Source organism: Rhinopithecus roxellana, chromosome 10 (genome assembly GCF_007565055.1).
Source record: "Rhinopithecus roxellana isolate Shanxi Qingling chromosome 10, ASM756505v1, whole genome shotgun sequence".
Classification (NCBI taxonomy): Eukaryota; Metazoa; Chordata; class Mammalia; order Primates; family Cercopithecidae; genus Rhinopithecus; species Rhinopithecus roxellana.
In genome coordinates, this window is record NC_044558.1 from 40744547 (window position 1) to 40983588 (window position 239042).

General features: G+C 39.4%; 1 protein-coding gene across 1 annotated transcript; it reads right to left on the bottom strand.

The window, feature by feature from the left end:
* Window positions 1-117817: 117817 nt before the first annotated feature.
* MYRFL (myelin regulatory factor like) lies at window positions 117818-230662 on the bottom strand. The gene is made up of 25 exons (XM_010358764.2): window positions 230617-230662; window positions 208405-208495; window positions 191672-191739; window positions 191312-191570; window positions 190470-190561; window positions 183477-183627; window positions 179280-179475; window positions 176644-176720; window positions 174988-175098; window positions 173222-173312; window positions 166619-166819; window positions 160357-160465; window positions 159519-159628; window positions 143420-143583; window positions 142426-142486; window positions 137589-137674; window positions 134030-134103; window positions 133881-133934; window positions 133584-133763; window positions 124399-124461; window positions 123678-123765; window positions 121116-121190; window positions 118568-118688; window positions 118217-118291; window positions 117818-118097 (listed from the first exon to the last, which is right to left on the bottom strand). Exons 1-25 carry the CDS (start codon window positions 230660-230662, stop codon window positions 118011-118013), a joined length of 2730 nt encoding a protein of 909 aa, XP_010357066.1. The 3' UTR covers window positions 117818-118010.
* Between the last annotated feature and the right edge of the window lie 8380 nt (window positions 230663-239042).

Sequence of the window (239042 nt, forward strand, 5' to 3'; positions counted from 1 at the left end):
GTCATTTTGATGCCCTGGGTGCTGCCCAAGTCTACGGAATGCAATGAAGGGCAGTACTACACGCCATGGGAGTATGAATTACAATGGAAGAGGAGAAAGGAGAGAGGCACAAAAAGAGGTAGAAGGACACCAAATTCATATCAGTTTGTTTGTCTTATAGTTTTGCTGAACAGAGGCTCTGTTTCAGAACTAAACTGTTCAGAAAAAGGTCAGAGAAAAATACTCTGAGCTTATTCCCCTCCCCACTTTGACACCTGTTATGAATATTCTTTTTTTAATAGTCACATGGGAGTTTGCCCAACTCCTATATATACAGAAGCAGTATCATATTGAGAGTTGTTATAAAGTAGATCAGTGAATAAAAAGTAAACCAAAATGTTCACATATTAGGTCAAAACATACATATTGCTCTCATGAAGTAAACTGGTAACTTTCTTATTATTTAAATGAAATCTATGCCTATAAGACATTCTAAGAAACAGTCTTCCTTATAGCCTCAGATAATGACTTCTCTGATTGCTAGCTCTCTACCAGATCTCTATTAGCAGGACACAAACTAATTATAGCTGTCTGATTGGTGTTATTTGGAAAAAGTAATTGTCCAAAAAAAAGATAATATGGAGCCAGTCTGGTTTAATAATTTGTATATCATTTGCCCTTTGGGTGGTAGTTATTAACATATAAATTAACTCACAAAGCATATTCTGAAAAGTGCATAAACTCTGGAACAATTACATAAAATAAAACCAAGATCATAAAATCTCTCTCCACACACTAGAATTTCCCATAATTCAAAATGGAAAAAGAACTCAAGATTCTGAAAACATGTAAGACTGCCTCACTGTGCCATAGAAGTTTGAGTCTTTTCCAATAAAAGACTTTCTTTAATGTTGGGCAAAAATGTCTTGCCAAATAGGGCAGCAGAAGGTAGAGAGTACAGGTTTTGGGATATCTGCCTAGGCATGCTAAGGCTGTTCAGTTATTTAATACTCTCACATTCTACATGTAGCTTCAATGACCAGGATGCAGATTCTGGAAAAAAAAAAAAAAAAAGTACCTGAGAATAGTGTTCAATCTGTTACTAGAAAGGAGTCCCGACCCAGACCCCAAGAGAGGGTTTTGGATCTCGTGCAAGAAAGAATTCAGGGCAAGTTCATACAGTAAAATGAAAGCAAGTTTATCAGGAAAGTAAAGGAATAAAAGAATGGTTACTCCATAGGCAGAGCAGCCCCAAAGGCTGCTGGTTGCCCATTTTATGGTTATTTCTTGACCATATGCTAAGCAAGGGGTGGATTATTCATGCCTCCCCTTTTAGACCGTATAGGGTAACTTTTTGATGTTGCTATGGCATTTGTAAATTGTCATGGCGCTGGTGGGAGTGTAGCAGTGGGAACAACCAGAGGTCACTCTCATTACCATCTTTGGTGGGTTTTAGCCAACTTCTTTACTGTAACCTGTTTTATCAGCAAGGTCTTTATGACCTGTATCTGTGACTTAGAATGCCTTACCTCCTGGGAATGCAGACCAGCAGGTCTTAGCCTTATTTTACCCAGCCCCTATTCAAGATGGAGTTGCTCTGGTTCAAACACCTCTGACAAATCTACGAGAATAAAGCCCAGAAATCTCTGCAGCAATTTATGTCATCTAGTCTCAAAAACTTCTGTTGCAACCCAGGAAGTGGATGATGCCTAAAAGGCTCTGAATAGAGGATTTAAGGATACTGTAATATTTCTGAAAACATTGATAAATGGCTATGAACATTAGATGGTAATTGTTTATCAATGAAGATATTAATATTAATATTTTTCACAAGATCTTTTTTTCAGATTAATGAGATCCCTCCCTTAATTTATTTATATTTGGAGGGGGTGGCCCCAAAATACAGAAAATGCAATGAATATCTATGATAAATGCTCACCACCAAAATGAACAAACAACTTTTATTTTCTTCAGATTTTCTTTTCTTTTTAAAATACTGTGTGTTTTCTTCACCAGGCCCATTCTTTTCCCTTTTCCTGAAGTTTGACATCATCTGGTGTATGCATCCCAATTATATTTTTGTGTTTGTACTCTATTTATTTTATGAATTTTAATGTAGCTTTGTAATATTCTCCATAAATGTCTTGACCAATTTTTTAAATAAGTGTATTGCTTTTTCTTTTCTTTTCTTTTCTTTTTTTTTTTTTTTTGAGACGGAGTCTAGCTCTGTCGCCCAGGCTGGAGTGCAGTGGTGCGATCTCTGCTCACTGCAAGCTCCGCCTCCCGGGTTTACGCCATTCTCCTGCCTCAGCCTCCCAAGTAGCTGGGACTACAGGCGCCCCCCATCTCGCCCGGCTAGTTTTTTGTATTTTTTAGTAGAGACGGGGTTTCACCGTGTAGACCAGGATGGTCTCGATCTCCTGACCTCGTGATCCACCCGTCTCGGCCTCCCAAAGTGCTGGGATTACAGGCTTGAGCCACCGCGCCCGGCCTGTATTGCTTTTTCTAATCATTATTGCTGTTAAGTATGGTGTTGTTTTTTGACAATCGATCTTAGACTGGGTAATTTTCTGCATTCACTAAATTTTGCAAGTTAGCTGAAGGCTCTTTAGATTTCTTCTAGGAAGGCAATTATATAGTCTACTGATGAAAATTTCCTCTCTTCTTTTCAATCCTTATACCTTACATCTCTTTTTTTCCCTTATTATTGCTTTTGTTAGGAATGCCAGTACAATATTGGAAAGTAAAACGATTGTGGGTATCCATGTTTTATTTCTTATTTTAATATAAACGCTTCTGAAGTTGCACTATTTTGACTAATACTTGCTGTCAGTGTTTAGTAGATTCACTTGATTGGGTAGGTGAAGTTGCCGTCTATACACATTTTTTGAGTTGGTTTTTCTGCTTTATTGAGAGGAGCATATGGCATTTCTCTGTCAATCTCTCTCTCTCTCTCTTTTTTTTTTTTGAGATGGAGTCTTGCTCTGTTGTCAGGTTGGAGTGCAGTGGTGTGATCTTGGCTCACTGCAAGCTCTGCCTCCGGGGTTCAAGCGATTCTCCTGCCTCAGCCTCCCCAGTATCTGGGATTACAGTCGCGCACCACTACACCCAGCTAACTTTTTTTTGGATTTTTAGTAGAGACAGAGTTTCAACATGCTGGCCAGGATTATCTCGTTCTCCTGACCGCGTGATCTGCCCGCCTTGGCCTTCCAGAGTGCTGGGATTACAAGTGTAAGCCACTGCGCCCAGCCTCAATTGCTTAATATGGTAAATATTATTAATTTTATAGGCTTTCCTGATTTTTAAATCACCCTTGCCTTCCTAGCATGAATCCATTTGGTCACACACAAATTTAATTAAACATGGCAATTTCGGGACTTTTTCGTTCATTCATTCATTTAGTAAGTACTCACTGAATACTTTCGTGACAGGCACTTAGGCAATAGAAGTACAGCAGTAAATAAAACAAATTTTAAGGAAATCGTTGCCTTCATCGATTACATTGAAGGAATCGGTTAACAATTATGATTAATAGGCCGGGCTTGGTGGCTCACGCCTGTAATCCCAGCACTTTGGGAGGCCAAGGCTGGTAGATCACGAGGTCAGGAGATCGAGACCACGGGGAAACCCCGTTTCTACTAAAAATACAAAAAATTAGCCGGGCGTGATGGCGGGTGCCTGTAGTCCCAGCTACTCCAGAGGCTGAGGCAGGAGAATGAAGTGAACCCGAGAGGCGGAGCTTGCAGTGAGCCGAGATGGCGCCACTGCACTCCAGCTTGGGCAACAGAGCAAGACTCTGTCTCAAAAACAACAAAAACAAAACAAAACAAAAACAAAAAAAATTATGATTAGTAAGTAACATATATATTATGTTATACAGTGATCACTGTTAAAGAAAAGAACAAGAAAAAAGAAATACAAACTCTGTAAGAAGAGCTCAAATTTAAGTTGAGTGGCCACAGAAGTCCTCATAAAAATGCGAACTTGAAAAAAGCCTGTGGAAAGTGAGGGAGCCTAGCTCTTCAGCTATCTGGGTGAAGAATATACCAGGCAGAGGAAACAGAAGTTAAACAACTCTGAGACAACCTGAGATAGGAATATTTCTGATACATTTGAAGAGTTATTTGGTAACTTTTTTTTCTAGAAAACTGACCATTTCACTGAAATTTTCAAATTTATCGATAACTTTTAATTATTTTAATAAGACTATTGTATTTACAATTCCTTATGTTGCTGTTTTGTCACTTTTGATTTTGATCGGCCTACCTAGAAGTTTGTCTATTTTGTTACTATTTTCAAAATTATTATTACCAAATGTTCTCTGTAGATTGGAGTTGGCAGTTTACCCACTGCATCTCTTATGTGCAAAAAAAGTCACTTGATATTTCTTTTCTACCCCAGGTAACATTCTTTCCTCTCACGCTCATAATGGACACTAGTAAACCTCTGCACCTCTTCAATGTCAAACAGGAACTGCTGGAAATTTGGTGGTGCTGGCCCAGACTCGCCCTCTGCCTAAACACATCATGCTGCCATTTTGACTCCACTGCAACTGAATGCTATTGGCATGAAGATATTCTGTAAGGTAACCTTCTCAGTGATTCCAAAAGGACACAAGCTGCCTTCGTATTGCCATTTCTGTCAACCCCTTTGCTAACCACCTACATAAGCTTGGGTTGCATAGGAGTTGTAATTAAAATTAAAGAATCATCAGTATAAAGAATAGCAGAGATTGGGGCCTAGTCAACCACAGAAAAAGCTGAGCTGTCCTGAAGCAAACACCTTGCTCATATCAAGCAAGGTGGCATGGGTTCCAGACACTTTAAGAGTAGAAATAGTTAAGGACCAAGGACAATGTTGGAGACAAATGGGATAAGACACTTTAAATAGAGTATATTAATCATGTATTTTTATTTTCTGTATGTTATGATACTTTGACATCTTGAGGCCCTGCTCGCTGGGGAGAGTCTGCTCTTTCCAGGGTTAGCTAAATCTTAGAGACAGAAAACATTTGCCCAAGAGTCTATTCTTCAAATCAACCAATCCAGGCCCCGTACCTTCAACCACCTCCTCTACTGGGCCAAACCACTGTAGCCCTGCTTTATTCATCCCAGGGCCAGGTATCAGATAACTAGGGGCAGTCCCAATGTCAGAGAACTTGCAAGATTTTTCAAACTAGCCAATCTTAAACCTGTTTACCCTGCCCCACCATTTCCTTCCTGTGAAAACCACGATAAGGGCTCTTTCCCATGCTTTCCTCTTGCTTCCTTGGCCTCCTCACTGACTTTTGTGCTTCCCCATGTGGCCTTGCATGACAGCCATTTCTCCATTCATAACAGTCATTTCTCCATCTGCATGTCTTGTCATACCTAATTAAAACAAATCCCAGGAACATTTTAAAGCACAAAAGATCACATATAGAACCATAGACCTGTGTGCCCAATGCCATTAGGATGTATAAAATTCCCTCTCAACCATCCTAAGAAGGATGAAAATGTGGGAGAGAGATTACAGTCTTTGAATGAAGATTTAAGCAGTTCACACTTCCTAATCTCAAAGATAGTGAGCTCATTGTTGTTCTTGGTGGGAAAATATTTTTTTTTCAAGCTTTACCTTCCCAAGGATAGTGGCAACTGATTATGGATGATGCTTTAGCTACTTAATTCTGACAATGAGCAACATTGAAAGGCTTCTGAGTTTAGTTCTTTAAATTAGGAACTTCTGCTTAAATGTCCAGTGCTTTAAGTTGCTTGCAAGGATCACAGAGGATCAAAAATCATATTTTGCTAAGAGTTTTTTATTTAGCAGAACAGCATAGTGCAGTGTAGTCTGATTGCCTGATCTGGTACCCAGACTCTCACATAGGCAATGTGACTTTGGACGAGTTGCTTAACTTTTCTTTATCTTAGTTTTCTCACCTATGGAATGAAAATTATAATGGTATTTTCTTCCTAAGGTGGTTGTGAGGAGTAAATTAGATGATCCATAGAAGTTATTAGCATAATGTTTGGCATTCATTGTGTACTCAATAAATATCAATCATGGCAAAAAAAAAAAAAAATTAGAATGATTATTAGTATGCCTTTGTGCCACATACTGTGCTAAGTGATCCCTTGTTTCCTTTACCCTCACAGCACACCTACGTGGTAGTATTGTTACTGGCAGAGGGTGTCCAGGTTCTTGGTGTTTTGAACAAAGAATCAGACAAAATGCACAAACATAGCAATGAAAGAAAAGCACATTTTTAATTTTTATTATTACTATTTTTTTGAGATGGAGTCTTGTTTTGTTGCCCAGGCTAGAATGCAATGGTGCAATCTCAGCTCACTGCAACCTTTGCCTCCCGGGTTCAAGCAATTCTCCTGCCTCAGCCTCCCGAGTAGTTGGGATTACAGGCACCCACCACCACGCCCGGCTAATTTTTGTATTTTTAGTAGAGACAGGGTTTCACCATGTTGGTCAGGCTGGTCTCGAACTCCTGACCTTAGGTGATCCACCCGCCTGTGCCTCCCAAAGTGCTGAGATTACAGGTGTGAGCCACCACACCCAGCCCAAAAAGCACAGATTTCTTGAAACTAAAGTACACTCCACAGAGTGGGAGTTGGCTAGAGCAAGTAGCTCAAGAGCACCAATTACAGAATTTTCTAGGATTTAAATATTATTATCCTCTAGAGGTTTCCCACTGGTTACTTGGTGAACATCCTATGTAAATGAAGAGGATGAAGTGAAGTTACAAGATTATTTACTTAGTGTACACCTTATGCAAATGAAGAGGATGTTTGCTACTGTAGCTGAGGTAAAGTTACAAAGTTTTTTACTTGGGTGTAGAAGGTTGGGGATTTTTCTGTTTGATTTAGTTCTAGGAAGTCCTTAGGTTCCCTGCCTCCAGACCCTATTCTTCTGCCTCAGTATTATTATCTAGGAATGGTGGAGCTGTGCTTGAGTGCTCTGAGTCTGAAGCCCACACTCTTAATCACAAGCCCCATGTGACTGGAGGTTTAATAGAGGGTGAGTCAAAGAAATAGTTCAGGAACTGGCATCATTCCACTATATCAGGTATCCAAAGATGAAAAACAAGAGAACTTGGCATGCCCTGTGACACTTTTCTTGTTATCACTGATGTTGCTGGTATTTAGATCCTACAAGCCAATTACAGTCTATAAGACATCCTATAAACTTTCTTGAAAACACTTCATGAAATTTATACTTTTTACTTTTCTACACAAAGCAAATATTATTGAAACATTTCATATTTACTTAAAAAAAGACATTCTTTGGCATCAAACTATCTAGCATGAGGGTATTCTCTGGAACACCAAACAATCATTGATAGCCATCTATGATAGATTTGCTTAAATGAAAGTCAGCACGAAGCAACCAAATTGTCACACCTAACCATGAACAATGACACTCATTAAGTTATGGGAATATCAGTAACAAAAGAAAAGACTTTTTCACCTCGCACTTAACCTGATCATTGATCTCTTTTGAAAAATAAAAGAGCAAGATTAAGGAACAGTAAGAAAGAAAGGGAGAGAAATTGAAAAGGAAGTCCTAGTTATTTGGAATTTACAGAACATGCACACTACTATCCAAACAAACTGTAGAGTGTGCACCACTATCCAAACATACTACTCCAAGTGCCATTATTTCTTGACTAGCAAGTCAGCAGCAACACATTTCAGAGATACAAATTAGCTTTGATGGAGATTTTGTAGTTAAAGTTTGAACTCTGAGTAATTGTATTAATACAAGTAGTAACCTGTAAATCCCCTCCAATAGGGAGCACAGAACTCCAAAAAGGATCACCGAACAATGATGAATAAGACAAATTTAAAAAAGACGACTGGTGTGTGCGTTGGTTCATGCATGCAATCCCAACACTTTGGGAGGCTGAGGTAGGGGGATCACTTAAACCCGGGAGTTTGAGACAAGCCTGGACAACATGATGAAACCCCATCTCTACAAATGTACAAAAATTAGCTGAGCATGGTGGTGTGTGCTTGTGGCCCTAGCTACTTGAGGGGCTGAGGTGGAGGATCACTTGAGCCCAGGTGTTCAAAATGGGGCCACTGCACTCCATCCAGCCTGGGTGATAAAGTGAGATCCTGTCTCAAAAACAAAACAAAACAAAACCCCACAAAAAACCGTCTACATAGGGCAAAGGGCAAGGTGAGGAACTTCTCTTTTGGTCCTCCCAGCTCAGAAATTAATTTGCCTATCCCTTAACAATGACAGATTAAAGTGACTACCAGAAGCACTCTATATCTTATTTGTAGTCTGTTGTGTTATAAGTGGTTGCTTAGGTTTGCTATAATATTATTAACCAGACATAAATATTTGTGATGTTTGGTACATTTCCTTCTATTGATAATCTGTTTTCTATGTATGCATGTTGGTGAGGTCTAAACTCTGATCTTTTTTCTCTTTTGCCCAAATTCCTATGTAAGGGCCTGGGGACTCACACCCTGCAAACCATAAAAATCTCACCAGATGGGTTTTATTTAACCCTACACAATATGGCACAATGAGTAACAATACACAATATAGCATTTATCCTTTTGTCAGCAATATAAAGTCCTGAGTAAAAGACCTTCTTCAAGTGTTGTTAATGAAACTGGGGAAAATTCAGCTGATAATTGCAGTGTATCCTTGTTACCCTTGCAAACTTGAGAAGAGAAGAGAGAGAGAGAGAGAGAGAGAGAGAGAGAGAGAGAGAGAGAGAGAGAGAGAGAAAATAAACCCTAATGCCTTAAGGCATCTATTGTATATAATGAATTAACCTCTCTCATTTGCATCTAGAATATTAGTTATGTGCCATCCTCCTTTGAAGAAATGAGAAGATAATATTCAAATCAGTTTTTGGTAGAGTTTAATTCTTTTCTTGTGAAACTCCCATTGAGAAAGGCTGCTAGAAAACATATTCAAAGGAGACTTTGTCCCATCTGGATATGTCATAGATTTCACTGATATACTGAGATGTTAACTTACTTGTTTCTTGGTACCAACATTTCACCCAATGGCATCAAAATAGAGTTCAAAGCACTGACATTGGTGCCAAAAAAATTATGTGCTCAAATTCTGATTCTGCTGCCTCCAGGGTGTCTGATTTTGAGAAAGTCACTTATGCCTCAGCTATGACACGAATAATATAGATGACATAATACCATACCTACCTTACAGGGTTGCAGTGATGATTTCATGAGACAATGTATGTAACACAGACCTCAGCACACTGTGAATACTGAACGAATGTTATTAACCACTGGAGATGACAATCCTGAGTAACCCACTGTATAGCTTTCCTCTTGGGGAGACTGAGAGCAACACAGAACCATTAGACTTGTCTCCTACTGAGCCATCTGGTATTGATTTTTCAGTTGCACATCCTGGAGACTCACTAGGGCCATAAAATAAAGGAAGCAATAATTCTCCCTTGACCACTCAACTGCTAAAATGAAGGGACCTGGAATTTTACACCCTCTAGGATAACACAGAGAACGTCTTATAATAGGGTTCCTGTTGCTTGTTTCAAGACTGTTAGCTAAGAGCCGAAGGAGTATTTTGTATGCCAGAGGGTTTTACATTATCCATTAGCATTGTGGTCTCTGAGTTCTTGTCATAACTTACAGTGGTGTTTTATGAACAAATTAACCCCAAGTAGCTTTTGCAGTAATAAAATATTATGCTGTGGAAGGCTTGCTCATTTTCTGCATGCATTTTACTGCTATGTTAGACTTGGGGAGTGAGAAGATAGGAGAGAAAAACCATGAGAAGAGGCAGAGAGAGGATGTGCAAAGAAAAGAGGGAGAAAAAGTATGTAACGATCCTGTTCTTATTTTACTTCAACTAAACATGTATTTTCCAAGTCTATTTCTCAGACTACAAAGAAAAAAAGCAGGGCCAAGTCTTAATCCTTTTTAAAAAAATTAAAGTACGTGTACTGCTTTTTTCTGATAATAAAGTAATACACGTTCCTTATAGAAAATATGAAAAACACATTGAAGAAAAAACTAAATTCACTATAATATTATTAACCAGACATAAATATTTGTGATGTTTGGTACATTTCCTTCTATTGATAATCAGTTTTCTATGTATGAATGTTGGTGAGGTCTAAACTCTGATCTTTTTTCTCTTTTGCCCAAATTCCTATGTAAGGGCCTGGGGACTCACACCCTGCAAACCATAAAAATCTCACCAGATGGGTTTTATTTAACTCTACACAATGTGGCTTCCTTTCCAACCTGATTCTGGCATAACATCACATGACAGATTAAAAAGGAAATCAAAATATTTTATCTCACGATATTTTTTTTTAATGAGACTGAAAAACCTCAAAATGTATTTCTCTGCCATATTTTGAAATGGCTCCGCAAAGCCATCTTTTGTGGCGGATAGTTTGCATCTGTAAAGAATCTCTATTAACATAATGAGATCTTTTCCCTTCCAGGCCCTGAAATCCTGAAGAGATTAGCTGAGATTCTAGCCCCTTTTAAAGGTGTGAATAGGAAACATTTGGCATCTATTATCTCTAAGGGTGGCCACCTACGGACTTCTTAAGACCCTTGGTCTCCGCAACCCCTTATTTTAACTCAGACGCTCTTTTCTATTGATTCCAGGTCTTTAGATGGTAACTTAACTCTTCCAACCAATTGCCAATTAGAAAAATCTTTGAATCCACCTGTGACCTTCAGCCCCACCCCCTTCCCGCTTTGAGTTGTCCCACCTTTCCGTTCCAAACCAATGTATACCTCACATGCATTGATTGATGTATAAAACCAAGCTGTAACCCAAACCACCTTGGGCACATGTTCTCAGGACCTCTTGAGACTGTGCCTCAGGCCATGATCATTCATATTTGGCTCAGAATAAGACTCTTAAATCTTAAAATATTTTACAGAGTTTGACTTTTTTTTTTTTTGGCCAATGTAGGGATCATATTGAACAATTTTATATCTTCCTCCTTTTGAATTATCATTCTTAGGTGCATTTCTCCATGTAATTGAAAATTGTTTTAAAGATAAAATTTGATCAATTCATCATACTGTTAAATTGAGGTTAGCCTGAAGTTGCCTCCTTACATATTTTAAGTTCAGCCTAAAGGTTTCTGTGTATGTAGTGAACTATAACCTAAAGGTATAAACAGGCTGTAACCTACTCTTGTGCCACTCACTGAGTTTGGGCCACCCTAAGGGGGCCAACTGTTCAGACCACATTCAAATAAAGCAAATGCCAAGCTGTAACCAATCTGGCTGTTTCTTTACCTCACTTCCGCTTTCTGTATGTCACTTTCCTTCTTCTGTCTATAAATATTTCACAATGTGGCTGCCCTAGAGTCCATCTGAGCTTACTCTGGCCCAGGAATCTGCCAATTCATGAATTGTTCTTTGCTCAATTAAATTCTGTTAAATTTAATTTGGCTAAGGTTTTTCTTTTAACAATACCATACGTAAGAATAAACTTCAAATGAATCAGAGATCTAAATGTTAAAATATTGACCTAACAACGCTGAAGGAAAATCGAGATGATTTTCTCTGTAGCCTGAGTGGAGGGAATGCTATCTAAATATGACTTAGAATTCAGATACAATTTCTAAAATTTGATAAATTTCACCACATAAAAATCAAAACCTTTTGCATTGGAAAAAAAAAAAAAAAATCTCAGAACCCCACCACAAGCAAAGTCAAAGGGCAAACAACAGATTGAGAATAACTATTTGCAACATATGTCACAAAGTACTAATTTATCTGATACATAAAGAACTTTAAAGAAAAAAAGACCAAAAATCCTATAGAAAAAAGTGAACATTAACAGATTACATATATATATTAAACATAAAGAGATGACCAGTTTTATTCATAATACAAGAAATGCAAATTGAAAGAAGACAAAGATACTACATCTAACCTATTAGACTGCAAAAATGTAAAAGCTTGGCAAGACTGACAGGCAACAGAAACCCTTCTACATTGTTGGTGGGAATGCAAAATGGCACAATCCTCGTGAAGGGGGATATGACAATATCTAATAATACTACATAAGTTTTTATCCTTTGACTCAGCAATCTTACTCCTAAGAGTTTACTCTGATGATGTACTCCAGGATATGAAAATACATATGCACAAGGCCATTCTTTGAAGCATTATTTGTGATTGCAAAATATTGGAAACCACCTAACTACACACACACACAAAAAAACAGTTGAATAAAATATGATACAAGCATGTAATGTAGTATCGTGCATCTATATATTTTTAAAAAGAGGAATATCTTTGTAGATTTATATGAATTTCTACGATATGTTAACTACAAAACAGTATCTACAGTATGCTATCTTTTTGTAAGAAATAAGAGGAAATAAGAAAATATCCTTCATTCATGTTTTCAATTAATTTTGCAAAAATAACAGAATTGATAAACGAGAAGCTAAATAAAATTGTTTGCCCATTGGGGTAGAGGAAATGCAATGGAAGAGATTGAGAAGAAAGTAACACTTTCTTGTGTATATGGTTTTGTATAGTTTCTATTTTGAAATCATGCTAATTTTCTGTATGTTTTTTAAAATAAATCAAACAAAGATGGGGAAGAGTCCCTAAAACTGAGTGCAAATATAAACAATGGAATCCACTGTATTTCAAATGAATAACATAACCAAACTCAAAGGATTGTTAATGAAAATGGAACTAGTCAAAGTTGCTTTTGAGCAACATATTTTAATATGTACTGTGACAGGCAGCATTCTAGGATGGTTCCTGGCTTTGTTTCCTGTTGCTGTAACAGAACCACAGACAGGGAAATTTGTAATATATAGAAACGTATTTAGCTCACAGTGTGGAGGCTGGGAAGTCCAATATCCATGGGATGGCATCAGGTAGAGGCCTTTGGGTTACAAGAGAAGTAATGGCATGCAAAAGAGAAAAGCTTGGGGGACGGAGCAAGATGGCTGAATAGGAACAGCTCCAGTCTCCAACTCCCAGCGCCAGCGACACAGAAGACCGGTGATTTCTGCATTTTCAACTGAGGTACTGGGGTCATCTCACTAGGGAGTGCCGGACAATCGGTGCTGGTCAGCTGCTGCAGCCTGACCAGCGAGAGCTGAAGCAGGGCGAGGCATCGCCTCACCTGGAAGCGCAAGGGGGAAGGGAATCCGTTTTCCTAGTCAGGGGAACTGAGACACACAACACCTGGAAAATCGGGTAACTCCCACCCCAATACTGTGCTTTAAGCAAACAGGCACACCAGGAGAATATATCCCACACCTGGCCAGGAGGGTCCCACGCCCACGGAGCCTCCCTCACTGCTAACACAGCAGTCTGCGGCGATCTATCCGCAAGGCAGCAGCGAGGCTGGGGGAGGGGCGCCCGCCATTGCTGAGGCTTAAGTAGGTAAACAAAGCCGCTGGGAAGCTCGAACTGGGTGGAGCTCACAGCAGCTCAAGGAAGCCTGCCTGTCTCTGTAGACTCCACCTCTGGGGACAGTGCACAGCTGAAGACCAACAGGGGAAGCAGCGGGGGCCGGTGCAGACGCGAATGCCTCTGTCTGACAGCTTTGGGGAGAGCCGTGGATCTCCCAATGCGGAGGTTGAGATCTGAGAACGGACAGACTGCCTGCTCAGGTGGGTCCCTGACCCCTGAGTAGCCTAGCTGGGAGACATCCCCCACTAGGGGCAGTCTGACACCCCACACCTCACAGGGTGGAGTACACCCCTGAGAGGAAACTTCCAAAGGAAGAATCAGACAGGTACACTCGCTGTTCAGCAATATTCTATCTTCAGCAAACTCTGCTGCTGATACCCAGGCAAACAGGGTCTGGAGTGGACCTCAAGCAATCTCCAACAGACCAACAGACAGTCCTTCTGACTGTCAGAAGGAAAACTATCAAACAGGAAGGACACCTATACCAAAACCCCATCAGTACATCACCATCATCAAAGACCAGAGACAGATAAAACCACAAAGATGGGGAAGAAGCAGGGCAGAAAAGCTGGAAATTCAAAAAATAAGAGCGCATCTCCCCCTGCAAAGGAGCGCAGCCCATCGCCAGCAACGGATCAAAGCTGGTCAGAGAATGACTTTGACGAGATGAGAGAAGAAGGCTTCAGTCCATCAAACTTCTCAGAGCTAAAGGAGGAATTACGTACCCAGTGCAAAGAAACTAAAAATCTTGAAAAAGGAGTGGAAGAATTGACAGCTAGACTAATTAATGCAGAGAAGATCATAAACGAAATGACAGAGATGAAAACCATGACACGAGAAATAAGTGACAAATGCACAAGCTTCAGTAACCGACTCGATCAACTGGAAGAAAGAGTATCAGCGATTGAGGATCAAATGAATGAAATGAAGCGAGAAGAGAAACCAAAAGAAAAAAGAAGAAAAAGAAATGAACAAAGCCTGCAAGAAGTATGGGATTACGTAAAAAGACCAAATCTACATCTGATTGGGGTGTCTGAAAGTGAGGGGGAAAATGGAACCAAGTTGGAAAACACTCTTCAGGATATCATCCAGGAGAACTTCCCCAACCTAGTAGGACAGGCCAACATTCAAATTCAGGAAATACAGAGAACGCCACAAAGACACTCCTCCAGAAGAGCAACTCCAAGACACATAATTGCCAGATTCACCAAAGTTGAAATGAAGGAAAAAATCTTAAGGGCAGCCAGAGAGAAAGGTCGGGTTACCCACAAAGGGAAGCCCATCAGACTAACAGCAGATCTCTCGGCAGAAACTCTACAAGCCAGAAGAGAGTGGGGGCCAATATTCAACGTTCTTAAAGAAAAGAATTTTAAACCCAGAATTTCATATCCAGCCAAACTAAGTTTCATAAGTGAAGGAGAAATAAAATCCTTTACAGATAAGCAAATGCTAAGAGATTTTGTCACCACCAGGCCTGCCTTACAAGAGACCCTGAAGGAAGCCCTAAACATGGAAAGGAACAACCGGTACCAGCCATTGCAAAAACATGCCAAAATGTAAAGACCATCGAGGCTAGGAAGAAACTGCATCAACTAACGAGCAAAATAACCAGTTAATATCATAATGGCAGCATCAAGTTCACACATAACAATATTAACCTTAAATGTAAATGGACTAAATGCTCCAATTAAAAGACACAGACTGGCAAACTGGATAAAGAGTCAAGACCCATCAGTCTGCTGTATTCAGGAGACCCATCTCACATGCAGAGACATACATAGGCTCAAAATAAAGGGATGGAGGAAGATCTACCAAGCAAATGGAGAACAAAAAAAAGCAGGGGTTGCAATCCTAGTCTCTGATAAAACAGACTTTAAACCATCAAAGATCAAAAGAGACAAAGAAGGCCATTACATAATGGTAAAGGGATCAATTCAACAGGAAGAGCTAACTCTCCTAAATCTATATGCACCCAATACAGGAGCACCCAGATTCATAAAGCAAGTCCTTAGAGACTTACAAAGAGACTTAGACTCCCATACAATAATAATGGGAGACTTCAACACTCCACTGTCAACATTAGACAGATCAATGAGACAGAAAGTTAACAAGGATATCCAGGAATTGAACTCATCTCTGCACCAAGCGGACCTAATAGACATCTATAGAACTCTCCACCCCAAATCAATAGAATATACATTCTTCTCAGCACCACATCGCACTTATTCCAAAATTGACCACATAATTGGAAGTAAAGCACTCCTCAGCAAATGTAAAAGAACAGAAATTATAACAAACTGTCTCTCAGACCACAGTGCAATCAAACTAGAACTCAGGACTAAGAAACTCAATCAAAACCGCTCAACTACACGGAAACTGAACAACCTGCTCCTGAATGACTACTGGGTACATAACGAAATGAAAGCGGAAATAAAGATGTTCTTTGAAACCAATGAGAACAAAGATACAACATACCAGAATCTCTGGGACACATTGAAAGCAGTGTGTAGAGGGAAATTTATAGCACTAAATGCCCACAAGAGAAAGCAGGAAAGATCTAGAATTGACACTCTAACATCACAATTAAAAGAACTAGAGAGGCAAGAGCAAACACATTCAAAAGCTAGCAGAAGGCAAGAAATAACTAAGATCAGAGCCGAACTGAAGGAGATGGAGACACAAAAAACCCTCCAAAAAATCAATGAATCCAGGAGTTGGTTTTTTGAAAAGATCAACAAAATTGACAGACCGCTAGCAAGGCTAATAAAGAAGAAAAGAGAGAGGAATCAAATAGATGCAATAAAAAATGATAAAGGGGATATCACCACTGACCCCACAGAAATACAAACAACCATCAGAGAATACTATAAACGCCTCTACGCAAATCAACTAGAAAATCTAGAAGAAATGGATAATTTCCTGGACACTTACACTCTCCCAAGGCTAAACCAGGAAGAAGTTGAATCCCTGAATAGACCAATAGCAGGCTCTGAAATTGAGGCAACAATTAATAGCCTACCCACCAAAAAAAGTCCACGACCAGATGGATTCAGAGCTGAATTCTACCAGAGGTACAAGGAGGAGCTGGTACCATTCCTTCTGAAACTATTCCAATCAATAGAAAAAGAGGGAATCCTCCCTAACTCATTTGATGAGGCCAACATCATCCTGATACCAAAGCCTGGCAGAGACACAACAAAAAAAGAGAATTTTAGACCAATATCCCTGATGAACATCGATGCAAAAATTCTCAATAAAATACTGGCAAACCGGATTCAGCAGCACATCAAAAAGCTTATCCACCATGATCAAGTGGGCTTCATCCCTGGGATGCAAGGCTGGTTCAACATTCGCAAATCAATAAACGTAATCCAGCATATAAACAGAACCAAAGACAAGAACCACATGATTATCTCAATAGATGCAGAAAAGGCTTTTGACAAAATTCAACAGCCCTTCATGCTAAAAACACTCAATAAATTCGGTATTGATGGAACATACCTCAAAATAATAAGAGCTATTTATGACAAACCCACAGCTAATATCATACTGAATGGGCAAAAACTGGAAAAATTCCCTTTGAAAACTGGCACAAGACAGGGATGCCCTCTCTCACCACTCCTATTCAACATAGTGTTGGAAGTTCTGGCTAGGGCAATCAGGCAAGAGAAAGAAATCAAGGGTATCCAGTTAGGAAAAGAAGAAGTCAAATTGTCCCTGTTTGCAGATGACATGATTGTATATTTAGAAAACCCCATCGTCTCAGCCCAAAATCTCCTTAAGCTGATAAGCAACTTCAGCAAAGTCTCAGGATACAAAATTAATGTGGAAAAATCACAAGCATTCTTATACACCAGTAACAGACAAGCAGAGAGCCAAATCAGGAATGAACTTCCATTCACAATTGCTTCAAAGAGAATAAAATACCTAGGAATCCAGCTTACAAGGGATGTAAAGGACCTCTTCAAGGAGAACTACAAACCACTGCTCAGTGAAATCAAAGAGGACACAAACAAATGGAAGAACATACCATGCTCATGGATAGGAAGAATCAATATCGTGAAAATGGCCATACTGCCCAAGGTTATTTATAGATTCAATGACATCCCCATCAAGCTACCAATGAGTTTCTTCACAGAATTGGAAAACACTGCTTTAAAGTTCATATGGAACCAAAAAAGAGCCCGCATTGCCAAGACAATCCTAAGTCAATAGGACAAAGCTGGAGGCGTCACGCTACCTGACTTCAAACTATACTACAAGGCTACAGTAACCTATACTACAAGGCTACAGTAACCAAAACAGCATGGTACTGGTACCAAAACAGAGATATAGACCAATGGAACAGAACAGAGTCCTCAGAAATAATACCGCACATCTACAGCCATCTGATCTTTGACAAACCTGAGAGAAACAAGAAATGGGGAAAGGATTCCCTGTTTAATAAATGGTGCTGGGAAAATTGGCTAGCCATAAGTAGAAAGCTGAAACTGGATCCTTTCCTTACCCTTTATACGAAGATTAATTCAAGATGGATTAGAGACTTAAATGTTAGACCTAATACCATAAAAACCCTAGAAGAAAATCTAGGTAGTACCATTCAGGACATAGGCATGGGCAAGGACTTCATGTCTAAAACACCAAAAGCAACGGCAGCAAAAGCCAAAATTGACAAATGGGATCTCATTAAACTAAAGAGCTTTTGCACAGCAAAAGAAACTACCATCAGAGTGAACAGGCAACCTACAGAATGGGAGAAAATTTTTGCAACCTACTCATCTGACAAAGGGCTAATATCCAGAATCTACAAAGAACTCAAACAAATATACAAGAAAAAAACAAACAACCCCATTAAAAAGTGGGGAAAAGATATGAACAGACATTTCTCAAAAGAAGACATTCATACAGCCAACAGACACATGAAAAAATGCTCATCATCACTCGCCATCAGAGAAATGCAAATCAAAACCACAATGAGATACCATCTCACACCAGTTAGAATGGCAATCATTAAGAAGTCAGGAAACAACAGGTGTTGGAGAGGATGTGGAGAAATAGGAACACTTTTACACTGTTGGTGGGATTGTAAACTAGTCCAACCATTATGGAAAACAGTATGGCAATTCCTCAAGGATCTAGAACTAGATGTACCATATGACCCAGCCATCCCACTACTGGGTATATACCCAAAGGATTATAAATTATTCTACTACAAAGACACATGCACACGTATGTTTATTGCGGCACTATTCACAATAGCAAAGTCTTGGAATCAACCCAAATGTCCATCTGTGACAGACTGGATTAAGAAAATGTGGCACATATACACCATGGAATACTATGCAGCCATAAAAAAGATGAGTTTGCGTCCTTTGTAGGGACATGGATGCAGCTGGAAACCATCATTCTTAGCAAACTATCACAAGAACAGAAAACCAAACACTGCATGTTCTCACTCATAGGTGGGAACTGAACAATGAGATCACTTGGACTTGGGAAGGGGAACATCACACACTGGGGCCTATCATGGGGAGGGGGGAGGAGGGAGGGAGTGCATTGGGGAGTTATACATGATATAAATGATGAATTGATGGGTACTGACGAGTTGATGGGTGCAGCACACCAACATGGTATAAGTATACATATGTAACAAACCTGCACGTTATGCACATGTACCCTAGAACTTAAAGTATAATAAAAAAATAAAAATTAAAATTAAAAAAAAAAAAGAGAAAAGCCCAAGGAGTTGAAGAACCTGCTAACTTTGTAACAACCACTTCCCGAGATAACTAACCTACTCCTGAGATAGTGACATTAATCCATTCAAGAGGGCACAGCCCTCATGACCTTAACGCCTCCCATTCAGCCCCACCTCTCAATATTGTTGCATTGGGGATTATGCTTCAACATGACTTTCAGAGGAAACACATTCAAACCATAGCGTCTCACCCCTGGGCCCCCAAATTCATGTCCTTCTCACAAACATAATGCATTTATTCCATCCCATTAGCCCCCAGAATCTTAGCTTTTTCCAGAATCACCTCAAAGATCCAAAGTCTAGAGTCTCATCTAAATTAGATATGGGTGAGCCTCAAGGGATGATTCACCTTGAGGCAAATTTATCTCCTGGTACAAGCCTGTGAAATCAAAACAAACTACAGACTTCCAAAATACAAGGATGAGGCAGGCATGGGAGTGCCATTCCCATACCGAAAGGGACAAAGAGGGAAGAAGAAAGGAGTAACAGGCCCTAAGTATAGGTTCAAAACCCAACAGGGAAAACATCATTTAAATTTTAAAGCTTCAGAATTTGTCTCCATGTCCTGCATTCTCTGCATACTGGGCCAAGGAATGGGCCTACAAAGCCTTGGGCAGTCCTGTCCCTATGATTTTCCTAGGCTCAGTCCACCCAGCAGCTTTCATGGGTTGGAGTCTTAAGCCTGCAGCTCTCTTAGGCTGGAGCTGAATGCTGGTAACCTTATGTTCTGGTGTCTCTGTGGCAGTCCTGCTCCCTTGGCTCCATTAAGTACTGCCCTAGTGGGGGCTGTCTGTGGCAGCTCCAGCTCTGACCCCTCATTTTCATTGTCAGCAACATCCTTCAAACTCTGGGCAGAGGAAGCCACGTCCCCACAGCCCTTGCATGCTGCATGCCTGCAGATTTACCGCATGGATCCACCAAGATATATCACTTGCACCTTCCAGAGCAGCAGGTTAGGCCACAACTGGTATAGCTGAGGAGCACTGCGCTGGAATGCAGAGAGCAGAGACCTGACGTGGTCCTGGGCAGTGAGCCCATAGAGGGTGCGTTAGGCCAGTCTCCCAAAATCATTCTGCCCTCCTAGATCTCTGGACTTATAGTAGGAGGGGCAGCCTCAAAGATGTCTGAAATGTTTGGGAAGTCTTGCTTTCATTGTCCTGATGAGTAGCCTCTGGCTTCCTTCAATCCATGCTAATCTTTTTGTTAAAGGGTGGCTTGGCTGCACCCTTACATGCTTTTTCATTCTTTACATGAACAGGCTGCAAATTTTCCAAATCTTTCCGCTTTCTTTCCTTTTAATTATAAATTTCACCTTAAATAATTTCTCTCCTCTAGCATCTCGCTATAAGCAGTTTAAAATAGCCATTCAATAACCTGAATGCTTTGCTGCTTAGATATTCTGTTAGATATCCTAGTTTGTCCCTCTTAAATTCTGCCTTCCATAAAATCCTCAGGCATCGATGCAGTTCAACCATGTTATTTGCTACTTTGTAACCAGAATGGCCTTTACTCTAATTTTCAATACCTTATTCCTCATTTCCATGTGAGACCTTTTCAGAATGGCCTTTACTATTTATGTTCCTCTCAACATTCTAGTCATGACCATTGACTAATCTCTAAGACATTCCAGACCTTCTGTATACTTTTCTTCTTAGCCCTCGCTAGAATCAATTTTAATGCTACATTTTTGGCAATGCAGGCTTTTTCTAGCCTGTTCCTTCAAACTCTTTTAGCCTCTACGCATTATCCAGTTCTAAAGCTGCTCCCACTTTTTAGGTATCAGTCATAGCAACAACCCCACTTCTCAGTAGCAACTTTCTCAGTCCATCTTCTGTAGCTGTAACAGAATACTGCAGACCGGGTAATTTATGATGAACAGAAATTTATTTAGTTCATGGTTCTGGAGACTTGGAAGTCCAATATCAAGGGGCTGGCATATGGTGAGGGCTTTAGGCTGCCTCATCCCATGGAAGAAGAGTGGGGCACATGCAAAAGAGAAAAGCACAAGACACTGCACTTGCTTTATAACAACCCACTCCTGAGAAAACTAACCTACTCCTGTGATAATGACAATCAGTTCATGAGGGTGGAGCCCTAATATCTATATGACCTAAATATCTTCCATTCAGCCCTATCTCCTAACACTGTTGCAATGGGAATTACATTTCAACATGAGTTTTGGAAGGAACATTCAAGCTGTGGCAGCTCCCAAGATTCCCACCCCCTGGTGTATAAACCCTATAAAATCCCCTCCCCTTGAGTATTGTAGGAATCAGTGAATATGATGGAATAGTTGCTCCATGTGAGCAAAGTGATGAGCTACTCATTCCCATTATTATGTTACGTTGCTTAAAATTTCATCAGAGCAAATAGCGCAGGCTACCCCACTGCAGGATTCTCCTGCTGACCTTGCAAGAGCAAACTGACAATGTGGCAGGGACTAGCAGGTGGCTTTTAAGGGAGTGAAAAATAGCCCCCAGCTGACAACCAACAAGAATGTATGTCTTTGTGCCTACAACCGCATGGAACTGAATTCAGCCAACAGCCTGAATGTGCTTGAAAGAGGACCCCAAACTCCACGTGAGAACCACAACATGGATGACATCTTGATTTCAACCTTGCAAGACCATGAAAGAGAACCCAGGTGCTTTGTGCTCAGACCTGTAGCCTGGAGAACTGTGAGGTAATAAATGGATGTTTTTAGTTGCTAAGTGTGTAATAATTTGTTATGTAGCATTAGAAAACTAGTACGTATACCCTCAGCGTGAAGAAAAAGAAGAATGGCCTAATAACAAATTCTTTTCAGTAGGTTTTTCATCATCATATGGGTATAACAAACTTAAACTTTTGCATGTATTGTATATTTTAACAAATGAGTAAATGGATTGATGTTGGAAGCCAAAGCTCTAATTGTAGAAGAAGAGAGATACAAGTATGGATTGAGGAAAGGCAAAGGACAACACTTTGGGGCTGAAAGGAGTAGAAGATTTTACTATAAACTCGTAGTTTCTAAAATATATACATTAGAGCTGAGATTTCCAACATATACAAAATACAAAACTTCTAATATATTTCTGCTTGTTGAAAAAGCTTAGAAGCAATGCTATGCTAGCAGTGATGAACATATTTAGCACCCAGATCTTGATTTCTAAATACCCTTACCTTCTAAAAGAAGCCAGGGCTCCATGAAGAAACGGCCAGTTCTGGGGTTGGCACAGAGAAGGTATAAGATAAACCTGGAGCATCTCATTGTGCCATAAATTAAGAAAACACTAAAAACAATTGACAGGGCATGTTAAGAAGACACAGGAGTCACCTTAAGCATCAAAATAGGCCAGATGCGTTGGCTCACGCCTGTAATCCCAGCACTTGGGGAAGCCGAGGTGGGCAGATCACCTGAGGTCAGAGTTTGAGACCAGCCTGGCTAACATGGTGAAACCCCGTTTCTACTAAAAATACAAAATTAGCCGGGTGTCATGGCGCCTGCGGGTAAGCGTGGGAGGCTGAGGCATGAGAACCGCTTGAACCCGGGAGGCGAAGGTTGCAGTAAGCCGAGATCGCACCACTGCCGTCCAACCTGGACAACAACAAGGCTCCATCTCAAAATAAATAAAGACACTAATAGATTATAATCCATTGAAAAAAGAAGAATCTGTGAGTTCAAACTGAAGAGAAACAGAAAGAGAGAGAAAGAGAATAGAAAAGGGAAACAGAAAGATCTTTATTACAGTTAAAGGCTAACTGTAATAAGTATAGAAAGAATGATGAAGTTAGAAAAATCACAGTTTGCAACTACAAGAGTAAAAAGTGATCCAGGCAAACATCAATAGATCCTAAATCTAAGCATAAAGGTTTGATGATAAACAGGATACTTACAGCATTTCAAAATCCCTCACTGCAAATTATTTAACTTCATAAGAAAAGAAAGTAAATATGGTAGAAAACCTAGACGACTCTTCAACCAAATAATCAAAATTAATGTCAGTAATAATGGAAATTTTCCTGAGAATATACCATCACTAATGTGATATTCCAGCCAAAAATACATAATCTGAATTTAATCATGAGGAAACATTGGATAAACACAAATTGAATAACATTCAGTAAAATAATTTACTGTATTCTTCAGATAGATTATGTTGTAACAACAAAGAAAGGCTGAAGAACTCTTCCAGATTAAAAATTTAGAGAGACATGTTGCTAAATGTTACAGACTGGACTAATGACTGAGGGGTTGGAGGTGGGGGTGGGGAACCTGCTGTAAGGGACATTATTGAGAAAACTGACAACATTAAAACATGCACTGTAAAGTATTGTACCAATGTTAAATTTCCTGAATTTGATAACTGTCCTATGGTTATATAAGAAAATGTTTCCGGTCTTAGAAAAGACACACTGAAGTATTAAGGGGCGACAAGGCATGATAAATACAACCTATTCTCAGATGGTTCTGGTGGGGAAAAAAATGTATTTAACACACGCAGAATAATAAAGACAAAATGTTAAAAATGCAAATGTGGATAAACAGTTTATGGGTGTTCTGTGTACTACTGCTACTTTTCTAAAAGCTAAACATTGTTTCAAAAAACATAAGGTTTTGTTCACACTAGAAATTCTTTTTATATGCCATTTATATTGTTTACAAAATATTCCACCTTATATATGTATCATAACTTATTGACTATTTTGTGATTTAGTTTATTTTTTAACTTTTAACATTAAAAATATTAATAATACTGTGATGAATATCCCGTTTGCATCTCTGATTATGTCTTTGGCACAGATTCCTAGAAACTGAATAACTGGGACAAAGGGTTAAAGCTTTTTAAAGGTTATTGACTGCAATAAAAAATGATAAAGGGGATATCACCACTGACCCCACAGAAATACAAACTACCATCAGAGAATACTATAAACGCCTCTACGCAAATCAACTAGAAAATCTAGAAGAAATGGATAATTTCCTGGACACTTACACTCTCCCAAGGCTAAACCAGGAAGAAGTTGAATCCCTGAATAGACCAATAGCAGGCTCTGAAATTGAGGCAACAATTAATAGCCTACCCACCAAAAAAAGTCCAGGACCAGATGGATTCACAGCTGAATTCTACCAGAGGTACAAGGAGGAGCTGGTACCATTCCTTCTGAAACTATTCCAATCAATAGAAAAAGAGGGAATCCTCCCTAACTCATTTTATGAGGCCAACATCATCCTGATACCAAAGCCTGGCAGAGACACAACAAGAAAAGAGAATTTTAGACCAATATCCCTGATGAACATTGATGCAAAAATCCTCAATAAAATACTGGCAAACCGGATTCAGCAGCACATCAAAAAGCTTATCCACCATGATCAAGTGGGCTTCATCCCTGGGATGCAAGGCTGGTTCAACATTCGCAAATCAATAAACGTAATCCAGCATATAAACAGAACCAAAGACAAGAACCACATGATTGTCTCAATAGATGCAGAAAAGGCTTTTGACAAAATTCAACAGCCCTTCATGCTAAAAACGCTCAATAAATTCGGTATTGATGGAACGTACCTCAAAATAATAAGAGCTATTTATGACAAACCCACAGCCAATATCATACTGAATGGGCAAAAACTGGAAAAATTCCCTTTGAAAACTGGCACAAGACAGGGATGCCCTCTCTCACCACTCCTATTCAACATAGTGTTGGAAGTTCTGGCTAGGGCAATCAGGCAAGAGAAAGAAATCAAGGGTATCCAGTTAGGAAAAGAAGAAGTCAAATTGTCCCTGTTTGCAGATGACATGATTGTATATTTAGAAAACCCCATCGTCTCAGCCCAAAATCTCCTTAAGCTGATAAGCAACTTCAGCAAAGTCTCAGGATACAAAATTAATGTGCAAAAATCACAAGCATTCTTATACACCAGCAACAGACAAGCAGAGAGCCAAATCAGGAATGAACTTCCATTCACAATTGCTTCAAAGAGAATAAAATACCTAGGAATCCAGCTTACAAGGGATGTAAAGGACCTCTTCAAGGAGAACTACAAACCACTGCTCAGTGAAATCAAAGAGGACACAAACAAATGGAAGAACATACCATGCTCATGGATAGGAAGAATCAATATCGTGAAAATGGCCATACTCCCCAAGGTTATTTATAGATTCAATGCCATCCCCATCAAGCTACCAATGACTTTCTTCACAGAATTGGAAAAAACTGCTTTAAAGTTCATATGGAACCAAAAAAGAGCCCGCATTGCCAAGACAATCCTAAGTCAAAAGGACAAAGCTGGAGGCGTCACGCTACCTGACTTCAAACTATACTACAAGGCTACAGTAACCAAAACAGCATGGTACTGGTACCAAAACAGAGATATAGACCAATGGAACAGAACAGAGTCCTCAGAAATAATACCGCACATCTACAGCCATCTGATCTTTGACAAACCTGAGAGAAACAAGAAATGGGGAAAGGATTCCCTATTTAATAAATGGTGCTGGGAAAATTGGCTAGCCATAAGTAGAAAGCTGAAACTGGATCCTTTCCTTACCCCTTATACGAAGATTAATTCAAGATGGATTAGAGACTTAAATGTTAGACCTAATACCATAAAAACCCTAGAAGAAAATCTAGGTAGTACCATTCAGGACATAGGCATGGGCAAGGACTTCATGTCTAAAACACCAAAAGCAACGGCAGCAAAAGCCATAATTGACAAATGGGATCTAATTAAACTAAAGAGCTTTTGCACAGCAAAAGAAACTACCATCAGAGTGAACAGGCAACCTACAGAATGGGAGAAAATTTTTGCAACCTACTCATCTGACAAAGGGCTAATATCCAGAATCTACAAAGAACTCAAACAAATATACGAGAAAAAAACAAACAACCCCATCAAAAAGTGGGGAAAGGATATGAACAGACATTTCTCAAAAGAAGATATTCATACAGCCAACAGACACATGAAAAAATGCTCATCATCACTGGCCATCAGAGAAATGCAAATCAAAACCACAATGAGATACCATCTCACACCAGTTAGAATGGCAATCATTAAGAAGTCAGGAAACAACAGGTGTTGGAGAGGATGTGGAGAAATAGGAACACTTTTACACTGTTGGTGGGATTGTAAACTAGTTCAACCATTATGGAAAAGAGTATGGCAATTCCTCAAGGATCTAGAACTAGATGTACCATATGACCCAGCCATCCCACTACTGGGTATATACCCAAAGGATTATAAATTAGTCTACTACAAAGACACATGTACACGTATGTTTATTGCGGCACTATTCACAATAGCAAAGACTTGGAATCAACCCAAATGTCCATCTGTGACAGACTGGATTAAGAAAATGTGGCACATATACACCATGGAATACTATGCAGCCATAAAAAAGGATGAGTTTGTGTCCTTTGTAGGGACATGGATGCAGCTGGAAACCATCATTCTTAGCAAACTATCACAAGAAGAGAAAACCAAACACCGCATGTTCTCACTCATAGGTGGGAACTGAACAATGAGATCACTTGGACTCGGGAAGGGGAACATCACACACTGGGGTCTATCATGGGGAGGGGGGAGGGGGGAGGAGGGAGGGATTGCATTGGGGAATTATACATGATATAAATGATGAAAAAAAAAAAAAAAAAAAAAAAAAAAAAAAAAAAAAAAAAAAAAAAAAAAAAAAAAAAAAAAAAATAAAGGTTATTGACATATATTGCCAAAAGCTTTTGGAAAGCTTGAATAAGTTTGTCCAGTTATTCATTCATTCATTCATGCCAATTTACAGTGTTTTGCGAGCCCCCAATACAGAAAATAACTCTTCTTAATATTTTCTAAATGTGTAGGCAAACTGATTATATTTTTGTTATTATATACATTATAGTAAGATTGAAAATTTTTATATGCTTACTAGCCATTACTTTTCGTTCCAACTTTTATTTTAGGCTCAAAGGGTGCATGTGCAGGTGTGTTACATGAGTAAATTGTGTATCATGGGGGTTTGGTGTACAGATCATTTTGTCACCCAGGTAATCAGCATACTACACTATAGGTAGTTTTTTTAATCCTCACCCTTCTCTCACACTCCACCCTCAAGTAGGCCCCGGTGTCTATTGTTATCTTCTTTGTGTTCATGTGTACTCAATATTTAGCTCCCTCTTGTAACTGGGAACATGTGGTATTTGGTTTTATGTCCCTGCATTAATTCCCTTAGGATAATGAGCTCCAGCTCCATCTGTGTTACAGCAAAGGACATGATTTTGTTCTTTTTTTAATGGCTGTGTAGAATTCCATGGTGTATATACAGCACAATTCCTTTATCCAGTCCACTGTTGGACATCTAGGTTGATTCCATGTCTTCACTACTGTGAATAGGGCTGCAGTGAACATACAAATGCATTTGTCTTTATAGCAGAATGATTTATATTCCTTTGGGTATATACCCAATAATGAGATTGCTGGGTCGAATGGTAATTCTGTTTTAAGTGCTTTGAGAAATAGCCACACTGCCTTCCACAGTGACTGAACTAATTTACATTCCCACCACCCGTGAGTAAGCATTCACTTTTCTTCACAACCTCACCAGCATCTCTTCTTTTTGACTTCTTAATAAGAGCCACTTTGACTGGTGTGAGATGGTATCTCATTTGTGGTTTTGATTTCACTGTGGTTTTGATTTGCATTTACCTAATGATTAGTGATATTGAGCATTTTTTCATATGCTTCTTGGTCACGTGTGTGTCTTCTTTTGAGAAGTATCTGCTCATGTCCTTTGCCCATTTTTTAATGGGGTTGTTTGTTTTTTGCTTGTTGATTTGTTTAAGTTCCTTATAGATTCTGGATATTAGACTTTTGTTGGATGCATAGTTTGCAAAGATTTTCCCTCATTTTGTAGGCTGTTTACTCTGTTGATAGTTTCTTTTGCTGTGCAGAAGCTCTTTAGTTTAATTAAGTCCCACTTGTTAATTTTTGTTGTTGTTGCAATTGCTTTTGGAGTCTTCCTCATGAAGTTTTTGCCAAGGCCTATGTCCAGAATGGTATTTCCTAGGTTTTCTTCTAGGGTTTTGATATTTTTTGGTTTTACATTTAAGTCTTTAATCAATCTTGAGTCAATTTTTGTATATGGTGAGAGGCAGGAGTCCAGCTTCAATTTTCTGTGTATGGCTATTCAGTTAACTGAGCACCATTTATTGACTAAGGAGTCATTTCCTTATTGCTTGTTATTGTTGGCTTTGTTGAAGATCAGATGGTTATAGGCATTCTGCTTTATTTCTGAGTTTTCTATTCTGTTCCATTGCTCTGTGTTTGTTTTTGTACCAGTATCATGCTATTTTGGTTACTGTAGCCTTATAGTATAGTTTGAAGTCAGGTAATGTGATTCCTCTAGCTTTGTTCTTTTTTCCTAGGATTGCTTTGGCTATGCAGGCTCCTTTCTGGTTCCAAATGAATTTTAGAATAATTTTTTCTAATTATGTGAAAAATGTCATTGATATTTTGATAGGAATAGCATTGAATGTGTAAATTGCTTTGGGCAGTATGACCACTTTAACAATATTGATTCTTCCTATCCATGAGCATGGAATGTTTTTCCATTTGTTTGTGTTGTCTCTGATTTCTTTTAGCAGCATTTTGAAATTCTCATTGTAGAGATCTTTTACCTCTCTGGTTAGCCATGTTTCTAGATACTTTATTCTTTTTATGGCTATTGTGAATAGAATTACATTCGAGATTTGACTCTCACATTGGACATTATTGGTGTATGGAAATTCTACTGATTTTTGTACATTGGTCTTGTATTCTGAAACTTTGCTGAAGTTGTTTATCAGATCTAGGAGTCTTTGGGCAGAGAGTTTGGGGTTTTCTAGGTATATAATCATATTGTCTGTGAAGAGAGATAGTTTGTTTCTTTTTCCTATTTGGATGCCTTTTATTTCTTTTTCTTACCTGATTGCTCTGGCTCAGACTTTCAATACTATGTTGAATAGGAGTGGTGAAAGTGGGCATTCTTGTCTTGTTCTGGTTCTCAAAGGGAATCCTTCCAGCTTTTTTCTGTTTGATATGATGTTGGCTGTGGGTTTTTTTATAAATGGATCTTATTAGTTTGGGATATGTTCCTTTGATGCTTAGTTTGTTGAGATTTTTAACATGAAGGATGTTGAATTTTATAGAAATCCTTCTCTGTGTCTATTGAGAAGATCGTGTTATTTTTGTTTTCAGTTCTATTTATGTGATGAATCACATTTACTGATGCATATGTTGAACTAACCTTGTATCAAAGAATAAAGCCTACATGATCATGGTGGATTAGCTTTAATTTGCTGCTGGATTCAGTTTGCTAGTATTTTGTTGCAGATTTTTGCATCTATGTTCATCAGGGGTATTGGCCTGAAGTGTTCTTTTACATTGTATCTCTGCCAGGTTTTGGTAACAGAATGATGCTGGCCTCATAGAATGCGTTAGGGAAGAGTCCCTCCTCCTTGATTTTTTGGAATAGTTTCAGTAGGATTGATACCAACTCTTATTTATACATCTGGTAGAATTCAGCTGTGAATCTTTCTGGTCCAGAGCTTTTTCCGCTTTTTGTTTGTTTTTTAATTACTCATTCAATTTCAGAACTCATTATTAGTCTATTCAGAGTTTTCATTTTTCCTGGCTCTGTCTTTGGACGTTGTATGTTTCCGGAATGTTTCCATTTATTCTAGGTTTTGTAGTTTGTGTGCATAAAGGTGTTCATAATAAAAACCTCAAAAACCTCTGAGGGTTTTTTGTATTTCTGTGGGGTCAGTGGTAACATCCCCTTTGTCATTTCTGATTGTGTTTATTTGAATCATCTCTTTTCTTCTTTATTCGTCTAGCTAGCAGTCAATCAATCCTATTTATTCTTTCAAATAACAAACTTTTAGTTTCGTTGATCTTTTGTGTGTTTTTTCTCATCTCCATTTCATTCAGTTCAGCTCTGATTTTAGTTATTTCTTTTCTTCTGCTAACTTTGGGGTTGGTTTGCTATTGTTTTTCTAGTTCTTCTAGGTATGATGTTAGATTGTTTACTTGAAATTTTTCTAACTTTTTGGTGTGGCTTAGTAGCCATTTTTATTTGTTCTTGCCATTTCCTTCCTACCTTATCTGCCTATTTTTAGAGATATCATGGATTTTTTAACCAATAAATTAATATATTAATTTAAAAATAATTTAAAAGTCCACAGATTTTTAATTATTTCTTTATATAGAGGACATGTTAATACTTTGCTGCATTTATTGCAAAAGAGGGTGAGTGGCTTAGCTGCTTGACTTTTAACTATACAACACCAGCCTTAACGTGAAGGCTCTGCTGAGCAGAGAAGACGCTAACAGGCCACAGGAGTCTTAGTCAGCAGGGCCAACTGATTAAAGGTTTAGATTATAGGAAAAGGAGAGCATTAAAACAATATGAGTATGAGAGGAAAGCTTCCCTAGGAGGTATAGTTCACAGGCCTAATTATTTCTGTGGAAACAGGTAGTGACAGCAACCCTGGCATATAGACCATGGCAGAGGGAAGACAGCGTGGCAAATTATGCTCTGGTTTTATAGCTTCCACCCAGAAATGACACACATCACCTCTGTTTGCATCTCTTTGACCAAGAAAGTTGCCCTCCAAAGAGGGTGGGAAAATGCAGTTGTATCATGTGCCTAGAGGAGAAAGGAACCAGAATATTTGTCAATAGCCCTATGACTTCCATAAACACTATATTTATGAAAAGCCCATATTTAAGTATGCAAAAAAACATTACTGGTTTTTTCACCGAATATTTTCCCTGTTACAATAAAGAAATTCAATCTCTGAATTAATATGGAAAGTTAGACACTAACAGGATGGGAGGATGGTGAATCATAATATGGACACTTCAAAAACCAAAACCTGTGGCCATGCACTTTTCCTATGGGTATAAATTCTGAATAGAGTAGTCTGGAGACAGGCAGAGGGAAACAGATGAAGTGACTTCTCACTTTCATTCAGGTCAACAGTTTCTCCGTTTCAGAAAGACACACATTTATAGGTCACTAAAAATGTTTTCTAAATCCAGTTCCATCAATCTGTGATTTGTATATATATTAGATTTTGGCAAAAATTTGATTAGCAGTCTTAGTTTTTAGTATTATTATGATTGTCTCATTTTTTTCTGGATTTTATCTAATTATTTTAATGGGGAATTGGTAAAAGTTGCATCAGAAGTCATTTGAAAATTTTATTAGATTTTTTTATAGCAGTGTTGTATAAAATCCCTGAGGGATTTGAATGTCATTTACATTCTTCATTTTTGGTCATTTTTTCTCTGGATAAAGTATTTACCTCCTTTGATTTTGATTACAAAATATAATTTTTAAAATGACTAAAAACTATTAAGTATAAAATTTAGAATCTCCAAGTTAACATTTCAGAGAAAACTTTGGTTCTCGTCATTTCTTGTATTGGCTTGCTAGGGCTACCATAACAAAGTATTGCACACTGAGTGACTTAAACAACAGAAATTTATTGTCTCACAGTTCTGGAGACTGGAAGTCCAAAATCAAGCTGTCAGCAAGACTTATTCTTTCTGAGGACTGCAAAAGAGAATCTGTTCCATATGTCTCACCTAGCTTCTGGTGGTTTGCTGGCAATCTTGGGCATTTTTGGCTTGTAGAAGTATCACTCTAATCTCTGCATCTCTCTTCACATTGTGTTCTCCCTGTGCGTATGTCTGTGTCTGGATTTTCCCATTTCATAAAGGCAGGAGACATGGAGTTACTGGACTAAGCTTCTCCAGTATAAACCAATCTTAAGTAATTTTTATATTTGCAGAAATTCTATTTCCAAGTAAGGCTGCATTCTGATGTACTGAGTATGAGGACTTCAACCAGTATTTTTAACTCATAACATTTACTATATAGTAGACAGATCTCAAGAATAAGCATACAGCCCCTCAACACTCACCTCGTACCCGTACACTTATGGTTACCCTTCTAATGTAATTAGAAAGGACAAATAGGAGGCAGGGATAAGGAGAAAGAACTTTCACTGAACTCTTGTAATGAGTCAGTTAATATTTAGGCCTTTGAAGCATATTGTATCAAGGAGATAGGCACAAATAACAAAAACTGAGATTCATAGTGATTAAGTTACTTTCCAAGAATCAATTAGAAACTGGATTCAGATGTAGATATGCCTGACCACAAAGCCCAGGCTCTTTCCTCTAGGCACTCTCTTTTCTGCTCTGCAAAGGCAAATTATTAATAATTATGATACTGATAGTAATAATAACAATAATTCAGAGAAATGTTTTATTGAAGCAATTTCTTCTAGCAAAAACAACAGAGCGAAAACCAACAAACAGATGAAAACAATCCATGATATTTCTGACTCAAAGCTTAATTCTGCCTAAACATTCACAGCAGGACTTTCCTTCCTACAGTTGAATAGAGGTTAATTTCTAAAAGATAAAGGGGAAAAAAGAAACAACAGAACACAATTTAAATATTTATGAATGTCAAAAATTAAAAACCCATCTTTTTTACGTTTGGTTTTGAAACCTTTAGCCTGATGATCAAGACAATATTGCCCTGAGACTTTTACAACAGCAGTAGCTAATAGTTACTGTGGCCTCCTATGTGCCAAGCACTGTGCCAAATGCATGTCCTGTGTTAACTCACTTAAACCTCACAATGATCCTGTGAGTTCAGGGTAGCATTATCTCCATTTTACAGATAATGAAGCAGAGAAACATAGCCCACCCTCAAAGACTGACTCTCGAACACTCTGCCCAGCCATTTCTCACCGGATAGAAAAGTTAAACCACCACAGGAGAGTTCCGTGTGACCAAAATTATGTTTTGCAGTCAGCTTTTTCAAATGGAGGAATTGTAGTGGTTAGCACAAGGGATTTAGAGTTAGATGGACCTGAATTTGAATCATGGATCCATCCCAATTAACTACACGACCTCAGGCAGGTTGTTTAACCTTCTTGGGCCTCATGTATCACTTTAAAAATTAGGGTAGAATAATATTTATCTGAAGGGTTGTTATGAAAGTTAAATGCAAAGCACAATCACAAATATATAGAAAAATCGCTATAAAACTTATTAATGTAAAACAGATATAAGATTCTTTTGAATTATTTTCAGATACATTTCCATGACTTATATACATCTTGTTACCTGGCAACTTTTCGTCCCATAAAGAAAGAGGGGTCGGGCATGATGGCCCACGTCTATAATCCCAGCACTTTGAGGGGCCAAGGCGAGAGGACTACCTGAGGTCAGGAGTTTGAGACCAGCCTGGCCAACATAGTGAAAAATCTGTCTCTACTGAAAAATACAAAAATTATTTTTTTTGTGTGTGTGTGATGGTGCGCGCCTGTAGGCCCAGCTACTCAGGAGGCCGAGGAGAATCGCTTGAACAGGGGAGGTGGAGGTTGCAGTGAGCTGAGATCGCACCACTGCACAACAGTCTGGATGACAGAGAGACTCCGTCTCAAAAAAAAAAAAAGAAGGTTCCAGTGCTTCAGGAGAAGGATAAGCTACCTGTTAGGACAAGAAGATAGTTGCTTAACTTTTTGTTTGAGTTGAAGTAAGACAATAAACTCAAAAGACAAGTTTTTCTAAGAAAGAAATTTCCTTTAGCTTCTATTAACATGCAGAGAATTAGGTCTGAATGTTTACAATGTCAATTTCTTCCTTTGAGTAGGGAAGACACTCTTCTGAATCTCTCTTGGTTGGTTTTCTGTCTATGCTACAGCGAAGACGTTACATAGAGGAAGTACAGGTTAGAGGAGCCAAAGGAGATTAAAGAAGTCAGATAGAAGAATCCTTATAGTAGCCCTTTCTCCTCAAGATTGGGAGCACCGGGAAGCACCTCTGGAGAGCAGATTGAAGGAAACACTTTCAGAAGCACGCAGAGAGGTAGGAAGTACCCTAAAACATCAGGGCTAATGGTCAGCTTCCCTGGTCTGGGCACAAAATGGGGAAGCCGCAGGCCTCTGGGAAAAGCCTAGTTTGGGCCTAATTGCTACATGCCCATGGCATGAGAGCAAGGGCATGGTGGTAGAAGAAGGCAAGGTCAATCATTCTTAGCAGTGCTGCTGGTTTCCTGGAGCTCGGAGGTGGCTGAAGCCATGCAGAAGAGCAAGCAGAGGTACTGCAAAGGCCAGAGGGCAGCAGAAGCGTAGGGTTAAAACAAAGAGCAGAGACTCCCACCCCAGAAACTCATAGTAGAAAACACAGATCCCGTAATTAGTGCTGGTATGTCTCCCCACAACCGGTGACCATTCTGGCTACATCTTAGTGACCATTGGGCCACAAAGCAATCCAAATCAGAAACTGCATAGCAGAGATCATTAAGGATCTGACAACTATCTTTCCCCATAGCTAAAGGTAAGCCTGTAGAGCTTCTCTTCCCTTCAGGAGCAGGGGAAAAGAGTAGAACTCTTTCCCAGTAGAAAAAGGGTAGAAAGACAGAAAAGTTACCTAGGCAGAAATTGTAGAGATCATAGATCAGACTGACATTACTGGATTATATCAAAATACAGTGTATTTTCTCCTGCTACTTGATGGGTTGGGTTTCCCAGGGTAGAGCAGAGGAGAAACAGGAAATAATGATGTAGAGTTCTTTTGCACCTATCACCTCATGTAAGGGCCTGTAGAATAATTAGAAATAAATGTGTAACATGTATTTACACCTAGGGCTTGTTATAATCCTGGCCAAAATTAAAACACAAAGTTGTCTTGAGAGCAGGACCACAAAACTATGAGAAAGATTAAGGGGTTAAGATTGTCATACTGAAATGCAGAGAGACAGATACAGTGACTGCAGTTTCTAGCATTCTGAATAGGCTTTTTGAATACGCAATAAGATAACAGACTTGGAAGTCAGACTTTTTTGAAAAAGAAAAAGATTTCTGAAATTTAACACCTAATTTCATTATATCAATAGACAGACTTGTCAATGAGACTATGCCCAGGATGAAGAAGAGAAAAGAGATGAAGAGAAACTGAAAGGTTACTCCCTTCTGATGTGAGGAATTTGGAGAATAATAAGAAAGAGAGAGAGGTAGAAATTAAGGACAGGTTCCCTGTCCTGTCCTCCTTCAATGATAGGCTCTGAGAAGAGGTTAGGGACTGCTTTTTAAAAGTACCCAAATGGGAACAGGAGACCAAGAGCACTGGGAATAGTGCCATGTCCTTTGAACACAGGAAGACTGAGAGCCTTTGGAAACAGCCTTCAGAGTTAGCTCCTCACAATGTATAGGGATGGTATGAAGGCAGAAGACAGGTGAATTGATGAGTTTTGTGAGTTGGCTTTCTGAGACAGAGTTTGGGGTGTAATGCCTGTGGGGAAAAAAAGGAGGAAGCAGGACTGGTCAGGGGGCAAAGTTGAACTGCAGTGCAACCCAACAAAGCCTCAGCTAACCCAAAGGGAAATTCTGGAGTAAGAATGACCCATCAGTATTGTGTTGCAATCTGCTGAATTGGCCAAGCCCTTAGACCCCACCTTAGTTACCAGATGAGGGTTGCCCTGCCACTGTTCCAGCCACTGTACATCTGTACATCATAGGCCATGAGGTCAGAGCCCTATATAGATTTGAGGACCCCCATCTTGATGCATAAACCCTACCTATACTACTCCCCATCCTTAGACATCATCTTGGAGAGAAGCAAAACAGAGCACGGAAACATTTAGCACTCACCTGAGTTACTGCCCAGAGATTGAACTCCCTAAACAGATTTTAAATGATTGGACCAGACCAAGGTTCCACACTTAGCCTAAAACTTGGTTTTTAATTTTCTGTTATCCAGCAGGCTAAGGGAACATCAGGGAGAGAACATCAATTAAGAGGTACTCAAGGAAACTACATCTGCTTTGCACGTTTGTATGGAGTATGAGGGACATTTTGCATTTGCCACATTACCAAAGGAAAACAAGTACCAAAAGTTAATTTAACAAGAATTCCAGACTCAGAGGACAAAAATGAGATTGAAGGAGGGGTCAAGATTATGTTTTCTGAGAATATTCGTTATGCAATTGCTAGGTTTGGTTGCTGAACAATGTAATTTTTCATTCTAGCTAACTTCCTTTGAGAAGTTCTGAAATATCAGGGCCTTACTTGTTCTCACTGGCCATAATAATTACATGTTAAGCGAAGCCCAAGATTCAGTAATGTACAAATCATTCCGGCTTCCCGCTACTGTGAGAAACTATACCCAGCAAAATAATAAAAAGAAAAATAAAAAATGGTCATAGTTAATCTAGTTCCCTGGGAATAATACAAACACCAAAGTCTCTGGCAGTCAGAGACAGAAGAAAATTAAATTCACATAAATCTCTTCATCAGCAAGTAAAAAACAAAAGCAGCACAATTGTAACTGTGAGATCAAAGGACAGTGAGATGTGAGAGGCAGGCCATCGACTGTCAGCAGCCCAGGCTCCCCTCAGAATCCATGGACAGAACTTCAGATGAGAGAATCCTGAACCACCCTGGGTTATGCCAGCCCTTTGAGAGGGAAGTGACAGATGACAAGGTCAAAGCCTGTGAGAACTGAGAACCCAATTCAGTTTAAACTTACCCAGGCCCTTCTCTCTATTTAAAAGGATCACGTTCACCGTGGTCACAAAAGTCTAACTCTGGAATAAGTTGTAGCTCCATTTCTGAAACAATTTTTTTTTACAATAGAATGGAACTTAGAGATTCATTATGCAATATTATCATATGTGTTCACAGGTATGCCAACATATCTTTCCAAGCTGCTTAAATTGTCTGCCAGTCAGCCCCCTTTTTTCATCCCCCAGGGCTTCATCAAGTTGCACATATGATTGATTTTATAATAATAATAACAACATTTATTGAGCATTTGTTACATGTCAGGCACTGTACTAAGTGATCTTCAGTCATTTTTTTTCCTTTTAATCCCTTCTCTCATGAAACAAGCATCATTATTATGTTACGTTGAGGAATACGAGAGTCAGAGAGCTTAAACAACTTTCCCAAAGTCACACATTTAGGATGTAACGGAGTGAAAACTCAGAAAGGATTCCCAAGTGAGGAAAAACTCCCAAAGATGACAAAACTGGCCTAATTTTGTTTATAGAATTCTGTGGTATTGCCTTAGCTTGGGTTACCCAGAAGACAGAGCCTGAGACAATGAGCTTATGGTATAATACTTCTACTCTATTAGGAGATGCAATTCCAGGGATGAGAAAACAAAGGGAGAGAAGGAGGAAAGGGGAAGCCAATATGAGACCACATGATCAAGTTTGAAGCTACTGAGACTTACTGAAAAAATTCACAGGATCGTCCAGCAAGAAGTCACATAAACTGCATCTCAAAAAAGTCCATCTAGAGGGAGAAAACGGGAAGAACTTATGTACCAGCTGACTTTTAAAATCAAAAGTTTACCTCATGGGATACTAACTCCCTGGCCTTCAGGGTTTCCCATGTGTGGGCCATAAGCAGCATCTGTGGCTTCCATATCTTAGCACTAACACCTCCCTAGGGTGGGAGGTGAGAGGCATATGGTGCAGCTTGAGGTGAGACACTATCAGGATATACCTATGTAAAGCCACTGGGAGCCAATATAGAACTGATGGCGTTAGTGGTATCGAAACAGGAAATGGGTGAGGCTGAGGCCTCAGAGGTGCCAGACATGAGTTCTTCTTTTCTGCAGGACAGAAAGGAGCCACACAGTTCTAGAATGTTACAAGTAGTTGGGATGCCTATTAAAGGCTAAGATGCAGAAGCTTAGCTTGCAGTCCTACATAGGCACTGAAGTAAGTTCTCATGCCCTGGTCCAGAAAGCAGAGTCTTCAGGCACTTTAGACAAGCAGCGATTACAAAGCACAAAAAGGGGAGAAATATGAAAATGTTCACTTATTCATTCTTCCAAGGAAGTCAACCAGGAGGTTCAACCAGCTCTTAGAAGTTCCCAGGAAATACACCCTCTTTCTTGGAACAGGAGGTGTAAACAGCTCTGGTGTGGTTTCATCTGGGTTAAGATCATTGAACTGCATAGAATGTTACAGAATGCCATTGCATAGCTCCCTGACATAGAGCATCTTGCTCCTATGCAATGGCATCAGAAAGAAAAACCCCTTTGTTTTGGATCCATGAGATAGTTTAAAATTAAAATACAGTTAAAATTAAAATTCAGGGCTTCATTTAAAATTAGTAGTAAAAGCCCTTGGTGGGTAACTCACCATAGGCCTGCAAATAATCCCTGTCATTCTAAAGAAAGTGGGCCCTGATAAGGAAGGTACTTCTGATTGCTAGAGCCTAGGCCATCTGACTATAACCTAGCTGCAAAGACAGTTGGAAAATTAGCTGTCATTTTCAACTAACATTGTGGGTGTCAATCTCTGCCTCATAAAGTCGAAAAATTACCCAAACATAGAAAGAGGGTTCAGATTCTAGGTGGCCAAAAAGAATGTCAGATGTCCATTTTTGACCCCATATCCTTTCGTGCTAACTAATTTATTGCCTGATACCAATGTTTTTCTTGTAGCGAGGCCCCTGATATCTACTGCTAGGTTTCCTTGACAGCAAGGTCAAAAGAACAGTCACACCAGATATTGGAGGTCTACCCAACACACCTTCCCTGGCCTTTCTTGGTTTGTTTTGTTCAACAGTTGCCCAAGCCCAGAATCTGGTACTCTGCATGACACATCAGCAAATAAACCTGCCACCTGGAATCTGAGCTTTGAAACTACTACTATAAACAGCCATATACACATCATAACCCAACTCCCCATTGAGTGTAATGCTGACTTTATTATAATGTGGGACGCATGGATTATACCCCTTGCTCTCACATTAACCTGCTGTGTGGCTTTGTGGAAGTGACTTAGCCACTTTGTATTTGGTTTCCTACTTTGTAAAAAGATAAAATTTTAAAAAGAAAGAAGAAGAAAAGCCATTGGACTCAGCACAGGGAAAAGAAACAACTAATGCATGGAGTGCTAATAATGTACAAGGAGGTTTACTTTCAGTTGTTGCAGCAAACGTGCGAGACAGGTGCTGCTATCCTCATCTTGCTGATGAAGGAACTGAGACAGAGGGGTCACGTTTTCCCAAAAGTCATAGAGTTAAGTTGCTGAGGCCAGGGTTTGAGCCGGTTTCAGCCAACCTCAAAGCCCTTGCTCTTTCCTTGTTTCTTTTTTTAAAACAAGTGTTGAATTACACAAACGGCAAGAGTATATTATCTGTAAAAAATTTTAAACGTTTCTGAAAGGCTAATTCCTCCTTGGAATACTGCCCCCTTGCCCCAACAAACTTTCTCAAGTGACAGTAAATGCCACTTATAATTTTAGTGTATATACTTCAAGTTTTTCTATGTGTTTATATGCATGTAACCTAGAAAGCATATATAAGCACATATAGAAGTAATATAATATTTATACGAGTGTGTGTATTTTTGTATGAAAATGATGTCATTTTGAAGATATCTTTATGCAGCCTGCTTTTCATTTAACAACAGGTTTTGGAGCTCTAGCTATGACAGTACACAGAGAGCAATTTCATTCCTTTTAGCTGCTGCATGGTATTTCGTAGTATAGAAATATAAGTGTATTTAACCATTCCCTTCCTAATAGATACTCAATTTGCTTGCTCTTAGCACATATTTCTATTCCAACATTGTGCTTTTTCTCCAGCTTCCAGAGATTAGCTCTGTAACCTCTTTTAACTCAAAAATTCTATGGCATGAAGGAAATGAAGCATGATTAAGTCTGAAGACATAATAATTCACTCTAGATAACTCATTTATTAAGCAGTGATATAGCACCAAATTGTGAAATATACATCACCATTAAAAACACAGTGACAAAGAAACAAAACAAAAAGGTCTAAAACAGGTTCAGGCAGACAAATGTCTCTGGTAACAAGACTCTAGTTTGTGTTCACTTAAGTATGTGACTCAAAGCTCTGTGTGGATATTCTTGATTACAGCAATTTATTTGTTCTATAATAGTTGAGATTTAACATGGCACCATGCAATGTGCTGATACTGCATATATTATTTAACCCTAATGATAATCCTTTAGAGCAGACTATTATATTTTGTATTGCTAAAGCAACTGGGGCTTAGAGAGGCCAAGAAATTTTGACCAAGGTTCCAAACTAGTGGCAAGACCAAGTTTCAAACTCCAGTTGCCTGACTCCAAAAGTCCCTCTTCTTTCCACTGTCTGTCATCAATCCCTTTAACCTGGGTTAGTTCAGAGGACCTGATGATAAAGAACAGATGCAAAACCTCTCAACATCTGCTCATTTTTTCAGTTCATTTCTCACTCCCTTCCCTGTCCTGAACCTGGCCCTAAATTACTTATAATTCACTAATAACACATTGCTATGAACTTTTGCAAGTACTGTTTGCTTTTTCTGGAACATTATTCTATTGTCTGCCTGGGCAATCCATACTTATCTTTCAGCACAAGCATTATTTTCTCCAGAAAGTCTTTGCTCTACCATCCCCACCCTCACACCTGCCAAAAATTGGGTTGGGGGTCTTCCATATTTTCCCACAGTGCTTTGTGTTACTTTCCCTAAAGCATTAGACATAATAAATTGTAAATATTTGTTACTTTCTTGTTTCCCTATACTACACAATGAGCTCCCTGAGAACAGAAACCACAGCTTATCCGTAAATGCGTCCCTAGCCCTAGCACAGTGTCTAACACACAGTAGCCACTTGATAAATGTTTCATGAATAAATGAATCTTAGACTAAAGGCAAAAATGAACCTGGAAGTAGACTCTTTAGCTTCATACATGGTGATTTTTCAAGACAGTCCCCTCAGTCACCCCATTGCCAACCTGTTGCCCTCCAAACTCCTCACTTCCCAAGACTGCAGGAATTGTTCTCTGTATGATAACTTAAAAAGATTGTGGCACATGTGGGAAATTTTGGAGATAAAGTCTCTAAAGACAAAACAGTCGCTGTTTATGTGGAGATTTATTTTATCGACGAAAGATGGGGCATTTTAACCATGAAGCAGATAGGTTAAAATGCTAAGAAAGAAAAGGGAGCTGAGTTTTACTGAGAAAAAAATAAATTGATAGTAGGAGAAAAATAATGAAGATCTCCTATGAAATGTCAAGGAAAATTTATCATTCAGTGGATTTAAAGAACAAAAATCGAAAGATCCAAACCAGAATGTGTGAAGCATAGAGAGATTTTGCAGATGATAAATTGCTCTACTATACACATTTTTCTCTTTTCAGTTACTGGATTATTTGATGAGAAGAATTCATTTATTCTAAGTTTGCCAACATAGTTTTCATTTTGACAGTTCAAGGAATGTATCCATTTTCCTCTAACGGTATTCGAAGCCTCAAGATATAGAAATTTGGTATTCTAGATAATGTCTAAAAAGTGTTCATGGAACTGAAACATTCAACTTGTGTTTACCAAATATTAGGAACAAAAAAAAAACAGCATCGGAAATATATTAACATATATTTCAGAATGAGCCGAAATCTCTCACTGATTATCCAATTATGGTACTATTATTAAAAACAAAAGTAATAATTATAGTTACTATTTACTGAGTGCTAAGCACTCATTATATGCTAGGCACTGTGCTAGATTCTGACAATGCAGTAGAAAGCAAAACAGATATTCCTAGCCCCTGGATAGGTCAGACATTAAACAGATAATTAGAATGTATGTATATAATTGTAAAGGTTAGTAAGAAGAGAAGGTTTTAAAGAAAGAATAACAGATGAAATCTATTTTACATAGGTAGTCAAGGAAGGTCTTTTTGAGGAAGTAATTTTTTTTTTTTTGAGACGGAGTCCCGCTCTGTCGCCCAGGCTGGAGTGCAGTGGCCGGATCTCAGCTCACTGCAAGCTCCGCCTTCCGGGTTCACGCCATTCTCCTGCCTCAGCCTCCCAAGTAGCTGGGACTACAGGCGCCCACCACCTCGCCCGGCTAATTTTTTTGTATTTTTTAGTAGAGACAGGGTTTCACCGTGTTAGCCAGGATGGTCTCGATCCCCTGACCTCGTGATCCGCCCGTCTCGGCCTCCCAAAGTGCTGGGACTACAGGCTTGAGCCACCGCGCCCGGCCGAGGAAGTAATATTTAAACTGGGACCTGAAGAATGATGAGGTGAATAGTGATGGGAAAAGAATTATAGGCAGAGGACATGGAATAGGTGAACATCCTGACATTGGAAAGAGCTTGGCATTTTCAAGGAACTGAAAAGAAGGCCTACTTATCAGCTGTTTTCCTTTTGGCCCCCAGATCCTGTCCTGCCCGTCCCTGCCCCTGGTAGGTTGGTATTATAGGGGCCTGACTCCACCTGCAGGAGTCAGGTGGCTTTGCTATGTTTGACCAATAGAAAAGACTGGTAGGAGATCAGAAGGTAGATAAAAGGAAGAAGCTAGAAGATTCCTCCCAGTTTTCATTCTGGGTAAGGAGTGCCTCTCCAGCAGTGGTGCTGTCTCTTCTGTCGCTTTAGAGATTTTTGACTTTGTAGAGAACATGATGCTAACCCCCTTCTTTATTTTGATCTTAGGATAATTGGCTGGGGACAAGATCCTTATTGTTTAATGACACATCTGTGTATCACAGGGGTGTGATTGTGGTTACAATTCACCTGGTCCGTTTCTTTCTAGAAGATCATACATTGATAAGAAACAGAGAAGCTAACAAAACACTCACACATAAAAGCCCTATCCTTTTATTTTCTCACTAACAGAGAAACAGTTTTTAAAAAACTCTGTGACCCATTTCTGGAACAGCTTGCAAAACGATCAAAGTGACTCACGTGATCAGAAATCCACATGGATGCAGCTGCCTGGATTTTTTTGTGTGTGGTGAATGATAGTTAGTGGAGAAGTCTACCCCAGGCACAGGAAAGTTACACATGATGTACAGTGAGTTGAGTGTATGATACCTATATAATTATAGTAATAGCTACCATTAATTAGGCACTAATTCTATCCCAGCCTCTGTACCAAATACTTGACGTATAATATTAAATCATCATGGTAGATCAAAATTACCTTCAGCAATGTTAGTATTATCATCTCCATTCTATAGAGGAGCAACTGAGGTTTGGGATAGTATGAAACTTATTTAAGATCAAAGAGATGGTAAATTGATACAAATTCGCATCTGGCTGACTTTAAAATCCATGACACGGTACTACACTATAGCGTCTTCTCTTTGTCAGTAATCTCATAATAGCTCAGTTTCACGGTGGAATTAAACATTACAAAACTATGATTTGAATTACATTCAGCTTTAAGTGTCTTTAGTATTTCAGCCAAGACTGCTAATATGTGACTGGTGGCAATGAAGTAGGAGTAAGAAGGCTGTTAGATCCTATTGGTGTCTGCATTTATTGGGGAAATGAAATAAATCTTTGATTTTTTGAATTGTTGTTGCTTTTTAAATACAAATTCTGGATGCGTTGCACTGGCCCCCAGTCAGTGGTGGATGCCGATGATGCATCCTCTTTCAGTTACACGATCAATATATCAATGTATTCTTTATCTCAGAAATCAGGCATGAGGGTATCTGGTACTAACTCCAACTAACTGCAGTGTTTTCCTTGAGTGCTGTACAAAACATCTTCTGGGAAGGGGTGAGTCAGCAGAAAAGAGTGCTTTGATGTTTTTCATGATGTTGGGAGTACAATGGACACATGAGGAGTTTTATGCTTGCCATCCCTGCCTTAGCAACCCATTGCTGGTATTGCAAAAACTGCTTTGAGTTTCTTTCTTCTACTGGACTTCCCAGGACAATTCCTCAAACCCTTACAGGTTAATTAAGGGTTAAAGGCTTAAGTCGTTGTCATGCATCATACTGAATGTATGGTTAACAAAAATAATAATAATAATAACAAAATCGTATTTTCTTCTTGTTTTCAAAATATAAAATCGGAAGAAGAAACCAGGGGAGTTTGATCATGTCTGCTCATGGAACACACACAGGATGACTGGCCTGACACCACACACACTAGACCTGGAACGATATTTATCCATAGAAGCTTACAGAGGCAGGAGGAGGAGCTGGCGTACAGTTCTTCCTTTGCCTGTCGCTCTCTGGGACAGTGCAAAATGATCTAGCAGAAAGTTCAGTCCAAGCTCTGTGGGTTAATAAGCTGCATGTTTAGGGAAGTGCCAGCATCTCCTCTGGTATGATAAGAACCTGGGTCCCAGCCTTGTTGGACTTCCCTTCTTCTGCCATCTCAGCATTCCTGGTCTGGGCTTCCTCCGGGTCACAGATCCTCCCTGCTGTGAACAGGCACTCAGACACAGCTCTTGCAGTTTGAGGTGTATGATACATGGGACCTTGGCCTTCAGCCTTGTTCCTCCACCTCTGTTCTCCCAGGATGTTTGCCAAATAGTCCCGCCCTGTAGGGAGCCAACTCTCACTCTGGGAGGACTGCCAGGGGTTAGTGTCAGATAAATTAACCTTTACTTCTCACTGCAGTGTAAACTTAAAGACCTATGAGGACCAGTTGAAATTGAGAGTATCTTGTCAAAATGTGTTTGGCTATGTCTTTGCCAACACATTTGTCTTGGCCTACTGTATTTGTATTGTTAGCCCATTGATCAAAAATATCAATCAAAAATCTTCATTTCGTGGCTCAGAGTTATTTTCTCAAACCCATCTTCTGTATTAATTCTTGGTAATATCTTTATATGCAAATATGATTTTTCCAATAGCCTTGCCTTTCAGTTACTTTAAATTCCATTTCTTCAAGGATTTTGTCCCTTATCCTCCCTCAGCCACCCATTCCTATCACCACATTGTAATCTTATTACTTAGGATCAATAATTGCTACTCCTTCATTGTCTCCATTTCACTCTCTCGTCTATTGTCTTTTCTCCGTAATGTTCAACTTCAATAAGCCTTTGACCTTATCAGGACTTCTAGTCCATTGATCATAGTACCTTTCCCTTTTCCCTCACCTCCCCTTCAGTTCTCTTCTTTTTCAGTTTAAAATCTGTGACAAACACTACCATCATTTCTGCGTACGGACTCTTGATTCCTTTGCCTTTCTCTCACTTTGTATTAACTTGGCAAAAAACAACCCTGTTTAAATCTAACTCTCTGCCTCCTCTGCACAGCATCTGGCTGAAAGAAAGCACAGTTCTCGCTGATGAGTCCTACTTTAAATTCGTGACTATAAATATCAAATGGCCTGACTGCTGCCTGGCAATCTCACTGTACTTCTCTGGTCCATTTATCGTTCTATTTTGCTAAACAAATATTTTCCACCTTCTCCTCTCTCCTCAAACCCTCATTTTTCTCCTTCCTTGTTCTCAGATAATTTCCTTCCTTCCTTCCTTCCTTCCTTCCTTCCTTCCTTCCTTCCTTCCTTCCTTCCTTCCTTCCTTCCTTCCTTCCTTCCTCCTCCCTCCCTCCCTCCCTCCCTCCCTCCCTTCCTTCTTTCCTTCCTGCCTTACTTCCTTCCTTCTCCCCTAAGAAAATTGAAGCACTCAGAAGAGCAGTTCTTCAGACCCTTACTACACCCACAGCAGCATCTGCACCTGTATACACTGCTTTCCTGCCTCTTACTAGAGATGACGATCCATGCACCTATCTAAGGCCCATACCTCCACGTATGTATTGAACCCAGTCCTTTTTACATATATACAAAGACATCACTCAGTAATTTTTTTCTCCTTCTCCTAAAGCATTATTATTTTTTTCTTTACTGGACTACTCCCATAAAGCCCCTATACATTGTATTATTTCTCTCATTAAAAACAAACTTTGGGCAGGTGTGGTGGCTCACGCCTGTAATCCCAGCACTTTGGGAGGCTGAGGCAGGTTGATGATTTGAGGTCAGGAGTTCGAGACGAGCCTGACCAACATGGTGTAACCTCATCTCTACTAAAAAAAAAAAAAAAGCTGGGCGTGGTGGCATATGCCTGTAGTCCCAGCTACTCTGAGGTCTACAGAGCAGGCTGAGGAAGAAGAATAGCTTGAACTCAGAAGGCAAAGTTGCAGTGAGCTGAGATCACACCACTGTACTTCAGCCTGGGCAACAGAGTGAGACTCTGTCTCAAAACCAAACCAAAACAACAACAAAAAAACCTTTTTTAGTTCCAGTTCTTCCTGCAGCTACTGTTTCATTTAAGTGTTGTCTATACTTGCTCTTTGTAACTCCTCTTCTCTGATTCTGTCTTGAATAACCCATGGTAGTCAGGTTTTTGCCCCGTCATTCCACTGAAACTGCTCTTACCAATTTCACCAATAACTTTTACATCACTAAATTCAGGGGTTAATTCTCAGCAGCATTTGGTATGGTTGTCCTCACTTTTCTCCCTGATAGACCTCCTTCCTAGCTAATTTTTTTTTTTTTTTTTTTAAGTAGAGACAGGGTTTCACCATGTTGTCCAGGCTGGTCTCGAATTCCTGACCTCAGGTGATCCACTCACCTCGGCCCCCCAAAGTGCTGGGATTACAGGCATGAGTCACCCCCATGCCTGGCCCAAAAATCAATCTTTAAAATTTTTATTTCTATATTGTAAATTTCGTTGGGGCAGTGATTTTGTCTCTTTTATGCACTGATATATCTCTGGTACTCATAGGCCTGAGACCTGGTAGGCACTCAATATAAATTTGTAAATTAAATTAATATAGTGTAAAAATTAACAGCCCAGGTCTATAGTCATTGCCTGGGTTTGAATCCTGGCTTCACTGCTTATTGGATATGTTACCACGACTCTGAGTTAATTTCCCTAGCCTCAGTTTTCTTTTTCATCAGTAAACTGCTGTTACAGTAGTATCTATCTCGCAAAGTTAAGAAGATTATATAAGATAAATAACCCATAACAAGGACTTAGTGGAGTACCAGACGCATAGGAGATTCTTGATATATTTTTATCCTTACTATTATCTGCCTAATTGTTCTTAGTAATAATACAAAAAAAAATAGTAATGGTACCAAACTGCTCCTCTACATACCAGGAATATTTATAAAGTTTCAGTGTTATGTATATGCCAGCTTTTGCTTTGAGATAGAGATTTTTAAAATATGTTAGGTAATATTTTATATGTAAATATGTTATATTATGAAGGCTTGATTGAGAATATGTACAAGATTTGGTCAAATACCTTCCAAAATGTATTGAAAAATGAGTCATGTCATTTCTCTTCTAACCATTTAATAGAGTAGATTATATCAATTATATCCATATAGGTTTTAATATTGAAAAATTACGTTACTCAAGCATTAGGAATCCAAATGGCATTTTTAGGATTAAAGACTTTTAAAAATATGCTTCTCACAAAAACATATTTTTTATACACTTCCTTTTAAAAATAATCAGTAAGTTCTCACAATACGTAATCCTTGAACTGACCTAATCTGGGAGATTTCAGTGCTCTGAAGCTGATTCACAGTTTATCCATTTGAAAAATGTGAAGTTATCCCAAAATTCATCTGAAAGAGGAGCTTTCTAGAAGCAGAGCTTTGGACTTTCTGCATTTCAACCACCACAGCACTGGCTATAGAGCTGATTCTTTGTCCCAAGTGTTTCATAAATCCTTCTCTTGTTGTACAGGTCTTACCTCTTTAGCAGTTTTACCTCCTGTTTCATTGTGTCCACTTTCCAACTCAAGCTGCCAGTGCCAGCCCGACCATTTTATGAAAACATTAATGCTAAAGGAATTAACATGTATTGTATGCAGAGGCTATTAAAATTTCTTCTTGTTTGTGTTCTGCCTGCTAAAAGAAACAACTCAAAGAGCCACATTTTCACTAGCAACTTTGTGAATTTGTTTATATGAATTTTCTCATAGAAACATAAAAATTAACTCATGTTATTGGACTTTTAATAAATTACTTTTCTCAAAGAGTACATTACATGAAATTAAGGATTATCTCAGGAAATTTCTAATCTTTTAAGTTTAAAATTTGCTTTTTCAGTTCATTTCTCATTTAATCTCTAGGTATAAACTGGCCTTTTATATTTTTGACTACATTGATTTTTTTATTCTATGAATGTAAATATTTCCCACAGTCCTTGGATTTAGGATGGCAAAGATTATTCTTTTTTCCCATAGATTTCCTTACATTTATGAGTTTTTTTCACCTGGATGCAGTGGATGTCTGATATCTCTTTGTGTATACTTTCCTGATTCTTTAAATGTGCATTCCAGGACCCAAGACTTCCCCATATTGCTGAAGCCAGAGTTCTAAACCTGTTAGATAATAGCTCTGAGGACTAGCATATTATCTCACCAGAACCTCACAACCTGTAACTCTTACTCCCTAACTGCTAGGGGCATTGTCTGAAGCTGACAGGGTTTTCTTCTCACTGGTATCTCTAGCTAATCTAAAGCTACACTCCAGAAACCAGCAATAACAGCTGGGCAGTTTGTTGGCTTGTATATCTGCTTTGGAAGTCTTCTCTGGCGCCACATATCTGGGCCAGTTATTTTCCAACATTTATTAATGTGTTAAGGCAGTGTCAGACTATCTTCATGTATAATCTTACATGGGAGCCCCAAAAGTAAACTAGGTAAAAACGTTATTGCTCTGGTTGATGCAGGGATGGGGACTGGAGACCTGGCTGCTCAGTGCACCACATCCCCTGCTCCTTTGCCTGAAACAGCACTCAGAGTGTTGTTGGAAGCTTTAATGTGAAGGTCTCAAGAGAGTAGAGTCGCAAATGCTAGACCTCAGGTTAAATGATTCTGTTAATATATTTGTTTGACCTGCACGGTGTCGCTTTTTGTTACATTTTTTTTCCCAGCATTTTTATTCTCAAAAGAACCACACTTCTCTCTTTCAACTGCTTAATTTGATATTTACCTTCATACTTATAAATCTTCTGTTTACTACTGTTTTGGATTTGTTGGTGTTAGACACACTATCAACTTCCTGTCATGGAAGATGAAGAGCAAGCTCTCTTCCTTCTGCTTCCCAAATATCCTCTTCCTATCTTCACAGCATAAATATATTAAAACATTATTTAACCAATATTTAGTGTTTCCTCTATTTTGATAATGTAAATATTACACACTTCTGAGTCAAGTAGTACATCAGTTTTAGTACAACTTTCAATTTTTTTAAGTTAATAAGTGTCATGAATTCATTTACTTTTTTTTTGGTACCTTCTTTTTTTCTATACATTCAAGTATCTCTTACATACCTTTTTTTATTTTAGAGAAAAATCTTTTTTAAAATTTTTTATTATTATACTTTAAGTTCTAGGGTATATGTGCACAAGGTGCAGGTTTGTTACATATGTATACACGTGCCATGTTGGTGTGCTGCACCCATTAACTCGTCATTTACGTTAGGTATATCTCCTAATGCTATCCCTCCCCTTCCCCCAACCCCACAACAGGCCCTGGTGTATGATGTTCCCCACCCTGTGTCCAAGTGTTCTCATTGTTCAGTTCCCACCTATGAGTGAGAACATGCGGTGTTTCGTTTTCTGTCCTTCTGATAGTTTGCTCAGAATGATGGTTTCTAGCTTCATCCATGTCCCTGCAAAGGACATGAACTCATTCTTTTTTATGACTGCATAGTGTTCCATGGTGTATATGTGCCACATTTTCTTAATCCAGTCTATCATTGATGAACATTTGGGTTGGTACATACTTGAATATATAATGTTTCAAATGCTCAAACATGCCAAAAAATACCAGTTCCATTCAAGTTCTTCCTCCTTCTGCCTGTCTGGACTATCTGCTCTTTAGGCTTTCTGCTCAGCTAATGTCACAAGCCTTGTCTTCCTCCATTTGGGATTACTGTGTTCCTAGATGCCAAGTTTTCTTTTTTCTTAGTTTATTTCCTCTTTTTTCTGGAGCACATACTCTAATCAGCCTCCTGCAAAATGATGCATGGAAGGTAAATACTGAATGTGTGCTGTCTGAAAATGACTTGTTTTACCCTCACACCCAGTTGAATATAGAATTCTAGATTGGAAATAATTTTCATTAGTAACTTCAAGACATTGTTCTGCTGTCTTCTAGTTTTATCTTTTCGTAAGGATGCATATTGCTATGTGTCTTTTTACATTTCTTGCATTGGATGTTCAGTTGGCGCTTTCAATCTGGAAACTCGAGTTACTTCTGTCCTGGGAAATGTTCTTATAGTCTATACTGTATTTTTGGAGCAAGACCTTTAAAAGAATTAATTGATTTTTAAAAAAGAATTAGTTGAATGCTGCAGAAGAACACTGACTGAAGACAAGTTAGAGGACTGATTACATTTTATAGTAACAACAATGATTATGAATAGGTAGAATCAGCAAATTAAAATATTAATAAATTTCCTGAAGTGGTCCAAACTTCAAATGTTTCGAGTATTTAATTTTTGAAAAGAATCTACCTGTGAAATTATACACTATGGTATTAGGAGTTAACCAACTCTCTCATGGCCTAATTTTTCCCTGTGTGAAACATCTGCTAGAGTAATTATCCTGGCCTGTCATTTTACTTGCTCTCTTAGGAGAAAATTTGATTATGTGATTGGCAAATTTTATGAGAAGGAACTGAGCATGCTCAGCTCTGTGCATTCTGACATCTCTATTTCCATTCAGCCTATCCACAAGAGGTATGTATTCCAATTTTTTTCCTTCCATATATTTAGGAGCTTACTTCTGTGGGGAAGGCCTATAGTTGTCTATCATGCTTGTGACTAGGTGTGTACATTGTTTAGTTAAGAGGAACATATTAGAAACTTCATTATAATCGTGCATCCTGTGTTTTCCAATATCTGTTCAATAATAAAAATAATGTTTGAGTTCCATGTAAGTGACTTTTATGTCTATTCTCAATTGGCTCTGAAATCATGCAAGAAAAAAGTTATCATCCTTTAAAATCCCAGCATGTATGTTACTATGCAAAACATGCATTTGTGTGTGTGTGTGTATGTGTGTGTGTATATATATATAATGGTGTGTGTATATATATATAATGGTAGAGGATTAGTTACAAAAAACCATGGGTAGTTTAAGGAATTCAAGAGCAGTTCTGATACTGCTTGGTTTTCCCTTTCTCACTGACTTTGAAACCAAATGCCCACATCATTTGTAAAACCACCACATATTTTTCCCAGCAACAACTGAAAATAGTGAACCTTACATTTGCCAGTGTATTCTTACAGCCTCGTTGAGTGCATCCTGTCAAAACTAGCAGTGACCTTTTTCATTAATAACATAGAGAACATCTGAAGAGGTTCTCACTCTTTGTGATCAATTCCCACAGGATTCAGTTTAATGAAGACATTCATCTCAATGCACTTGTGTGGCAGTCACATATCTCTAAACTAATAGCTGAGTCCCTGCTATTAATCCAAACAGGATTCAGGTGTACCAACCTTTTAAAATCTCATTTTGTTAAAAGGGTTTATGACTCCATTACCTTTTCGGTTTGACAAGCTTTACCCTATAACAAATATGTAGATAGCCCCAGCCCTTGCAGATACACAACATGAACAGATCATAAAATGGAAAAAAAAATGCTGTCACACTTTTTCTTAGGCCAAAAACAGTCTTTTTAGTCATCCATTTAGTTCATTCATTTGTGCATTTATTCCGATATTGTGTGCTTATTATGGTCAAGCACTATGCTGTATACTTAGGAAATAAAAAGGTCATTATGGAATAGATTGACAGAAAATAATTGCAAGTATTATAGCATAATATGAGTTGTATGAAGACATGTACAAATTACTTTGGGAACAGAGAAGAGTGGGGTGATTTTCTTCAACCAGAGGAGCCTGGAAAGGTTTCCAAAAATGGTAAATTGCTATATCACCTTGAACTTAGCAATCTCATAATTAAATATTCATGTCAATTATATTTGACCAAAGGGCAATGATATAAACAGATACTCTAGGGAAGATTTGTATAAGACTTTGATCATGTTACATTTGTCTGGATTATCATGATAAACATAATGAGTAAAAAGAGTTATCAGAAAACAGTGGGGAACAGGACTAAGACTGTATTTTATTCCATTTAGTATAATGTTTGGTCCCTACAGATGTGCCTTGGAAAAGATCACAGAGAAATAGAAAGGTAGAAATTAGTTATTTTTTGGTAATAAAATAATCTGGTTTAGAAACTAGTTTTTTTTTCAGAACTCCAAGTCTAATTTGTCTGCTTAGTAGCAGAATTAATTGGTGAGCAATGCTATTTGAAATTAGTGGTTAATTAGTTCATATAACAGTTATTGAACACTTACTACATACTATATATAAAAGAATGCACTAGATCTATGCAGTGGTAAAAAATAAAATTGCTATAGTGATGAGGCTGATAACATGAATGGATGGATCTGGCTGGCTCTAACACAACAGAGAATGGTGAAGCCTATGATATAATGCATAATATATTCTGTTTATTAATCAATTATAATATTGTGATTATTTGTAACTTTTGAAACTGAGTACTGATTTGTTTTCATTCTTTCTTGATACTGTAAACAAGGCATTTAATGTTTTGTTAGCATAAATTTGGCTATATCATTGCAATTTTTTTCACATAGTATTTTTCTCTCCTTTATTCTTTGTCAGTCTAACCAGATCTTTGTCCATTTTATCTTTCCAAAGAACAAGCTTTGTTTCATTATTATTTATTATTTTTCATTATTACTTATTATTTCTTTATTATTTTTTGGTTTTCAGTTTCATTTCTTTCTGTTTTTATTTTTATTATTTCCTTCTTTCTGCTTGCTTTGGGTAAATTTTTTCTCCTAAGAAAAAATTGGGGTCATAGATTATTGGTGTGAAACCTTTCCTCTTTGCTAATGTAGTCATTTGAGGATGTGAGTTTCTCTTTCATTACCGCTTTAGATGTGTTCCACAAATTGTGATATGTTGTATTTTTGTTTTCATCCAATTCTGTGTATTTTTTTTTTTGTTTCCTTTGAGACTTACCCTTTGACTCATGAATTATTTAGAAGTGTGTTGTTTTATTTCCACATTTGGAAATTTGCATATCTTTCTATTATTGATTCAGTTCATAAAGTTTGATTCCATTTAAGAACACATCTTGTATGATTCAATTTTGTTATATTTGTTAACATTTGTTTTATGGCCCAAGGTATGGCCTGTCTTGGTGAATGTTTCATGAGCACTTGAAAACAATGCATATTCTATTGTTGTTCAGTGGAGTGTTCTGTAAATGTCAATTAGACAATTGAATCTCCTTAGCTGATGATGTTGTTAAGTTCTTCTATGTCCTTGCTGAATTTCTGTATAGTAGTTGTATCAATTGTTGAGAAAGGGGTCTTGCTATCTTCTACTATAATTGTGGATTTATCTATTTATTTTTTCAGATTGATTAGTTTCTTCTTAATGTGTTTTGAAGCTCTGTTGCTTGGTGCATATATATGTAGGCTTGCTATGTCTTCTTGATGGATTGACCCCCTTTTGTCATTATCTCCCTGTTTGTCACTGCTAATTTTATTTTCTCTAAACTTGACTTTATCTGAACTAATATAGCTCTTCTTGCTTTGTCTAGATTAATATTTACATGGTATATTTTTCCTACTCTTTGACTTTCCATCTATCTATATCATTATGCTTGAAGTGAATTCCTTATAGATAGCATATAGTTGGGTCATAGTTTTTGTTCAGTTGGTTTTTGTCCATTCTATTCCACCAACCATTGTATTTTAATTGCTACATATAGGCCAAATAATTACATTTAATGTAATTATTAATTGGTTAGGACTTAAGTGTATCATTTTATTTTTTGTTTGTTCCGTTTTTTATTCCTCTGTTTTATGTTTCCTGTCTTACTACAGGCTACTAGAACTTTTTTAAGAATTCCATTTTGATTTATCTGTAGTTTTAGAGTTTATCTTTTTGTACAGATATTTTAAAGATTGCTCTAGGTATTGCTTTATACACATGTAACTTATCACAGTCTTTTGGTATCAACATTTTGCCAGTTTGAGGAAAGTATAGAAACATTACCTCCACTTAGGTTCCTTTACTCTTCCCCCTTTATATATATAATTATTTTAAATCTTTCTTTAATATACACTGAGAACCACATCAGGTAATGTTAAAGTTTTGCTTCAAGGCTATTATATTTACCCACATGTTTATTCTTTACATTGTCGTTTCTTCATTCTTGATATTCCCATTTTCTTTCTTTAATTTCCTTTATGTTTGAAAAACTTTTTTAAAATTTAGAGTAGGTCTACTGGGAACAAAAATCTCTTAGTTTTCCTTCACCTGGGAATGTCTTTTGATTTCCTCTTTATTTTCCTGAAGGATATTTTCACTTGAAAGAAGATTCTGGGTTAACAGTTCTTTTCTTTTAGCACTTGAACAGTGTGAATCATTTCTTTCTGGCCTTCCTTTGTGGTTTCTGACAAGAAATGTGCTGTCATTTGAATCCTTGCTCCTCTGCAAGTAGCACTTCATTTCTCTCCGGCTGCTTTCAAGGTGGTTTTTTGTTTGGTTGGTGGTGGTTGTTATTGTTTGGTCTTCAGTTGTCTAAAGTGTGATTAAAATGTGTCTAGGCATGAACTTTTTGAGGTTTACCACATTTAAGGTTCACTTACCTTATTAAATTTCGCCAAATCTGGGGAGTTTTTAGCCATTATTTATTTGAATACATTTTCTTCCCCAGACTCTTTCGCCTCTCTTTCCAGAAATCCAATGTATGAATGTTAAATCTCCCATTACTGTGTTCTAGGTCACTCCTGTTCTGTTCATTTTTTTTTTTTTTTCACTCAATTTTCTTTCCATTGTTTAGATTGGGTGATTTTTATTTTTCTAACTTCAAGTTCTCTGATTTTTTTCTGTGTCCTATTCATTCTGCTATTGAGTTCATCCAGTGAGAGTTTTTTAAATTGTATTTTTTCAGTTCAAAAGTCTCCATTTTATTCTTCTTTACATCTTCTGTTTCTTTTCTGAGACTTTCTATCTTTTAATGCATTTCAGGTATATTCACAATTGCTTGTTAAAGCATTTTTACAATAATGCTTTAAAATCCTGTCAGATAATTCCAATCTCTCTGTATTTTCTAGTTGGCATTGGTTGATTGTCTTTTTTAATTCAAGTTGAGATTTTTTTGGTTATTTCTTTGATGAATGATTTCGATTTTACCCCAACATTTGGGATTTAATGTTATGAGACTGTTCCCTCCTTAATCTTTTTTGAAGGCAGTCATCCTATTTAGGTTTGCATTTGTTAAATGTAGAAAATACAGTACACTACACTTTTGAATTCTTGTTTTAGCATCATTTCACTTTTCTATTCAAAGAGCCTCTCTGAGAAGCCCCGCAGACTTTGGCTAACTTAATTGTTCACTTTAAAATTAGGTAAGCAGAGAGAACTACCACTTGTTGGTTTACTCCTCATTTAACTTTTAACATCTCCTCTTCTTTCAAGATCTACAAGTATTTTATTATCTTCTCCCACTGAGGGATCATCCAGGCCATTTTTCTCTCTCACCTAGTCCAGCTATATTCTCAGCAGCTAATTAGAATACAGATATTTAGCTTTTTTATAGTCCCACACATCTTTCTGAGATGTAAAGTCTTGTAGCTTTGAGGCTCTCTCACCCTAAGCAATCACTCTGGAGACAGCCTGAGGTTCCAACTCTCTGTCTCAGTTCCTCCTTTTCCATAGCTGTACCATTTTTCCTGCAGGGTTCCTAAACCACCTTCCAGAGGGGCTGTGTATTCTCACACTCAATTTAGCAACAGCTGCTATCAATCAACTTATGCAGGCTGTTCCTCCTGAAGAGTGATATAATGGCTTCTAAGTATTGGACAAAACTACTTTTGAGCATTGTAAGGTTATTTAACTGGCAAAACAAATCAAAGTTAGATAACTTTCCCATCTATACCTAGGCTCTAGGCTCTAGAAGAGGAGTGCCAATGGAGCTTTGAGAAATGAGGTAGGAGGAGAGAAAATTAGAACCCCAGATTGTCTGTGGAGTAAGGACTTAGGGTGAGATAAGCCAAAGGCCCCTGAAAAGTTCTAAACCCTGAAAAGGTTTGGGGAGCATTAAAAATTTAGTTAAATGTATACATTCTAGTTAATGAGTGAGAACATGACTGGACCAAGTGGGATGTAAAAATGACCTGGGACAGCTATGGGGAAGGAAAAATAATAAAATAATTGTTGAACTTGAAAAAAGAAGCAATAGCAAACATTAAATGATAAGAATAGTAAACAAATGAATAGCCAGTAACTTTGTTTCCTTAATTTTAAAATGGAAAGTGAAGTCAGGCAAACTATGTGCTGGGCTTCTCAGAGAGGCTCTTTGTATAAGAAATGAAAAAATGCCAAAACAAGATTTTTAATCGTGTGGCATATTCTAATTATTTACATGGAACAAATTAATAGTCTTAACATCAAAACAGGGACAATGTAATTATGTTCTTTGCAAGAAACTTCTAGATTTTCTTTTTTAAAAAATGAATACCTGCGATATAGTTTTCTCAGCTTAAACTATTAATATATGATGAGTATTCCCTTCTTTCAGACCTGATAGTGTAGCTTTCGGATTAAATATGTAATCTTAATAAGAAATGGAGGCCTTTTTCATGGGAAGCTTGGGCCAGAGAGGAACTCTTCCCACCCATCTGGCCTCACAGGTAATGTGTTGAACAAGGTGAGCCTGCTCCTCCCTCATGTTATTCATGAGGGAACTTGTTTTAACTGTGCTTCTCTCATTAGGCAGATCAGTTGCCAGAGGGTGGCCTAGCGTATGAGTAAATAAACTTCTATATGGAACTTGGCCTACCACCTCAAACCTGTTTACAGGCCGGCTGTGTGACAGACAGTAGGAAGATAGCAGGAATCAGAGGAAAGGGAAGCATTTTTGTGTGAGCGGGAACCAAGGACCTAGGAACCTGACAAGCTGAGGGAATGAGGCCTCCGGTGTCTGTCCATCTCTGTCGTCATTAGAGATGGATGTGTAATTGTGGGCATGCAGTGAGTCTGTTGGCTTGTACAGCAGCTGCGTGTGTCTCTGTCTTTGTTGTCTCTTCTGCATTTTGTCTCTATCCCACAGAGCATCTCAATAGCCGGCCTCTCTGCCCAGCTCAGCCCACTTTCTGGGCCCCTTCCTGTTCTCTCATCTTGTTTCTGCTAGTGGGTCTGGTTATTTGATCGAGGAGCTCTAAGAAAAACTACTTCTTTATCAACCCCCAAATTTCTCAGAGGCAATCTCTCTTTCCCACTCTGAGGGACTCTTTAGTCTCTTACAGTCTTTGTCCTCTTGTCCTCCGTCTTATCAAACCTGGCTTTCAGAAGATCTGATAAGCCTGCTTGCACTCAGGAGACACAACTGTGCCATTCCCTTCCCAAAGTTTTGGCATCTTAAGAAGCAACAAATTTCATGTCAAATCAAGCACTCTCTAATTTTGCAATTTCAAGCACCAATAGAAAGAGAGACTCTCTTTGGAAGAGTTTGTTGGGTGTTTCTGTGTGTTTGGAATTTTAATTTAATAAATAGCCATCATTTTCTTTATCTATAAAATATAGATTACAATAATACCTACACAAAAGGAAATTTCAGGCTTAAAGTGATATAGTACATATGCCTAGCCCAGTGCCATATACAAAAGTTTGTGGTAAATATCATTTGCTGCTGTGGCTGTTTGTACTCAGCTGTGCCTCTATTGCAGGCCCTGGGCTAGGCAATGAAGACCACTGGACACAATAACAACAAAACAGGTTTCTGGCTTAAAGAGAAATAATTTGTATTTGGACAGCTTAGTTTACTCTTTCCCAAAAATGTTGTCTTATGTATTAACTCACTCAACTCTCTTATTCTCCCCATTCCTTCCCAATTCCTTCTCACATTTTCTTAGTCTCCAAGAGACTAGGAGATGCCAAGTACTTGCCAAAGGTCCACATCTGGATTGAAACAGCTTTTTAAGTGAACATGACTTAAAGGTATGTATATCACAGCAAAATGCACTCAAAACAAAACAGCCTCACCAAATTACTGAACTCAAGGCTGTGGGAGAGGAAGGCCAAAGAAGCCAAGAAAACCTACTCAATGTTTTTTACTTAAAGCATGCATGTGAGTTTGGATTCAGAAAATATTATCGCTGTAAATGTAATATGCTAATGGGAAGTGATCAAAAAGTGTTTCTTAAAACTGAGGTATTATTCATATTGTCACATTGGAAGAGCCGTGTGTGTGTGTGTGTGTGTGTGTGTGCGTTTTCAAGTGGAGTGGAGGTTAGTAGAGGGATACTCAGGATGAGTAGTTAGTAAAATAAGCTCTATGTTGCAATGTATCTTTCATAAAAGTGAGCACTTAATTAATTCAAGAACACACCTGTCATTTTAATTGCGACTCTGTCAGTAAATTTTAGTGCCTGTGAGAGGTACTGAACTGGAATTGCGTTTCACCTTCTCTGGCACAACAACAAAGGAAGACAAACTCCACTGACTCTACCCCTCTTTGCCACCATATGGAACCTGAATACCAGAATCTAGGATTCTAATTGAGTGATCTGTTCCTACTTGTTTCACAGTTTTTGTTGCCATTGTGAAGGGATCTATTCTATTTAAGGGTTAACTAGTTATTGCTACTATATACCACTACATTTCCATGACTTATTTTGGCGACGTTAGATTTGATATTCTCCCAAAGCTCAGTCTCTTGTTTTGGCCCCTTGAGAGTGGAAAGTGACCAAGATGCAACAATAAAGCCAGAGGAGAAGACTGCAAGAGGAAACAATGTTCTAGCAAATGTGGGGCAGAGACATCTGCATTCTTCAGTGTGACAGTGGAGAAGCTCTAGGAATTCAACACCACTGGTACTGGAAAGTAGTGACAGTGGGTCTTTGCTACAGAAATCCCTCCAACCTCCCTAACCCCACCCCCAAACACATATAAACATAGAGATACGGGAGGGGGGTAGGGAAGTGCTGGGTAGTGAAAGGCAGGGTCCCAGGCAAGGGCTTCACCCTCCGGCCTGTGTCCACAGACCTAGATGAACACAGGCACTCCCGTTTTCATGCCCAAGTGTTGCATTTTCCAAGACCACGGTGGCCCGCCACATCCCCCATCCTGTGCCTATAAAAAGCCCGAGACCCTAGGAGGCACACACGTAAGCAGCTGGACATCAAGAGGAACACACCGGCAGAAGAACGCACAGGCGGCTGGACGTCGAGAGGAACAGAGGAGTGGAAAAGCACACCAACAGGCACCGGCAGACGCCGGCAGGCCATCGACTGGCGGAACGACGTGGACGCCAAGGGGAATTTGCCCGGGGTGGTCAGAGGAGAGTCCAGCCCCTGGGCAGCCCAACTCCAGGGGAAAGCCACCTTCCCGCTCTGTACCCCTTCTGGCTCCCCATCCATCTGCTGAGAGCTACTTCCACAATTCAATAAAACCTTGCACTCATTCTCCAAGCCCACGTGTGATCCGATTTTTCCAGTACACCAAGGCAAGAGTCCCGCGATACAGACAGCCCTCTGTCCTTGCGATGAAGCAGAGAGTCTAACTGAGCTGATTAACACAAGCAGCCTACAGACTGCGAAACTAAAAGAGCATACTGTAACACACGCCCACCGTGTTCTGGAGTTGTAAACATTCACCCCTAGATGCTGCCGTGGAGTCAGAGCCCACGCTATCCTGTTTGTCTGCCTGCTCCCGCTAGGGATTTTGAGCAGCGGGGCACGAAGAAGTGAGCCACTCCCACATCGCTCACCCTGCAAAGGAGACACGGGAACTTTTCCTGTTTCCATAGTGTGATTGACCATTGTTCCTGGCTGTGTGGTGGCTTCTGGCTCTAGTTCTCCTGCTCTGCCACAAATTCTGTGAACTGGCTAATATCCTTTAATATGTTCCTTTTAAAAATTTTAAACCGATCCCAGTTCCCTACCTAGTCTCTATGAACTGCTGTAACAGTTAAAAAAATTAACAGGTTATATGCACTGACATGGAATGCCCAAAACATTGTGATAAAAGCAAAATGCAGACTCAGAAAACAAAATGGCATATTTCTTCGTGTCTGTATACACACACACACACACATACAAATATACACACGTGTATATATACACATACATATATACACATATATATACGTATCTAATATATATATTTGTAAATGCAAAGAGAATCTCTGAGAGAAAACAAACTTAATTGATGTAACTGATAATAGTGGCAACCTCTGGCAGGGGAGTGGGATTACGAGGTTGAATGAGAGAAATACACCCAGACTTGTGCCTTTTACTCTGTATATTTTTTCTTAAATTTTTGTAAAACGATGCTTTCAAATATTGATTATGTGCTCAACAGAGCAAAACGAAATGAACAGAACAATCAGCAGGCTAGAGTGTAGCAAACAGAGAACAGGAGTTGTCAGCTCATTTTCAGCTTGTTTCTATTCAATTAATGTTATAAGCATCACTCGGGTGCTGAATATATCATAGATGAAAATGAATAAGAAAGGACCCCACTACTCTCAATGGACTAGATAAGCAGATACACAAACAGATGAAAATCTGTTAGCAACACAGAGAGTTTTTCTGGAGAGGCCCCAGAAGGATCCTCCTAACCTGCTTGATGAGTTATTCTCTCTAGATAAGGGATTCATATTTTGCTTTTTATTGATACATAATATTCATACATTTATGGGGTACATATAATTTTTGCTACATGCATAGAATGTGTAATGATCAAGTCAGGATATTTAGGGTATCCATCACTCAAGTATTTATTATTTCTATGTGTTGAGAGCATTTCAAGTCCTCTTTTCTAGCTATTTTGAAATATATGAATCATTGTCGTTAATTATAGTCATCCTACTCTGCTACCAAACATTGGAATTCATTTCTTCTGTCCCATATGTTTGTACTCATTAAGCAATCTCTCTTCATTTCCCTACCTGACCCTTCCCAGACACTGATATCTGTCAATCTGTCATTCTACCCTCTGCCTCCATAAGATCAACTTTTTTAGTGTCCACATATGAATAAGAACATGCAATATTTGTCTTTCTGTGCCTGGCTTATTTCACTTAATGACCTCCAGTTCCATCCATATTGCAGCAAATGACAGGACTTCATTCTTTTTTATTCTTTTCATTCTTTTTATGACCATACAGTATTCCATTGTATACACACAGACACACACACACACACACACAGACACACACACTTTTGCTTTATCCATTTATCCATTGATGGACACTTAAGTTGATTCCACATCTTTACTATTTTTTTCATATACCTGCTGGCTATTTGTATGCATTCTTTTGAGAAATATCTGTGCATTTCCTTTGCCCACTTTTTAGTTGACAAGAGTTGTTGGTTGTTTGGTTTTTAAGTAGTGATTTGTTTGAGTTTCTTATATATTTCAGATGTTAGTCACTTGTCATATGAATAGTTTGCAAATATTTCCTCCCATTAATCCTCCCTCTTCATTCTGTTGATTGTTTCCTTTGCTGTGCAGAAACCTTTTAGCTTAATATAGTTCATTTCATCTACCTTTGTTTCTTTTGCCTGGGCTTTTGATGTCTTAGTCATAAAATCTTTGCCTAGACCAATGTCCTGAAGTGGTTTTCCTATGTTTTCTTTGGTATTTTTAGTTTTGGATCTTAAATTTAAGGCTTAATCAATCTTCAGTTGGTTTTTGTATACGTTAAGAGATAGGGGTCCATTTTTATTCTTCTGCATATGGATATCCCATTTTCCCAGCACCATTTATTGAAGGAAGTGTCTTTTCCCCAGTGTGTGTTCCTGGCTGCTTTGTCAAAAATCAACTGGCTGTATATATGTGGATTTATTTCTGTGTTCTCTATTCCGTTTCATTGGTCTATGTATTTGTTTTTATACTAATACCATGCTGTTTTAGTTAGTTTTCATACCAATGCCATGTTGTTTTGGTTATGATCGTCTTTTAATGTATTTGGAAGACAGTTAGTGTGATGCCTCCAATTTTGTTCTTTTTGCTAAGAATTGCTTGACCATTCATGCTTTTATTTGGTTCCATGCACATTTTAGGATTGTTTTTTCTATTTCTGTTAAAAATGACATTGTTATTTTGATAGAGATTGCATTGAATCTGTATATTGCTTTGGGTAGTATGGTAATTAAACAATACTAGTTTTTCTTATCTGTGAGCATGGGATGTTTTTCCATTTGTTTGCATCCTCTTCAATGTTTTTCATCAGTGTTTTGTAGATGTCTTTCACCTGTTTGGTTAAATATATTCCCAGGTAATTTTTTTACAGCTATTGTAAATAGGATTGCATTCTTTTAAATTTTTATTTACTTTTTGTTTTCTCAATGTTTTTAATACATGAGGGTCTTACTATGTTGCTCAGGCTGGTCTTGAACTCCTGGCCTCAAGCAATCCTATCACCTCAACCTTCTTACTAGCCAGGATTGCAGGTGTAAGCCAATGTGCCCAGCTGAGATTGCCTTCTTGACTTAATTCTCAGCTAATCCATTATTGGTATATACAAGTGCTAGTGATTTTTATTTGTTGATTTTGTTTCCTGCAACTTTATTAAGTGTATTTATCAGATCCAAGAGTTTTTTGGTAGAGTGTTTAGGTTTTTTAAGATTTAAGATCAATTCATCCAAAAATAGGAACAACTTGACTTCCTTTTTTTCCAATTTGGATGCTTTTTATTTCTGTCTTTTGCATGATTGCTCTGGTTAGGATTTCCAGTATTATGTGGAATAGAAGTGGTGAATGTGGGCATCCTTATCTTGTTTCAGTATTTAGAAGAAAGGCTTTCAGCTTTTTACCATTCAGTATGTTAGCTGTGTGTTTGTCATATATGGCCTTATTTGTTGAGGTATGTTTCTTCTATGGTTATTTTGTTGAGAGTTTTTATCATGAAGGAATGTTGAATTTTATTAAATGCTTCTTCTGCATGTATTGAAATGATCATATGATTTTTGCCCTTCATTTGGTTGTTGTGATGTATCACATTTATTGATTTGCATATGTTGAACCATCTTTGCATCCCTAGGATAAATCTCACTTGATAGTATTGTGTTATCTTTTTAATGTACTCTTGGATTTGGTTTGCTATAATTTAGTTACAGATTTAGTTGTGGATTTTTCTATGTTCATCAGGGATATTGGCCTGAAGTTTTCCATTTTGGTTGCATCTTTGTTTGGTTTTGGTATCATGGTAATACTGGTCTTATTGAATGAGTTAGGGAGAATTCCTACCTCTTCAATTTTTTGGAATAGTTTGAGGAGAATTTATTTTAGTTCTTCTTTGTAAGTTTGGTAAAATTCAGCAGTAGATCCATCTGGTCCCAGCCTTTTCTTTGTTGGGAGACTTTCTAGCTGATTCAATTTCGTTACTCATTTCTGGTCTGTTCAGATTTTCTATTTGTTTCTGATTCAATCTTGATAGGTTGTATGTGTTCATGAATTTATCTATTTCCTCTAGGTTTTCCAGTTTGCTAGCATACAGTTGTTCAGTATATTCTCTGATGATCATATGTATTTCTGTGGTATGAGTTGCAATGTATCCTTTTTTGTTTCTGATTTTATTTGGGTCTTTTCTTGATTAGTATAGCTAGTGGTTTATTGATTTTGCTTATCTTTTAAAAAAACCAACTTTTAAAAAAACCAGCAAAATAACTTTTTGTTATCCTTCATATTTCTTTATTTCATTTAGTTCTACTCTGATCTTTATCATTTATTTACTTTTGATAATTTGAGGTTTGGTTTGTTCTTGCTTTTCTAATTCCTTGAGGTGCATCATTAGATTGTTTATTTGAAATATTTCTACCTTTTTCAAATTTTTTATATTTATTTTTGTGGGTACATAGTAGGTGTATGTATTTATGGAATACATAAGAAATTTACATAGTAGGTGTATATACTTACGGAATACATAAGAAATTTTGATACAGGTATGCAATGCATCATAATCACATCAGACTAAATGGGGTATTTATCAAGCATTTATCTTTTCTGTTACAATCCAATTATATTTTTAGTTATTTTAAAATGTACAGTTAAATTATTATTAACTATACTCACCCCATCCTGTTGTGCTACCAAATACTAGGTCTCATTCACATTCTCTAATTACTTTTATTGTACCCATTAACCGTTTCTACTTCCCCACTACCCCCCAACTCGCCTTCCCAGCCTCTGATAATCATCTTTCTACTCTGTTTCCATGAATTCAATTGTTTTCATTTCTAGCTCCCACAAATAAGTGAGAACATGCAAAGTTTATCTTTCTGTGCCTGGCTTATTTCACTTAACATGATGACCTCCAATTCCATTCATGTTGTTGCAAATGACAGCATCTCATTCTTTTTATGGCTGAATAGTACTCCATTGTATATATGTACCACATTTTCTCTATCCATTCATCTTTTGATGGACACTTAGGTTGCTTCAAAATCTTGGCTATTGTAAACAGTGCTGCAATAAACACGAGAGTTCAGATTTCTCTTTCATATACTGATTTCCTTTCTTTGGGGTATATAGCCGTGAGATGGCTGGATCATATGATAGCTCTTTTTAGTTTTTTGAGGACCCTCCAAACTGTTCTCCATAGTGGTAACATTTATTTATTTTCCCACCAACAGTGAACCAGGGTTCCCTTCTCTTCACATCCTTGCCAGCATTTGTTATTGTCTGTCTTTTGAATATTTAAAAATTTATTTTGTGACCTAATATATGACCCATCCTTGAGAATGATACATGTGCTGAGAAGAATGTATTCTGCAGCCACTGAAATAAATGTTCTGTAAATATCTATTAGGTCCATTTAGTCTATAGTGCAAATTAAGTCTGATGTTTGTTTGTTGACATTCTGTCTGGAAGATCTATCCAATCCTGAAAGGCTGAAATGGGGTAAAATGATATCCCATTGTAGTTTTAATTTGCATTTCTCTGATAATCAGTGATGTTGAGCATCTTTTCATATACCTGTTTGCTATTTGCATGTCTTTTGAAAAATGTCTATTCAGATATTTTGCCCATTTTAAAATCAGATTATTAGATTATTTTTCCAATAGAGTTGTTTTAACTCCTTATAAATTCTGATTATTAAACTCTTGTCAGATGGGTAGTTTGCAGATATTTTCTCCCATTCCGTGGATTGTCTCTTCACTTTGTTAATTGCTTCCTTTGCTCTGCAGAAGCTTTTTAACTTGTGATCCAATTTGTCCATCTTTGCTTTGACTGCCTGTGCTTATAGGGTATTAGTCAAGAAACTAATGCCCAGTGCAATGTCCTGGAGAGTTTCCCCAATGTTTTCTTTTAGTAGTTTCATAGTTCGAGGTCTTATATTTAAGTCTTTAATTCATTTTGATTTGATTTTTGTATAAGGCAATTTTCATTCCTCAGCATATGAATATCTAGTTTTCCTAACACCATTTATTGAAGAGATTGTTCTTTCCCCAGTGTATGTTCTTGATGCCTTTGCTGAAATTGAGTTCATTATAGGTGTATGGATTTATTTCTGGGTCTTCTATTCTGTTTCATTGGTCTATGTGTCTGTTTTTAATGCCAGTAGCATGTGGGGTTTTTTTTTGTTTGTTTGTTTGTTTTGGTCTTTTGTTTTGTTTTGTTTTGCTTTTAGATGGAGTCTTGCGCTATCATCCAGACTGAAGTGCAGTGGGGCAATCTCAGCTCACTACAACTTCCATCTCCTGGGTTCAAGCAATTCTTCTGCCTCAGCTCCAGCATAGCTGGGATTGCAGGCATGTGCCACAACACCCAGCAAATTTTTTTGTATTTTTAGTAGAGATGGGGTTTCGCCACGTTGGCCAGACTGGTCTCAAACTCCTGAACTCAGGTGATCCACCTGCCTCAGCCTCCCAAAGTGCTGGGATTACAGGAGTGAGCCACCATGCCGGGCCAGTATAATTTGAAGTTAGTTACTGTGATTCCTCCAGTTTTCTTCTTTTTACTTAGGATAGTTTTGGCTGTTTTGTGGTTTTTGTGGTTCCATATAAATTTTAAGGTTGTTTTTCCTCTTTCTGTGAAGAATGTCATTGGTATTTTGATAAGGATTGCATTGAATCTCTAGGTTGCTTTGGGTAATATAGACATTTTAACAATACTTATTCTTCTAATCCCTGACCATGAAATATCTTTTTATTTTTTGTGTCCTCTTCAATTTCTTTCATCAATGTTTTGTAGTTTTCATTATAAAGATCTTTCACTTCTTTGCCTAAGTTATTCCTAGGTATTTAATTTTATTTGTAGCTATTGTAAATGGGATTATTATTTTACTGATTTCTTCTTCAGATTGCTTGCTGTTGGCATATAAAAATGCTACTAATTTTTGCATGTTAATTTTGTAACCTGAAACTTTACTGAATTTGTTTATTAGCTCTAATAGTTGCGTGTGTGTGGAATCTTTAGCTTTTTCCGAATATGAAATCATATCATTTGCAAACAAGGATAATTTGACTTCTTAATCTACAATTTTGATGCCCTTTATGTCCTTCCCTTGTCTGATTGCTCTAGCCAAGACTTCAAGTACTATGTTGAATAACAGTGGTGAAAGTGGGCATCTTTGTCATGTTCCAGATCACAAAAGGAAGTTTTTCAGTTTTACCCCATTCAATGTCATACTAACTGTGAGTCTCTTGTACATGGCTTTGAGTATGTTGATGTACATTACTTCTATACTTAGTTTTTTGAGCATTTTTATCATGAAGGGATGTAGACTTTTATCAAATGCTTCTTTAGCATTAATTGACATGATCATATGATTTTCATCTTTCATCCTGTTGATATGATGTATCACATTGATTGATTTGTATATATCAAACCATCCTTGCATCCCTGGGATAAATCCCACTTGGTTATGAGAAGTAATCTTTTTAATGTGTTGTTGAATTCAGTTTACTATTATTTTGTTGAGAATTTTTGCTTCAATATTCATCAGGGATATTGGCCTATAGTTTTCCTTTTTTGATGTGCCTTTGTTTGGTTTTGGTATCAGGGGAAATACTGGCCTCATAAAATAAGTTCAGAAGTATTTCCTCTTCCTCCATTTTTTTGGAATAGTTTAAGCAGAATTGCTGTTAATTCTTCTTTAAATGTTTGGTAGAATTTAGCAGTGAAGCCATTAGGTCTGAGTTTTTCCTTGCTGGGAGACTTTTTATTATGACTTTGATCACATAACTTGTTATTAATCTGTTTAGGTTTTGGATTTCTTTATGTTTCAACATTGGTAGGTTGTATGTATCTAGAAATTTATTCATTTCTTCTAGATTTTCCAATTTATTGGCATATAGTTGTTCATGGTAGCCACTAATGATCCTTCAAATTTCTATAATATCAGTTGTAATGTTTATTTTTTATCTCTAATTTTATTTATTCTCTCTTTTTTTCTTTATCAGTCTGGCTAAAGGTTTGCCAATTCTTTTTATCTTTTTGAAAAACAAGCTTTTAGTTTTGATAATCTTTCATATTGTTTTCTTCATTTCAATTTCATTTATTCCCGCTCTGATTTTTATTATTTCTTTTCTCCTGCTAATTTTGGGTTTGGATTGCTCTTGCTTTTCTAGTTCTTTAAGATGGATCATTTAGTTATCTATTTGAAGTTTTACTTCTTTTTTGATAGAGATACTTTTAGCTATAAACATCCCTCTTAGTACTGCTTACATTGTATCCCATATGTTTTGGTATGTTGTGTTTTTCCATTATCATTTGTTTCAAGAAATTTTTTGATTTCCTTCCTAATTTCTTCATTGACTTATTGGTCATTTAGGAGCATATTCTTTCATTTCCACATGTTTATATAATATCCAAAATTTCTCTTGTTATTGATGTCTAGTTCTGTTCCATTGTGGTCAGAGAAGATTCTTGATATTATTTTAATATTTTTGAATATTTTAAAATGTATTTTGTGACCTAACATATGGTCTATCCTTGAGAATGACACATGTGCTGAGAAAAAGAATATATTCTGCTGTCACTGGATAAAATGTTCTGTTAATATCTATTAAGTGCATTTGGTCTATAGTGCAGATTAAGTCTAATGTTTCTTTGTTGATTTTCTGTCTGGAAGATCTGTCCGATGCTGAAAGTGGGGTATTGAAGTCTCTAGGTATTATTGCATTTTGGTGTGGTCTATCTCTCGCCTTAGCTCTAGTAATATTTGCTTTATATATCTAGGTGCTCCAGTGTTGGGTGCATTTATATTTAAAATTCTTATACTCTCTTGCTGAATTGACCCCTTTATCATTACATAATGACCTTTTTTGTCTCTTCCTATTGTTTTTGACTTGGAATCTATTTTGTCTCATATAAGTGTAGCTACTCTTGCTTTTTTGTTTTGTTTTGTTTTGCTTTCATTAACATGGAATATCTTTTTCCATCCATTTATTTTTAGTCTATGTGTGTCTTTATAGGTGAAGTGAGTTTCTTGTAGGTAAAAAGTCATTGGATCTTGTTTTTTTTTGTTTGTTTGTTTGTTTTTATCCATTCTGCCACTCTATGTCTTTCAATTGGAGGGTTTAGTCCATTTACATTCCATGTTTTTATTGATAAGTAAAGACTTACACCGGTCATTTTGTTATTTGTTTTCTGCTTCTTTTGTGGTCTTCTCTTCTTTTTTTCCTTCCTTCCTGTCGTCCTTTCAGTGAAGGTTATTTTTTCTGGTAGTATAATTTAATTTTTTGCTTTTTTGGTGTATGTATTCATTATATGTTTTTTGATTTGAGATTAAAGTGAGGTTTGCAAATACTACCTTATAACCCATTATCTTAAACTGATGACAGTTTAACACTGATTACATAAACAAACAAAAATTTTTTAAAAACTAATAAAAACTCCACACTTTAGTTTCCAATTTTTAACTTTTTGTTGTTTCTTTTTTTCTTATTGTGCTGTCTGTGTCTTAAAAGCTGTAGTTATCATTTTTTAATTGGCTCACCTTTTAGTCTTTCCACTTAAGAATAACTTATGCACCAAATTTAGTGTTATCGTATTCTGTGTTATTTTGTGTACTTACTATTACTCGTCAGTTTTGTACCTTCAGATGATTTCTTATTGCTCAGTAACATCCTTTTCTCTCTGATCTATTGCTAGTCTGATGGAGATTCTCTTATAAGTGATCAGACACTTTTCTCTTGCTACTTTTTTATTTTTATTTTTTGAGACAGAGTCTCACTCTTTCACCCAGGCTGAAGTACAACAGCGTGATCTTGGCTCACTACAACCTCAGTCTCCCAGGTTCAAGCAATTCTTCTGCCTCAGCCTTCCAAGTAGCTGGGATTACAGGCATGTGCCACTGTGCCTGGTTAATTTTTGTATTTTTAGTAGAGATGGGGTTTCACCATGTTGGCCAGGCTGGTCTTGAACTCCTGACCTCAAGTGATCCACCTGCCTTGGCCTCCCAAAGTGTGCAATTACAGGTGTGAGCCACCATGCCTGGCCTCTTGCTATTTTTAGAATACTCTGTCTTTGACTTTTGACAGTTTGATTATTGTGTGCTGTCTATGTCCATTTGTGTGTTGCTACAAAGGAATACCTGAGGCTTAGTAATTTATAAAGAAAAGATGTTTATTTGGCTCACAGTTCTGCAGGCTGAACAAAAAACATAGTTCCAGCACCTGCTTCTGATGATGGTTTCAGACTGCTTCCACTAAAGTTGGCATGTGCAGAGATCAGCTGATGAGAGAAGAAGCAGGAGAAAGAGGGGAGGAGGTGCCAGACTTTTAAACAACCAGTTCTCATAGGAAATAATAAAATGAGAACTCAATTTTTACCATGAGGATGGCACCAAGCCATTTATGAGGAATCCAGCCTTATGACTCAAACACCTCACAAAGGCTTACCTCCAACATTGGAGATCAAATTCCAACATAAAATTTGGAGTCAAACAAACACAACTACAGCAGATGGCACAGAGAAGACCTTCTCAAATTGTGTGTATTTAGAATCTTTGCGCTTCCAGTATCTGGATGTCTAAACCTCTTGCAAGAGTGGGGAAGTTTTCAGCTATTATTTTGTTAAATAGTTTTTCTATTCCTTTTACTTTCCCCTTGCCTTCCTGGACACTGAATATTTGAATATTTGGTTGCTTTATGGTGTTCCACATGTCACACAGGCTTTCTTCATTCTTTTTTATTCTTTTAAAAAATTTTTGTCTAATGGGTTATTTCAAAAGGCCCATCTTCAAGTTCTAAATTGTTTCTTCTGCTTCATCTAGTAATTATTGAAGCTTTTAGTTTTTTTATCATTCAATGAATTTTTGAGTTTCAGGATTTCTGTTTAGTTCTTTTTATGATACCTGTCTCTTTGACAAATTTCTCATTCATATTCTGAATTCTCTGATTTACTTGTATTGTTTATCATGTTCTTTTGTATCTCACTGAGCTTCTTTAACATTATTATTTCGAATTGTTTTTCTGGGAATTCATAAACTTCTTTTTCATTGAACTATTTTACTGGAAAATTATTGTGTTCCTTTGGAGTGTCATATTTCCTTGCTTTTTCATGTTTCTTGTGTCTTTACATTGATATCTGCATATCTAGTGTGACAGTTCCTTCTTCCAATTTTTTGAATTTGTTTTCATAAACGAGGGCTTATTCCTGAAGATGTTTCTATGGTGTTGGTGGAATAGGGCACTTTTGCTTTTATTCTGGGTGTGCATGGTAGTGTAGTCTCCATATTATTTCTTCAGCTGTAAATAGTATTGATAATGCCTGTGACTTTTCTCAATGGATTGGGATGCGGTTGTTAGTGGAGACTGTGGTGAAGGTTTGCTGGGGATAGGGATGCCAGGTAGGCCAATCCTGAGGCCCCAGTGGTAGACAGTGAACAGCCAAATGCTCATCCTTGGGTCCCAGGGTGGTATATGTTAGAACCTGTGTTATCATGTCCAGATGGCCTGATTCTTGGGCCTCCAGGTGACTTTCTTGTGTGCCAGCAGTGTCAGCAGTGAGCAGGAGGGTGGGTGTGCCCTTGGGTTTTGGGGCAGTGGGTGTGGCATGGGTGATGGCAATAGCAGTAGTAGGACAACTTCTGGCTCCTAAGTGGTTCACACTGGTGTTGATGGTGGCTGTGACAAGTTGAGTGGGCTAGTCCCCAGGCCCACAGATGGTGTGTGCAGGTGGGTTCCAGCTGTGATGGTAGCAGCAGGTTGAGTGGGCCATCCTCAGGCTTCTGGGAGAAGTGCTTAGTGCCTATGGTGGTGGATGGGGTAGGGCAATCCTCAGGCCCTTGGATGGCATGCTTGGGCATGCTGGGGCACACAGAGCCAGGCCAGGCAAACCTGTCTTCAGGGAGCCCATGGTGCTTGCAGGTGTTTCCTGTGGGAGGCAGGACAGGATAATCCCCCGACCCCCATTAAAATGCTCAGATGGAAGTAGCAGCCCCTATGCTGTGGCTTTCCTGCTCTGGAGGGCAAGATTGCTTTCAGTAGCAGCAGCCACAGGCAGGCAGCTGGGGAGTGTGCGCTTCATCCCCAGGTGGTGGCTGCCAACAGGGGAGCCTGTTTTGGGGGTATCTGTAAATGCATGGTAGCCTCACTGCTGGGGGCAGCAGGATTGCTTGCCAGTCATTCATGTTTCTGTCCTAAAGGCATGTGAAAATGCACAGCCTCTTGTTGCTGGGGGCAGCAGGGTTGCTACTAATGGTTCCTGCTTCAGCCCTGGCAGCAGTTCTAGGAAGAGACTGTCAATGGGGTTCCAGGGATGTGGAGATGCGGAGGCTATTGGACCCAAGGGCAGTATGCAGTCTGGTGGGGACTAGGGTTCCAAAATGGTGCCATTCTGTATCTTCACAGGACTCATGGGGTGAGTGAGACCCACCGTGAGCTCCCTCTCTGAAGCAATGCAGTCACACAGACTCTGGGAAGTTCCCTAAATTCGTCTCAGGGCCCACAAGGGTTGACGGGCCCTCCTGTGGCTAGGATTGTAGAAGTAGTAGAAAGGTGGATTTCTTGGGAGCAAGGGGTTTCTATCACTACCCTTTCTCCACATGAGGGGACCTATCTAGGCTCCCAGCCAATTTTAGCCTAGCAGGCTGCCTCACTACCCTCTCCCCTCCTTGCCTTAAGTGTTTCCTGTAACTTTCTTGTTGGATTCCAGTATTCTCTCTTAGATTACCTATTTGAAGTGTCAAGAGATTCATATTTTAACCAAGTCTTTGGGGCAAGCAATCTCTTACTGCAAAGAGGGACACCAATATGTGAGAAATTTAATCACAGTATGCCCTGCCCCAGCCATCGTGGTCAGAATTAATCACCTGGGCTGTGCACCTGCCACACTAGGCCGTCCTTCCGTCCAGTCAGGTAGGTGTCTGTGTCTGTCTTCTCTCTAGCATGTGAGCTCCCCGAGGGCAGTACTTCTCCTGGAACCTACAGTAGTGGAGCTCAAGGGAAGTCAGCTTAAACTCACTCACCCAAACAATCTTTACCAAATTCCAATTGCAAGCAAGACACTGCTAATTCTGGGGGCACAAAGGGAATCTTAAACCAGCCAGTTAAGCGTGTGTACAATGGTTCTGCTTCCTGCTTTTGAAGGGTTTACATCCAATGGGAGAGAAGAGGAGGTCTAGGCATAAATAAACCCACGGCAAAGCAGACACATGTAAATAACAATGCTTCCCACATTATAGCAAGAGGTCAGCTGAGTAAAATATATGGATAGGTTCCAGGTCCCTGGTATTAGAAAGAGAACCATCTTATATTTCAGTAGAAAGGCTTGAGGTTTTTTTCCTCTTAGTTTCCCATTTATTAGGAAACTAATAAATATTAGGAAATATTTTGAATGGTATAGATAATAATATGCTTATTCACACCATCTGAATCCAGTGATAGTTAAACATTTTGGCATGGCACATTTATTTCTGTTCTTTTTTGAGACAGAGTCTGGCTCCATCAGCCAGGCTGGAGTGCAGTGGTATGATCTCGGCTCACTGCAACCTCTGCATCCTAGGTTCCAGCGATTCTTCTGCTTCAGCCTGCCGAGTAGCTGGGATTACAGGTGTGTGCCACCATTCCTGGTTAATTTTTGTATTTTTAGAAGACATGGGCTTTTGCCACGTTTGCCAGGGTGGTCTTGAACTCCCGGCCTCAAGTGATCCACCTGCCTCAAGTGCTCCACCTGCCTCAGCCTCCCAAAGTGCTGGGATTACAGGTGTGAGCCACTGCACCTGGCCATTTCTGTTCTTAATAAGGCGATAAAGATTACAGAAAGAGTTGTAGGCCCTTTGATGCCTTTCCTTAATTCTATTCCCCTCCCTCTTTCCCAGAGATCACCACTCTCCTAAAATTGCTTTGTCTCCTTCCCATTTATAAATACTTGTCCTTTATTTATGTGCTCCAGTAAATATATAGTATTGCTGGTATGTTTTTAGAATTTACATAAATGCATTCATGTTGTGGGTAATTTTTTGCACAATTCTTTCATTAGACAACATTTTAATGGCTGTATGGTATTTATTTGTTTGACAAATCTCAACTTACTTTGAGATTTAAGTATAAATGTAATCTCTTGGGACTCCATCTGAGGGAGGACTCTTCCTTGAGGCCCTGCTAATGCTCAGATCTAAGGCCTCTCTTTAGTAGTCAGTAGCACTTCTTTGGCAGTTATTTATCACATTAAAATATCTTTCAAGAACCACGAGAAGGCATCTGATTATTACAAACCATCGTGCCCCATGAACTGTCTATGTTTCAAGGAAAGACACTGGGAATTATTTCTATTTGACAGCCAGTGCCTAGCCAAGTGCCTGGCACATAGAGGGAGGTTCAAGACTATTTAATGCATTAATCCAAACTCCTTTTATAGAAAAAAATGTCCATATGTGCTGATGTGTGTCTCTGTCAGGGTCTGAGGGCTCCAGTAGCCATCCCGCTCACCCTTTCTTCTAGAATTCTAATAAGCTCATCTGTTTTCTTGCCTATAATATGAACAAACAATTAGAACGAAAAAGGAAGGAATGTAATCTGCTTCTAGAGGAGAACATTTATAGTAGCAATAAGAGAAAGCCTAGCAGAGATGACAGAAAGAAAATTAGAAAAAGCATAAGAATCTGAAGATATTTACTGTAATTGATTTATAAGTACAATGCTGATTCACCAAAAGAAGATTAGATTGTACTCCATATAATCTGGTTGAAAAGTCAGTAGAATACATAATGTTTTTAAGTGTAAAAAGAAAAAGGTGATGGGACATTTAAATTTGTTTTTTGGGGCATGTCATCCCTATCCAAAGTTTAATAGATGAGGAACCGCTATATGTGTTTTTCATTGATTATTGGTTTTACTCAACGTTTTGCTTAAATAGTCCCTGCTTTAAATTTTAAAGCAGATGAATTAGAACATTTTGTATTTCTCCCTTCCGAAAAGATCCCACCAAAACTAAAATGAATTACTTTCCTGGCCCTCAACCAAATTTTTGTCAGAAATAAAATATGACTTTCCTCGGGCACCTTTCTGACCTCCCTGAGAAGTGAAGAGTGAAGAGAGCTGGGCCTCCTCGTGCCTCCTCCCTCCTCTGCTGCAGAGCCACTTGGTGACATGCGCTGCACAGGCTGTGAGGCAGAGATAAGGTAGAATGCAGGGTCCTAGACCCCTTGGCCCTCTTCTCACACCGCTTGCTCCCACCTGCCCACCTTCTGAAGGGTGACATTGTGGGCACAGGCAGTATTTTCCTCCTTCACCAGAAATTAGCACTGGGAAGTCACTGGGGCAGCAGATGTGGAAGACCAACGCATGACCTAGAGCAGTTTATCCAAACAGCTTCCCAGAGGCTCTCGATGGGAGCCTCTGACTAGTTTCCAGGGCAGCACATCGTGAATCCTTGGCCAGGCTTCACTTTTCAGAGCTCAGAAACAGCTGTCCTGGCCACTCAGTTCCCAATTCCTTTGGCTGGGGTCCTGAAACAGAACTCCCTGCCTCTGCCGTCCAAGTCTTCCAGCCCTTCAAGCATCAGGGGCTGCTGCCTTGCAGCCACCTCTGCTCCTTCATTCACTATCTCTCCCTTTAGTTCTCAAAGCCCTATTAAGGAAATTGGAGAGTTGACAAGCTCATTGGGCTCTTCCTGGTTTCTCGGTGTGTGGCCCCACTCTGAAGAACTCACCTTTATCCTTCCAGCAAATGCACACTCTCTCCTTTGCCAGAGCCCCCATGCTCAGTGGCTGAGGGAGCTGCTCAAGCCTTGAGAACAGTCAAGGAAGACCTTGATAAGAAAAGAGAACAGGAAAACCTAACATGGAGACAGGGAGACACCCCTAAGTCCAAGCAGCTCTTTAGAATTAGAAACAGAGTTGCGGCCTGTTCATTAACATCTCTGGAAGTTTTTGAGAACTAAGAACTACGTGACTAGATACTTATGTCCTAATCCTTGCCTGTTAATAACTGCTTTTTATATAAACAACTGAGACTATTTAAGGACACTACAAGTCTCTATAGAGTTTTAGAAACCTAGGGCATTTAATTTAATTGTTTGTATTGCTTAACTCAGTGACTAAAGATGTTCAGAGATTAAACTAGAGCTTTGAAAAATGTGTTCATTAGCGATCCAGTGTCTGCTTACCTGGAAAAAGAAAAGGCAGGATGGCAGATATAAGATATAAGGAGAGAGAAGAAATGGTCAGAAATGACATACAATGTTTCTGACACTAAAATTTGAATTGGCGAAGAATGCCCAATGCCTAGTAGTTTGCTACTTTCCTACACTTCTTTCCTGTCTAGTGCTGTCACATGAAAGCCTCTTCAAAACGCAGTCAGTCATTAGGCAGGTGTAGTATCAGTGCTGTGTAGCTGGGTCATGGGCCGAATACACAGGCCTTTCTTGGGAATCCTGGATTACCAAAACTGGCCACCAAGAGTCTTATACATATTATGGCACCCAGGCTCACCTGAAAAAAAAATGGTGAAGGGGACAATTGAGTTGCTCTCATGGCCCTGGTGATGCTGAAATTCTCAATAAACAGAAGAGGCCAAGGCTGCCCCAATTTCCAAAGATAGAGAGTTACGCAAGAGGGCAGGGACTTCCCTGGGAGAGGCCTCAGTTTGAGATACTCATAGACTCCGTAAGAGGAATGCTTGTAAGTGTGACTCCCTAGGGTAGCTGTAAAGGTGAAAATCACAGTTTGCCAGAGAACATCATGGTCATCAGCAGGAGAAGGCTTGACTGCAGTAGGAAGGAATGAAGACAATGGATTAAAAACCAAAGAGAGAGACTGACATGGGGCTCAGCTTCCTGGTGAGGCTCTGGAACTACTCATGGCTGCCAGTTCTACAGTTGGACTTCCCAGTTATGTAGCCTATTTTGGTTAAGCTGAATTGAGTTGGTTTTCTGTCACACACAACCGGGAAGAACTGACAGACTCAGTAGTTATTTTGACATTATGTGTTTCCTCAGCACTTACATGAGCAGATCCACAGAAAGGAGAGCTCATGACTCAAAAAGTCTAAAGACCAGTAATCTAGAGTCTGGGGAAACAGAATAAAGTGCTGTGAGGCTGCAAATCATTATTGCCATTATATACTTTGTGCTATAAATAACAGTAAGTTGGTTATAACTACTATAACAAAGATATTCTTCTGAATTTCTTTAAATATTAATTCACTTAATCCTTCCCCAAAACTGGTAAGGTAGGTGCTAATATTATTGTTCCCATTTTGCAGATGAGGAAAACCAAGGCGTAGAGGGACTGAGTAAATTGCCTGATACTACACAGCTAGAAAATGGAAGACCTGGAGTTCAAACTCAAGGTAATCTGGATCGCCAACCTTAACCACTACACACACTGTCACTCTTTAAACAGAAAAGAATGTGCTGGTCATGACCGGTGTGTCAGAAAGTCTGTCTGTAAGAACCATTATAAATGATGTGTTTCCTTCAATCTATTGTTTTAACCTTTCAATGACTGATTCCCTTGGAGAAGCTAGCCACGTAAGAAAATGAAAGGTCAATAAGCAGAAGCCTACTGAATTATGTTTCATTTGTCTGTGCTTTAAGGTAGAGAACACAGAACATTTGTCTGTATTTTAAGGTAGTTTCACTCATTCACTTAGAAGATTTTAAGAACAAAGCTTGTGAAACTGTCCCCCAAAAAACTCACAAACAGAACCTAGACTTGGGTCCACATTTTGGTCAATTAATATGGAGAATTATGAGGAAGGAAAAAGAAGGTAACATGAGAAGAGAAAAGGACCAAGACAGATTTGAAGCTACAAAAATTAGGATAGCAAAGAAGAGAAGGGCAGACATTAAATAATTGAAAAAAACAGAAATGCACATTTTCAGATAAGATACACTGACAAAAAGAGAAAAGCATCCAGAGAAGGAGAGAGGAGTGGGCCACAATAAAACAAAATAAGAACAGAAATAGATAGAAATGGATTTTCAGTTCCTTGAGGACAGAATGTCCATTTTGTTTGCTGTTGTTTTCCCCAGAGCAAGCACAGTGCCTGACATAGACAGTCAAGAAATAGCTGTTGGATGAATAAATGAAAAAGAGAAAGAAAGAAACACATGAAAGGCAACAGATAGGAAAGAAATATGTGTAGCCATTAAGTATATAGACTATGGAATCAGGCAGACCTGGGTTCAGATCTTGGCTTTGTATCTTCAGATCCATGTGATATTGGGTAATGTACTCACTACTTTTACTGATTTGGTATCTTAGTTTCTTCATAGGTAAAAATAAGGATATGTTCTAGCTATTGAGTTAGTTTTATCTTATCTCCAAAACACCTTTTTATATGCTGCTTTATGATGCCAGGGCTGAAACTATATAGACCACACTTTGGCTTTGCCAGTGTCTACCTAGCACTGGTAAGAGAGGGCACTAGAGGGAGACCGGAAGGGCTAAGAAGGAAGAAGGGACTTGTTTCTCCTCATCTGCTTCCTGTTCCTGAGAGCATCATTTCTGAAAATCTTCACCACAGCAGCAGCAGCAGTTCTTTTCTACAGCAGCAACAGAGCCCAATTTGCAGTTTTTCCAACAGCTACAGCGCCATCTTCACTGTGCCCCTCAGAGGTGCCAGTGGTGCACCACGAAGGCGTGCCCTGCAGCTGCCAGCTCTGGAGCTACACCTGCAGCTGCACCTTTGGAGCTGAGGTTTAGCTTCGGAGCTCCCCTCCTCCACATCTCTAAGTTTTAACAACTCCATCTTTTTCTTGTTCCCCTAGGCCTACAGATGGAAGCTGCTTCCTCCAGTTGCTACCTTTTTGATACCTTAGGGTCTCTTTTTACCCCTTTGTGACCTAGTCATCAACTTTATACCTAGATAATAATTCTTCTATTCAATTTTCTGTTTAAATAACTAATACGGCTTCTGTCTCCTGACTGGGCCCAGATTGAAAGTGGATAACACCGACTTTACAGGGTTGTGAAGATAGATGTGTAAAGTGCTTAGAATATTGTCCGGTTATAGTAAGAATACAATAAATCTTAGCTATATAATATGTGGACACACTGAAGAACACTTAGACAGTAATACTAGAGGTGGCATAGATGAGTTTTCAGAGAGCAGTACCTTGACGTTTTGACCTGTGAAGACTTTGGCAGGTGTGCTCTGCCTTCCCAGCTGTAGGCGCATATAAAGTATCCAAGTCAGATAGCACATGTCATTGAATTTAGGACACCATAGATTGTCATATACACCATTAATTTTGTGTATCATCAAGAAAACAAAAAAATCACTGCCGTTAAACTATGGCATGTTGTGGAGTGTGAGGCTCATCCTTATATTGCAGATGTTAAATGTGAAAAAAATATATATCTTAGAGTTGATGTCATACAATATTTACATTGAACCATGGTGAATGGTGAATGTAAGATAACCCCCTGATGAACCTATAGGCCTGTAGGCATTCTTTATCCCTCACTCTATAGGATCAACATCACTAATGTGCACATACACACACATACACACAGACACACACACACATACATACACTAGGAAAGGTAAAGAAGAAAAGCATTTCTTGGCCCTGTATGGACCATTATTCAAGGGTCATCAAGGAAGCCAATAATTGGAAATTGGTCTCAACAAAATAAGTCTTTTATTTAGTTCAGTTTGCCTGTTTTAACCAAGTGCTTACCCTCCTCACCCAGCAAATTCTTCCATCTTTCTGAGCAAAATAACCTAGCGTACAAACCAGAGGCAAATCAGAAGTTTGCTTCTACTCAAACTGAGAAGGAATGGGAACTCATAGTGGAATGTTTCCTTGCTTGTTAGTGTGATGGGTGGTCTAACTTAAAATTATACTGTGTTCAGAACAATGTGGGCTTTTATGCGTCATGCTTAAGCTTCAATCCAAATATGTTTCTGGAGTATAGTTATACCAGAAAAACAAGGAATGTAAAAATAACACCTTATGAGTCAATGTGTTTTCTGCCCAAAATAGTTTTGTTTTGTTTTTTTTTTTTTTTTGAGATGGAGTTGCGCTCTCTCGCCCAGGCTGGAGTGCAGGGGCGTGATCTCGGCTCACTGCACTCCGCCTCTCAGGTTCAAGTGATTCTCCCACCTCAGCCTCCCGACCCAATCAGATTCTTAATATGGCTGGCCCTGCACAGCCCAGATCACCTTGAGAAAATAGCCTGAAATTGACTTTACATCATGCAGATTCAAGACTATCTGGCTCTGTATTAAGTCATGGACAAAAAAAAAAAAAAAAGGCAAATCGATGGGGCAGAGGGAAAGAGGGAAGGAGGAAGAGAGAGGAATGAGTGTGAGACTGTCAATTTATTTGAAGAAGGAAGAAAAGAAGATAAAATGAACACTCTTCAGAAGGTTTTCAATGACCAGAGTTAATTTTCTTTAATTTTCACACACTAATCAAATCAGGGGAACTGCAATCAGTCTCGTTTTCCCCGTTCCCTCCTCCAGCTTGATCTGAACATGGAAAATCAGTCAGCCCTCTTCTTTATTTTATTATTTTATTTTATTTTTTGAGATGGAGTCTCCCTCTGTCACCCAGTCTGGAGTGCAGTGATGTGATCTTAGCTCACTGCAAACTTCACCTCCCAGATCCAAGCGATTCTCTTGCCTCAGCCTCCTAAGTAGCTGGCACTACAGGCATGAGCCACCGCACCCGGCCAGTCCTTTCTATTCTAAGCTCTGTGCACCAGGCTGGCAACACTTGTTTAAAAATCCATTCTATACTTCTCTGTTTTAACTTGTAACCCTCTCCCTGGGATATCTGAAGAGGAAAAGTGAGCCCCAACACATGAGAATGAAGAGGAGGAGAATGTGGGCTGCATTTCCCATGGGACACTGGAAATGCTGGCTTCATGGGGACAAGATTCTTTTTCAGAATCCCTACCCAAATTGCTGGAAAGAAGACCCAAGGAGGCATGGTAAGGGAGTTACACTAATCGTGAAGGAGTTTTGTCCTGTTTATTACACACTTATAAGTAGCCTTGTGCTAGGCATTGGAGACGCAAAGTCAGATAAGAGAATTCTAGCCTCTAGGAGCTCATAGTCTAATCACTGTGTGATCAACCCAATACTTCCCCAAAGCAGAGCCCCCAGAGTTGAAAAGTCAGGGCCCACTGGAAGCACAGAGGAGACAGTGAGGTAAGAAGCAATTGCCCCAGCACCTTTGCACTTGCTCTTCTCCCTGGCTGGATGTTCTCCCTTGAGATAGCCTCACGGCTCACTCCCTTGGCCATGTTCAGAAAAAGACCAGCATCAGGGAGACAAGAGTAAGATGGATAAATTTGTAGGGGCTGTGGCATTCTCCAATAAAAAACTGCATGTACCAGATCTTTTATCATACCACTCAGACTTCTTTGTTCATAGCACTGTCTCTCCCCACGCGTGTGTCAGCTTTCCTCTATGTTAAATCTCTCATAAGTTTCTGTTCAGAATATGTTGTTTCTGAATAACATGTATTCTGAGATATGCACCTCACAGAACTTTAAGTCACACCGCCCTCCTTGGTGACTCAGTAACCAGTTATGGTGCCCCCACATAGTACAGACATTGCTAAAAGAACTCCAGGGAGAAAAGCAATGGTGATGTGATCAGCAGAGGTCAGGAAACGTGCTGGAGCTGGCTGGCAGCGTTCACAAGAATCAATGGTCAAAGTCATAAGAATTTTTCAAGCCAGTTGATGTTATGTTGTTGGTAAGCTTAAAATTTAGCCATGGTGGAAGGATTCAAACCACGGAAATCAGCCAACACTACACATCAGAGCTTCTCTGCCTTCCGTAAAGCCAGTTATTAACCATTAATTTGCACCCCCTTGTCCAGGCTAATCCTTCTGGGTTTCAGGGAACAGCTTCACCAGATTGCTTCTTTAGCAAAAACCAGACAAAGTATGTGGAAGGAGACAGAGAACAGCACTGTCTCTCATCCTCAGCAAGGAAGAGTTGCCTCTTGCTTGCCCATGCTGAACAGCTTCCTAAAGCAGGTGTCAGCACATTCCCTGTAAAGAGTCAGATAATTAATATTTTTGGCTTTACAGACCATCTGGACCCTGCTACTACTATTCAACTCTGCCTGTGTAGCACAAAAACAACCATAGTCAATACGTAAATGATGGCTGTGGCTGCATGACAATAGAATATTATTTATGAACATTGAAATTTGCATTTATGTCATTTGCCTATGTCCCAAGATATTATTCTTCTTTTGGCCTTCTTTCAACCATTTATAAATGTAAAAACAAGTCTTAGCTCATGGTCTATACAAAATCAGTCATCGGAGTGGATTTGACCCATGGGTTGTAGTTTGCCTAACATTGCCTTGAAGTATAGTATATTAAGTAATGTGAAGAAGAGAAGTTCATCTTCATGTCTCAACTAATTATAATAACAACTCTCATTACTGAGCAGTTTATACAAGTACTCTACTAGGAGCTTTATATGTATTAGCTCATTGAATCCTTAAAATGATCCTAAGATAAATTCTAATATTGAGGCTTAGAGAAGAAAAATAACATGGCCAAGGTCACGTCGTTAAAACATGGCAGAGCTGGCTGGGCTTTGGGCTCATTTTTGTCTAATTGGAAAGTTTGTGCTCTTAGCTAATGCCACCCTAGTCTGAAATCCTGGACCTTGTTTGCAGAAAATCATCTTGTGCATTCACCACAATCTCGTTGTTTATCCTCCTTCACAGTGCTTACAGCCAGCCTCTCTTTCCCCGCTACTTTCGCTACGGGGTAAGGCAGCCAGGATCTCCTGATTCACAGGCCCTGGAAGCCACCCAGTAGACTCACCATAGAAGAATGATAATCTGAGCAAAGTCACATTTGTAACTTTATCTTTTCAAAACAAATAATTTCATAAAATATGGAAGTGGGTTGAGTAGCACTTGCAGTTTCTTTCCAAACATCAGGCTAAAAAGAGACACCTGTGTCACGTGAGGATAGATGCCGTCTCTAGACTGGACTTTGTCCTTGACTGACACAAGGGCAAACCCGAGCTCATAAACTGCTTCTCCATCTCCGTGAGCTGTCAGGACAAAGGTAAGAACTCTGCTTCTCAACTTTTTTTTTTTTTTTTTTTTAAAGGACAGAAATGTAATTCTTGAGAGGACAAGTGATTCTTAGTGGGAAAAAAATTTTATTTGGATTTTTATGTATGTGTGTGTTTCTGTATTTATGGAACTAATACACAGAATATTCTGAAATGAAAGGAAACATAAATTATAAGACTGAATTATTGTTAGGCGGTCAAGTGCCACAATTTCTGAAATTATCTTGTGACTACTTTAGTGAAAAAAATTGATGAAGCAGGCTAGGAGTGGTGGCTCATGCCAGTAATCCCAGCACTTTGGGAGGCTGACGCGGACAGATCACTTGAAGTCAGGATCAGCCTGGCCAATATGATGAAACCCTGTCTCTACTAAAAATACAAAAATTAGTTGGGTGTGGTGCCGCACACCTGCAATTCCAGCTTCTCAGAAGGCTGAGACAGGAGAATAACTTGAACCCAGGAGGCAGAGGTTGCAGTGAGCTGAGATATTGTGCCACTGCACTCCAACCTGGGTGACAGACTAAGACTCCATCTCAAAGAAATGAAAAATGATGAAGCAAATACAAAATGCTAATATTAGATTTGTGAGATGATTTGTTACTAACAAAATTTTTAAATGTCTAAAACAAATAGCATGATTGAAGAAAAGATAGATTTCTTTTAAAGGACATAAATAATTTGTTTAGCTAGAATTCCAAGATAAATCAGAGGGATGGTAACCTGGATGCAATTCAGTGGAGTCTTGACAATGATTTTCCAGCTTAGATTAGCCCCGACCACAGATGATCCTTCATTTGACCATTAATTTTACTGAGCTTTAAAATAGGCTCAGTTTATCCTTGCCAGTTAAACTCACAAATCCAGGCACATATTTAAAGGAAAGTTTAGTTCAACCTTAAAGACCAGGAAAACATTTCATTGTTTTATGGAGAAAGCTGATTTGTTCTCTCCAAGTGGGAAGCCAGCCCTTTAAATAATAAAGCGGCATGCCTGCTTAACCTTGAAAAAGGTCAAGCTACTGGTGATGAAGCCCAGGCTTCAAAGGAAGAACCAGATGTCAGAACGGGAATGAAAGATTCATGTTATCTAGTGCTGATGAAGGGTTGGGGAAACTGGCACATGTGTGCCCCTTTTGTGGGAGTGTAAATTGGTACAACCTTCCTGGAGGAAAATTTAGCAACATGTAGAAGAGACTTTTGAAAAATGTCTTTGACTTAGAAATCCCACTCCTAGGAATTTACCCTAAGCAAACAGTTGGATCAATGTGCTAAGATGAACAAACAAGATGTTAATTGCCACACAGTTTAGAACACTGATAAATCTGAAGTGACTTGGACATTTAGCAATAGGAATTTGGTTAAATAATTATGCATATCTACACAGTGAAAACCATGAAGCCATTAACTAGGATAATAGGGATCTATACTTATAGATATGGAAAGATAGATGCTTCTATTTTGCTAAGTGGGAAAAAAAGTTGTGTGTCCTCTGATTCTATTTGTTAAGGGTTGGGGAGGAGTGTAGGGGAGAGAGAGAAAGAGACAGTGTGTTTATGTGTGTCCTTTACCAAAGATTTCTCAGAGGTTGAAATATGCAGGCCATTTCCATTTTTTGAGGCTTTTAGTATATACACACACACACACACACACACACACATATATGTCATTTGCCTATGAGATATGCACTCACAGAACTTTAAGTCACACACATATATACACACACATATATATATACACACACATATATATATGAGAAATGACAAAAGAGGGTTTAAAAATGTTTAGTCTATTATAACTATTTACATTTAAGAAATTAATGCTTTATATCATCAATGAACATTCTATATAACTAATAGGATTTATGGGTACATTTTTATTTGCAGTGTGCTATAGACTGTGTGGTCCTCTAATAGACCACAAGTTTAAAGTGGTATGATGACATGCTTCCCCTACCAACCTAATCAGAGTACCTTTTTTTTTTTTAAATGGAGTCTCTTTTTGTCACCCAGACTGGAGTGCAATGGTGCAATCTCAGCTCACTGCAATCTCCGACCCCGGGATTTAAGTGATTCTCCTGTCTCAGGCTCCTGAGTAGCTGGGATTACAGGCGCACACCACTATGCCCAGCCAATTTTTGTAGCTTTAGTAGAGACGGGGTTTCACCATGTTGACCAGGCTGGTCTCAAACTCCTGACCTTGTGATCGGCCCACCTTGGCCTCCCAAAGTGCTGGGATTACAGGCATGAGCCATGGCACCCGGCCTCATTCGGAGCATTTCTGTACCTGGTTGTATACTCCTTTAGATATAATATCAAAAATCAAAATTTCAGCCCCTTTGGGAATGTGTGCCTGGCCTCATGTGGGCTTCCTGACACTCTTGTAATGGACTCAACATTTGTCCCAAGCTGGAGTCATTCAGTACAATGGCATAGTCCATTCCATCCAGCCCTCACGCTTCCCTCATTCCTGCTTTCTCAGACTATACCCTGACTCTCTAGTGTCACAGCTCCCAAAACATATCTGGATGCTCCTCAGAGCATTGCAACCCAGAAGCTTTTACACTGGAGAGTCCAGCCTCTATCAACCCCATGTGAGAAGTTGCCTGTTGCAGTACAGTAAGGGCCCAATGCCATACCATGGTGGTATTGCTTCTCTGTGGCAGCTTATTGTATGGACAGCCAAGGTTCTGGAAATAGTGACTTGAGAGACATGGCATGACAACAGTGTCAATAATGGGGAACAACCACAGTGCTAGGGGTAGTCAATAAACAGAACATGACTGCTGCCTTTGTCCAGGAAACTCCAGGCACAGACAGGCCACAGCTGCACTAATGTGGCATCAAACTCCAAACTAACAGCAGAAGTCATGTCAACATTTCTATGTGACTGGGAGACCAGAGCCTTTCCCAGATGCCATATTTGGATTCTTGAGCAGGCTACGCTTCAGCAATCACAGCAAGGCAGGGACAGATCCCTCACAGAGATTCCAGGACTAGTACCAGCTGAGCCAACCTAATGACACCCCTTGTTTCGCCAAATTTCCCTGTAAGCTGCACAGGAGCAGACACTGGGAACTCAGAGTTCTCAAGCAACTGCTATGGGGAAAGAAGAACAAAGGTCACCACCACAGAAGAAGTAACAAATTTATGATATACTAAAGCACCTCTATAAACTATGTGATCTAAAGGCGGCATCAGGGAGTGGCCACAACAGGCAGACAAGTCTAGCAAGTGGGACCACAAACAGGGCAGATGCTCCGGAGAACATGTTTACTTTTGAACCTTCTGTTCAGTGACATCATTGGTCCATGCAAGGCCCCTCCCTTATTTACTTATAAATTATTACACAAATTAATGTCCATTTATTTCCATCACCACCTCCATTCTCCTTTCACCACAGGCAATTATTTAAATGTGTTTAGTGTGGCTCTTTTTATTTGTATATATTTTTGCAAGACATAAGACGTAATGATTTACGTGCAAAGATTTTTAACTTACATAAATGGTTGTGTTAAACATCTTGTTCTACTTATTCCACTAAGCATTAGTGTGGTTCTATGTTGCTATGTTCCGTATTGCTGTATGTATAACTAACCCATTGTTCCTAATCACTGCTTAATACCCAATTGTATGCCCCACAATACTTACCCATCTGCTTTTCCAGTGATGGAAGACACCTACAAATATTGAAATTAACATTTTTATATATGTCCTTTTATGCACTTGGGTGAGAATATCCATGGGATGTATAGCTAGGAGGCATATGGTTGGAACATTGGATATATGCATACTTAATTTGACTAAATTCTACAAGATTGCTTACCAAAATGACTGCAACAGGTCTATACTTCCATGAGCACTATGCAAAGATTCCTATGTTCCCACATCCCCAGGGCAGAAACCATTTACACAAGGTAGGTCATAATAGGGAACCCTCTCCTTTCAGACTATGGACCTTTTGTGATTAGCTCCAAGGCTCACTGCCTGAGCTCACAGCACCTGAGGAAACCCTAGGAGCTGGTACTGACAATGCCCTTTGCCAGGACTCCCTAGAAGGATGAATCGATGTGCTCCACCGCTAGTCAGTTATTCAACAAATATCTATTGGGTGCCTATTAAGTGCAAAACTCTGTGTTAACAGAGAAAAATCTCCTGTGATTTGTGCCTTCTTTGTATTTAGAAATTAGTGGGGAATAAAGACATTAAGTCAAAACCTTACAAATAACCAGAAGCGTGCAATGGTGTATGAGCAAGAATTTCAGGATGCCATGGGGAGTCTTACTTAAGAATGAGGGTACCACGAGGCCAGGGCGTTTTGTTTGCTTTGTTTAATACTGTACTCCAGCTTCTAGAAAAGTACCTGACACCTAGTAGGACCTCTTAAAATGTCTTCTCATTGAATGACTAAAAGAATAGAAGGTCAGTGTTCAAGGAAGGGCTCTCCAAGACATGCTGTTTGAACCAGGACCTGGAAAATGAGCAAGGACTAGTCAGCAAGGTGGTGGTGGTGGTCTCAGAAGCACTCTCAGGGTAAGGAGTTGGGGGTGGGTATATAATGACAGCAACAGCTAAACCCATCTGTGGAAATACTCTCAAATGCCACCAAAGCACATGTGCCCCAGAATGCCGACCCCTTTTCTCAACAAAGCTGTTGGGACCAAGTTCAGTCCTGAGAAGCAGGGTCATAGACAAGAAACTCTGCAGCCACAGTGCAGAAGACAATGTTTCTACAGAATCAACTGGCAATGTTTTTTCAACACTGGGGGAAAAAGAACAAGTTTGGATTTACAAGGACCTGAATTTGAGTCCTCCTATTTTGTCTTAGCTGCTAAGCAAATGTGTGCAAGTTATTTAACTTCTTTTAGTCTCCTCATGGTAAAAAAAAAAAAAATGGGGATGATAATACCAACTGTATAGGGGTTTTGAAAAAATTAAATAAGATAGATTATATTATAGATAAGGTATATTACACAATAATATAAAATATATTCTAATAATAATTGCTAACTATCACTGAACATTTATTTGCTAAGCCCTTTCCTTGAATTCTCTATTGTATCTCTAACACCTCATAGGGTTGTCGTGGGCACATGAGCACTTAGAACAGTGCCTAGCTCAAAAAGTGTTAGCTATGATCCCACAAGTGTCCGCATTTTACAGATGAGAAAACTGGGGCTTAGAGAAGTTAGGTAACTTGCCCAAATTCACATGCCTAATAAGTGGCAGAAACAGGAGCAAACACAATCTCAGCCTCCACCTTCTATGGCCAGAGTAGTGCAGGCACACAGCAGCCCTCAAAGCATGTCAGCCTCTCCTCCCATCCATGACTCTTCCCACCAACACCCCATCCCTTCCAGCTTCCTCCCTTTCGGAGTAGTTAGCAATGAGAAGCTCCATAAAGGCCTTCAAGTGTGGATAGAATTGTTAAAGAAGGCATCTAAGTGTTCCTCTGTGCACACACACACACACACACGAGGAGACAGCAAGAAGGAGAAAGAACCCATAGACATTTCTGTCAGATGTGGAGGGCAGGTCGTAATTATTGTAACTGGTCCTAAACAGACACAACAGAATGCATCCAGGTTACTGCTGGGTACTCTGAATCTTGTGACAAATAGTAGTGGATTTCATAAGCTTTGTTTAAAGTTCAAGGTAATTTAAATGAAAAGATACTTGAGTCACTCCTCACTTTCCCTTGAAGAAACAGGAAAACTCCACTATGGTGTCTGACAGTTGCTACCTATTTACTCTGAAATCGGACAGAATCTAGGTTGCTGAATTATGGGTAGTCACCGGAATGTTATTTTAAACAAAATAAACTCCAGGAATAAAGAAGCTCAAGAATTCTGGGGAGAGGATAAATCACTTGAAATATACATGAAACATTTTTTTTCTTCTTCACTCTTTGTGCAATTTATTTCCCGAGGAAGATTTCATTCAGATAGAGTAATCTGCTTCCTGAGAGAGTCCAGGAATTCTCTTGGAGTCTCTTGAGGCTCTGGTGGAAGGTAGAGTGATTAAGTAACTCAGGCCAGATGAAGAGCCAGAAGTGTTCTATCCACTTTTCCCAGGCTCCCCTTCCTGTCTCTCCCCTCCCTACAGCTCTTTGAATTTTTAACCCTAGGATTCTCTTGTAGCACATGGATTTTCAGGGAGTATACTAACCAGAGATGGAAAAGATTTATTTTACCAGATAGTCTAAATATCTTGGGCTTTCAGCCAGGCACAGAAGGTCTGACAGAGTGGAAACATGCAGACCCAGGGACAAAAACGAAATCCTCAGACACAATATGGAGTGATTCCTGACCAGATTTATGGAGGTGCCATCCATGCTCTCAGAAAAGGACTATAGGTTTGAATCTCTAAAGAAGACTCATGCTAAAGGGAAATTGCCAAGGATACACACGGAATGAAAGAAAAGAAAATGGAGGAAAATAATGGAGATGATTTAGATTGAGTATAGTTCATATTAATGAGGCACTAGGAAGGACTGAGAGAATTGCATGGGGAGTTATGAAAATAAATCTAAAATAAGATTAAATAAATAAATATGAAAGAAAGTACAGAATCTAAGGAGTTTGCATTTTATCATGAATAAAGCTATATTTCCAGCTAGGAACCGTTTTATAGAACTTACAAAATGAATTATTTCCATCTCTGCTTAGGACACTCCCTTTTCTCCTGAATTGCAGCTCCACCAACAATGAAAGGTATGTGTGAGTGTGTGAGTGTGTGTATGTGTGTGCTGAATTACTATCTAGATAAGTGTGTGCTATGTGTCATATCGATTTTCTGGTAATTCAACCCTAATTCCTGGCAAAGCATCCTGGGAAATTCCAGACCTATGAATGCCTCTCTGGAAGGTCACAATCAAGATCTGTCGAAATCCAACTGTATTTCAAACACTTCCTGGATTCTTTATAAAATCAAGAAACAGAGCTTCTGCGTTGCTTTTCCTAATCTTTGAGCAAGTACATTTCATTAAAGTGCTCGTATTTTAAGAATTTGACCTAATCTTCTTCAAAATACTTCAGTAGGAAATGTGGCAAGTGCCACTGCTACAATTCTCCGGAGGTTAAAGAGAATGCACTCAATCAATTAGTGGTGAAAGTGAACATAAATCCCGAATTCACGACCCACAGTTTAGTGAGGAGTCCATCACATGTGATCATTTACTTGCCTCTAGAAATCAGAAATAACCTGATTTTGCTTCAGTTAACTTTGCAAAAAGTTTACTTCGCTTAACTTTCAAAACTGTTTTCTTTGACAAAAATGACAGGGCACTATACTTGCATTTTTTTTTCTTTTTTCACACAGCACCAAATTATTCAGGCAATTCAGCAAAGAAATAAGATAATCGAATTCAGCTGGCATTAAATAAGTACACACAAGCTAAATTTCAGTTAGCTGCAACCAGTTTTTCTTTCACCTGAGTACTCTCCTTTGCCCCGTGTCTACAACAGTGTTTTCTTTTTGTTCATTTAGGCTACAGTTAATGAATATTAATAATAGTACTAATACTATGGCTAAAAGGTAATAATATGAGCATGAGCCCATTTAGACTCTTTGCTTATAGAAATTGGTGTTATTCATGGATACGGGGAAGGGAATATCACACACCAGGGCCTGTTGGGGGGTGGGGGGCTAGGGGAGAGATAGCATTAGGAGAAATACCTAATGTAGGTGACGGGTTGATGGGTGCAGCAAACTACCATGGTACGTGTATACCTATGTAACAAACCTGCACATTCTGCACATGTATCCCAGAACTTAAATTTAAAGATAAAAAAAGAGAAATTGGTGTTATTATCATTCCCACTTTACAGATGAGGAAATAGGCTTAGAGTACGTTAAGTAAATCGTGCAATGTCACAACACTGCTAATGAAAGTGGAAGAATGGAGTCCAAAATTCAAATCTTTATGGTAAGCTCAAAAGCTGACCTCTTGCAAACTCTTCCCTCTAATTAAACTGTTCATTGAACTATGATCCCTCTCGTGCTTATCTACATTTCAGTAAGGACTTTGTAAGAGTGTAAACTCCATGAGGGTAGAAACTTGGTTTATGTTGTTCAGAACGGCATCCCTGTGCCTAGGAGGTAGTAGGTGTCCCATAATCAGGGCCGACTTTGTGGGTCTGTGAGCAGCACAGTGACACAGGGCCTCTAGTCAGAAGGGCTTCCCACTTGGATTCAATGCTCTGCATTGCTGTCTTCAGATTCTTAAAATTTTATCTTTGAATTGTGTGTAGATGAAGTCTGATGGGACTATGGAGCACAGGTGGGCACCCGGAGTCTCTGCTCACGAGGGGCCCCACCTCCCACCTCTTCGGTGCCCATCACCACCTGGGTTCTTGGCTGCTTACCCCTTACCCATGGTGCCCTGCGTGGCAAGCAGGTCTTGTGGGGAGGGGGCAGGACTCTGACTCTGGCCAGAGTCTGGGCATGGGAGAGGGAAGGGCTGAGGTTGGGTGTGTGTTCCCTGTGGCATCTCAGGGAGGGAGTGGTGGCCACAGACCCACCCTGGATTGACAGCTCCACAGCGCACTCAGCGGGTGGTTCAGGAAGTGCAAGCCTCTCACCCATGCTTGAGCCAGGTGCCAAGTGCATTCTGGTTCAGAAGCTGCATGCCTTGGAGGACTAACCTGTCCCCAGCCAGGGCAGGACATATCAGGCATGGTAAAATTTTAATATTTTGTAGTTAGAAAGAATGAGTAAGCCCTAATATTTGATAACACAACAGGGTGATTACAATTAATAATAATTTAATTGTACATTTAAAAATAACTAAAAGAGCATAATTGGATTGTTTCTAACACAAAGGATAAATGCTTGAGGGTATGGAGACCCCATTTTCCATGATGTGATTATTACACATTACATGCCGGGGCCTGTCTCATGTAGCAAAGTATCTCATGTACCCCATAAAAATATACATCTGCTATGTACCCACAATGTTTTTTATTTTTAAAAGTTTAACATTTCAGTACCAAAACAGAATTTTTTCATGCTTTTTGGATGGGGGGGCACATATTTTCATTTTGCAAAGGACTCTACATATTATGTAGCTGATCTTGTCGATAATTATGTGTTAGATTAATAATTTGGACTCTTAGAGATCAAAACTTATAGTTCTCAATGGAAAAAGGTACTAAGATCCAAGGCACTCGGATCCAGAATCTTAGGCTGGAAAGTGTGCCTTTAGATGATATTCAAGGAAAAATGTATAAGAATGTATTATACACCCAAGAACTTCTTAACAATCAGCACTAGAATGGGCCACCTAGGGACATCTAAGTGAAATCTCCCACATGAGAACTGTGACATCAATAGACAAAGCTGGCCATTTTTTTGTTTAGCCAATCAAGTTTTTAAAAGAATCAGTCTGGTTGCTTTGATATGGATGTGCCAGTTTCAGCCAGGCCCACTTCCTAGAGCTCCCTCTTGTCTCGCGTTTGGCAGCTCTCCCATTGGCTCACACTTACACATGTGAAAACTGGCCCCTGAACTATTTGTGTTTTACTCCTGTTCTGAGCATCACATGTAGGACAATTGGTCATCTTCCTTTCGGGGTTCTATGAATATGGTAACAAAGAGCATTCATAAATACCATAGCACCATGATGTCTCTGAGAGGAATAATTTTTATGAGGTGTGATTTTTTTACATTCCTCTCTCCCCTACTGGACTGTAGACTTTTTTTTAATGGCACATATATTAGTCATGGCAGTCTAACTGCTAAAACAATTAAGCCTAAAATCTCGGTGACTTAGCCCAATAAAGGTGTGTGTGTGTGTGTTTCACACGTCATAGTCCAATGGGAGTCAGTTAGGAGTCATTTACTCCACACAGTCATTCAGGGTTCCAGGGTTCTAGGATCTTCCGTTGGGTGATTTCCTCATCCCTGAGGACCTTGGAATCTTCTACTAGTTCATCAGCATTTGGTGGGCAGATGAGGAAAAAGAGAGCCCACAGAGGACTGTGAGAGAGATGTTGATAAGTCAAGCCTGGAAACGACAGACATCATTTCTACCTCTGCTCTACTGACTCTGCCATATTACCCAACATAATTGCAGGGGAGGTTGCCAGCCCTCATAAACTTTACCTTCCAGTGAAGTCCTTACTGAAATTCAGGTTGGCACAGAACTTAGGGAATGTCAGCTAATGGTATGCTTTTGATCCTACTACCTAATGTGAACTCTGCTCTACCTTAAGTGTGAATCCTGCTCTGCAACTTTACTAGCCATGTAACCTTGGCCAACTTAACCTTCTCTTAGCCTGTTTCCATCTAGTTGTGTGCCTGGAAAGAACAGGAAGCACAATTTGGTGCTGCATTGATATTGTCTCTGTTGCACCAAAGATCATATGTTATTTTCTTTGTATATGTAATGGCTGGCACCTAGGAAGTATTCAATAAATATTTGACATGTGAATAAAATAAATGAGGTAGGTAATCGAGATGGGCTCAATTCTTGTAGCAAAAGGAAAGTTGTAATCTGGGTAGATTTGAAATGAAAGAAGGAATCTTATTTGGGCAAAATGAGAATTCAAGGAGTTGACTAGATTTCTTGATTCATGTTTGCCTCTTATTCAGTGACTAAGTGGATAACGTGTGGGCAAAGTCAATCTTCTCTACCTCATTTACTTTTTATCTTTCAGTGAATTTCTTCTTTCCCTATTGGATTCGTTTCTGCTTATATTTCTCCATCTTCTAAAGAATGTGCCGAAGGTTTTCCACATTCTGATTTTGCTTTTGCTGTGGTGTCATCAATTGCCTTAAAAAACACTTCCACCCTGTAAGTCATTAGGGGCTTAACAGAGTGTAATGAACTTCAGTTTGGCTTTAGAACAAAACAAATGCCACACAGACATAACTTCAATGACATATCTTCCATAAAACAAGTGGTCCCCTAAACAGAGAGAATACAAATGCCATACCTATTATTATAGTAGTAGATATTCATCTCCATTCAAAAACTTCAGTGTGCCAGAATTATTCCCTTGGCATTTCCTTATTTCCTTTAAGTTAACTTTATTTTATTTAGGCTCCCGTTTTGCCTGGCTGGTGGAAAGAGCCTGAATCTGCTTGCAAGATAAGACCAGAAAGCAAGAGAATTCTTGGGACCCAGAACCAGGAGAAAAATCTCTAATCTCTAGTTTGTCCCAGTTCCTCCTGAGTTTCTTGTTGCCCAAAAATAAGTCCAGAGGCTCTGGGCTTCCCTGTCATGCCTGTGGGTAAGGTGTCTTTGCCTGCACTCAGTACTTCAGTGGTGTAGCCTCCCAAAGACACTACCTGGTCATCCCATCTGAGGTCTTGCCCTACACAGAGAGGTTCAGGGAGCCAAGGTTGGGTGTTATTGTTGGTAAAGAGTACAATCAGTGACTACTAGTAAGGTTTGGTGCTGCTGCCTTGATCTGTGCTAAGATGCCATCAGTTTTATGCAGGTTGTTTTTGCAACGTCATTGTGAATGTCAACCCAGTAACTATCTATAGGAAGACCTCAGCTAAATTAATCTTGTTGAGGGATACTTTAGGAAGACAAATTCAATAGCACCAACTTTAAGCTCACACCATGGTGAGAAGGAGTCTGGGTAAAAGCTATATAATGTTAAAGCAGGGAAATCCAATGTTGATTAGAATGGGGTAAGCACAAGCCCAGAATACAACAATAAGCCTAAAGAACATTGAACCCAACACTCTGGTAGATCCCTCCAGTTCAATACTCCCACTTGCTTTTCTACTTGCTTTTGTGCTCTATTTCTTTAACCTGTCATAATTATATTTACATAGTTATATTACATTATTGTTACCTAATCTAATTATAGTTGTCAGAGCTCTAAACGTGGAGGTAACAGGAACAGATTTCAGAAATTCAGACCTTACTTCAGCCAGAAAATACATGTGACCAATTCATAAAGAGTTAAACTTGCATTTCTCAATGATGTTGGAGTTTAATATTTACCACGTGTTGTGTAAAAGTCCAACTAAGAAATTAGATTTCACACCCTAGATCACTTGGTAATAGTAATAACAGCAGCACCTTATCTATGCAGAAAGCAACCACACACCCGCCAGTTTGATCATCACCACAGCTCAGTGTAATGGAGATAAAATGGATTATTATTGGTCACATTTTGCAGAAGAGAACAATTTCCAATTTTGAGAAATTATGTGATTTACTGAAAGTCACATATTTAAGTGGCAGAAATGAAATCATAACCCAGGCCATTGTCTAAAAGCCTTTAATCCTCCCTCTTCTCTTTTTATGCATCTTGACTCTATTAAATTATATTGTTTTATTTTCCCATTTGCTCAAGGACAACATCTTAGATGAACATCTGGATATAATATCCTTTCCATAAACTTCAGAATTTGTTCATTTAAATGAAGAATTTTTGTCAATAGTTAACCCCTTGGACTGCCTCTCAGGAATGAAAAGGCAGGACAGTAAAGGTTTTGAAGGAATGATTTTTAGTAGCCAGGGAATAGGAGTTACTTTATGTCATTCTACAAAATGAATCATTTGCAGTCAAGATAAACCACTGGAGCAAACTTTACCTGTACAGAAAGGAGGATTCTGTCACTTAGGTTGCATATTTTTGTTATAATCCTGACTAGTCATCAACAGAATGGAGAAGACCCAGGAATCAAGGATCCCAATGTATTTACAAGGCTAGGCAAAGACCTAGAGTGTGAGTATAGGATGGAGGCCAAGGAAATATCAGTCCTCTGATGGAGGACGAGGTCAGAAGGGCAATGCATGAACTCAAAGGGAGGTCTAAAAACAGGCTGTGTTCATGGGGATTGGACAACTGCCTAACAAGATTAAGTGGCACAACAGAAAAATAGCTCAAGTCAAGATCTTTGTCTTGAGCTCCTTATACACTATTAGGGAAGACATGACAGAGCTAGTAGGTGTTGTAGCCAGGATTGCAGCCTCAGCAATCTGGCTCCAGAGTCCCCAGGCACTTAACAGTTCAAGGCATAACTGGTAAGGACCTTAGTTGAGGAGCCAACTGAGTAGTTGTTGGGAGTAGAGGAAGGGAGGGAGACAGACAGAAATCATTTGCTGGGAGGGAATAAGGAAAGCTTCTGGGAACGACAAAGGCTTCACAGAAAGATGTATTTAAACTAGGCTTGGAGATTGAGAACATTTTTGATATATGGAGACTAGAATGTGAATGATGGGGGAAAACCCCACCCAAAATGGTTAAGGCAAAATGGAAATATTTTGGCTTATATGCCTGCACAATCTAGTGGGAGTAGCTCTGACTTTGAGCTGAGCTTGATCAGGGCTGTCCAACTGCATCTTCAGGACTTGGTTTCTCACTCTCTCAGATCTGCTTTAGGCCATGCTGGTACCTTCTTCAGGCCCATCCTCTGTTCTTAGCATCAAGATGGGTGCCACAATCCAATGGCTGGGTGGACATCTCCAGGACTGCATTCTTAACCATTGCAACAGCCTTCCTCTTGGCAAAGAAGCTTAGACTATATCCTGAGATGAGATTTGTGTGGAAATAATAAAGCAATTGCCTGTATGTTTCTGTACCTCAATATGAGAATGTTTATATTCAGTAGTCTAAATTCACCTTCACATTTGCCCCAGCCTCCAGTTACTATGGCCTCTATGGGTATATGGATTGGTAGGAACTGAACCTTTTTGATCAGGCATCAATCTACAAATGGCTCATCAACCACAAATGTTTCCAACAACCCCTGTCCCAAGAGAAAACACATTTAGAGCCATTAAATGGGAAACCAAAGATCTGTCAATGAACTCTGAGAGTGCTCTATTTACAAGGAAAATGAACTAATCTGAACCCGTAATAAATTACAGGCAAAATAATAGAGCCAGTTTCTTGAGAATTTAGATTTCATGAATTACAAAAGGAAGGAAGAATTCTGTAACTAGTTTCAGAATTCTTGGAATTATTTTATATACTGCTTACTTAGTAAAGCCAAATTAGTCAACCTTGAGGTTTTTCGAGGCCCTAATTGTTTTTCTCCAGTTGTGTATTAGATTTTGTTTCATCTACAGGGAGGAGCACCAATCTACCAACACTTACTTATTCTACAAATAGGGAGCCACATAAATGTGCAAGGACACTGCCTTGCTGAAAACAGTCCCTGCCCTCTGGTGAGAATAAACAAAGGAGGAAAGAATAACTACTCACTATGGAACCACGGTAAACAGTAGCATCAGAGGCTTAATTCAGAATTTCAGAACATGCCTTTCTTCTTATTGTAATAAGAGCCTGTCATCTGGCACTATATGATGAGTTCCTTTAAATGATGACCAAACAGAATCTAGGATCCAATTCCTGAACAAACTGGTATTTTTCTTAATCTAACAATTAGAATCAGAATTCATCTGTAATCCTGGCTGTTTCAGGATTTCTGCCACCATTTTGTCCATGAAGAGTTTCAGGGACAGTAATGACTGAGAATGCTGGCTCTGGTCTCTGGAGACCTGGATTTGATTCCCAGCTCCACAACTTACCAGTTGTATAAACGTAAAAGGTATCTTACCTCACCGAGTCTCAGTTTATCCAATATAAAATGGAGGTTGTGATAGTGCCCAATGTATAGGCTATTGTGTGAGGGTTATTAATTAATATGGAAGGAATCTGACTATGCCATCTCAGAATCTGCCACTTTGGCATAAAGATTATTTTGAGCTGAAGGCAATCAAGAAACAGTAGATGAAAGAAAAAGTTCTCTATGTTCCCCCATTTTTCTAAAAGTGGGGAATAAAATTCCCTTTATGAAGTCGTCCTCCTCTCCCTCTCTCATACCAGGAAAGGCAGAACAACTTTTAATCACCAGACGACTCTAGACTTCTACCTGTTCTGAGACACGGGAGAGGAATCTGCATAACCAACCTTGCTAAGACAACCTGTCCTTCATTAGCTTCCCCCACACATTTACCTTCCCCATATTTACTACCCAGAGAAGCACAAACCCCTTTTCTTTCTTTCTGGTTACGTCTCCACAATTTATCCCTCTTTTACAAAATGATTATTAGTATATAAGCTTCCAGGTTTGACTGCCCCTTTGGAGTTTTCACCTCATTTCTGTAAGGCCCCCTAAATGCATATGAAATAAACCTTTTTCTCCTGCTAATTTGTCAGTTTATTTTCAAGGGTCGCAGCCACTGAAACTAAAAGTAGAGGAAAAAGCTTTTTTATCTCCCTGACAAGTATCACATATTCAAAAATCTTTACTTATATCTTTGCATAGTACCTGGTCAATCAATGTTGGTGGTTCCTTCATGCTCGAGAAATACAGAATGTTGGAAGGTACAAACATTATCCTAGATTCACTTCTGGTGGATGTCATTTTTCCCAAAGGTGGCTTCTCAATTATCTCTGTCTATAAATCAAATTATTATCATCTTTTTCATAATATTATTCATATTTAACATTTATTGGGAGCTTAGTGTTTGCCAAGCCACTAGTGTAAAGTAGACACTATTACTATGCCTATTTTACAGATGAAGAAACCAAGATTCAGAAATGTAAAATAACTTCCCCAAGATTACAGAGCTTAAGTAGTTATCTGTTACGTTATACTGCCTCCCTAGTGATAGAGTTGAAGGTGGATATAGAAGAAATGATAAGAAAGGAAGTGAAGGAAAATAATTCATAGAAATGGTATCTTGTTGAATGATACCTTACATATAACAGATATTTAAATACTGGTTGAATAAATGATTGACATAAAATAAAATGGAATGAACAGCCAAGGAGGCCAGTCCTTCCCCTGGCCACACGTCTTCAGCCATTTCAATATTATCAGAAAGAGCCAACCTTTCATCTCACCCAGAACTCTGCAAATATTGATTTCCCATCCTTTTACTTTAAGGCATCTCCTATCAAGGAATTGCATGAAATTGCTCTGTGTCGTTATGTTTTATGCTTTCCTCTTCCTCCCCTCCAATGCCCCTTTATAATATATATGATAGACTAGCTGGCTGTATAGATGAAAATCCTTTTCTGTGCCACAGTTAATGCAGCTCTGTGGCTTTGTTCTGTAAGCTAGGCTGGATGGAGTGTGTGTGCAGAGAAATCTCTTGAAACAAAATGTGGTCGCTTTTGCAACCATTTTGCCCCAAAGCACATTTATAAGCAAGTGAATTCCACTTTGTTCCTTTCAAATTCTTGTTTCCATGAGCCAAGCACAAAACTCTGGAAGACTCGATCATTTTAAAGTTATTTGAATATCATTTGCTGACACTGTGCACGAATTTTCCTGGGCTAAATAGTTCAGGTTCATTCGGATTAAGGACTTTCATTAGCAGTTCAGTAAAGCCTTTTCTGTCTTTGACCCTGTAATTAAGAGTCTGTGACTCTGGACTGGCATCTGAGAAAGCTTTACAAATGTTAATAGAGAGTCCCAGAATTACTCTCAGTTCTCTGGAGAGTGATTTCAGACAAGATACTTTTTTGTTTATGGTCCACAGGCTTGAGTCAGATCCCCCTTAGACTACAATTGGGCAAAATAAATTCTGTTAGAAACAACTGCAGTTTTTGATAGCGGAGGTAGAGAGGTCATCCCAAGAGGTAATATGGTCACTCCCTGCATGTCTTTGGAGTGGGGAAGGGGAAATCAAGTGGGCAGTATCATTGTTAGAGCTGAGCAACCAGGTCCCTTGCCTTGAGCCCCAACCTGGCTTTGCTCTGGCTAATCTCCTCTCCACAGGGTGAAAAGTCCATAGAGCCAAAAAGATTTGTCCACCCTAAGGTTGAGCCCTCACCCCCAAACCATCCTCGCCAAATGGCCTGTAGTGAGTGCCAGCTCCTGCTTGGCCCTCCTAGGGTCTTTCCTCCCAAGGGCAGCCATTGCCATATATGGACCCCTAGAGCCAAGAGGTGGTCAATGGGTGGCTTTTGGGCAGGCAGGAACTAGGACAGAGCTTGGACTGGTGGCTGGAGGTCTTCATGCATGCTCTCAAACCCCTGATGTAAAGGTTAGAGCCATCAGTGGAAAGAGAAAAAGGATGAGACACAGGCCTGACCTTTTCATTTGCATTTTTATCTGGGGCTCTGCAAATGCAGAAACAGACCCGCAGGGAGAAAAGGGAGTAAGTTAGTTGGATCACCTCAAATTTGAAAGCTAATTTGATTTTGTTAGTACACCAGAACATGCCAGTTTTCTGATGACTGGGCTCATGCAGGTCCACATCTCTAGAATGTGGTACCCAAACCAAAATCTAGTTCATTCACAGTGAGAACCAAAGCTACCAAGCTGATTGGGATGTTCATGTCAGTTGATGAAATACCTGCTCCCTATAGAAACTGTATATGGAAAGCCAGATTACAACATGAAGTTTTCCTAACAAATACAGATTAAGGGCAAGTAGAGTTAAAAGCAAGATCCATGCATCAGATTGATATGCTGAGATATCAATCTCCAGGTTTATTGATACATCTGCTAAGTGGACCCAATGCTTATAATGCCAGCTTATTAACATCTTCTCATAAGAACAACGCTGAACACTCACAAATTTTTGATCTTTGGATCTTCTGTATACCATTTCCATTTGGTTTATGTGTCACAAATTCTATCTTGAAATATATTAATTCCAATAATTAGCCAAACATTTCTTTTTCCATTTATTCAAGATTTGAATACACGTCTAGGATTTGCTTTTTCTACTTGTAAATCATTGCCTTTAAAGTAAAAGTTTTAAGAAGAAAATCCTAATCCATGCTCTAATGGACTAAATACCAGTAACAAGTCTGGAAGAAAGTCTAGGAGTCTCCCTTCATTGACCATAAGAAGCCTGACAATTTTGTAAATATTTTGAGTATTATTCCCATCCCTAGAGGCATAAAACAGGAAAACTGAAACAGGGACTTCAGTTTTTATTAAAAATTACTTACCAGCATTTTTCTATTCATATTCTTGGCTTATGATCTAGTGAACTTGCTTTATTATAAATGATGTTTTTTTTCCATATCCAGAGTTTGAAAGTAAAAATGCAACAGGGATGGTCTTCTCCAAGCTTCCCATCACCCCATCCCTGCCAATACTTTCATCTTTTATTACCTCTTCTATTTCTCTAGCCACAAAGAATCAGAAAAAGAAGGATTCTGGAGTGGTTCTCATTCTCATAGACAGGAATTAAAAATAAAGTCTAGCAAATAACATTTCTCAAGCAATGTCTTCTCATATATCCCCATCTCAAAGTTTAATATGCTCTGATGTGTGTACTCAAGGTCTTAATAGAATCAGAGATGGTTAAATAAAAATCCAGAGAAGACCAGTGTGTGTGTGTGTGTGTTTGCACTTGCTTTGATTCCTTTTGTGCTTGGTTCTTCCGTTGTGTGTGTGTGTGTGTGCGCGCGTGTGCTTTGATTCCCTTTGAGCTTGAGTCTTCTGAGGATCTGCAGTACAGGCTGGAGTGAAACTGCTGGCAGGCATTTGACTTTTCTCAACTAGTGACAAGAAAAAGACAAGAGGACACAGCCAAAGGGGGTCCAATGGCTAAACATGTGGTGGGTGATTCCAAGTTTTGCGAGTCAAATACTGTATTTCTGAATGAAATCAATTTCTAGGTTGCACAAATGTTCATGGCCTATTTACAAAGAAAATAGAAACCTCAACTGTGATTCTAAAGACAAAGGTTTTCAAGTCTTGTTGAAATAGAGCCGCATAATGAGCAGGAGGGGCAGCTGCTAACTAATGCCCCACCCCCGGCCCAGGGTAACCAAATTCCTTGCTGTTCTTGAGGACAGAAATGCCAATAACGCTAAGTTCAGCCAGGTGAACTATGCTGATTGTCAAACCAACAGTCGCTGGGTGGGGTTGGAAACTCAGACCTGGGAAGAGCATCACTTAACTTGGTGCCCACATCCACCCGATGGTAAGATTCTATAGCACACAACATCTAAAGATCTCAGAAAACTCTTTCTAGACAATCCCATGATCAAGCTTGTCTCTTGCCTTTAATTATGTTGCTCTTCCTTCTTGCCATCTCTAAACCTTACTTATGAATCTTGGGCTATGGTGGTGCCTCACATTCTGCTGCTCAGTGGGGTTGGGTAGATGCCAGAGGGAATCAATCTAGAACATGCTACCAGAAGAGGTGCAGGTAGTGCAGACATCCACCAACCACAGTGCCTGGCAAATTCTGGTCATCAGCCTAGTGAAGTAATTGTGCCTGATGAAAAATGTTTCAACAGCAGCAGGAAACAGAGCCCAGAAAATAATAACAACCATAACAAGTATTTACAGAAAATATAATCATACTGCTAAGCTCAGCTATGAATAATATTTATAAAGTCAGAATAATGAAAACACAAAACATGAATTGTTAGAAAATTTTCATATAACTATATTGGAGGATGGGGTAGGAGGTAGATGAGCTAAAATCCTCATTTACTTCAATATCTAAAATTGATAAACAATAGCAGCATATGCATATTATTTAGAACTATGGAGCTGGTGCAAGAATAAAGAGCTGAAACAGTAGAAAATAGCTATCAATGGGCCGGAAGCGGTGGTTCACGCCTGTAATCCCAGCACTTTGGGAGGCCGAGGCGGGCGGATCACAAGGTCAGGAGATCAAGACCATCCTGTCTAACACAGTGAAACCCCGTCTCTACTAAAAACACAAAAAATTAGCCAGGCATGGCGGCGAGCGCCTGTAGTCCCAGTTACTCTGGAGGCTGAGGCAGGAGAATGGCGTGAACCCAGGAGGTGGAGCTTGCAGTGAGCCGAGATCACGCCACAGCATTCCACCCTGGGTGAGAGTGCCAGACTCCGTCTCAAAAACAAAAGAAAAAAAGAAAAGAAAAGAAAATAGCTATCAGTGGAGAGTGGAAGGGTATGCATGAGAGAACTATAGTTTCATCAATAAGATTACTAGTCCTATTCAACCTCTGAAACCATGTGTATGCATTCCTCTGATAAAAAAAACTTTTTTAAGTTGAACATTGTCCAGTTCCACAAATCAATACATTGGGAAGTTAATATTACAAATGTCGTATTTCTTGTCTAAAAGCAAAGAACCATAATGTCTTCTATCTTGCATACCTTGCAATTTGGAGTCCTTTATCCCATGCAATCCCAAAACACTGTATCTGGGGCAGCAAATTACCATGGACTAGAGTAAATATAAAAGTTTATTCTTAACATTTTCGGGTTTTCTGCACACACAGGCTTCACACACAGGAGGTATTATAATAGTATTATTGATAGTATTGTTGAAGGAGGAAGATGTGTAATAATATCAAAATAATTTGCAGGAAGATTCGAACATTTGTAATAAAAAGCTTAGTTATTAAGAGAAGATACTCCTTAAATTGCCAGCAATCACCATAAATTTATGTTCTAAATGAAGACAAAAATACAAAGTAGCAAAATATTGAGCAACTCTTGGTTTTTAAAGACAGGTAATAAATAGCCCCTTAAGGGCTTGCACAATTCCTCTCTCAAATTCATTTGCTCTTTTTATCATTTGCACATACTTCACTTCATATAAGTAATAAAAGATTTTTATTTCTCTCTGTGTTTATCCTTTAGTTACACATCAGATGCCTTACCTGAAACTACAGGTACAAGAAGAGGTTTCTCCGAACAAAAGCACCGAAGCTCAGAGCCGGAGGGTTCTCTGAAGACAAAGGTTTTCAAGTCTTGTTGAAATAGAGCCGCATAATGAGCAGGAGGGGCAGCTGCTAACTAGTGCCCCACCCCCAGCCCATGGTAACCAAATTCCTTGCTGTTCTTGAGGACAGAAATGCCAATAACGCTAAGTTCGGCCAGGTGAACTATGCTGATTGTCAAACCAACAATCTCTGGGTAGGGTTGGAAACTCAGACCTGGGAAGAGCATCAGTAAGCCCTGGGGCTTAAGAGCACTCCTGACCTCCAGACCCACCTCTTTAGCCAATCTAGGGCACTTAAGGCTCAGCTTAAGGCTATTTGTCTTTCATTCCACACTCCCAGGATCCTTCTGGGACAAATGGGAAAAGAAGATAAAGTTAGATGGCTACTAGGGTCAATGGAGTTAAAGGCAATGCTGCCGTTGGAACTGTCGGAAATATCAGAGAACAATTGCAGATCAAGAGTGGCAGTGAGTGTGGAGACATATACTCACACTTACCATAATAGAATAGAAACCAGAGGGTTTGTGTTCGGTTATCAGCTCTACTACTTCCCAGCTTAACTTAATAACACTTGCCTAGTCACCAACTAGTAAATATCTGCTACGTAGTGTAAAGCTCCATAATTGTTGGTTAATGAATGTTGAAATCACTTGAGCTTTTTGGGACTACTCTGGCTCCATATTAAAAGTAAGGAGACTTGCCAGGTGCAGTGGCTCATTCCTGTAATCCCAGCACTTTGGAAGGCCCAGGTGGGTGGATCACTTGAGCTCAGGAGTTTGAGACCAGTCTGGGCAACTCAGCAAAACCCCATCTCCACCAAAATCACAAAAATTACCCAGCACACACCTCTGGTCCCAGCTACTAAGGAGGCTGAGGTGGGAGAATCACTGGAGCCTGGGAAGTCAAGGCTACAGTGAGCCAAGATCCCGCCACTGCACTCTAGCCTGGGTGACAGAGTGAGATCCTGTCTCAAAAACTAAAAATGAGGAGATTGGACTATCTGATTGGTAATAAGGATAGGCACTGATACTTATTGAACACTTAATATATGTGGGGGACTGTTGTGAATTAATAAAATGTATTGTCACAAAAAAACACGTTATCTCCTTTTAACATAAAAGGAAATCAAAGCACAGAGAGGTTGGGTAACTAGCCCCACATCACACATTTGGTCAGGCAGAACCAGGATTCAAAACTCCAGAATCCATGTGTTTTTCCACTATGTTTTTGTCAACTTCCAGCTTATGCTATTATAATTGTAATGTAATGGGGAGCCGAGCAAGAAGACAGGAGGCAGATGAGAACAGAGGTAGCCTTTATTGGGCTCGCGGGCGAGGTTCACCGGTCCCCCTAGGAGGAGCGCCAAGGAAGTCGTGCTAGGGGCGGGTATCTGGGGGGCCTTTTATAGGGTGAGGTAGGCGGGGTTTGTAGGTTTCCGTTTCTGAGGAATGATGTGTCCAGGAGCTTCGCAGAGCGGGGGTTTTTTGGCGGGCGTGGGGTTTTCTCGCGCGGTGAGAGTCTTAGCAGGAAGTGAAGGGCGGGGAGTCCTAACAAAGGGCCTGCCATGCCGGGTGATACCGCCATGTTGGGTCTAGATTCCTGCCTAACAATAATGACTCCCACTTTGTTACCTGATCATTATCAATGAGATGTTTAATCTTTTACTCTGACTCTATATATACTGCCTGTATTACTTCCCAGAGATTAGTCCTCTGTGTATCCGTCAATACTCGAGCCTTCAAACATTGATGAAAAACCTGTATTTATAATTCAAATAAGAGAAAGTAGGCATTTTATACCTATTTGTGGAAGTATAAAGTGGAGAGGGACAGCAAGTATGTTGGATGACAATTACCACCTAAACAGACTGACAAGCAACATAAAAGAACCCATCTAACAAGATATGAGGAATGAGGGAAAAATGCAGTGGTGTGCTGATGAACAAGCTCTCTGAAAACAAAAACCCTGATTTGGAGCATCTCCCTGAGAAGCATTATGGGCCAAGATGTACGTGGAGGAGGCACAGTTGTGTGGGAGAAAAATCACAGGACTTGGATTCAGATGTCTGAGCGAAAGTCATACCTGCTGTGCAACCCTAAGCAAGTCTGTTTACCTCATGGAACTTGCCTCTACTGCTGGAAGTGGGGATGTGTCAAGTACCTCACAGGCTTGTCATGAGGACTGAGTGAGATGATATAGATGATATGCCAAACTGGAAAATCCTGCTCCTCAGGGTGTGTCTCATGCCAGCAGCATCAACAGCATCCAGGACTTTGTTGGAAAGGCACATTCTCAGGCCCCACCCCAGACCCACTGAAATAGAGTCTGCGTTTCCACAAGATCACCAGGTGATTGTGTGCACATTAACATTTGAGAAGCTCTGTGCTAAAGAGCCAAACAAATGCAGTGTGTTGGAATTTTGGACTCTTTTCATATTCTGCCAAGGAAATACACCATGGCCAAATCTAAGGAAATGGGCCCCTCTCAGAGTTTTCCATAATCCTCTTTCCCTGGGTCCTGATGAGCTCCCTAGGTATTGGGGAGCAGATGCCCATCATGTGGCCGAATGGGTTATTCCTGGAGAGCAGTTCCCTTTGCTCGGGAATGGACCACTTGAGAAAGTCATTGCATTATAAAATTCCTTGTTGTTTTCGAGGGAGCAGAACCAATAAAATGCAAGCCTACTGATATGGTTTGGCTGTGTCCCCACCCATATCTCATCTTTTGTAGTTTCCATAATCCCCACGTGTGGTGGAAGGAACCTGGTGGGAGCTAATTGAATCCTGGGGGTGGTTACCTTCATGCTGTTCTCGTGATAGTGAGTGAGTTCTTGTGAAATCTGATAGTTTTTATAAATGGTTTTTCCCCCTTTGCTCAGCACCTCTCTCTCCTGCCCCCTTGTGAAGAAGGACATCTTGGATTCCCCTTCTGCCATGATTGTAAGTTTCCTGAGGCCTCCCCAGCCATGTGGAACTGTGAGTCAATTAAACCTCTTTTCTTTATAAATTACCCAGTCTCAGGTATGTCCTTATAGCAACGTGAGAATGAACGACTAACACACCTACATATACAAAGCTGTCTCAGTCCCAGGAAAGATTGTTAAATTTGAGACAGAATGTAATTAACAGCTATATTAGTCCATTCTTGCACTGCTATAAAGAAATACTTAACAGTGGGTAATTTATAAAGAAAAGAGGTTTAATGGGCTCACAATTTTGCAGACTGTACAAGAAGCAAAGAGACCTCTGCTTCCGGGAAGGCCTCAGGAAGTGTCCAATCATGGCAGCAGGCAAATGGGGACAGGCATCTTACATGGCCAGAGCAGGAGGAAGGGAGGGGGTGGTGCCACACACTTTTAAATAACTAGATCTCATGAGAACTTTATCACTAGTACAGTACCAAGGGGATGGTGCTGAACCATTCATGAAGCACCACCCCCATGATTCAATCACCTCCCACCAGGCCCCACCTTCAACACTGGGAATTATAATTCAACATGAGATTTGGGCAGGGACACCCAAACCACATTAGCAGCCAAAGTGGAGTTGAGATGAATTTTAATCTTTCCAGGTCAGAGTGCCTGGGATCAACAGTTAAAGGTAGCAACTCAGAGTAGGAAGATGCCTTATTATAAATTTATCTTGATTACATCCCTGTTTCATATGAGAAACACATCATAGGTGCTTCACAAATACCCCTTACACAGACTCGAACACTATCAGCTTCCTAACTGCCAAAGGTCCTTTTAATACAATTATGAACCTGTTAGGACACGGGGGATTGGATAGATAGAATGTAAGAACTCCTTGACTTGTGGCTAGCTCAAGTTCATTTTACATGCATAGACACAATACACACACACACACACAGACACACACACAGACAGACACACACACACACACAATTATTGTTCCTTCTTTTCACCATTTTGTCAACTTTTCATTCCCCTGATCAAAAAATTAACCATCGAACATCTAAACATATAGGTTTTAATAACCTGTCAGTGTCATAATAGAAACAAAATAATTCCACTTGGAAATCACTATTTACAAAAAAAAACTTTGCATTTCAAAAGTGCTTTAAGTAGATGTCCTAAATTTGGTTTAAGAAACAGGCTGTTCCAGAAAGTCTATGACTAAGATGTGAATGAAAAACTAAGACCCATTAATGAAGTATTAGCGCACAGACTTAAATAATTGTGCATTGGTCTAAAACTTCAAAGGTCAGAGATCTGTTCTGAGCAGAAATGTGTCAGGGGAGAGAAAAATCTTTCAGAGGGAGAGTGTCTCACCTGGGGAGTACTCCAGTTGGGTTTGTGTGCTCCTCTAGAATAGTGGTATTTTAAGTTTTTTATCTGGTTGGTTGGTTTGGCTCTTGTCACAAAAGAAAAACAAAGTGAGTCTATAAAAGGACAGTAGCACTCTCTCCTTGAAAGTCTAGCTGCTGAGCACAAACTCTCTGGGTGTAAGACATAGCGTTACCTGGGATGACCCTGATCACCAAGATTCTAAGCCCAGAAACACAGGAGCTAAAGTAGAGCATATGTGTTCTTGGATACGTTGCTTTTCCAATATGAATTAGTTTTACTCTACCTCAGAGGTGGGATTATATAAAGCACTGTTTGATAACCTTGGAAAATCTGTCAGATATTGTCCCATATATTCACATGTATTTGTTTATACTTTGTTCTAAAATCTATATTCACCTAGGATTCAAGCATGTCTGAAAATGAGGTGAGTTCCCAGGATCTTTGTACATGAAAAACCAAAATGCTCATCCCAGGAGAAGCAAGTAGAGGCCAACAGCTTGGCCCTAGGACAAAAGCAGCTTCTGGGAGGGAGATATTTATAACACAGTAGAGCCCAACTTTCACATCAAGTGGCATTAATTCAATTTAAGCTGAATCCTAGGAAGAGGAGGCTGCTAACAAAGAACTGGCTTAGCACAGCCCCCCCTTGAGATGGAGGCCTGACACCATTAGACCCAGCCCTCCAGTGGCAGTGAGAGCCCTCAACACTGGTTTGGCTAAGGCTGCCAAGGCACAGACAACGATGGCAGTAACAGCAGCACCTTGAGCAGCTATTTGTGACATCTTCGGTAAGTGTCAATGTGTGATCCGCTAAGTTTGGTAATGGTAGTGACCAAAGATAATTCCCCAAGGAGCCACAAAAGAGAAAAAGAGAATGGCAACTGTCACATCACAACTAAGAACGGACCCTTGGGGACATCAGAACTATTTAAGGTGGGATTTGAGAGTGGCATGATGGGGCAACGGGATAAATCCTCCAGAGTAGATCACATTAGAGACGAGTTCTGCAATTTGTATGAATTAAAATTATAAAAATTATATCATTTTGTAATGGCATTAAACATTTGCTTTCCTCTCTCTACTCTAAGTCTAGTTAAAGATGGGAAGTAAGGAACAGAGTAGGAAAGTCTGAGTTTGTGGCAGCATGAACTGTAAATCTGAAATTTAGTTGTCCATATTTACAGAAGACCCAGACAGAACACTTTATGATGAGATCCATCATTCAATTGGCAGCATTTACTACTCAAACCTATCAATTAGGATTGAATCTCCAGCTGTCTTAACTACCGCTGAAATCCCTGCAGCAGGGGTGAGCCACACACATGCCCCACGCATAGGCCCTCCATTAACCAACTACATTTTCCTTTGAACTTTTCCCAACAGGATTTTCACTCTTGCTCACTTCTTCATTAGTGGATAACAGTGCTTCATCCAAGACCTATGGTTCAGATTTTCTTCTTCAACCTTTTCTTTCTGGATCACTACTAATGTTTGATTTAAAACCATAAGTTAGTGCTGTTAAAACAAATCCTTAAAAATCCAGACTGGATATGTTTGTGATGCTCCAGAAAGTGAGATCATATAATTTCGCATTGACAGAATAGTGCTGAGGAAACCGCTTGCGATTTAAAATGAAGTCTTGGGTTTAAAATCCTACATTTGTCATCTCCTAGTTGTATAGCCTCAGACAAGCCGCTTATCCTAAATCTTATGTAAAATAGGGATAATAATAATTTCTGCCTCTCAGAAATATAAGGACCAAATGAGATACAGTGTCTTCACTGAAAATGCTTATAATTTTCCTGCCTACTTACAGAATCTATCCACCACCACCAACCCTAGCCTGAAAGAGGCAGCCTTACAGACTACATTTGCCTGGCCACAGCTGCTTAAACCCCACATGGAAAGCTGAGCAAGGTTAAACCAGTCAGATTCTCTTTCATGGGAATTTAAAACTTGAGATACTGAGTCATTTTGCCCTGGAGAACCAAGTTGGAAGTTAATGGAGACTTGGGGTCCAAGACTGCATTTTAGGGTGGCCATGATGGGTGCAGGCAAATGAGCAAGCAGAAGAGCTGGTCTGAAGAAAGAAGAATGAAGTTGCCTTGTAGAGAGAAGCAGGCAGATGTCATGTGGACTCCTAAAGAGAAAGAGATGGTGAGATTAGCCTCTGGTGACTATCTAGTTCTCATGAAGCTCAGCTACATGTCCTACATTTGGTGTGCAATTCTTCTACATTCTTATATAATAAACCCACTGTTTGTTAGTTAGAGTTTTTGTTCCTTGCCAAAAATAAAAATAAAATAGGAGAGAGAAATAACTGTAGAACTGTAAAATGAAAGCACTGTACAAATACAGGATTAACTTTGTCTTTGATATCCACTTAGGACTTAGCGGCCAAAAGGGAATGGAGGAGAGGTAAATGGAGGGAGGCCTTTAGGGAATGGAGGAGAGCCACCTTGCAAACCCTGAATAACAACCAACAACCTCATAAACAAGGTATCAGCATTTGGAATCAGCCAGTTGGGCATCCTGTGTGCAAAGTGTTGAAAGAGTCTCCAATAAGGGCCATATTCATCAGAACTCTTTTGGCAATGTGGCAAAATCCTAATTCAGCCTAACTAAAGAGAAATGGAAATGTGTAGTCCACCTAACTGCTAAGTCCATGGGGGACTTTCATGGGAATTTAAATGTAAATTTCATATCTGACTTAGAAATATGCACTTCTCATATCTCAGTTCTATTTTCCTTTGTGTTGGCTTCATTCTCTGGCAGGCTGCCCACCGTGATGGCAAGGTGGTTCTCAGAAGCTCCAGGCTTATTCTTGCCAGCTTAATAATTTCCACAGAGAAATGGTTTCAGTCAGACACCCAAGGATGAGTATGATTGGCCTAACCTGGGTCACATGCTTACCCCTAAAGCAATCACTGTAGCCAAGGGAATGAAACGTTTTCTTTGCCAAAGCTTGAGTCATGTGTTCTCTGGAGCGATGGGATGGTATATCAGCCTCACCTGATTCGTAGAGACTGAGTGCTAGGGCATGCTACTTCCCTGAAGGAAAAATCAGGGTCTGCTACCAAAAGAAGAGGAAAGGCATGCAGGGAGGACTTAGATTCTCCCAGCCCTTCCCACCATGAGCACCTGAGACTTAAAAATAGAAGTAAACTTTCTTTAGGAAGGAAAACTTTTTATTTATAAACAGGTAGAGTGACCAAAAGACTTGTGGCCCTTGCTCACTCCACAAATTTTATCTCTATGGTAGCATAGAGAGACAGCAGTACCTGTGGATGAATCAGTCATTGTCCTGAGGCTCAGCCTCCCCACCCACAGTCTCATCGCCAGCTCACTGAGTCATCCCATGCTCCATCCAACATATTTTGCTTTTCCCACAGTTTCCTTGAATCTCCTGGGACAGATGGCTGGCTTTTGGAGCTGAGGAAAGGAAGTGGTGTCTTTCAGAAATAAGAGTGCCTCTCCTGTTAGTAAAGCTAATAGAAGAGCTGGCTTAAGATGGGAGAGGGTAGGAATTACTTTGCAGTTCCTGGTGCACTTAAAATCAGACTTTCTTTAAAAAACAGATTCATATGCAACATCTACCTTTCTCCATTTCTGTTTAACAAAAATCCCCAAACCCTTCTCATCCTTTTAGACCTGGATAGCTCAGATGCCTCTTCCTGCTTTTCTTCCCTTTCCTGCTTCCTCTCACTTACCTGAAAGGCAGAATTTATGACTCCTTCCCTGTTCTCTCCCAGCACAATGTCAATGCCACAGCTCCAGGGCTGTTGGTATCGTGTGATGGCTGACTGTGTGGCTGCCTGGCTAGTCCATGGTGCCTCAAAAAGGTCAGCAATGATGCCACGCTTCTTTTGTATCCTAGCACCTTGTATAAAGTCTGCACACCGAAAGTCCTCCACAAATGTTTGTTAAGTGAGCTAGTGAGTGAGTGAGTGAGCGAGTGAGTGAAAATGAATAAACCATTACAGAGCTCAGAGGCAGAATGAATAGGTGCAGATTCATCTAGGCTGAAGTTTTGTGTGTGTGTGTGTGTGTGTGTGTGTGTGTGTGTGTGGTGGTGGGGCGGGGGGTGTTGTCTGGTTTTTGTTTTTTACCTCCAAGAAGCCACTAAGAGCCTTTTTCTTTTTACGTAACTTTGAGTAGCTTCTCTACTGTAGATAATTCCTGATACTTCTCCTGAAACCCAAGAGCGTCCACACTTTTTCAGTAACTGAATACGATGACAGGCCTGCGATCTTATGGCTCACATCAGGGCAAATACTACAGCAGCCTAATTGCTGACATATTGCATTCAATATTTAGATATGATATGAAACATTCATTAAATGCTCTACAATTAACCTGAAACTAATTTAGATACTTATGCAGTTGTGCTGAAAGAATTAAATGCAGCAATATACATATGAATAATGAATAGTAAGCTGTAGTTGACTATCATCATTCTAGAATCCTCTAACAGACAAATAATAAGCCCTTCGATTTTTCTAGTTTCTATGGGAAGTCATTTAGAAGTGTTTTAAATGTGCTTGGGCAAAAGAACAATAACCTATTATTCCAAATAATAATAATATAATAATAATCCTATTGTTTTAAATAGTAGCAATAAAAAAAGTCACAGTAACAGGGAGAGGAATTCAATCTGTTTTAGTCCCTGGTAAATAAGAGGAAAATGTTTCTACTACCCACTTTTTGCTTAATAAATGTTAATTGATCATCTACTATATGCTAAGCAACATGTTTTCCAGGTGAAGAAGATGGTAGCTAGAAATGTAAGTAACTTACCCTAAGCATCATGGACTGAAACTCATTAAAATAAGAGAGAATTTCTAACATCTGATTTATTCATTCAAAATAATGTCTTCCCAGGGACCATTCTTAATGACTTCTGTATTCATATAGCATCTTCCACTTTGCAAAGAGGTTTCATGTAAATATCTCATTTAGTGTTCATAAAAACCCTTAGCAGTGGTCAAAACTATTACAAATCCAATTTTGCAACTGGGAAAGTGAAACTCATAGAGGTTAAGTGAATTATCCACAACAACACCAATGACGAGTTATTGAGCCATTATTAGGCCCAAGTCTCCTGGCTCTGGGTTTAGTTCTCTTCCCAGTTATTTTTGAATTTAAACAGTGGGTCAGTCTGGTACAGCTAAAAATGTCTTGAGAACTCAACTCTGGCGAAGACATGTTATCAGGAGTCTTCCTAAAATAATGATCTCATTTTATATTTGTGTGGAGCCATAAAGAAGTTGAAGGATTGGAACTGTGATCTTTGGCACTCATTTCTGCTCCAATTCTATATCTTAAGGGCTGAGAAAGACTCCCATTCACAGAATCCAGCCCCCAAAAAGATGGGGGAGTATACTCAACACTGTTGGTAAATTGAAAGTCTCTGAAGCTGCACTTTTTCAAACTTTAAACAATCACTCATCAAAAATTCACTAGATTCTTAATCCTTGGATGCTTCCTAAGAGTTCAACTGGCTCTTTAGAATCAGTCACAAAAACCAATGACCCATGTCCTTAAAGAAATGAAAACCAAAACCCTTTTAGTTTTGCCAAGTGAAGATTCCACTGAAGTGTTTCTCAAATGGAGGCTGATATTTAGCATTCTCAAGTGAGCTGTTAAGCTCTGGCACAAGAGAAGATGTAACTTGGTGGCGGGGATAGGAGACTCCACCCATCTAGGTCCCTCTGTTCACTCCCTATTCCGTATTTTGACAAAATGGCCTCTAATTAATCTATCTGCTTAAGAAACCTGAAGAAATAGCACTTTCCAGAGCCATTAGTGTGTTAGTGACTTTTCAGTGGGTCAATATCTGAGTTGGTGGTCTCACAAACTCCAGAGTCATGAAGAGAGGAAACAAATCTCAAAGAGGAAATTAAGTAATGGAGTGGAAAGGGATGAAATTTAGCACCAGAAAACCCGGCTCACCTCTTATCCTTGCTTAACCTCTCTATGCCTGAATTTCTTTAATTATATAATGGAGAAACAGGAATACTTCCCCTCACTCCCAACATCACAGTGTTGTGAAAATCAAATGAAACGTCAGTGAAAATACTTGTAAACTGTTAACAGATTGCTTTTTTTGTTTTTATTTTTTGCTTTTCTTTTGAAGATTTTAGTTTCATGATTCAAATAATATATTGTTAAGAATCTGTCAGTAATATTGAAATCCAAAAATTATATAGGAAAAATATATTAAAATAAAAACAGTAAAATAGATGGGTTATGAGCACTATAAAGTGTTTTTAGTTTTTAGATGCTGAAGTGTTGAACACATACATGCCAGTTGTTTGCTGTAAGTGAATTTTTATGGTTCAATTGTTTAAAAAATTTTTGACAGCTTTTAAAATCTTGTTTGAGTAGCTTTATTAGAACCCATGAAAACATATTGTTAATTATTTTTGTTATATGATTATCTTAGAATACTCTCTAATATTTGGGCCTAATTAGATTGATATACAGAATCTGACCTTAAATAATTGTCAAAGCAGGGAACTAAGATACTTTGGTGACCTGAAGTTAAGTATAGTACCTATTTTTCATGCTTGAACTTATCCCTATGTTATTACAAATGGCACCTCGTAGCAGGATGTAATTTTTCAGCCCAGCTCTTATGAACCTTTTTCTGAGTTTTTAAAAAATAACCTTTTTATTGTAGAGCAGTTTTAGATTTACAGAAAAATTGCAAAGATAATTGTACACAAAGTTCCCATAAACCTCACATCCAGTTTCCCATATTGTTAACATCTCACATGAGTGTGGTGGATTTGTCACAATTAATGAGACAATATTGATACATTATTATTAACCAAAGTCCATGCTTTACTTAATACTTCATTCAGATTTCCTTAGTTTTTACCTAATGTCCTTTCCCAGTTCCAAGATCCCATCCAGGACACCACATTACATTTAATCATCATGTCACCTTAAGCTCCTCTCGACTGTGACAGTTTCTCAGACTTTTCCTTTTTTGTTGTTGTTGTTCTTGTTCTTGGTTTTTTGTTTGTTTGTTTTGTTTTTGAGACTGAGTTTCACTCTTGTTGCCCAGGCTGGAGTGCAGTGGCACAATCACGGCTCACTGCAACCTCCACCTCCCGGGTTCAAGCGATTCTCCTGCTTCAGCCTCCCAAGTAGCTGGGATTACAGGCATGCGCCACCACGCCTGGCTAATTTTGTATTTTAATAGAGACAGGGTTTCTCCATGTAGGTCAGGCTGGTCTGGAACTCCTTACCTCAGGTGATCCGCCCGCCTCGGCCTCCCAAAGTGCTGGGATTACAAGCGTGAACCACTGAGCCCAGCCCAACTTTCCTTGTTTTTGATGACCTTGATTGACACTTTATGTCATTTACGAAGAATGCTCATCAGATATTTTGTAGAATACCCTTCAGTTGGAATTTGTCTGGTGTTTTTCTCATGATTAGCCTCGGGTTATAAGTTTCTGGGAGGAGACTGTTATAGACACTTTAATTTACTTGAGTTTGAGGATATTCCTCAAAGAGTAGAAAATTCTCTGGCATAAAAGGAAAGCCTTGTGGCCTGAAGCAGTGTGGTCCACAGTGAATATCTCACAACTGGAAAAGTGCTGCAGATACAAAGAGAATCTTCCAGCAAAGTCTATTCTCCCAATAGGCCTAACTAATCCCAGCATGTCACAGGTTGCCATAGATATATTCACTATCTTAAATCCTTCCTTTCTGAAGGCTTTCAACACAATCTCCTATAGAAGTTTTTCTGTAGGAAAATACTTCCAGTCTTTTAATGGAATTTAATGAGAAAATGGCACTGATTTTACAGAAATCCCTTTATAAGCAATATTTCTGAACTACATTAGATATCTGAAACCCCCCATATTATCCCAAACTTAAGTGCATGAATAAGAACATGGGATTTATGTGCCAAAAAGATCACTTGTAATTCTGCTGCTGACAAACATTCCTTTACTAGGAGAAGAGTCAAATTAATGGAATCTCTCCCACATCAACCACTTGGGATCCCATTTTTAAATGTGTTACAACTACAGTATCTAGACCTAAGTCATGCTAGGACAGACTGACACTACAGCTTAGGAGAAAAAAGTTTGAATCTGAATCTAAGAAACTAGAGGAATCCTGAAATGCTCCTCCCAAGAATTTAACTACCTTATTCTATTTTCTACAAAAGTTATGTTATTAGTATTAATAAAAGGGAAAATAATTTTCCAAATATAGGGGGCCAAGTGCAGTGGTTCAGGCCTGTAATCCCAACACTTTGGGAGGCCAAGGAAGGAGGGAATCACTTGAGGCCAGGAGTTTGAGACCAGACTGTGCAACATAGTGAGACCCTGTCTCCATCAAAAAAAACCAAAAAAGTTAGCTGGGCATTGGTGGCATGTACCTGTCATCTTAGCTCCTTGGGGGCCTGAGGTAAAAGGATTTTTTGAGCCCAGGAGTTCAAGGCTGCAGTGAGATGTGATCACTCCACCATACTCCAGTCAGGAAAACAGTGAGACTATGTTTCTAAAAATAAATAAATAAAAATAAATTTAAAAGAAAAAATATAAACATTATATGATATACATATATGGTTCTGTCTACAATTTAGGTTTTCTTGTTTTGTTTCGTTTTTTTAAGATGGAGTTTTGTTCTTGTTGCCCAGGCTGGAGTGCAATGGTGCGATCTCAGCTTACTGCAACCTCTGCCTCCCGGGTTCAAGCGATTCTCCTGCCTCAGCCTCCCAAGTAGCTGGGATTACAGGCATGCACCACCATGCCTGGCTAATTTTTGTACTTTTAGTAGAGATGGGTTTCACCATCTTGGCCAGGCTGGTCTCAAACTCCTGACCTCAGGTGATCCACCGCCTTGGTCTCCCTAAGTGCTGGGATTACAGGCGTGAGCCACCGCACTCGGCCTACAATTTAGTTTTTATAGTTGATGAAAATGCCTTGATGTATGTGTGAGTATTTACTTCATCCCTTTATAATCCCACTGAAATCTTTATAATTATTCTGTTCTATGAAGATATAACAATAACAGCTCACATTTATTTAGAACCTGTTCTATGGAGATATAACAATAACACCTCACATTTATTTAGAACCTGTTCTGTGGAGATATAACAGCTCACATTTATTTAGAACCTGTTCTATGGAGATATAACAATAACAGCTCACATTTATTTAGAACCTATCTGTGCTCTACATACATTATCTCATTTAATCCTGTCTGTGGTAGATATTCACTATCTTCCATAAGTGAAGAAATTGCAACTTATGGAAATTAGATAACTTGCCTAAAGATACACAGATACAATCATGATTTGAACTCAAGACTAAGCTAAGACCATCTGGTTTCAGAATCTCAGCTCTTAATAACTGGGTAAACCACCTTTGTGTTAATATGTTTATTTTTAAATGCCTTCTGTGAGGGCAAGAACCATATCTTTTCTTTTCTTACTTGTTGGGGTCTCACAATTAATTTCCATCCATATAGCACATATTTAATAATAGCTGAAAATAAGGAAGAAGATGTTTTATTGCTGCTGATTACCGCTGTGACACTAAAAAAATCAAATTTCTTATTCTAATTGACCCAGAGACCAACAGTAAGGTAAGGCAAGGCCAGCCATTCAGCAACCCTGTTACCTGGAACTACAGTGAGGGTGGCTTGGATCTCCATTCTCTAAAAAATAGTGTATTAATAGAAAATTTGAGGTATAAGACCAGCAGATGAGGAGATAATTGCCATCCAAAAGAGAGTTTGTTACTCACAGTCCCCAAGACAAGGGGGCATGCCATGGCAGAGGGAGCCACCCGGGGAAGCCCTGGGATCAGTCGGGAGGCAGAGGGAGAAGGAGGAACTGCAGACATGACCCTTTATTGTGGTAATCTGAGGGAAGGAACAGGTGAGGCAGAGTAAGCAGGCTTAGGACTGGCTAGTTTAATTCATTTCAGTGCGCTCTTGAGTATAGGAGTTTCCATCTTTACAAGGGGGCATATCCTACCCACACAGAAAGTTTAATGTCCATCAAGCATTGCAAAGCAGAGTTGCAATTATTTCTCTTGAATCCATTTTATTAACAAACTACATTCTGTACCCTAGTGTATGTGTTTATACAACACACACACACACACACACACACACACACACAGAGGACAATTTGCCTAAATGAGAGCTCAGCATCAGACACCACCCCCCACAACTCCTCGACATACCATATCACACATTCTCAAGAGTCTATGTTTAGTGGGACAAAGTTGACATGGCCCTTTTGGTTTTTTTCAAAAGCTTTAAAATACATTAAAACAAAGTAGAGGCTAGACCTGCTTATTTTGAGCTCACAACTTCCTTAATATCAAAAATAGTATTTTTAAATTCAACAGAACTGTTTCTTCCAGGAAATGTTTTCTTCATAATCATGGCAAAATCAAACACCACATTATTTCAAGTTTCAGCAAACATTTTATTCTCCTCATTAATGTCTCAAAACTGTTAGAAGCTAAAGCCTGGAAAAGTCCTTCAGTAATAAATGTAAATGTTTCACAAAGAAGAAAAAAGAAGTTGCAAGAGGATGTCGGTTTCTGTTAAATGTATTCCTGAGTATTTTTCTTTGGTAAAGTCCCCAAACTTGAACAAATTAGGCACAGCGTCGATAGAAGTAAAAGAAGTAATCGGTGAAGAATATTCCAGCAAAATAAGGATCAGTTGAACAGTCAGCTAAATCCTGTCAGAAAAGGAGAAAAAAAGAGGAAGATTATGTAAAAATGAACTGTGGTTAAAGTGATTTTTTTTTTATTGCTCAATTTCTTTCCCAGTGAAAAGAAAAAGAAAAAGCAAGCTTACCGGTGCAGCTACGCGGAAATGGAACATGCTGTCAGAAAACAGGGCTACAGGGAGGCTCCAAATGTGCTGATATCCCTAAATAATGAATAAAAGAGGATCCATTTCATTCATGCATTTGACAGTCAGTAGGAAAGAGACAGGCTGAAAAAGCGTTTCTTCAATGACTGTAGGAGAAGTATCGGGATCACAGCTTTTGATGGGTGTTGCTAGAACAGTTGGCAGATTCATAAGGACACAAGGAAGAGACTGAGCCAAGCCCTGTGACTAGGGTTAGCCAGGGAGGGAAAACACTGGCAATTGGTTCAATGAATCCCTCTCTCAGCGGGGAACAGAGAAGGCAGAAAACATTACCTGTGTCATCTCCTGGGAGATTTCTCTGTGGCTTTCCATCCCTTTGGTTTCCCTTTCACTATGAAAACATATATTTCCAAGGGTGAATTTGCACTGGAAGACTATCAATGGCTCTGTTGTGCTTCAAGAGACAAAGAAAAGAAAGAGCACATGAAAAAGCAGTTACCAGCTTCTGCTAGGATACACCTTGATAAGAAGAGGGTCTAATGGGAACGTAACTTGGAAATCCATTCAGAGTTCACAATAGGCATTGTGTTACACGGAGCTCACTGATGCCAATAGGCCAGCTCACATCTCATTACTACAAAAAGAAACCCAATCTCAGATGGCTACTGAAATAGTATATGATGGTTTCTTTTTTTCTTTCTTTTCTTTTTATTTTATTTTTTCATAGAGACAAGGTCTCACTATGTTGCCCAGGCTGGTTTCAAACACCTGGGCTCAAGCAACCCTAATGCCTCAGCGTCCCAAAGTGCTGGGATTACAGACGTTAGCCTGGCTGTGTATGATAGTTTTTAAAACCTAATCTTACATCAAAACTTATCTGCATATGTGTTTTTTATAATTTTTGGATATATTCTTTCTCTTTCCACTGGCACTGAGTTTGCATTTATCTGAAGCTTTCAGGATTTTTGATTTTGCAAATTCCGGGTCTAGGCAGATACTGTTTAAAATAATAAGGCAAATAAATACAGGTAGGAGTTTGGGAGTGAGTCCTATCAGAAATCACTAGATTTTAAAGCTATCAGAGTTGAAAGTCTGTAAGAATGTATGGTTCTTCTTCTCTGGAGGTTGGCCCATTAATCATCATCAAAAGGATGCGATCTATTTGTCTTTGGGAACAATCCTTTTGCACAAGTTAGAGCAACCTACAATCTCAGTTAAGCATATGTGTTATTTTTAAGTCATCTGTTTTACAAAAAAATAGTTTGTAAACTAAAAGTCCTGATTTAGCGGCTCAAGACGATCTACCACTTCAGGGGATATAGCATATAACCTTATTTCCTTCCACTAAAAGCCAGAAATGAGTAAGAAAATGTTATTCCGGTTATGTTATTCTGGTTACTCAAGGAGTGCTAGATAATAGTACTTTCAGTTTATAACAATAGTACATTTAGCTTTTGCTTTGCCTTGAAATATGGTAGGTTCTGAGTCACAAAATATTAGCTGCTTAAAAGAAACCTTTCCAAGGCAAGCAGTTGGGTTGAGTGACATTCGTTCCTCACAGAGGCAAAGTGGATGAGAAAAAGAGTATGAAGCCTGAGTGAGACGGAGGAAGAGGCAGAAGGCATGCGGTGAAGGATGGAGGAGGAAAACAGAGCTGGGCAAGCAGAGGGAGAGAGCGGAGGACAGAGGGAAGGGAAAGAGTGATAGAAAAGGAAGGGAAGAAGAAAGGAAATGTGGAGGGGTACGGAAAGGAGAGACTAAAATCAGAAGACACAAAAAAACATTTATCTTCATGGAAAGTAGCTCATTGCATAATTTTTTAGTGGAAGGTCTTTAAGTGCCATAATCCTTTAAAATATCTGATAAAAATAGGCTAAGTTAGAGTTTTGTGATTTAGGAGGAAAGATAGTCCTAATAAAAGCTACCATTTACTGTGTGCTTACGGTGTGTCAGGAAAGGGCAGTGTCCTTACATGTCTCATCTCACTGGGGAGGCAGGACAGGACAGTGATGGCTGAGAGGATGGACTGAATTTGAAGCCCAGCTCCATCACTTACTACCTGTGATTTTCAGAATATGTGTGTGTGTGTGTGTGTGTGTGTGTGTGTGTGTGTGTGTTTTACATATTCTGAAACTCTAAACCCAAGTGTCCCCATCTCAAAAATATAAACTAGGGAAAGAAAAACAACCTGGGAGGGTTGCTGTGAGGATTTTATGACCCAGTATTAAAGTGTAGCATATAGTCTGTGCTCAGCAAATGGCAGTTATTAATTTCACCATTATTAATAATTCTCACAGCAGCTCTATGTGCTATGGTGTAATGTAATACTTACATGACAGATAAAGAAACAGTAGCTCAAAGAAGATAAGTGGCTTGTACAAGATCACAGAATTAGTAAGTGACAGAATCCTTGGACCCTGGTCTGTCCAATTCCAAACTCTGGTTCCTTTTTTTTTTTTTTTTTTTTTTTTTCCTGTCTTTTGGAAAATAGGAGTGGTGTCTGCATTAACATTGCTACCGGGAGCTGTGTGTCTTCCTATTGAGGGGCATGTTATTACTCTTGTTCCCATTCCAATTCTCTCTCTCCAAGTGAGAGAGTCAGGGGAAGTCTATAGCTTGTGAGCATCAAACCAAAATCACTCCCACTTTGTAGGCATGGGTATAGAGTTTAGAGCCCTTCCATTGCCTGAAGAAAGCCTGGATGATCACAGCCCTCATTTTGAAAACCTTTCCCTCAAATGGCCCACCTCTCAAACCATCATCAGTTAACACAAACTGATAGCTTTCTGCCTCTTAACGTACTGACCAAATTGTGAAGTAAATCCAGACTTGCTATTCAACTAATGATAAAAATGAAATATTTTTACAGCCATGCACTTACTTTATTTCCAGAGAGAACTTGACATTGGTGGGTGTGTGTTTATTAACAGGAATATTGTAATTATAATTTCCAGATCTAATTATGGAAAAAAAAATAAAACCACAAGTCAAAATATGTAGGAAAGTCTTCAAAGGGCTTTTTGCTACTCATTATATACTATAAAAACTGTGAAATATTATAGAGTAAATAATAAATATAGAAAACTGAGTTCAACCTAGTATCATTTTTTTGTTTGTTTTTAGGATATACCTGTCGAATTTCAGAGTGATCTCTTTCAGGTCTTAATATAAAATGTACCATAAAAAGTTATAGTTTTTTAGAACACGTAGAAACAAAAATGATGGAAAGTCAAATCCCAGACCAGGAAATGGCTTTTTCACACAGGAAATGACTTTAGTCCCCTTTAAAGAGACACAGATTTCTGAAGACAAATGAGGCAAAGGCTCAAACTAACAATGCCCCTAGAAATAATAAATACATTTTTTCTACACTAAATCACTCCCTTTTGAGCAACACTGGGAGGAAATATCAAGTACTTTTAGAATCTGAATCTGCTAAAATTGTTCTAATTCTAATTACCATTTAGTAATGGAGAAGATTCCAAGACAAGTGCTTATACATAGATCCCCCCACACCTTTCAGAGAGATACTTGGATAAAAGGGAAATTCCTTTGATTTGTATTATAATGAAAAACTCCAGCAAAAAGACATATGGTCTCTAAAACAAGTTCTCCTTATGACCTGACCATCCCTTAAATTACATGGAAAAACAACTTAAAATCAGATTGATGGGAAAAAGAATCAGTCATTTTATTTTTAAGTAATGCTAAACTAAGTTGCTAAAAAGGTAAAAAGCAAAAGTAAAGGAAATGGAAAGATCTTGCATTTTGCATTGGATAGGTATATTACAACAAAACAAAACATTATACACCTTGAATATAAACAATTTTTGCTTGTCAATTATACATCAATACAGCTGAAAATAACAAGAGTGCAACTTGCACACCAAATTGAGAACAGTGTTATTTCAGTGAATCAACGTATTTTTTAAAACAGAAAGATCTACATTGGGATCAGGAGCAGTTTGTTTGACCGGGGGAAGCTTAGATAAAAGGAATTCATTTCCTAAGATGTCTCTCCCATTATCTGCATGCTTCACAGCAACCCAACTCACTTTTGAAAGTATCCCTACCTTATAGCTGAGAAATGGGTATTTGGGGAGAATAAACATCTTGTCAAAGTTCTAGGACTTGAACTTGAATCATCTGACTCTTCACTATGTCATCTTACCACATTAATTAATATCTGTATCTGCCACTTACAGGTGATCTTAGGCAAACTTTTTCAAGTTTAACTGAAATTTAACTACAAAACGGGGATAAATTATACCAACCTCATAGGGATTTTGTGAGAATTCAATGAGATCATGAACATAGAGGTCATAAATAAATCATAAAGCACCATACATGTTACTTTTATAATTCACAGCCATCAACTTAAAGCCCAAGTTATATCAGTTTGGAAAAGAAATGAGGCTGAAAACCCACAGGATTTGTGACACTAGTTCAAATTATAGGCCTTGCCTTTAATCTAGCAGGTGCCTAAGAAACAGTTGTTAAATTAAGAAAAATAACTCCCACATTCCGTGTGTGTGTGTGTGTGTCCGGGTTGCACTCTGTCATCCAGGCTGGAGTACAGTGGTGCAAACACACAGCTCACTGCAGCCTTGACCTCCTGGGCTCAAGAGATCCTCCCACCTTAGCTTCCCAATTAGCTGGGACCACAGGTGTGTACCATCATGCCCAGCTAATTTTTTTTTTTTTTTTGGTAGAGATAGGATCTCATCATGTTGCCCAGGCTGGTCTTGACCTTGAACTCCTGGGCTCAAGCAGTCCTCCTGCCTCAGTCTCTCAAAGTGCTGAAATTATAGGTGTGAACCACCACGCCCAGCCCTCTCCAATCTTAATCCCTACAGCTGGCACACTGTACTCTTTGAAGCAACTTGCACCGTCTGCTTCTAGATGTATCATTACCTTGATACAGGTGATAAGGCATACCTGTAATCCATAAGGAGATGGATGTTGCTGATAACTTTTGCTATATCTGATTTTTCCCTCCTATCTGAAAAGCTAAGTTACATTTTTTCAGCAATTAAAATAATGATATCCCTTGTTATTAAAATATACAAAGTCAGCTCACTTGTAACTTGGAGCCATCAGCAACAATGTCTTTCTTGTCTATAAAATTAACTGGCAGCTCTGTGCCCTTAATATGTACCCTTAGAGAGTCAGGAACAGAACTGCTCCCTAGGCTTTCTGCTTTGGACTTACCCATTAAACCAGAAGACTGGAATAACTGGGGCTGTGGCTTATTGACATTTGCTAATACCAACCGTTTTATGATTCTTTCTCCCACCATGTAATAAAGATGTTTTCACTTAAAGAGCAATGTAAGCACACATTGATTTTATCATGTAGCTTTAGCTTCCACTGCAGTCTTAAAAACCCAGAGCCATGGGTAAATTCCAGAAACAACCAGGGCATGCTGGGGAGGCTTACCCACCCGCACTGGAGGCTTCGACTGCAATACTGATGATCTATTATTTGCTGGATTTCCATAATCTGAATAGAACTGATAGTTGTATCAATCCCTGAATTGAGAAGAAATAGACAAAAGAAAATAAACTCTTCTGAAAGGGAAAAGAATATTGTATTCCAGCCACAGTCCTCAAATTACAAAACGGGAAGTAAGAGTTTCCCAGGTAAAGAGATTCCATTTGTATTGAAATGGAAAAAAAAAAAAACAAGGAGGAAAAGGAAGGGGAGAAGGCTTTTTTGGGGGTTATAGTACATTTTAGAAAAACTAATAAAAACTCAGCCTCCAATAAACATCCCGTGTAACATTCAAAAGAATTTCTGGACCACGGAAGTCCTACTAAATCAAAATTATTGAAAATGGAGGGTGCAACATGAAATGCAATCTGTTTCAGAACACAGAAAACAAACTAAAAATATAGTCAGAATAGAAGAAGAGGGCAGGAAGTTTGAATAAATTATGAACATCCATGGAGATCAACCACAACTTGTCTGACAGTGAGTGACCATTTCTAATGCCTCATTAGTGGTTAGGGTGGCATCAATTATAACACACAGTCCCATGGATATACGTGGCAGGCAAGCTCCAGCCTTTGTCCCTGCTCCTCACTCCAGAAATGCTTTTACAACTTGTTAGTCTGCCTGGCCCCACAAAGCCAAAGAATACTGTCACTTAAATGTCAACTTACAGTCACTCCTCCAGTCAGGGCCGCTAAGAGCATTTCTTGCCAAGAATGATTTGCTTTTGTCTTCTGAAAAGGAAACAAGTCTGTCAATCTTGAAGACTTGTTCAGGAGAAGAGAAGAAACCCCATGTGTGACCTAGTTCATCTCTGTGAGTTGAGTGCTCCCCACCCTTTCTGTCTCCCATCCTTCAACCCATCTAATCTCTATCCTATTTCTTATAGATCTAGTTTATTCTCCCCCTTCTGCAAGAAGTCATCTGTTATGGACTAAATTGGGTCCCCCTTCCCAGTTACCAAATTCAAATGTATATGGTGAAGCCTTATCCCCCCAGTACCTCAGAATGTGACTGTTTTTTGATAGGGTCTTTAAAGCAGTGATTAAGTTAAAATAGGCTGTCAAGGTGGGCTCTAATACAATCTGACCTGTGTCCGTGTGAGAGCAGAAGATTAGGAGCCAAGCATGGTGGCTCATGCCTGTAATCCCAGCACTCTGGGAGGCCAAGGCGGGCAGATAACTTCAGGTCAGGAGTTCGAGACCAGCCTAACCAACATGGAGAAACCCCGTCTCTACTAAAAAATATAAAATTAGCCAGGCATTGTGACACATGCCTCTAATCCCAGCTACTCGGGAGGCTGAGGCAGGAGAATCACTTGAACCTGGGAGGTGGAGGTTGCAGTGAGCCAAGATCACGCCATTGCACTCCAGCCTGGACAATAAGAGTAAAACTCTGTCTCAAAAAAAAAAAAAAAAAAAAAAAAAAAAAGCAGATTAGGACACACAGGGAGACCCTAGGGCTATGTGTACACAAAGGAAAGACCATGTGAAGACACAGCAAGTTGATAGTCATCTGCAGACCAAGGAGAGAAGTCTCAGAAGAAATCAGACCTGCTGACACCTTGGTCTTGGACTTCCAGCCACCAGAACTGTGAGAAAATAAATATCTGTTGTTTAAGTCACCCAGTCAGTGGTATTCTGTTATGACGGCAAAGTGGACTAAGCAACCATCCCCAACTAGGTCTGCAGCTCACAGATTCTGCCTTTCCAATGCCATAGCATTTATTACTGAACCATCAATGCAATCATCAACCAGTGATATATCTGTCACCATACTGAAGGGCATATTACTTCTGTATTATTACTTAACTTTTCAAGTAGTTTTGCCCTTTCCTGACAATTCCAGAATAGGGAACGTCTACTAACATTCTTTGAATCCTCTGTAACCCCTGGCATAATGTCTTGCTCAATCTATGGAAACCATCTTTCTTTGATTAACGACAAGCTAATGATAGTTTTATTTCCTATCTAGTTTATGAATGAATATTGTTAATTGAAATTATTATCTTTAGATTATCTGGATTATTTTATATCCATCTTAATATTGCTATCTCAGGATTACACATACTAATGTAAAAAAAGAAATAAATAACCAAGGAATCTCTGTTTGAACACCTCCAGTGACAAGGGACTCCCTGCCCATTCTTCTGTTGGGCAATGCTAAATACCAGTTTTCCCTTTTATTGAGCTAGCATCTGCCCTCCTGTTGATCTTCTTTTGATCCTGATATTACTTCTTGAGTGAGTATAACAGGCCCTAAGGTCAACTTCTTTGCTCAACTGAAGCCTGGCTCATATGAAGTTGCAAAGGAGTAGAGACATACTCATTAGTCATATTTATTTTTCTGAGTGAAAGCAAAGGCTATGAAAGATATAACATTTGGAAACTAGCAAGGAGAAAGAACTATTCCTGGAGATCCCAGTAGAAAGCATGGAGATGGGAGACGGACTGCTTCATGGAATAATCCCTTTAGAGTTGGGTCCAGGTAGCACCAGCGCCTAGCATCAAATGTATATTGGTCCTTATTGGTTTTTCAACCCTGCCTACTTCTGTGACCTCTCTGCTGCTTAATATAGCCTGTTAAAATAGAAAACAGGTTCAAGGGCAGTCAAGAGATGGGTAAAAATGAAGAAAAATAGGAGCAAGACTATCCCTACAGTAAAATAATGAAACATTAACCTTCTTCATACAAATAGAGTTTGTGGTCTCTAAATATAAGCAAAACTTGAGCATGCCTTCCCAATTGCTTAATAACTTGAATATGAAATGTTAGAGGAAATTCTGTGGGACATATATTTTTGCATTGAAGGATAGCAATATAATTACACCTACTATTTATTGACACCTACTCTTCACTGAGCATTGTTCTGAATGCCTTACAAAAGTCCAAGAGGGAGGTTATCCCTGCTTGACAGATAAGCTAAGTGAGGCACTAAGGACTCAGCTTGTAGACAGGAATGAGGAGTTTCCAATTCAAACCATCTGATTCCAGAGGCCACAATTTTGCTATTCTGGGAATATGTGAAATGTGATCCATGTAGGAAAAAAATTGAGCTTAAAGTCTAAGGCAGAGGTGTCCAATCTTCTGGCTTCCCTAGGCCACATTGGAAGAAGAATAATTGTCTTGGGCCACACATAAAATACACTAACACTAATGATAGCTGAAAGGCTTAAAAAAAATTACCCAAAAAAATCTCATAATGTTTTAAGAAAGTTCACAAATTTGTGTTAAGCCGCATTCAAAGCCGTCTTCGGCCGCATGTGGCCCATGGGCCGCAGGTTGGACAAGCTTGGTCTAAAGTAAGGCCTGAGATGCAGCCAGCTGAAAGGAGGAATCAGGCTGCTGGTGTGGGGCCAGAGCAGGCTTGGAGGGAGGGAGCCCAGGGAGTGGCTAGGCTCCTGTCATCACCCAAAAGTCATTTTAAACGCAATTTTGAAAAGGTAACCATTCAGATGAATGTTGTTAAGGCTAATTTTTTTCATGTATCTTTTTAAAGTAGATAGTGAAAACAATCATTTAGTGGGTTGCTAAGCATACCTAACAAAATAACTTTATGAAGTTTTGGCAGTCTTTTTTTTTTTAATTTGCAGATTTAGATCTATGTTCAAGTTTCAGTATCCAATTTCAGGATAGAAAGCAAAAGACAATACTTGGGGACAATCACTCCTAAACATCCCTATCCTGGTTATAACTCCTCTCACTAGGTGGAAGGACTAGTTTACTTAACCATTCATCTAACTGTGGGCTCCTTGAAGACTACATCCTGTTCACTGTTGTATCCCAGATACGGTAATGCTGGGCTCACAGTGGTGCTCAACGAATATGGGTGAAAGGAGGGAAGAAAGAGAGCCAGGGAAAGAGGAAGGAAAAGAAGAGGGAAGGCCAATTTAACCTCTAAAAACCTTTCCTCTTACATATTCACAGGGAAATTTCCCAGGGGAAGGGTGCAGAGGGATGCTGAGAATGAACATGGGAAGCTAGACTCCTTTACTCTATTAGCAAAAGGAAGCAAGACAGAACTGGGAGGCAGGGTGAGTGTCTGAGCCCAACATGGTGCTTTCCATTAAGAAGAAATGGGTCCTGATATATGAGGAGTTTCTAGAAAATTGAATATTTATTTTCCTTTACATGTGAACATATACGCTGCCAAAAAGACCTCCAGATTTCTTGGATTCTAGCTATTCCAGTAATAATTTCCAAATACGTTTCTACTATTAGTTTTGCTTAAAACTGCCTCCACAGAAGGTTATAAATTTACAAGACAAATGAGGCATAAAGAGAAGTAGAAACCAGGACTTTTCTATCCTGTGTGTTTTCTTCTCCTACCTTTTGTCCTACTTGCCTGCTGAATTTGCAGAAAAATAGCTCATTATAAATTTTGGCAATAGAACTACAGATTTGCCTTATTCCACAGGACTGTGTTTTCAGGTCCTGGAGACATAAAACCCTATGAATACAATTGAGTACCTGGTGGGGTAACATTTTTTTAAAAAAAAAACAGCAATAAATAGGTGGGAATAAGGAAAGATAATCTTGCAGATCAGAATTATAAAAATGATTTTTCAAATGCAAGAAATAAAATTTAAATCTCCCGTAAAACACCTTCCATTTGACACTTCTCTGAAACGAGACTATTTGACTCTGAAAGGCTGGTTATAGGAAAACCATAAATCTTCCAGTAGTCATACAGGAAGTTATAAAGGCATACTGTCAGTACCTTCTAGGGTTGATCTCATTTTACAAATGTCTTCCAGTGATATTCATTATAAGCTTCATATAGTACATCCCCTGAGGTTTTCATTATAAAGTTGGAGATATATTTCACAATCGGTGGATGAGCTCTCCCAATAAACTAAATTAGAAACTTCTGGAGAGTAAAGATTTAGGATGGTGCCCAACAAAAGCATACTCCTGTCATGGTAGAAGGTGTATATTGCACTACTTGTAAGACTGTACTGGCGGCTGAGTCCAGTACAGCATCTTGGATACCTTTCTCTTCCCTTCATTGAACCAGACTCATGTGCTGTGAAGAAGCCAGTAAGCCCCACCAGTCAATGGCTGAGTCCTTTAACACAGGGGACCATTTTCTTCCGGCCATTCACTTTTCTCAGAGTTGTGGTCTCCAAAACAAAATGAACATGAATTCCAGATATTTTTTAAGTCTTCACCAACTCTAATATATTCTACAGAATTCCATAGATGCTTTTCTCCACAGGCTCGTTACTTTTTAATATCTAACTCTCTTGTCTACTTAAATCTTTACTGGTTCCATGGATTAAAATCTAATTCATCACATTCAGATGGTTCCTTAAAGTAGAAGCTTAATATTCCAAAATACTCACTTTCCACTTCCTGATTAGTCTTACCCAAGCTTTTTATTAAGTGAGGGGGAGTGGGAGAGATAATCTTTCTAAAAGACACTTTACACAGATAAGATCAACTTTGGCCCAAAAGAAGAATAATGACACAAGCTCAGCATGTCAAAAAAATGCTGATTTCCCTTCACTTATTTTATTATAGTCTTACTCCTCAGGAAGGAGGCTCATAAATGTGTTTAGGGGTTTAGTAAACTGTTAGATATTACTCTGTATCCCACTGAGAGCTTTTCTAAGTTTTTTTTTTTTTTTTTGTTACTCTTGAATTTCTTTTTTATTTTTATTCCTTAATTTTTAATTGGTCTTTAATACCTTAGAAACATCTGGCTGAAAAGAATAGTTTCCTAGACTTCTCCTCTTTTGTATTTAGAAGCCTGCTGTTATATAGTACCTTGAACAGAGGGGAAGAGTAAACCAGCAGCAGAAGAGAAGAGGCTTTGCTCAGACTCCAAAATATCCCACATCAGGGACATTGCAATGGACAGAGGCAAACTTACCAGGAGGAGCCAGAAAGGGCCATAGAGTGGATACTTTCTGTACCTTCTAGAGTTGATCTCAGGTACATGCACATACCATGTCCGAATCAATGGAGGCAGGATGGCAAATGGGAAGGAACCCAGGACAGGGAAGCGGGGGACCCAGATTTCAATTCCAACTTTTCTAGAAACTCAACTGAGGAATCTTAAGTAAGGTCCAGTGCCTCCATTTCATCAGCTGCAAAATGGGTAATTTGGTGTAAATCAGTAGTTCTCCTGCCATGGGGTCCTTGGAACCTTGGGTGATTGCATAAAGGGGTCTGTGGTGGTGTCTGTAGACTTGAAAAGCAACATCTCTCCTGTAGATTTGTACTATTTTTCAAATGCCACTGTTGATGTAATAAAAACAATTCAGTTAAAAGCTTAACTGAATTTATAGTTACATTTGCCCTTCATGTATTTTCTCAATCACATCATTGTAAAAGTATGCTTATAGTGGATTCTCAGGGCCAAGAAGTCAGGTGTCACTTGCATAGCTGTTCTCTGAGATTCTGTGATTAAATCTCCAAAAGTTTTTGGGTTTTCTGAAGACAAAAGTGAATCAAACATTTGAATCCTTTCCATTTTTCTCCAGTTGACAAAAGCAAGAGGCAACAACTTTCCCAGTGTATCACAGAGCCTAGTAAGGCAGAACATAACTTTCATTTGTGGTCAAAGAAGCTGTTAGTTCTGTCTAGGTGGACACAGCCTGGCGCTATGGAGCAAATTTTCTTTCCTTAGGTGTCACTTCTTTCTTTAGGATTTACATAGCTACAGAAACAAGATGAGCAGACACTCATCTTGTTTCTAGGTTATTGTTTTTAGGGGAACATTTCTAAAAACAATAATAAATGAGTATACATTTGGAAGAATTGTATATAATCTTATGGACATGATTACACTCGTAGCCCTTGATCGAGTTTCTGTAATTTTTTTAACATGAAAATCCGTATTGTCACAGAGAGCAACAAGCCTCGATCTGGTTTAATAAGGGTTGTTCCTCCCAATACAGTCATGCATTGCTTAACTACATGATCCTGTGAAATACGTCATTAGGCAATTTCATTGTTGTAGAAACAAGATGAGTGTCACAAGATGAGTGTCTGCTCATCTTGTTTTTAGGCTATCGTTTTTAGGGGAACATTTCTAAAAACAATAATAAATTAGTATACATTTGGAAGAATTATATATAATCTTATGGACATGATTACACTTGTAGCCCTTGATTGAGTTTCTATAATTTTTTTAACATGAAAATTCTGCATTGTCACAGAGAGCAAAAAGCCTTGATCTTGTTTAAAAAGGGCTGTTCCTCCCAATACAGTCATGCATTGCTTAATTACATGAATATGTGAGATACGTCATTAGGCAATTTCATTGTTGTACAAACATCACAAAGTGTACTTCACAAACCTAGATTGTACAGCCTACTACACACCTAGGCTATATTGGTTCTTGGTTGCAAACCTGTACAGCATTATACTGTAAATACTGTAGGCAATTGTAACACAATGGTAAGTATTTGTGTATCTGAATATATCTAAACGTAGAAAGGGTACAGTAAAAAAATAAAGTATAAAAGACAAAAACTAGTCCACCTGGACAGGGAATTTACCATGAATGGAGCTTGCAGGGCTGGAAGTTGCTCTGAGTCAATCAGTGAGTGACTGGTGAGTGAATCTGAAGGCCTGGGACACTACTGTAGACTTTATAAACACCATACATTTAGGCTATACTAAATTTATTTTTTAAATTTTCTTTCTTCAATAAATAATTAACCTTAGCTTACTGCAATTTTTTTACTTTATAAACTTCTAAATTTTAAGAAACTTTTTGACTCTTGCAATAACATTTAGCTTAAAACACAAACGTATTGTACAGCTGTACAAAGATATTTTCTTTCTTCATAATTTTATTTTATAAGCTTTTTCTATTAAATTTTTTCTTTACTTTTAAACTTTTTCATTAGAAACTAAAGTACAAATACACACATTAGCCTGGCCTATACAGGGTCAGGATCATCAAGACGTCATCAGGCAATAAGAATTTTTCAGCTCAATTATTATCTTATGGGGCCACTAGTATATATATGGTCCATTGTTGACTGAAACATGTGGCACATGACTATATTCCCTTGATGTGAACAGCTGGTTACTTCAGGAATAAACTTGTTCAGCAGTCAAGAAACCCTTGAAAATGAAGAGTGGACCAGTCTACAACCTCTTCCTATTCAGGATCTGTTATCAGTACATCTCTCATAGGTGAGATGGTCTCTTCCGAGGACTGCTTTCAGAAAAGAACTTCAGGTGTCTCCAGCATGGGCTCCCAAGGTAAGAAAAGTGTTTACCAGCCACCAGGTTCCATGTGCTTTCACAAGGGATAAAAGCCTTGGGGATTTCTGTGGTAGTTCTAGATTTTTTCATATTTAAAAATATTGAGAATAAGATGACTGAAATGAATTCCTTTCTTTAAAATGAAACTTTAGTTTTACTCTATAGTGATGCATCTGCTCCTAAGCTCAATCAAAAATATTTTTCATGAGAAAAGCTCAATGCTTCCTATTGCTGTAGTGAAAGAACTCTGTATCTCAGCTTCCCCACTGGAAAAAAATTGGGATCATAAAGGCACCTCTCTTGTAGGCTTGTGAAGATTAAATGATTTACTCATGTAAACTACTTATGACAGTACCCTGCATAGAGTAATACTTCATTACAACATGATAATCATGATGATGATGATGACAACTTGTAAGTTATTTAACCAAGACTAGGATATGCAATAATGTCAAAAGGGAAAGGAAATGACATTGCACCCCAACATTTCAACCACTAACCATATTCTACGTAGGTCATTAGCACCACTTATAAGTATTCTGGTTCAGCTTCTCCATACATGTTAGGTCTGTTCTTCCCCATCCGTTTTAAAATTAGACATGACCAATGTGACATGACCTGCTTTGGCCAATAAAGTATAAGCAGAGGTAACATGTGTTATACCTAGGTAGAAGCTTTAAGAGCCAGTACATAATTTGCCTTGTTCTTTTACCACTGCTGTGGAGACTGTGGAAATAATTATTGTGATGTAATCCTCATCAGCTGGACTTTAAATGACATGATGACCAAGAACCCTCTTTTGATTCACATTTAATATATAGAGTGAGTCAGAATTAAATTTTTGCCATAAGAATCCACTGTTATTTGAGAGTTATTGTTATGACAGCATCCTAATCAATAAGCCACAGTAATATGTATCCTTATTAGCATCATCATTAATATTACTCTTTATTAATATGTGTATATAGAATAAATTTCTAAAAACAGTAATAAATTAGTATACATTTGGAAGACTTGTATATAATCTTATGGATATGATTACACTTGCATCCTTGATTAAGTTTGTATACTTTTTTTTTACCATGAAAATTCTGTTACTTGAAAAACATTGGTATGTGTGTATGTTTGTGTGTGTCCCTAGGAGGAAGAGGAAAAAGTTATTCTGAAAGTGGAATGCCAACCTTGGGTTTTTCACTGCCTTAAATCTCACCCTGAACTCTAAATTAGAGTTTCCAAAGTCTCTTACATTTTGCCCTAGTTGGTTTGGGCAGAGAGCCCAGATACCACATCATTTTTAAAATTCTAAATGAGCCAAAAAAAAATCCACCCACGTGCATGTAATTACTTCACTTGTGCTACTATTACTATCCTTGTTGGCAATGGACAAATGAGAACCTTTCACTTGGTGAGAATTATAAGTACTTGAATCAACCAAAATTTCATTCCTGGGCAAGGAACTCAATATTACAGATGATTGACAGTTTTTGTATTTGTGTTTTAAAGATTTTGCCACCCCAAATAGAAGCATGGAACCATTATCTGAAACCATTAATGACCATCTAAATAAATCGTGATAAGAAAACAACCTCAAGTTCAAAGCTCTAGTTGTTTCTCTTTGAACATCATTTACCTGACCATTGCCTCTGATGGAATTCCTTCTCTTCAGATTGTCTTTGCACAGGACTTGAAAAGACTTCTTTCGTTCCCCAGATGGGGCAGCAATAAGTCTCCTGACATGGCAGGATTTCACAGAAAGTAATTTCAGGTACTTGTAAGGAGGCCGGTGTGGTTGCCAGGGATGTATTAGGTGCTGCAAGGCATTGGGCAGGGGGGAGGGGAAGCAAGAAGGTTAACCTGAAACGCTGGTTTCTTCTGTTGACAGTTCACTTGAAACCAGGTTTGAGGGTGAGGAATGTAAAGCCTTTACCTGTGGAGGAGGCTGTGGACAGCAGAGCCGGCTCCTGAGAGCTTGTGATATTGCCGGAGAAAAAGAATAAAATGATTAATGAAAGAGACCTGCAAAAATCCTTCTCTCCAAAGGAATTTTAGGCCAGAAAATTGAACTGAACTCTCACCTTGGAGGGAGATTTGGGACACGTCGGTCTTGATCTTTTAAGCTAAGTATATAAAGGGTGACTATCATCAAAGCACTGTCAAAAAAGAAAAAAAAAAAGCATTATGTGGCAGATTTGTTTCCAGATATATCTCACACATCCAGCTGGCCAGAGATGTACTCTCACAGGCCACACAGATGGGAGCAGGGGGGAGGGGGTGGCCTCGGCTGACAGAAACACCATGGAAACCAGCACAGTTATGCTTTTCTGCCCTGGAGAGAAAAATCCCTCAGCTTCCTGGAGCTCAGAGGCTCCTGGGGTACTCCATGCTGATGGATTTTTTCCACAGAGCAGCCCCCAGGCCTGGCAAGCTGTCTCAGAGGCGCCTGTCACTAGTGGAAGATTACAAGAGGAAGCATATAAGTTGCTGGAGGCAACTGCTCCTTGCAGGAAAGAGTCAGAACACAGTTTGCATCCCACTGGTGGAGGGCATTGGCACTGTCGCATCGGGAGATGGAAGGCAGCACAGGTCTAGTCAGCTGTGGAGGCCAAACCCTCTGGCTGCTTCTCTGACATCTTCCTTCCGGCTGCCTGTCTTTTCAGAGCACAATACACTGAATAGGTCAGAGGAAGGAAAAGAACTGCAAGAAAGTATTTGTTTCCTCACTGAGACTTCAAAACAATGAGGATGTCTTCTCCCCCATGACCGGAACTTATATAAACAAATGGAAGCTTTCCTTAAGAGTTCTGAGCCTTGGGAAGCTATTCCAACAATCCCCATGCATCCAAATACTTCGTGTTCTCCTCTTTGGGGGACATCTTTAGAACCCTCTCACAAGTCACACAGAAAGTCTGCTGATGGCTTTACAGCTCCATTTTGTGCTAGGCTTGAAAGAGTTAACTGACTTGACTTCTTGCCAGTTCGACTTCACACCCGGTTTTCCAAACTTGACTCCTCATTATTTTGCTTCCTACCAAAGGTGCTGGATTTACCATCATTAGGATACACAAGAAAACTGTGCCATATGTGCTCATAAAGAACAAATTCCCAAAGTGTTCTCAGCAGTAGCTGGTTACTGCCCAGCAGGCACAGCCCTGCCTGGGAAAAGTGGTGCTAAACCCCAAAGATGCTGTCAGATAGAATTTATAGTGTCATCGTGGCAACTGTTTGCTGTGGTCCAGTTAATAGAGGCAGGAGGCAGAGAAATCCTAGGCAGACAGGGTTGGGTCTCCAGTGAAACTCCACCTTAAAGCCAAAAACAGCCTGAAACCCACAGCCCAGAGTGAGAACTTCTATTCCTGTTTTCCCACTCTCTCCCAAGTGGGCGTTTCTGAATAATGCCTTTTAACCAATCAAATGCTGCCTTCTCCAATAATACCTATGGCCTGCCCTGCCCCTATCCTGTGCCTATAAAAACCCCAGACTCAGTCAGTAGAGACAGAGATAACCTGACTTTGGGGGAGATGACCTGACTTCAGGGAAGAGACAACCTGATTTTGGGGAAGATGACCTGAACTTTCCATCCCCTTTTCAGCTCCCCTCTTTGCTGAGAGCTATTTTCTTTGCTCAATAAAATTATCTGCTTTCATCACCCTTCAATCATTAGCGTGACCTCATTCTTCTTAGACGCTGGACAAGAGCTTGGGACTCACCGAGCATGGGTACCCAGAAAGGCTGTATCATTGGCCCTTTGCCCTCACCAGTGGTGGGCAGCTGCCCCATGTGATAAAGCCAGGGGTCAACTAAACTACTAACACTCTGCTGTGCATTGGGCTACAGATGGCAGAGCTAAAAGCACTAATTAGCACACTAACACCCACTCTGGGGTTTCGGGGTCCCAGGCACTCTTACCAGGGCACTGCCACATTCCCCTTGGGGTGACATGCCTGGACTGGCCACGAGCCCCGCATGGAGCTTGCTCCTGTATCAGCACCTGGAGTGGCCGACCAAACCCTGCACTCACTCTCTCATGTGCTCCCACTCAGCAGCAGAGCGAGCCAAGTAGATGGGGCACTGCTGCTGTGAGTCCAGCAAAAAGGCTGAGAAAAATCCTGTGTTACAGTCTCCCCTTCTTTGTTCTCCTACCTCTCCCACACTCCATCTCCCCATTCCAATTCTAAAATACTCTTTATGATTTGTGTCCAGCATCTGCCTCAACACAAAGCCCAGAAAACTTCTAGGACATCTTTGAACATCTTTTCCAGTCTTTGGGGGCAAACCCTGGTTTTGATCATACTCAGGTATATCACATGCCAGAAGCAAGATAATAAGCCGAACACCTACTATCTGCAGTCTTAGTGGTAAACAATATTGGAAATAATAAGATCTAATAAGCATGTTTAAAAAGCAGTCTCTTTACCTTACAATTAGACTTCTTATAACCTTTCTACCGGACTGGGGAATCTGTGTCTCTAGAGAATGCTAAGTATGTCCACTAAGATAGAGGTTCACACTCTTCCTGAGTTGGGAATCCCAGCAGGAGAAGACAAGCACACCTGGGAGAATAAGAGAAGTGCGAAGGCTTCTAATGGGAATTCTAGGTAGTGGTGTCAAATACTTGGGTGTTTCCCTACAGTGGGCAGTAGCAAGTCACAAGCGAAAACACTAAGGAACAAGAAGGGCACTGATAAAGCTACACTGTCTTCTGTAGCTGGGATGCGGCTTTAGGTCAAGGAACTGGAAGCACCTGGAGACCACAGCTTGCTTTGCCCCTGAGAATAACTGTCTCCCCTAAGACAGGCCCCAGAAGCCAGTCCTTTCCCAGGCTAACAAAGCATTTTTTGAGTGACAGATAAATATCCTTTCACCATATGAATAGTCCGACTAAGAAAAAACCAGGTGCACTCAAAGGCCCAGAGAAGACAGGCAAGAGAACACAGCAAGATGACCAGGTCTCAAAGGCCCAGTGTGGTGGGGGAGGGGAATCACAGCAGCAGAAGCCTAGAGACCTGAGAAAGGGCCCTGCATTCTAGCAAAGGCCTGCCTTTGCGGGCTGCAGAGGAGGGATGGCATCAAAAGTTGCCCAATTTGCATAGCAAATACTGCTGTCCTCACTGTATTTGCTTGGTTTAACTGCTTAGTAGATTTGGCTACAATTCCATCACATGGTATATCTTGGTGTCCCTTTGGTGAAAAGTCTTCACTGAAGAATCCAGGAGAGTTACCATAAATATGAGTGACCAAGGGAGAGTGGATTATACTTGATTTCTTATTTACTTCTTTCTCCAAGGTCAACAGAAAAGAAAACAGAATTTGCAAAGCTAAGAAAGATACACACACACGCGCGCACGCACACACACACATGCACACACACACACGAAAGCCACAGTTTGTTGCTAAACATAGCAGTTAATTGAAAAAAAACATGTCATATTTAAGGCAGAAAGCCTGTGCTTTTTTCTTCAAAATAACAGTTTTCAAAAAGGGTTCCCTCATTTCTACGCTATCAAAGTTCAGGGCCTAGTTTAAAGGGCTTCTTGTCTTCAAAGTAAACAGGCAAGTCCCCAGTTCATATGTGATAAAAGAAACATGGGAAGGAACAAAAGAGCTTGACATGGCATAACAGTGAAGTTTTTCTTACCAAAATGCCATCACAGCAATCAGAGTTATAACCAAGGTCTGGAAAACCCAATTAGGACACGCCCGTCTTTTTCCTGAAAGATAAACCTATAAAAAGGTTCAGTAATGAGCAGTGATAAATTAGTAACTCTAACTGTGAGAAGGGAGCCTGGAGAATTGCTCCCAGCAGGGGTATTTGCTGCTGTCTTGGGATAGTTTGAGTGCTTGCCTCAATTTACATCTCTTTCCTCCTCCTTGCCTCTCTGAAAACAACATTCTTTCAAAATCTATCTCAAGTACCTCCCTTTCCTTGAAATTCCAAGCTACAGCAATCTCCCTTTTCCCAGACATCCTGCAGACAATGATCTTCCATTCATTGAGCACTTATCTTCGCAGTTTTATGAGAAAGGGGGACCTGAGGCGAGATGTTGTCAGACCACAGATGTCCATCTCTTTGAGCAGGATACTTTTGAAAATCAAAAGATCTTCAAGACATGAAGATATGAATTCCAATGGAATGATTTCAGGTATCATGATACATGATGAAAAAGGTTTTTATAGAATGAAATCCCACTAAACACTTTTTTAAATTATAACACCAGTATTCAGTTTTTCACCTGTATATACAGATATCTCTGGGCCTGTGTCTTATTTATTCTCATATTCATTCTACAATATTTATTGAGCAGCATTATGTACAACACTATAGGAGACATGAAAATTAGTAAATTCTAGTCTCCAGGATGTGAATGAGACAAAACTTTAGGACTGATAAATATTGGCATAAAAAATTGCATATGGGGAAGAAGCCAAGAGCTACAGAATGACAGCTCTCCAATTGCTGGGGAATCTGGCTGAAGAGATAGGAGAAGTTTTCTGCCCACTTAAATGAGGTGCTACTTAAATATGAGTTTCCTATAAATGCAATAAGGAGTATTATGCCTGCTGCCTTCTGGGGATATAGGATAGAGTCATGCTTTTGGTTATTAGGGTATTAGAATAAGGTGGTAATAGTTTTAAATTGGTTCTTGGTTTAATTTATTGGGTACAATAAGGTGGTAATAATTTTAAATTGGTTCTTGGTTTAATTTATTGGGCTAGCTGTCTGACTAAAGCAAATGTTCTTCAATGTAGTATAAGGTAGGGGTATAGGATTCACTATACCATTTTTACCAAGTACACTATCCCTTAGGGTTATTGTAACTGAGCCATCCATAAGTACAGCTGGAAGCTGTTGTGATGACCAAGAAGTCAATGGCTTATACTGTTCTGAGGTCTCACAGAAACTGTTCTGAGGACATCTTAATAGTGTACTGCACAGAGGAGAAACTCAATGAAATTTGTTTGAATTGACTGGAATTAAATAGGACTAGTCTCAGGGTAAGTGCTTTCCCCTTCAATCTACCCCCACAGCTACTGAATTATTTTAAGTCTCCATGCTTTTCCTCAAAAGCCTTTGACCTAATATAGAGAAATGGCCTAAGACCTGGAGTCAGATTTAGAGTTGAGTCTTCAAGTTATCTAAATGTCATTGATCCTCATTTTCCTTATCAATAAAATAGGAATAATAAAATAATACCTGCCTACTTTTCAGAGTTATTAGGTATATCCAATAAACAGTGTAATGTCTCTCAAATTAAGGTGTGCATAGAATTAGTATGGTGCTTGAGAAAACCCTAAATGCCCTAAATGTAAAATTCTGATTCAATAGGTTTTATTTGGGGGAGAGTAGGGGCTGGGAACCTGTAAAAGGTAGGACAATAAAAAGTATTTACCCATGTTCATTTTTTTTTCTTAGATAGGGTCTTGCTCTGTCACCAAAGCTGGAGTGCAATGGCATAATTTTGCCTCACTGCAGCCTCTACCACCTCGGCTCAAGTGATCCTCCCACCTCAGCCTCCCTAGTAACTGCAACTACAGCCACCAAACCCAGTTAATTTTTTAATTTTTTTAGAGATGGGGTCTCACTGTGTTGTCCAGGCTAGTCTTGAACTCCTGGGCTCAAGTGATCCACCCACTCTGGCCTCCCAAAGTATTAGGATTACAAGCGTGAGCCACCATGCTCAGCCATCTTCATTCTTTCCTTTTCCCTCTCCTCCTCCAAGTAGTCAGTGAATTCTTATTTGAATCCTGGGGAGCTTCCTATCTCATCCTGAGTCCTACGTATAGCGAGAATGGCCCACCTACCTCTTGGAGGTGGAGAAAGAGAAGGAAAAAAGAGGAACCCTACTGATTGAATGAGAGCTACATCAGGAGACTTCAATCTTCCTCCAGAATGAACACCATCTTGGCCAGCATTGGGAGCCGTGTGGAAGTAAAGGCAGGGCCCAGTCAGGCTTCTTCCCATCTGGTAAGACCCACTAACTGCCCACAGCATCAATTTGCTCATTAACAAGACCCCCACCCTACTCCAGAATACCACTCCCCACTCACACACAAGCATTTCAATGACCCACAGAGTCCCCAAGGAACAGAGGACACCTAGGAGATGGGTGGTAGCATGGAAGTAAAAGTCAACCTCACAGGAAGAGCTCAGATCTCTTAGCAGGTCAGCACAGAAGAAACAAGCACTTTGGTTATTTGTATTTTATTGAGCTCCCTGGACAAGCCTGAAATGAGATTCGCTAAAATATTGAGTTTGAACACATTAATAACAACTATTATGTAGCACTTACTATGTGCCATGCACCCATCTAAATGCTTTACATATATCAATTTTTTTAATCCTCACAATAATCCTCTACAACCCTATGAAGCAAGTACCTTTATCAACCCCATTTTAAAAATAGGGAAAATGAGACACAGGAAGGCTAAGTTTCTCTCTCAAGATCACACAGCTAATAAATCACAGAGCCAGGAATTTGAACCCCCCCAAAATTGGCTCCAGAATCTATGCTCTTAACCACAATGCTATGCTGCCTCCTTTTTACTGTCTGTTTTTAAAGAAAGGAAACTATACAACTTAGATATTGCTATTATTCAAAAGGCCTTCATGGCTTCTTTATTTTCAGCCTTATCTTCCACTATCTTCCCTAAACAACTCCCACCTAATCCTTCAAGGAAGCCATTTCCAGCCACCAGACTTTCATTTATGCCATTCCATCTGTAACTTCTCCTTCAATTTCATTGCTGTCTAGCCAAAGCTTACTTCTCCTTTAAGGTTCAACTCTCATAAACCTCCTGACACTCTGAGCCTCTGCAGCATTGATGACATCCAGGTACAACTGTTCTTCGTATTTTCTTCCAATCTTCCCTGGCTACAATGCAATTCCTTAGAAGAGATCTGACTCATCCTTTCTGCCTCCCACAGGCCCTCTACAATGACAGCAAGAGATCTCTGAGTTCAACGGGCGCTCTTTAAGGCCTACATGAGTCCCCGACCCTGGGACCACACCCCAGCTTACACTCCACCCACATACCCAAGACACTGAACTACTTAATGTTTTTTAATTTAAGTTGTCATACTCAGGGAATATTTTCATACTGGGCTCTCCACTCAGGTATTCCTCTGACAAATATTTCTTGAGTGCCTACTTCATGCTAGTCCTAGTGACACGAGAATGAGGAAGGCAGACACAGGGCCTGCTCTCATGGGCCATATATTCTAGTTAATATTCTGAGATAACTGCAAAAGAAAGAGAATCTCTTATTTTGCCAGATGGGAGCTACAGAGATTACAGGTGACCAAACTGCACCTATCAGGGCTGCCATGGATGTGGATACCATTCCCTCTGTCCCACTGAAAATTATTTAGTCCAAAGGGTACCTTTCCTACACAATATTTTTCGTGTTTTGTGTTTATTGAGTAACCTACTAAGTGCTGAGTGCTGTGCAAAGAGCTGTAGCTCCTTAATCCTCATTTAAATCCCATCAACAATCTGTGTAAATACTATAATTGTCCCTATTTCCCAGTGTGGTTGAGTAACTTGCCCCAGAGCAATTCTACATATATTTTTACCTGGGTATTTGTGTTTGTCAATACCCTAAGGAGCTTGTCAGCTGCATAATAGTTTACTTGTTTTTAGTAGAAGAATTTTGAACTCTTTCTGAATCCTTTTAGAATAATTCAACACAGTATAGCATGAGGAGTAGAGAGTAAAATGAGGCAGTGACACAAGCATCAGGTCAACCTTTAATAGGGTGTCAGTTAAGGTCATGGATATCTTCCCCAGGGTAGGGCCACCTTTGGGCCACTGCTGGATCAGAGGGAGCAAGCTGAGTTTTGTAGCTACTTACGAAGTGCTGCTAGGAAGGGTGTATTGCAGCTTCTCCCTCACTGATATTTCTCTGTGATGGAGAGGGTGTCCTTCAAGTTAATAAATGATTAACCTTCGCTTTAACTATAAATACTATCCTACTTAATAAATGCTTTCTTTATTCATTAATAAAACCATCACATTTTAACCTTTGCCAGCAAGTGAATACCTATTCTTCCATTTGCATATTTAGTACTAAATATCAAAGGGAAAAGAGGGATTTGAGGATTAACTAAAGTCCCTTTGGGATCTCCTAAAGCCAAAGATAAGGGGGTGGGGGTCAAGGCATGTACACAGATCTGGCAGCAGAAGGCCATCTGTATGCTGAGGCTGCTGACTTTCGCCTGAAGGGGACAACACAAACAAAAACTGGCAGATAATAACTCTGAGATTAATATATTCTGTACTTGTTTCTCTAAACTTTGCTTTAAAAAGCCAGTTAATATCTACTAGAGGGCTAATATTTAAACACATGTAGTACATAAGGATGCAAACTAGGGATTTTCTCAACAAATAAATGAGAAAAAAATTCTTGACTGATTTCTCTAAAGACTTTTTAAGTAGAAAATATCATTTCCTTTCATTGTAAATTTGTCTATTTACCTTGTTTTTTTTATGAGCGGCCCTTCTTGGAGAAGATGCACTAACGGCTCTGCTAGATTTGCTTTAAAAGAGAGAGAAAATTGGTTACTATTCAAATACCTCTCCAGAAGATATATGACAAAGGCCCAGGCTGTCACTAACACAGCAATATGACTTTCTCTTGTAATACAGTGATATTTTGAAAAGGAAAAGTCATGGCAATTGAGAGTTCCTTTTGCGAAAAGGAACTTCAGTAAGTATAACTGAATGAATTAAACATTTTATTTCTCTTTTTCTCAAAACTAAACCCCAGGAAATGTGCATTTACCTTCTTAAGCAATTAAGAAAAAATAACAAAAAGTCTTCCCCCTGAGGACCAAACATGGTTTTCTAAATTTAGAAATGACCACTTCTCCTCATTAAAGGAGAAGCCACCCTTATGAGAAAATTTAGCACTTCCTGTAACAACTGCTACTAAACAGATGTCTCCTGGTTTTTTTCCACTTTTAAAACAGCAACAGGGCCAGGCATGGTGGCTCACGTCTGTAATCCCAGCACTTTGGGAGGCCGAGGTGGGTGGAACACCTGAGGTCAGGAGTTCAAGACCAGCCTGCCAACATGGCAAAACCCTGTCTCTACTAAAAATACAAAAATTAGCCGGGCGTGCTGGTGGGCACCTATAATCCCAGCTACTCGGGAGGTTGAGGCAGGAGAATCACTTGAACCTGGGAGAAGGAGGTTGCAGTGAGCCAAGATCACGCCATTGCATTCCAGCCTGGACGACAACAACAAAACTCATGCTCAAAAAAAAAAAAAAACCAACACAGAAAAAAATAAGAAAGTTATCATATAAGACAGTTGTGCTCCAAAATATTCTAAAAGAAAAATGCAGACTTCATTATCAGAAAGTAGCAGTTGCTGTTTGATCAAAAAGACCATTTAGATTGATCTTATTCTGGAAAGAGCTCACTCTCTCCTTTCCCCAAATTTCTATGGCAATCCTGGCTGAATGTACCTGATTGTGCTTGCTTCACTGGCTGATGACTTCCAACTACTGAGCCGCTTTAGCTGGGCCAGCTTTCTGTTCCATATTTCTAACTCTTCTATTCTCTCCTCAAGGTTGTTAGTTAGTTTGCACAGTTGCTTCACTGCACCTACATTTTCCATAAAGATCTGGTCCTAAAAGGGAAAAATCAAACAGAGTGCATAAATTAACAATTTGAGATCACTACAAAGCTGTCCACAGTCCATTCAAAGACAGTTGGAATATACCGTTGAAAAGGGTTACAGACACACACATCTTCAAGTTCATTCAAGATAAATCTGCAGAGGTTTGAAACCTAATGCAGTCTTGCTAAACTGCTGGCTGTGTAGTAAACTGCTTCTGTTCAATTTCCAATAAAATGAAAATATGACCTTGTAACTCAAAAAAGGAGCTGAAGGACATTGGCAAAAGATTTATTTTCAATGGTCATTATTCCATATTTAAAATTCTGAGGTAGGAGAATCACTCGAACCCGGGAAGTGGAGGTTGCAGTGAGTTAAGATTGCGCCATTGCAATCCAACCTGGGCAACAAGAGTGAAACTCCATCTCAAAAAAAGAAAAAGAAAAAAGAAAGTCAGAACAGACTTCTGAATGTTAAATTTTCTGTTAATCACCAAAATTCCTAGAAAATGACTCCAGTTCTCCCTCGTAAAATGTGCATCAAATTGCTCATGTGAGGGAAGAAGGAACAAAGACCTGGGTTTTCTCTGAGTTCTGCCACCTACTAGAGGTGAGACTCCAGACAAAATGCAATAACCTCTCTGGACTTCCATTTCTTCATCTATAAATGAGAAGATAATTCTTGAGGTGTCAATATCTGGTTCAACATCCAATGAACTATTGTATACTGCTTATATTGTAGCCTAACTTTGAAGCAATTTTTTTTAAGAAAGCACATATGTCTTCCTGTTCGTAAAATATAATGACACATCAGAAAAAGAAAGGGGAGACCAACCAAACCCAGAGAGTCCAGGCCATCCTCTTCAGCATCCACACACTTCAGTTGTCATATGAACACATGTGCCCATCTCTCAGCCATAATAAAAAGCTGGAAAGCTCTTATCAACTCACATCCCAACCCCATGACCCCTCCTCCTGTCTCTCTCTCTGTTTGCAAGTTCAAAATCCCACAGCACTTTCTGAATTGCAGAGAGGCTGGTCCAAGACTGAGTTCAAGGGTAACAGAGACTGTATTGTGGTTGAGGGTCAAACTCAGGGCTACGTGCCTTTGAGATTCTTATCATCCAAATTGAAGCTTTGAGGGTTTCAAACACTGTAGAGCAATCACTCAGAAAGAATCAAAACTTGAACATTCCAGATTCAAGGCTTAGCATATGCAGTTCAAAAACAGATGTATCTCATGATACACTGGAGAACTCTCTGAAACTCCCAGAGCAGCCACACAGATCTGATAAGGCCCTGAACACCCTGCACTCTCCAGTGTTTGAGACCTCACTCCCATAATTACCTATGATAAAAATGCCTTTCCTCAAGGCCAGTCCAAATCCCACCATACCCAGTATCTCCCAGAGACCACTAGTCAGAGAGCACGCCTCACTCTACAACGTCCTCAAAGCATGTTCAATTCTATCACCTGGCCATTTGCCTTGTATCAGATGTTATGTGTCTGTCTCCCACCCGGATCATGAGTTTGTGGAGGGCAGAATTATGTTGATTTATTTGCATATCTCACCAACATTTAGCACATGCCTTTGCCCACAGGAAATGCGCAGTAAGAATAGACATAAGTGAATTGAAAAGGGCTATGAGTTAGCAGCTTATGGAAGCAGAAAACCTTCGCACAGTGGGATGCAAAGTGACCAAAAGCTTGATTTCTGAGGCCTATGTTTGCTTTAAGAAAACTTACCAAAAAAACACAAAAAAATCCAACAACAAAAAAAAATACTTGTTTTGGCTTCTCAGACGTCATCAGAAAACCCTACATTTTTCCTGACGTCTTACCATACATCCTTCAAAATCCATCCAAATAACAAATTGATAAAACCACTCTGGAGTAGAATTTAGCAATATCTAGCAAAATTACAAATATTTTTATTTTTGAGCCAGTAAACCCACTTCTAGGAGTTTATTCCATAGATCTCCTGGAGAAAAGTAAGATATAAAAGAGACAACAATCAAACCAAATGTCCATTAATAGGGGAATTGATAATAAACTGTGGTACATTTGCACAGCAGTATACTATGCAACTGTAAAAAGAAAGGAAGAATATCTCTATATACTGTTATGGAGCAAAGTCTGTAGCATAAGAAGAATACAAAACATATCTACATTAATAAAATGAAGAATAAACCAAAAACTAACTTAAAATTGTTACACATAATGGAAAGGAAGAAACAAGATGGATGAAATGGATAGAACCCAGATTCTCTGAATGTACCTTGTTTTACAAATTTACATTTACAATATGTGTGTATTTTAAATACGTATAAAAAATAAATAAAAATTTTAAAAACATCCCTTAGAAATAGAAGGCAAAATAAAACAAATAAGCCTAATTGGGTATTGAGTTTCTGTTTTAACCTTACAGAGAAGATTGATATTAAGTGACTTCAAAACATAGTAATTTGACTGCCCGTTCCCAGAGAGAGAGAGCCTAAAGACAAAAAAATAAAAATTTTTAAAAAGTCAACCAGCAAGGGAATCTTAAGCTTTTCAATAATCATACTGTTAGTAATAATAGTGATGGAGTATATACACATAGACAGCACACATTTGGATAAAACAAATACATAGTTAATAGTGCTATAAACCAAGATTTTTAGCATTTAAGGAAAGAGATATAGACATAAAATTAAAACATTTAGTAAAAGCCTAGCAAATCTAAATTTAAGTTAGAAATATTAGTATGAATTCCTGATATATTTCATATCTTAAAAGAAAAAGATATTTTCTTTTTTTTTTTTGAGGCGGAGTCTCGCTCTGTCGCCCGGACTGGAGTGCAGTGGCCGGATCTCAGCTCACTGCAAGCTCCGCCTCCCGGGTTTACGCCATTCTCCTGCCTCAGCCTCCCGAGGAGCTGGGACTACAGGCGCCCGCCACCTCACCCGGCTAGTTTTTGTATTTTTTTTAGTAGAGACGGGGTTTCACCGTGTTAGCCAGGATGGTCTCGATCTCCTGACTTCGTGATCCGCCCGTCTCGGCCTCCCAAGGTGCTGGGATTACAGGCTTGAGCCACCGCGCCCGGCAGAAAAAGATATTTTCTAGCTATGTTAAGTAAAAAGGACTGGAAAAAAAAACTTCCCACCTACTAACAATGAAGACTCCTCATTGTAGTCTCTAAATACCATTCCCAGTGAAAGAACCCAGATTTGGGGTACTTTTCCAGATTTGGGGGAGGATATGTCTGAGGTGAACCTGGAACTCTTCCAGATTTGGGGTAGGATAAGTCTGAAGTGAACCTGGAATATCTTTCAATATGAGAAAATAAGGAAGCTATCATAGAGTACTGTGGTTGGGTCAAAATGACTCAGGAGCTAACTGAAGAAACTCTCATTGGCCAAAGATAGAACATGGAAGGACTAATTACTATGAGAGAACAAAGAATCAAATGTGCTTTAAAAGCATCCAAAATCCTATTCAAGTTTTAAAAATAGTTTATTATTTACCTTTGGGAGACATTAAGGGCTTAACTCATTTTTTAAAAATTTTGTAAATAAAAGAATAAAACTTTATCCTGCCTATCCTATATAAAATCTACATATTTGAAAGTTCATTTAAGAAGAATTCCAGATAATAAATTCCAGAGAATAAAGAAGAAATGATAGAGTATCACTATTTTCCAACCCCTAATGGAACAATAAATCTAGGCAATAATCCTCAATGTCTACTAAAACGATTGCATGTATTTGTTTCTTTGTTTTATACATACATATGTAAAAACAATTGGGGAAATTTCAACACCAATTGGATTTGATACTATTAAGAAATTACTGTACATTTTTAGGTGTGATAATGTTATAGTGGTTCTGGTTTTAAGAGGCCATTTTTCTTTTAGAAAAATATATTGAAAATCTATAATAAAATAGTATGATGTTGCAGGTTGCTTTAAATAATCTAGCTGGTAGAAGAGGGTAGTTGGTGAGTGATTTAAATAAAATAAGAATGGACAAGAATTGATATGAATAACTGGCGAATTTGAGTGAGGCATACATGGGTTTTCATTACTATTCTCTCTAGTTTTTTATACATTTGAAATTTTTCATTAAAAGTGTTTTTTTTTAAATCACAAAACAAAAACAAAAATCTCCTGACAAAAGCCCTTCTAAATTTTCTAATCCTGGTACAGGTTTTCCTTTACTCCCAAATTTGTTGTAATAAAAATAAGGCAGAAATTATGAAGATAGAAACAGCATTCTACAATTCCAAATCATGATAAATGTTAAATCATTATTTACTATGTTTATTCTGTAGAGAGCCTTACACTGTAAATACAGCTGTATTATTTACAGTGGATCACATGGTCAGCTGATGTCCACCAGCAGCCCAAAACAGATTTCCAGCCGTCCTCCCTGACCCCTCCCTGCACCCTGCTCACTGGCAGGCAATCTACCATGCAGGACTGTCAGTTCCATATCCTAAATCTCACAAAGCCACCACTTCTCTCCATCCTCACTGACACTACTGATATTCTTTTTTTTCCCTTGGTAACCGGCTTCTTCTCCTTTAAAAAAAAAAATTGCTTAGTACATTAATTTGTGATTTAACTCAAGCCAAAGCAGACTATGGAGAATGATAATAAAGTCCCCTCTAAACTGCAATAGGTTCTTTCTGCAGTGTTTTCCTCAACAGGACTTTCAATACTGCCTCATAGGCTACAAGCAATGTTTGCAATTGCCTGGTTACTTGTCAATAATGATAAAAGGTCAGCTTTAATTTCTCCAACTCAAATTTGCCAGTACCATATATCTTACAGGTGGATCCAATAGGCAAGGAGATAATTCATATGTTTTCCTATTCAAGAGGAAATAAAAGTGGAGAGGAAATTTACTACCACTTTCCTGATTATAATTATGGTTGGCTCTGACTTTATGGATCTATCCAATAGTAAATTACTGAAAAGTAAATTTCCAATACATATTATAGGGGTTGACGCTTACTGAAATATTTGGAGTTCTGACTTCTGTCCCCCACTGTCAGAGTGAAGCCAGTATAAATATGTTCAAAACTATAATCCAGAGTTTTTCTGAAAATGTTCTTTTCTATGCAAGTGATTAGGTCTGTATGAGCAGATTTGAACCAAGAACACATATCACAGATGCCTGAGGAACTTTTTTCTAAATACACATGTCTGAACCCCATGTAGAATCTTGGATTCATGGGCAAGACACATTAGCTCACACTTGTAATCCCAGCACTTTGGGAGGCCAAGGTGGGAAGACTGCTTGAGGCCAGGAGTTCGAGACCAGCCTTGGCAACAGAGTGAGACCCCATCTCTACAAAAAAAAAAAAAGTTTTAAAGAAACTTGGATCCATTAGGGCTGAGGGGCATTTTGAAAAGTCTCCCCATTTGATGCTCATCCTTGATGACTAACCATTTTGTAATTAAACCCAATTAATTACTGTACTTTGTCCAGCTATTAACGGTTTTAAATGGGGTCCACTACCTCAGCTGAAACACAACTTTACAGTTGTGATGTAAAAATGATTAAACCAGCTTGCCACCGAAATTTGCCAATGAGATTGTGAAGTAAAAGGTGGTAACTGCTTCAATTCACCTAAGAATCTTTTACTCACTGAGACTTGCTATGGAGTTAGGGTACCTATGGACAGAATGAGCATGTTTTCTAAATGGACACTGGAGGCAGACCAGCAAGTGTATTGCACATGAAAACAACAGGAAAGCATTCGTGAAATCAGAGCTGTTAGTGAGTTCAGTGCGGGTATCCCTTATCTAAAATTCATTCTTTCACTACAGCCTCTTTCACGCTTCATGTTCTCACCATATTGAACCATTTGCCCTTCACTGAACACGGCAGGATTCCTCTAGCCTCTGGATCCAGCACATGCTGCTTCCTCTACCTGAATCACCTGTCCTCCTCTGCTCCCACCTTCCTTAAACTTGGTGTTAGATTTACCTGGAGAGTGGGCTCACCTGGACAGGGCTCACATCTCATCCATAGTTGGCACGCCAGCACAAACTAGTAACTCAGTACACATCTGATGATTAAATGAATAAATATTCTTACAAGTGGCTCCTGGCATGAGGCACTGAGAGGTCATAGTGTTGCTCTCTAGAGAAATGAAGAGAGTACCAGCTTCTAGTTTATTCTTTTATCTGAAGTTTCTCTCAGAGAAGCAAAAAACAAAACAAAACAGAACAAAAACAAAACAAAGAAGACACCTAAGGTCCAAATTCCTTTTTCATGTTGGGAAATGCCCATGGAAATGTGAGTGAATTAAACAAACACTAGTGTTTATCATCTAGGGCAATGGGCTGGTGATTCGATGATATCTAACAAACCAGCTTCTACCCAGGTTAGGTCCTGTCCTCTTTGCGACGAGATTGGCTCAGGAAACAGTTGAAAGCCCTTGAGTTCCCTCTCACCCCACCCCCTCCAGGAAACCCCTGGACTAGGCAGAACACAGCTTGGAAGTTCCTGGGTCCATTGCAGGTCTAAAGATAATGTACCCAAGACATTGGGGCACAGCCAGGCAGAGGAGCTGATTTCTTCTCTCTTTGGAAGCTACAATTCACCCTTTATTTAGCGACACTGAGCGAGGGTAACTTAGCCTGATGGCAAAGCAAGCTTCAAGAAGTTGAAATAGGCCCTTATTTCTTTCCTCATAAGACAGCATTGCAGACTTGAAAATCTCTCCTTATGGTAAATGATGCATCTGGTGTTGCATGGACTGATGTTGTACAATAAAACCATGGGAATAAAATAGCCTGTAATTGAGCATTGTAAAAATGATTGCTAAAGGGAGAAAAACTGTCTTTAGCCAATGGGTGTGTCTGGCAATTGTTTGGGCTTGGAATAAACTCAGCTTTAGATTTTTGTCCAGGAGTTGATTTTGTGGAGAGCGTACTAGGCCCTGACATGGATTTAAAAAAACAGAATCCTTAAACCAGAAAAGCAGGCTGCTGGGATGGTGTGGAAGCTCAGACTTCCAGGTGGCTTTTCAACAGGTCTCTGGAGGACGGGCTTCTCTAGCAAGCATATTTCTCTTGCAAAGAGGACAAATCTTAGACTCATTTCTCTTCCGCTTTACATGGAAAGAGCACGAGATTCATAAAAGTGTTTAAAATTGTGTGCAGTATTGTTGCCCTTTGTTTGCCTTAGAAGCCTCATTTAATTTTTATTATTTTTAGATAAGTGCAATTTTCTGTGGAAAGGGCTTCAGTCCTTGACTGAGACAAGTTTCCAGTTGAACTAGCAAATATCAGAGTTTGTTATAATTCTTTGATTTCTTGTCTTACCAAGATGATTAACAAGCTCCTTTTGAAGGCAGTGACTTTGTCTTGTGACTCCTCAGGGCCAACTCAGTACCTGACACATGCACCTCAATATTCAATTGATGACCACAATCAGTAGTTCTTTATTAAGCACCTATGATATGCTAGACACTCACTTGAGTGCAGGGATAAAACAATTAGATAAAGTAGACAGGATCTCTGTCCTCATAGAGAATATTTTCTAGTGGGAGAGATTGACCAATAACAAGTAAACTGCAGGCCGGGCGCGGTGGCTCAAGCCTGTAATCCCAGCACTTTGGGAGGCCGAGACGGGCGGATCATGAAGTCAGGAGATCGAGACCATCCTGGCTAACACGGTGAAACCCCGTCTCTACTAAAAAAAATACAAAAAACTAGCCGGGCGTGGTGGCGGGTGCCTGTAGTCCCAGCTACTCGGGAGGCTGAGGCAGGAGAATGGCGTAAACCCGGGAGGCAGAGCTTGCAGTGAGCTGAAATCCGGCCACTGCACTCCAGCCTGGGCGACAGAGCGAGACTCCGTCTCAAAAAAAAAAAAAAAACTGCAAATAAATAATACAGTTCAAAGGTGTAATTAGCACTAGGAAGAAGCTAACAAGGCATTGAAATAGAAAATAATTGTCAGTCTCTTAAGCTGTTACTATAGACTTGGTATATTAATTTTATTTTTGAAAGTACCAGGAAAAAATAAAATAATAGAGTCAAGTGAAAAGTTATAGTCTCGTCCCGAAAAAGACAAGTTAACCCAATAAAACACTTGAGTCAAACCATTCACAGAAAGAAAAACCTAATAGCTAACATAAGAAAGAGATGCAAAACTTTATTACTAATCAGAGAAAGGTAAATTAAAACAATATGATGCCCCTTTAACTCAATCAGAATTGCAAATTTTAGAAAGTCTGATAATGTTAGGTGTTGAGGATACAGAGAAACAGTAAGCCTCATGCATTGCTGTTGTTAATGAGAACTGAGCAACAGTAGGCAGTATTTTATAAAATTAAGTCTGTGTGTATCCTGCACCCCACTCCTTGTATTTGTTCCAGAGAGTGCCTCACATCTCATCTCTCTCCTCCCCATTTCCTTATTGCTCCTATTCATTCACTTGACTTGACAATGTGCTTGCCCCATGTTCTCCTCCTACTTTCATCCAATCCTCCCAGCCCTCACAGGTTCTCTTCTTCCTTTACAGGCCCTAACTGGGTGTGTTCCTCAAGGTGTTGCTTTTGGTTCTTTGGTTCTTTCTGTTTCTCATTCCATATAAACTCGAAAGCCCATAGGGCCAAGAAGGTAACAGGTAGCAGTGATGTGAGGGCACATGAAGCCTCACTGGAGGAGCCACTTCCTAGCCCAAGTGCCCAGCCCTTCTGATATTTCAAAGAAGCCATAAATCTGATATTTTTTATGAAGACCTCCTAATTTTTAAATGTAGGGAACAAATCTGAAATGTTTTAAAACACTATGGGGGAAAAATGTCCGCAACCCAGACTTGGCCACAGGCTTGCAACCTGTGACCTATACCCATAAGCTTTCCCTTCTTATTTAATATCTTCATCCATGACTGCAGCTTCCTCTGTACCCTAACTGCCCTCCCAAGTTCTACACTCACGGTCTCCTTCCGGACTTTTTTTTTTTCATCTGAATGTCCAGTTGACATCTCAAAGCCAAAATTGACCTTTCCTCAGAAAATCACTTCTCCTTCAGATTTCCTTAAGTTAATAAAATCACTTCTCTTCCTTTCATGGAGATTTAAAAATTCAGGCATTAATGTACACGAATTTTTATCAGGGGTATCCACAATGTATCAGATACTATACTAATCAACACAGCATTGATGAGGCAGATTCTCTGACTTCAGGAGTCTCACAGTCTAGTGAAGGAGAAAGATAATGGAATGAGAATGGCAATACAATGTGATAAATACTCTAGAAGATGTATATGCAGAGGCCTAAGGCACTACAGAAACAGGATCAACCATGGCATCACAGAATTCATTAATTCATGTTACCAATATTTGTTGAATTCCTACAGCACTTGAAGTTCTGGGGTAAAAGCCACAATAAAGTGTTGGATAGTTTTAAAAAGCATAAATTTCTGCTCTCATACAACTAATAGGAGAGACTGGCCAAAAAAAAAAAAAAAAAAAAAAGTTTGTGAATAAACAAGATGATTTCAGTTAGGGGCAAATACCCTCCAGGCTGCCCTGAACAAGTTTACAGTTTGTTTACAGCACAGAGGCCCAACCAACCAACGGGATGGATAGGGTCGGCAGCAGCCAGAGGAGGCACCTTTTTAAATTAGAGCAAAGGCACTACACTTTCTCACAGTGGCCCTGACTCTTAGAAACAAAATGAAACCAAGTGATGCAGGGACTATTTTAGATGGGGTGGTTAAGGAAGGCCTCGGCATTAAGGTCCAAATGATGAGATCATCTAAAGAGTCTTTAGGGCTGAGAACCACTCAAAAGAACAGATCTGAGGCAGAAACATACTTGGCAGGTTTGAGGAACAGAGAGAGGGAGGGGCTGGCAAACAAAAGGTACCTGTGTCTGGGAAAGGGGAGCGGTGGAAGTTACTGGAAAGAGTTGAAAGCTAGGCAGTACACGGAAATGCCAGGGTTTGAAGGAATATGTAGGAGTTTTCAGTGCAAAGTGTTGAGCAGTAGCAAAGCCTTCCAAGGTAAGGACACAAACACATCATATTCTGAAAGGGCCCAGTTTATTTGAGAAAAGGTGAGAAGGTCATTTAGTCTGGCTGCACTGAAGCCATCATGGGATTAAGGGGTTATGGGAGCATTAGGAAACGAGTTAGAAAGAGAAGACTCCATCCAGATTGTGGAGGGGTTATAACAGTCTATAGCCAATAAAGGGCCAGTGGGAAAGGGAGATTGTATGATCAGAGATTTGTTTTGCTTTGTTTTTAAGGAATATAATTCTACTGGTGGCTAGCAGGTCAGTTAGGAGATCATTATAATAGTGTGGGAGAAAAATAGAAAGAATAAAGAGAATAAAGAAGAGAACTCATATACAAAGATATTGCCAAAGGAAGAAAAATAGGACTGAGTGTTTAACTGCATATCATGGACAAGAAAAAGAAAGGTTTGAGAGGCCGTCCGTCCTCCTTTGGCCACACTTTCAGTCCCTAAGGTCCATCGTGTCTTCCTTTGCTTGCTTCTCAAGGCTTCCCCCTTCTTTTCCATCTGTGAACCTCTGCCCCGTCTCCAGCTTTCTTCTCTCCTTCCTCTGAGCTGAGGTAGTGCTTTATTTATGCATCCCATAGTATTTCTCACATTATAACTTAGAGCTTTATTACTTGTGTACCTGCCTTATCATCCCCCTCTTAGACAATAAGCTACTTTGAGACAGGAACTAAGGGTTACTTATCATTGCATCATTCAAATAGACAATTCCTGGTACATTATGATTAAAAAAAATAGAATCAATGAGTGAAAAGTACCTACATACTAAGCCACAGTAGGGTAGTGTACAGGATGCAATCTTAAATTTAAAAAAAAAACATGAATTGTCCGAGGAATAATTATTCACAAGACACACCTCACCTTTAAACAGGTTCAGTTGTGAATGACTTTAAGGCAGTACTTACATTTACTGGTATGTTTCTCTTACACCAAGCACATCTAATAATAATGCTCAAAAAATGTGATCACCTGCCCCTAAAGAATCACAGAAACAAATAAAGTTGCCAAATAATGAGACAGATGAACAAGCAAAAAAGGCCAAGCTGCCACTGGTCTAACACAGGGTTAGGTCGGTGTCTACAGCCTACAGGTCCCCTTGCTTTCAGTGTCACTCCCAATCCCTCTCACTCCACCTCCTGCCACTGGGCCTTCACTGGAGCACAGGGACACTATGGGGAATTTATGAGAACAGGCAAATTACCCCAGATAAGTAGTTTATCTTGTAAGGTCATCTCTCCTGAGAAGGGAGAAAGAAAAGCTGCTTGTACCAACTTTGACAACGATCACCCACTTTGGTTGCTTGCATAGACAGTCTATAAAGATCCAGCCATTCTTTTTCCTGTTTTGGCATCAAGTTGTGAGGTACCTGCAGAAGTGACATAGCAATCATGGGGAGCAATATTTCAACAGTTTCATAAGTGTTTCTAACTTGCATTTGAACTTCAATGAAAATTTCTTTACAAAAAAGGATCAGGTGGTGGGACAGAAATGGAGTGAAGAATGGAGAGGCTGCACCTTTATCTGACCTCCTGCACTTATTACAGCACATGAAGCCCAGGACGTCCTGGCAAAATTCCTTAAAACAAGCAGCCCTGGAGGTGGCAACCAAAGCCACACTGCCCACATGAATAGGTAGAAGTCCAGGAAAGCAAGAGGCTCACTGTACATCCTGCTTGTTTTACAATTAACAAAGAACATGGGACAAGAGGAGCCACTTTACCTGTATTCTTAATAAGAGAGAAAAAGGAGATGTTCTGTGAGGCTTTTATAAGGTAGGGAGGGATAGCCCACCGTGTTGAGTGTTAAACTAGCAAAGTCTATCCTCAGAAGTGAGGACAAAGCACACTACGGGGCTTCTCCTGCATCATCAGAGTGGGGAGATGTTCACTTGCTTGTGGTGTTACAGATTCTGTAAGTGAGCGTGGCCTTAGTGACGTCTCCACAGATTGCATCACTCCAGGGTCCTGTTTTTAAAAGAATCACAACATTTCCATCCTGGACTCCTGTGAGTTTTACCAATTTATAAACTGAGTGCTACCTTGACATGGTTTTCTCCTCAGGTGACCTATGAATGAGTCTGACTTCCTGGAACAGGAATGCTACCCCCTACCTCCCCAGACCTCTGACTTTGCCTTCCTAGGAATGAGCTTAGGTTGTAGCCTCTCCTAGAAGAAGGAGGATGACCTTGGAACTCCTGATAGAAAGAGAAAATTCTGTCTCAACTATTCCCAATCAACTCAACTAGGGAATAGGAAAATACTGGAAACAAAGGAGAGAACTAATTATTTGGCTGCCACAGGAAGACATTACCTACACATTGCCACTCAGGATCACTTCTTTTTGAGTTTTCTAGTGGAGGACCACATCCAGAAGTAATATAGCTGCTTCCAGAGGGTAACCCCATAAGCCCCCACCTTGGCAGCCTGGTGACATGATCCCAAGGCGGTACCCTGGGACTAATAGCTGTGCTTATACTCCTTTCCTTTCATGACAGAAAGCTTATGAAAACAAGCATTAATTTTATTTTAATAATAACATACTTAGGTTTTCTAATAATTTACTTCCTAAAAGGACCTTTCTAAATAGGCCCTAAAAATAATAAAATGGGCCCTATTTTATTTTTTAAGTAATTTATTGGAAGACTTCAGTATTTTATTATTAAAAATAAATTTCTCAGCAAAGTAGCAGGATACAAAGTCAACACACAAAAATTAGCTGCATTTCTATATAATAACAATGAGCAATCTGAAAAGAAAACTAGGAAAAAAATTCCATTTATAATCACATCAAAAAGAATAAGACTCTTGTGAATTAACTAACCAACATGGTAAAAGATTTGTACAATAAAAACTACAAAACATTGCTGAAAGAAATTAAAGAAAGCATAAATAAATAGAAATACAACCCATGTTCAGGGATTAGAAGACTTAATGTTGTTACAATGTCAACACTACCCAAAGTGATCTACAAATTCAATGCAATCCCTATCAAAATCCCAAAATTGTCTTTTGCAGAAATAGAAAGACCCATTCTAAAATTCACATGGGATCTTAAGAGAGCCTGGAAATAGACAAGGAAATCCCAAAAAATAAGAACAAAGCCATATGACTCACACTTCCTGATTTCAAAACTTACTACAGAGTTAGAGTAATCAGAACAGTGTGGTACTGGCATAAAGACAGACATACAGACCAATGGAATATAATAAACAGCACAGAAAGAAACTCTCACATATATGGTTAAATGATTTTTGACAAGGATGCCAAGACCATTCAACGTGAAAAGGACCATCTTTTCAACAAATGGTGCTGGGAAAACTGGATATCCATATACAAAAGGATGAAGCTGGACTCTTACCTAACAAATATTAACTCAAAATGGATAAAAAACATGAATGTAAAACCTAAAATTATAAAACTCTTAAAAGAAAACAAAGGGCACAATCTTTACAATATTGGGTTTGGCAACGATTTCCTGGATAGAACACCATTGGCATAGGCAACAAAAGGGAAAATAGGTACATTGGATATCATTAAAATTTAAAACTTTCATACATAAAGACACTATCAAGAAAGTGAAAAGACAACCCACAGAATGGGAGAAAATATTTGCAAATTATATATCTCATGAGGGATTAACATCCAGAATATATAGAGAATTCCTAAAACCTAACAACAGTAAACAACCCAATTCAGAAATGGGCAAAGGACTTGAATAGACATTTTCTGAAAGAAGATATACACATGAACAATAAGCACATGAAAAGATGCTCAGTATCACTCATCCTTAGGGAAATGTAAATCAAAACTAGAATGAGATGTCACACACACCCATTTGGATGGCAACTGTTTGAAAAAAGAAAAAAAAGAAAATTACAAGCATTGGTGAGGACTTGGACAAACTGGAATCTTTGGGAACTGTTCATGGGAATGTAAAATGATATTGTCATGTGGGAAACAGTATGGTGGTTCCTCAAAAAATTAAAAATAGAATTGCCATATGATCCAGCAGTTCCATTTCTGAGTAAATATTCCCCCCAAACTGAAAACAGAATCTTGAAGAGACATCTGAATACTCACAATCATAGCAGCATTATTCACAATACCTAAAACATGGAAGCAATCCAAGAGTTCATCAATGTATGAATGGATACGCAAAACGTGAATAAAGCTGAAAATTACTCAGCCTTAAAAAGAAAGGAAATTTTGATACACTCTGCAACATAGATGAACCTCGAGGACATTAAGTTGAGTGAAATAAGCCAACCACAAAAAAGAAAGAAATTCCCTATGATTCTGCTTATATGTAGTCAGAATCGTAGAAACAAACAATAGAATTGTGGTTGCCAGGGGCTAAGAAAAGTGAATAATGGGGAGTTATTGTTTTACAGGTACAGAGTTTTTGTTTTACAAAATGAAAAATAATTCTGGAGATGGATGGTGGTGATGGTTGTACAACATGATGAACGTATCAAACATCAATGACCTGTATACTTAAATATGGTTAAGATAATACATGTTATATTTTGTGTATTTTACCACAATAAAAAAAAAACCTGGGAAATAAATATAGAAATAAATGTTTCATGACATACCTCTCAAGTGAAATGATAGCCTAAGTGTGGGAGAGAGACTGAAGAATCGCTTCTAGCAAAGATATGTTCTTGGGACACAGGAGGCAGTAAGTCAACTTCTGCCACTCTGCTCTTGCAGCCCTAGGCTGAGCAGACCTCCCAGACCATGTCATCTAAGTGTTTGTGGTACAGGGGCTGGTAGGTGGAAGATGGTGGTGGTGCCTAACATGAAAAGGCATCCTCTGCTTTGCTGCTCCAAATGTGGCTTCTGACCAGCAAGGTTGGCAAGATTGGCATCACCTGGAGGCTGGTTGGAACTGCAGGATCTCTGGCCTCATCCCATTCTTGCAGAATCAGAATCTACATTTTAATAAGATTCCCAGTGATGTATGTGCACTTTGAAGTTCAGGGAGCATTACCTCCATTAACTGACAAATTATAAATTAGTCTCCACTCAAGCATCTCTCCCCATGACTACAAAACCCTTACATCAATTGGTCTTTCCTCTCAGCATCAAATGTAATAATGCAGTATAAAACAAACCAGCATCAGAGTGCATTTGCAAACCTTGCAAAAATGCAGGATTTCATAGAATCAATAGATGTGGTATTAGGGAACTCCTCAAATCATACACACAGCATCCACAAGCAAGGAACTGGCAGATTTAGACCCATTACCAAATGAAGGGGAGCTAATCTACAGGCATGGTGGCATTCCTTCAAAAGAGAATGATTTGATATCAAAGAATTAAGAGAGGCCCTCGGGAAAAAATGATCAGGCCCATGAATATCTTTGTAAAAATGGTCCACTTTATAATTATACTGTAAAAGTCAAACAGTTTTATTAAAAAAAAACTACGCCCCAAAAATTCAACACTTCACTTAATCTTTAGTCATTCTAAGAAGAAACACATTGCGTAATTATAATTTAAGTTGCATTACATAAAATATGATGCATTTTTCATAAGTTTATTACCATTTTAAAAGATGAAGTCTAATTAAAACTTTTTGTCAGTATTTATCGTGATGTTTGGCCCTTGTTTCAAATGCATTCATGCTAAGTGGACTTTCCTAGTGCCAGTTTTTCTCCAACAACAAGACCTGCTGAACTGGAATTCTTACTATTGCATATGCATTTTTCTTTTTGTCATATGGAACTTCTTTTTGGTGCTTATGATCAAATTGAATATCGATTATAAGACAGTTGATACCTACTCACTCCACAATTCAGTGAAGAATTATTTTAATGTCCCACTTCCTGGTTGGATGTTTCAGCCCATTGTTCTATCAGAGAAGGGGGTTTATCCCTAGACTGATAGCTTATAGCAGCTGATATCTTTTCGATGATTACCTTATCCACCATGAGGAAGTTCTCCAAGGTCTCTCCGTTTTCACAAGTGACATCACCAACCTCTCTTACTGCTCTGGGCAGGATTTCTTGCACCTCCTGGGCAATCATTCCTATATACAAAACACTCCAAAGGTTTACTCTTCAAAGAAAGACTTTTCTGGAGAAAATCCTCAGTAACTCACTAAGCTTTTGCTTTGATCCACAATGAATTTTCAGCAAAGGAGGAATTTTGAGCCAAGAACCACTATAGGATTAAAAGTGGGAGTGGTTTTGTTTGTTTGTTTGTTTTTTGAGACTCTGGGCCAAATATTGGAAAGGGGGAGGTAAGTGCCTTAAAATTCCTGTCCATAGAAGTAAAGGTGGGGTGTTAGCTTGATTTCCTTTCTTTTCCTATAGGAAGCCTTTGCCCCTAAAATACTCCTTCCTTCTTTAGGATTGGAGTATAAACATCACTTTGCTTACCTCTTCTCTTATCTACATCTGCTTACCCTGCCACCTTCTCCCTCCATCTCCTGACTGCCAAATGCCGTTCCTCACATAGGTTGAGCAGCCATCTGTCCCTGAACCCTCAGCCCATGAGCAAGAGGACTTCAGTGCAAAGAAACTATATAGTCAACCTACTCCACCAGTACCTTGGGGTGGAGGAGTGGGGGTGTTGAATAAAAATGACCCAGAAATTCTTTAAGCTTTCCTGTTCTAGTGACTATGAGTTTCCCAGAGAACAAGTTAGATCAACATAGTGTTGTCAAATGCCATAGCACATAACCTCAAAATAAAGAGGAAATTAAAATTTTAATAGTTGGCAATACAAAATTAAAAGGGGAATTTGTGTGTGTACCTGTTTGATGGGCAGTGTTTATTCCCATTGCAGATGCAAATTCAGGTTTGTAGTCATATTCAACAATTCTCATTTGGGCTATTCTTTTCAGCTGTTCATTTGTGTCAACCTAATTTAATTAAAGAAGAGCAGATTTTACTCACATAGATATTTGCTATTCAAATTAATGCCCAGAGTGACCCAGAGACATTACTGAATTGCTTTTGGACATTTTGCTGGAGATAATTTCTTCAAGTGGATTGCAAGCCAGGATTGCCCAACTGCTGACCCTTCAGGACCCAGCCACCCACGTTCCCCTGAACACCCATCCCCCACACCACCCGGCCAGCAGGGCATCCTCTACCTGCAATCACTGCTGTCACATTGTTAAAGGCTGTCCCAACTGTCACTACGGGGTCCCAGCAAAATGATAACAATCAAGACAGTACAGTGAACTTTCCCTAAAGTTAAATGTGTTTGATCCAAAGGATTCCTCTTTAAATTGAAAGATTTTGTAAATGAATTGATAGTAATAGCAGAATCTGTTTTTTTTAATGTCTATCTGACAAGTAAAAAAGTAAGCTTTGCTTTGTGGGTACCCTAAATTTTCTTTTGGAACATAATAGAATTGTGAAACCTGTGGTGTCTTGGCAATTAAAAATAAACTACCTGGGCATTCATCCATGTGATAGAGGAACCAAAAATGCTTTTTTTTGTTGTTGTTTTAAGAAAACCACTGTCATGGGCCTCAGCTCCTCCCTTGACACACTCCCTGAGGTGGCAGCAGAGCCCTTCCACCATCGTTTAGGATTCTCAGGCCCTTCACTAGTTGGGCTGGTTGTGAAAGATGGTGACTTGGTGCTTAATTGGCTAAACGGATTAGCTGTACTTTAGGAAGTTATTCCAGAGTATAATTCTGAGCTTACTGCCATCATTCATTCTTTGTTTTATTCGACAAATATTTACCAATCACCTTCAACATATCATGCACTACTAAGTGTTGGGATTTAAAAAGTAATTGCATTGAGCTGGAGGCCATTATCCTTAGCAAACCAACACAGGAACAGAACACCAAATACTGCATGTTCTCACTTATAACTGAGAGCTAAATGATGAGAACACCTGGACACACAGAGGGGCGCAACACACACTGGAGCCTTTTGAAGGTGGAAGGTGGAGGGTGGGAGGAGGGAGAGGATCAGGAAAAACAACTGATGGGTACTGGGCTTAATACCTGGGTGATGAAACAATCTGTACAACAGACCCCCATGACACAAGTTTACCTGTGTAACAAACCTGCACTTGTACCCCTGAACTTAAAATAAAAGTTAAAAAAAAATGCCTTTTAAAAGTTTGTGGTCTAGACAGGAAGACCCACCTGATATATACATACATAATCATATGTGATTATATTACAATGTGAGAAACACAGTACAATGATGGAATTATGCACAGAGAATCATTACAGCTCTGAGGAGGTGTTGAAAATCTTCTCGGGGAAGTGTAAAGGAAGGCTCCCTAGAGATGATGAAGCCCAACCCATATCTTGGCTTATTCCAGTTCCTCAGACAAACTCTGCTCCTTTCACTTCCCAGCCTTTGTTCATACTGTTTTCCCAGACTCAAAAGCTCTTCCTTCCCATTCCCCTACCTTCTTCTTCACCAATGTAAGCATTGTTCCTCAGAGAAGGATCTCTTGACCTCCAAGTCCAGGCAAAGTTCCTCTGCTTTATGTGCTCATAGCACCAGTTCTCCTTCATAGCAGGAGTCACAATTACAAGACAACTTGTGTCAACCTCATTCTTTGTCTTCTCCTACATCACATATAGCCCGTGAGGGTGAGGACATATTTAAGGTCATGGTTCACCACCATATCACCAGTTTCTAGTACAATTCCTTGCATGTTGTAGGTGCTCAACTAATAATTGTTAAATACATTAATAACCTTAAGCGTTAGGGAAAGATGTAAGGTAGGAAGGGAGGGGGAAGGATGAGACTAAGACAGGAATGCTAGCCAGAGGGAACACCATGAACCAAGGCCCGAGACAGCAAATACCCTGACTGACATCTGCACAACCAAGGCAGAATTTGGCATTACTGGACTGGAATGGTTAAGGCCAGAGCAGGGGGCATTGCAGGTCATACTTGGAAGGAACAGTCCCAATCCCATACAGCCCTGTGCATGTATCTATCACTGTGAGCACCTTCACTCAGTCAACAAATATTTATTGAGCAGATACTATGCGCCAGATGCTCTCCTAAGCACCGGAGATTCAATGAGTGTTTCTTATTTGGAGCTTAAACTTTAGTAAAAGTTTCATTCCTGAGTCTTATTTATCTCAGGACCTGCACAGTACCAAGCAAAGTGTCTGACATGTAATAGGCACCTAAAATTTTTGATAGAAAAAAAGGAATAAAAGAATGAAAGTATTGAAGTGGCAAGACAATCCCTGACACGAAGAGAATTGAAGAGACAGGGTCAATCAGGAGCCAGCCTGGACTGGCCTTGTACTGCCTAGGCCCTAGCCAGTTCTTCAGCCATAGGCCCCTGGGAGTCCTATGCCCACTTCCTATTTTCCCCTTTGTTCCTGCTCCACCTACAGGGCCCCCAGTAAAGAAGGAAGCAGAGGCAGTGCTGGTTCCTTTGCTGCACATGAAAAGCAGAGGAGAAAGTGCCCTCATGCAGGCTGTCCAGGCTACAGAGAGGGAAATGGTCCCTGGATTCTAAACTGGATCCTTGAATGCATTTTCCCTAAGACATACAGCGTTAGGTTCTCTGGTACTACTACTATCCTCTACACAGATTTTCAACCAAGAAAAACTTTGAGGGTTACTTGGAGATCTAAACATTTTATATGACAATGTTCCTCAAACAAAATGCTCTTCTAATTTCTGGACTTGTAGATTTCCCAAAGCCAAATATAAACAGCAGCCTGTATTGCATGATCCCTCTGTGTACACTTGGCCTAGGGAAAACACTTGAGGCAAAGGATGTGCCTTCTTTGAATCCTCCCCAGGAACCCTACCCAGGCCAGCACTTAACTGCTGTGCCTTGCTCTTCAATGCCTGTTGAGTAAGAAACTGAAAACTGAATTTGGGCATCTGCTTTGACCTTGCCCACAGAAGTTTTGGAAAGTTTTGACCATGAATGCAAATAGCCATCAGCATCATGCTGCCTCACACCCAAGGTTTCTATAATATATCATTAGTTCAAGAATTGTATCACAGAGAACACCTTCCAGTCCATGGGACTCAGTTTGTTCAGGGAAGGCTATCTGTCATTGGGTGATGGCCCACAGCCCAGCTGCAGTCTGAACTAGGAGCAGCTTAAATGACACCTGCTCACCCTGAGCAGAGGAACTTCTGCATTTGGCTCCTGGTTCTGAGGGAGACTTTGCATGTTTGACTTTCTTGAGCTTTTTTCATGTCTACTTTTGTCTTCCACTAGCACACGGGTGTTGTGGTTAGGAGAAAATCAAAACAGCCTTTGAGCATTTCATCTTAATGAATTCCTTTTCTGGCTTGAATTTTTAAATATCTTGCTACCTTTTTTCAGCCTTCACCACAGAATTTGACTGATGCATTCAACTCTCAACTTCTTCATGTTTTTGGTCATTGACATTGAGGTTCTTCACGTGCCTTTAGTGTTCAGCATGTCCTTTCACCCCTGGTTTTGCTCAGTTTCTACTGTCAGAGCTGCATGTCCTTCCACAGTCTGCAGTCACATCAGTAGACACGATGCCATTGGGTGGGCAAGTTAAGCTGCTGCTCTGCCCAGGACCTCAGTTACAGAGGTTTCAGTCATATCTGCGTCATCTTCTCTATGTCTTGGATCTGTGTCCTGTGAGCATCAGAGATCTCCCCAACCAGGACTTTGTAGATAATCATGTACTTAATATCCACAAAGCAATCTGTGTTTCCTGAGTGAGGAAACACACAGGGCAAAGCAGCAGCCTATATCCATTTTCCCCAATTGCAGTATTAGGCAACATATTTGACCACTACATTTTGTAGCAGCTCATCCATTCAGAAGCCAGCTGTGGTTAGAATGCACCATTAAAGAATAAGAAATTGCTTCCAGTCCTATGCATGCCATCAAATTGACCAAGTGTCAGATCCCCAGAGTATTTGAAAGAAAGGCTCTCTTTGTTGCAAAAACTAAGTCAGGAAGAGGTGAAGATGAAATTCACACATCTGTCATCAGCATCACCAACATTACTATCAATCACCTCCCTCATCTCTGTAATAAATAGTGAATTGGGACAGACAAGATTTCTAAGAATATATATCTCAAAAATGTGCATAGATCTATTAAAACAAATCTATTAATATGAAATCATTTAATAAATAAATCACATGTAATTTTTATTTTGTATAAATAGAAAATAATTTCTATTTGCTTCGACTTGTCTAGCTAAAAAATACCTTACATGTATGAGTTTATAAAAATCTCTTAACCTAGGTAAAATGAACATGAGCATTTCCTGTTCACGGACAACAAAACAGAGCCACAGATTGCCTCTGGGCCAAAGTTCCTGGGCTGGTGGTTGCCAGAGTCAGGACTAAACTCTTAGTCTTCTAATCACGGACCAGGATTTTCTTTATTCTACCATGCTGCCATGAGCAGGAAGGGGATACAGAAATTTCACACTCAAGAGCCTGGATTGAAGTGACATTTTATTTATATGGAGAAGGCTTTTTAGAAGGGATGTGAGAAGTTCTCCGGAAGCTTGTTATTTTAAGACAATATATTTTCTTCAAACTAAGAAGCAATATTTGAAGACTTTTGGTAAACGAAGTTCTGTGTTAAGCCTGGTGGTATCAGGAAGGGTTGTACAGGACTTTTCTCACTTGTTATATTCAATTTACACTTTAATAAGACTTGGTAGTGAATCTGTATAGCCAATTGCAAGGATAAATCTGAGTTGGTGTGACCTGAAATGCAGACAGATGATCTCTCTCTAAAGTTCAAAGGTGCAATATCTAGGACTGATATCTGGAAATGTATGTAAGAACTCTCTAGCTCTGCATTCCCATCTGGCTAGTAGGTCACAGCTCTTCTAATATGAACCGCAGCTACACAATCAGTATAAAAGTCTACAATTACAACCATTCTTTGGAATCCTCTAAGCAAAAGAGGACATTCCTTGGCTGGTTTAGGAAAACCAGTGCAGATTTGCACTGAGAAAGGAATGCAGTCTGGAAGAGGGGCTAATGGTGAACAGATTAGGACTTCTACTAGCTAAAAAGGAATAAGGAAAGGAGAGAAAAAGAACTTTTAAAACACAGCTTCGCAAATGCTGTCAAGAGAAGTAGTATGAGTGAGATGATGGGGAAGTGGTAGAAGCAATGAATGGGAAATAATTAAATGGCAGAAAAGTTGGAATGAGGTGTTAGTAGCTGGCTAACGGATTGGAACCTTTGTTAGTAGCTGGCTAACGGACTGGAACCTTTGTTAGTAGCTGGCTAACGGACTGGAACCTTAATCCTTATCCTTATGGTCTACATAGCAGTTGTAGCTTTCCAAGATGATTCAGTTCAACTGGTTAAAAAATAAAAAAGAGCCAAGGGTGTCAGGCAGGCAGGCATCATTTTCATCTTACAGCTGAAGACACTGAGTACAGGGAGATTAAGCATTTTATCCAAGGTCACATAGCTGGGGAGAGCCCAAAGCAGAGGAGCCATCTCTTGATGTCTAGGCCTGACTTCCAGTTACCTCTGGGTAACTACCTCTCCACAGAGGGAAAAGGTCTTCGCCCAGAACTCTTGGTGATGAATTGACCAAGTAAGGGATGAGGAGGAGGAGCTTCTCAAGAGTTCCTAGAGAAAGGAACTGGGGAAGATAATGGCCAGTAGGGTTGGTGCCAGGGACTCTAGAAGGAAGAGGCTGGAGACATCCAAGAGAAATAGGAACAACTGGACTGAGATAGTGCTTGGAAGATGAGTGGAGAGACGGAAAGGCAAACTCTGGAAGCTGACAAAGTGTGGGAGGAAGGTCAATGGCCTGTGGAAAATAACTGAGAATTGCTGCCTGTGAAGCCAATGACATGCTGTCCTTGCCCACTGCTCCTGTCAGGTAAATTCATTCTCTCAGGGAGGAACTGCTTTACAATTTCAGCAGAGATGCCCAGCAGCTCAGTCATCATTTTTAAGCATTGTGTTCATCTCACACCAGTGGGTGACATGTAAAGACACGTGGTACAAGGTATGTCAGAAGCCAGGAGCACCCAGCACACCTGACTGGGGTGTCAGAGGAGGGGCCCCAGGCCTGACTCTGTGCTCACCTCCTGGATATTCTGCTTTGCCCGGCTGTCAGAGGGATGCATGATGGTCCCCATCACTTTCATGTTGCCACAGACAACCAGGGCTTCGTCCGGCGCATCTGTGTTGATTCCCACTCGACCGTGACAGACAACAGATTCTGGAACTTGTCCTCGCTGCCACAATGCATCACTGTCATTTTCAAATTGCCCAGGGTTAGAGGCCTGGAAAAATACATAAATATATTACAATTAAAGTTACAGTAGCAGGAATAGATGATCATGTGAGTGTTCAGAGCAAAGGCAAAGTGAATATTATCTAAGTCTTTCACAAGAGAATCCTGTATTGAGTGGGACATTCTGACATATCTGACTAACTCTGGGGCCCAGAAGAGCCAGGGAGGCTTCCCTAACCACTCTGCCTCCGCACTAGCAGGAGCTCTGTACACCCTCATTTGAAACATCCAATCTCTATTGCATCTATCTGGAATTAAGAATGTGATCAGTTATACTAGGTGGATGATAAAGAAGAAAATTAAAAATGGCTATCTTTTCAGGAATAGTCATCATCATCATGATTTAAAATCAGAACATTACATCAGAAAATATTACAGGTGTACTAAATCAGATAAATAAAAATACCTTGCATTTAGCTAGCCCTATTATACTTTCAGAATGCTTTTATATTTATGATTTCATACACAAGTGACAAGCAAATGATAATACAAATATATTTAATATACATCAACTATTCCCTAAGCACAGACGATACTAAAGAAGAATAATAACAGCTACATTTGTTGTGTGATAATTCACAGTGCAATTATATGAGATATGTACTATTGTCCTCATTTTATTGATACTGACACTCTGAAAAGATAAATAAATTGCCCAAAGCCACAAAGCTAATAAGTTCTGGAGCTGCAACTACAAGTCCTCTGATTATTAAATAATGATTTGCCTATTTCATGGCATTGCTTAGAAGTAGTCCTGGCAATCTTTAAAGAAAATCCAAGTGAAACCATTGGACTAGACGAAGTTCGGCAGATTTTCCTCTTAAATAAAATTATTTGTCAAAGAATGTTCCACTGCACTGCCTTCCTTCCTCCCTGCTTCCCTGTAGCCACTGAATTTATTCCCAAATATTTTAAAGTAGGCATCTCTAAATCCCTCAAAATCCTCCCAACAAAATTAAATTGTCTTTAAAATTATGACGTGTTTTTATGATTGAGGCAGGTTGTCACAACTTTAGACAAACAGTTGCGATCCTGATTATCTAAAAAGTCAGTACTAATACTTGACTTTTTACCTTTCTGGTGGTATATGATACATTGCAAGCTCAGCACCTGAATATGCATAGATTTTCTCTGAAGACTACTCAGGAAACCAATAACAATGGTTTCCTCAAGGATGGAGCCTGGGAGATGGAGAAACAGTGGTAGGAGGGAGATTCACCTTTCACTATATATTCTCTTGGTATTGTTTGGGTGTTTTGCCATATGCATTTGTTACAATTTTTAAAATAATTAAAAGAAACCACAAAGTTTATTTCTTAGTTTGGGTTTAAATAACTTTTTGATGTCTTCAGTTTCCTAATTCAATCTCAAGTGTCTGAACCCTGAGCTGCTTGGAAGACTCAACCATTGACACTTGATAGACAAAAACAGTGAAAGAGGCCAGGTGTGTGGTGGCTCACACCTGTAATCTCAGCACTTTGGGAGGCTGAGGTGTGTGGATCACTTGAGTTCAGGGGTTCAAGACCAGCCTGGCCAACATGGTGAAGCCCCATCTCTATTAAAAATACAAAAATTAGCAATGTGTGGTGGCATGTTCCTGTAGTCCCAGCTACTTGGGAGGCTGAGTCAGGAGAATCACTTTAACTGGGGAGGCGGGGGTTGCAGTGAGGTGAGATCATGCCACTGCACTCCAGCCTAGGGGACAGAGGGAGACTCTGTTTCAAAAAAAAAGAAAAAAAAAGCAGTGAAACAATGTAATGTAAAGTAATGGGGTGGGAGGGGGTAATGGGGAGTGAGGGAAGAATATAAAGTAAAAACTTTGAACATTATTTTGTGTAAATTTACTTGAACAAAGAGCTTTTCTGCAAGGTCCCTAGAGCCCCTTGGTTGTGAATGGCAAATTGGCCTTGACTCAAATCCTTTTATAGCAACCAATCAACTAAATCCAAAGGTATGCCATATAAGATGGTGATGTATTTTTCTCTATTTTGAACATAATGAGCCACTTCAAGGAAACAAAATAAGACAGTGATGAAATTTTTTGTAATGAGCTTTGGGATAGTTATTATCTTGTTGGTAACTTGATACTGGAACAGCAGATATAAGTGGATTTAATTTTTTGGAACAATTGCAATATTCTCACTTAGCTTTCATCAGATGAAAACTCAAATCCCTAAAATATGTTCACATTATTTTGGAAAGGGCCACAGATTCACAACATTCTAAATATATAGCCCTAGGGAGAATTCCTCATCAGTAACGGGAAATGTTCTCATAACATCTGTGAACTTATTTCCCTTCTCTGGAATCCACAACCCTCATGTGTCAAAGCAAGCACAGTATACTACCTCTTTCTGGAATGAGGAGTTTGTATTCACATGTGACCCGATAGTGGCTGATGGATATCAAGCACCAAAACAAATTCATTAAAATTTCTAAAATACTTTTATCGTTTGTCTCATATTCTCTTATTTAGGGAAGAGACCCAAGCATCCTAGTCTATGTTATAACACAAACTAGCTGTGTGACCTTGGGGCAGTCACTTAATCCTTCTGTACTGTGTCCTCCTCTGATGAATAAAGAATCATGTCTCCTTTACCCACCTCATAGGATTATTGTGGGATTAAGTGAAATCATGTGTGCATGAACAGTTTGCAAAAACGAGGATGAAACGCCTCAAAGTTATTCTCGACACACTCTCCTGGGCACAGCAGCAGCTATTTAACCTATAATCGCTTCATCTGCTCTCCTCAGCAACGCACCTGCAGAGTTGCACAATTCCGGGGGACGCCTTTCATTAAAAAATACAATGTAAATGGCGCCCCCTGCGGGTTATTCGAATAGAAAACAGCATCCGCTGCAATTTGAGGCCTATGCTGAGCCGGAAATGAAAAGCTGGAATTTGTTTTATCATCGTTTGGGATTCGAAAGCAGCAGCCAAAGAACTAATAGAAGAGTTTGACCTGAGGAAGGCAGCTCTTAGGAAGTCCATTTTTGTGCCTTTTGAAAGAGTTACAGAAAAAGGACTTAGAAATACTCTGCTGGTGCTACTCAAAGCATGGTCTGCAGGCTAGCAATGTCAGCATCTCCGGGAAGCCTGTTAGAAATGCATATTCTCAGGCATCCCTGACTTACTGAATCAAAAACACAGGTAACTGTGTTCTTACAAGCTCTCTGGGGATTCTTATTCATAATACAAGCTTGAGAACTACTTCTTTATGCCATGTACTCCTGGTCATAAGTTACCCTTCTGTCATTGACAGAAAGATCTGTTGAGTTCAAAACAGGCATTACTCCATAAACTGTTTTCTTTGAGTAAATAAAAATTCATCTGAACTCCAAAAGAGGAATGCGTATGTCTGCGTTTGTGTGTGTGTGTGTGTGTGTGTGTGTGTGCATGTGTGCACATATGCATTAGATCATCTTCCCCAATCCTAGGTTTGGTTTCCCATGTCACGCACTGTGATTTGCAGAGCAGTAGAAGAAGAATACTTGGGGACATGCCCATTTCTATTCTTCTGGAAAAGAAACTGGAATAATTTATTGGTTTTCAAAATGAGGAAACCCTAGAGTGTCTTTGAAAGGCAGACAAAAGTAATCATCCCTCCTGCTTGCAACACTGCACTCCAAACCAGGTTTAATTAAGTATTTTAGAAGGAAAGTGGGGCTGAGAGAGAAGAGCCCAGTAATTAACAAGGGGAATCTGAAGGAACTCCTCTGGGGAATGCTCCCAGAAACAAAGACTCAGCAAATAAATCTGTTCTTTGGAGTAAGCCTTAATTTTCATTAAATTGGTCAATTTATACTACAGGACCATAATATACTGCTAAAGCTGTTTTGATTGGCAACTCAGATGAACAATTACTGGGTCCTGCCCACCATTCTCTCTCCAAGCAGAATTCTGACAAGCTTGGTCTCCTGGATCCTTCCTGGAGGCCTGGAACTCATCTAGATCTAACCCTCATACAATCACCCTTACCAAATAGTAAAATGTCAATCTCTGCCATTAGGATGAGTGGTTCTTAGGCCACAGAACAAGTCTGGATTTGCTTAAATGCAGTTTTCATTTCTTCATTTAATGTGGTCAGGGCTTATAGTGTCTTTGTCAAATTTTTCTTCCCATTCTTCATTCTGGAGCTCAAACTAACAGAACCAGGCCATGGCCTAAGAGGCCACATCTGGCTCTTTTGTAGAATGTTGGCTGGTCTGCCCTTTGCCCGACCAATTTGTATGCACCTGTATAGGCCCCTCTAAAATCTCAGGTGGCAGAAAATGTATTCTGTGGACATTTCTAAAACTCACTAATTCAAACAATAATGCCATTTCTTAAACAATTAGATAAACCAAAAAGTCTGCATTCATTTTCACTTCTGTGTTTTACAGTTTGAATGAAATACTATCAATAAGATATTTCTAGTGGGGGGATGAATGGTTGATGTTAGTAATCCTTTTCTTCTCATTGCTGTTAAGGTAACTTTTGTGTTATCCAGCACACTTGTAGAATAGGGTATTCTCTTTAACCAAAATTGTGTCTGGGAGAAAACTATCAGATTTGGAATACAATCATTTTTTAAAATAAAAATTTAGTGGATAGCATGACACCCAAACTGTGCTGAGTAAATTTAATATTTTTGGTATTCATACCAAATATGAATTATGGAACTTTCAACTTTTCAAAGTCATCATTATGATCTCATTATCATTGTGCTTTGGATTTGAGGAGGTGCCAAGTAACAGAGTTTTTGGTAAACAGAATGCTAGAGAGTGGAGCTCCCTCCCTCTCACGTTGCTGCTGTGTGGACTTGCACGGCAGCTGCATATAGCTTTGCAGGAGCTGTCAACAGCAAATGGAGAAACCTTGTCACTAGGTAAATTATTCCAAGTGTGCAGGTAACTAGCAGACTATCTGTCTCAAGCATGTGTTATACAGCTCCAGAGAGTACTGTCATGATATCTAATCTATGCTAACTCTGAAAAGCATGGCATTATGTCTCTATTCCTTCCTAAGAGAAACAATATGCAACCTAGGTTTCCAGACTTTACTTTAAATCAGATTTGTTAGCACAGCAAGGCAATTCCAGATTACATCAAATAAGATGTCAAAGATGGCCCTGGCCCCTGCAGAGGGATGGACGGCCACCTCTGTGATTAGCTTATGATGCAAGGAGAGGGCCCCACCCGCCTCTGCCCCAGAGGATCCTCATTTGCTGCAGGTTACGTCAGACCCCACAAAAATGCAGCCTGGGGTGTGCATGTTCTTCCCTAACCCTGGGATTGCTGAACACATAAGTGTTTTAACTCATTTCTATCATTACTTCATCTCCATTACAACGTTGAGACATAGTTAAAGGATTTCCACTAATAGGAGGCTTATTAATTTTAATTGACAAAAGGAATTACAGAGGCCCTTTGTTTCAGAACAGTTCGACACGGGCAAGGAGAGATGCCATTTCCCCAAACGGGCAGATCTTCTTCTCTTCCTCAGGGCCTCAGGTTAAAGCCACATACATGGGCAGGCCCACAGTGAACACTGTTCTCTAGTGGAGTTTGCATGACCTCCCTGTACCACTTCAAAGATCCATAACAACGCAGCCCCTCCCAGGGCTGCCAGGCCTGTGGCTACCTGTTACTTCATGCCTCTGGTATTTTCAGTGGTGGCCAGCCTGAACTCACACAGCTGCAGCTGCAGCTGCCAACAGCTTTATGTTTTGTGGCTGCCAAGAATCCCCTGCAGAGCTGTGACCAATCATTCATTCAGCAAAATGTGCTGAGCCAGCCACTCCTATGTGCTAGACAGTGGCCCAGATGCCCTGTACCACCAATCACTTTTGGCCTGGAATGCTTTCCTACCACTTTCCCCACCCTGTGGGCTTTAAGGTCAGAGAGATCCAGGCTCCATTATTTACAATTCGTGAGATCATGGATTAGTTACTTAGCCTCTTAAGCCTCAGTTGCTCTGGGTATAAATAATGCAATGTGAAAGCATAACAACGTAAAATGATGTCATATGTAAATTGTTTAGCTCAGTGCCTAGAACATAGAGTAAAAACCAGAGTTTCTCAACCTCAACACCACTGACATTTTGGGAGGTATAATTTTTTGTTATGGAGGTTGTCCCGTGCATTGTAAGGTACCAAGCAGAATCCTTGGTCACTACCCACTAGATGCCAGCTGTGACAACCAAAAATGTCTCCAGACATTGCCAAGTGACCTTTGGAGAACAAAACTGCCCCTGGTTGTGAACCACTGTGTGAAAACTAAAATAATAGTTTCTGCTATTACCATCATTATCATCGAAATAGTATATTCAAGCACACCACTGAAAATTCAAATTCCGCCTACATGGGAGGAAAGCATGTGGGATCCAGATAAGTCAGAGAACTGAACTTACCCTTACAATGATCCTTTCGGAGATGTGGGCAGACAACAAATAGAACTGGTCTTGGTTAGCAGCATACAGTCCAACCACCAACATGAAGTATCTAATTCAGAGACAGCAGACCAATGCCAACACATCAGGAATGGAGACACAATTCGTACAATCAAATACCACCCAACAGTTGATCAACAGTGAACTTATCGAGAAGAGTTTGCCTATTTAAAGACTGCCTTTTCCCTTCTGTTCTAAATTGTCCCGCAGTGAAATAAGAAAGTAGTTGATTCCCTTGCTATCGTTCTGGGTCAGCTCTTTGCCCAGTTGGTGGTATTTGTGAGCTGTTTTACAGGCCCCAAAAGAGCAGGAAAGCAAGCCACCCTGGGGAGATGTCCCAGGAGGGGTCTGGGGTCAGCCTATCTGTGCTGGTTCAGCACAGGCCTCTCCATGCTGCAGTTCTGGGCCCTCAGCACAGCATGGCTCACAAATACAACAGGAAGCCACCTTAAAAGTCCCTTTGTTCAGAGCCACAGAAGCCACATTAAGGCCTGGGCCTTAATGGAGGCTGACTCCTAGGGTCTGCCCAACCACACTGGATGCTTCCCAATTCAGCCTGCTCTTGGCCATGTATCCTATGCCTTCAACAACCTCAGGGCTTGACTTTAGCCAAAGACTGAGACCTCCTTTTCAGTTGCTTCCAAGGTAATTTTCATCACTGTTATTTCAATTACCTCTTCACATGTACCACTGATGAGACAGTTTTAAGACTAGACCACTTCTTAAAAGTCAAAATTAAAACTACCTTCTTCAAAGAAGCTTTTGCCCTGAGAACTGCACAAAAAATCTTCACCAGCTTCTTCTGTAACACTCCTGTTCTCCTAGAGAACAAGAGTTTCCCTCTGCATCTAAAGTAAATCAGTAAGAGTAGTAACTGTTATCATTATTAGTATTAGCTACTATCAAGAGCTCAGTGTGTCATGTACCAGGCTAAGCAGTTTACCTACATTAGTCTATTTAGATCCCCAAAACAACTTTATTGGAGTAAAATATTGTTATTGTCTCTATTTTACAGGACAGGAATATGAGTCTCAGAGAGGTTAAGTTATATGCCCAAGGTCACTCACCTAGTAAATGCCAGTATAAAATAGTCAAATTCAATTCTATCCAACTCCAAAACCTATGTTCTAAAACTAGCAGTTCTCAAACTTGAGCATTATCAGTGTCACCTGGAGGGTTTGTTGAACTACAAATTGCTGAGCTCCATCCCCAGAGTTTTTGATTCAGAGCTTTTGATTCTTCAGTAAGGCCCGAGCACTCGCATTTTTAACAAGTGTCCATCTCTGCTAGTCCTGGAATCACACTTTGAAAACCACAGGTTTAAATCATGAAAACAAGTTATTTTCTTTTTTAATCAAAAAGGTCATAGCAGAACTTCAGGACTAGAGACCAGCACACTGGTTGAGAAATGCAGTCAGTCCTCAATCTTTGGGTGGCAATGAGACATAAATGTGGTCACTCTAGAAAACCATGGAGGGAATCGAGCCAGGCAGAGATAGGGCAGGGCAGGAAGGTGGGCATTGCAGGGTATGGGTGTGGGAGAAGAAAGATGTCCATGGGTAAAGGAGAAATGTTAATAAACTGAGAGTCAGAGAAGGGAGGAAAGTGACTTAGAGGCCCTGTGTGCTGACTGGTAGCACCAGGAGGATCACAGGGGCCCCAGGAGGGCACTTCCGGGACAGATAAAGTACCCAGCCACACTGCCATGCATACAGTGACCTCAGTACCTCTGGTCTGGATTTGGTTTTCCCTTTTTTCTCATATTATTTGCTGTGGTTTCACTGAAGTGTAATCGTCCCAGCGTTACTTTGGTGACCTGGTCAGCCAGTAGGTCAATTCTAAAACAGTAAAAAACCAACAGACTATAAGAGAACACCAAATCTCTGATTATATCTAATCCACTTTCAGACTCTCAACTATGCTTGGTTCCCAGTTCTCACCACACTGGGAGAACAGTTTATTCTAGTCACCGATTATTAACTGCTATCCACAGCATGGTCAGGAATAGCTGCCAGGAAGGCCATGGAATATCTTGAAGGGTAAGAAATGCTCACTCAGCAAAAGCTCAAGCTCAAGCCTGGAGTTTCCAAGTCAGAAGGGCCATATGCTCCATATATCCAGCATGGTTCCTTTTACCTCCACAATGGGGCAAGAAAATCTTTCATTTGTGCCGCTGCCACTGTTGTGACAGCATTCACCTCTTGACTGAAGCAGTTTAGGTCTCACATGAATGCCTTTGCACCCCCTTCACGTATTTGCCTCTCCTAGCCTAGCAGTGGGAGGCAGCTTCCTTCACAGGAAGGCCACATACACCCTGCCCAGGCAAGGGAGAACCAGATGCACCACACACATTTAGTGCTGTGTTTGTACAAGTGGCTTCTGGACTGTCCAAGTCATGAAACCATCTTCTTCTCAGCCCAAAGGGGGTTGACTCAGGGTCAAAACCCTGAGATGTCTCCACTGTATCCCAGCCAAACCGGTCAAAAAGCAAATCCCACTCACTCTAAGTCATCCTACAGAGAGGACTCTACCTTGGACTGCCATATTGCTTTGCACACTACCAGCTATATATGCTTTCTATATTGGAGTCCATTCCGCAAGCTATTAACATGGCTTTAAAGGATAAGAAAAAATGACTTCTAAGTACAGCATGGATATACAATCTTGAAATTAATTCAATCAACATCATGCTGATTTAAATGAAAAATTAAAAGAAAGATCTAGCCATGATTTATCTCAAGGAACTAAAGTTGATAGTAAGGTTGTTAGCAAAGTTTTTAGCAATAAACAACATAAAAATAACAGTGGTTTAAAAATTGATCGTTTTATAAAGAATTTTTGCAACAGTTTCAATGCATAGTACAACTCTATTTTTGTTGATAAACATATATGCATAATGTTAACATTAATACTACATTAATGGTAGGGGCACTGTGGCTCACACCTGTAATCCCAGCACTTTGGGAAGCTGAGCCAGGCAGGTCGCCTGAGTTCAGGAATTCGAGACCAACCTGGCCAAAGTGGTGAAACCCCAACTCTACTAAAGATGCAAAAAATTAGCTGGGCGTGGTGGCGCATGCCTGTAATCCCAGCTACTCCGGAGGCTGAGGCAGGAGAATCACTTGAACCCAGGAGGCAGAGGTTGCAGTGAGCTCAGAGTGTGCCACTGCGCTCCAGCCTGGGCAACAAAAGCAAAATTCTTTCTCAAAAAAAAAAAAACAAAAAACCTCTATTAACATTATTAATTTGGATGCTGTGGTAGGTTTCATTTTAGGTAACCAAAATAAATTAGATAATAAATAAAATTATATATATATAAAACAAATAAATTAGATGTTTATTCACAAAATATTCACAAAGGAATTCGGAAAATAAATTCTTACTTAACAGGATTGAAAATCTTTTTGCTCCTATCTGCTTGGGACTGTTCAATAGCAATTATTTGATTGGTGGCTTCTACCTGTATGAAACAACAAAAAGTAAATTAATTATTTAATTAATTAATTTATAAAAATGTTAATTCGAAAAGAACGTTCGAGGACTTAAAAAGTTTTTCAAGGCATCACCCTAGGCCCTGGGCAGGAGGAACAAGTCACTGAAAAGACACATAAGACAGGAGTCCCTACCTTAACTCAGTGTTCTGTTGATGAGGGAAAAAATAAATACCTGTGAAATTAAACAACGAGAACACAAGACAGCAGAGTCTTTCAGGTAGGCAGTGAATACAGAGTAGGCTAGAAGATGACTGAAACATCAGGGGTAAGGCAGCTTCTTATTTATTCATTCATTCTAGAAGTACTTATGGAGCACCCACTATGTACCAGGAACTGCTTTAGGCATTAGAGATAAGAACTGAACACAATTAACAAAATTTGCTGTCCTTGGGGAGCTTACATTCCACTATGAAAAAACAATGATATACAATATAATAAATAAAACATAGGAATTAGCATTTATTCAGCATCTGCTACAAACTCTTCTTGTTCTGTGATATTGGAAAGGACTTGTGAGACCAGCCCTGTAATATAAAACTGGTGGGTATTCACATTGTAACAAATCTTTCTAGAAAGCAATTGGTGGCCTATATCAAGAGTTTTAATAATATTTGTATCTTTCATGTGTAAATTCCCCTTCTGGAATGTATCCTTATGCAAAGGTGGGTTTACATGGATGTTCACTGAAGTTTTATTAACAATAAAAAATGGAAAATAAACAAAACTAATAATAATAAAGGAATTAATACGATGCATCCATACAATGGAAAACTATATCATCTTTGTGAACAATATTTTTATGGGGTCCTTAATAATATCATACAATGTGATGTTGACAATATAGCACTAGCAATATGAGATTAATTTCAATAACAGAAAAAATGAGAAAAAAATAGGCTACCAAATGGTGGATCCCAAATACAAATGAATTTTATCTCTTTTTCATACTTTTCTGTTAGGTTCCAAAATTTTCACAATGAACTAATATTACATTCATATTCATAAAATGAATGACTTTTTGTTGCTTGTTTGTTTGATGTTTTTACGTATTTTTGTTTCTGTTTTGTTTTTAAGAGCTCAATTTGGTACAAGAACAGTTATGTGTGCAGTAGCCAAGCCTTAGTGCCTAAGCCCAGGTTAGCTATCAGAATAAAATATGTCGGCCAGGCACAATGTCTCATGCCTGCAATTCCAACACTTTGGGGGGCAGAAGCAGGAGGATTGCTGGAGCCCAGGAAGTTGAGGCTGTAGTGAGCTGTAATAAAGCCACTGCACTCCAGCCTAGGTGACAGAGCAAGACCCTGTCTTAAAGAAAACAAAACATCAACCAAAACAACAAAATATGCAGATAATGAATGCTTCTCCCTCTTAGGAACTGGATATAAAGTTACAATTTAAGAAATACTTTTTGATCACTCAGAAGTCATATTACCTGCATTCTGAACCCAGCTCTATCATTTACTACTTTGGATGAATTGCATAACCTTATTGGACCTCAGTCTCCCCTCTGTTAAACTGTAGAGGAGGGGTATTGACTAAATTAGTGGCTCCTTGGCGTTTTTTTAGGTCACAGATCTCTTTGATAATCTGATGAAAATAAGGGATCTACTTAATATGGAAATGCATCAATATCAATAAAAATAATTAAAAATACATTTAGTAAAAGAATTGCAAGAGTATTCACTGAAAACTATAAAACTACAATTTGAAGTGATGCTGTGCCATTTTCTGAGCCCAGGCTCATGAAATTGGCATCTTGGCTGGATATGGTGGCTCATGCCTGTTATCCCAGCACTTTGGGAGGCCTGGGCAGGAGGGCCACTTGAGCCCAGGAATTCAAGATCAGCCCAGGCAACATAGTGAAACCCCATCTCCACAGAAACAGCCAGACATGGTGGCACACACCTGTGGTCTCAGCTATTTGGGAGGCTCCCACTTGAGCCCGGGAGGTCAAGGCTACAATGAGCCATAATTATGCTGCTGTGCTCCAACCCGGGTGACAGAGCAAGACCATGTCTCAAAGAAAAAAGAAAGAGAGAGAGAGAGAGAGAGAAAGAAAGAAAGAGAAAGAAAGAGAGAGAGAGAGAGAGAGAGAGAGAGAGAGAGGGAGGGAGGGAGGGAGGGAGGGAGGGACATCTTTCACTTCACTTGTCTTGCAATGTTTATTCTTAGAACTCAGCCACCACGCTGTGAAGAAACACAAGCTATCCCATAGAGCAGTTCACATGGAGAAGAGCTAAGCCCTGTCAGTTAGAGCCCCATTTGAGCTCCAGCTGATGGCCAGCCCAAACTCAACAGGCATCTGAGTGCTTCTTGAAAATGGCCCAGTTAAGCTGCCCCAGTTGATGACTTCTGAACAAAGATGAGTTGTCATAGTCACATCCTGACCCAGTTGCAGATTTGTGACCAAAATAAAGGACTGTTATTCTTTTAAGTCATTTTGGGATAAGTTTGTCATGCAGTAATAGACAACTGAAACAAAATAAATGTTGACTGATATAAACTGAACTAAATAAAAGACACACCTTAATGCCAAAAGCTTTCAAGTAAAACATTTCTATTGGCTTTCGGCCCATCTCGGTTTCAACAAATTTTGGACTTCCCCAAACTTGGATGTGAATGGTTATCTGAAAATGATTCTTCTTTTGGCAAACAAAAGCTTCATCTGCTGGTGAAAAATTAAATCCTTTGTCTGTTACAACTCGATAGCCCACATCAGGTCTATGAAAAGAGAAACCAAGAAACCAGTTTTACAAATATTTTCTACATATTTATTTTCATTAACAATACTAATTATATAAACATTTCAAGAAAATGTCCTGTGAAAAGTGCCTTTTGCTATATTTAATCAATTGATTTCTTAAATTTTTAATGAGGAAATAAAAATAACATTTCAAAACACAGCTGGCTATTTCCCAGCTTTTTATTTTCTCACAAAAACATACAATCTTTTTTTTTTTGAGATGGAGTCTTGCTCTGTCCCCTAAGCTGGAGTGCAGCAGCACCATCTTGGCTCACTGCAACCTCAGCCTCCCGAGTTCAAGCAATTCTCCTGCCTCAGCCTCCTGAGTCACTGGGACTACAGGTGTGCACCACCATGCCCAGCTAAGTTTTGTATTTTTAGTAGAGACAGGGTTTTGCCATGTTGGCCAGACTGGGTTTCAAACTCCTGACCTCAATCGATCCCACCCGCCTCGGCATCCCAAAGTGCTAGGATTACAGGCGTGAGCACCCAGTTAGAAGTATAATTCTTGCCAAATGGAAGCATTATTTTTTCAGATTGCCTTTCCCCTTTGTGCTTTCTAGACTTTTAATTTGACTCCACAATACAATAGAAAAATGTAGGCTAGATGTTGAGAAGTCAACACATTACTTAGACTTGTGAAATATCTGGGGTAAAATTAATCTCTTTTCTCCTTTAGGAAAAAAAAAAAGTCTCAAAATTTCACCAGTAACACAGTATTTAAAAAGTCACTTAGATGAAAGAATATTCAGCCTATTGATGATCATATGAAAAAGCAGACTTAGCTTAGGAATAGCTTAGACTATGAATAGCTCTGAAATCAAATCAACCAGAGCCAGTTACACAATCGATTGGAAACCTGTTTTCACTAGAGTATGGTCATTTCCTTTTTATTCTCCCAACTTGGTAAAAGCACTGAAAACCTACCAAGGTGGTTACTTCTGCAGAAAGAAATGGGATAGTGGTATCAAAAGAAATTTGATAGGGTGGCTAATCAAATTTTTGCTTTATTGGTTTTATCATTGCTATTTCCAATAGCAATGCTTTGTGTATATAAATTGAGCATTCCAAATCTGAAAATCCCAAATCTGAAGTGCTCCAAGATCCTAAACTTTTTTTTTTTTTTTTTGAGACAGAGTCTTGCTCTGTCGCTCAGGCTGGAGTGCAGTGGCATGATCTCAGCTCACTGCAACCTCCGCCTCCTGGGTTCAAGCAATTCTCCCTGCCTCAGTCTACTGAGTAGCTGGGATTACAGGCTCCAGCCACCATGCCCGACCAATTTTTGTATTTTTTTAGTAGAGATGGGGTTTCGCCATGTTGGCCAGACTGGTCTTGAACTCCTGACCTCAGGTGATCTGCCCGCCTCGGCCTCCCAGAATGCTGGGATTACAGGCGTGAGCCACTGCACCCAACCGATCCAAAACTTTTTGAACACTAACATGATGCTCAAAAGAAATGCTCACTGGAGCATTTCAGATTTCAGATTTTTGGATTAGGGTAAGTATAACACAATCTTCCAAAATCCAAAAAAGTTCCCAAATCAGAAATACTTCCGATCTCCAACATTTCAGATAAGGAATACTCAAACTGTAATAGGTTTAATAAAATAATTCTAAAGTGTTAATAAAAAGAAAACATATTAAATGCATAACATTATCAAATAGAGAATATAAAAGTTGAAAACTTCTTTGGTGAATTTTTCCCATGCATGATGAAAATATGCAGCAAGATTTTTAATTCATCAAGCTTCCTAAATGCGGGTTTCTTCTCAAGAAAGAAGCTCTCCACAAGCAGAGGAGGGCAGTACTCACTGCTGTACTACTGTACACATCTATGCATCCTGGGATCTCAGTTTGGATGGTTGCTATTATGATGAATAACACAGAGTTTCTAAATTTTCCTCTAATTCCAGAAACAGAAAAAATTAATGGGTCTCTTGGGAGAAGAGTGTTCATGTGCTTTGCACCTCCCCAATTGATTAAGTTATTGAGTCATTGATTACCCTGAAGAAGCCAATCAGTCAAAGGCTTCACAATCACAGTGCCTGCCAGCAGCAAAAAGAAAATCCATTGAATGAAGAATTTGTTAAAGACTACACATCTTATGTCATCTGGAAACTTCTTATTGACTCAGGTTTCTGCTGATTTGTTCATCTAAAGGCTAGATGGATAGAACTATATAGATTTTACTACAGAGGGTAGTAAGAACTGTCTTGGTTGAGAATAAAAGGAGATTTTTGGTGATGTTTTATGCTTCACTGTCAAAAACTCTGAAAAAAAGTACAGCTAAGACATGAGCGTTAGGCTGAAATTTAGCAGTAATCAGAAATGTAATCAATCAATAAGAATTATACTGTTGACCATTATTCTGAACCTTAAACACCAATCTCTGATTATACAAATCTGCTTACCTAAGAATAGCAATTCTGCTTTTGATATCAAAAGTTAAGTATAAAGTCAATTAAACTAGTTTTTTAAAAGTTCTTTGATAGCATTGAAACATTATTCAGAAAAAAAATTGATAAAATTTTAATGCCCTAACTGTACTGTTTTTAGGTAACTTAAGAAAATGATATTTTTGTAACAAATTAGACCTAACCATATAAGAAAAGACGGGTGTTTTTCCGTCTCATTGATATTAGTAGTGAAATTAGGAAGGCCTGAATTCTAATCTGGGTAAATATTGCCTTCCTTTTTTGCTTAGGAAAAGTGAATTGTGGCTAAATACTCAACATAAATAGGCCTCAATACTTTTGAGTTGATACCATCTGTGTTCTCCTTTCTTTCCATATCCTCTGTGTTCTCCATTTTTTTCTAGATTATTGGAGCCAAGATAGGCTGTTCAAAAAAACTTAAAAATGTTTTCAAATAAGAAGAGAGATAACACTTACCTTGAAAACTTGATCAACTTGATGCATAGAGCCTGGGAAGCAGTTAAGTTTTAATTAAAACATTGAGCCTGCATGTGACAGTTTCATACCTCGGTGCTCATATTTCATATAGAACATGGAGTATTCCCCAAGAGATAATCTAATGAAGGCCAAGCCTCAAAGCCAAAACCCATTGACCCCTCATTTCTTTTTCTAATTGCACACAGTAGAAAAGACACAAAGTCATGACATTTCAATGATACAATGAGCAATGAGCTTCCTTTAGCTTATTAAACATATCAACTCCCAAAGTCTGTTTAACTCCCTAGATTTTGTTTTAAGGAAAATATCTCTTCCTTCTAGTACATCCACCATAAAAGCCCTAGTGATAGTTTTACTGTATTTGAATTTGGAAAATTTTAAAAGGCACTCAAGTTATAGCCCAGTGAAAATTCCAGAAGATTTAGGTAGGTAAATTACATGCTAAGAAATAAAGAAGTTTAAAGGATGTTTAAGAGTAATAATATAGGAGTCCACATTTATTTCTTGAAACTATGGCATAAAAATTGGGTGAAGGTTTTCCACTTTTTTAGGATGTTTTGTATGATTTGACTTCAGACTCCTTACCATAAAGAAACCACCTACTGTGATTGCTGCAGGATATATTGTCAATGAACTTGGTAATATTCATTCACAGCATATATGTTGGGGGTGGTCATTGGCTCACAATTTAATGTGGTCCCCAGAAAATTATTTTATGGCATTATAAATTAACTGCAGGATTAAATGTTAGTGAGTTGGGGAATGTCTATATTCCAGTTTTTAGTTTAAACTGGGCATGTGATCCCAGAAAGATTCCTTCTTTCTCCATCATTTAGTGGTTAAATTATAATCAGATAGAACTATAAGTCTGGCTTTCTGAAGGCCAGAAACCCATGTCCCAACTATTTCTTTGTTAGGATGCAAAAAATGAGGAGTAAGACAGACACTTTCTCATTGACTTGCCCCACTTGACCAGAAGTGACCTCAAAGCTCCAGTGCTTGAACTCAGTACTGAGATTTGGCACTGTTTTTCTCCCCTCACTCTCCAGCCCACCCAAGGCCACTTACAGTTTTTCATAATGACTGTTTAATAAGCTGTGCCAAGGAACACTATGGTATGGCTGCCACTTCAGAGCAGGGGAGCACTGGTCTGGAGGCATTCCGTGCTGTCCCTCACTGTCAGGGTCCTGGACTTCACAGCTGTGACTCCTACTTGTCACTGCAAAGAAACAGGTGGGTCAGAGCCTTCCTTCCAGGCTGTTTTTCCTAGACTCACAGCTAGCAGCATGAAGCTGATGAGTGGGCCATGTGTAAGGCAAAGTGACCAGGGAAGTGTCATGTGCTGTGGGTAGGGGGCGTGCTGCTGACCTCATTTTCTCATCTGTAAAAGGAGCAGCCTGGGGTCAGCAATGTCAATGGGTGGGGGGACTTGTTGGAAACTTTGTTCCTAATATCTATCTACCCTACATCCTGCATAGCTTCTCCTCACTTTCAGTCTGTGTAGTTGCAGTGAAGTCCACTCCCAGAGCCAGGAGGGTAGGTGACCCAGCTCAATCAATCAAAGTACAGCATTCAGTCCTTGCATCAGTAATTGCATCAGCGGTGGACATGTGGCCTATCCCAATTCAAGCAGAGTGGATCTCAGCACTTCAGGGATGCTCACTCTTCTCCATGAGGTTTGAACCTGCAAGATACATCCCCAGCAGCTGCTGGCACCATTTGGGGACATGAGGAAAAAGCCCATCTGGGAATGATGCCAGCACAGCAGAAGGCAGAGTTAAAAATGAAGGGCACCCAGTCCTCACAGTGTCATATGAGTTCTGGGACCCAATTCTAAACCTCGGGTTATAGGAGCCAGTGGTTCCCCTGATTCTGTTTTTTGCTTGTTTTGTTGTTGTTTTATTTTGCTTTTTTCACACAAGATAGTTTGAGGGTTTGTTGGTTTTTTTTTTTTTTTTTTTTTTTTTGGTTTGTTTTTGTTCACTGCAACCAATATATTTTAATTTTGGCAGGTCTTTTGTGGCTCCAAGATTCTGTGGTCCAACTAGTTTTTTGAACTTAGACCAGGTTATTTATTCACTTGGAGTCTTACTTCCCTCAACTGCAAAACAGAAATTAAAAACATGTATCCTGCCATCTTTACACATTACAGCATTACACAAGCAGAGAGAAAGACATAATGGAAGTGAAAGCACTTTCAGAAGCTAGAACCAAGATAAAGTAACAGAGAAAATCTTGTTAGTGTGCAATATCAACTGTAGAAAACTGCCACTTTTCTATGTCAAAAATGGTCAAATAACAGCAATTTCACATGTGCAACCTCCTATTTTGCATAATCCTTGCAACTTGTCTTAATTTCAGTATGTCTCCTAAACCATATGGATTCAACCTCAGATAATTTTTATGTAAAATGGTATTGGTATGGTTGCTGTTCCCTTTTCTTTTCTTTTCTCTTTTTTTTTTTTTTTTTTTTTTTTTTGAGACGGATTCTCGCTCTGTCGCCCAGGCTGGAGTGCAGTGGTGCGATCTCGGCTCACTGCAAGCTCCGCCTCCTGGGTTCAAGCCATTCTCCTGCCTCAGCCTCCCGAGTAGCTGGGACCACAGGCGCCCGCCACCACGCCCGGCTAGTTTTTTATATTTTTAGTAGAGACATGGTTTCACCATGTTAGCCAGGATGGTCTCGATCTCCCGACCTGGTGATCCGCCCACCTCGACCCCCCAAAGTGCTGGGATTACAGGTGTGAGCCACCTGCGCCCGGCCTGCTGTCCTCTTTTAACTCCTCTACCATCACTCATGCCTGACATCAGAAGGGAATGGGAAATAGTGGGTGTTTGTAAGAGCAGGTTCAGGCTCTCAGTAACAAGGTACAAATAGGATATTAGCTCCTACTGAATGTGCCCACCTAGCCCACAGCTTGGAGAATGCAGGAGAAAGGAGCTGGGTTGTTTTTTAATCTTCAGACTTTTCCTTTCTTTATACTTCCATTGAGGACTTCCTAAAATAAATAGAGCTGCTTCAAGTTGCTTTTCATCCCAAATGTAAAAAAAAAAAAAAAAAATTTCTCTTGGGGTATTGCTATTAAATGTCACCTAAGCAAAATATGCATTTTTTGTTTTTATAAAACATCCATTTTAGAAAGATTTCTCAAAACCCTGAAAAACTTTTTTCCCAGCTACAAACACAGGAAGTGGACAATGCAAGGAGCTCTTCATGCTCTCACTCCTCCAAAAGCCACCCGGTCTAAAATATTTAAAAAAAAAAAAAAAAAAAAAGGAAAGAAACCCTTCTATGGTTATCCTGCTTACACCAAATTGAGAGAAAGAGAGAACATAATTCTTTCTTTTTTGTCTTCCTCTCTCCTACAATGAAGAAAGGGTTGAGAGCCTGGAGTTTCGAATCAAGACAGATCTGGGTTTGAATCACAATTCTACACTTAAGGGCTGAGCAATCTTACAAAAATGATTTAAGCTCTCTGAGCTTCAATTTTTCCATCTGCAAAATGGGAGTAATTATGTTACCTCTCAAGTTGTTGAAGGGGTTCAATGAGGCCATGACTGCAAAACGCAGAGCACAGTGTCTGCCACTGGTAAGAGTTTAAACAATGGTGCCTTCACTAGTGGCGCTGTCATTATCACTGTACTTGTTTCAACTTAGGTGGCTCAGAATTTCCTAAGAAGCCTTGGGAAATACTTCTGTTGTTGGCCTCCATGGTAGCTCTATCTAATGTGAAACGACTAACCCATGTGCCTGACTGAATACTGGCTAAATCATACCCTTTCCCACTCAAGCGTGGCAGCGAGGTCAGTGTTCCCAGGCATGCATCCAAAAGCCAGCTCGACTCCTGCAGACACTGATGGGGAGAGTGGACAGCGGCAGGGAGGATTGTCAAAGACAACAGCATTTCCTGCCCTTTGTCATCTAAACAGTAGGGGTATCAGAGCAGCCGCTCCAATAGGGGTGACACAGTTGTGGCTTCCCTGGGAGATGGCTATCAGATGGGAAAAGCCTAGGGACCAGAAGCTGGGGTTACAGGCCCACACTGAAACCCAAGGCACACACCTGAGCCTAGTGCTAGAACTTATTCATATTAATATTACTAATGATGTCTCCTACTTTGAGTGCTTTCTGCACCACAGGTGCTGTCCCAGACACTTTACATAGTATTCCATCAGCTCCCTAAACTGTCTCCCAGGTAAGAATCCTTTTGTTCCATAAACTTTCTTTTTGGAAGGACACTGTACATCAAGAAGAGTATACAGATCATGAGTACACAATTTTGTACTTTACAAAATGATCTAGTGGTATAGGATATTTTGAGCCCTCCAGGAGATACCTACATGCACCCATCAATAATTAGTCTCTCCTCCCCAAGACTGACCACTATCCTAAAATCTAACACCATAGCAGAGTTTATAGGAATGGAATACTATGATGTAATATATACTCTTATATGCGGAGCTGGCCTTTTTTTTTTTTTAAGGGTCTTGCTCTGTCACCCAGGCTGGAGTGCAATGGCACAATCATAGCTCACTGTAGCTTCAACTTCCTGGGCTGAAGTTATCCTCCCACCTCAGCCTCCTGAGTTGGGACCACAGGTGTGTGCCACAACATCAGCTAATTTTTTTTTTTTTTTTTTTTTTTTTTTTTTTTCTGTAGAGACAGGATCTTACTTTGTTTCCCAGGCTGGTCTCAAACTTCTGGGCTCAAGCAATCCACCCACCTCAGCCTCCCAAAGCGCTGAAATTATAGGCATGAGCCCATGCCTGACCTCATTGGCCTCTTTTTCCCAACAGTATATTTATGGGATTCATTCATTAGTGTTGCAAATGGCAGTCCTTTGCTCATTCTCATTGCCATATTGTACTCCACTGTATAAATAAACCACAATTTATCTTGCCGTTGATGGCCATTTGGTATCTTTTTGTTTTGTGGTTGTTATAAGTAATGCTGCTCTAGACATTCTTATGCATGTCTTTTGGTGGGCATATGTACACATTCCTGCTAGTTATACTTCTAGGGGTGGAATCACCGGGTTGTAGGACATGCTTTAGTAGATACTGCCAAAAGTATTTCTAAAGTGGTTATGAGGTAAGGATTCTTAATCTCATTTAACAAATGTAGAAACTGACTTTCAAAGACCTGAAATAACTTGCCCAGTGTCACAGCTGTTAAGTGGAAGAGGTGAGATTCAAATCTTCCTCTTCACTTCATGCTAGATTAAGGTTCTCTTGAGAAAAATCTAACAGAAGTGAGAATGTAAAAGCAGCAAACTGCCTAAGTCCAGACCTTTTGGAGAAAACTAATAGCTTGCATTTGAATGCCTTCAAAATATGTTTGCATAACTTATTTTAAAAAGTCTTAGAGATGGATAAAGTCAAAATTATTATTCCCATTTCATAATCAAGAAAAATAAGGCTCTGGGAATCCCAGATTCCTGGAGAGACACGATAGGTACATTTTCTGATGCTACAGTGTGAATTCAGCCAGTGCATCTCTGACTGTGGGCCACCGGCCGTGACTCTAGGGCTGGAAAACCCTTTTGTATTTGAGGTTCAAAATAACAGAGGGTTGAAGTCTCTCAGGGAGGCCATGAACCCTTTTTTTATTTGGGGTTCAGACCAAGTAGGGCCAGGAACCAACTGGTAGGAGCCTCCTTACCGGAACTTCCTCTCTAAGCAAAATTTTACATTTGCCCACACCAACCCAGTAATTCTACATTTTCATCCCTACAAATGAGGATCTTGGAACCCTTAGCCAAAGTGTACTACTTGGGAGGAGGTCACTAGAAAAGCTTTACTGATTGGTTCAGGACATCTCTGATCAAAAATTGGTGATCCTTCTGCCTGTAAGAATGGCGTAACCGCCTCCTTCCTCTAGCAATGTGCTGTCTCCCCAGGACCTTTGCAGAAACCTTGGCCCCTGCAACATCAAATAGGAATTATTGACTAGAAAACTTTTGCCAAAAATACAAACTGTAACAAGAATATGGCATTCAGATTAACTAAATGCTTTGTTTTGTATCTTTTTTTTCCTTTTTTCTTTTTTTGGCCCTTGGAACCTGCTCATTTTCATTCTGAAACTGTTGTCTGGATTCAGTTATCTTTAGTCTGCTTTTCAGTGACCTGTGAATAGGATTTAAACAAGGGATATAGGATTTCCTATCTGCTGGAAATCCTAGCAATTTCCGTCACTCTTCCATGGTTGTTCTCTGAAGATGGTGAAGAATCAATGATCTTTCTGGGACAGGCAGCAGAAAACCATCACAGGATGGAGCTTAACTCTGGGATGGCCAGGACAATTTGAGCAGCAATCTGGTTTGATGAGGAAATTCTTGGAAGGCTTGAGTGACTTGTCCTGTATCCCTTAGTGAGCTAGTGCATCTGCAGGAGAATGAACAGATGGTTCCCCCGTCTGGCTACGAATTTACTCAGCCTTTTATGTCTGAGAATCATTAAAAAAAAAAAGCTACAGGCTAGATGTGGGGATCCCTGAAGAAATTAGGGTAGCATTGCATAGGAAGGTGGATGGAGAGCTCCAACTTATCCACAAATGGGACTTTAATTAGCATTTTGTGTTTCTAAGGTTGGAAAAAAAAAATGGTAAGCAACTGCTGACCATGTTGGATGCATATAAAAAGAAAGCAGGCAGTTTGAGGTTTAGTTGATATGAGGGATGGATGCCCAGTGCAATTCTGAGACCGCACTCCCAGGAGATCGGTGGGACTTGACTGACAGGGTGACGTCATCATCCACAGAAGGCCTCCACAGCCCACGCTGGAGCTGACGCCAGAGGTCCCTCAGAGAATCAGCTCTTACCATGGGGCTGTCAAAGGCAAAGGCAGCAGCCCCAGCAAGAAAGACTGTGTTTTTTCCCACTCAGGTGAAGCCACGCACATCTCCTTTCTGGACAGTGTAAACCTCTAGAATTGGGGGCAGTGGTGGGATGGGGGGGACCCAAGAAGGAAATCTTCAACCTCTTGCCAAGCTGACAAACCGGGATAGAAGAAATGGGACTTGGTACGCTGAATTTGTTCACACTGGCCACATTTGAGTGTTCACAGTTGCTAATAGAACTGGGTTGAGGCCAGAAATGGTGGCTCATGCCTGCAATCCAAAGACTTCAGGAGGTTGAGGTGGGGGAATCACTTGAAGCCAGGAATTCGAGACCAGCCTGGGCAACTTAGTGAAACCCATCTTTACAAAAACAAATAAGAAAACAAACAAACAGAAACTGGCCTAGAGTGTTATCCTTTTCCGCTAGTATGTGCCATAGCATTTACTCCAAAAATTTTGAAGTTCAAGTCTTTAGACTTCAAAAGGCTCCTTTGTTAATCAGGTCTCTTGGCTCAAAACATGATGCGTTACACATTATATAAGACAAGAAAAAAAAAAAAAAAAACAGGAAGACTGACCGCTTGGACATTAGATGACTCAGATGAAAGACTTCTAAAATGATTTTACAAAATTTCTAACATCCACTGGGAACTTGCCAGTTTGAAGTGAGTTTGAAGAAAATTTCGGCTTTCCACCTCCCTGTTCCAGTGGAAAAACCCGGCAAGTCTTGCTTCTCAGAGTGCCTTCCATGAGCCAGCAGCATCACCATCACCTGGGCACTTGTTAGAAATGCACACCTCAGACCCTAGAGACTGAATCAGAGTCTGCATTTTACCAAGATCCTCACGCTATTTCTTGCACATTAAGGTTGAGAAGGATTGCAACAGTGCCGTGGGCACACCAGCAGGCTCTTGAAGGCACTGCCATATTGCACAGTTTCCACAGGCCTGGAGTCTGGATCCTCTAAGACACATTGTCCCTGAAATTGAAAGACTGGCATTTCCCCTGCACCTGAGAGAGAAAACAGCATCTCTTCCTGGGAGGACCTGTGTGACCCTGCCTGCATGAAAGGTACGTCAAGAGGGAAGAACCAAACTACCAGAGCCTATCATTGCTCTTCTGTGAGAGGCAAACTTTTGTAGGGCTGCTCAAAGGCTGGTAAAAAGTCTTGATTTAATGCCCAAGGCTTTGATGGCATTGTCCTTGTCCCCGCCCCGGTTTGCTCACTTGGTCTGCAGTGGCAGGCCCACACTTGGCAGTCCCTGGAGTCCTCCAGTGCCTGCGTGCACTTTCTCTTCTTGGTTGGAGGCAATGAGGCTCTAAAATCAAGACACCAAAATGAAGGTTAGGATTCTTCCTTCTGCTCCATGTTATATTAAATAAAATTAAATCTCCCAGGCTATCTGCTTTCCTAAGTCTAATTCCAATTAGTTAAGGTTCCTTGAGCCCTACTAGGCTGAAACTCAGTTTCCCTTGATCAAGTGGATCTGAGATTCACCAACCTGAAAGATAAGCTGACAATGTTTATAATGGCAGAGGACTCACTGAGACAGGAAAGATACAGACTTAAAATATAGGTTTACATTTTACACCCGACCATTTTTTTTCAGGTGGAGTTTTACCGCAATTTTTGATGGCCTTTACTCTTTTTGTCACCCTCTAGATCCAGAAGAGGAAATAAAAGAAAGAAAAGGGGAGAAGACAGAAGAAAAGAACATTAGTTAAGGCTTACTTAGCAGATATTTCTCGGAGAGCTCATTCACAATCCCCTTGGGTAGTCTAGCTGAGGCTGCATAAGCTAACAGTGTTTCCTCCATCATCCAGAACCTCACTGTATATTCCTGACATTTTAACTTTTGGTTGAATAAGGACCTTGGATTTAGAGGGTTTTTAATTAAAAGATTGTCTAAGCCAAGAACACTGGGACCTCGCGACGTCCTATATGCGTCTCAACACTGCCATCTCCTGGACAGGACTGCACTGTGCATTCTCTCTAGGTCCCTGCTAGAGGCAGGCTGCTCCGAGGCTTTCTGCAGAGGTCTTTGATAACTAAATATCTTTTTCTTTACCCAGGGTTGTGGCACAGAGGCTGCTGATGGTAAGAACAACCTATTCCCAGATGGGAGGACACGGATTGGTCCAGCGGGGTGGCAAGATGACTGGCGTTTGAGTGGCAGCTGTGAAAGTCTCCGTGGACTTGGCTGGAGTCGCCCATTCCAGAGGTGCTCTGCAGCGGGTGCATGGGCGGCATCGCAGGAGCAGCTGTGGGGTGGAGAAAAGGAGCTGGAGTTCTCCCATCTGTGGGCCTTAGGGTTCGGTAGCACGCACCTGAGGAGAGACACAAGCAAGAAGTGCCCCTTTCTCACCGCCCAGAGTCGAAGAAGAGCAACAGTGCAAGATGTTATGTGCTGAATGCGGACTGCACTCACCTTTGACCTGTGGAGGAGAGCATGAGTCGGATGCAGAATAGGGCGGGGTGTCTGGGAGCTGGCATTGCCTGAAGATTAGAGACATGCATTGCATTTTTGTTTCACTCTAATCCATTATATTTTTTGTCACAAATAGGAGACAACCCTCAGTATACAGGCCCCACAGTGATGGTTCCTGGTGCTGGGCATGCGGGGTGAGGGGGTTGGGAAGTGAGGGCCCAGCAGACCATGCCCAGGGTCATGTCCTGGTTAATAAGTGAGTGGACTTTGGGTCCCAGGTCTTCCACTTCCTAGCTGTGTATCCATGAACAACTATGTAACCTGTCCAGGCCTCCGTTTCCTCATCTACATAATGGAAATAATCATTACATCTACCTCACAGCATTGTTGTGAGAATTAAATGAGATCATGTACAAAAAGCCCATAACATAATGTCCCAAACATAGTGAGTGCCTAATAAAGTTTAATATTATTGCTTCTTGTAAAGGACAAATATTTAAACTGACATATATCCCAATGGCACTGATTGAATCTTTACAAATTACATGAACGTATTAAATTATCACATGTACCCCTAAATATATATATATACAATTATGTATCAATAAAATTTTTAAATAATTACTTCTTAATACTTCTATACCAGAAAAAAAAATGGTTGTACATACTGTTTGGGCCAAGGAAATGTAAATTGCTGTCCCCACAGCAATGATTTTCTATCTGGGCTCCAGGGGATCCCAAAGCTCTTGAAAGGAGCTCAGGGGTTTTATAACAAGAACACTTTAAATTGCTGGGGAGAACATAACTTTTTTCTGTTTTATATATTGAAGTGCAAGTAAATTTTTTTTTTTTTTTTTTTTTTTGAGATGGAGTCTTGCTCTGTTACCCAGGCTGGAGTGCAGTGCCATGATCTTGGTTCACTGCAACCTGCACCTCCTAGGTTCAAGCAATTCTCCTGACTCAGCCTCCCAAGTAGCTGGGATTACAGGCGCCTGCCACCACACCTGGTTAATTTTTGTATTTTTAGTAGAGACAGGGTTTCAACATGTTGGCCAGGCTGGTCTTGAAGTCCTGATCTTAGGTGATCTGCCCATCTCAGCCTCCCAAAGTGTAGGGATTACAGGCGTGAGCCACGGCACCCAGCCAGTAAAATTTTATTTTTAAAAAAATGGGTACTACCACTAAAGGAGTGTGAAAATCTCTGTTCCAAAAGACCTACAAGTTGCTTATAGCTCAGTATCTCTGTGATGCTCCATCATACATAAGCACCCCCAACCTCTACTTGATTCTCTTGCTTGGAGAGGAAGTTTCAAGTTTAGTATGTTGTTTAAAAGTCCAACATAATATGATGAAAAGCTTGCTTTTATCATTTACCAGAAAAGTTGTTTTCTCCTCAAATTAGTTCTTCATAATTTATTCACTTCCTATTAATAAGGGAAGAGGGAACACACATCTACCCACTTCCAAAAATCCCACTCAAATAAATGTAAAGGAATAAAGAGACATACATACCAAAGCATACAGAGAATGTGAGCAGAGACCCCAGCAGACCAAATTTTAATAACATGGCAGCAGACAGAAATAGACTAGATGGTAACTGAACTAGTAGAATGGAAAAAACGCAACCAAGACTGCCTGGAAATGGTAGAGGTAACAGAGGGAGCCAAGAAGTTTTCCAATCAAACAAAACTCAAAAAGCCCAGGACGCAGAGCTTCTGCATTCAGGGCTAAGGGTGGAGCTGAAAACAAAAAGGATTGGTTGAACATTTGAACAAAAACAACTGGACCCTTACATCAGCTTCCACACTCTGTAAAGCTACCTCTACAACAGCAATCCTCAACCTTTTTGGCACTAGAGACTGATTTCATGGAAGACGTGGAGGTAGTGGGGGTGAGGGATGGTTTTGGGATGAAACTGCTCCACCTCAGATCATCAGGCGTTAGTTAGATTTTCATAAGGCGCATGCAATCTAGATCCCCCTCGCATATGCAGTTCACAACAGGGTTCCTGCTCCTAAGGGAATCTGATGCCGCTGCTGATCTGACAGGAGGCTAAGCCCAGGCAGGAATGCGAGTGCATCCCGGTTCCTAACAGGCCATGGACCCGTAGCAGTCCGCCGCCAGGGGTTGGAAAAACTGCTCTACAAAGAAATCAGAAAAATGCGGCCTAGCTTGGAGGGACAGAACAATCAGTGAACACTAACTCAGAAATGATCCAGGTACTGGATTAGCAGACAAGGATCTTCAAAGCAGCTACTATAAGAAGCTAAATGGAGCAGACAAGCACATGCTTGTGAAATAAATAAATAAAATCTCAGCAAAGAAATCAAAACGACAAATAAAAAAACTAAATCGAAATTCTAAGCTTAGAAAAATTCCAGAAATGAAAGTTTTAAAAAATTATTAGATGGTCTTAAAACAGAACTCAAAGATACATCAATAGACATTATCCCATCTAAACAAGAGGAAAAAAATGTCTTTTTTAAAACTTTAAAAAAGAGAGAGAAAAAGATTTATGAACCTGCAGAGAGGATGAAATAGAAAAAAAATTAAGATGTAACAGCCAAAATCTTCCAAATTTAGGAAAATATATAAATGTATATAAAGATATATATATTATGTACATGTATTTACTTTATATATATACATTTATATCTTTAAGAAGCTCGGCAAAGTAAATACATCTACCGCATCAGAGTGAAGTAACTGTAAACCAAAATAAAGAGAAAGTCTTAAAAGTAGCCAAAGAAAACCAGTACATTATGTGCAGGGTCATAGTGATTCAAATAATCACTGACTTATCAAAATCTCCAGAGGCCAGAAGACAGTAAAAAACATCTTTAAAGTGCTACAGAAAAACAAAACTGGTAAGCCCGAATTTGATATCCAATGAAAATAGTTTTCAAGAATGAAAGCAAAATAAAGATACTTTGAGATAAAAGAAAACTAAGTGAATTCGAGAATAGACATGTACAATAAGAAATGTTAAAGACACTTATTCTGGCTAAAGGGAAATGGTTCTAGATGGTTCTAAATGGTTCTAGATGGAAATTTGAAACTATGAAAAGGGATGAAAAGAATAAAAATGGTATATGTTTGAATGTAAATTATTTTTTATCTTAATTTTTAAACATACATCTGAAGCTGAACACAGTGGCTCATGCCTATAATCCCAGCACTTTGGGAGGTTGAAGGAGGAGAACTGCTTAAGACCAGGAGTTTAAGACTAGCCTGGACAACATGGCAAAACTCTGTTTCTACAAAAAACACTAAAATTAGTCGGGCGTGGTGGCATGCACCTGTGCTCCCAGCTACTCAGGAGGCTGAGGCTGAAGGATCACTTGCGCCCAGGAGTTTAAGGCTTGAGCGAGCCATGAGTTGCCACTGCTCCCCAGCCTGAGCAACAGGCTGAGACCCTAGTTCAAAAATAATAACAAAATAAAATACATTTGAGCGTTTAAAGCAAATTTTGTGAAGTTTATAATGCACATAGGTATAATACTTAGGACAACTATAGCATAGGGATGGCAGTCAGAGATCAATGGAACTATGTTGTTGATGGTTCTGTTTTATGTAAAGTGGTACAATATTAACTCATTAACTCTAAGTAAACTGCAAAAAGTTAAATAATGCAAAGAAGTAGAACTAAAGTCAACAGAAAAATTAAATTCTAAAATTATTCAAATAATACAAAGTAAACCAAGAAAGGAGTTACAGAAGAATAAGAAACAGAAGAGGACAAAAAAAAAGAGAAGCAAATAATTAAATGTCAGACTTAACTACAGATATAGTCCTCCCTTATTCATGGTTTCACTTTCTAAGGTTTCAGTTACCCACAATCAACCTTGGTCTAAATATATTAAATGGAAAAATTCAGAAAAAAATAATGTATAAGTTTTAAATTGCACACCATTCTGAGTAATACGATGAAATCACACACCACGAATCATCCCTCTTTCCAGTATATCCACACTGTATCCGCTACCCACGAAATCTCATTGCTTGTGTTCAAGTAACCTTTATTTTACTTTAATAATGGTTCCAAAAAAAAAAAATAATAATAATGGTTCCAAACACAAGACATGTAAAGTTGGCAATTTGGATATGCCCAAGAGAAGCCACAAAGTGCTTCCTTTAAGTGAACATTTGAACATTCTTGACATAGTAAGGAAAGAAAAAAAATTGTGTGCTGAGATTGCTAGAATCTACTGCAAGCTTGTCCAATCCGCCACCCATGGGCCACATGTAGCCCAGGATGGATGCAGCCCAACACAAATTTGTAAACTTTTAAAAAACGTTATAACAGAGAAAAGAAAAATAAAAAAATAATAATAAATTTAAAAAAAAAGTTATGAGTTTTTTTGTGATTTTTTTGTTGTTGTTTAGCTCATCATCTATCATTAATCTTAGTGTATTTTACATGTGGCCAAAGACAATTCTTCTTCCAAAGTGGCCCAGGGAAGCCAAAAGATTGGACACCCCTGATCTACTGTAAGAATTAATCTTCTATTCATGAAATTGTAAAGAAAGAAAAAGAAATTTGTGCATAGCATATATAGGGTTTGGTACTATCCTCAGTTTCAGGCATCCAGTAGAGGTATTGCAACTTGTCCTCCATGCATAAGAGGGTCTATTGTACAATACTAATAATTACATTAGATGTTAAAAGATTAAACACTCCAATTAAAAGGCAGAAATGAGGCCAGGCATGGTAGCTCACACCTATAATTCCAGTGGGAATTTGGGAATTCCACTATAATTCCCAATAATTTGGGAAGCTGAAGTAGGAGGATTGCTTGAGGTTTGGAAATCAAGACCAGTTTCAGCAACATAGTGAGACCCTGTCTCTGAAAAAAATGTAAAGACCAGGCACGGTGGCTCACGCCTGTAATCACAGCACTTTGGGAGGCCGAGGAGGGTGGATCAGGAGTTTGAGACCAGCCTGGCCAACATGGTGAAACCCATCTCTACTAAAAATACAAAAATTAGCCAGGCATGGTGGCACACACGTGTAATCTCAGCTACTCAGGAGGCTGAGGCAGGAAAATCGCGTGACCTCAGTAGGCGAAGGTTGCAGTGAGCCAAGATCGTGCCATTGCACTCCAGCCTAGGCAACAGAGCGAGACTCCATCTCAAAAAAAAAAAAAAAAAATTTAAAAATTTGCCAGGTGTGGTGGTGCACACCTATGGTCCCAGCTATTCAGGAGGGTGAGACAGTAGGATCACTTGAGCCCAGAAGTTTGAGGTTACAATGAGCTGTAATCATGCCACTGCACTTCAGCCTAGGTGACAAAGTGAGACCCTGTCCCTAAGGGGGAAAAAGGGCAGAAATTATTAGAATGGATTTTTAAAAAGCAACTCTTTATTGCCTGCAAAAACACTTTAAATATAAAGGCACAGATAAGTCAAAAGTTAAGCAAGAGAAAAATGTGTACAAGAAGGGTGAAGCAGTTTCAAGAATAATAGCTAAAACTGACTTCAAAATAAAGAATACCACCACAGACAAAGAGACTCATTTCATAATAATAAAAGAGTCATTTATTAGGAAGGCATAGGAATCATGATTGTTCATGTACTTAATAACAGAGCTTCAAAATATACAAAGCAAAAATTAGTGAAACTAAAAGATGTAGACAATTGTACAATCACATAGCTAAACATTTTAACATTCCTCTTTCATTGATGATAGAATAAAATGGGGAGAACAAGTTGTTAGAACCAAAAAGTCACTAAAGACATACACAGATTGAGGAATTTATTTAAGAGGAAAATAACTGATTATTTTTAACATTGAGAAAAATTTTCAGCTGTTTTTAGAGAACTTGAGGGAATCAAAGCCAAACAAATTGTAAAAACAAGGCAATGATTCAAACAAAGCAAAAAAAAAGAAAATCATATGTGACACATCATGGTAATGTAAGCCCTGGATATTGAGATAACTTAAAATTTTAGACAACTTTATGATATTGGGAAGCTGAGTGTAGAAGTGAATGTAGGATGTGATATAAGAAAATTAAATCTTCCCAGAAGATTATATTATGTTTTTCAAGTGTATACAGCAAGAAAGCAATATAAAAACATTATTTAGATATAGGGCAATAGAAATATCCAAAAAGTTGGAAAGTGGCTGCCTCTAGGGGAGCGAATTTAAAGACAGGGGTAGAGCAGGGAGATTGCTGGTAATCTCCCATTATACGCTATATACAGTATCATTTGACTTTTAAATTCTTCACATGTATCACTCTAGGTCTATAAATTAAATTTTGTAACTGACTCTGTGATCTCATAATTCCACATTTAAGGCTCTAGGCCATTGTTTAGTTAACCTTACACTATAGGCATCACTGAATTCAATAACGTAAATAAAAACTGAAAATCACAAGTAAATGATCAATCTACTCAAAAAAAAATACAGCTTAGCATATTATAAACAGGAATGCAGTCTCCATCCAGCAGTCCCTTAAGGAAAACCAAAAGTCCCTGTGTTGAGTGACAGTAATATGTGTCGGTGGTTTTAAGATGAAGATTTAAAAATATTAAATGCTGTCTTTACAGTGCCTTCCCCTTCCAAAATTCACCACAGCTACTCATTTATTTCATTGTATTTTATATGCTTCCATGCTCAATGCATTTTAATACAGTTAGAGAAATTTTGCGCTTCTTTTCAGAGAATTTGAAGGGAGAATTAATGATAGCTACCTTCAAACTGGCCAAATTGTTAAAACGAGCAATGATTAGTTCCTAGTAAAACACTTGTTTGATAATTTTTCTTCACTTCTTAGCCCCTCCTACTCACAGTCATCATGTCAAGAATCCCAGAAATGCACATCAGACTGTGTTTCAGTCTTTGTGCTCCAAACTTGTCTATTATACTAAAAGGATTTCCATAAAGCAGAGAGCAACAGACACTATGGGGCACACCTTGAGCGGCCAACTCTGTCTCTAGCTTCAGCAGGAAAGAGTTGTAAAAATCAAGAGATTCAGGAGGCCAAGGCGGGTGGATCACCTGAGGTCAGGAGTTCAAGACCAGCCTGGCCAACATGGCAAAACCCTGTCTCTATTAAAGATAAAAAAAAAAAAAAAAAAATTAGCCAGATGTGCTCCTTGAACCCAGGAGGCAGAGGTTGCAGTGAGCCGAGATCTCGACAATGCCCTCCAGCCTGGGCGACAGAGCGAGACTCTGTCACACACACACACACACACACAAAAAAAAAAAAAAAAAAAAGGAAGAAAAATCAAGAGATTCTTAGCAGCTGATAAAAAATAGAATAATTTGCCTTCTAAACCCCTTCCTCTCAGACATACAGCTTGTTTTTGTCTTTTGGAGGATAAGTGGAGAAACAGTCTCCCAGGGGTTGAATCTACATGAACCAAAAGAGGGTGTACCAAATAGACTTTGCCCTCCAGCTATTTGAGGTGATACGTACATCCATGACAAACATGCTGCCCTCAATGCAGCCAGTACTTCTTTCATATTGCAACCAGGCTTGCTCAAGTCTTTACTGAGTGCCTACTGTGCTCATGACTCTGCCAGGCACTAGGCAAGACACATACATGGTGTGTCTTCATGTGACTATCTAGGTGGGATACTCACAATTGAGCCATCCAATCCTAGTTTTCTCCAATGAATCCCTTGGTGCCTTCACACAACACCAACCGCCCCTTCTCTAACACTCCATTGCACCTCACACTGAGCTCGGCTCAGCACAGTGCCCAATACAGAGTTGGTGCTTAACAAATACAAGAGACTGTGTTAAACTACATATGACCATGAATATGCTGTATATATAAATCCATATATCAAGAGAGAGCCTTCCTGACCACCCAATCTAAAATGGTAGCCTCTCCTCCTTGCCTTACTCTTATTTGTCTTCATCTTACTGAGTGACTTTAGACGACTGGCCATTGTCTTTTTCTTCCCACCGGAGTGGCATGACAACAATGGTGTGCCATGGATGAGGGGATGGGAATTGCTTGCCCCAGGTGCAGGCAATAAGGAAATGCATTGTCTGTAGACGATTTGAAAACAGTACTAAGCCTACAAAAAGTCAGTCTGCTTTTTGTTATCACCATGCATCACCAATTCTAAGAAAAATGCCTGGGTGCCCTGCCAGGGCAGACTGCTCCCCCCACAGTGCCCTTGGTCTGGCAGGGATTACATCTGTTTTGTTCACTGTTTTACCCCATGCTCCAACTATAAAAATGGTTGTTATTTAAAGTATTGCCTCCAATTTTTCATGTATATGATTTATCTTTTCGTATGAACTTTCACATTAAGAATATGTCTTCCTACTCTGTGTGTGTGTGCATGTGTGAGTGCATGTGTGTGTGCACGTGTGGGCATGTGTGGGTGCATATCTGTGTGTACGTGTGAGTACACGTGTGTATGCATGTGTATGTGTGTGAGTGCACATGTGTGCATGTGCGTGCACTATGCAAGCATGTGTGCGTGTGTGAGTGCATGTGTGTGCACGTGTGTGAGTGCACATATTTGCATGTGTACTGTGTACTGTGCAAGTGTGTGTGTGAGTGCATGTGTGTGCATGTGTGTGCATGCTGTGCATGTGTGTGTGCATGTGCACTCCATAGTGCTCCAGTGGGGAGATTGTGACAGGCACTCAATAAATACTTGATCAAGGTCAGTTAGGGTTTGTAGCCACCATCTAGAAGTTGATACAGGAAAGGGTTTTGGCAGAAATGTTGTCAATGAGTATGGTTGCCCAAGAAAATAATTTCATGATAGGGCAGCCAAAAACAAGACAAATAAGATGCCACTCCTCCCCTCCAGCTCTGTGCTGGCAGACTGCAATGATCTGACCCTTTCACACACCTCCTCTGCTGCTTTAGATGTAGAGATACTTTTTTGAGAACCTACCCTGAGCCAGGCACCATGCTAACCCTTTGCATGTGTGTCTCATTTAACCTCCACAACTCTAATATGAAAAGGCACCATCATTGTCCTTAATCCTCAAGCAATGAAACCGAGGCTTGGCCAGGCACAGTGGCTCACGCCTGTAATCCCAGCACTTTGGGGGGCCGAGGCGGGTGGATCACAAGGTCAGGAGTTTGAGATCAGCCGGGCCACCATGGTGAAACCCCGTCTCTACTAAAAAAAATACAAAAGTTTAGCCGGGCATGGTGACACACACCTGTAATCCCAGCTACTTGAGAGGCTGAGGCAGGAGAATTGCTTGAACCCGGCAGGTGGAGGTTGTAGTGAGCCGAGATCGCGCCACTGCACTCCAGACTGGGCGACAGAGAGAGACTCCGTCTCAAAAAAAAAAAAAAAAAAAAAGAAACCGAGGCTTGATGAGGTTAAATAATTCACTCGTGATTATTCATCTGACAGTTAGTCAAGCTGGAGTCAGATGGTCTACCACCAGAGTTTATCCTCTAAATAACAGGGTATTTTAAATACAGACCATTCTAATCAAATTACTTATTATTATGAGTCATTTCATCTTGCACAGATATCCTTAGAATCAAGGAGTATCAGATAATGTTTTAGCCCAGTCTTCTTCTTCAGGCTTTCTCTTATTCTATCAGTTTGAACTCAGAAGTCAAACCAGTTTTTAACAAGCTCTTCTCACAGAACTGCACGTACTCTCTCACTCCCTTTCGCATCATCACAATACAGCTTATCAGCCCCACGAGAGTGATGGTAGAACCAAGACATGCAGCTGGTAACTGACTCCTAATTCATTTGCCATTCAAACCCAATAAGCCAAGTCCTAAGTTAAACCCATAATATTAGATGCTTAAGCTCTAACATTAGAATGAAACAAAATGAAACCTGCAGTTGATTCCTTCACAGATCTAACATATCTCTGTTTCCCCTCCTGTAACATCCCCTATTCAAACACCAGTGTCCTCAGCTAGTTGCCCCCTACCCCTATACCAGATCTCAAAGCCTAAAATTCATTTTATCTACCCCTACTAAGCACACTGACTCAAACCAAACTACATTAATTTAGTCTGTCTTGAAGATTTACTAGTCTCTATTCTAGAGCCTTGCCTTCTCTACACACACATACATATAATGCTTGTTGTCCTTTTTCATTGCAATTTCAGGGTTTTATGCTTCCCCTAAGTCTCTCCAATCTCCCTCTCTCAAAGCAGCATCGCATACCTGGACATTTCCTAGTATGTCTCACCACCATAGCTCAACTGTGTACCAAGTGGGTAACTGGCTGGCTAACCTAGGAAATCAGAGAGGACCTTAGCCTGCTCCTCCTAAGCAGACAGCTATCTCAGACTCTACCATAAGGAAATAAAGAGTTAAGGGCAATTTACAGAAACCTTCACATGTTGACAGGACTGGCTTCAGCTCTGCATACATGCCTTATACATGCTCATACATGAATAATGCGTTCCAAATGGGGCCCATGGCGAAATAAATTTGAGGAACACTTCATTCCATTTCTCTTCCTTAGCTGCACATTAGCACATCAAAGGCACTAAGAAGTCCTGCAGTAAAAACACTTATGTAATTTAGTTTAAGCCAGTGAGTCACAAGCTAATTTATTGACCATGAAACTTTTTTTCTCACAGCATCTAATAGGACAAGTTTTTCATAGAGCATTTGTTCCTTTTTCACAAGACCAATAATTCAATGTTTTAATATATTTAAGATCTGAAAATCTGCCTATGAGATTTAAACTAGTTCTCAGAAATTTGAAGCCCAATGGTCTCTTAGATTTTTGACATAAAGGGTTGCCACTGATATCTTTAGAAGACACACATTGTAGGCAACATGGTAGAGGGGAAGTAACATGATTGGTAGTAAACCCAGGTCTGAATCCCACCTCTAGTACCCAGGCAAAAAAAAAAAAAAAAAAAACCCTACATACCAGTGCTGTTGTGATATGAAACTATGAAATGAAACTAACCTGTATAAAGACCCTGGTATTTAGAAATACTTAAAATTTGGAGTATTTGAACAGGTTGTACAGTTCTAATGATCATTGAACCAGCCCAGTGTCCCTGTGGTCATGGAATAGCCGTGTTTCTGCTTGTTCTCACTCAGACTTTATTGCAGTTCCACTTAACTGCATGCATCTGAGCATTTTTTTAATCAAGTAATGACAGGTTATCTGATCATAGGGCTCTCCTTTAATGAACGTGAACTCTGACAATCTTTATGAACTATGGCTCAGATCTACTCTGAGTCACACCATTTGGTAGATAATTTTAGATACGTTTCATGTATTTCCCTGAGATTCACATTCCTTTAAAATATCAGTTAATCTAAAAGCTTCATGTGGAAGAAAAGGCGTGTTTCTAGAGCCAGGCAGATTTTTATCTCAGCTTTGCCGTGTCTTGACCTACGGAGAGTTACTTAACCTCTCTGCACCTTATCCTCTTCATCTGTAAAACATAGATAATATACCTATTTGGAAGAGTTTAGAGAACGAGATGTATTACATCAAATATATAATTAAATAAGTGAATATATGAAGGGCAAAGAATGCCCAATACTTAGTAAATGCTCAACAATAGTAACTTCCTCTTCTACCTCACCTGCAAGCCCCGTCACCTGCCTCAAAGGTAGAGAGTGAAGCCTCCTGGGCAAACCGGTCCTGAATCTCAATAGCAAGGGGGAAGCCTATAGGCAAATATTTCTGGTCTGGTAAGAAAGACCATTATTTTCATGGAGACTAAAATATAAGGCAGATTTCGGACCTCCCAGGTAGCTCAGAACACAATACCCCAAAGTACGGTGCCTTGGCATGCTAAGTACCTTGAAATGAAGGAGACTGGAAGGACCTCAGAAGCAAGGTATCTCTGACCTTCCCCTGTCCTCCTGCCTCTCATGCCCTTTTCTCCCTCAAAGCAAATCACAGAAACCATAATTCTTCTTCTCCAAGATGGTTCATAGATACTAGAACTCCTCCCTGTAAAGCGAGCCATAAAACCCAGAAAAGTCACTGTCTCCCTTCTATCTCATTCCAAAGGGACTCTCATTCCAAAGAGACCCTACCCCACAGCTTGGAAGAAGCAATGCTACACAGAGAAGCTAAGAAAAATCTGAACAGACCCTGCTGGGTTTCCTCCCTCAGTCTATTACCATTAGATCACACCCTTTTGTCCACTTACATTTCTTTTTTTTTTTTTTTTTTTTTTTTTCACATTGTACAGTTTATTTCTAAAGTCATTGAGTATATAGTATTTAATTTCATCATTGTAATAGTCTTTTCATGTAAGAGTTATAATCATTCTGGGGTTTTTTTTTGTCTCTCATTTTCAATAGCTTCATGGAGACATAATTGAAATAAGCTGTATATATTTAAAATAATTTGATAAGTTTTGACATATGTATACAGCTATGAAATCATTAGCACAATATGCATCGCCCCCAGGAGTTTCCTTGTGCTCTTTCCCAAGCAACCACTGATCTACTCTCTGCCATAGATTAGTTTAGTTTGTTTAGATAATTAGTTTAGATAGATTGGTTGGCATTTTCTAGAATTTTAGATTAATATAATCAAACACTATGCACCTCTTTTTTTGGATGAAGGAAGTCTGTATTTTTTCACTCAGCATAAATTATTTTGAGCTTCATCCATGTTGCTGCATGTATCACAGTTCATTCCTTTTCATTGCTGAGTAGCATTCCATTGTATGGAAATCTCACGATGTTGACATATTCATCTGTTGATGGAAATTTGAGTTGCTTCCAGTTTTGCGCTATTACAAATCAAGTTGCTATGAACATTCTTATAAGTCTTTGTATGAACATGTGCTTTATTTTCTCTTGGGTAAATAAACAGGAAAACACCTAGATCATATGGTAGGCATATGTTTAACATTTATATTATTATAACATATTATTATTACATGTTATATATGTTATTTTACATTCTCAGCAGCAGGCTATGAAAGTTTCAACTCCTATGCATTCTCACCAAATCTTGGTCTGGTCGTCAATCTTTGTACTTTCAATTTAATTTAATAGATGTGTAGTGGTATCTAATTGTGTTTTTAATTTGCATTCCCTTAATGGCCAATTATATTGAGCATTTTTTTTTCTTTTCTTTTTTTCTTTCTTTTTTTTTTTTTTTTTATTATACTTTAAGTTCTAGGGTACATGTGCATAACGTGCAGGTTTGTTACATATGTATACTTATGCCATGTTGGTGTGCTGCACCCATCAACTCGTCAGCACCCATCAGTTCATCATTTATATCATGTATAACTCCCCAATGCAATCCCTCCCTCCTCCCCCCTCCCCCCTCCCCATGATAGGCCCCAGTGCGTGATGTTCCCCTTCCCGAGTCCAAGTGATCTCATTGTTCAGTTCCCACCTATGAGTGAGAACATGCGGTGTTTGGTTTTCTCTTCTTGTGATAGTTTGCTAAGAATGATGGTTTCCAGCTGCATCCATGTCCCTACAAAGGACGCAAACTCATCCTTTTTTATGGCTGCATAGTATTCCATGGTGTATATGTGCCACATTTTCTTAATCCAGTCTGTCACAGATGGACATTTGGGTTGATTCCAAGTCTTTGCTATTGTGAATAGTGCCGCAATAAACATACGTGTACATGTGTCTTTGTAGTAGAGTAATTTATAATCCTTTGGGTATATACCCAGTAGTGGGATGGCTGGGTCATATGGTACATCTAGTTCTAGATCCTTGAGGAATTGCCATACTGTTTTCCATAATGGTTGAACTAGTTTACAATCCCACCAACAGTGTAAAAGTGTTCCTATTTCTCCACATCCTCTCCAACACCTGTTGTTTCCTGACTTCTTAATGATTGCCATTCTAACTGGTGTGAGATGGTATCTCATTGTGGTTTTGATTTGCATTTCTCTGATGGCCAGTGATGATGAGCATTTTTTCATGTGTCTGTTGGCTGTATGAATATCTTCTTTTGAGAAATGTCTGTTCATATCCTTTCCCCACTTTTTGATGGGGTTGTTTTTTTTCTCGTATATTTGTTTGAGTTCTTTGTAGATTCTGTCCACTTGCATTTCTACACAGCTGTTCATTCCTCATTGAACTCAAGCATAAAAATAAAAATAGTTTTGCCTGAGTCTCTGGGTTTCATTTCTGAACGCTCCTGCATCACATAAAACTTTAATTAAGTAAATTGTTTATGTTTTTCTCTTGTTAGCCTGTCTTTTGTTATAGGAGCATTGGTTGTGACCATTATGTTGGACAAGGAATGGTATCATACATTTCCATTCCTATAAAAGACAGCTCTTCAATGAAGACCTTTGTTCACTCTTCCCTCTAAACAGCTAAAGGTCTTTCTATTAGTTATAAAAAGTAGTCTAGATGATTATACAGAACCCAGGTAGAATCAGTGGAACCTTCACTTAAGGAGAAGACACTTAGAGGAGAGAGACTATACAACTTTTGGCAGGTTGCTTCCAGGTCAGAGAAAAGGATATATCCATTGTCTGCAATTCATACAAGTTACTGGGATGTAGTGAGAGGAATGTGAGGGCAGGTACAGGGGCAATTAGTATCTGAGTTCAGCCCATGCAGTGCCTAGAACAGAATAGCCAGTTCAGAGTGTGGGCTCAGACATTTGGCAACCTACTAGCTCTGTGTGTGTGTGTGTGTGTGTGTGTGTGTGTGTGTGTGTGTGTAACTTCCTTCAAAAATGTTGAATTCAACTTCTTCCCACAGTTTGTTGCCAAGGAAGTTTCTGTTGGCAGAGAATAATAAGAGCCAGGTACCAGAAGTATATGCATACAGGTTTCTCCATTACTATTGAGGATTCAGGCCTGGTTTCACTCTCTGTCTTAGGAGGGCAGGGGCATTTGCAGGTATGCTGAGGTGGGCTCAATAACAGAATGGAGATGACAGTGACAGTGGAGGGTCAGTGAACTTGGAGTCAAATCAATAGAACTTATCCAATATAAGCAACAGAGAGAAAAAATATTGAAAAAAAAATGAACTGAGCCTCAGTGACCTGTGCAAACTATCAAAGGTCTAACATTTGCATTTTTGGAATTCTAAAAGGGAAAAAGAAAGACATTGGTAAAGAAAAATAAATGTTAAAAAAAGCAATGGCAGGTTGGGCGTGGTGGCTCATGCCTGCAATCCCAGCACTTTGGGAGGCCAAGGCAGGCGGATCACCAGGTCAGGAGATCGAAACCATCCTGGCTAACATGGTGAAACCCTGTCTCTACTAAAAATACAAAAAATTAGCCAGGCATGGTGGCGGGTGCCTGTAGTCCCAGCTACTCAGGAGACTGAGGCAGGAGAATGGTGTGAACCCGGGAGGCGGAGCTTGCAGTGAGCCGAGATCGTGCCACTGCACTCCAGCCTGGGCAACAGAGCGAGACTCTGCCTCAAAAAAAAAAAAAAAAAAAAAAAAAATGGCTACAAATTTCCCAGATGTGGTAAAAACTATACACTTACAGATTCAGATTCAAATTTGATCAAATCCCAAACAGTATAATATTAAAAAATGCTCATACCTAGAAACATATAATCAAACTGCTAAATATCAAAGATAAAGAAAATATCTTGCAGATGGAGAAGAACGATATATTACATACAAGGGAACAATGATTCAAATAGCTTTTTATTTTTCATCAGAAACCATGGAGGCTAGAAGGCAGTGGGTCAACATTTTTTAAATGCTGTGGAAGGAAAAAATCCTAATGACCAAGTATTTTATATTCAGCAAAAAAAAAATGTCTTTTAAAAATGAAGTTGAAATTCAGTGGAGGAAAACTAAGAAAATCTATCACCAACAAATCTGCTCTAAATGAAATTCTAAAGGGAGTTCCTAAGGTTGAAGAAGAATGATACCAGAAAGAATTGTGGAACTTTCCAAATGAAGAAGACCAATGGAAATGGTAAATGCTTGTGTCAATACAATAGCCTATTTTTTCTCTTCTTAAGTTCCTCAACATATACATGAACGTTGAAACCAAAGATTACAGCATTGTCTCATGGAGTTTTAAATATATATAGATGTCACATTCTGAAATAAATATAAACCATAGGAACAAAAAACAGACCAGTGGTTATCAGGGATCAGGGTAGATGGTGAGTCCAACCACAAATGAACAGCACAGGGAAATTTTTCAGTGTTGTGTGTTATGATAAAGTGGTTATATTACTATGAACTTGTCAAAACTCATAGAAATTTACACAAAAATTTGAACTTTAGTAGTTGTAAATTAAAAACAAGAAAGGCTAGAATGCCTATGTTAACACCAGAAAATAAGAGTAGAAATCAATGAAACAGAAAACAAAAAAATAAGAATTTAACTTTAACCAAAAGCTAGTACTTTGAGAGATTAAGAAAAGTGATAAATTTCATGCCAGATTAACCAAGAAAAAAAAAAAGACACAAGTTGCTGACATCAAGAACAACAAATGAATCATCACTATAGATCCTACAGACATTAAAAGTATGAGGGAATATGAAGAACTTTATGCTGATGAATTTGACAACTTAGTTGAAATGGACAAATTCATTGAAAGACAGAAATTGCCTAAGCTGATTACTATCGATAGATAACCCAAATAGCTCCACATCTATTAAATATACTGAATTTGCGGGTGGAGGTGAGGAATGAGTGGAATTTCTCACAAAGAAAATTCTGCACTGGTGATATTTGTCAAAGATCCATAGACATAATAATATCAACTCTACCCAAGTTCTTTTGGAAAACAGAAGAGGAGGGAACACTTCTTAGCTCATTTAATCATTTCATAATATTTTAAACATCAACTAGAGAGCAGTGCTCTCATTACTTACAAGGCCCCCAAATCAAAGTCATTGCCCAAGAATTCCTCCAACAGACTTGTGTCCAGGGCTGGGTTCTCCAGAGTACCATTGGCTCCCTGAGCTGCAAAGGCAAATTGAAGATCTTGAGAACCATGAGGATTTCAGTATGGCCAATAGCTAAAAACATTGACAAATCTTTAAGGTCAGGGACTGTGTCTTTCTTACTGTATACACAAGGGTCAATAGCATGGAAGAGGTACAAAGTAAACATTTATTCAACGGATGGATGGATGGAAGGATGGACGGTAGTTTTGTTGCTTGGCCAAATTATTTCCAGTTAAATTCAACAAGAAGTTCAATATCTTGTTTCACATTTTTTTTAGACCTGCCAACAGGTAACAAAATAGTTCTGTCCTTTTCCTTGGTTTACAAAATGAAAATAAATGTACTAGTTTCCTACTGACTTCTCAGTGCCTTACACCAGGAGGATAATAATGCCCTGTTATGACTGATGTTAATGTTGATTCCTTGGTTAAAGTACTGTCTGCCAGCTTTCTTCACTGTAAAAGCTTTTCTTTTGTAATTTGTGGGGAGATACTTTGAGATTCTACATACATACTGTTTCTCATCAAATTTTTACCCCATAGTTTTAGCATTTTTGATGATCATAAGTATTTTAATACAAAAAATGAAAAACAAACTGAAATATTTTCTGTTTTGGTTTAAGCCTCGGTATTCAGGAAACATTATTTTTTTCAACTTTGATTTTAGAAATAAAGGGTTCATGTGCAAGTTTATTCCATAGGTATATTGCATGATGCTGAGATTGAAAGTATGGATCCCATCATCCAGGTAGTAAGCATTTATAGTCATTTTTTTCCAGTCCTGAATCTAATCCAGAATAGCATAATGCATTGGGTTATTATGTCATATCAAAGAGTACAGGCTAGTTGTTTATAAAATGTCCCTCAGTTTTAGTTTGCCTATTATCTTATGGTTAAATTCAAATTATATATGTTTGACAAGAATATTACATAAGTAAGGTCCATTCAATGAAATATTACGCAGCCATTTAATAAATTTTACAATGTCTCAAGAGAAAAAAGTGGGTTGCAAAATCTTGTACCCAGTGAATAAAAAACACATGAGTAAAAAACGGATATTTACCAACGAGATGTACAAAAGTAATATAAATATTGTGTTGCAACAATAAACAGACCAATATTTTGAACATAATAAAGTCCAGAAATAAACCCAAAGATATTTATGAGAATTTAGCTTGTGATAAATGTATCATTTTATGTCCATGAAAAAAAGCTACGTTCTATACTAGAATCTCATTTCTACACCAAAATGAATTCCTAAATGTACGGAAGATTTAGATAAACCATAATATTACTAGAAGAAAACAGGTACATATTTGTGTATATTTTGGAAGGAGAAGAAGACTCTTAAACCATGATAGGAATACCAAAAAACATACAGAAAAAAAAGGTCTATAAATTTGACTACATAACAACTGAATTTTTCAGAATACATGAAAAGCAAGGTTGAAAGCAAATGCTGCTTCTAAGGTTTTGGACTAATAATTCCCAAATCAAAACTTCTTAATGATTGCCTATATCTCACTCACTAGAAAAGGTTCATGAGGGCAAAAATCATAGTTGTCTTATTCGTCACTGTAACCTCATAATACTAAAGCTTTTTTCTTTTCTTTTTTTAAAGAGAGAGGGAGAGAAGTCATTGGAAGAGTGAGGTAAATATTTTCTAGGACTCCTGAGTCAGCTAATGAGGAAGTATATGTGTCTGGATAACAAATGCATAGAAAAGCCACAGAGATGGAATCCAAAATGTTAACGGTGATTATCTTCAGTGATAGTGCTTTGTTTTGTTTTCTTTATACATCTGTTTTATTTTTTAAATGTATTACTTTTGTAATCATCTAGTTATATAAGAAATTCATCTCAGAGTAAGAATAAAATGATCTTTTTCTTTGAAAAAAACAATATTTGTTGAACGAATGAATGAATATCTTCACTAGCAGGGACTGGATTGATGATCCTTAGTAAAGAGGTGACATAATTGGGGCATACACTCTCTGTTCTGTATGCCCTCCTTCCCCCCATCCTTTCTGCAGTTTCTGAGCAGAAGAATACATTAGCACCCAACAACAAAAGGGCCTTGAAATGTGAGTTTCCTTCAGAGTCCTCTGACTAAGCCTTTGTCTTACCGCAGCAGTTTGAGTGGCACAAGAACCTCCCACCCACCAGAGAATTACCAAAGAATTGTAGCTCCTGACTGCCACTAGTTGATAGTCAATAGCCAATATCTAAAAGCCAACATCCAAGGGTTAAGCTAAGGTGAGGAGTTTATTTGTGCTGAATACAGAGGAGAGCCAGTTTTGCTGGAGTCAACTGCTCTCTAAGCTGCCACGGATAAACAAATGCACTCAATCCCATCATTTAGAAGGGTGTCAAGAGCACCACATGATGCAGGTATTATCTTTGGCAACTCCCAATCGCCATTCGTGAGGTACACTTTTTTCCGTGCTTTGCTTTGCTAGAGGATTATAGTACTCACATCTGTAGAACCTGAAAAATCTTTTTCGCTTTTCCCAACAGTGGAAAGTGATAAAGTTTTTCTTTCATCTTATTAAAATCTGAAATAGATGGTATTGAATGATGAAATTGAATGAGGTCTTAATAAATTTTGTGGGTTTTTTCCAGGTACAGTTTAAATATATAATAGTTCTGCTTTCTATCCCCCATCCCAATGCCCCTCAAGTTTTATGTTGGCTTCATAAAAAGAATTTGCAGGCTTTTCTTCTTTCTCCACATTCTAGAATTGTGAAAATTGTGGAGGAGACATCACCAACTCAATTTGTTGACATGAGCTAAGACGAAAATGAGTGGCATATATCCCACATGCCTCCTGGATTCACAGGAGAGATTCCTGGAGATTTAGATGATCAGAAATGACCTCATAGTGGAGTTAAGTCTTGAGCTGGACTTTGAAGAAAGGCTGGGATGGACAAGACATCTTCATTCTTTCATTGATTCAACCACAATTTACTAAGGACCTACCATGTGCCAAGCATTGCACAAGGTTCTGGGGACATATCTGTGAAAAAGAAGACAAGAACCCCTTAGAGGGCTTGCATTCTAAGGGAGGGAAAGGAGGCGACATTGGGGGTAGGGTAGGACACATATGACATATAAAAAATAACAAATACAAGGTATTTTCAGAGAATGAGGAAAAAAAAACAGGCTGGCATAACAGACTGTGATGGAGGGAGCGCTTTTCTATGCGGACTCCTCTCTCAGGAGGGAGCCAGCCATGCAGAGATCAAGGACAGAGAGTGCCAGGTGGGGAAAAATGGCAGTGGCAAGAGACAAATCATCCAATGGGTTAGAGCACGGGAACACAGGCATAGGACAGGAGGGCAGAGCAATAGGAAGCTTTTGGAGAAAACATACACTTTATGTTTTCGAAGGTCATTCTGGTTGCTTGTGGGAAGATTATAAGGGTACAAGAAGAGATGGGAGATCAATTTGAATACTTCTGCAGTTATCCAGGGACACCTGGAGTTGGAATTTCTCACTCTGGGCCAAGCAAAAGAATAAGCACTTTGCTTATGTGATCTTATTTAATCTTCCTAACAGCCCTAGGAAGTGGCCATCAATACTATCCCCAGTTTACAGAAAAGGCCAAGTGATTACACAGGTTACCCAGCTTGTCCAAATCACACAGCATGTAAGTGGCACACAGGGAAGCCAACCCAGGCTACTGAGCCTGCTCTCACCACTGCCTTATGCTCCACCGCCTCGTGCTCCACCGCCTCTCCAGCAATGCCCGCCAACTGCAAGGAGGACTGACTTGCTTCTACTGCTTCACTGGGCTTTGGGCAAACCTACTGCTAAGAGAAGCAGATGGAGGGAGTAATCTGTTTAGTTTTCCCCTGAAGCCCCTGCTGGTGTCCCATCTGCTTTATATAGCACCCTTCACTCTCCCCTCCACACACCCCACACAATTCCCCAGGTAGAAATAGGAGGTGGCCCATAGATTCTAAAACCTGAGTTCTGTGTCACTTGCTTGATATCACCCACCGGCCCCCACCCACTCCCCCAGGTAGAAATAGGAGATGGGCACAGGTCTAGGACCTGGCTGATGAAGCTTGCCCAAACACCTTAACAAATAAGGAGAGATGATCCCTGCAGTAGCTGGCTTCCTCTTGGACTCCAAAATCCTATCTGTGTTTTCCAAATCCAAAGGAAATTACCAAAAAGATAAATCCACAGTGTCAGATAAAATTGTTTTCAGGAGGTTTTACACACAAAGAACAACTCTCAAATGGCTCCTAAAATAAATCTCATGCTTTTAAAAATAAACGTTTTGCTCTAAATGTTTTTAACACTTGTTTATAACACCCAAGCCTGCCAAGAGGGCACCCGTAAGCATCCTATCCCCCATCAGAGAGGCTCAGTTTGAAATCAGGTTCCACTCTTTACTTCTGTAGCTAGGAGGGGCTGCCACAGTTTTGCCTACAAAGGGAAAAGCTGCCTAGGCCTCCTGGGTGTGTCAGAGAAGCTGTCCCCGTACTGCTTTTGTAAAGCAAAGCTCTTCCTCACCCTAATTCTCTGCCTCCCTTTCCAGGTGCAGCAAGAGTTGTAAGACAGTAAGATGTCCTGTTGCTCTTGGCCTTAGGCAGACAATAAAAATGCACTTGGTTATGAAGATAAGTCCATCAGGGAGTACTACAAACACACCCAAGTTGCATCCACAGGACCTACTAAAAAATCTACATATGCCTATGGGGCTTCTCCAAGGGCCTAAGCAGGGAAGGCACAGCAAAGACCTTGCTTTCAGGACTCCCTGACTTCTCCATTCACCACCTGCCAGTCCTATATAAAGATCTTTTCTTATTTCCATCCAACAGCTTTCTTCATCACTTTCCCCAACACTGATAAAGCCCTCTTCTTGATTTATTCTTTCACATTTGGTGCCACACAGTGACGCCCAGAGTATTCAGACAATTGGCAAGATGACAAAATTTGTTCCAACAACTCTAGCTGTTTAAATGATTTTAAAAATAATAATGAGGGTCTCCCAAACGGTTGCTTTCTGGATTTAAACATAAAGATAGTTTCCCTCTGACATGCCAGTGTTCATGAAAAACTGGAGTGGAAATGTTAATAGATATTTCAAAGAAGAAGGAAGAGTGATGTGATTACGTTTATAATTCTGAAAGATCATTTAGCCTGCAGTTGGGAGACTGGACTGAAGCTGGGCACGACTAGTTTAAAGAGACTAGTCAAGGACATTGCCAACATTAAACTTCCCATATTGCATTTCTTAACACAGTGGACATGTGATATGGGCCAGGCACAGTGCTAAGGGTTAGGGACCAAACACAAAGGAGCAAGAGTAGTTAAGGATTCCGGTTCTATAGTCAGGCTAGGGCTTACATCCTTGCTGAGACTTAGCTGTGTAACCCAGGACAAGTTAACTAGCCTCTCAGTGTCTTTCTTTATGCACTTTCCTTATTTTCAAAATGAGGTTAATACAATACAAGCATCTACCTCATAGAGTTGTTGTGGGAATTAAATAAGATAATACATGCAAAGTGCTTAGCATAGGTCCCGGCTCAATAAATGCTACCCCTTGTCATTACCATTAGTTTCTGTGCTCACGAAGTTTATAGACCAGTAAGAAAAATTGACATAAAAACATATCATAGCAAGATAATGTGACAACAGAGATGCACACAGGGCCTTGTGGGGCACTTTAATGACTCAACAGGAGCAAAAAGGTGCCAGGAAAAGCTTCTAAGAGCAGGGGTCAACAAGGCTACCACTATCAACAGAAATAGGTCTTAGGGCCTTGAATGCTGTGAAAGTCTGACCTGGTGCGGTGTGGTCAGGAAAGTGGAAGAATGTGCAGCGATGTGCTGGAGCCAGGTTGTACAAGCTTATGCACATCTCTTCCAACTTCCTATTTAACGTGATGTGAGTAGCTTGAAATCGGCCATAGTGAGATCATTTACACCATGGAAATGAGCAAACGCTACAAATCAGGGCTGCTTCCCGACTTTCCCTTTCCCCAAACCTAGAGAGCTGGTTATTACATATTTACCACATCACTGTATGTGACTAGTATTTGGGAGGATAAGCCATTGAATTTTGTGACTGCCTGTAAGAAATCTAGGTGACTCCCAGTCCCTGTCTTGATGGTCATGCTGGTGACCTGAAATAGGAAATATGAGAGAACTGGATGAGGAGCCAGGGAAGGAGCATGAGTTTATCTGCATGGGGCCATGTACTCTTTTGTACTCTTGGAGATAGAAGTGAGCAGCAGGGCACTGCCCCCAAGAAAAACTCCACCTAACAACCTGGAATCCTGGGAATCTTCCAGTCTCTTAGTACAGATAGTCTTACATTGACCCAAGAAGAATCTAATCAGTTATTTCAAACAGAAGTAACGTGACCCATTGTTGGAAATAATAACTGAAATAGAAGACTGTCTCTGGCTGGACTTTAACATGACATGAATCACCTGGAATTTATTATGTGCCTGATAATTGAGAGATAACATCAAAATTAACCTTTATTCAACTTGAGTAAATAAATAGTTCAAGCACATTGTGTAACAGGATGGCAACCCCCACATGAGTTTTCTAAAACTGTTACAGATGCAAAAATCTGGCAAAGATTGTTAAAAACCTGGCTGCTGGACTCTAAGAACAGCAGAAAACATCCAGGAACCTACATATGTCTACCGAGAACTAGCCACGCAAAAGAACTTCATTGCCTTTCCTGTTCAGCTGCCTGACTGGCAGATTAGGAGACTCTCAAAGGAAATGTATATCTTTACTTCAACTAGACACTAAATGAACTTACTCATTCATTCAAAATTCATTGCGTATGTAATGAAGAGCAGTGTGCAAGGCACCAAGGATACAACAGTGAGCAGCACTAAGGCAGGAGAGGGGAGCACAGGGAAGTCAACAGGCAGGAGCACTGCAGTGGGATGTCAGACCCAAGCAGACATTTAGAAGGAGCTTTTGATACAACTGGGGAGTAGAGAGGAGAGGTCAAAAATGGCTGTATTTGTAGCTAAGATGGAGAAATGTAGAGGAAATTATGCTAGAATCAGGTGAATTTGTACCTGGGAGAATAACTGTCCCCCAGAGAGCTAAACTGAAGAAAATCCTAAAATTCAGCATAAAATTACTTGCTGTCATCCTTCTCAACAATGTTATTTGTAATTCGGAAAAATATAGAGAAGGCAAACTGGACACACATTCAGACAGCCTGAAGGAAGTGGGCAAGGTACAATATAGTAGAAAGCGTCAGACTTTAATCTTGACTGATTACATTCATGACTCACTTTGGCAGGATGAGATTTAGTAGCTTAAGCATACAGGTTTGCATTGGTTTTTCTAATTATGTAAATACAATATGGGGAAATTTGGTTTATGAATGAATAGATGACAAAGACAAGAGTCTTTTAGTTTTGTCATAGGTTTTGAAAAGACAAGGAAACTAATGTAGAGTTATAATAAAATATTGAGTACAGAACTAGGATAGTGCAATTCCTGCTCCTCTATGCACAGGTCGGATCTTGAGGATGTGGGACCCAGGTTCTAAAAGGAATGCTAACAAATAGTAGAGGATCCAGAGGAGATCCAGCAAGGAGCAAAAGAATCACAAGCTAAGCTATTTGAGAGACAATCAATGGAGAAGATTGATAATACTTGGTAAGTTTAGTGAACACTTATTATGTACCAATACTATGCTAAGAATTTTACATTTACTTTCTCATTTAATCCTCAAAACAGTTTTATTCTATGAGATGGGTACTGTGATTATCCCTATTTTTCAGAGAAGCTTAGTGAGCTTAAGTATTGCTCAAGTTGCAATAACACAAGTGTCACTGCAGGGGCTCAGGTGTTTTCTACCATAACATAATGTACGTGTTCCTGAACAACCTTGCTTTCTGCAGAACTGTAAAAAATAGTGGAGGAATGTAGAGTTGAAGAAAAACACTAAAAGTTAATAAAAACAATGACATATCTAATAAAAATTTAAGACATGCTAAATTATTATTAATATTGCTAAGCACTTCAGTAATATTGGCATTTAACCTTTATTTAGAAATATTAGAAGGGGTTGCAAAGAAGAGTTGCAGTGCTGAATTATGAAGACCAAAGGGAAAGAGAGGGGGAAACTGAGATGATGATAACTAGTTTAAATCAGTTACAATCCATCTGACAGAGCTGGGTCAGAACCTGTTCTTTCCAGGTTCAAGCACTTTCCTCCTCTATCTGAAAAGATTTGGCTTCCATTTGCAGGAAAGAAGGTGGGTGTGCCTGCTGACGGGTCAGTCATATGTAACTTTAACATGTTATGGATCTACGTTCCTTTAACATTACAGTTACTGAAATGCCACATGAATCCATCCTTCACTGCTTTTTCACAAACTTAGGAATCACTCAGGGTAAAGAATAAATGATTGCTGGTTGGCTCAATGTCTTTAGAGAGCTGCCCTGGTGGCTTTGCACAGCTTCTCATGAATAATCTAAAAATTTTAATGGGATGCAAACTAAGAAGGGAAAGTGACTAGCTCATTGCATCATGTAACCTCTATCATGGTAAAAGTATTTCAGGGTCTTTACTAGTACATTATCCAGTTCACACTTCTCCTTTTAAATTAGTGATTTGAAATATAAATTAAGCATGATCCTCTGGCCTTTCTGGAATTCTGGGAATCAATTTTTTCAGCAGTTTGAGAAACCATACGGCTAAGCCTTCTCCCAGTCCTACAATGTGAGGGTTAAACTTTTATGTTACATCCATTTTTTCTTCAACAACACATATTAATGTTAATATATAGAAGAATAAATAAAACTACCAAAAAGAAACGAAATACAATTGACTACATGTTAAGCAATATTAACTTTAGCCATAGAAGATAAATTTGGGAAAGAGAAGCTGACAATTTCTTTTAAATGACAGGAACATGTCTCATAGAAATAAGTAATCTCATTGAGTTTATAAGCAAGTTTTGGAAGAATTATTGTTCTGGTTTGGCCTATTAGAAAGTCTAATTTTGCCTAAGGCCAAAAGAGGAGGAGGAAAATGAAGAAGAAAAACAGAGGGGAGAAGAGGAGGAGGCAGGGGAGCGAGGGACAAAGCCTTTCAAAAGGAAGGACAGCTAAAGAGGAGACACCACCCACAGGCTCTGCAGGTGAGTTGGCTCACCTGGAATGTACAGTGTTAAATATTAAATCAACGTCCCCTGGGCTGACACTGCATGGCACAAGTTCAGCAAGATGTGACAAGAAAACTGCTCACCTATGGCTTTCAGGGGTGCCTGTCCTACCCCAGCAATGCCTTTCTGTCCTCCCAAGTCAGGCAGAAAAAGAAAGGACAGTCCAATAGAGTACTGTCTGAGGGCCTAGTCTTCAGCCAGTTGCAGGATAAAGAAGGAAATCCAGAAGACTTGGAATCCTGGAAAAAGGATTTGAGTTTTTTATTTATTGACTCAACACATCCATTTGAGTAACTGCTATGTACCAGTCCCTAGGTGCTGAGGAAACAGGAATGAAGAAGGCATAGTTCCCTCCTTCCAGGTGTCCATAGGAGACAGACACAGAAAAAAGGCATTCATTACATACTTTGAAAGGTGAAGTGCAAAATACTGTGGAAACACACTGGGAGCCCCTGGGGGAATGACACCAAAGTCAGAACCTTGAGTGAACCAAGTTAACCAAGTAAACAAGGCAGGGAAGTGTGCTCCAGAAAGAGGGAGCCCCATGTGACCCAGAGGTAAGAAGAGCATGAGACTTGGAAAACTGCAAGTCAGGCAGACCTGGGTTAAATTCTACTTTTACTTAACTTCTCTGGGCCTACTTCCTCATCTGGATAAAGGAGATAGGTTTTACCACGCTTAGAGAGTTGCTTGCAGATGAAACGTGATAACATATATGAATCTACTACTGGTGCATGGCACACAGTAAATGTGCATCCCTTTCCAATTCCTCCCCTGCTCCCTGCCTCCACTCCCCTGGAAACAGGGCTCAGAACAATGAACCGATTGTTGAACTTATGACAGATCAGTTACATCCTAGCAGAAGGTTAGGAAAAGTCCAAAAAGATAGAAACTTTGACTCTGTTCTGAAGAGGTAGTGGGGTTCGGTAGCCAGTGGCCAGTTTGTGAGCAATTATACAATGGCTAGCGGTAAGTGAGAGGAGGATAGAAGGGAGGCGATTTTCCCAAATACTGATTATATTTATTGGCATCTCGTTCTAGAATACGGAAGCTAATGAGCCAATACATGTCTTTCCCTGCTCTTTCCCTCTAGGTAGGCGGAGTGGTGTGCAGATAAAAAGAGCACTGGACTTGGAATGAAAAGACAGGGTCTTGCCTGAAATTTATCAGTCTGATTTTAGACACATCTGTCAATTTGTTAAGGCTCAATTTTTTTTTTTTATGTGTGAAGGACAAACAAGTTGATGGAAATCCAAGAGTTTGTAAAATCTCAAACTCTATAAGCAAGCATAACACAAATGGCAGAGTGAGAAAGAAACTTTGAAGTTGGGTTAAGAATGAACTGGCAAAATAAACACGTTAATATTGGTGGCTATCTATAGATTTTTGTTTTTTCTAACGTTTTCACAAAAAGCCAGCAAAGGGGAGGACAGGTCCTGAGCATTGTTTCACAGACCTCACCTCCTCACCACCGGTAAAGGTTATTTCAGATTCTCACACAGAAACCTGCCTCTCTCAGGGGAAGGAAGCAAATTTTTGTTTGTCTTATCCTTATGCAGATAAAAGGAGCTAATGGCAGTTCTTCAAATGCTTCTGAAGGAACAATACTTGAGATGGATGGATAATAGATTTTAAAGTGTCCCTCGTCTGATTGACTGGAATTAGCCTGCTCATGCTAACAGCTAGATCTTACTCTTATATTCACACAGAAAAATCGTTCCAAGGAATATTTACTCTTAGCAGAAGAGCTTTGACTAGCGTTATCTTGTGGAATTATAATCATCTGTGTCATTTCTGCCTCTTCCTGCACATAGGACTGATGCGGGAGTGCTGGGTAGAGCAGGGTGTGTTCCCTAGTTAGGGCTCCACCTCCATGGACCTAGGTGAGGACAGGCATTTCTGTTGCATTTCCCAAGACCAGCCTGGCCTGCCACGTCCCCCATCGTGTGCCTATAAAAACCCGAGACCCTAGCAAAGCAGACACAGAAGCAGCTGGAGGGCAAGAGGAGCACATTGGTGGAGGAACACAGAGGCGGCTGGATGTCAAGAGGAATGGACCCACACTGGCATGCCGGCTAGCCACTGACCGGCAGAAGCACACGGAATTTGGCCAGGGCAGTCCGGGCCACTGAGTGGGAAAACCGTCTCCCTTCTGGTTCCCCCATCCGCTGAGAGCTACTTCCACTCAATAAAACCTTGCACTCATTCTCCAAGCCCACATAATGATCCGATTCTTTCGGTACACTAAGGCAAGAACCTGGGATACAGAAAGCCCTCTGTCCTTGTGACAAGGCAGAGGTTCTAGTTGAGTTGGTTAACACACGCCTACAGACGGCAAAACTAAAAGAGCACACGGTAACACACATCCACTGGGGCTTTAGGAGCTGTAACCATTCACCTCTAGACACTGCCGTGGTGTTGGAGCCCCACAGCCTGCCAGTCTGTATGCTCCCCTAGAGGTTCGAGTAGCGGTGCACTGAAAAAGTGAGCCACTGCCCCTGTCACACGCCCTGTGAGGGGGACAAGGGAACCTTTTCCATTTCAGGAACTTTAATGAGACTTATCGATAGATTTGTTTCAAAGCAACAAGCTTCCCTAATCCAACAATGGAAGAAAAAAAGAGAATCATTGTCTCTACTCTTTCCATCTATGGAATCCACTACATATACAGAACACATATAGGAACAAGGGCAGTAAAATTCCAAAGAAGTCTAATCTGCTTTTGCACTGTTTTAATACAGATGAATTTTAAAAAATAGCTATGCAAATTAAAAAACTGTTTCCCATGCATGCTTTTATGAGCGGTTAAATACATGAGTTGTACTGGAGTTCTTTATAGGATGTTAAATAGTAATATATCCTTCTGGATTATATGGACTTTCAAACCTTTAATTCTGATTTTTCATGAACAAAAACAGCAGAAGTAGTTAAAAACTTCTATCCCTTTTAAGGAAGTAGAGAATTTAGTTCAGTTCTGAGCCGGCTTCCCCAAACCTTGCCAAGGCATGGCTGAATGACCTACTTGAGATCAGTGATTAACAAGGTCAGCAGATAACATTTTTCTGTATGAATTTTGTACCACCCCAGCCTTTCCTGAAAGACAGTTGACAGTTAAAAGAACCGGTTCTTTTAAAGTGACAGCATCACAGAACATAGGTAAACTGAAAAAAGTTATCTCCTTAAAATGAATTTGCAGTCTCTCATCTTCAGAACTTCTTACAAATTTACTATAAAATTAGAACAAATGCTTTAGACGATCTAAGAACAGGACAATAGTAACAATGTATTTTTTTCAGCTTTGAGTCTATCCCCAAAGAATGCCAACTAAACCTTGGAAATACATTAAGTTTCACTGTTATGTGTTTTCTGAAAAATGTTGATTTCAAGACCAACATGGAAAAGCTGAACCTTTTGCAATAAAAGGAAATACTCAGTACTTTGTCCTTTGTTGCTTGGCAACTAAGGGCTATAAATGGATTTTATGATTATAAATTCACTGGAATTAATGTGAACATGTAAAACTTGTAATAATTCCCTGGAGACAGGAGTGTTTCTTTGAAAAAGAAATGTATGGATCTATGTATGTAGCTGTACTCATTCTTGTTTCACAATAAATAAAGCAAGCAATTTGGTTCCTTCATATTTGCAAATATTATAATAAAACCACTACTATTTATTTTATCATTTTAACATTTTATCATTCATGTTCACAACCATAAGAGGGTAGCTGTTATTATCCCCATTTGACAGATGGAGAACATTGAAACTTTAAAAGGTCACACAACTAAGATGCAAATAAACCAGGATTCAAAGCCAAGTCTGCCTGAAACAAGGCATCCGCCATTCGCCTGCATACCACAGAGGTTCCTAGGAAGCATATTTCTCAGCTCTTAACAGTTGAGCTATTGGTAGCTTTAACCCTATGAGAATGACACTAATTCTCAGTATCAAGTCACATGATGCTCTCTTCAGAACACATTACTTCTTATTGCCATATATGACATTTGTTTCTTATATTGTTAACACCAGGGTATCAACCATTGGGGTCCCATCTTGCTGGACTTTTTGTCCTGAGTCAGGTTACCCAAAATTACAAGATTAAGAGTTAATATTTATACTGCCCTTCTGAGCATAGCCTCCTGCCTAACTTTCCTCTGTATATTTTTGTTATGCACAGAGCAGTACTAAAGAACAGTGATGGTGTTCTGATATCTTTGTACTCTTATTAGTGGACTTACATTATGAGTTTCTGGAGCTGCCTGCTCAATGAACATAAGCCATTACCTTTTTACCACTAACACCTCATCTTATTGTGCTAGAGCTGGGATTTTCAAAGGAATAATGGCAGATGGCAGTAAAGTGCCAACTGCTAGCAGTCCAGAATAATTTTACATGCAAATTGTACAAAAAAAGAAAGAAAGCAAGCCCTGGTTATCTTAACAGGACACATGAGTTCTACAACTATCTCTATAGATGTTCCCTGTGACCTGTTTAGAAGACAATGTGCACAGTGGATAGGGACACAAGCCTTCAGAGCAGACAGATTTCTGTCCAAATCTAAGCACTTCACATACATAATAGCTGTGTTACCTTGGGCAAGGTACATAACTTCTCTGAATCTGTTTCCTCATCTCTAAAATACTGACAACATTATCATTCATTGTGTTGTGCAAATTAAGAATTAATATAGCTAAAGTCTTAGTACAATGTCTAACATAAAGTAAAGCATTCATTCAATGGCAGTGGTTTTCCTTCATTAAATGATAGTGGTTTTCTTATTTATCACAGGCTGCTCTCTTCAACCCACGGACTGGACATCCTTCTCCACTGCACGGAAACCTCTTTTCAAGGTCATACACAACCTTCTTTTTCCCAGATTCTATAGGCAATTGTCTTGTATTTCAGACACATTTGAAACGTTTGACCATATTCTTATTGAAACACTTTATCTCCTAGTTTAACAACCACACTCTCCTGGTTTCCCTCCTACCTCACTAAACATTCCTTTGCTACTCTCACTTGGATCCCAAAATGTGATCTGGGACCCTTTTCTCTATCTGTACTATTCTTGGTGATCTCACTTAGTCTCAGGGGCTTTAAATACTACTTATAAGCTGATGACTCCCTAACTGACATCAGCAGCTCTAATCTTTCCTTGGGTTTCAAATTCAATAATCCAACTGCCTCCTCATCACTTCCACTTGGTTGTCTAAAAGAGATCTCAAATGTAAAATGTCTCAAATGAATTCTTAATTACACACACACACACACACACACACACACACGTGCGCCTGTTCTTCAGTCTTCCACATCTAAGTACATTGTACTACCATCCACGAATTGTTGACACCAACACCTAGGCATCATCCTAAACAGATTCCTCTGTCTTCCTCACTGCCACATCCCATCCATCTGCCCCTGCCTGTTCTCCTGCTTAAAACTCTCCACACTGAGAATAAAAACCAAACTCTAATGTCATTTTCTACCACCCTCCCCATTGTCACTCACACTTCAAGTGCTTCCACCTCACTGTTCCTTTCCTATCCCTCTCCCAACCACCTCAAGCTCAGTGACTGCACAGTTGCTCTGTTTACCTAAAATGTTCTTCTCCCAAACAGATGCATGACTTGCTTCTGGTCGTTCTTCAGGTCTCAGCTTGAATGTCACCCCTCAGAAACCATTCCTGATTGTCTTAGCTCCAGTAACTCTGTCTTCATAAGACTCTCTGCACCACCATCTGGTTTTATTTTCTTCATAATTAATGACATTTTGAAATCATTGTTTTATTTATCTCCTATTGACTTCTCCCTTCATCTAGAGAAGAAGCCACTATAAGGTAAGGACTCTGCTTATTCATCACAGAGTCCCTGGTTCTTAGGAGAGCAGCAGGCTTATGAGAGACAGTCAAATATTTTTTGATTGTGTGAAAGTTGATCATACAAATTAGGTCATTCTTGTCACAGCCAACTAAAACAGAGTCATGAGGCCAGGGGGAAAAAGCACTCAGGGCATATAACATTGCTCAAAAAATGCAATTCTCTACAAGCCTGGATGCTGAAACTGCTTGCTATATAACCTTAAACTAGTTTTATATATAATCATTGCTGAAACAACCTGCTACAACTCTTAAAACTAGTTTTACCCACTGCTATCACTTACCAACCAAAACTTGCCAGCTCCCTAAACTTTCATAGTGCAAATTAATTTTCTCAAAGAACAATACATAACATTTCTCCTTTCTATAAAACCTCCAGTCTCCTCTTTGTTCTTCAGGCATACCAAAGACCACCTAGTCTGCCTGTATGCTCCAAATTGCAATTATTTCTTCCCAAATAAAACATGAAATTTAGAGATTCATCTCTACATTTTTATTTTGACTTTGACAATGACTGAATAAACAAGGTAAGGAATAAATGACCTTGCAGCCATTTACTATCTGGATAACCCTCAAGCAAGTTACCTAACCTCTGTCAGCCTCATGTTTCTCATACAAGGATAGAAATCCCCTAGGGCTGCCTTGACGCTAAATGGAGAAAATCATAATTAAGAAACAATGAGAATAATAGTAACTAAAAATTATTGTCTCTCTGTGCCAGGCATAGTGCTTCACAACCACGTTTTGAGATGATAGGGTTATCCCCATTTTACAAGCAAGGAAACTAAGGCCTGCAGAGCCTTATGAACCTATCCCTAGTCCCAGAGGTAGTCAATGGTAGAGCTAGGATTCACAGCCAGGACGACTAACTCAGAATCTATATTCCTAAGGATGATTCTGCACTCAGCACATAGTAAGTGCTTGAAAACAGTTATTATGATTATTAATTAGGTTGTAGATCAGGGGTTGGTCAAATTTTCTGTAAAGAGCCAGATAGTGTTTTGATCTCTGTTGCAACCATTCACCTCGTCCATCACAGCATCAAAGCAGGCCACAGGCAATACGTAAAAGAGCATGTTCCAGTAAAACTTTATTTGCAAAAACAGGCAGCAGGCCAGATTTGGCCTGTGGTCCATAACTTACTGACCTCTGTTGATGATGAATAACTAACATTAAGAGATGCTTACTGCATGTTTACTAAAAAGCACAAATTATATAATCCCCTTTTTGTTTTAAAAAGCACACAAGATAGACACCAAACTGAACATAGTTAGCACTAAATAGTAAAATTACTACTAATAATTATCTTCTTCTTTTAGATTACCTATATTATCCACAATTGTCCATGTATTGAATGTTTAGCTTCCAAGACATTGTGGAGTCTTCCAGAAACCAGGTTCTAACCTCAAAGTTGAAAGATGACAATATCAGTAACACCAAAGAAGGTGGGGGATCCTCCACTCAGAAGGGTTTGTTTGGGTGATTTTGTTCCAGGACTCCCCAAAGATGGAGATAAATCTGACAGGTCTCAAAGGTAGCATGGGCAGGTGACAAAAGGTCAGCTCTAATCTCCTTACAGCACACTTCAAATTCTAATTAAATCACCTTCATTTTGGAGATCCCCGCATGAAGAAAGAAAGGTATTTCTTAGAAATGTTCAGATAATTTCGTAGAAATGTTCAGATAATCCTAAATTCCTTGCACGACCTGGCTGGTTCTTCCTGTCCTTGGCATATTCTTGTTCCCAGTCTCCTGGGAAGTCCATGCTGTTTCCACACAGAATCAGAGGCTGCCTGCACAGGTAAACAACGAACTCCCGCATCTCTGAAATTATCCCACATATATAGATATCCATATATATCTGTATAGATATATCTCTATATATTTTACCTATATATAGAGAGATATTATCTATATAGGTATCTATATATAACTATGTGGGATAATTTCAGAGATGCTGGGTACAACATAATACCTAAAATTCCACCATTAGAGATTAACCAGACCTGCCCCTGGAGGAGGTAATCTTTCTGCTGCTTTTGATCAAGACAGCTTCAATGTTCTATGAAAGCACTTTGAATACAAGACTCTACAGAGGTGTAAGGTGGTGTTAGATCATTTGCCATTTGCTCCTCTGTGCAAGCTTAGGTTTTATTAGGACAGAAGGAAAAGGACGTAGGAAACTGGTTGTCTAAGAGAGTGGGAAAGTGGTGGCCCCAAAAACAGAGAATTGAGAGACTGGCCTAAGGCCAGAGATACTCTTTACCCATAAGACAGACTTGTCCAGTGCCAGCACTGGGCAGCTTCTGTCCTCTACACTGCATTCGGCTTTCAGAGCTTCTGATTCTTCTGTCAGAAATTCAGAAACCAGCCAATCAAAGTTGTTTTCACATTTTAGAGAAATAATATACAGAAACCACTTAAGACATTGATCATTTTATCTCTGCTAATAATGGAATCTGAGGCATTCTATCAACTGGCAACACTTTGTCTCAACTCCCTCTGTTTGTTCTATTCACTGGACCATTCTGCTACTGGGCAAGTTTTCCCTCTTCATACAGTTGAACTTGCTAGGTGCCCCAGCTCTAGTCAGAATTCAATATCTGCTTGTTGAATGGACTAGTCTTTTGCACTGTTCTTTCATTCCTTCACTCCATAAGTATCAGTGCCTACTAAATGCCAGTATCATATAGGCATTTTCCAAGCAACGGCTCTCCTCTACACAGCAATTCTGCTTAACCTCCCTGAAGCCTTTCTAGATTAATCCCATCTGGGTTGAGCACTTCAGTCACTTCTTGTCTGCTCCAAAGCCTTCAGCATTTCCCCCATTTTCCTGAACATGGGGCACTTCATGGTATTCCTATACAGCTTATGGACAGCAGATGTTTCTGCCTTCCCTGCATCCCCACTGCCCTCTTTTGGTAATAGCTACTTGGAGAATTTAAATCTTAAGCAGAGAGATGGGCAGAAAATGTTCAAAGCTTTTTTGATGGCAGCTTCCTGAACAGACTATTCTTCCTCATAGATCTCAAGAACTGCCTGGTGGTTACTGTCCTTCCACAGGTTCTAGCAGCTACTCCCACAAACCTCAACAAGTGAGCTGGAGTTTCTGCCAGTTTCCTTCTTGAGCTTTTACTTGTGATCTACTCTTAGTATGTAGTTTTTCCCACAGCATACTTTTTCCCACTCTGCTCAATCTGGGCCAGAATCTCCTCTTTGCTTTCAGTGCTAAGCCAACAAAGCATTTGAGCACCTACTTCAGGATGAAGAGGATAAATAGCTTCTCAAAAATTTGTTCTTTAGAGATTAAATATAATCAACAATACTGTTTTCAACTCATTTTTAATAAACTATTTTTAAGAGCTTGGAAACAAATAATGAGTCCTCTGATACCAAGATAGTACAAATTAAGAGTCTGAGATTAGAGCTATCAAAGATAAATGAAGTAAAGTGAGGAATGGGATTTACTGTACTTTATTTTTTAATTCCTTTTTATCCAGAAGATTGTTGTAAGAATAAAATGATATGATGTAAAATAAATAGCACAGTGCTTGGCACGTGGTAAATGCTCAACAGATGTTATTAATCTGGTTCAAACTTGAAGTGAAATTGACAATGTCTTCAAGTTAACTTAAAACTTTGCAAACGTTAAAGTTTCAAGTTAACTTAAAACTTTGCAAACGTTAAAGCATATAGATTTCTAAAGATATAACCACGACTCTCATAGAAATATAATATGAATGCATGTTAGAGATTGTATTTAACTAGTTAATTAATGAAGGGACCAGGAAGATGTTACAACTGTTTCAAAGGAGAATTCAAACATCAGATACACACATACACTGTATAGAATGAATTTATAAATAAATGCAAAAATGGCTTTTACTGAAACTATTGATCCCCCTGAGAACATATTTCATTTGCATATCTATACATAAAAATCATTTGCATCGATATCCGTTACCTGCAATTTACAGAGTTTCAAAATAGCTCTACTACACCGAAAGGCGCAAACACCATAGAATCCCATAGCCCAGAATGATGTGATTTAGGCATAGTTTTCTATGGAAGACACCCAGTAATCCTTTTAATCCATGCCAAAATCTTTTACCATTTTTCTTGACACATGGATCTTAAACAGAAGCGTTTTGCTGAATTAAACCTATTCTCCTTTAAGATAAACTCTTCCCTGATTATAACATTATATATTCAAATTATAAAGCACTTAGATAATAAAGTATAAAGAAAATAAAAATCTTCCTAATCCTATCACTCCGAGGTAGTTACTGTTAATGCTTAAAGTATATTCATCCGGTTTTTTCTATGTATTTGTGTGTGCATGAATGGAAATATATTAACTGTTTGCAACCCAGTTTTAATAAACTTATTATAGAAAGTTATCTATATATATCTAATTGAGTTTATATATTCCACATTGTAATTCACTTTTTTCCTTAAGATCATAAACATTTTTCTTTGTCATCATTTTTAATAGCTACAAAATATTCCATTATATGTTAGAACCATAATTACTGGCCGGGCGCGGTGGCTCAAGCCTGTAATCCCAGCACTTTGGGAGGCCGAGACGGGCGGATCACGAGGTCAGGAGATCGAGACCATCCTGGCGAACACAGTGAAACCCCGTCTCTACTAAAAAAAACTACAAAAAACTAGCCGGGCGTGGTGGGGGCGCCTGTAGTCCCAGCTACTCGGGAGGCTGAGGCAGGAGAATGGCGTAAACCCGGGAGGCGGAGCTTGCAGTGAGCTGAGATCCGGCCACTGCACTCCAGCCTGGGCGACAGAGCGAGACTCCATCTCAAAAAAAAAAAAAAAAAAAAACCTAACAACCATAATTACTAAATCCACCACTATTAGAAATTTAGGTTGTAACCAATTTTTAGTTATTATAAATAAAACAATGCACCTGTCTTCTGACAACCTTTTTCTTGAAGTGGTACCGTTTTGCTGAAAAAGCCAAACATCTCACAAACATAGTGAATTACATGTAATTACATGTAAAAGAGAATTACAATGAAACGCAATGTCTGAGTTTCCAGAGGATGTTGCAGTTTCTAGAGTGCCTGATGGCGCCTCTTCTGCTTTAGCTCACAAGCCTACCTATTGCATCAGTGGCAGACGGGGATTTGAATTAGAACCGGAATTATCAGCTACCCAGAACCACCACCCTTGTCACTTTCCTGAGACACCATGAAGATTTAGTCACGTTTGGAAGTTAAAAATAAAAACTAAGATCATCATGAGCTTTGACAGTCAAGGCCATTTAATTCGAGATAATTTTTAATACAAACATGTCTATAAGGAAAAAGTTCATTATTTAGGGCTTAGTTTCTTAGAATGAAGAGCCTGAGGAAATGGAGAAAATAGCTTTCAGGTGGGTAACAAATTGTCAAATTTTTTTCTTGATTTTCAAACCTTGAATTTTATTTGATTAGAAACAGTAACGTATCATTAGGAGCATGACATGAAACAACTGGCTCTTCTCATGAGAATATCAGATTCAAGGAGAGGGTATAGCTCAGAGGTAGAGCACCAGACTGCAGATCAAGAATATCAGCTTCAGTTCAGCTGTCTTCATTTTAAAGATTTGAAAAGGGTCAAGAGAAAGGAAATTATTAAAATGTAAGAGAAAGTATCCAAAGCCCTACAAGCTACCATTTAAACGAAGTGGTTGTTGAACTTGACTCAGAGTAGGTGCTCAATATTTGCTGAATAGTAGAGATAAGAAAAAATTAACACTTAGCTGTGTGATTTTCAAGGGGATGGGAATCACTTAAGCTAGTGCCTTCATTTTAATTTGTGAAGTCTACCACCTTTTCCAACTATTCAAAGATAATGTAAGAAAAACACTGATCATTTTATTCTCTTTTGATAGAGAATGGACTTTCCCCATCAAAAAGGCTTCAAGTGGAGCCACAGAGTTTGGTTTGGACAAAGAAAAATACTTTTATAATAATGACCAGATAATTGCAACAAGCTGCAGAGGGGACTTGTAGAAACTATATCCATAGAAACCTCCAAAAATAGTATAAACAAGGACAGTATAGGGATCCCATAGAAATAAAATCTCTTTCAAAAAACAGAAAGTAGACCAGATTTGATATTCAGGTCTTCCCTAGCTCTAGAAGGAAATGGAGTAGATTTTTGCATGTATACAATAAATTGCTGGTTTCTCTAAAATAGATGCAATGGTAGACTGAAGCTTACTACCTACTGCTCAAGTGAAAAGTACATATGATGTAAAATCAGGCAATAACAATCTGGCAACATTAGTGTGCCTACCATGTGCCAGCCATGACTCAGGTAGACAATACCAATTTGGCCACTGTCAGAGACAGAACATTCAATGGAATGGATGGTAGGACTGAGATAGAGTGATAATTCTCTTGGTGTTATATTCCTTCTTGCCATTTCTGGAAAAATCCAAGCCACAGAAACTACCCCATGGTGTTGATTCCTCCCAATAGTGACACAGAATCTCACTCTTTCTTTGGTATGCCTCGTCACTCTTTAGTGTTCAGCACTGTTTACTATTCAGTCCATTCCATTCAACTTTTAAATACATATTATTTGTCAGGCACTTTACAAAGTACAAGAAATACCAAAAGCACTTGTGCTGCTGACTGATTCCTAGATTCTGTAAATGAACAGGTCTTCCCTCACTTCTTCTCATACTCCCTCATGCAAAATACCTTACCGTGTAAAAAGGATAGTCATGTTTCCCTTCACATAGAATCTGAGCATGGCTATGTAGTTTTTTTTTAAACATAGGGTATGGGAAAAAATAAAATCTAGCATAGGACAGGGACAATTAATAGTAACATAAACATGCTGACTCCTTGATTCTAACAACCAAACTGTAAGATGGAAATTCTGTTTTGCTTAAAATCTCTATCCATACCATTAATTTTTTGCTTCCAATGCAGCACATAAACCCCCACTTTTGATAATTAGGAGAGTTACCTAAGTATGATAGCATTTCTTTCAAAATAAAGTTTAAGGGAATACGGAAAAGGTGAAACAGGGATAGTGAGCATTTCTCAGAAGCAGCAAATTCATGCTGGAAATTGGCCTCTTACCTTCAAAGAACTGCTGCAGGGCCTCATTTTCGCCTACCACATCCATGGTGCTGTGGTCCTAGTACTAGTTCCTCGTAAAACAATGGTTATCAGACCTCAGGAAGTAAGTACTGTCCCTTTGATTCGAAGCCTACGAATGCTCTTGAAAAATCATTTTCTTTTTATTGGAGCGAAGCATATCTTCGGCCATCAAATTGTGCCCGGAAAGACGGTTGAGTTTTCAAATGTGATTATAAAACTGGAAGGATATGCAACCATGCATGTTTTTTAAAAATTCACGAAGAGGGAAGAGGTAGCAAATGCATCTGTCTTAATATAGGGAACTGTTTCTACTCTGCTTTTCGTCTTTAAGGACCTTTGTCCTTAGTGACACATGTAATTACATAAATGGGCAATAAATACATAGTCTTATCTCTTATTTGTCCTTTTACATCAATACATTTATATCTCCACCTTTATCAACTAGATCCATTTAGCTACCACCAATAAAAGATACTTATTTTTTTAATCTAGAAAAAAGGGATAAATCAATATAATTACTTTTGATACCTATAATCACAGGTAATTTTAAAAGTCTTGTGCTAATGAAAAGTTAGAATTTCTTAAGTATTTCTAAACTTACAGCAAAAACTTAAATTCCTTAATACATACCTGTTCCATTTCCTCTAGAGCTTATTTGCTTCCAAAGTATAAACCATAAAGTATAAGAAGTCTAACAAGCAACAAAAACTGCATTACCAATTTAATAATTCTTATAGCTGAGTCACTAGTAGCTGGATTCACTCGTAAATATAAAACCATACCCAAATAAATGTTTTGTTTTCACTGCTTAGCTATAATTCATTTAATAATAGCCTAAGAAAATACAATTAGGAAATTAAATTATCCTTTCAGCCTCTTCCTTTTCTCTTTTTCCCAACTTTCTATTTGGAAAAAAATAGAATAGTACTGTAAAATATATACTCTTCACCTACACTTACCAATTATTGACTCTGTCTCTCTCATATATATATATATATATATGAGACAGAGTGGTAGCAGTGGATATGGATATGTGTGTGGATATGGATGTGTGATATATATATAAATAAATATATATAATTATATATATATAACATATAATTATATATAAATATATATAACATAATTATATATAATTATATATTTTTATTTTAATAAAATATATTTATATATTCTATATAATTATATCTATATTTTATATATACATATATAATACATACATAATTATATATATATTTCAAAAAACAGAGGGTAGATCAGATTTGATATTGATATGGAGAGGAGAGATATATATCTCCATATCCTTCCTTTGGCTGAACCACTTGAAAATAAGTTGGTGACATCTTGACACGTCACCCTTAAATAACCCAGTATGTGTCCCAACAATAAGGACATCTTCCCAATCACAATATCATTATTATACCAACGAAATGTAATATTATCATCTCATATATAATTTTTGTATGCCTAGTATGGTGCAAGAGGAGATTGGAAAACAGGCTGAAGAAGAATGGTGGTAGTTTATTTCTAATTTTTATGGATACATAATAGTTGTACATATCTATGTACCCTTAAATAACTCAGTATATGTGTCCCAACAGTAAGGACATTTTCCCACACAATCACAATATCATTATTATACCAAAGAAATGTAATATTATCACCTCATATATAATTTCTTCCAGTCTCCAAAATATTTTTTATGGTTTTTGATTTCTGATTAAGGATCCAATGGATGTCCATGCACTGCCTTTGGTTATGTCTTTTAAAACATAGAACAGTCCCCTTGTCATTTTGATTTGTGCTCTTCATGATTTTGACTTTCTTCTATAGTCCAGGCTCATTGCCTTGCAGAATAGCCATTTTCCAAATTTGTCTATTGTTTCATTATTAGAATTAGTAGGTGACATAATTCCAAATATATATTTTAAAATTTTACACACATATACTGTTACTTGAAAAATGAGCAAACTAAGTTTAGCTTAGAAAAGGTTTAGGAGATTCTTTTGACGGTCACACTGGCCCTCAGATCTATAAGTAAAATCATCAAGTTGTTTAAAGAAATGAATTTTCAACAATTATGTGAAGCTGTCTGCTGGGTGCAGGAAATAAAAAGATGAATAAATAATAGTCCCTGCCCTCCATAAACTGAAATCTAGGGCATGAGAAAAACACAAGTGACTGTAACTCAGGGCAGACTGATAGCTGGGAAGATGTCTCAAGAGAACAGAGAAAGGAGAGTAATTGAATCTGGAAGGATCTGGAAAGGTGCCACAAAGAGCTAGGATGTGAATACACTTAAACAGTGGGTAGGGTTTTTTTTTTGAATTTTATTTTTTTAATTAACAAATAATAATTGCCCATATTCATGGGGTACACAACGATACTTCCATACATACAATGTGTAGTGATCAGATCAGGGTAATTAGCATATCCATCATCTCAAACATTTATCATTTCTTTATGTTGGAAACATTCAACATCCTCCTTCCAGATATTTGAAACTACACATTATTGTTAACTACAGTCATCCTACAGTGGTACAGGATATATAAAACAATAGGTATGTTTCTTAAAACATGAGCAATGGCTTGGAAGACAGAGGGCACAGGTACAGAGATTGTATGCCTAGTATGGTGCGAGAGGAGATTGGAAAACAGGCTGAAGAAGAATGGTGGTAGTTTGTTTCTAATTTTTATGGATACATAATAGTTGTACATATTTATGGGGTACATATATTTTGATACAAACATACAATGTGTAATGATCAAATCAGGGTAATTGGGGTACCCATCACCTAAAACATTTATCATTTGTGTTGGGAAGATTCCAAATCCACTCCTTTATTGTGAAATATATAATAAATTATCGTTAACTGTATTTACCCTATTGTGCTACCAAACACTAGACCATATTCCTTCTATATATTTTTGCACCCATTATCCAATCCCTCTTTATCCTCCCATCCCACAACCCCCATTACCCTTCCCAGCTTCTGCTATCCTCCGTTGTATTCACTACCTATAGTGGTAGATTCTGAATGTAATTGATTCCATGCATATTCATTCTAAGTGTATTTATTGCCAGTTTCCTCTGGGTGGGTGTGAGGCATGATACAATCCCATTTAACTTAAGAGATCTCTGTGGCTGAATGTGTTGGCTGGGGCAATAACCAAAGTTTAAGCATTTTAAGAAGCTACTGCAAAATCCAGGTAGGCTATAGTAAAGCCTGAAGTAAGATGACATAGAACAAAGCACCGGTTACTGGCTGCATGTAGGGAGCAAGGATGAAGTCAATTTTTTTTTTAAGGATTTATATGCCTGTAGGTAAAATATGAATTAAGATGCCTAAAACATGTAGCTTCTGGCTAACCCTAGACTCCAAGAGAAGCTCCCAGCCAAGTCTCCTGGAGGCCACTGGAAGTAAGTCATCACACTATAATCCACTGCCAAGTAATGATTCTGGATCCCGTCCACCAATTCACCCACAGACTTCATGTTCTCAGCAGCACAGTGATGTGACAGGAAGCATCATAGACATGAGATTTCATTTAATGGCCTGAGAAGCTAAGGTCAGAATTGGGGTTCCAAATTGAAATACTTCCAAGGCCTGGCAGGTGAGTCAAGTGGGTCCCTTAACCTTGGTGTCAGGGAGACAATCCAGGGTGGTGGGCCGTAGAGCAAACCCGGGAGTGCATACCCTGAGCAAGGGTGTAGCCACCCGACAGGTGGAGTCATTCAACCCAAGTGTTGTCATTCAAGAATGTGGGCTCAGTGTTGTCAAAACAGCACATTTTAAAAGAGCAGCTTGATATGCAGATTTTAGATATCCTCATTTTTAAATGCTGGCAGTTGTTTAAAAACAAGATGGACAAACAGAAAAATAAACCAAAACACTGTCAAGGACAAATAGCACACTGTACGAAAACACAATGGAGCCCACAAGATACAACCTCGGCGCCGAGATCTGCGGAAAGTGAAGAGAATTGAGAAGGAAGTTGTTGGGAGGACTAGAAAATCTACTAATCAGAGTCCAGAGCACTCCGCTAAGAGCACAATCCAGCTGGTGGAAATGGGATTTAAGTGGAAATTCCTCCCTCAGTGAATAACAAATATGATGCGCATTTCCCTGATTACGGTCTTTACGTCTCTTACATTTTCCAACTCTCTTGATATCCCCATTTTGCAGATTCGGTAGAGAATCATCCTCTTGAATAGTAATCTAGTTTAGTTCTGGTTTCGGTTTGCTTTGGTATTGACATTTCCTAGAGAGCTCCAATAGATAAACAGATAAAACCTGAGCTGCTGCAGTTAAGTCTGGGGATGTGGTGATGGGATCCCTGTATCCCTCTTGAGACTGTCCCTGAGACCTGTAGCTCTAGAATCTAATCCTCATGACCTCTGACGTTCCTCCAGAAGTAAACTGTGTGTGAACTTGTGCTCCCTTGAGAAGCTGCCTTTAGGAAGGGTTTCAATTCTTCTAATATTTTAGCAAGTTTACTCCTCTTCTACAGTTTTTGTTGTTGTTGTTTTAGCTTTGCAAATTTTCATGAAGTTTTTAAAAGCTGACTTTCATTGTTATTTCTCTGTTAACAACTATCACTATGAAAACTTGACTTATTGAGTTTGGGTTTTCTTTTTTCTTTTCTTTTCTTTTTTTTTTTTTTTTTTGAGACGGAGTTTCACTCTTGTTGCCCAGGCGGAGTGCAATGGCGCAATCTCTACTCACCACAACCTCTGCCTCCTGGGTTCAAGTGATTCTCTTGCCTCAGCCTCTCAAGTAGCTGGGATTACAGGCATGCGCCATCACACCTGGATAATTTTGTGTTTTTAGTACCGACAGGGTTTCTCCATGTTGCTCACGCTGGTCTCGAACTCCCAACCTCAGGGGATCCGCACGCCTCAGCCAAAGTGCTGCGATTACAGGCATGAGCCACTGCGCCCGGCCAGTTTGCTTTTATTTTATTTTTCCTAAATGCAATGAGAAGCCACTAAAAGGGCTTTAAGCAGGGAAGTGACATTATCTGGTTTTCATTTTATAAAGATCCCTGTGGCTGCCGTCAGTGATTGTAGGAGGGCAGGAGTGGATGCAAGGACAGCAGACATTAGTGCAGGAGTTCAGGTGAAAGATGATAATAGCTTGGACAGAGTGGTAGCAGTGGACATGGAGGGAAGTGGACAGATTTAAGATGTCTCGGAGACAGCTGATGGAATTTGCTGACAACTAGATTAGGAGTGACAATGACAAATAAAGGAACCTAGAATAAGCCCCAGAATTTTGCTTAAGAAACTGAGAATTCAGCCATGGCAGATTTGTTAAGCACAAAAGTTAAACACAAATACAAATTCATACAGCATTGGACTCTCTTAAGCAGTGTCTTATAGGAAAAACATTTTATCTAGGGAAAAATGCACCAACAAAAACCTTTGAAAACAAAAGCCTATGAACAAAAGCAGACCCGTTTTAGGCTCTGGATGCACAAAACACACACATAGAATTCTTGTGGTGGTGATGGGAGGAAGTGAAGAGCTAACAGGTTGCAAGTTATTTTAAGGACTAAGACCCAATGTTCAGAAACCAAATCTTGTTCTTCCAGTGTGGATGCTTAGTCAAAGACTAAATTGTCTTCAAGCTGAGAGAAACCATGAAGAAAGAGGAGTGGCGACATACCTGACCTTCCGTTTTTGGGAGCCAAACCTAGACCAGAATTAGGTCTGACTGACTCCCAATCCAGAGCTGTCTCCATTAGGCCAGGCTCTCACCCCAGCTCCAAACCAATTTCTAAAAACTTGTCCAAGAGTCTTCCTCTTCTTTAGAATTGGTAATCTTGGCAATTAAACTCAGTGTAGAAACACTCTCCTGAACATAATCAGCATGCTGGTTCTTCCTTTTCTGTTGCCTTGCTCTTCCTAACAGCTCCTCCTTTCATCTTTGCAGGCTTCTTCTCGGCCATAGGAACTCAGGGCTCAGTGCTGTACTTCATCTCCAGTGTCTCTAAAGCACCCATCTGATCCCATGGCTAACTACTCCCCAGATTATCTCCCGGACTGACCTTACTGAATTTAGACTTGTATATCCAATACCTACTTAACATATCCACTTTGATGCTCAGTGGGCACCTCAGACTTGATGTGTCAAACACTGAATTTCTGTCTCCGTTATGCACGTACCCAAACTCTCCCCCACCATGTATTTCCCCATCTCAGTAAATTGCAATAGCTCAAGTCAAAAGCCTAAGATTCAGACCTGAACTCTTTCCTTTCTTCCCTCTAATTCATCAACAATCTTGTTACCTTTTATTTTTTGTTTTGGAATGAAGGCATATATAACTGGGCTAATAATAATGCTTGATTCATAATTAACCACCGATGTTCCATGCATAACTCTCTTATTCATTTGTCATGCATTTATTTTATTTTTGATTTTTTTTTAGAGAAGGGCACAGTCTCACTACGTTGCCCAGGTTGGAATATAGTAGCTATTCACAGGTGAAATCATAGCACACTACAGCCTTGAACTCCTGACCTCAAGGGATCTTCCCACCTCAGACTCCCAAATAGCTGGGACTACAGGCACCCACCACTACACCCAGCTCATGTACTTACTTTTAATGACAAATGAACCACCCAAAAACCCACCACCTCACCCACGGACTAAAACATTACCAGTGACTTACTCATAGATTTGCTCCTCCTCTACCTCTCCCACACCCAGAGGTAACACTATCTTGAACTTTATTACTACTTTTTAAAAGTTTTGTCACATATGACAATGCCTAAACAGCTGCTCAGTTTCTTGACTTTTATGAGAAAAGTATGTTATATATAGTTTTCTCAGAATTGCTTTCTCGTTCTGAGTTATTGTGCTGCAAGTAGCTGGTATTCATTCATTTTGCTGCCATGTAATCGTCATTCATTCTGTGAACACATTACACTTTCCTACAAATGGACATTTTAATTTATTCCAGAACATTCTTGTATGTGTGATCTGGGGGATTTCGTACAAGCATTTCTCAAGCATATACTGAGAAGTGAAATAGGTGACCCATGGGTATACACTTTTTTTTTTTTTTAAATACGATCTTACTCTGTGACCCAGGATAGAGTGCAGTGGCACAATCATGATTCACTGCAGCCTCAACCTCCTGGGCTTAAGCAATCCTCCCACCTCAGCTTCCCAAGTAGCTGGGACCACAGGCATGCACCACCATGCCCAGCTAATTAAAAAAAGTTTTATACAGATGTGGTCTCCCTGTGTTGCCCAAGCTGGTCTTGAACTCTTGGGCTCAAGTGATCCTCCTACCTCAGCCTCCCAAAGAAGAGGCATGAGTCACTGGGCGTGGCCCAACTTTTCTAGTTAACGGTTTTTCACAGTGGATATACCAATTGATAACCCCACTCCCATCAGCAATATGTGAGTGATCCTATTAACTAAAACCCTCTCCAAAACTTGACTTTATTGTGTTTCATTTTTGCCAATCGAATGAATTTGAACATGTCATTGTCATCTTGATTTACATTTTCCTGACTGAGAGATGAAAATCCTCTTAATATGCTTATTGGCCAATATGCACTTCTAATTGTGTGGAAGGCCTGGTTCATTCTGCCTATTTTTCTGTGACACTGTCCTTTTTTGTTGGTTTGTAGAATTTCTGTATACATTCTTTATACTAAGCTATTACTGGTTATAAATGTTGCAGATATCACTTCACAGTTTGTAGTTTGGCTTTATTTTTTATTTTTTTTTAGAGACAAGGTCTCCCTATGTTGCCCAAGTTGAACTTGAACTCCTGGGCTCAAGCAATCTTCCCACCTCATCCTCCCAAGTTGATGGACACTGTGTGTGTGTGTGTGTGTGTGTGTGTGTGTGTGTGTGTGTGGAAATGGAGTCTCCCTATTTTGCCCAGGTCCGTCTCGAACTCCTGGGCTCAAGCGGCTCAAGTAATCCTTCCGCCTCTGACTCCCAAAGTGCTGGGATTACAGGTATGAGACACAATGCCTAACCACTGATGCACAATTTCTAAATTAAGAATTTATAATATAGCATAACTTACTTTCTTTTATAGTTATCTTCTATGTTTTTTTTTTTTCTGCTTCCAGTTTAAGAAGTTCTTCCTAAAAGGAGTAGGATCAGGAAGATAATCACTTACATTTTCTAAATATATTTCAATTACATTTTAATCTATAATTCCACATATATTTTCTACATCAAGTCATCATCCTGTTGCATTAATTTTAAAGAGCATGTTTCTAGTGTATAGGGTTGAAAAGCATTCTTCCCCTTATAGATTACTAAAGATTTATTATTAATGGGTATATTGATTTTCTTTAGTCTTACTTTTTATTTATCCTTTTTCAGTCATCCACAAACTTTTTCTGAGTATTTGATTACCTTTCTTTCAAAT

Coding starts and splice junctions, on each gene's coding strand:
- MYRFL (XM_010358764.2), bottom strand. CDS start 230,662: ATGGATGTGGTAGGCGAAAATGAGGCCCTGCAGCAGTTCTTTGAAG. Junction 191,740..208,404: donor GACTTTGATTTGGGGGCCTT/GTAAGTAATGAG, acceptor TCTAATCTTCAG/GCAATGCCAGCTCCCAGACA. Junction 190,562..191,311: donor CCTCTGTGCCACAACCCTGG/GTAAAGAAAAAG, acceptor TCTTGATTTTAG/AGCCTCATTGCCTCCAACCA.